Source organism: Hypanus sabinus, chromosome 21 (assembly GCF_030144855.1).
Source record: "Hypanus sabinus isolate sHypSab1 chromosome 21, sHypSab1.hap1, whole genome shotgun sequence".
Taxonomy (NCBI): domain Eukaryota; kingdom Metazoa; phylum Chordata; class Chondrichthyes; order Myliobatiformes; family Dasyatidae; genus Hypanus; species Hypanus sabinus.
This window is the reverse complement of record NC_082726.1, coordinates 15,259,778-15,544,494: the sequence shown is the minus strand read 5'-3', so window position 1 is coordinate 15,544,494 and position 284,717 is coordinate 15,259,778. Positions and strand designations below refer to the sequence as shown.

At 43.6% G+C, this 284,717-nt stretch overlaps 5 protein-coding genes across 10 annotated transcripts in view; 1 reads left to right on the top strand and 4 right to left on the bottom strand.

Moving 5' to 3' along the window:
- Nucleotides 1–788, bottom strand: part of psma4 (proteasome 20S subunit alpha 4) — a 17,302-nt gene extending 16,514 nt beyond the window's left edge. The window contains exon 1 of the mRNA XM_059946038.1: nucleotides 702–788. The gene's annotated coding sequence lies outside the window, so the exon portion shown is untranslated. The remainder of the gene's footprint in view (nucleotides 1–701) is intronic.
- A 38,797-nt stretch (nucleotides 789–39,585) lies between these two features.
- Nucleotides 39,586–66,581, bottom strand: LOC132378812 (hydroxylysine kinase-like). Of its 6 annotated transcripts, XM_059946036.1 has the most exons (6): nucleotides 66,208–66,581; nucleotides 57,469–57,526; nucleotides 56,690–57,026; nucleotides 52,684–52,826; nucleotides 51,242–51,425; nucleotides 39,586–41,167 (listed from the first exon to the last, which is right to left on the bottom strand). In XM_059946036.1, the coding sequence occupies exons 3-6, from the start codon at nucleotides 57,024–57,026 to the stop codon at nucleotides 40,686–40,688; spliced, it is 1,146 nt and encodes a 381-aa protein (XP_059802019.1). In that variant the 5' UTR covers nucleotides 57,469–57,526; nucleotides 66,208–66,581; the 3' UTR covers nucleotides 39,586–40,685. The 6 variants fall into 6 exon arrangements, with proteins under 6 accessions (XP_059802019.1, XP_059802015.1, XP_059802016.1 ...); XM_059946032.1 differs by lacking the exon at nucleotides 57,469–57,526 and having other exon boundaries at nucleotides 66,208–66,577; XM_059946033.1 differs by lacking the exons at nucleotides 57,469–57,526; nucleotides 66,208–66,581 and adding an exon at nucleotides 62,532–62,813.
- A 29,962-nt stretch (nucleotides 66,582–96,543) lies between these two features.
- On the bottom strand, nucleotides 96,544–180,113 carry ireb2 (iron-responsive element binding protein 2). The gene is made up of 22 exons (XM_059946030.1): nucleotides 180,028–180,113; nucleotides 136,330–136,422; nucleotides 134,441–134,606; nucleotides 123,576–123,713; nucleotides 122,720–122,941; nucleotides 121,013–121,082; nucleotides 118,380–118,563; nucleotides 117,068–117,207; nucleotides 116,788–116,959; nucleotides 116,600–116,700; nucleotides 115,298–115,414; nucleotides 113,580–113,739; nucleotides 111,529–111,664; nucleotides 109,301–109,385; nucleotides 108,698–108,854; nucleotides 108,472–108,596; nucleotides 107,423–107,527; nucleotides 104,410–104,552; nucleotides 103,688–103,835; nucleotides 103,467–103,589; nucleotides 103,197–103,382; nucleotides 96,544–97,429 (listed from the first exon to the last, which is right to left on the bottom strand). The coding sequence occupies exons 1-22, from the start codon at nucleotides 180,095–180,097 to the stop codon at nucleotides 97,319–97,321; spliced, it is 2,952 nt and encodes a 983-aa protein (XP_059802013.1). The 5' UTR covers nucleotides 180,098–180,113; the 3' UTR covers nucleotides 96,544–97,318.
- Nucleotides 180,114–180,153: 40 nt separating this feature from the next.
- On the top strand, nucleotides 180,154–218,041 carry LOC132378811 (solute carrier family 25 member 44-like). The gene is made up of 5 exons (XM_059946031.1): nucleotides 180,154–180,235; nucleotides 180,314–180,563; nucleotides 206,422–207,077; nucleotides 211,601–211,728; nucleotides 217,016–218,041. Exons 3-5 carry the CDS (start codon nucleotides 206,456–206,458, stop codon nucleotides 217,205–217,207), a joined length of 942 nt encoding a protein of 313 aa, XP_059802014.1. The 5' UTR covers nucleotides 180,154–180,235; nucleotides 180,314–180,563; nucleotides 206,422–206,455; the 3' UTR covers nucleotides 217,208–218,041.
- A 62,251-nt stretch (nucleotides 218,042–280,292) lies between these two features.
- Nucleotides 280,293–284,717, bottom strand: part of LOC132379197 (cellular retinoic acid-binding protein 1-like) — a 10,865-nt gene continuing 6,440 nt past the window's right edge. Inside the window, exons 3-4 of the mRNA XM_059946872.1 lie at nucleotides 283,334–283,447; nucleotides 280,293–280,726 (exon numbers count right to left, since the gene is read on the bottom strand). Coding sequence (XP_059802855.1) covers nucleotides 280,676–280,726; nucleotides 283,334–283,447 — 165 coding nt within the window. The 3' untranslated portion in view covers nucleotides 280,293–280,675. The remainder of the gene's footprint in view (nucleotides 280,727–283,333; nucleotides 283,448–284,717) is intronic.

Here is a 284,717-nt window from a genome sequence, read left to right as displayed (position 1 = left end):
GAGGGAGGGAGGGAGAGAGGGGAGGGAGGGAGAGAGGGGAGGGGAGAGGGAGGGGGAGAGGAAGGGGGAAGGGGAGAGAGGGGGGAGAGGAAGGGGGAAGGGGAGAGAGGGGGAGAGGAAGGGGGAAGGGGAGAGAGGGGGAAGAGGAAGGGGGAAGGGGAGAGAGGGGGGAGAGGAAGGGGGAAGGGGAGAGGGAGGGGGAAGGGGAGAGGGAGGGGGAAGGGGAGAGGGAGGGGAAGGGGAGAGGGAGGGGGAAGGGGAGAGGGAGGGGGAAGGGGAAGGGGAGAGAGGGATAGAGAGGAGCGGAGGACACTGCTTGATACAACCCAGACCCGCTCTCTCCCCTGGCGGGACCGGCCACCGGCTCCACAGCTGAAACCGAAACTGAAACCGACCCGGGATGACTGGAGGATTTTTCGACAGCGACTCCCGGCTCCGGTTGCCCGGGTTGACGGCTCCCTCAGGCCCGGGACTGGATGGATGTCCTCCCCACCTCTACCCCCTGATCCTCCTCTCTGCCCGGATGAAGCAGCAACTTTCCGGACGCCCCGCGGACTGGGCCGCGCGACTCTGACCCCGGGCCGGCGGGGTCTCCGGCCAGTTCCGAACATCGCGAGGCTGGACGCGGAAGGTCCCCGACCCAGGTCCCAAACCCCGGTGCCAGAACCCGAGCCCCTCGGACACAGCGGCCGCTCCCTCACCTGCACCCCACTGCCGTCCCGACCTCCTCTGCGGCGCGATCGACGAGACGCTGCGGCGCGACAAGAGCGGCGCTCCCGCCGGACTCCGCCACACCGCCGCCTGGCGCCCGGGAGGACCCCCGACCAGAGGCGAAGCGGCCTGCCGGGTTTCGGCGCGCCTTGCTGAGGCTGACGGTGGAAGGCGCTTTGGTCCCTCACCTGTGATTAGAAATGTACCTAAGTATTCAGACTGTATCAGTGATTTTGGCATTATTGGTAGAAATGGGAGAAGTTTGCCCAGGATCAGGCCCTTTGGCTCACAATGTTGTGCGGAATCAGCTAAAAGGTATATCAAAACCGCCAAAAACGAATCCCTCCATTTTCCTCACATTCACGTGCCTATTTTAACGTCTCTTTAAAGCTCTAATGTGTTTGCCTTTACCACCATGCCAGACTGCGCACTCCAGACATTCTCCACACTCTGAGTAAAAAATTTACCCCTCACCTCCCCTTTGAACCTACTCCATCTGTGCCCTCTCATAATCTTATAAACCTCTATCTGATCTCCCCTCAGCCTCGGGCACTCCGGGGAAAACTACCGCAAGTTTACCCAGACTCTTGTAGCAAATGCCCTCTAAACCAGGCAGCATCCTGGTTAACTCTTCTGGTCCAGCAATTTCCCTGCAACTTAAGTGAGGTTCACTGGTCTATAGTTCCCCGGATTTTCTTTGTTCCCTTCTTAAATAGGGATACAACATTATCTACTGTCAAAATGAATCCACACTCAGGTTGGAGGAACAACACCTTATATACCGGCCGGATACCCTCCAACCTGATGGCATGAACATTGACTTCTCTAACTTCCGTTATTGCCCCTCCTCCCCTTCTTACCCTATCCCTGACATATTTAGTTTTGTTTTTTTTCTCTCTCTCTGCCCATCACTCTGCCTGTTCTCCATCTCCCTCTGGTGCTTCCCCTCCCCCTTGCTTTCTCTCTAGGCCTCCCATCCCATGATCCTTTCCCTTCTCCAGCTCTGTATCACTTTCGCCAATCACCTTTCCAGCTCTTAGCTTCATCCCACCCCCTCTGGTCTTTCTCTTATCATTTCGCATTTCCCCCTCCCCCCACTACTTTCAAATCTCTTACTATCTCTCCTTTCAGTTAGTCCTGACGAAGGGTCTCGGCTTGAAACATCGACAGCTCTTCTCCTTATGGATGCTGCCTGGCCTGCTGTGTTCCACCAGCATTTTGTCTGTGTTGTGCAACATTATCCACTTGCCAGTCCTCCAGGACCTCACCTGTGCCTAGAGAGGACATGAAGGTACTGGTCAAGGCCCCAGCAATCTCGTCTCTTGCCTCCTCTAATTACCTGGGGTAAATCCCATCAGGTCCTTGGGACTTATCCACCTTAATACTCATTAGTAGGCCCAACTCTTCCTCCTTCTTGATCGCTAAACACTCAGTCCTCCATATCCTTTTCCTTGGTAAACACTGAAGCAAAGTACTCATTAAGTACCTCACTCACATTCTCTGCATCCAAGCCAATGTTCCTCTTTATCCTTGAGTGGTCCCACCCTCTCTCTAGTTATCCTCTTGCTCTTGAGGTCTGTACAGGATGCCTTGGGATTCACCTTAATTCTACTTGCCAGGGACTTTTCATGGCCCCTCCTGGCTTTCTCAATTCCCTTCTATTATTCTTTCCTGGCTTCTTTATCATCCTCATGTGCTGCATTTGATCATAACTTTCAAAGCTTCACAAACTTCTCCTTTTTCTTCTTGACTAAATTCATCACCTCTCTGGTCACCCAGGGTTCTCTTACCTTACAATCCCTGTTCGTCCTTCTAATAGGAACGCACCTTTCCTGTACTCTGTGCAATTGATCTTTAAACACCCGCCACATGTCTGATGTGGACTTGCAGAAAATAGGTGTTCCCAATTAACTCTTTTTCTTTTGTTCCTGCTTAATGCCCTACTCCAATTTAAAACTCTCCAGCGAGGACAGTATCTATCCTTATTAATAACTATCCTGAAAGTTATGGAGTTGTGCTCACTGTTCCCTAACTGTTCACCCATTGAACCTGGCCAGGTTCATTACCTAACACCACGTCCAGTACAGTCCCTCCTCTTGTTCAGCTGTCCACATGTTGATTTAATAAACCCTCCTGGATACGCTTAACACATTCTGTCCCATCTCAGACATCCCACCTCTCCCGGAAGTTCCGGGAGTCTCCCGCATATTGATAGCGGCTCCCTGACACCCACAAATTATATACAATATCCTGGAAATCGATTTTTTTGAGAGGGAGAGGAAGAGCGAGAGGGAGCATCCTGATTGGTCTCTCTTCGTGCTAAGTAGACCTATCAGTTTTCTCTGTGGGCGGGCCTTACAGTTGCGAGCACGCGTGCGCGCTCCCTCTTTCCATCAGTTCAGGTTAGTGTCCTGCAGTGCCATGGCAGAGTGTTCCAAAAAAGAAAATATAAAACGTACTTCACCCTAGACTACACTAAAGAGTACCCCTGCCTAACAGGGATCAAAATAATGACAGTGTTGTTCGCTGCACTGTTTGCAACAGTGACTTTTCTATTGCCCATGGTGGGTTAAATGACTGTAAACGACATGTTGAGGTGAGTTTAACAGGTGTCATTCATTCATTAGCATAACTAACATTATTTAAACTAGCTGTCTAGCTGCTAAGGAGCTACTGTATTGATGAGGCCAAACTCCCTGTCGACTTGCTTAAAGTTGTATTAGAATTTAAAAAAATACTCCATGATAACATAAGTACATATTTTAATGTCACATTTTCTGCATATACCCAACCTGGTTTTGCAGATTAGACAAAATCACTAAACAAAGTATTACGCACACCCTTGGAGGTCGACCGGGTGCGGGGGTGGGGAGATATTGGTTTGCGGTCGGCGGGGGTGCTACCTCCCTGAAATGAGTTTTTGCAGGGTGGGATGTCTGACATCTAAGCCCGTTTCACTAAGAAGGTCCCAGTTTATATTAGGGAAGTTGAAATCCCCCGTGATAACAACCTTATTATTTTCACACATATACTTTTATCAGTCTGCATCTCTGTTCCTCAGTGTCCCATTGGGTGGGTTCTGGGGACAGTGTCTGTAGTACGGTCCCACCTGTGTGATTGCACTCTTCCTCTTCTTGAATTCTACCCAAATGGATACCTTTGCATCTACGCAGGTAGCAGTTAGCAATGGTTTACTGGGTTAACATAATAGGATATAAGTTGGTTATCCAATATTGGTAACACTGGTAGAGTGTTGGGAGCTCTGCATTTGTAAGGTTTTCAGCTTTGGGTGGATGGGAAATAAATGGGCACAAAATCCTGGATTGTTTAATGTGGAATATGGTCTCAGGGTACCCCTTTCTGTTGCTCTGCCATTGCTTTTCCTTTTGCCTATAGATGATTTAAGCCTTCAAGAAAAGGTCAAGATGAAGACTGATTATATATTAGTGCCAGAGGGAGTTCAGTAATACATGCAAGGCAGAAATTATAGCTTCTTTCATAACTATACAGATGGCTCAAAAGATCCAGTGACATTTCATTCAGGTATTTCTGTTTATGTTCCTAAGTTTCAGGTGACTATTAAGAAAAGATAATTAGACAAATTGATCTTTAAGATGGTTGCTATCAATTTAGCCTTGTAATGGGTCAAAGAATTACACAGTGATTGTGTACTTCATGCTCTGATTCGTTCTCAGTTTGGACATTTATTAAAACAGGTATTTCAAATTGTAGGCCAGACATTCTTCTTGAGATTGGACAACACCTGCTGAGACTGCAGGGTCCATGTTTGCGTATCCAGTTTTTATGGGTCCCTGCCCATGTTGGTGTTAAAGGAAACAAAATGCCAGACATTCTAGCCAAGCAAACCTCAAAATGAATTATGCAAATATAGTCATGCCTTTGCATAAAGGGGAGGTGAGAACCACAATTAAAATGTCTTTTCAATCACTGTGGCAATGAAGTTGAGACGAGACGAAAAGACAGCATTTACAGTACTGTCCAAAAGTCTTAGACACATATGCATAGCTAGACTTTTACACAGTATTGTCAAGGTGGAGTGGAGAGTGAGTTTGTAAATCTGGTGGGAGCAAAAGCTATTTGGAATGGCAAGGGTGGAGTGTCATGGGAGGGGTATGGGGCATGTAGCAAAGAAGGAGAGCCAGGGACAGAGGAGGTGGTGCAGGTGCAGACACACCCAACCCTGAGACATCAGGCAAAGTCATTTGGTTCCAAACAGTTGGTTTATTGACCATTACAGAATGTCTCTCTGGTCCTTCCTGCTTCCTCCCCTCTCCCTTCCCCTTTCCCCAACCATGATTCCCCTCCCCCTGCCCCCTTCCCACTCTCAGCCTACAACAGAGACCCATATCAGAATCAGGTTTATCATTACTCATATATGTCATGATTTTTTTTTGCTGAGCTGTACAATGTAATACATAAAATTACTATAGTATTGTACAAAAGTCTTAGCTATATATATTTATTTACACAGTGCTGTATATAAACTTCAGAGGATGGTGGGAACTCAGTTGAGAGATGGGTTTTTAAGGAGGGAAGAAGTTATACTTACACATTTACATATTGGGCATACTAAGTTAAATAATTACTCATTCTGAATTAATATGCACGATACGGACAATAGTAGAGAGAAACACTTGTCTAGAAACAATGCAGCATACATTGTTTGACTGCAGTTCCTATACAGGGCAAAGGAAGCAGCTAATTACCAAATTGAGATCTTTGGGACTGACACAGTTTAACATGGAATGTTTGTTTGGATATCATTACCATCATAATATATATAAGTGTGTATTTGGCATTTTGATGATTATTTGGTGGGAGGGGTGGAATTTATTGGGTGTACTTCCTGTCTTTTTCTCCAAATGTCCATTCAGTAGTTGGTGGTAACGCATCTTATGTTGCCTTGCCAAACACTTAGAATTTTCAATAAGTAGAAGTATCCGTGTATTTCCTACAGAAGCTACATTGAAAGCTGAGATGCATCCAGCAGCTGACCCCAATACACCCAGCAGCTGACCCCAGTACACCCAGCAGCTGACCCAGTACACCCAGCAGCTGACCCCAATACACCCAGCAGCTGACCCCAGTACACCCAGCAGCTGACCCAGTACACCCAGCAGCTGACCCCCCCCCCCCCACACACACACAGGGCTATGTGACCAAGCATGGTGCCAATACCATCCACATGTTCTCAACGACACGGCTGCTGTTGGCTGAATCACCAGCCATGAACAATCAACATGCAGGACTGAGGTAGGGCAACTAGTTGAATGTTGCTGTAACAACAACCTCACATACAACACTGTCAAACCGAGCATTCAATCATTGACTTCAAGGGACCGCAATCCACTTTGCCTTGGTGGGTCAAAGATGGAGAGAAACGGCAGTTTCAGATTCCTGGGCACTAACATCGGGGGTGTCCTGACTGGACTCAGCACAAACATGCAATCGTGAAGAAGGTGTGACAGCACCTCTACATTCTTAGTAGCTTAAGAAGATTTGGCATATCACCGAATACTCTGATAAATTATCCTGACTGCATCATGGTCTGGTACAGAATGTGGATTTCTTTTTATGAGGTATGGGTGGAGTTTTTAATGCAGTCTGCCAATGTCACTGTCTCCTTCACTGTTACCAATTTTAAAACTTACTTTAAAAAAACTCTAATGCACAGGAACATAAGAGGCTGAGGGCACTGAACACAGCCCGATCCATCATATGCACAACACTCCCCACCAGTGACAGCACGAAGATGAGGCACTGCCTCAAGAAGACAATATCTACCATCAAGATTTTCACCCTCTAGTGTCATGCTCTTTTCTCACTGCTGCCATTATGCTGGAGGTATAGAAGCCTGAAGGCCCACACCACCAGGTTTTTGAACTGACCTGCACAACTCTGATCTTACCTCAGCAACAGAACAATACAGACCACCTCTTGCACTACCATGGACTCTTCTCTGAACGTGTCCCTTATTTTAACACTAAGGTCTGATTTTTTTGTGCATTTGGTTTTTCATCTCTTCATTGCGTTGTATAATTTATGTATCACTTACATTATATGTTGTTATCTGTACCCATGTGTCTGTGATGCTGCTACAGGCAATTTTATCTCTGTAGATGCCCCTCACTGTTCGTGAGCACATGGCAGTAATGCAGACTTGTGTTTCTACGTACAGTATGTGGATTTCTTTTGATGAGGTACGGTTGGAGTTTTTAATGCAGTCTGCCAATGTCACTGTCTTCTTCACTGTTATCAATTTTTATTTCCAGGCTTTTAAAACTTACTTTAAAAGAACTTTTGCCTCCAGATTACTAAAAAAAAGTGCTAGAAATACTCAGCAGGGGAAGTGGCATCCCTGGAAGGAATCAGAGTTCATATTTCAATAGTTTTTTTGATTTTCCTCCAGTAAGGTCCAGATCCAAGCATCTGCAGTTTGTTCATCTCCAGTCCAGAAACATAACCACTTCTAATTGTATCCCTGACTAGGACATTACACCTGCAGGGAATTTAGTGAAGAAGTGGGACGTGGTCTGATGATAAGACTGTTCTTCTGGGAGGTAAGTATGCTCAATGGAAGAACCTACCTCTTTGTCCAAAGCACCAGCTCTTAGGATTTATACCACAAATGGCTTTTGAACAAAGAACGCTTTCAGCAGCAGTTGGTGGAACAGCTGCCAGAACTGCTTCTTCACTGCCCAAGAGATTGGATTCAATCTGAACCTCTGGTGCTGTCTATGTGGAGCCTGCACATTCTCCCTGTGATTACATGGGTTTCCAGTCTTGATGAAGGGTCTTGGCCCAAAACATCAGTGTTTATTCCCCTCCCAAGATACTGCCTAGTTGCCGAGTTCCTCCAGTGTTTTGTGTGTGTTGCTCATGATTTCCAGCATCTGCAGAATCTCTTGTGTTTCTGAGTAACCCAGTCAGTGTTAGATTAAACACAAGATGCTGGTGGAGGTCGGGCAGCATCTGAGTTGGTGAAAGGGCCGGAGAAGTTACAAAAGCAGTAGACTCCACTGTCTGTAAGGCCAGAGCTCTGGGAGGAAAACCAACCTTTAGCTGGGAGGAAGCAGTTTATGTGCAGTGTACCTGAACATCATCTACATCTGTTTATAAAATGCAAACAAAGCAAATAGGACATTAGCATACCCTTTAAGAATCAGTCATTGTTTCTATTAAACATTAATAATTGGAATCACTGTGTCTTTTGATATAAAGAGGCACTTTTTGACAAATCCTCTCTGAAACATTATTACAGTTGAAGTTTGAAGATGGATCGAAGTAGATCTGAACTTTCACCACAGGAGGGCGCATGGATCTGAAGCATGCAAGCATATTGATTTGGATAACAACAATTTGCCAACCATGATTCTAAGAGGAAATTTCGTGGAGCAAGATACCATAGGACGGGGGTCGGCAACCCGCGGCTCCGGAGCCACATGTGGCTCTTTTACGTCTGTGCTGCGGCTCCCTGTTACTTTGGGAAATAATTGGTTGTGGCGACCCTTTTCCTGGCACATCCGAACCGACTCACAATTAGATAGCCTACGGGGGTTTGCGAGCACAGAGCTTTGGAGCCTCTGCGCCATGGGGGGCAGGTTGAGGGAGGCTTAAAAGTGAGGCTGAAGATTTCGAATAAGGTTTTTTCCTTCGACTGCAGTTACCGACTCCGTGTCGTAATTTTAGCGCTGCGTGTAGCACACCGCTACATGGTCAGTATTTAATTAAAATGTATTTTATGTTAGTTTGTTAGTTTTTGAAATGTAAATCTAAATTTGAAGATTATGGTGATCTTGTACAATCTAATTAAGACGTTGTGGCGACCCATTTCCTGACACATCCGAACCGGCTCACAATTAGCCAGCGTTCAGGAGATAGCCTACGGGGGTTTGTGAGTACGTGTCTTTTGCAGCATCCGCGCCCATGGGGGGCGGGTTGAGGGAGGCTTAAAAGCAAGGCTGTTTAGTTCGAATAAAGCTATCTTTGACTGCAGTTTACTGACTGCGTGTAGCAACCGCTACAAGGTGTTTTTATCGCTGGCTGTCCAGAGGGAAGGTGCTGAAACGCTTTGTCGCGTGTCTGGAAGAAGTGAAAACTTTCCTGGGCAGCAAAGGGCTCAACTTTCCTGAGCTGGAACAGCCAGAGTGGCTGGAAAAGCTACACTTCATGGTAGACATGACAGCGCACCTGAACACGCTGAACACAGCTCTTCAACGGGGTAAGGACGTACAGCCCTGCACATGTTGGAGGATGTTTTGGCATTCGAGCGCAAGTTGACGTTGCTTGCCAGAGATTTACAGAAAGGCACATTGTCTCACTTGCCCAATTTGAGAGAGTTCAAACAATGTCACGACATGATAAATTCGGAGTATTTACATTCTGCAATCATCGCAATGCAAACATCGTTTGGGAAACGCTTCTGTGAGTTCAGAGAGGAAAAAAACACATTATCCTTCCCGGTCACTCCCCTAAGCATCGATCCATCCCTACTGAATACGACTGCATTGTCAGGTGTGAGTCAACCTGAACAAGTATGATAAATATTTTAATTGCCTATTATTTTACGTATATTCATATGTTTTCATTGTTCAGTGAAATAGTCCTTTTATTTTTCAGGCTGACAGCTGGCTGATGTTATTTTTGATTTGCTGCTGGCGGCAAATTTAAGTTTGGCGTTTTTCATAAATACAAGAAGGACTCAAATAGACGTTGAGTATTTTACTTAAAAGTAACCTTTAACCTAACGTCTTTTTTTCGGAGTTCAAAATGTTTCTGTTGCATGCAGAAATGTAATTTCATTTTCTCTGCAGGAGTTCATCAATTTCATAAATGCAACACATTATAGTTTGTTTATACATAGCATAAAGGCAAAACAAAACGTTGTATGCAGTGTTATTTCATTTTAAATGTCAAACGGGTTTTGCGGCTCCCAGTGTTTTCTTTTCTGTGGGAAACAGGTCCAAGTGGCTCTTTCAGTGGTAAAGGTTGCTGACCCCTGCCATAGGACCATAAGATAGAGCAGAATTAGACCAATTGGCCCATCGAGTCTGCTTCACCATTTCATTATGGCTGATCTATTTTCCTCTCATCCCCAATCTCCTGCCTTCTTCCCATATCTTTTCATGCCCTGACTAATCCGGAATCTATCATTCTCTGCTTGTAACCTGGGCTTCAGAACCATCTGTGGCAACAAAATCCACAGATTCACCACTCTATGGCTACAGAAATCCCTTCTCATCTCCGTTGTAAATGGACGTCCCTCTAGTCACTGGCAGCCAACCAGAAAAGATTCCCTTTATTCCCATGCTTTGCCTCCTGCCAATCAGCCAGCGCTCTATCCATGCTAGTATCTTTCCTGAAACATTCTGGGCTCTTAACTTGTTAAGCGGCCTTATGTGTGACACCTAATCAAAGGTCGTCTTAAAAAAAAGAACACAACATCCGCTAAATCTCCTTTGTCTGCCGGTGCCAGGGTCCGGGAAGTTTTAGATCACATCCACAATATCTTAAAGTTGGAAGGAAAACAGCCAGAGGTCGTGGTACATATTGATACCAATGGCATAGGGAAGAAAAGGGAGGAGGTCCTGAAACACACTACAGGGAGTTAGGAAGGAAGTCGAGAAGCAGGACCTCAATGGTAGGAATCTCAGGATTACTGCCTGTGCCATGTGATAGTGAGTATAGAAATAGAATGAGGTGGTGGATAAATGCATGGCTGAGGGATTGGAGCAGGGAGCAGGGATTCAGATTTCTGGATCACTGGGACTTCTTCTGGGGCAAGTGTGACTTGTACAAAAAGGACAGGTTGCACTTGAATCTCAGGGGACCAATATCCTGGCAGGGAGGTTTGCTAAGGCTATTGGGGAGAGTTTAAACTAGAATTGCTGGGGGGTGGGAACCGAACTGAACTGAAGGAGGAAAGGAAGGTTGGCTCAGAAATAGAGACTGCTGGAGCGGTGAGAAAGGGAAGATAGGCAGGTGATAGAGAAAAAATCCACTCAGACCGATGGTTTGAGATGTGTCGATTTTAATGTGAGGAACATTATGAACAAAGCAGATGAGCTTAGAGCATGATTCAGCATTTGGAGCTATGATGTTGTGGCCATTACAGAGACTTGGATGGTGCAGGGGCGGGAGTGGTTACTTCAAGTGCCAGGCTTTAGATGTTTCAGAAAGGACAGGGAGGGAGGCAAAAGAGGTGGGGGCGTGGCACTGCTGATCAGAGATAGTGTCACAGCTGCAGAAAAGAGGGAGTCATGGAGGGGTTGTCTATGCAGTCTCTGGGTGGAAGTTACGAACAGGAAGGTGTCAATAACTCTACTGGGTGTTTTTTATAGACCACCCAATAGTAACGGACATCAAGGAGCAGATAGGGAGACAGATTCTGCAAAGATGTAATAATAACAGGGTTGTTGTAGTGGGAGATTTTAATTTCCTAAATGTTGATTGTCATCTCCCTGGAGTGAGGGGTTTAGATGGGGTGGAGTGTTAGGTGTGTTCAGAAAGGTTTCATGACACAATATGTAGATAAGCCTACAAGAGAAGAGGCTGTACTTGATCTGGTATTGGGAAACGAACCTGGTCAGGTGTCAGATCTCTCAGTGGGAGAGCATTCTGGAGATAGTGATCACAATTCTATATCCTTTACCATAGCATTGGAGAGGGATAGGAACAGACAAGTTATGGAAACATTTAATTGGAGTAAGGGGAAATATGAGGCTATCAGGCAGGAACTTGGAAGCATAAATTGGAAACATGTTCTCAGGGAAATGTATGGAAGAAATGTGCCAAATGTTCAGGGCATATTTGCGTGGAGTTCTGCATAGGTATGTTGCAATGAGACGGGAAAGTACGGTAGAGTACAGGAACTGTGGTGTACAAAGGCACTTGTAAAGCTAGTTAAGACGAAAAGAAGAGCTTATGAAAGGTTCAAAAAAAAAGGTAATGATAGAGATCTAGAAGATTATAAAGCCAACGGGAAGGAGCTTAAGAATGAAAGTAGGAGAGCCAGGAGGGGCCATCATAAGGCCTTGGCGGGCAGGATTAAGGAAAACCCAAAGGCATTCTACAAGTATGTGAAGAGCAAGAGGATATGACGTGAGAGAATAGGTCCAATCAAGTGTGACAGTGGAAAAGTGTGTATGGAACCTGAGGAAATACTGAAGGTACTAAATGAATACTTTGTTTCAGTATTCACTACGGAAAAGGATCTTAGCGATTGTAGAGAAGACTTGCAGTGGACTGAAAAGCCTGAGCATGTAGATATTAAGGAAGAGGATGTGCTGGAGCTTTTGGAAAGCATCAAGTTGGATAAGTCTCTGGGACCAAACGGGATGTACCCCAGGCTACTGTGGAAGGCGAGGGAGGAGATTGCTGAGCCTCTGGCAATGATCTTTGCATCATCAATAAGGACGGGAGAGGTTCCAGAGGATTGGAGGGTTGCAGATGTTGTTCCTTTATTCAAGAAAGGAAGTAGGATAGCTCAGGAAATTATAGACCAGTGAGTCTTACTTCAGTGTTGGTAAGTTATTGGAGAGGATCCTAAGAGGCAGGATATATGAGCATTTGCAGAGGCATTTAATGATTAGGAATAGTCAGCACTTAGTCACATTCTTGTCAAAGGCAGCTCGAGCCTTACAAGCCTGATTGAATTTTTTGGGGATGTGACTAAACACATTGATGAAGGTACATCCATAGGTGTAATGTATATGGATTTCAGCAAGGCATTTGATAAAGTACCCCATGCAAGGCTTATTGAGAAAGTAAGGAGGCATGGGATCCAAGGAGACATTGCTTTGTGGATCCAGAGCTGGCTTGCCCACAGAAGGTAAAGAGTGGTTGTAGATGGGTCAAATTCTACATGAAGGTCAGTGACCAGTGGTGTGCCTCAGGGATCTGTTCTGGGATCCCTAATCTTCGTGATTTTTATAAATGACCTGGATGAGGAAGTGGAGGGATGGGTTAGTAAGTTTTCTGATGACACAAAGGTTGGGGGTGTTGTGGGTAGTGTGGAGGGCTTTCAGAAGTTACAGCGGGACATTGATAGGATGCAAAACTGGGCTGAGAAGTGGCAGATGGAGTTCAACCCAGATAAGTGTGAGGTGGTTCATTTTGGTAGGTCAAATATGATAGCAAAATATAGTATTAATGGTATTAATGCAGTGTGCAGTATCAGAAAGATCTTGGGGTCCAAGTCCATAGGACACTCAAAGCTGCTGCACAGGTTGATTCTGTGGTTAAGAAGGCATATGGAGCACTGGCCTTCATCAATCATGGGATTGACTTTAAGAGCCGAGGGGTAATGTTGCAGCTATATAGGACCTGGTCGGACCCCACTTGGAGTACTGTGCTCAGTTCTGGTTGCATCACTACAGGAAGGACATGGAAACCATAGAAAGAATGCAGAGGAGATTTACAAGGATGTTGCCTGGATTAGGGACCATGCCTTAGAATAGGTTGAGTAAACTCGGCCTTTTATCCTTGGAGCGACGGAGGATGAGAGGTGACCTGATAGAGGTGTACAAGAGGTGGCATTGATAGAGGTGACCTGATAGATGAGAGGTGACCTGATAGAGGTGGCATTGATCGTGTGGATAGTCAGAGGATTTTTTCCCCAAGACTGAAATGGCTCACATGAGAAGGCATAGCTTTAAGGTGCTTGGAAGTAGGTACAGGGGTAAGTGTTTTATGCAGAGAGTGGTGAGAGTGTGGAATGGGCTGCCGGCGGTGGTGGTGGAGGTGGAAACGATAGGGTTTTTAAGAGACTCCTGGATAGGTACATGGAGCTTGGAAAGATAGAGGGTTATGGGTAAGCCTAGGTAGTTCTAAAGTAAGGCCATGTTCAGCACAGCTTTGTGGGTCAAAGTGCCTGTATTATGCTGTAGGTTTTCTATGTTGCTATGTCTATCCTGCTTGTTATCTCTGCAAAATATTCCAACAGATTTGCCAGGCAAGATTTTCCCTTAAGGAAATCATGCTGATTTTGGTCTATTTTATCACGTGCCTCCAAGTACCCCAAAACTACATCTTTATCAATCAACTCTTAGCATTTTTCTAACCACTGCGATCAGACTAACTGGCCTATAACTTCCTTTCTTTCCTGATACTTAGACTTACTTTCAGAGCCTTGTTTATTTGAGCAGGACTTTGGCCAACATTGTACAAGATCTGTGGGCCTGCAGGGATTTCATGCAATGAAACTCCCATCAGGTAGATCAAGAAAAGGTGGGGAAGCGGCCTAGTTGAGGGAAGTGCCTGGTGTGAAAAGTGCTAGTCTTTGGCTCGAGTCTTCGGTGAGGAGGCTGAGGGAGGAGACTACGCCACAATTGGAGAGGGTGAAGACATGACCACTAAGCTGATTCTGTGTGCTACGTGCATGATGTGGGAGGTCAGGGACACTGATGGTGCCCCCGGCTGCTACAGCTGTGGAAAGTGTGTCCAGATTCAGCTTCTGAAGGAGCATGTTGCAGCACTGAAGAAAGAACTAGATGACCTCAGGTTCATCTGCGAAAATGAGAGTTTTCTGGACAGGACCTACACTGAGGTCATTACACCGAGGATATCGGAAGAGAGGGGTAGGGCGACGATGAGGAAGGAAATGATGCTTGAAGTATAGGAGACCCTGGGGGATGTACCTCTTGTAAACAGGTTCACCCTCTTGGAAGCTGTCAGGACAGAAGATACTGCCAGTCTGAGAGGCGGACAGGTCTGCGAGTCAAAAATTGGTGCAGAAGCAGAGCCGAGGAGTCAGACATCAGGAAGAGCCGTGGTAGTAGGGGACTCCATAGTAAGAGGTATGGAAAGGGGTTTCTGTGGCAACAGGTGAGATTTAAGGATGGTGTGTTGCCTCCCTGGTTCTGGATCCAGGACATCACGGACTGATTGCAGGGATTCCTCAAGGGTGAAGGTGAACAGCCAGAAGTGGTAGTGCATGTCGGCACAAATGACATCGGGAAGAAGAGGAAGGACATTCTGCAGCGGGACTTCAGAGAACTCAGAAGAAGGCTGAAAAGCAGGATTTCCAGGGTGGTAATCTCCGGTTTGCCTGCAGTTCCTCGTGCTGAAAAGGGCAGGAACAGGGAGATAATGGATCTGAATGTGTGGCTGAGGAACTGGTGCAGGAAGCAAGGATTTACATTCTTGGACCACTGAGGTATGTTTTGGGATAAGGATAAATAGTACAAAAGGGACGGGTTGCACCTTAATAGGCGGGGGACCAGCATTCTGGCAGACAGTTTTGCCATTGCAACATGGATGCGTTTAAACTAAGTAGTGGGGGGGGGGGGGAGGGGATGAACTGGAAATATAAAGATGGAGTTAAAGGGAAAGTGAAAATAAGAAAAGTTAAAAAGAACAACAGAATCAATGGAGCAGAAAGCTCAAGAAGTGATCATACAGTATGGCCAAGTGAAATAGGAATTGATATGAAAGGTGAGGGGAGTAATGAATTTAAAGTATTATATATGAATGCACAAACTATAAGGAATAAAGTACAGTTTGTAGATGAGTTTGAGGCTCAGTTGGAAATTGGCAAGCACGATGTTGTGGGAATAACAGAGACATGGCTTCAAGCGGACAGGGCCTGGGAAATGAATATTCAAGGATATACGTCTTATCGAAAGGACAGAGTGACGGGCAGAGGGGGTGGGGTGGCTCTGTTGGTGAGGAATGATATTCAGTCCCTTGCAAGGGAGGACATATCAGGGGATGTAGAGTCAATATGGATAGAACTGAGAAATTCTAAGGGTAGAAAGACCCTAATGGGAGTTATCTACAGGCCCCCAAACAGTAGTCTGGATGTAGGATGTAAGTTGAATGAAGAATTAAAATTGGTATGTCACAAAGGTAATGGTACAGTTGTCATGGGGGATTTCAACATGCAAGTAGACTGGGAGAATCAAGATGGTACTGGACCCCAAGAAAGGGAGTTTGTGGAGTGCCTCCGAGATGGATTCTTAGAACAGCTTGTACTGGAGCTTACCAGAGAGAAGGCAATTCTGGATTTAGTGTTGTGCACTGGATTTGATCAGGGACCTCAAAGTAAAGGAGCCATTAGGAGGTAGTGACCATAGTATGATAAGTTTTAACCTACTATTTGAGAAAGAGAAGGGAAAATCGGATGTGTCAGTATTACAGTTGAACAAAGGGAACTATGGAGCTATGAGGGAGGAGCTGGCCAAAGTTCAATGGAACAATACCCTAGCAGGGAAGACAGTGGAACAACAATGGCAGGTATTTCTGGGAATAATGCAGAAGGTGCAGGATTGGTTTATTCCAAAGAGGAAGAAAGATCCTAAGGGGAGTAAGGGGCGGCCGTGGCTGACAAGGGAAGTCAAGGACAGTATAAAAATAAAAGAGAAGAAGTATAACATAGCAAAGATGAGCGAGAAGCCGGAGGACTGGGAAGCTTTTAAAGAGCAACAGAAGATAACAACAGAAGGTACGTGGAGAAAAAATGAGGTACGAAGGTAAACTAGTCAAGAATATAAAGGAGGATAGTAAAAGCTTCTTTAGGTATGTGAAAATAAAATAAAAATAGTTAAGACCAAAATTGGGCCATTGAAGACAGAAATGGGTGAATTTATTATGGGGAACAAGGAAATGGCAGATGAGTTGAACAGGTACTTTGGATCTGTCTTCACTAGGGAAGACACAAACAATCTCCCAGGTGTAATAGTGGCCAAAGGAACTAGGGTAATGGATGAACTGAAGGAAATTTATATTAGGCAAGAAACAGTGTTGGATAGTCTGTTGGGTCTGAAGGCTGATAAGTCCCTGGGACCTGATGGTCTGCATCCCAGGGTACTTAAGGAGGTGGCTCTAGAAATCGTGGATACATTGGTAATCATTTTCCAATGTTCTATAGATTCAGGATCAGTTCCTGCAGATTGGAAGGTGGCTAATGTTGTCCCACTTTTCAAGAAAGGAGGGAGAGAGAAAACAGGGAATTATAGACCAGTTAGCTTGACGTCAGTGGTGGGAAAGATGCTGGAGTCAATTATAAAAGAGGAAATTACAACACATTTGGATAGCAGTAGAAGGATCAGTCCAAGTCTGCATGGATTTACAAAGGGAAAATCATGCTTGACTAATCTTCTGGAGTTTTTGAGGATGTAACTATAAAAATGGACAAGAGAGAGCCAGTGGATGTAGTGTACCTGGCCCTTCAGAAAGCCTTTGATAAAGTCCCACATAGGAGATTAGTGGGCAAAATTAGGGCACATGGTATTAGGGGCAGAGTACTGGCATGGATTGAAGATTGGCTGGCTGACAGGAAACAGAGTAGCGATTAACGGGTCCCTTTCGGAATGGCAGGCTGTGACTAGTGGGGTACCGCAAGGTTCGGTGCTGGGACCGCAGCTGTTTACAATATACATTAATGATTTAGATGAAGGGATTAAAAGTAACTTTAGCAAATTTGCCGATGACACAAAGCTGGGTGGCAGTGTGAAATGTCAGGAGGATGTTATGAGAATGCAGGGTGACTTGGACAGGCTAGGTGAGTGGGTGAATGTATGACAGATGCAGTTTAATGTGGATAAATGTGAGGTTATCCACTTTGGTGGCAAGAACAGGAAGGCAGATTACTATCTAAATGGAGTCAAGTTAGGAAAAGGGGAAGTACAACGAGATCTAGGTGTTCTTGTACATCAGTCAATGAAAGCAAGCATGCAGGTACAGCAGGCAGTGAAGAAAGCTAATGGCATGCTGGCCTTTATAACGAGAGAAATTGAGTATAGAAGTAAAGAGGTCCTTCTGCAGTGGTACAGAGCCCTGGTGAGACCCCACCTGGAGTATTGTGTGCAGTTTTGGTCTCCAAACTTGAGGAAGGACATTCTTGCTATTGAGGGAGTGCAGTGTAAGTTCACAAGGTTAATTCCTGGAATGGCGGGACTGTCATATGTTGAAAGATTGGAGTGACTGGGCTTGTATACACTGGAATTTAGAAGGATGAGAGGGGATGTGATTGAAACATATAAGATTATTAAGGGATTGGACACGCTGGAGGCAGGAAGCATGTTCCCGCTGATGGGTGAGTCCAGAACTAGAGGCCACAGTTTAAGAATAAGGGGTAGGCCATTTAGAACAGAGATGCAGAAAAACTTTTTCACCCAGAAAGTAGTGGATATGTGGAATGCTCTGCCCCAGAAGGCAGTGGAGGCCAAGTCTCTGGATGCATTTAAGAGAGAGTTAGATAGAACTCTTATAGATAGCGGGGTCAAGGGATATGGGGAGAGGGCAGGAACGGGGTACTGATTGTGTATGATCAGCCATGATCACAGTGAATTGCGGTGCTGGCTAGTAGGGCCAAACAATAAATATTGTTTATTGAAATGAGTGAAGTGATTCTCATACTCTTGACCATAATCTGCAAACATAGAGTACACTTTACTTATGTTAATCTACCTAATAATCCCAGTGTTGAAAGATATTAATAGATGGTTACAAAACCAAACTGAAAATTTGATCTAACCATTCCTGACAAAAGGTAAAGACTGTATTAGTCCAAAGGAAAAGACATATTATTTGAAACTTTTAGATGCTGGCAAAGGTGAACCATGAAATTGATAGGGAATAAGAAAAAAGAATTAGAGATTTACCTCGTAAGAAATATGGAAACACAATGTTATCACCATTGTGTACTGTGGCTCCTCTGGTTCCACAGGTTACCTGATGGTCATAGTTGGTCAGAGACTTCTTCAAGCTGGACTGGTTGAAGTGCCCTGCAATGATCAGGAAGGCATCAGGGTGCACTGTCTCGTTACTGCTGATCATGATGCTCAGCTCCTCCAATGTTAGTCTGATGTTGGCCAGGGGGATATAAACTGTAAGTAGGATGATGATGGAAATCTCCCTCGGCAGATAGAATGGATGACATTTGACCACCAGTGTTGGGTCAGTGTAGCAGGATTGAGACAGAACTGCCATGTCTGTGCACCAGCATTGTCCAGTTCATGTGATGGAAGATGAAGTCCTCAGGCTGAAGCACTGCAACTGGAATGCTAGAGATGAGCCATGTGGTTGTGAAGCAAAGTACACGGCACTCCCTGATGTTTCTCTGATACTGCAATCTTGCTCTGACGTCTTCTCGTTCTGAGGTTAGATGTAGCAGGATCTTTGTAATCATCACAAATAAGGTCAATAATTTGGTTTTGAAAATGGTTTTGCTATGTTAAATTCAATGTGTACCAATTTAAAAATGAAGTTACTAGAACTGTGCAATAAAATCAGAAGATGCTGGCAGCATGACTGAAAAAGGATTTAACATTTTGGGTAAGACTGTAAGAATGGGGACATGATGGTGGTGCTGATGGCTGAAATTGGCTGGTAAAGGTTAATGTATAATGAGATGTAAATAAGAGGAAATGAATGAAATTACAATCAGAAGCCTTTATCAAGGTAACACACGAGTCTGCTTAACAAGTTAAGAGCCCCTGGTATTAGAGGAAAGATGCGTAAAACAGTGGCTGATTGATAGGAGGTGAAGAGTGGGAATAAAGGGAGCCTTTTCTGGTTGGTTGCCAGTGACGAATGGTGTTCCACAGGGGTCTGTTATATTATACGTTAATGATTTGGATGGTGGAATTGATGGCTTTGCAGACAACATGAGGATAGGTGGAGGGGCAGGTAGTATTGAGGAAATAGAGAGAAGGATTTAGACAAATTAGGAGAATGGGCAAAGAAATGGCAAGTGGAATATAATGTCAGGAAGCGTATGGTCATGCACTTTGGTAGAAAAAATCAAAGGGTTGACTATTTTCTAAAAGGAGAGAAAATACAAAAAAATTGTTCAAAGGGACTTGAGAGACCTTGTGCGGTACAGGTTTCCCCCATTATCCAAAAGTAGAGCGTTCCTATGAAACTGTTTGTAAGCCGAAATGTTGTAAAATGAAGAAGACAGTGAGCCAAAATCGATTTGGAGGAGAAAAGTCAGCATGTACACACATGCGCACATACATGCATACGCATGCACACACAACTGCCCACACAAGGCTTCACGGTCATGGTAGCCTTTCTTGGGGTAAACACGCATATAAGGCAGGTGCCTTTTTTTCGTAAAAGCGAAAGTCCTCTTTGGTTCACGAAAACAGGTACTAATGTAGGTCTTTCGTAACAGTGAGCTGTCGTAAAGCAAACGTTTGAAAAACGGGAGCCATCTGTATTCCCTAAAGGTAAGTTTGCAGGTAGAGTCTGATGTGTGGAAGGCAAATGTGATGTTAGCATTCATATCAAGAGGACTACAATATACAAGCATGGGTGTAATGTTGAGACTTTATAAAGCATTGGTGAGGCCTTGCTTAGAATATTGTGAGCAATTTTGGGCCCCTTATCTTAGAAATGATGTGCTGAAACTTCAAAAGAGCTCTGGAGCCCAAGCCTTTAAGTGTGTTTAAGACAGAGGTAGATAGATTCTTGATTTGTCAGAGCATGAATGGATACGGGAAGAAGGCAGTTGGGGCTGAGAGGAAAATTGGATCAGACATGATTGAATGGCAGAGCAGTCTCGATGGGCCAAATGGCCTAATTCTGCTCCTGTATCTTATGCCTCCACCTCACTCCGGCCTTGCATCACACCCACATGCCTCGATGCTCGAATCTGCCTTGCCTTCACTTGCCTCTTCATTGTTCCTGATTATCATTTACCATTTTTTTAAAGAAAAAGTGTTATTAATAAAGTATTTAGTTGTATTTCCTGCTTTGAAAACTGCTAGTAAGTTGTCACATGTCCTCAGCAGCACCATCTTAAACTGGAAGTAATTACAGTATCTTAGGAACATAATATTAGACCAAAGACCGCAAGTATTGGAGCAGAATTAGGCTATTTGGCCCATTGAGTCTGCTCTGTTGTTTCATCATGGCTCTCAACCCCAATCTGCTGCCTTCTCCCCATAACCCTTCATTAAGCTATCAAGATCGAATCAAGGATCTATCAACCTCTGCTTTAAATATATCCAATGCCAGCCACTTGTAGCAACAAATTCTACAGATTCGCCACTCTCTGGCGAGAGGGATTCTGCATCATCTGTTCTAAATAGACATCTCTCTATTAGGAGTCTGTACCCTCCAGACCTAGCAAACTCCACATCCATTCTATAAGGCTATTCAAAATTTTATAAGACTATGAGATATAGGAGCAGAAATAGGCCATTCAGCCCATCAAGTCTGCACCGCCATTCAATCATCGGCTGATCCAATTCTTTCAATCGTCCCCACTCCCCTGCCTTCTCCCCATATCCGTTAGTCCTGACGAAGGGTCCCGGCCCGAAACATCGACAGTGCTTCTCCTATAGATGCTGCCTGGCCTGCTGTGTTCCACCAGCATTTTGTGTGTGTTGTTCGAATTTCCAGCATCTGCAGATATCCTCGTGTTTACCCCATATCCTTTGATGCCCTGGCTAATCAAGAACCTATCTATCTCTGCCTTAAATGTATGCAATGACTTGGCCTCCACAGCTGCTCGTGGTAACAAATTCCACAGACTTACCACCCTCTGACTGAAGTAATTTCTCCACATCTCTGTTCTAAATGGACATCCTTCAATTCTGAAATTGTGCCATCTTGTCCTGGACTCCCCTACCATGGGAAATAGCTTTGCCATATCTAATCTGTTCAGGCCTTTTAACATTCAGAATGTTTCTATGAGATCCCCCCTCATTCTCCTGAACTCCAGGGAATACAGCCCAAGAGCTGCCAGACGTTCCTCATACAGTAACTCTTTTATTTCTGGAATCATTCTTGTGAATCTTCTCTGAACCCTCTCCGATGTCAGTATATCCTTTTTAAAATAAGGAGCCCAAAACTGCACACAACACAATTATGTGTGGTCTCACCAGTGCCTTATAGAGCCTCAACATCACATCCCTGCTCTTATATTCAATACCTCTAGAAACGAATGCCAATATTGCATTTGCCTTCTGCACCACCAACTCAACCTGGAGGTTAACCTTTAGGATATCCTGCATAAGGACTCCCAAGTCCCTTTACATCTCTGCATTTTGAATTCTCTCCCTATCTAAATAATAGTCTACTTGTTTATTTCTTCCACCAAAATGCATGACCATACGCTTTCCAACATTATATTTCATTTGTCACTTCTTTGGCCATTCCCCTAAACTATCTTAAGTCTCTTCACAGGTTCTCTGTTTCCTCAACACTACCTGCTCGAAATTTAGCCACAAATCCATTAATCCCATAGTCCAAATCATTGACATACATCGTAAAAAGCAGCGGTCCCAAAACCGACCCCTTTGGAACTCCACCGGTAACCGGCAGTCAGCCAGAATAAGATCCCTTTATTCCCACTCTGTTTTCTGCCGATCAGCCAATGCTCCACCCATGCTAGTAACTTCCCTGTAACTACATGGAATCTTATCTTGTTCAGCAACTTCATGTGTGGCACCTTGTCAAAGGCCTTCTGAAATTCCAAATACACCACATCCACTGCATCTCCTTTGTCTACCCTGTTTGTAATTTCCTCAAAAAAATTGCAGTAGGTTAGTTAGACAGGATTTTCCTTTCAGGAAACCATTGAGGAATTGAGGATATAAAAAAAATAATTTTGAACCTATGTAACCTTTGGCTAAAAGAATAATTGGGACTGAATAAGAAGTTTTGAACCGAAGTTAACTCTGTCTTCCGCACTTAGCTAAAATCCGGCTTATACTTGTTCTCCCTTGATTTGCAGTGAGACATTGAGAGTTTGATAACATTATATATTGTACCCTCATTTGAGTAGGGAGAGGAGGACTCACCGATAAAGACAGGAATGAACGCCTGTCTGTCATTAAGTCAGGGCCTAGCAAAGGGAATAACTAATAGGGACTGGGCAGTACATCCATCTGTAATTAAACATTGATTTAGCAGATTCTGTTATATAAATAATTAAGTTTTGCACCAACAGACTTGGTGGGTGAACCAGTTCAAATGTCATCTTGCAACGGTAATGTATGGGACTTACTATGTATAAATATACGGCTGTAACCAGAGAGAGTGGGCCCACTTGTCGGATGGTGGCAGTACTTATATGTCTTCCCTCTGACAGCTGGGTCTCAAACTCCTGCAGGAGGGTGCACAATAAATTGTTGTAACTATGAGAAGCTGGTCTCCCAAGTTTTATTCAGATTTGATTGTAACATTTGCCGTCACAAACAGGATCCCAATAGAGGGAGTGCCAAGCAGACGGGCTGAGTAAGTGGCTGGAATACTCTGGGAACTGCGGAGACTGACTGGGCACCCAGTAGGTATTTTACCTTTTGTCGCTCTCCGTTAGTTCCTTCGGAGGCATGGTCCCTCGCCCAAGGCTGATCGCATAACCTTGACGGGATCGGGAAAGAACCTGCTGGGAGTCTTGTATAAGGTAGGTCAGTTTATTAATTGAGCAGGAGGCGGTACCGGGTAAATTTTACTAATTGGGCTGGAGGCATTCGTGCCAGGTCAATTTATCATTTGTGCAGGAGGTGCCAAGCAGAGTAAATTTATCTGATTTATTAATTGAGCAGGAGGCTTAGTGCCGGCTAGATTACTTAGAGAACATGGGTCAATTGTAGTCGATTGATACGAGCGGGCCAGGAATAGCCCTACGCAATATGTGTGAGAGATTTCCAGAAAAGGAAGAAGATTTGCGAATGTTGAATGCAGCGTTGATTAAGAAATTGGGGAACAAAATGTGGCCAATGGCGGGGAACCTGGGATATTACGTCATGAGAACAAGCAGTAAATCTGGAATGGAAAAAGAACTGTGGAAATTGTTGAAAAGGGAATGGAAGGAAAAGGCAGATGTAAAGTGAAACAGTATATTATCAGCAAGTTGGAGGAATAATGCATGTGACAAAGGGGTAGAGGTATGTACTGCAGAAGGAATGCCAAAAGGTTGGGAGACGCTAAAGGCGGAGTGTGAATGGGGATGGGCGCCGAAAACGAGAGCAGGAAAAACAACGTCAGCATTCCAAGGCTGACCTAGATAGGAGTGAAGGGCAGGAATATCAGTCTAAAGTTCAAACTAATAGGGAAACAAGGGATCCTGAACCCATGTTTGGCATACCGACTCTGTTTGAGGACAGTGACTGCGATGAGGAGTGGACACCCACTCTACACCCCCCCCCCCCCCACCTTACCAGTGGCCAAGTGCACACAGTGCTCCCGAACCCCAATCCTCCCACGGTGGCCGCTCGGGTAAAGCAGCGGTGGCAGGGAAGGGGGGGGGGGTGGTCCTTATACCCTGAGATCCAGAAAGGGAATACCGAGGATTGTTCCGAGATGGGGAGGGAAGAATCCAATAAAACCCCAGAGTTATCGGCTCCACTAGGACAATTGCCCACATGAATGCTGTCCAATCCATGAGCAGGAGGAGGGACAGCCCTCAGTGATTCCTGTGTATGCACCCTGGAAGCCTTAAGAAATGATAATGATCATGAATCAGGCCCCAGATAGAAAAGAAAAACCAGCACAGTTTGCTCAGTATCTCCGCAGTACTTTACAAATGTTTAATGTGACCCTGCAAGACTTATTCAGTCTCTGCTGCATGATTCTCTCAGATGCTGAGAGGTGGAAATGGAAGGCAGAATTAAGATACCAAACCTATCGGGAGTTACAGGCGGGAAACCCTAATGAGAAGGAACAGACAGACCAGATTATTTAAGCCTTGGAAAGGGCTCTCCAGCAACCTGTAAACATCACTAAAGTATTTGAATGTAAACCTATAAGCCTGGGGAATCGGGACCAGACAACTGGGAGCGATTTGTGGCCTGCTACGGCACTTTCACAGGAGACAAAGCCTTTGATAATGGGAATCCATCCCCCAGCTTAATGTACTACTGCTCCAATGCTTACCAACTAAGTTAGCCAACATGATTAAAACAAATAATATGAATTGGACTGACAATGACCGAAATCAAATGCGACGAGCTTTGACATACTAATGGGATCTGGCTTTCGAATTCCAGTCAACCCTGATGGGAACTAATATTAAAGATGAATATGTTCAGCAGGGAGAAGGACACGTGTGGGCTATGTTTGGGGATCAGAACTGGGATCATTTTCCTGATTGGCCGTACCCTGGTAACCCAGACTCTTATTGGACAGGACCCAATAGAATGCTAGCCCAATGACTTCCATCCAACCGTCAGGATTCTAGGAATGATAGGTCTGGTCCACCGTGCGGACTGTCATCACTGACAGGCAATGGGTATGGGATGGGGGGGGGGCTACCCCGGACCAAGTGGGGTGTGCTTCAATTGTGGACGTCGTGGGCACTGGAGGGCGAGATGCCCATGGGAACAAAAGCCTACCAAGGGACAGGTGGGGACAACAACCTGTTTAGAAATTGACAAGCAAGGATGCTCCCTACTGTGAATACCACCTCTCAAGAAGAGCCCAATGTGATATTGCAAGTTGCTGGAATTCCAATTCCGTTTATGATTGGTACAGGAGCAACCACATCCATTCTCGATCAGGAAATAGTATCGGAACAGGGATTCCAGCTATCGATCGCTACATTCACTCTGTCTGGATTCGAAGGCACGGAACGTACATATTCACGTACTCAGCCACTGCAAGTGGAATTCCAGGGGAACCGGTGTGAGGTTTAATTTACAGTCACCACCAGTCTGAGGTGTAATCTAGCAGGGGGGGATTTGCTCTGTCCGTTGGAAGTTGAGACTCTATGCACAGACAAGGGGATCACCCTGGGACTAATGAACAACTGACAGCTTCCCCAGTTTCCAATCCCCCAGTGGTGGGCAATTAATCTGGACTCCACTTCGTCTGAACCCCCTCTGCCAGCGGTCGACACCCATGTGACCCTGTACTATGACCCTACGGGGTGCACCACTGAGGAATGCCAATATTATGCACCCCTCGAGGGACGGAAGCCCAGTCACGGTGATTGGAGAGGCTAAAGGAAGAGAGGGCAGCGCATTGCTGGCCGAAGTTCCGGATTTCCTTTGGTGACAGACAGTACTGGTGGTTCCTCATAATACCGTTAGGGTTTGCCCTGGGTTCAAGCCAAAGAGCCTAGATTTCTTTGCCTACACCCTGATGAAACAAGCCTCCAGCACCAAGGGAGGTTGGCAAGACTTGCCCGCCGGCCAACTCTGACACTGGAAGGAGTCTGGGGTGAAGATGGGATATCTGGTAAGACATTCTTTCAATATTGACCAAACCCGGGACGTTGTACCCCAACTCTGGGCAATTTCAGGCTGTGAAGTCGACCTCACCGACTTCTCCCCTGTCCGGATCACCGTGAAAGAAGGACAGACTCTCCCATCCATTCCGCAACGTTTCATGAGGATGGAAGCTCTTCTGTGGATCCAGCAGGGAAACGTTGTTCTAACTGTGCGGTAGTGACGGACAGTGAAGTAATTGAGCAGGTCTCTTTTGAAGCAGCTGTTTCAGCCCAGAAGGCTGAGCTGTTTGCTCTGACTCGTGCCTGTATCCTAGCAGCAGACAAAAGTGCGAACGTTTACACAGACCCCGTTATGCATTTGGAGTTGCACATGACTACGGGGCTCTCTGGGAATATCGGGGATTCCTGACCTCCTCTGGCCACCCCATTAGTAATGCTACCTTTGTAAACAGCTTACTCACCGCTCTACAGCTACCTTGACTTTTGGCTATTATTAAATACGCAGCCCACACCCACATGTCCGACCGGATAAGACAGCGAAAAGTGCGGCACAATCCTTGGTAGTTGTAGTCCCCTGGGGTTCCCGTCAAGCAACCATCCATGACTTAAGCAGAACAGGTTTGCCAGACATGTGGGAGGTACATACTTTCAGGGGGACGCCTCTGAGGAGGAGCGCAAACTGTGATCCCGGATGGGGTGCCAGAAAGACCCCGACCTAGTTTTTTGGATCACCCCAGTGGGAAAGGTTTGTGTTCCTACACGAGTTTTACCAATATTGGTCAATTATGTACACAATTGTACACACCTGGGAAAGGAGGGAATGGTTGGTAACCTGTACCCTGCACACTGGGTACAACTCCCTTGCCAGGTGGACGTTTTTCATGCCAACAAGTTGATTTTATTGAATTGCCTAGAGCACATTGCTATAGATACTGCTTAGTTATTATAGATGTGTTTAGTAGATGGATTGAAGCTATTCTAACTACCAATAATACTGCTATCACTGTTGTGAAAGTGCTATTATGGGAAATAATTCCCAGGTATGGCCTGACGAGATGCTGAGTTCTGACAGTGGCCCACACTTTGTGGCAAAAGTAAACAAAGGGGTATGTAACAAACTAACTTTCAAGCAACAGTTCCACTGTGTACACCACCCACAGGCCGCTGGCATAGTGGAAAGAGCCGATGGCACTCTGAAGAGTAAATTGGCCAGACTAACGGCGGAGACTGGACTCACTTGGTCGAAGGTCCTACCACTAGCCCTATTCCACAGGAGCGTTACCCCACAGGGGAAAACAGGGTTGTCACCAGCTGAAATCATTTATGATCTCATGTATGATTGCTCCCAGAAAGTCTACCAGCAAAATTGGATATGCATACCCTGGGGAAAGAGATGGGGAAATATACAGTTGAAGTCAGAAGACATCCACGTTAGACCGGATAATTTTGAAAACGCCAGTTTTGCGTAAAAACAACAGGCGTCCACACAAGGCGTTTTAAAAAATATCTCTATCCACATTGAAACGGAGATTTCAGCGAATCTCCTCCTATTGCGCATGCGCAGGACACATCTACTGAAAACAAGCGACATGTTTGGTGTCGAATCTCACTGTGAAAGTGCGCATTTGTGTAGTTACAGACTAGAAAAACTTAAAACAGCGGACAGCTGTTGGTTCTCGCGCAGGAGAACTTAAAAATAAAAAAAAAACAAATACTGGAGCATACGGCAGCAAACGACAGGGAGTTCACAGATAGATTGACCCGGCTGATGACGAACATTGAAAAACTGACTAACTCTGTTGCATTAATAAAGCCCCTTGTTAAATGTGTAAAACACATCTGTATCAGTATTATCTTGTATTTCCATTCAATGTTATATTAAGCTGTTACACATCTATTATCAGAGAAGTACTTGCAAAAATAGGTAAACTACCTTCATAAGGGCAAGGACAGAAAACAGGGCAAAGTGAGTATATTTATTTATTCAGTAAGTTATGGGTCAAAGTATTTGGTGAGTACATTTCTAACTCTTCTGGCGTCAGTCTTGTTGCTGTCTGTTCTGAAATTGTTAGGTTGCGTACAAGAAAACAATGAAATGGCACGCTGTCGTCTGATATCATTTTTAGATTTCTCTGGTTACCCTGTCCATACTGATCTGCCCGAGCAGCATTTTCAAAAATACACACTCTGGAAAGCGTTTCTGAAAAGCTCTGGCTTCAGGGGACGAAAATGCCATTTTAGTATGGACGGAGGGTAAAAACGAAGAGAAAAAGCTTCGGTTACCGATTTATCTGGCGTAGTATGGATGCAGCCTTACATACACCTTAGCCAAATACAGTTTTTTCTTTAAACTCAGTTTTTCACAATTCCTGACATTTAATCCTAGAATACATTCCCCGTCTTGGGTCAGTTAGGTTGGGTCAGTTACTTTATTTTAAGAATGTGAAATGTCAAAATAATAGTAGAGAGAATGATTTATTTCAGCTTTTATTTCTTTCATCACTTTCCCAGTGGGTCAGAAGTTTACATACACTTTGTTAGTATCTGGTAGCATTGCCTTTAAATTGTTTAACTTGGGTCTAACTTTCTCAAATAACACCCGGGAAGTGAGGCACAGAATTATAGTCCAGTCAGAGGTGATTGTGGCTGTCAGTGTTTTGAGGGATGGTATCTCAGGCTCCCAACAAACAGAACCTCATATACTGGGAAACATGCATCCTGGCCATACCTGTGGGTGCCTAGCAGCGGAGTAGTAAATGCCACCTATTACTGTAATTTCCAGGGGGGGGGAGATGCAGTTTTTCTGGGAAATAGCAGCTGTACCACCTTTGATACTGCAGACCCTCCCCAACCAGTAAATAGCACCCACTGGATGTGTGGAAATCGAGCCTATATATGATCCCCCCAAGGAAAACTGCCAGTAGATGGGATCTGCAAAGTCCCAGCAAAGGATGAAGTGGCTGTTGTTACCTGGCATATTTAGTACCCCATCTGGGAAGCATGGCCCAGCTGCAGAATCACCTCCATTGGAACAGGCAGTGGAGAGGTATAACTGAGACTGAGCAATTTTTGATGATCGCTTTTGCCTCCTATGGAGTAGCCAGGAATTCATGAGAGATAATCAATTTGGCTACAGCACTTGAGGAGCTGGCCAACAATACTGCAGGGGCCCTGACAGAAACACAGGCCCAAGTAACAGAAATATCCACTGAAACGATTGCAATCTGGCAAACAGTCCTACAGAACCAGATGGCCTTTGATTTCATTCTGGCAGAGAAAGGAGGAACATGCACCATTATAGGGAAAGAATGTTGTACCAACATACCCAATGAATCTAGTAACATGTTGTCCCTTTCTGAGCATATAACCCAGGAAATACAGAAGATTCCTAACATAGGATAGAGGTTGCAGCAGGACAACATGGTGGTTGTTTGGGAGCTTCTTTGAGAATATTGGTGGTATGCTATTGCATTATGGAAGTATTGTAATGGCTGTCATTCTTGTATTGCGATGCTTGTGGCCACTGGTGGCTAGCTGCTTCAGCCATGGGATCCGATTGTAATCTTTGGGCCTTGAGAGTTATCATGAAATAATAAAAAGGAGGGAATGAGGAAGTGAGGATATAAAAAATCATTTTGAACCTATGTAACCTCTGGCTAAAAGAATAATTGGGACTGAGTAAGAATTTTTGAACTGAAGTAAACTCTGTCTTCCACTGTTAGCTAAAAATCTGGCTCATACTAGTTCTCCCTTGGTTTGCAGAGAGACATTGAGAGTTTGATAACATTGTACATTGTACCCTCGTTTGAGTAGAGAGAGGAAGACTCAGCGGTAAGGACAGGAATGAACGTCCATCTGTAATTAAGTCAGGGCCTAGCAAAGGGAATAACTGATAAGGATTGGACAGTACATCCATCTGTAATTAAACCTTGATTTAGCGGACTCACTCATGTAAGTAATTAAGTTTTGCACCAACAGACTTGGTAGGTGTACCAGTTCAAATATCATCTTGCAACAGTAATGTATGGGGCTTACTATGTATAAATATATGGCTGTAACCAGAGAGAGTGGGCCCACTTGTCGGATGATGGCAGTACTTACATGTCTTTCCTCTGACAGCTGGGTCTCAAACTCCTGCAGGAGGGTTCACAATAAACTGTTGTAACTATAAGAAGCTGGTCTCCTGAGTTTTATTCAGAATCGACTTTATAACACCATGCTGGCTTTGGCCTATCTTGTCATGTGCCCCCAGGTACTCCACATTCTCATCCCTAACAATCGATTCCAACAACATCCCAACCACTGATGTCAAGCTAACAGGTCCATAGTTTCCTTTCTGCTGCCTCCCAATCTTCTTAAATAGCGGAGTAACATTTGCAATTTTTCAGTCATCTGGTACAATGCCATAATCTATTGATTCTCGAAAGATTTTTGTTAATGCCTCCGCAATCTCTCCAACTACTTCCTTCAGAACCTGAGGGTGCATTCCATCAGGTCCAGGAGATTTATCCAACCTCAGACCATTAAGCTCCCTGAGCACCTTCTCAGTCATAATTTTCACTTCACGTACTTCACTTCCCTGACACTCTTGAATGTCCAGTAGACTGCAGATGTCTTCCACTGTGAAGACTGATGCAAAATATGCATCCAGTTCTTCTGACATCTTTGTGTTTCTCATTACAATATCTGCAGCATCATTTTCTATTGGTCCTATATCTACCCTCAACTTCCTTTTACCCTTTATATACTTAAAAAAGCTTTTAGTATCTTCTTTGATATTAGTCGCCAGCTTGCTGTCATAGTACACCTTTTCCTTCCTAATTACCTTAGTTTCCTCCTACAAGTTTTTTAAAGCTTCCCAATCCTCTATCTTTCCACTAACTTTGGCTTCCTTGTATGCCCTCTCTTTTACTTTTTCTCTGACTTCACTTGTCAGCCACGGTAGTGTCCTACCTCCATTCAAAAACTTTCTTCTTATTTGGAATATATCTGACATAACTTGATAGGTTTCAATGAAATTTCCCTGCATTCTTCTGAATTCAAGTAAGTACTGACCTAGGGCCATTGATTGGTCCTCAAATGGTAACCCTTTCTTTCCCAGAATTATTTTTGTGCATCTCCTTTGAACACTTCCCAATGTCAGCACATCTTTTCTTAGATTAAGTGCCCAAAACTGCTCACAATACTCCAGGTGAGAACTTACCATGTTTTATAAGGCCTCAACATTTCATTCTTGCTTTTATATTATAGTCCTCTGAAAATTAATGCTAAAGTTGCATTTGCCTTCTTCACCACTGACTCAACCTAAAAATTAAACTTCAGGGAATCCTGCACAAGGACTCCCAAGGTGCTTTGCACCTCAGATTTTTGAATTTTCTCTTCATTTAGAAAATAGTCTACGCTTTTATTTCTTCTAACGAAGTGCATGACTATACACTTCCTTACACAGTATTCCATCGGCCATTTCTCCCATCCTAATCTGTCCAGGGGTTCTTCTGCAGCCTCCCTGCTTTCTCAACAGTATCTGCTCCTCCAGCCATGTTCGTATCATCTGCAGACTTGGTTACAAAGCCATCAATTCCGCCATCTAAGTCATTGATGTATATTGTAAAAAGCAGTCCCAACACAAACCCTAATGGAACAACACTAGTCACCGGCAGCCAATCAGAAAAGACTCCCTTTATTCCACTCTTTGCCTCCTGACAATCAGCCAATGCTCTATCCAAGCTAGTATCTTTCCTGTAGTACCATGGACTATTAGCAACCTCATGTGTGGCACATTGTCAAATGCCTTCGAAAATCCAAGTGCACAACACTCATCAATTCTCCTTTGTCTATCTTACTTGTTATTTCTTCAAAGAATTCCAATAGATCTGTCAGGCAAGATTTTCCTTTAAGGAAACCATGCTGGCTTCAACCTATTTTATCATGAACTTCCGAACACCTTGAAACAACATCCTTAACAATTGTCTCCAACATCTTCCCAACCACAGGTCAGACTAACTGGCCAAGAACTTCCTCACTACTGCTTCTCTCCCTTCTTGAGCAGTGGAGTGACATTTGCAATTTTCTGGTCCTCCGGAACCATTCTAGGATCTTGTGATTCTTGAAAGATCATTACTAATGCTTCAGCAATCTCTTCAGCTACCTCTTTGAGAACCCTGGGATGTAATCCATCTGGTCTAGGTGACATGTCTACCATCAGACCTTTCAGCTTCTCAAGCACCTTCTTACTAGTAATGGTAACTTCACTCAAGTCTGCTCCCTGACACTCTTGAACTTACGGCATATTGATAGTGTCTTCCACAGTGAAGACAGATGCAAAATATTTATTCACTTTGTTCGCCATTTTCTTGTCTCCTATTACTACCTCTGCAGCATTTACTCTTCCCTCTCTTTTACTCTTTATATATCGGACGAAACCTTTGGTATCCTTTTTGATATGTTTGGCTTGCTTACCTTCATATTCTATCTTTTCCATCTTTATGATTCTTCTAGTGACCTTCTGTTGGTATTTTAAAACTTCCCAATCCTCTAACTTCCCACTAATTTTTGTTCTAATTTATGCCCTCCTTTTGACTTTATGTTGGCTTTGACTTCCCTTGTCAGCCATGAATGCATGATCTTGCCTTTAGAATGTCTCTTCTTTGGGTTGTACTGATCATATACCTTCTGAATTACTCCCAGAAATTCCAGTCATTGCTGTTCTGCCATCATCCCTTCGAGTGTCCTTTTCCAACTAGCTTATCTCTGATGCCTCTGTAATTCTCTTTACACCACTGTGATACTGATACATCTGATTTTAGCTTTGCTTTCTCAAATTGCAGGGTGAATTTTATCATATTGCAGTACATCATATTATTTATAGTTTCAAATTATGACGTAGTCAGTGGTATCCAGAACGTGAGCTCCTGAGGTGCCCACTGGTCCCAGAAAACCCCTACTGCATATAGAGATACTGTCTGGTCCTTCTCCTAGGACATATATGGGCACAAACATAACCCAGTCCTGGAAGGGGGTAGGCATTTGGCTTGGGCAGAAACCTCCACTTCTGCCACATTCTGGATTGATTCAGACACAGAATGAACAATTGTCAATGTAGAGTTTCATGCCCCTGTCTGTCTCTGGTTGCCAAAGCAGTCATATAGTGGTGTATTCTGTCAGCACAGTTAGTGGGTTGAGTCCAGTGATACAGGACAAGTACTGTACAACGCTGAAAGCTGGAAGAGCCACTCATGTAAAGGGATCCTGTTCCACTGGGGTCAGGGGGCCTGGGGCATACACTACTGTTCCTAACCTCCCATAACATTCCTGTAATAGGACTACCCTGAGTGTGGTATCTGTAGCTACAACCTCCAGTCTGAATGGAAGTTTTGAATCTGGCGTTTGTGCTAGGGTCTGTTTCATTTCCAAGACCGTGTGTGTGTGCCCACTCCCAAGAGGTGTTCGCATAAGGGGGCAGAGTTTGTGGCTAAAAACTTCAGTGCAGTTCCAGCAGTATCCAGAAATAACCTCAATAAGTTCACCTTTCTGAACAAGGGCAAATGAGCCACAGACCCAGTGTGTTTCTGCTCTATTTCCTGTGTTTCTTTGGTGACTGCTATCCCTAAATATGAGAGCCAGGATTTTGTTACCTGTGCCTTGATTAGTTAGAATTAGTGAGTTAGTAGGGTTAAGTATTCTTTCCTTATGTTGGTCTTTTGTAGGAGATCATCCACATACTGGATCAGACAGTCCAGTTATGAGTGTAGATCTAATCTATCTGCTAGTCTCTGGTGAAATATCAATGGGGAATTGTGGAAAACGTTTGTTAAGTAGGAACCTGTGTATTGTTATATTGACACTACTAACTCAAAGGAGTTGATCAAAATCTGCTGCTGATTTCCATCCTGCTTAAACACTTGACCTGTTGGACATGGTCATCATAGTTCAGGGCTTGTTGCCACTGTAGCTGCTGTAATCAAAGTGGTGTTGTTTAGTTCCCTGTAATCAATTGTCATCCTCCATAAGCTTTAAATAATAAAGCAATAAATATCAAGAACATGGGATAAAGGGTCCCTGAAAGTAGGTCCACAGGTTGTGAGAAGAGTTTAGCAATGGGCAAGTAAAGTTGAGGGAAGTTGCGGTCCCTATAAAAAGTATTCACCCCCCTTGGAAGTTTCCATGTTTTATTGTTTTACAGCATTGAATCAGAGTGGATTTAATTTGGCTTTTTTGACACTGATCAACAGAAAAGTGTCAAAGTGAAAACAGATCTCTACAAAGTGATCTAAATTAATTACAGGTATAAAACACAAGATGCTTGATTACATAAGTATTCACCCCCTTCAAGTTAGTATTTAGTAGGTGCACATTTGGCAGCAATTACACCTTTGAGTCTGTATGGATAGGTCTCTATAGCTTTGCATATCTGAACACTGCAGTTTCCCCCCATTCTTCAGTACAAAATTGCTCAATCTCTGTCAGATTGCATGGGCATCATCAGTGAACAGCCCTTTTCAAGTCCAGCCACAAATTCTCAATTGGATTGAGGTCTAGACTCTGACTTGCCACTCCAGGAGATTAAATTGGTTGTTTATAAGCCATTCTTGTGCAGCTTTAACTTTATGCTTGGGGTCATTATCCTGCTAGAAAGCAAATCTTCTTCCTGCGGTATTTCCCTGTATTTTGCTGCATTCATTTTATCCTCTACCTTCACAAGCCTTTCAGAGCCTGCTGCAGCCACCACCATGCTTCATGGTAGGGTTGATGTGTTTTAATGATGTGCAGTGTAGTGTTTAGCTCAATGTTAGTTTCATTAGACAGAACCTTCTTCCAGCTGACTCAGAGTCTCCCACATGCCTAACTCTAGCCAAGATAGCATGATATTTTTCATCAATGGCTTTCTCTTTGCATTCTCCCATAAAACTGCCACTGGTGAAGAACCTGGGCAACAGATGTTGTATGTGCAATCTCTCCCATCTCAGTCACTGAAGCTTGTAACTCCTCCAGAATTGTCATAGGTCTGTCTCGTGATGGCCGTCCTCGCTCATCCCCGTCTTGCACGGTCAGTCAGTTTTTGAGGATTGTCTGCTCGAGGCAGATTTACAGCTGTGTCATATTCATTCCAATTCCTGATGATTGACTTAACTGTACCCCAAGGGATATTCAGTGACTTAAATTCTTCTGTATCCATCTTCTGACTTGTGCTTTTCAATAACCTTTCCACAGAGTCGCTTGGAGTGTTCTTTTGTCTTCATGGTGTTGTTTTTGCCAGGATGCTGACTCACCAGCAGTAGGATCTTCCAGATACAGCTGTATTTTTACTACAATCAATTGAAACACCTTGACTGCACACAGGTCCCCAAAAACAGATTTCTATTTAACTAATTATGTGACTTCCAAAACCAATTGGCTACATCCGTGATGATTTGCTGTGTCATATTAAAGGGGGGTGAATACTTATGCAATCAATTATTTTGATTTTATATTTGTAATTAATTTAGATCACTTTGTAAAGATCTGTTTCACTTTGACATGAAAAAGAGTCATTTTCTGTTGATCAGTGTCAAAAAAGCCAGATTAAATCCACTGTGGTTCAATGGATGTAAAACAATAAAACATGAAAACTTCTGGGGGGAGGATGAATATTTTTTATAGACACTGTGTCCTCTCTGATTCAAGAACCTAATGGCCAAGAGGTAATAGCTGTTCCTGAACCTGGTGGTATGAGTCCTGAGACTCCTGTATCTTCTTCCTGATGACAGCTGCGAGAAGAGAGCACGACGTGGATGGTGGGAGTCTGTGATAATGGATGCTGCTTCTCTGTGACAGCACTTCTACTAGATGTACTCAAAGGTAGGGAGGGATTTACCTTTGAAGCCTTGGCCTGTATCTTCTATGTTTTGTAGGCTTTTCCATTCCAAGTCATTGGTGTTTCAAAAGCAGGCTGTGCTGCAACCAGTCAGTATATTCTAAACTACACATCTATAGAAGTTTGTCAAAGTTTTAGATGACTTGCAGAATCTTCACAAACTTCTAAGAAATTAGAGACACTGCTATGCTTTCTTCATAATGGCACTTACGTGCTGGACCCAGGATAGATCTTCTGAAATGATGACACAAAGGAATTTAAAGCTGCTGACCCTCTCTATCTCTGATCCCCCAATGACAATTAGTTCCTGAACCTTTGTTTCCTCATCCTGAAGTCAATAATCAGTTCCTTGGACTCGTTCACATTGAGTGAGAGGTTGTTGTTATGGCACCACTCAGCCTTTCCTTCCTAGATGCTGATTCATCATTACTTTTGATTCGGCCAGTGACAGTGGTGTTGTCAGCAAACTTAAATATGGCATTGGAGCTGTGCTTTAGCTTCAGAGTCATAAGTATAAAGCAAGTAGAGTAGGGGGCTAAGCACACAGCCTTGTGGTGCACCTGTGCTGATGATGATTGTGGAAGAGATATTGCCAATCTGAACTGACTAGGATCTGCAAGTGAGGAAATCGAGGATCCAGTTGCACAAAGAGGTATTGAGGCCAAGGTCTTGAAACTTATTGATTAGTTTTGAGGGGATAATATTATTGATTAACAAGCTGTTGTCAGTGAAGAACATCCTGATGTATGCACCTTAACTACATAGATCAGGTGTTTCCAATCTTTTTTATGCTGTGTACGTGTACCATTAACCAAGGAATCCATGGACCCCAGGTTGGGAACCCCTGGTCTAGGTATTCCAGAGTTGAGTGAAAATCCAATGAAGACGCATCTGCTGATGACCTGTTGTAACATTAGGCAAATTGGAGTGGATGCAAATTGTTTCTCAGGCAGGAGTTGTTATATTTCATCACCAACCTCTCAATGTACTTCGTCACAGTCAATGTAAGTGCTGCTGGATGATAGTCATTAAGACAGGTTATCATGTTCTTCTTGGGCACTAGTAGAACTGAAGCCTGCTTGAAGCAGTTAGGTACAACACACTGCTGAAGCAAGAGCATAAAGATAATATTGAACATTCCAGCCAGTTGATCAGCACAGGTCTTTAGTGGGTTTGATGCTTTCCGTGAAGATGCTCTCATGTTGGCCTCACATGGAGATGAAATCATAGGGTCTTTGGGGGCAATGGGAGTTTGTGAAGGTACCTCCATGTTTTGTCAGCCAAAGCGAGCATGAAAGGCATTGAGCTGATCTGGGAATGAAACCTAGTCATATATTCCTCTTGGTTTTACTTTGCTGGTCTGGAATATTAGAATGGATGGGATCCAAGGTGAGTTAGCAAATAGAGTACAAAATTGGAGAGTTGTGTTTCAGTTTGGGAGTCTAACCAGTGATGTGCCAAGGGGATCAATACTGAACCCCCTGTTGCTTGTCATCTGGATTTGGTGAATGTAAGTGATGCCATTAGTAAATTTTCAGTTGACACCAAAGTAAGTGATGTAGTGTCAGTGAGGGTTGTCTGAAGTTACAAAATCAATAATCCAGATCACCTGAGGATCTATTATTGATTTAATTAAGTGTGAATCAGATATCTGAATCACTTTCAACTGAAATCATACCAATCAGGAAACTGGGCAGAGCTTGATTGCGATCCATGTTATCCAGTACATGTGTGAATTTTGATCTAGTATCTCAATTGAGACTTGTCAGCTTTGATTACGCCCTGGACCTCAGCCACTGCTGTGCAGAATAATGGACATAAGAAGCATCCAGTCTCTCGAGTCTGTCCATTCAATGGCCATTCAGTGATCAGACTAGGTTAAGGTGCTGTGTTAGCAATTCTGCCTCATAACTCTAACAACCTGGGTTCAGTTGTGACTTCCAGTGCTCCTGTCTGTTCACACTGTGTGGATTCCCTCTGGGTGATTTGGTGTCTTCCTACATCCCAAAGTTGTTCTAATTCTTAGATTAGTTGTTTTTGCAAATTTCCTCCAGTGTAGCTGGTTGCTGGGCTTATCAGCAGTTTGAAAATCAGCAATGTGAGAGAGAAAAGGTTACAGGGAAACAAGTGGAGAAACAGATTGTTGGGGTGGTTCTGAGAGCTAACATAGACTTTAAGGGTCATGTGGTTTTCACCTCTGGAAGAGTTCTAAACTTCTATTAACCTTTAAACACTGTAGCTCTGAACATCTCCCCTGAAGAGATCTCTTGGTTGTTTTGAGTTAACACTGTTCTCTTAATGTTTTCTGTGTCTCCTTCTTGTTTTTCTTAGAACGGAATAGATTCTTGACTTGTGGTAACTGAGTGTCACCTGCTTTCACCAACACTCCTCCACCTCTACTCTAATTAAACCAAATAGGGAACTGCCCCGTTGGTAGCAGCAATACTTGACAGCACATCATGATAGAAGAGTCTTCCCCAGAGCCAGTGACTCACCCGGCCCCACCCCAAACCTGGTACTAAGGGTATGCAATTTGTGATAGGAATGGACTTTCAAATGAGATAGTGTTAGTGCGCTTTTCGGGTTAGCACGTATAGCAAATAACATCAGCAACTGACTTCAGCCACTAGTCTTCAGATACGAACTTGAACTGTGGATTAAATCTAAAATGCAGCTCTGAACAATGGGTTCCTAAGAACTGTGAACCAAGTTAGTTGGAAGTCCAGGCAATGCTGATCTGTGTGTCTGTATGGGTGTGAAGAGGGAGGTGAGAAGGTGGTGTGTAGTTCAAAGGAAGCATTCTAAATATGGAATTGCCCTGCATTTTTCTTTGATCTCTAACATATAAGATTGTCGTGTAGTGTTAGATCAAGCAAGCTATTTTCCTCCTAAAGGGGTCTAAATTTGATGCCTGCTCTATCTCATTTTGCCAAATAAAGAGAGTGCTCCATAATTCCCAGTGCTTCTCTCCAGTGACTTTGTCCAAACAACAACATTTGGTGTCAGAAGTGGGCTACAGTTGGAAAACCAGCCACAGCTGAGGGGACCCTGGGAAACCATTCAGATGGACATCATGGAGCCCCTGCCAAAAAGCAGTGGGGAAGCTACCGTCTAGTAATTATGGACCAATTCACCCAGAGGGTAATGGCTTTCCCAACAAGGGACTGCACCACCAGCACAGTTGCACAGATTCCAGGACAGGAAATCCTCCCAAGGTGGAGAACCCCAGTCCAGGTGGAACCGAACGCACGTGGCCTCCTCCCAATGGCTTCCGCTATTACGGGATCGCTAGCGTTTCTTCTGGTGCGTCTGAGGGGCTGTTCCCACAGACCCTCTTTTATCCTGACTCACAGGGTCTCAGATGTCAATCAGGTTGGGGTGAGGCAATCCCTCCCTCAACCAGCCCACTTTGCCTGAGGGCTTCCACGTAGCACAGTATTGCAATACACTAGTTTGTTTCCAAGAGACAATGGCCGTGTCCCGTAGCTTTATATCGCCGGGGGAACGAGACATTCCGCACGTCTCTCTCTCATTTCCTGGGTCTCCTGACCCAAATCAATAGTGATCTTGCGATCCTCACAGAGGGGGCTGCAGGCGTAACAATAGGAATATCCAAAGATAGAAACACAGTGGTGGAGCATTTCCATGAGATGATTGAACATCCTGACAGTCTGATGTGATTAAAAATTAGCTCAATCTGTTCAGCATGTCTAAGGTGTCAATGGAGGAAACTGTTTACTGACTTAGCCATTATTAAAAGGTCTCAGGAATGGATTCGGGCTTGTGGAATAGACAGCTGTAGTCTAATGGCCTTCTCCTGTCCTAGGTTTTTTTTGCTAAATGTTAAATGGAACTAAGAAGAGAAATGTTGGAAGAAAATGTAACTTTAATAAAAATCCTTAAAGAGGTTGCAGATGACAGAGAAGGTGCAATAAACTTCTGGACCTTTAAGGTTTTTTTTACTGTTAGCAGCTCACCTTCTTTTCTTATCAGATTCCATCAGCTGCAACTCTTTGTTGTCTCTAGTAATCAACTCCCAGACTCTGTTACTATTTCCACCTTCCATCCCCCTCCTGACTCCATGTGGGGTGCTCCCCCGAGTGGACTGTCCAAATCATCTGGCACAATGACTCATCAGCAGAACTCACAAAGCACCAGCTTGGCTGGTGGTGAGAGGGGCTCTCTCATCAGAACTTTCCAGTACAGTCAGAAAATCACTCCCAACACATATTGCAATGGGGAGGAGATGGTGTCCTCCTCTTTGCAGGTAAAGAGGTGTAGAGAAGGGTATAAGTCTCCTTGTATCAGTTCACCCAGAGCGGCTATGCAAGCTAAGCTACAGAAGACTGTCTGATCTAGGACTATTCCTAAGGGCACACATAGAGGCAGACATCTATTGCTGCTGGAAGATAATTAATTAGCTGCATGTCATCTCAAAGTCTGCCCAACATTTGTTGGTCTCCCAGCACAGTGAGATGTCTGTAAGGAAATGCTGCCGACTGGCACATTCCAGGCTGAAGGAGTACGTGCTGAGGGATGCCCTGAAGTTTCATACGGAAAATACAAAGGCTCTTTCGGAGCGACCACTGTCTGGGCTCTTTCTGCTGCTGATCACGAAGGCACTGAGTTTGGTGAGGAAGTCCCTCAAACAATGGAAGGGTGTATCACCCCTGGGTGCAGCATGACTGGCAATAGTGCTCAGTACAAAATAAAGATGTGTTGACACTACTAGGTGTAAAACCAGAAACACTAAATATATAGACTGAACACCAATAAGAACATGAAAAATTTTGCATTGTGTTCTTCTTTTGACTATATTGAATAAAGTTTAATTTTGAAATTAAACTTTACTACAGATCCCGGCCACTCCCACAGATACTACTAACCCATTGAATTCTTTGTATTTGTGTTATTCACTGTGTGTGTGTGTGTGTGTGTGTGTGTGTGTGTACATGTGTGCAAACTGCACTTGTGTTATTGCTGATAGCTTTTGGCTATATCAAACCAGATCTTCTCCACTGCCTCTTTACCTGTTCTCCACAATAAGTGCAGGCATTTCCAGCCATTCTTGGAGTGGATAGTGAGGTAATCCTCATCCTCTGGATGCAGGAGCACATTGTGCCTGGCCAGCACCAGCATCTGAGAAAACCGACAGAGCACCAACAGGAACACCGCTCCTTTCTCCTCCTCCATCAGCTGGATTACACTCTCAAAGCCAGCGATGACATGACCACAAATAGCCAGAGGGCTTTCTCTCTCAATCATGAGATAGGTGATGATTATCGCCAACTCATACACAAAACAACCATAGCTCATGTCACCAAAATCCAGGATTCCTGAAATCCGTAACTCTGGCTCTGAGGAAGTCTTTTCCATTTTCTCCAGCATCTGATCAGCCAGCTGATTCACAGGCTCCAGCAGAATGTTGTAGTCATTGCAGTCACCATGAATATAGCCTTGAAAAAGGTAGAAATATTCTGTTATACAACTGTGAGGGAAAATGAAAGAAATAGAAAGATCGAATTTATTCAAGATACATTTCTGGACATATTTATTTCAAAAATAATTTAGTGAGGTACAGTGCATGGTTCTTGTGACAGAGACTGTGGAGGCTGGGGAGAGGAAGCTCACAGTGAGATGAGGTGCATGTGAGCAGATTGGGAAGAACATGCTACTTGTGTGAAACTGGGCATCTCTGGAAATGTGGCTTGTTAGCCCCTTGCTAACAGCCACTGGACTGCATGGTGAGAAACCCAATTTTCTGTATGTTTAAGGTGTATCTGACTTTGGTCCCACCAGACCCATGAGGTTGGGATCTCTTGCACACCCAAACCCCAGTTTGTGTGAATGCTGTGTGATTTACCGCCCCCGTGATCTCTCATTGACAAGAAATAACAGATCATACACTGCATATAGTTATAAACAAAGAACACTTATGAACGTTAACTTAACCAAAGAGTTATTAAAAAAAAGAAAGTGGGGGCCATTATAATTAAGCAGTCAAATATGCACACAATTTGGAGCTCATCTTGAAATGGTCTGTAACTCATTCGCTGGACCCTCAGTCTGCATGAAAGCACATGCCACTTTCCGAATATCTTGAAATCCATCTCAAACACACAGTATCTCCCATTGGTCCTTCCTCCCGGAAGCCATTCATCTGCACAAAGTACCTTGTGCAACAGGGACTGCATCCTCAGCCATCTTCCTTCCTGCCTTCTCCCAGTTCCCACCAAAAAAGACCTCGACTCACACCAGTGTCCTTCACAAAACCTCTCCGCCCAGAGTTCTGTAGAACCTTCTCCCAATTCCACCATCCTGATTGGCTGGCGCCTAAGTCCCAAGCTGCACGATAAAGCCCCTCATCTCAGCTCAAACCCAAACTGGCTGAAAGCAGAGCAGACAGCTCTTATAGAACTGCTAAAATGAAATGCCTATAGCATAGCAGTGAAAACCTTAACCAGGACATTATATGCGATTCCTAAACCTCTCCCGCACTGTTGATGTCACCAGCCTCTGGACCAGGCTGGCTGCTGTGAAAAGCCAAAAACACATTGTCCCTGTTCCATGAGAATGACGGATGATGTGTTTTTGCAGCTTAAAATACAATTTGAGTCAGAAACAACAGCGAGAAAGCATATGGACAACACTTCAAAACGAGTTGCGGAGATTACTGAAAAACGACAGGATATATTGAAGGAGACCCAAGAGTATATCTTCAGTCACAATTGTTCCCAGAATAGACCAGGAAAGGCACTCCCCAAATGTTCTGTAATGTGACAAGAGTAGTATATAATGCTCAACTTGTGGCCAAATTAATGTTTTGTGCAGTTTCAGCATGATCTTTCTTATAAGGACCAGGATCCCATGTTCCATCTTAAACACCTTATCCACCAATCTGATGTCTATGGTAGTTACGTCCCTGCACTCCAACATCCCCGTCCCTCTACATTTCTTACACCTTCCCTTTCATCATACATGTTCTTGCCTCACTTGCCTTCAACAGATTTTTTTCATAATTTTTCATCTGTGCCACCCAACCTAACCAATAATATTTCCTAATAGTTCAGACATGTCTTCTTCACCCTCAGCCACACTGCCAGTGTTGGCATCATTAACAAAGCTCTGAATTGTGGCCTCTACATTTAACTTCAGGTCATTTATACATTCCACAAGAAGCAAGGCCTCTTGAACCTGCTGCATACAGCAGTCCAATCATGAAAATCCCCTTTAACCATTGAAATTTCCCTTCTGTAACAGGCCAAATTATTAATCCAATTTGCAACTTTCTCTTGAATTCCAAGGGCTTGAACTTCCTTGATCAATCTGTAATTTAGGATTTATCCATTACCTTGCTAAAGACCTTCAATACCTTCAGAAATACTCCACCAACATTATTTGTCCTACTCAGAAAATTCAGTTTTTGGTCAGACATTAACCTTTTTTTCTGTGTTGTTTTCACGTAGTTCAGTGTTGTTTTTGTACTGTTTCATGTAACACCATGATCCTGAAAAACGTGGTCTCGTTTTTACTGTGTACTGTACCAGCAGTTATGGTCGAAATGACATTAAAAAGTGACTTGACATCTTTCCTTCATTAATCCATACTCCTCTAAATGTTGATGTCGATCACTCCTAAATATATGATTGGTAGTGATTTGTGGAGATTTTGTTGAAGGACATGGACTAGGAACAGGACTTTGTAGTTGGGGATTGACCTTCACTCTGTTCTTTTACTTTCATGTTTACAGCAAGAGTACAGGAAACTATCAGTGACACAGTGGGCTGAATGGTTTCCTGCTGCCCTGCCCAGGATCCAACCATATTTAACCCATATTCCATGTGTTCTTTGAGACTCAGCCATGGGGACAAGGGATGGTAATTAGGAAATGCAGAGACTCTCAGTATCCTTGCTCTCCACCATCAACACACTCACCGCTTACAGGATCATTCATACCTCCACTGCCTAAAGGTTTGCTGAGAGCATTTATGGTGGGATAGCTTTGGTTATGGGGCAGATGAGGAAGAAAGTGTTTTGGGACTTGGACTCTGAGCAAGTTGACCTTCACTGGAAACTTGAGCCAGCTGTGGAGGGAACTAATGGTGGTGATCAGAGAGGGAGTCAGTGAAGGGAGGAAGAAACAACAGAAAAAAAGGTTGGGAGTAAGGATGTCCATTGACTATCTGCACAATGTTCAGTTCTCTTTGCAACTCCTTGACAAATGAAGTAGCCTGTGGACCAAGATCGAGACAGCAATCAAGTTGGGCATAAAGGAGGAAAACAACATTCTTGCCACACAAAACCAGACAATAGCCACTTCCATTGAAAGAGACTCTACATGTATCGCTTGTTATTCAATGGCATCTCTGTCTTCAAGTCTTTTACTATAAACATCCTGAGAGTCATCATTGACCACAAGCTTAACAAGGCAGCAACACAGTGACTGCAAAAGTGGCTCACAGATTGGGTACCTTGCAGCAAATGATCTGATTCCCCATAGATATGATTAATGTTCTTCGCATGTCTCCATGAGTAAAACCCAATAACTCCCAAGATTTTTGATACTGTTCAAGATAAAGCAGCCTGCTTAATTGGCACTTCTTCCACCAATCCTTGTGTTCAATCCCATAGCACAGAGACAGAAGTTACTCATAAGGCCACTGCAACATCAATTTTTGGCACCAACAATGACAAGTCATCAGGTGCATAAGGTTTCCACCAGTTCACCCACCACCCTGACTTGGAAATAACTGTTAGTTCCTTCAGTGCTGCTGGACTTCAGTTCTGCATCTCCCTACTCAACACGTGGTTCAAAACACCAGCTCACACCACCATCTCACAGCTAGCTGTGGTGATAAATCTGGGGCATTGTAACCAATGCTCTCACCTTGTGAATTAAGCAGTCAGGGAGAGAAGAGGTCAGGAGATATTGTACAGCAAAAGGTCACCCTTCTGAGGTCACTTGAGGTGGCAACAAAGGTACAGTGTTCTGGAAGTGTGCTGGTGACCACACACCATCAGGGGCTGCAAGAGTGACCACTAGCTTTCTGCCTCTCACTCCTGGCCAGTGGCAGATTCAGAACCCCAACTATAAAAGTGTGTCTAAATGAATGGGGCAAGTCACTGGCAGATCTTGGGCTGTCAGTTGTGTTGTCTTCAACAGATGCCAGGTAGGGAGTGTAGGCACTAAGTACCATATCTTGCCAGAGCTCACCAACTATAATACAAGTGTTCTTCACCGGGTCAGTCGGCTAGTAACTACAGGGATTCCACTCAGTGCTTTTGTGTGGACCTGTGCCAAAGACTTGCAGAACCACCACCTGGTGGTAGTGCGACTTCCCTAACCTCTGCAGTCTGCAGCAGCTGGGAGAGGACTGAAATCCCTGTCAGACTTGGCTAAAGACATCCATGTAACACAGTTAGAAAAGTGTGATTACAGGCTGCAGGAGGCGTGTCCATTTTTACAAGGTGTGGTGGTTGACCACCACTTAATTTTCTTGGTCCATTGCTTTCCTTCTCCTTAACAACAGAATCATTTTACAGGCAGAGCACAAGAAAAGGATGGCCAGTAATTTTTCTCAACATCACCATTAACCTGTCCAACTACATACAAAGTAGACACCACAGCTGAAAAAGCTCACCTGTGCCTCTACTTCCTCAGGAAGCTAAAACAAATTCAGCGTGTCCCTGCTGACCCTTACCAATTTTCATTGATGCACCATAGAAAGCATCCTACATGGATGCATAACTGCTTGCTATGCATGTGACTGCAAGAATCTACAGAGAGTTGTGGACGCAGTCAGGGCATTATGGAAACCAGCCTCCCCTCCATCTATTCTGTCTGCACTTCTCATTGCATCCGTAAAGCAGCCGGTATTATCACCCTGGACAGTCCCTCTTCTCCCTATCACAATGAGCAGAGTATACAAAAACCTAAACCACATTCTACCAGGTGCAAGGACAGCTCCTACACTGCTGTTATCAGACTCTAGAACATAACTCATGTGTGATAAGATGAATGCTTCACCTCATAATCTACTTCTGTTGATCTTGCACTTGATTGTTTACCTTCACTGCACTTTCTCTGTAGCTGTTGCACTTTATTCTGCATTGTTGTTGTTTTATTTTGTTTTGCCGCAGGGAACTGTGTAATGATCTGATCCATATCAACATTGTGCAAGAGAAGCTTTTCACTGGATTTTGATACATGCGACAATAATAAACCAATATCATTACAAATCCATAGTCACTGCAATTCCATTCCTATTTTCTTTGGGAGTCTGAGAATATATTTCATCTGAAATTAATCAATTATTCACATTAAAGATACCACACTCTTTAAAATGACCTCTCTCACTCTACATTTATCATTTCAATAATTCACTTCCTTTCTCTTTAATGCCAATACCTATCTTATCCTTCTGTTTGTGATGACAGAAACACAGTATTCATCCAGTACATATTTTCAGTGCCTCTGCAGCAACAAACACAATATGCAGGAGGAGCTCTATAGATCAAGCAGCATCCATGGAATTGAACAAACCCTCAACATTTTGGGCTAAGAACCTTCTTCGAAGGAAAGGAAAGGAGGCAGATGACAGAATAAAAAGGTGGGAGGAGGGAAAGGAGGATAGCTATGATAGATGAAGCCAGGTGGGTAGGAAAGTTAAAGAGTTGGAGATGAAGGAAAAGATGTTTTTGGTGGTCGGATCCCCTTGGAGGTGGGGGAAGTTGCAGAGAATGAAGTGTTTGAATCAAAGGCTCATGGGGTGGTAGGTCAGGACAAGAGGAACTGTTAAGATGGCAGGGAGGTGGGGTAAGCATGGATGTCTGGGAAATGAAGGAGCTGCAGGTGATGGCAGCAACAAAGCTAGAGGAAGGGAAGCACCATTCTTTGAAGAAGGCAGTCATCTCTGATGTCCTGGAAAGGAAAGCCTCATCCTGAGAACAGATGCTGTGGAGACGACGGAACTGAGAAAGGGAAAAGCATTTTTACAGGAGACAGGGTGGAAAGACTTGAGAAGTGATAAGCTTATAAAAGATGTTGGTCAACAGTTTTTCCTCCAGAGATGGAGAAAGGGGAGAGAGATGTCACAAACGGACCAGGTGAATATAACGGCAGGGTAGAAGTTGGAAGCAAAGTTGATGACATTGATGAACTCAGCGTGGCTGCATGAATTTACCAATTCCCAGGTGGGGAAACTGGTTCCTGTGATGTGCTGAGGACATACGGGAGCTCAGGTACAAGCCACCTCCCTATCTCCAGTTCCAAAACCTTTGGCTTCATTTGCCCTCCCAAATGGTTGCATCAGATCCATCCCTCCCTAACCACAGCCAGATTCTGCGTCAACCCAACCTACAGACTCCACACCCTCTGCAACACTTTGAGGGGTAAGGGGTAACTTTTTACTCAGAAAGTGGTGCATGCCTGGAATAAGCTGCCTTGTATGGTGGTAAGGGCATACATGTTAGAGGCTTTTAAGAGACGTTTAGTTGGACACACAAATATGAGGAAGATGGCGGGTTATGGATATCTTGTAGGTAGGTGGGATTAGTTTTTGTGTTTTTTTTAAAATACTTTTTAGCTAGTTCATCACAACATTGTGGACTGGAGAACCTAACCCTGTTCTCCAATGTTCTATGTTCTATGTTGTCAGTGAACAATGCTGTTCCACAGGTATCTGTTCTCAGATTTCCTGCTGTTTGTGATGGTATGCATGACTTGGATGAGGAAGTGGAAGGGTGGGTTAATAAATTAGCAGATGACTTAAAGGTTGGTAGTACTGTGGATAGAGTAGAAGGTTTTTGTAGGTTACAACTTGGAATAGACAGGGTGCCGAGTGGGCTGAGAACTGGCAGATAGAATTCATTCTGGAAAATTGTGAAGTGATTCATTTTGAAAGGCCGAATTGAAAGGCAGAATACAGAGTTAATGGGAGGATTTTTATCAGTGTGGAGGAACAGAGGGATTTTGGGATCCACATCCATAGATACCACAAAGTTGCTGCACAAGTTGATAGGGTTGTTAAGAAGGCATCTGTTGGTTGGCTTTGTTAGTCGTGGGATTGCGTTCAAGAGCCCTGAGGTAATAGTGCAGCTCTATAAAACCCTGGTTAAACCACATATTCTGCCCAGTTATGGTCACTTCATTCTAGGAAGGAGGTGAAGACTCTATAGAGGGTGCAGAGGAGACTTACCAGGATGCTGTCTGCATTGGAGAGATGACTTATGAAGAAAGGTTGAGCGAATTTGGGCTCTTTGGAGCGAAGGAGGATGAGAGGCAACTTGACAGAGGTATACAAGATGCTAAGCAGCTTAGGTTGAGTGGACAGCCAGAGACATTTTCCCAGGGTGGAAATGGCTACTATTAGGTGGCATCATTTTAAGGTGATTGGACCAAAGTATAAGGGGGGATGTCAGAGTAAGGATTTTGCACGAAGAGTTGTTGGTGATTTGAATGCCCTGCAGACATGCTGGTAAAAGCAGATACCTTAGGGACATTTTGGAGACTGTTAGATGATAGAAAAACTGGAGATCAATGTAGCGGAAAGGGTTAGCACAACATCACACACAGCCCAGTACATTACAGGCACATCTACACCCACCAATGTCTACATGAGACATTGCCTCAAGAAGGCAACATCCACCACCAAAAATCCCTTGCCATCTGAGCCATGGCATCTTCTCACGGGTACCATTAGGCAGGAGGTTTAGAAGCCTGAAGTCCACCACAGTTGAAGTCTGCAGAGGAAACTGTAAAGCTTAAAGCTGAGAAATTTTTATATCAAAATTGAATAATAGTTTAGAATGAGAAGACACTTATTCAACAGTTGCTTTCTGACCAAAGTCCTCCTCTCCATCAATAAACTACAGTACTCACAAATAGTTTGGGCTTTGCCAGGATCATCTTTCAGCCATCTCCCACACGTGCACAAATGAGCTGAATTCTTGTTGCGAGGTAGGAGTAGCTACCCTTGACTCTAAGGCAGCACGACCAACTGTCTCCTCAGGATACCCTGGTAGAGCTGGTCAATGGTCTTAAAGATGATAAAGTCAGGAGATGGAATCAAACTTTGCACAGAGGAGGATGGTTGTGGTTGTTGGAGGTCAGTCATCCAAGCACCAAGGTGTCACTGGAGGAGATACTTAGAGCATCTTCAATCGCAACATCAATGACCCTTCCAACGAAAGGTCATTGTATGCTGACGATTGCACTGTTTGTGACTGCTCATCAGGTGAAGCGACCATGCCAGCATGCAGCATTTTCTGATCCAGATTCATTCATCACAGGTGCAACGAAACATACAGGGAAATGTATCGATTATGTTAACAACCAAGACAACCTGAGGATTTGATGGACAGCAGCCCACAAGTGTCACCACCTATTCGTTTGCCAACAATGCATTCCCACGATGTTCAGCAGAACAATACAAACAACAACAAAACAAAATAACAGCCTTTCCCACTCACACACACGGACAGGCCTCCTGGCCCAGACTTACATACATCAGGCCTCAAGGCTCCAATCCCTGGTTGGACTCATAAACTCGCTGACCTCCAAACCCCAAACATGCCAATCCAGGTACTTTGATCTTCGGTCTTTGACCTTCAATTTGGGTATGGGCTTATACACTCAGTGGCTACTTTACTAGATACACCTGTACACCAATTTATAATGCAAATATCTAAAGCAGCCAATCATGTGGCAGCAACTCAATGCATAAAAGCATGTACACATGGTCAAGAGGTTCATGACCTCTTAGGATAAGTTAGGATAGGTATGCAATGTTATTTTGACTGGAATGATTGCTGGTACCAGACAGGATGGTTTGAGGACCTCAGAAACTGCTGGTCTCCTGGGATTTTCATGCACAACAGTCTCTAAAGTTTGCAGAGAATGGTGCAGTAAAGAACTACAGTTGGCCCTCCTTATCCGCGAATTCCACATGCACGAATTCAACCAACCGCAAATCCTGAAAACCTGGAAGTGCTCTTCCAGCACTTGTTGCCGAGCATGTACGGACTTTTTTTTCTTGTCATTATTCCCTAAACAATGCAGTACAGCAACTATTTTACATAACATTTACATTGTATTAAGTATTACAAGTAACCTAGAGATGATTTAAAGTATGTGGGAGGATGTGTGTGGGTTATCATGCATCGGGATAAAAAAGATCAGAGGTTCTCTTACTAAGTAAGTCGGAACAGGTAAATCCAGTATTACTTAGCGTCAGTTAGTCAAATGTTTGTCTTAGTATGTAGTATATATTTTACCTTTCTATGCATATAAAACACTTAAGAACGTATGTTTCAGCGCCGAGTTTGATTGAGTGACAGACCACTCCCGAGTGCACTCTCCACTGTGGCGGGTTGATGTGGAGGATCAAAAACCCAAAACCCCAAAACCCAATAATTAAACCACTGCGTTGCTTAGTAATAATTGTAGCTTTGGGGCAGAGCCTTTCTCACTTTATCCTTTAAAATTGTTCTGCTCGTTGACCAAATGTAGCCTTACACTTTTCCAATGACCAATGGCGTTTCACCTCTTTCTGATCGCTTTATTATTTCCACTTTATTTTCAATCGTAAATGTGATTATTTTCGTGAACAGAAACACTGCAGATTTAGAGTTCTGCCCCTGGGTCCTAATGTCCACCACACTGAGACAGGTTAAATAAGGTCTGGGGTTCCGCTGGGTCCTAAGATCCACTGAATTGACACAGGTTGAATAAGGGACTTGAGCATCCGTGAATTTTGCTATCCGCGAGGGGTCCCGGAACGAATCCCTGGCGGATAAGGAGGGCCAACTGTACAACAAAAAATAAATCAGTGAGAGGCAGTTCTGTGGGCAAAAAATGCCTTGTTAATGAGAGAGGTCAGAGGAGAATAAGCAGACTGGTTCAAGCTGACAGGAAGTGACAGTAACTCAGATAACCACGTGTTAACAGCAGTGGTGTGCAGTCCATGAAATTACGACACTACCTCATTGTTCCTTTTATTGCATTATTTACCTTGTACTTCAAGGTGATTTTCTATCTTTGCAGTGTACTTCTGCCACAAAACAACAAATTTCATGTCATATAAATCAGAGATAATAAACCTCATTCTGATTCTAATTCTAGATCTGGCCGAAGCATTGCACATAAAAAATTAATGGTTCCAAAACCACGGGTACAAACAACTTCACTAACAAAGTACTCCAGCAAACAGATAATTACATGCCATTCCTGGATTCCCTCTGATCAGCCCTGTCACCAAGCAGCTATCACTTGTCAACAAGAGATATGGTGCAATTCTGTTCTACCAGCAATGGTAACTCAGCAAGACGCCCATTTTCTCCTGGGCTGTGGGATCTATTCTGGCAGAGGTCACAAGCTAAATCCACCAGAAATAACTAATAGACTGTTCATATAAGAAGTGAACGGAACTGTGGGATCAGACTAGGCAGCTTGTGCAGAAATAAACCATAGGGCAGGCCAGAACACGGACTCATCAGGAACTTGTCCAGCTTTCCAATAAAGTATAACCTACCTTTCTGAAACTTGTCCAGGTTGGGACGGATCTTTTCCTTGAACTGTTGAATAACCTGCTGTATAATCTGTTGTGTTTCACCCTCCTCCATTTCATGCAGGTACCTTTCCAGGAGATGAGTATTTGAAAGGCTCCATATAAGTTGTTCTCGATGCAGACTCTTCAAGGTTGGATGACTGAAATCCTAATGGTTGGAAAATATGTTATTGTCTCAATGAGTGTTCATAGGTGGGAGCGAGGAAATGATGGTTAATACTGTTCATTACATTGAACAAAAAACAGAACTGCACAGTATTGGCTCTTTGACCACAATATTGTACCAACCTTTTATCCTACTCCAAGATCTGTAATTACTGTATTTAATTTTTATATATATTTCTTATGAGAATTTATAGTTTTGTTGTAATATTTTGTATTGCAATGTACTGCTGCTGTAAATAACACATTTCACAGAAAATGCCAGTGATATTAAAACTGATTCCTAGGCAGTAAAACGTGAGTATAAAGGTGCGGTAGTTGGAGTCAACAGCATGAGTATAAAAGGTGGTCTGGTATCTCTTGCCAAGGAATGTACTCAGAGCTTACTTCTCTCACTGCTCCTCTACAGCTTGTATTGAGCAGAGCAACTTCTTTGCATGCTTCGGCTATGTAGATCCACTGTACCTGCGGCAGTTGAGCTGGGGGTTTCACTGCAGAGCAGTGAGAGTTACTAAAAGGCTTGCAGCTCCAAAGCCCAGAATCTAATTTGGTGAGTACAGGCATCCACACTTGTGGATGGGTACACAACCAAGAGCAGTGCCAGGTTATCATCACAAGGATCATCATAGAAACAAGCTGATTTGGTTAAACACACAAATTGTTGGAGGAACTCAGCAGGTCAGGCAGTATCTATGGAAAAGAATAAACAGTCGATGTTTCAGGTCAAGACCCTTCAACAGGGTGGAAAAGGAAGTGGGCAGAAGCCAGAATAAGAAGGTGGAGGAGGAGTGCAAGCCGGCAAGTGATTGGTGAGTCCAGAGAAGGGGGAAAGTGGTTGGGTAGAGGCAGTGGTGATGATTTGAGAAGCTGGGAGGTGAAAGGTGGAAGAGGCAAAGAGCTGAAGAAGAAGGAATCTGATAGGAGAGGACAGTGAAATAAACTGAAAGTGGTCAATGTACCAAAAGCGGTGATGAACAGATCATCAAGATAAGGGAGGGGAGGAAAAGGAGTGAGAGGGCCACCAAAATGGGGGAAAATAAAAAAAATTATGGGGGGGGGGGGAATGTCCATCACTACAACAGCACATAACGTTCTCCTGTCTTTTCCCTGGAGAAGAAACAATGGTATTGAGTTACGCAGTTGTCATAAGAGAATGTGGCATTGTTGCAAGAATTAAGGCAGCTCATACACTATTGCAGACCTGAGCACACTCAATCATTCAAAAGAGGAAAATATTAAGGTACCTCATGAAGCACCTTGTCCATTTGAGCAACAAATCTGCCAAGTTTGTAGTACATCCGATGATCCAAGGAGAACTTGGCGAGTGGGATTCCAGGCAGGTAATTGAACAGCCTGACCACATGTTGCTTGCAGACATTCCCCTGCACTGCAATAGACTTTGCTTTTACAAATCCTGTTAATCCTTCTCTTTCCAAATAATGTCACAGGTCATAACATCAGTAGTTTCAGTATCTTTATGGTGCAGGTGACCCTGTTAAAACCAGATGCTGAAAGGAAGTTGGGTCAAACCTGTACAGGTTTCGGGCAGCCCAGCCCAGGCAGAATGTCATGGCCACATAGAAGGTAAGAAGGAGCATGACATCAGCAGTTCATTTGGTAAATTTCATGCTTTGGGTGTAGAAGGTTGGCTTGTATTCCGTAATTGTTAGAAAGTCAGAGGAACTTTGACTTTGATGGTAGTTGTGTGATCGGAGAGAGAATAATGTTTAATCTGCCACTCAGGAGTGGGTGAGAGGAGGGGTTTGGAGACCTGGAACTCCCCCTGTGCTTTGTGAGAGCCCCCAGGGCAATGATCAATCAATCTATTGGGTAAGGCATCATCAGAAATAGAGACATGGTGGGGAAATGAAGACACAATAGTTTCTGTAGATGCTGGAAATCTTGAGCGACACACACAAAATGGTGGAGGAGCTCAGCGGATCAGGCAGCATCTATGCAGGGAAATGAGCAGTTGACGTTTAGTGCCAAGGACCAGGTCTAGGTCCAAAACTTCATCTGTTTATGTCCCTCCATAGATATTTCTTCCAACACTTTGTGTGCATGGGTAAATGAGGAAAGTATCAACTCTGCCCGGAAACTGATGTTTCCAATACAACCAGAGTAACATTAATGCTGCAATGGTAGTGAAAGATCACATTGATATCAGACCATTGACACATTATAAAGAACCCTCAAAGTCTTGCCAATAGGTGCCATTATTACCCTAACTCAGAATGCAAGGCTCAGCATGGCAGTGGGTGTTAAATGAGGCAACAAATTTCACTCACAGAAGAAACTTCAACCATCAAAACCAAATCAAGGCTTTTCTAGCTGTCAAAGTTATAAAATGCTTGGAATGATTCTAAATCATCATAGCCAGAGAGTGGTGAACTGTGGAATTCATTGCCCCAGGTTGCTGTGGAGGCCAAATTTTTACAAATATTTAAGGCAGAGGTTGTTAGATTCTTGATTGGTCAACACATTAATGGATATGGGGAGAAAGCAGGAGATTGGGGCTGAGGGGAATAAATAAATAAATAAATAAATGGATAAATAACTATCTATCTATATATTCCAAGATGGAAGAAGTATTCGAAAGGCAAGATGACTGACTGTGGTTAACAAGAGAATTCAAAGGCAACGTAAATGTGAAGACAGGGCATATAATAGAGAAAAAATAGTGGGAAGTTAGAGGATTGGGAGCCTTTAAATACCAACAGAAGGCAACTAAAAAGTCATTTAGGAAAAGATGGAATAAGAAAGTAAGCAAACCAATAAAATCAAAGAGGATACTAAAGGTTTCTCCAGGTAAATAAAGTGTTAAAGGGAGGTAAGAGTGGACATCAGACCACTGGAAAATTATGCTGGACAGGTAGTAATGGGAGACAAGGAAATGGCAGTCGAACTGAATAAGTATTTTGCATCTGTCTTCACTGTGGAACTCACTAGCAGGGACAGCGTTCAGAAGAATGTGACGGTGCCATTAGTAGGGAGGAAGTACTTGGGAAATTAAATCACCAGGACCTGATAGTGTACACCCCAGGGTTCTGAAAGAGGTGGCTGAAGAGATTGTGGAGGCATTAGTAACGATCTTTCAAGGATCACTATATTCTGGAAGACTGTGAAAAGTGTAACTGTCACCCCACTCTTCAAGAAGGGAGAGAGGCAGAAATAAGGGAACTATAGGCCAGTGAGTCTGACCTCAGTTATTGGGAAGATGGTGGAGTCCGTTGTTAAGGATGTGGTTCTGTGGTACTTGGAGACACCTGATAAAATGGGCCTTAGTCAACATGGTTGGCTCAAGGGAAAAGTTTTCCTGACAAATTCGTTGGAATTCTTTGAAGAAATAACAAGCAGGATAGGCGAAGGAGAAGCGGTTGGATTTTCAGAAGGCCTTTTTCAAGGTGAAACACATGAGGCTCTTAACAAGTTAAGAACCCATGGTATTAAAGAAAAGATACCAGGATGCATAAAACAGTGGTTGGTTGGCAGGAGGTAAACTGTGGGAATAAAGGGAGCCTTTTCCAGTTGGTTGGCGGTGACTAATGGTGTTCTACAAGGGTCTCATTTTATGTTATACATCAGTGACTTGGATGGTGGAATTGATGGCTTTGTTGCAAAGTTTGCAACAACATGAAGACAGGAAATAGACAGGAAATTTGAGGAAATAGAGAGACTGCAGAAGGACTTAGACGGATTAGGAGAATGGGCAAGGAAATGGCAGGTGGAATACAATGTCAGGAAGCGTATAATCATGCACTTTGGTCGAAGAAATGAAAGGGCTGACTGTTTTCTGAATGGAGAGGAAATACAAAAAAAAACTCTGTTGCAAAGGGACTTGAGAGATCTTCTGCAGTATTCCAATAGTAGATTTGTAGGTGGAGTCTGATGTGAGGAAGGCAAATGCGAAGTTAGCATTCAATTCAAGAGGACTAGAATATAAAAGCAAGGATGTAATGTTGAGACTTTATCAAGTATTGGTGAGGCCTCACTTGAGTATTGTGAGTTTTGGGCCTCCTGTGTTAGAAAGGCTGTGCTGCAACTGGAGAGGGGTACAAAGGAGGTTCACAAAAATGATTCCAGAATAGAACAGCTTGTCATATGAAGAGCGTTTGATGGCCTGTATTCACTAGATTTCAGAAGAATGAGGACTAGCCCAACTGAAGCCTATCAAGTGGTGAAAGCTCTTGATACTGTGGATGTAGAGAGGATATTCCCTATGATGGGAGAGTCTAAGACCCGAGGACACAGCCTCAGAACAGAGGAATGTCCTTTTAGAAGGGGGATGAGGAAAAAATTCTTCAGCCAGAGAGCGGTGAAACTGTGGAATTCATTGCCACAGGCAGCAGTGGAGGCCAAGTTTTTACAAATATTTAAAGCAGAGATTGATAGATTCTTGATTGGTCAGGGCATTAAAAGATACAGGGAGAAGGCAGGAGACTGGGGCTGAGGGGGATAACAGATTAGCCATGATGAAATGGCGGCGCAGACTCAAAGGGCCTAATGGCCTACTTATGCTCCGACATCTTATGATCTTACAACTTCCTTGAGACTGTGTGCTAGGATTCACCATCTTCCGCTGTTTCATCAATGTCTTCCCTTCTGTAGTAAGGTCAAATGTAGGGATGTTTGTACACAATTACTCAATTCGAATGTGAATGCACTTGGCACAATTAGCAAGTTTGCTGATGACACTAAAATGGCGGCTCTTGTTGATAATAAAGCAGGTTATAATCAATTGAAAAGAGATCTTGATCATTTAGGGAAATGAGCTGAAAATTGGAAAATGGATTTCAAATTAAATAACTATTAGGTGATGCACTTTGGGCAGTCTAACCAAGGTAGGACTTGTACAGTGAATTAAAAGGCACTGACGGGTGTTGTGGCACAGTTCACTGACACCAGTTGCACAGGTACACAGGATGGTGAAGAAGATATTTTGCATGGTGGCATTGAGTTCAGGAGAGGGAACATTATGAGGCATTTGTGAGGCTGCACGGGGTATTGTGTATAGTTTTGGGCATCCGGTTATGAGAAAGACATAGTCGGTTTGGAGATGGTGCAGAAGAGATTTATGAGGATGTTGCTGTACTAGTGGGCCTGATTTATAGGGAGAGGTTAGCTATGCTGGATCTTATTTCTTAGAGCAAACGAGAATGAGGAGTCACATCACAGAAGTTCACAAAATTATGGGGGATACAGATAAACTTGACAAGAAGGCAGCACAACAGACCAACAAAGTACACTTACTAATCGTCTCCAGTGACATAATCCTGCCATCTATGGTTGGGATGGATGTGGGGGAGGGAAATCCTTTCTGATTCAAAAGATTCATGGCTCGTACTTGTGCTTCCACTAAATCTACGTTTTGGCTGTCATCTGTGTTCATCACTTTGAAGATGTAGCTCCTCCTCGGATGCTCGCTTGCCTGGGCCTCAGCTGCCAGGATGTGAAAGTTCTGGTCAATGTAGCTGGGCATCGGTTGGACTTCAGAGACCTTCAGACAGAACAATCTACCAACGATCTCCACCACCTGGGCCTCAGTCAGTGAGGGTTTGATTAGAACGGCTTTCTCCGAGTTGGACATCTGGGAGACAAGAAAACATTGAGACAAGTAAAACAATGCCTTTAGCCTTACTGATGCAAATACTTCAGTTAGAACACTGCAATGTGGGGATGGTGGAATGAAATTATGCAAAGAGGCTCCAATATGATTTAAATAAATTGGGTGACTGGGCAAATGTGTGCCAATGCAGTTTAATGTCAGTTCATGGAAGGTTAGCTACGTTGGTTCTGAAAACAGAAAGACATTAGAAAAGAAAACAGCAAGCATAACAAAATCTGGGTTTCCTTGTACACCTGTTGCTGAAAAACTACGTTCAGGTCCAGCAAGCATTTACAAAAGCAAATGGTGTGTTGTCCTCCATTGCCACAGGACTGGAGTACAGAGGCAAACATGTCTTGCTGCAGGCATACACAGTTTAGTGAAACCCCCTCTGGAGATTTGTGCGAAGATTTAATCTCCTTACCCGAGTAGGAACGTTCTTGTCATGGACAGAGTGCAACCATGTTTCACTGGACTGCTTCCTGAAATAGCAGAACTGAGATTAGACCCATTAGAGGGAATGAGAGGATCTCAGTGAGATTCATCAAATTATAGCCGGACCAGAAAGAGAGGATAATGAGAAGATGCTCCCAATGGCTGGAGATCTGTAATTACTGGTTACACCCTAAAGATGTGGGGTATAACAGAGGAAGATCTCAAAAAGTTTCTTCACGAAGGTGATGAACCTATGGAATTCTCTACCATCGGAGACAGTGGCAGCAATAAATATATTCAAGAATATGGTTCTCAATGACAAAGGTAGCAGGGGATAAGGGGGTAAGGTGGAACAGGGTCCTGAGTGGGTGATCAGCATGTTGGATAGTGGTGCAGATTTAAAGGACCAGCTGGAATCCTCCCATGACTTTTCGCTCTTTCTCTACACCTCTAGCAAAAGGGAAATTGTCCTAGTTACTGAAAACAGCTTCGGTGTTCACTGAATGATCAATTTCCTCAAAGTTAAATTAAAATTTAAACTCAAAATTTAACTGTCAATTGCAAAGGACATATTCTGATATTAGGAGCAAAACTGCAACCTTTATCGAGCTTTCATAGATCGTGAATTTGAAGTCACTGATTCACCAGGTCTATGCTAGGAGGCATCCAGGGAAAAGAAAATAAGCTGGTGGACAATGTGATTGGGTCACAGAGTGATGTAGCTCTCTCCCTGTGCAGCCAACTGGCTTCAGTCCCAGCCTCTGATGAAGGAATATGGAACAGTGTTATTCACCCTGTTCATTTACATGTCTTACGAAAATTCTCTGCCGTGTTGGCACTACAGGTAACAAAAAACAACATTCAACAACTATACAGAAAAAAATAATTCTATGAAAATAAGCTTAGAAGTATAGATATGGAGTAAAATGTGCATGAATACATAAATACCAGCATATACTCATGATGCAACAGCATTATAAAAGAGTGATTCAGTGGGTTTACTGTGCAGTGCAGTGACTGAGATAATAGATAGAGGGAGATGGGGAGGGAATAACTACAATGTTTGATCAGATGAACTGCCTGGGGAGTGGGGAGAAACTTTTAAAATGGTGTGAAGATTTTGTTTTCATAGACCTATAGTGCTTTCCAGAAAACAGCTGTTCCTTTATAAAAGCATTCTTTCCAATGCTGTCTCTGTGGAGTTTGCATGTATTCCTTGTCACCATGTAGGATTCACCTGGGGGCTCCAGTTTCCTCTCACATGCTAAAGGTACACAGATTGGCTGTGAGTGTGGGTGAGTGGTAGAATCCAGGGGTGAGGGGAGCTGTTGGGAATGTGGGCAGAATACAGTGGGGTTATTAAGGGATTAGTGAAAAGGGGTGCTTGATGCTGTGGGCCGAGGTGCCTGTTTCTGTGTGGTACAATTCTATATTTCACGATGAGGAAAACAGAAAAAGAAAAAAAAAAGCCTAGAGGACAAGGATGAACTAGGTGAGATTAACAGATTGAAGTGAGAAATGAGGAAGGGATGGTTCAAACTGTTTGTGGTCCAGGGGATGGTTACAAGAGTATAAACTCACGCACAGGGCAGCACAGTTGGGCAACTAGTCGAGGTGCCACCTCACTGCTTCAGAGATTCAGGTTTGGTACTGGCCACAGGTGCTATCGGTGTGACTACAAGGGTTTCCCCAAATGCTCTGGTTTCCTCCCACATCCCAAACGTGTGCAAGTCAGAAAGTTATAGTGTGCAAGTCAGAAATTGTTATAGGTTGCCTCTGATGTTGGTGCATGGCAGTGAGGATGAGTGAGTTGAGGGAATGAAGTTGATGGCAGAAGAGAAATGGAATTGGTATTAACAAGTGTTTGATGGTTTGTCTGTACAGTATTTGGGGGTCAAATGACTGATGCCCATGTGATATGACCCAATAATACTGATTAGGTAAAGCGTGATCTAAAAGGAGAGAAGCTGTGAAAAGATTTTATAATCACTAAATTAAGTTGAAAATTACATTCTAAAAACCCCACACAAGACAAGATAAACCGTCTGATTTTGCTGATAAACAAGGAAAGAACACAACATGATTTCCTGGCTGTTGTACAAATTAAATTAAATTCCTATCGATTTCATTTCATGGGCAAAAAGAGATCCTCTCTTCAGTGAGGCTGACGTCCAAAGGGTTAACTCTATTTTACTGAGGAAGGTTAAGTAAAGTGGCCTATGTGTCCTCACTGACTGTTTGTCTCTGATAACAAGGTCAGCTGTTAATATTTAAGGGTGCATTTTTTCAGTATCATCACATTCCTTGTGTAAGCCAAATATGATCAGTGCCATCCTTTCACAGCTCTGAAATTAGTCAAACTTTTCCCTCTAGTTTGACTGATGTTCGAACACTTTCTCACCTGGCCTCTGTTTCCACTCTGCTTCCCTCATCACAAGTTGCTTTATCTGTTGTTCAACTGTTCGAACCGTCCTCAGGAACCAAGCCTCGGTCTTGAAGACCTTGCATTTGAAATGAAATCCTTCTGTTCCACTTTCACCTCTGTAATTTCTGAGAGATAGTAGTTCCCCCAATTCTAGTACCTTGTGCCGCTGGGATATGGGTAGCTGACAATATCTCAGTGTGGGCACTTCTCCTACTGGTCTTCCTACACCCCCTGACTAGGTCATACTGAACAGATGTGATCCAGTTAAAGTGGAACAATGTGGACCTTGCACTCAAAATCAGTAAGACCAAAGAGCTGAATGTCAACTTCAGGAGGGGTAAGATGAGGGAACACACACAAACCCTCATAGAGGGATCAGAAGTGGAAAGAGTGAGCAATTTCACATTCTTGGGGTTTAATATCTCCGAAGACCTAACCTGGTCCTAACATATTGATGTGGCTATAAAAAAGGCAAGACCGCAGCTATGTTTCATTAGGAATTTGGAGAGATTTGGTTTGTACCCAAAACACTCGAAAATGTCTACAGATGTACCGTGGAGAACATTGACTCTCAGCATCATTATCTGGTTTGGGTGGTGGTGCGGGGGGGGGGGGGGGGTGCATCGCACAGGATCGCAGAGAGTTATAAAATTAGTCAGCTCCACCACGGGTACTAGCCTCCGTAGTATCCAATATATCTTCCAGGAGCGGTGCCTCAGAATGTGGCCCCCACCACCCAGGATATACCCTATTCCATTACGTATCAGGTTACGTTAGTGAATAAATTACTTGGTCACATTGTTCTACTAAATAAAAAGGCCCATGTCCTTTGACGAGTAGTTGTTTCTCTTTCTACATATTTGTGTATATTGAAAGTTAAATTCAGAGTCGGGTAGCGTTTTCATGACTTATGCCAAAGTCCATGTATACACAGGGGCAACGAAGCTCAAGTTTCTTACATCACAGGCACAAAGCGCTATGCTGCATAAGCAGCATTCTCAAGAAAAAATGTTAACTAAACGTAAATTATACAGTTTTACAAGTAACACGCAAAATGCTGGAGGAAATCAGCAGGCCAGACAGCATCCACGAAAAGTATACAGTCGACGTGTCGGGCCGAATCCCTTCGGCAGCTTTTACAAACCAACTTAGATTGTTATTTTATTTCTCACGGCTGTTGTTGATTGCTCATTTTCCCGTTGTTAAGCAAATTGGCGCAGGAACCGAATGGTTGAAGGTCTCCATAGTTACAGTCCATTTCCACATTTTCTGATCACTGCTTTTTTTAATCCTGCCACTTTACTCACAATGAATTTCCAATAACATTCTCTAATCTCTGTTTTGAATCTTCCCACTTCATTAAGTTGTCAAGACGACCTTCAACTGCCAAATTGTGCTCCTTTCTCTATTACTCAGAGAGCGCTCCGTCCCTGCTCTCGCTTACCACAGGAGAGAGGATTTTTAAATTATGAAATGCTAAGACGTACCTTTGCAAACATCGCCTGACTTTCATGTAATCAATCCTGTCATATTTTGATGAGTTATAATCTTATTTTGATTTCTGGGTAAATTAACACTGCTACCAGTTTGATTTTGGCTGCCTTTAATGTTTAGATGTCAGTGTGTTTCTCTCCTGTGTTTGACCTTACTGCAGCCCCATCGAGAAAGGACAGGCTCAGCACTTCACTCCTATTGCACCAACTGAATTCCTCTTTTACAAATAAATCCTTCAGCTGAGAAAGGGCTCAGTGCTTTCCCGGCGTACTTCCGCCCGGGTACAGGTATCGATTATAATCGATGTTTCGATGACAAACTCTGCCATCTTCATCTCTGATCCCTGATGAAGACGGCAAAGTTTCGTCGATTAAACGTCGATTATAGAAACATAGAAAACCTACAGCACAATACGGGCCCTTCGGCCCACAAAGCTGTGCCGAACGTGTCCTTACCTTAGAAATTTCCCGGAGTTACCCAAAGCCCTCTATTTTTCTGAGCTCCATGTACCTGTCCAGGAGTCTGTTAAAAGACCCTATCGTCTCCGCCTCCACCACCGTCGCTGGCAGTCCATTCCACGGAACCCGGCTGGAAGCCTGAGACGAGTTTATTCATTAAACCATTCAGCAAACTGTTCAATTTCCCCATTTCTCTCAGTGGGACCAATTTCTTTATTCACTCCCATCCCCGCTGCAATCCACTTGTTGTTTGCAATTTCAGAACCTATCCTTTGCCTCTTGTCTTTATCACCAGGTCGATCTCACACCTTTTAGCAGGCATGAACACTGACCCAGAATCTGCTTCGAATTCCCTCCTTAATCACTCCGAATCATTACTGGCGTTCGAGAACTGAACGGCTTCTAAACAATCCCTAGATTGGAGCAGCAATCACGGAAGCTCCCAGTTTAAGCACCGCTCGATTTGCAGCTCTGACCACTGGTCACGCAGTCACTTTCTGGTATGACCATTTCCCTCTAACTAGGAATTAACCTTTTCCTTCTCCGCAAACCGAGCTGAACAGAACAACGATCGATGAAAACTCGTTTGCTGTGAACACAGAATCGTTATGTAAAAGTCATTTTGTTGTCGCTTTGCTGATCAAAACGAGATAAAGTCATAAAGATAAACCTTACTTCGTAGTCGCAACTCCCATGTGCTGTTTTACACTGAAGTATTTTCAAAAAACAGCATTAGTCACTCTGGAGGAGGTCCGGTAATTTGGCTTCAATCCAAAATGAAGTCATAAGGACTCTAAATTTCAACTGATTTCATTTGACTATCTGTTGCGGAGGAACAGCAGCCTCTGTCACGGTGAGCGCTGGCAATAATTGAACCCGGCAGACTCCCAGGTAGAGACGGAAACGAGGTCCCGTTTTGGAGCCGTTCTCAGCCCCAGCAGGCCCGTGGGAGATGATCATGCCAACAGTCGTCCGTTAGGGAGGGGCAGCCTTTAAGGAACGTGAAACGCCCATTGGATTATTGGTATATATAATTATCTGGATAGACAGGCTCTGATTAGGAACAGTCAACATGGATTTATGCGTGGAAGGTGATCTTTGACAAATCTTATTGAGTTTTTTGAAGAGGTTACCAGGAAAGTTGGGGGAAAAGCAGTGGATGTTGTCTATATGGACTTCAGTAATGCCTTTGACAAGGTTCCGCATGGAAGGTTGGTTAGGAAGAATCAATAGTTAGGTATTAATATTGAAATAGTAAAATGGATTCAACAGTGGCTGGGTGGGAGATGCCAGAGAGTAGTGGTGGATAACAGTTTGTCAGCTTGGAGGCTGGTGACTAGTGGTGTGCCTCAGGGATCAGTACTGTGTCCAATGGTGTTTGCCATATATATTAATGATCTGGATGATGGTGTGGTAAATTGGATTAGTAGGTATGCAGATGATACTAAGATAGGTGGTGCTGTGGATAATGAAGTAGGTTTTCAAAGCTTAATGCTAATAAGTGTGAGGTGCTACATTTTGGTAGGAATAATCAAAATAGGACATACATGGTAAAATGGTAGGGCATTGAAGAATGCAGTAGAACAGAGTGATCTAGGAATAATGAGGCATAGTTCCCTGATGGTGGAATCTCATGTGGGTAGGGTGGTGAAGAAAGCTTTTGGTATGCTGGCCTTTAGAAATCAGAGCATTGAGTATAGGGGTTGGGATGTAATGTTAAAATTGTACAAGGCATTGGTGAGGCCAAATTTGGAGTATTGTGTACAGTTCTGGTGACTGGATTACAGTATAGGAAAGATGTCAACAAAATAGGGAGAGTACAGAGAAGATTTACTAGAATGTTACCTGGGTTTCAGCACCTAAGTTACAGAGAAAGGTTGAACAAGTTAGGTCTTTATTCTTTGGAGAGTAGAAGGTTGAGGGGGGGGGGGGACTTGATAGAACTATTTAAAATTATGAGGGGGGTAGATAGAATTGACGTGGATAGGCATTTTCCATTGAAAATAGGGGAGATTCAAACAAGAAGACATGAGTTGAGAGTTAGGGGGCAAAAGTTTAGGGGTAACACGAGGGGGAATTTCTTTACTCAAAGAGTGGTAGCTGTGTGGAATGAGCTTCCAGTAGAAGTGGTAGAGGCCGGTTCGGTATTGTCATTTAAAGTAAAATTGGATAGGTATATGGACAGGAAAGGAGTGGAGGGTTATGGGCTGAGTGCAGGACGGTGGGACTAGGTGAGAGTAAGCGTTCAGCACGCACTAGAAGAGCCGAGATGACTTGCTTCCGTGCTGTTATGGTTATATGGGTGATACGCCATGATGCGATGCAGCCTAACACCAAGGATGTCGGCCATTACAGCCCAGAGGTCTGAAATGAATTGGGACCACGGTGAGAGGAAATATCAGATGGGGCGCCAAACCGAGCAATCCGGGTGCTGATGAACGATCAAGCCACGTGTTTGCGGCTGTCATCGATGCTGGAGGGACGACCTTGGGCCACCCGGTGATATGGTCCTCCATGATAAGAATGTGCGTGAAATCATGGGGGGGGGGGGCAACATCGTCCACAGCTGCATGGTCAATCCGCCGCTCAGGGACTTCAAAAAGTGCCAACGACGCCCGAACATGACGGTTAATTTTTGTCCACTGGCACTCCACGCAGGCGTCAGTCCAATTACGCCAGTCATTCCTGAGGCCGTGCCACAGAAACTTCAGTCCAACCAGTTTCTTCCAGCCCGGATGTAAGAGACCATGTATTGGAGTTAAAAACAGTCCGTCTCCAGTTTGTGAGCATTATGGGACAAGGGCGACCAGTCAAGACGTCGCACAGGACATAAACCCCTGCTTCCCTGAACTTACATTCGGCCCGAAACGTGAACTGTACTTTTTCCATAGATGCCGAGTCCCTCCAGCATTTTGTCTCTGTGTTGCTTGGATTTCCAGCGTCTGCAGATTTTCTCTTGTTTGAAATTATAAACCAGTTAGCCCAAACTCAGTGGTTGGGAAAGTGTTGGAGACCATGGTTAAGGACGAGTTTTCGGCGTACTTGGAGACTAATGATAACTTAAGTCAAAGTCAGCATAGTTCCTGTAAAGGGAAATCTTGCCTGACAAATCTTTTATAATTCTTCCAAAAAGTAACAAGCAGGGTGAGCAAAGGGAAGGCATTGTATGTCATTTACTTGGAATTTCAGAAGGTGTTTCATAAGGTGCCACACGAGGCTGCTTAACAAGATAAAATCCTATGGCGCTTAAGGACAGATCTGGCATGGGTGGAGGAATGGCTGACGGGCAGGGGGCAGCGAGTGGGAATAAAGGGGGCCTTTTCTGGTTGGCTGCCAGTGACTAGTGTTCCTTAGGGGTCAGTATTGGGACCGCTGCTTTTCACATTGTTTGTCAGTGATTTGGATGATGGAATTGATGGCTTTGTGGCAAAATCTGCGGTGACACGAAGATAGGGGGAGGGGTAGGTAGTGCTGAGGAAACAAAGCGATTGCAGCAGGTCATAAACAAACTAGAAGAATGAGCAAAAACGTGACAGATGGAATGCAGTGGCAGGAAATGTATGTAATGCATTTTGGTAAAAGGAACAACAGTGCAGACTATTATCTAAAGAGGGGAAAATTAAACATCCGACATGCAGCTGAGGGGTCAATATTGGGACCGCTACTTTTCACTTTGTCAATGATCTGGATAATTATTTGCACGCACGCCCGTGGCTGCGAAACAAACAACGCCAGGTCCGTGCTTTCCCCTCGGTCGCTTTGCCACAAACGCCGGGAAGCGTCAACCCCCTCGTAGGCTGGACAATGCCGGCACGCTGCAGGTTCCAGCTACAAGGGTATAGACACCCTGTCAGAGCGACGCCTCGTGTGTAACACGGGTGCCGAAGCGTGTGTGCCGTCAGCATCACCTATTGATCGGATCGGAAGGGATAGAGCCATGAAGCCTCGCTGGGGGCCGCCAATAAAGTTTCAGACTTAGGGGACACGACGCGCGATACTCCGCTACAGTGGGTGACCTTACACATGGTGTTTCGTCCTGGCTGAAGTGGCCAGGCCTCTACCCAGCGCAGGTTTACTTTGTGGCCAAGAACTGTTGGTTGGCTGCCAGCTTGTGAATGTCAAGGACTCTGGGCCGTCCCCCTGCTTCGCCAGTAAGTTCCCCGCAAAGACACTGCCAGGTGTATGCGCCACCACTGCTGGGCCATTTCCCAAACCTCACCAGGCCCACATTCTCCACCACAGTCACACACATTTCCACAACCGGCTTGCGGGACCATTCGCGCACGCGTAGACTGGACCCAGAAAAGCTGGCAACCGCGAAAACTGTGTTTGCCAGCATGGAAAGGCTTACTATTGTCCGGGGGTCGAATTGTCCTGGACTTGGCTCCTCCGTAATGTCCGAGTCTGATAGCGTTTGCTGCCCGTGAGGTGATTACCGGTTTCTTAATGAGGTCACCAACCTCGATCGTTACCCAGTCCCACACATCGAAGACTTCCAGGCATGTTGAGCTGGGAAGTTATTTTTCCGAAAGTTGACGTCGCTATGCGCTCCTATCACATGCCTGTGTGCCGGGAGGACTTTCCTAAAATGGTTGCCATATTTCCGTTTTGCCTTTTTCAGTTTCTGCACACGCCGTTTGTGCAGAAAAATGCAGCACAGGCTTTCCAACGACTGATAGACTATGTACTTAAAGATTTAGATTTTATTTTTGTTCACTTGGATGACATACGTTTTACAAGTGCATCGAAATCCGAACGCATTCCATATCTCCGCAAACTTTTCAAGCACTTACTGTAAACCAACACGGGTTGATTATTAACCCTGGTCATGCCAGTTTGCGTTGTCAACCATTGACTTTCTCAGACATCGCATCACCGCAGATGGTGCGAAACTCTTCCCATCAAAAGTAGCCGCTATTATAGATTTCCTATCATCCCCCACTACTAAAAATGTACAACATCTTTGAGGTATGGTGAACTTCTTTCATTCCGCAAGCTGCTGATTTTTTATCTTACTGTATAGTGCCCTTGAAGGTAATGCCTCTGTCAGAAACACACTGAGTCTCAGCAATTTGCAGAACGGTAAACTTTATTTTTCGAGTCTGCAGAGTCGGACCCAACCAGCTCCTGCTAGATTGAGTGCCGAATTACACTTTGCACAGTTTTTTATACCCTACTTGTTTACGACTTTGTGAGTTGCACCCATGTGAGGTGCAGACATTCTTCCTTAATCTCATTACAAAATTACAAATGTGATTACCCTTTGGCCCACTTATCAGCCTCAGCGCATTAACACCGTTATTGTTCAACCGTTAAGCATGTCTTCCCGTTACCCGTATCGCTTCTTTAATCAGCAAGCTATTGTTTCATCCTGATTTTGCAAATTGGTTTATACGTTGCCCTGCAAGTTGCTTTGCACGTTCTTTCTGTGTCAGCACATTCTAAATGGACTCCTTAAGAACCGTCTTTAATTTAATCATTTCTCTCAATCCACCCTTTTTCTTTTTAGAATGTGCTATCAGTTGGGCTTTTGCCACGGGTTTACATAGGCTTCTTCCTCTAGCTCTATTTCCCTTTGTAGGAGTACCTGAACAGGATCAGCTGGGGCCCCTGGTTGCATGACTTGTCTTGCCACCCGAGCTACTAGCTCCCGCAAGCAGGGGATTAGACATGGTAGCAGAAGGAGGACCATCAATCCCCCTCCTATAACCCCTAAAGCGGTTCGCCACCAGCCTCCTTTCAACCATCCGTCCAGCCAGTCCCAATACCCCAGCGGCTTCCAGGTCTGTACCGGCACGTGGGCCAGTTTCCTTATTTTATCTGATATTTTTTGAACCACCTTTCCGTTGTCATCTATCTTTAAGCAGCAGTTGGTTAGATTAAACTTTCCACATACTCCTCCTTTTTGTTGTAGTCATAACATTTCTCGTTTATATGCGAGTGTGATACAAAGGACCCTGGAAAAACAGTCATGCCCACCCTTACCGTCGTCCTGCACTTATCACATCCCCCTTCAGCGCTTCTCAACAATAGCAGTATATATATTACAGTCCCAAAGTTCATTCTGTCCGTCTTTTGAGCTTTAGCACCATCGGGTCTTCTCCCTGGACGCAAGTCCACTCTGCACCTTCTTCGGGCTTTACGGGTCCCTTGATTCTCGCGGCGTGGGTCCACCCTTTTTCTTTTGTCCTTACTGCGGCTTCGGTGGTCAGTAGCACCTGGAATGGGCCTTCCCACTGCGGCTGTAACTTCTCTGGCTTCCAGGTCTTAATCAGGACCCAGTCACCGGGCTGAGTTCGGTGGAGTGCGAAGTCCAGAGGTGGGGTTTGTGCGAGTAACCCCTTCCTGCGCAATTCTGCAAAAGAACGAGACAGTGCCTGTAAATAGTCCCTTACAAAGACATCTCCCCCTTGCAGGGAAGGATAGCCCTCCACCTTGTTCCAATATGGAAGGCCAAACAACATTTCATAAGGGGATACTCCTATATCTTTTCGAGGAGCCGTGCGGATTCTTAGTAGGGCCAGGGGTAGACACTTGGTCCAGGGTAGCTTGGTTTCCATCATTAGTTTTGTCAATTGCGTCTTCAAAGTACTGTTCATCCTCTCAACTCTTCCTGAGCTCTGAGGGTGCCAGGGGGTGTGCAGCTTCCACTGGATTCCTAAGGCGTCACAGATTAGCTGGTGCGTTTTTGAGGCAAAGTGTGTTCCCCTATCTGAATCAATAGACCCCATTATTCCATATCTCGGGACTATATTTTCTAATAGGATCCGTGCCACTGTAGGGGCGTCCGCTTTAGTGGTTGGGAATGCTTCCACCCACCGAGTGAAGTGATCCACAATTACTAACAGGTACTTCCATCTCTGAACTTGTGGTAGTTCCGTAAAGTCTATTTGGATCCGATGGAGCGGTCGGACGGCTAATGTTTGTCCCCCCTTATGGGTGGCACGCATCATTTTCTTGTTTACCTTTTGGCAGGTGTAACAGCCCCACACCTCCTGTTGAGCTAGTGTGAATATCCCTTTACAAACATAGTCCCTTAGGATAGTGTCGCACATAGCTTGCACTCCCCAATGGCTTTGTTGGTGTAGTTGTTGCAGTATATGACGAGTTACTTCCTTATTCAGTACTTGCCGTCCGTCGGGGGTCTTCCACTCGCCTTCTGATGTTTGTCGGGCTCCCAGCTGGCTCATAGCGTCTATTTCTACTTGGGTGAAGACTGGTAGTTTGTTAAGCCCTTCCCTTATTGGTATCAGGGTTAGAAGTCGGACCGTTTTTTCCATTGCTGCCCGTTTGGCTTCTTCATCTGCGAGCCGGTTTCCTATTGCTTCCGGGGCTGTTCCTCGTTGATGTCCTGGAACGTGAACCACTGCAATTTCTTGAGGTAGTGTTAGAGCTTCCAGAGTCATGCTTATCATTTGTTCGTGAGCTAATTCCCTTCCCCTGGCTGTTATCAACCCCCGTTCTTTCCAAATCTTTCCGAAGGTGTGTACCACTCCATAGGCATACTTAGAATCGGTGTATATAGTGCCTATTTTGTTTCTTAACAGTTGCAGTCCCCTCTGCAAGGCATATAGTTCACAAGACTGGGCTGACCAATTACCCGGGAGCCGGCCGGACTCCACCGTCTCCCTAGTCCTCCCGTTTATAATAGCATATCCACTGTGTCGTACCCCATTGATGCATCTGGAGGAGCCGTCGATATATAGTTCCTCGCCTTCAATTAGGGGAACTTCTTGTAGATCTTCCCTACTTTTTGTCTGAAGTTCTGTCAGCTCCACGCAGTTATGCTCGGTTTCCTCCCCTGTTGATTCCCCGTATAAGAACTGTGCCGGGTTACAACTATTGTTCTTTTCAAAGCTTAAATCATCCCCGACCATCAGAATGGTTTCGTATTTCAGTATGCGAGAGTCCGTCAACCACCGCTGAGCATTTTGGGCTAAGAGGGTGCTAACGGAGTGCGGGGTATACACCGTCATTCTTCCCCCAAAGGTTAATTTCCGTGCTTCTTCTACTAGTACGGCTGCTGCCGCTACGGCTTGTATGCACGTCGGCCATCCCCGGGATACCGGGTCTAACATTTTTGATAAAAAGGCCACAGGTTGCCGCTTTCCTCCTTTTTCTTGGGTTAGTACTCCTAACGCAGTTCCTTCATTGTTTGTTGCATACAGCTGAAAGGGCTTTTCCAGTGCTGGCAGTGTTAATACCGGGGCCCGAATTAGTTGCCCTTTTATTTTCCTGAACTTCTGTTCTTCTTCTTCGGTCCAGCTGATTATTCCCCGGTCTTCCTTTGCCAATTTGTCGTACATAAGCTTCACCAGGGAGGTATAATTCTCTATCCAAATCCGGCAATAGCCCACTAAGCCCAGAAATTGTCTTATTTCCTTCTTTGTCCTGGGAAGCGGTATTTTAGTTATTCCCGCTATTCTTTCTGGGGTTATTTGGCGGTGCCCTTTACTGACTCTGTGTCCGAGATATGTTATTTCCTTCTCGACAAATTGCAGTTTCTTCTTGGACACCCGCAATCCTTTTTCTCCTAGGTAATTCAGGAGTCTTATAGTATCGTCTCGCACTACCTCCTCTGCTGGTCCCGATAGTAGTAGGTCATCGACATACTGTAATAGTTGGTTCTTTTCGGTACAATGGAATCCAGCCATTACTTGCTCCAGTACCTGTTCGAATAGGTTTGGGGACTCCGTGAACCCTTGGGGCAAGACTGTCCACCGGAGTTGCTTCTTCCGCCCAGTGAAGGGATTTTCCCATTCAAATGCGAACATATCTCGGCTACCTTCCTCCAACGGGCAACTCCAAAAGGCATCTTTTAGATCTATCACACTGAACTCATTCGGCTGTTCCCTTCCCCAAATTGATATTGCAGCTTGTCGTATCATTTGCCTCTCTTGTACAGAAAATAGCGTTCCCATAATCGCATGCATTTCTTCCCAAGTGTAAACATTAGGTCCTAAGAATTGATCCAACTGTTCTGCCAGTCCCATTGGATCTTCTAATAAAGTTTTCATATCTTTCTTAAATCCTCGTACTTCGGTACTTGTCAGAGGGACGTTTACAAATCCTGTTCCTCCCCGTTCTCCTCCCATTGGAACCTCTCGAAGGGGACACAGCTGTACCTCTTCCTTTTTTAATTCGTCTTTCTTTTTCTTATCTGCTCCTGTCACACTCCTTGTTTCGATCCTTGCTTTTGCTTTTTCCCTAACATCCCTCTCTTCCCTCTCCAGGTCTATTTCTTCTGTTTTTTCACTTTCTTCACGTCCTCCCTCTGCTCCCGCAAGGGGCGCAGAAGGCTGGACATAGGGAGGGGGTAAATGATCGAGTGGGTCCCACTTCCGCTCCCCTTTAATGCCCAATTTAAAACTCTTTGTTGTTACTCCTGGCCAGGGAGCCCAACAAAAAGCATAAGCAATTTCTTCCGGTTTTACATTTGGTTTTGAATTAACGTAAATGTTTAAGGCTTGTCGTACCCAATCCTCCTCAGACCCAAGCCACGGCCACCAGACCGCAGGTTTTTCTATCGGCTGTTTCGACCAAATTAAACAGTACTGTATCATTTTTTTCTTTTGTTTCCCTTTTAGTCTTCCACATCCCCAATTCTCAAACATTCTACCGAGGGGGCTATCAGGAGGAACCCCCGGGTATGGTCCCGGTCTTTCCGTTTCCTCTTTCTTTTTAGAGCCACCCCCTCCCATCTTATTCCGCTCTTACTTAATCCCGCACCCTTCTACTGCAACAGTAGGCACTTTACCCGGTGCGTCCCAAGGACTTTTATCAGGAGGACCCCCGGGTAGCGATCCCGGTCTTCTCCGTCCTTACTTATTCCCGCACCCTTCTACTGCAACAGTAGGCACTTACCCGGTGCGTCCTGGGGACTTCCAGTACCAGGTACTGTCCCCTTCTCCCCGTTTACCGCTCTGCGCTGTCCGGATATCACTCGCTCAAGCCGCGTCGGAGCGACGAGCAAGGAGTCAGGGACCGCCAAACTCGGCGGGGTGCACCGTCTCCGATGTCCTTCCTCGTGTCCACCGCGGCCGGAGTGTGGATCCCGGACGAGCCCCCACGTTGTCAGAAACACACTGAGTCTCAGCAATTTGCAGAACGGTAAACTTTATTTTTCGAGTCTGCAGAGTCGGACCCAACCAGCTCCTGCTAGATTGAGTGCCGAATTACACTTTGCACAGTTTTTTATACCCTACTTGTTTACGACTTTGTGAGTTGCACCCATGTGAGGTGCAGACATTCTTCCTTAATCTCATTACAAAATTACAAATGTGATTACCCTTTGGCCCACTTATCAGCCTCAGCGCATTAACACCGTTATTGTTCAACCGTTAAGCATGTCTTCCCGTTACCCGTATCGCTTCTTTAATCAGCAAGCTATTGTTTCATTCTGATTTTGCAAATTGGTTTATACGTTGCCCTGCAAGTTGCTTTGCACGTTCTTTCTGTGTCAGCACATTCTAAATGGACTCCTTAAGAACCGTCTTTAATTTAATCATTTCTCTCAGCCTCTAATCGAGAGCTTGACTGGTCAGCGGAAATAGAAACACGGAAAACCCAGAGCACAATACAGGCTCTTCGGCCCACAAAGCTGTGCCGAACATGTCCCTACCTTAGAACTAGGCTTTATATATAACCCTCTATTTTTCTAAGCTCCGTGTACCTATCCAGGAGTCTCTTAAAAGACCCTATCGTTTCCGCCTCCACCACCTCCTCTGGCAGCCATCTATGCACTCACCATTCTCTGTGTAAAAAAAATTTGCCCCTGATATCTCCACTGTACCTATTTCCAAGCACCTTGGAACTGTGCCCTCTCATGTTAGCCATTTCAGCCCTGGGGAAAAGCCTCTGACTGTCCACATGATCAATGCCTGTATCAGGTCACCTCTCATCCTCTATCACTCCAAGGAGAAAAGGCTGAGTTCACTCAACCCATTCTCATAAGGCATGCTCCCCAATCCAGGCAACATCCTTGTAAATCTCCTCTGCACCCTTTCTATAGTTTCCATGTCCTTCCTAGGGTGAAGCGACCAGAACTGAGCACAGTGCTCCCATTGGAGTCTGACCAGGGTCCTATATAGCTGCCACATTACTTCTCGGCTCTTAAACTCAATCCCACGATTAATGAAGGCCAGTGCACCTTATGCCTTCTTAACCACAGAGTCAACCTGCATAGCAGCTTTGAGTGCCCTATGGATTCGGACCCCGAGATACCTCTGCTCCTCCACACTGCCAAGAGTCTTACCATTAATACTATATTCTGCCATCATATTTGACCTACTAAAATGAACCACCTCACACTTATCTGGGTTGAACTCCATCTGCCACTTCTCAGCCCAGTTTTGCATCCTATCAATGTCCTGTTGTAACCTCGGACAGCCCTCCACACTATCCACAACACTCCCAACCTTTGTGTCATCAGCAAATTTACTAACCCATCCCTCCACTTCCTCATTCAGGTAATTTATAAAAATCACAAAAAGTAGGGGTCCCAGAACAGATCCCTGAGGCACACCACTGGTGACCAACCTCCAGGCAGAATATGACCCATCTACAACCACTCTTTGCCTTCTGTGGGCAAGCCAGTTCTGGATCCACAAAGCAATGTCCCTAAGTATCCCATGCCTCCTTACTTTCTTAATAAGCCTTGCATGTGGTACCTTATCAAATGCCTTGCTAAAATCCATATACACTACATCTACAGCTCTACCTTCATCAATGTGTTTAGTCACATCCCCAAAAAATTCAATCAGGCCCGTAAGGCACGACCTGCCTTTGACAAAGCCATGCTGACTACTCTGAATCATATTATGCTTCTCCAAATGTTCATAAATCCTGCCTTTCAGGATCTTCTCCATCAACTTAGCAACACTGAAGTAAGACTCACTGGTCTATAATTTCCTGGGCTATCCTACTCCCTTTCTTGAATAAAGGAACAACATCCACATCCCCTCAATCCTCTGGAACCTCTCTCATCATTGATGATGCAAAGATCATTGCCAGACGCTCAGCAATCTGCTCCCTCGCCTCCCACAGTAGCCTGGGGTACATCCCATCTGACTTGATGCTTTCCAAAAGCTCCAGCACGTCCACTTTCTTAATATCTGCATGTTCAAGCTTTTCAGTCCACTGCAAATCATCCCTACAATCACCAAGATCCTTTTCCATATTGAATACTGAATTAAAGTATTTATTAAGTACCTGCGCTATTTCCTCCAGTTCCATACACACTTTTCCACTGTCACACTTGATTGGTCCTATTCTCTCACATCATATCCTTCACATACTTGTAGAATGCCTTGGGGTTTTCCTTAATCCTGTACCCAAAGGCCTTCACATGCCCCCTTCTGGCTCTCCTAATTTCATTCTTAAGCTCCTTCCTGCTAGCCTTATAGCCTTCTAGATTCCTATCATTACTGTCACGGTTCAGTCCGTTGACTCCTTATTTCAGTTAATTTCCTTTTCCCCGTGATTCACTGGGCTCCTTGGTTAGGGCACCTGATCCTCATTCAAACTGGCAGCATAAGAACTCCAGCTTACATCTACTTGCTGCTGGTTCACCACCTCAACAGTGCAGCTATGCTCATTCTGAGCTGCCAAGAATGAATCGAGTCGAGAGCCTGCTGTTCGCAGTACCTGGGGCAAGTCGAGAACCTGCCATCCGCTATTCCTGGGTCGAGTCAAGAGCCTGCCGTCTGCAGTACCTGGGGTGAGTCGAGAGCAGGTCATCCGCTGTTCCTGCTTTGGGTCAAGAGACTGATTAGTCACCGTCGCCAGGGCTATGCTGAATGTTCTGAGCCACCAAGAATAAGGGACTGTCTTCATGAGCTTCTCCATGTCAGGATGCGTGTTGTCTGTTGTTTGTTTTTGTTGTCTCATGTCCAACTGGATGTTGCCAGTCGTTTTGCCGCTGCTTCCAGCTGGGATGCAAGTGGTCTGTCGTGTGATTTTGTTGTCTTGTGTCCAGCTGAGTGTTGCCGACCATTTGCTGCTGTTCCAAGCCGGGATGCAAGTGGCCTGTCGTCTTGATTTGTCCAGTCTCAGTCCCAGCCAAAGCTCCGAGTCTCAGTCCAAGTCAAGGCTTCATGTCCAGTCCAAAGTCCAAGTCAAGGTTTCATGTCCAGTTCAGAGTCCAAGTCAAGGCTTCATGTCCAGTTCAGAGTCCAAGTCAAGGTTTCATGTCCAGTTCAAAGTCCAAGTCAAGGTTTCATGTCCAGTTCAGAGTCCAAGTCAAGGCTTCATGTCCAGTCCAAAGTCCAAGTCAAGGCTTCATGTCCAGTCCAAAGTCCAAGTCAAGGCTTCATGTCCAGTCCAAAGTCCAAGTCAAGGCTTCATGTCCAGTCCAAAGTCCAAGTCAAGGTTTCATGTCCAGTTCAGAGTCCAAGTCAAGGCTTCAAGTCCAGTCAAGGCTTCGTGTCCAAGTCCAAGTCAAGGCTTCGTGTTCATGTCCTGGCTCCGTGTCCAAGTCATGTCCAAGTCTGTTTCCGTGCCTGTGTCCTGCACTTGGGTCTGCTTCCTCTGCCGCCCACTTCAACAATTACCTAGTTTTTTGAACCTTTCATAAGCTCTTCTTTTCTTCATGATGAGATTTAAAACAGCCTTTGTACACCATGGATCTTGTATCCTACCATCCTTTCCACGTCTCATTGGAACGTACCTACTCAAAACCACATGCAAATATCCCCTGAACATTTGCCACATTTCTTCCATACATTTCCCTAAGAACACCTGTTACCAATTTATGGTTCCAGGTTCCTACCTGATAGCCTCATATTTCTCCTTACTCTAATGAAACATTTCCCAAACTTGTCTGTTCCTATCCCTCTTCAATGCTATGAAAGGAGATAGAATTGTGATCACTGTCTCCAAAAGACTCTCCCACTGACAGACCTGACACCTGACCAGGCTTATTTCCCAATACCAGGTCAAGTGCAGCCTCTCCTCTTGTAGGCTTATCTACATATTGTGTCAGGAAACCTTCCTGAACACACCTAACAAACTCTACCTCTTCTAAACCCCTCACTCTAGGGAGATGCCAATCAATATTTGGGATATTAAAATCTCCACCACAACAACCCTGTTATTATTACTCCTTTCCAGAATCTATCTCCCTATCTGCTCATCAATGTCCCTGTTACTACTGGGTGGTCTATAAAAAAACACCCAGTGGAGTTATTGACCCCTTCCTATTCCTAACTTCCACCCATAGAGAATCCCTCCATGGCTTCCTGCTTTTTTTGCAGCCATGACACTATCTCTGATCAACAGTGCCACACCCCCACCTCTTTTGCCTCCCTCACTATCCTTTCTGAAACATCTAAAACCCGGCACTTGAAGCAGCCATTTCTGCCCCTGCACCATCCAAGTCTCTGTAATGGCCACAACGTCATAGCTCCAAGTTCTGATCCACACTCTAAGCTCATCCACTTTATTCATGATACTCCTTGCATTAAAATAGACACATCTCAAACCATCGGTCTGAGTGCATCCCTTCTCTATCACCTGCCTATCCTCCCTTTTGCACAGTCTCCAAGCTTTCTCTATTTGTGAGCTAACTCCCTTTCCTCCGTCACTTCAGTTTGGTTAACAACCCCGGCATTTCTAGTTTAAACTCTCCCCAATAGCCTTAGCAAATCTCCCTTCCAGGATATTGGTCCCCCTGGGATTGAAGTGCAACGCATTCATTTTGTACAGGTCACACCTGCCCCAGAAGAGGTCCCAATGATCCAGAAATCTGAATCCCTGCCCCCTGCTTGAATCCCTCAGCCATGCATTTATCCTCCACCTCTTTCTATTTCTGTACTCACTGTGACATGGCACAGGCAGTAATCCCGAGATTACTACCTATGAGGTCCTGCTTCTCAACCTATTTCCCAACTCCCTGTAGTCTGTTTTCAGGACCTCCTCCCTTTTCCTACCTATGTCATTGGTACCAATATGTACCATGACCTCTGGCTGTTCTCCCTCCCACGTCAAGATATCATAAATGCAATCAGAACAACCCTGACACTGGCACCTGGGAGGCAAATTACCATCCGCGTTTCTTTCCTGCATCTACAGAATCACCTATTTGACCTCCTAGCTATAGAGTCCCCTATCACTGCTGCCATCCTCTTCCTTTCCCTACCCTTCTGAGCCACAGGGCCAGACTCTGTGCCAGAGGCGTGACCACTGTTGCTTCCCCCAGGTAGACTGCTCCCCCCCAGCAGTACTCAAGCAGGAATACTTATTGTTAAGGGGGAGAGCCACTGGGGTACTCTTTAGCACCTGCTTCTCGCTCTTCCCTCTCCTGTCTGTTACCCACTTCCCTTTCTCCTGTGGTCCTGTGATGACTTCCTGCCTATAGCTCCTCTCAATCACCTCCTCACTCGCCGCCCAGACGAAGGTCATCGAGATGCAGCTCCAGTTCCCTAACATGGTCCCTAAGGAGCTGCAGCTCGACACACCTGGTGCAGATGTGGTCGTCCGGGAGGCCAGGAGTCTATTTGATTTTCCAGTTTTGTTTTCATATATGTCGAGAGGATCGGAGTTGATGACACTGATGATTTTGTATTTTTGTGAGATATTATAAACAGCCCTTTTTTTCTCTTTTTTCTTTTTTTGTTTTTTTTCCTCTATTAGTTATTAGATTTTAGATTAGTTTTTTTGCATAATAATTTTTTTTGTTTCCTTTTTCTTTTTTCTTTTTTTATTCTATATTATGATACACCTAGGTTTGCCTTGTTTATTTGTATATTGTATCATTTATGATGTGGGAATACTCATGTAACACTTACCCAAAAGGCTGGTATATGTCTAGGGGAAACGGAGTTCCAGCAACTCACCAACCCACCTCCCGTACACGCAGGTGCTGTGAGAATCGAGTTTATGCCTCGCGCCCGCCAACAGTATCAAACCCACAACAAATACCGTTATGAAATACACTTTAAAGAGTTTACTAAAATTGAAAGAGTATTAGGCAATACAATATATATACAAGGAAAAAAACAAAAGGCGCCAACTTATCAAAGTTCAGTCTGTTTAGTGCACTCGTTGGAGCTCAATCAACGAACCAATCGACCCATCTGGCTGCCGCACCTGGGACCACCCCGGTGGTCTTCCGAGCAGTGCAGCACACGTCCACCTTCCTCGACGTCTTCCTCCCGCTCTGCCCCCAAAAGCCCGCGAAAAACCCCTCCCCCAAGTTCCCAGCCTCACAAGACAAAATAACATTCCCCATTGGTTAACAAATGAATACAATGACCATATCAACAAGTATACAGCAAAACAACTGCGAGAGAAACACTTATCAAACAAAGAAGCATTCCTACTCTTAACAAACCAAAAAACCCGTTTTGAGTCACATACACAGGATATTGTACACTCATTTATACTGTAATCATTGTTTTTGTATTCTTTTATAGTTAGTTGAAATATGTACGTTTGTAATCCCATTATCTATGTACCAAATTTATTTTGTTGTTATTAATAATGATAATAAAAAGATGGAAATATAAAAGTCATTTTGTTTTCGCTTTGCTGATCAAAACGAGATAAAGTCATAAAGATAAACCTTACTTTGTAGTCGCAACTCCCGTGTGCTGTTTTGCACTGGAGTATTTTCAAAAAACAGCATTAGTCACTCTGGAGGAGGTCCGGTAATTTGGTTTCAATCCAAAATGAAGTCACAAGGACTCTACATTTCAACTGATTTCATTTGACTATCTGTTGCGGAGGAACAGCAGCCTCTGTCACGGTGAGCGCTGGCAATAATTGAACCCGGCAGACTCCCAGGTAGTCGGAAACGAGGTTCTACAATAGGAATTCCAACAGAGCGGTGGTGACACAACCAAGTGCGAGAGAATCATTCTGAACGCACAATGACTCCGCGACCAGCGCTAATCGAGATTCCGAATTAAATGATCACAGTGAGGGAAACGGGTGCCCGTCAGGATTAAGTTGATGCGATTAAACAGAATGCACAGGTGAGCGTCCTGGCCGACGAAAGCAAACGAGGCGGAATGTAGGTCACCAGGAACGGAAGAGGGCTGTGCGTCATGATGGAAGGTAGGGATAGGTGAAAAGGAGGAGCCGGGGACGCTGATGAGAGGTTGTGGCGTCAGGAGTAAAATCATCTGGCACTCGTATTAGCTGCCCGTCTGCTAACTTTGCCACGGACAGCCACAGGTCCCGTTTTGGAGCCGTTCTCAGCCCCAGCAGGCCCGTGGGAGACGACCATGCCAACAGTCGTCCGTTAGGGAGGGGCAGCCTTTAAGGAACGTGAAACGCCCATTGGATTATTGGTATATATAATTATCTGGATAGACAGGCTCTGATTAGGAACAGTCAACATGGATTTGTGCGTGGAAGGTAATCTTTGACAAATCTTATTGAGTTTTTTGAAGAGGTTACTAGGAAAGTTGGGGGGAAAGCAGTGGATGTTGTCTATATGGACTTCAGTAATGCCTTTGACAAGGTTCCGCATGGAAGGTTGGTTAGGAAGGATCAATAGTTAGGTAGTTGATAGAACTATTTAAATGGGTGTTGCAACAATAACCTTGTACTCAACATCATCAAGCCCAAGGGCTTGATAGTGAACTTCAGGAAGGAGAAGTTGGGAAAACACACACCATTCCTCATTGAGTGATCAGCGGTGGAAACGGTGAGCAGTTTCAAGTTCCAGGGCATCAACATCAAAGTGGTGAAACTTGGCACCATTAAGTGCTACTGTTTGCATGGTGCTCCAATGGGAATATATCCTTGTTTAGCTCTACTACAGCTGAAATCCAATGCCACAGTCATGGGTACATCAGTAATCAACATTATTTTAAGATGCTTAAAGAACCTATCAATACACAAAATCAATGAACCTCGGACAGCAGACACAGGCTGTGAGTGAAGTTCCCCTTTAAGAGAGCAGAAATGTAGATACTGTGCTAGTCTACTGGTTCCATTGAAATGCGGCAACATCGGACATCCACTCCCAATTATCCTGTTGGTGAATGTACAGATTCTGGAAAATAAAGTTGAAGACCACAGAGCACAATTGCTGTACCAGAGCAACATCAAGGACTGCTGTGTTCTTTGCTTCACAGAAACATGGCTCACACCCACCATTTTGGATACAGCACTTCACCATTCTCTGCAAAAACAGGATAGCCAGGTTTTTTTTTGGGTAGTGGAGGTGAAGTATGCTTTATAATTAACTCATTGTGGTGCACAGATGTGGTGGTTCTGCCTCTGTCCTGCTTATCTGATCTGGAAGATCTTGGGCCAAAAGACCATTAGATATAGGTGTAGAATTAGACCATTTGGCCCATTGCATCTGTTCCAACATTTCACATTGGCTGTTGAGTTTTCCTCTCTGCCCCATTGTACTGCCTTCTCCCTGTATCCCCTCATGTCCTGACCAATCAAGAATCTATCAAGCTCTGCTTTAAATAGACATAAAGACCTAGCCTCGACAGCTGCCTGTGGCAAAGAATTCCACATATTCATCACTCTCTGCCTAAAAATATTCCTCCTCATCTCAGTTCTAAAAAGATGCCCCTCTATTCTGCTGTATCCTCTAGCCTTAGACTCTTCCACCATAGGAAAACACCCTCTCCACATCAACTCTCTCAAGGCCTTTCACTATTCGATTGGTTTCAATGAGGCCAACCCTCATTCTTCTGAATTCTAGTGAATACCAGGCCCAGAGCCATCATACACTTTTCATATAATAAGCCATTCAATCCTGGAACTACTTTTGTGAAGCTCCTTGGAACCCTCTCTAGTTTCAGCACATCCTTTCTACGATAAGAGCCCCACAACTGCTCCCAATACTCCAGTGCTTCATAAATCCTCAACATTACATCATTGCTTTTATATTCTAGATCACTCAAAATATAGGTTAATGTCAGATTTGCCTTCTTCTCCACAGACTCAACCTGCAAATTAATCCTTAGAGAATTATGCACAAGTCCCTTTGCACCTCAGTTTTTTATGTATTTTTTCTCCCATTTAGAAAATAGCCAGCACTTTCATTTCTTCTCCCAGCATGTCCATACACTGTATTCCATCTGTCAGTTCTTTGCCATTCCCATAATCTGTCTAAGTCCTTCTCTAGCCTCTGTCTTTCCTCAAAACTACCTGCCCTCCACCTATCTTCATATCGTCTGCAAACTTTGCAACAAAGCCATCAATTCCATCATCCAAATCATTGACATATAATTTTTAAAAAATTGGTCCCAACATAGACCTCTGTGAAACATCACTAGTCACCGGCAGCTAATCAGAAAAGGCTCCCTTCTTTGCCTTCTGCCATTTAGCAGCTCCTTTATCCATGCTAGAATCTTTCCTGTAATACCATGGGCTTGTAGCTTATCAAGCAGCCTCGTGTGTGGCACCTTATCAAGGCCTTCTGAAAATCCAAGTATGCAACATCCACTGATTCTCCTTTATCTATCCTAGTTGTTATTTCTTCAAAGAATTCCAACATATTTGTCAGGCAAGATTTTCCCTTGAGGAAACCATGCTGACTACTGCCTATTCTATCAAGTGACTCAAAGTACCCCGAGTCTTCATCCTTAATAATTGACTCCAACATCTTCCCATCCACTGAGGGCAGACTACCTGGCCTATAGTTTCCTTTCTTCTGCCTCTCTTCCTTCTTGACAAGTGGAGTAACATCTACAATTTTCCAATCTTCAAGAAACATTCCAGAATCTGGAGATTTCTTGAAAGATCATTACTACTGCCTCCACAATCTCTTCAGCCATCCTTTTCAGAACACTGGCCCAGGTGACTTAGCTAGCTTCAGACCTTTCAGTTTCCCAGGAACCTTCTCCCTAGTAATGGTAACTTCACACACTTCATGGCCCCTGGCATCTGAGGCTTCCACCATACTGCTACTGTCTTCCACAGTGAAGACCGATGGAAAATACTTATTCAATCTATCTGCCATTTCCTTGTCCTCCATTACATTCTCTCCAACATTGTTTTCAAGCAATCCAATATCCACACTCGCCTCTCTTTTACACTTTATGCATCTGAAGAAACTTTTGATATCCTCTTTAATATTATTGGCTAGCTTACTTTCATATTCCATCTTTTCCTTCTTAATTACTTTTTTAGTTGCCTTCTGTTGGTTTTTGAAAACTTCCCAATCCTCTAACTTCCCACTAATTTTTGCTCTATTAAATGCCCTCTCATTGGCTTTTATGTTGGCATTGATTTCTCTGGTTGTGCCATCTTGACTTTAGAATATTTCTTCCTTTTTGGGATGTTTTTACCCTGTGCCTTTTGAATTGCTTCCAGAAATTCTAATCTTTGCTGCTCACCTTCATACTTGCCTGTGCTCTTTTCCAATCAATTTTGGCTAGCTCCTCCCTCATGCCTCTGTAATTCCCTTTAGTAATACTGATACGTCTCCTTCTCAAAATTCATGGTGAACTTGATCCTATAACTATCACTTGCCCCTAAGGGTTCTTTTACCTTAAGCTCTCTAATCAATTCCGGATCATTGCACATCACCTAAACCAGAATAGCTGATTCCCTTGTGGGCTCACCCACAAGCTGCTCTAAAAAGCTGTCTCATGGGCATTTTAGAAATTCCCACTCCTGGAATCCAGGACCAACCTGATTTCTCCAATCTACCTGCATATTGAAATCTCCCATGACTGTTGTAACATTGCCCTTTTGGCATGCATTTTCTATCTCCCATTGGAATTTGTAGACCACATCCTTACTACTCCTTGCCTTTCCTTGCTAGGAGTCTTGGTACACATTGCCTCTGCTTGTAAATCAACTACCTCATCTTCATCACTATCACTCCGGTTCCCTTACCCCATCCAAACAACTCTAGCCAACTTGCCCACAAGGATTTTGGACTCCTTCGGGTTCAGGTGTAGCCTGGCTGTTTTGTATAGGTCACTCCTTTCCCAGAAGAGATCCCAATGATCCATAAATCTGAACCCCTGCCCCCTGCACCAGTTCCTCAGCCACACAATCACCTGACAAATCATTCCAGTCTTACCCTCACTGGCACATGGCATAGGCAACAATCCAGAGGTTACTACCCCAGAGGTCCTGTTTCTCAGCATCCTACCGAGCTCTCTAAAATCTCTCTTCAGGATTTCCTCACCTTGTCTTCCTAAGCCAATATATCCCAAGATTTCTGGTTACTCACCCTCACCTTTGAGAATGCCATGGACATGATCCACAACATTCCTGATCCTGGCACCAGCGAGGCAAAATACCATCGGGTGTCTATATCGCACCCACAGAAACTCATCTCTGTTTCTCTGACTAAGGAATCTTCTATCAACACTACAGTCCTCTTCACTTCTTTGCTCTTCTGAGCACAGCACTGGACTCAGTGCCAGAGACTGGGTCACTGTAGTTTCCCAGGTAGGCCACCCCCCTCAATAGTATCTAAAGTTATATAATTATTGTTGAGGGAAACGGCCTGAGGTGTACTCTGCACTGGCATTTCCCCTCCTTCTCCTAACAGTCACCCAGTTACCTATCTCCTGCATCCCAGGGGTAATTACCTCCCTGGAGCTCTTGTCAATCACCTTCTCATTTGTAGATCTGTTCTGATCAGATTTGTAGTCTGTTGAGGGATAGTTCTGTGGCATTCAAGACGAGTGATGCAGAACTATACAAGAAGTCCCGGTACAACCTACTGAAGGCTATATTAATAGTGAAAAACATTTACAGTTGATGGAATTGGATATCCATCAACTCTGGCAGGGTTTGTAGACCATTGCTTCCTACAAAGCAAAACCTAACATCATAAGTGGCTGTGATACTTCACTCTCAGGTGAGCTCAACGAACTTTTTGTAATCTTTGAAAGGGAAAATAAATCACCTGTGCGAATTCCTGCAGCATCCAGAGACCCTGAGATCTCAGTTTCAAAAGCTAACCTCAGAACGTCTTTCAAGAGAATATCTTGAGTGAACCCTTGCAAGGCATCAGGGCCTGATGGTGTACCTGGTTGGGTTCTGAAAAGCTGTGTGAACCAACTGGCAGGAGTACTCAAGGACATTCTCAATCCCTCACTGCTACAGTCGGAGGTTCCCACCTGCTTCAAAAGGGAAACAATCACACCAGTGCCCAAGAGGGGTGGAGGAGCTGCCTCAATGATTATCACCCAGTGGCACTCTCATTTACTGTGATGAAGTGCTTTGAGAGGGTGGTCATGGGCAAATTTAACTTCCGCCTAGGCAAGGACCAGGGCAATTTGCCTATTGTCGCAATCAGTCTACAGTGGATGCAATCTCACTGGCTCTCCACTTGGCCTTGGATCACCTGGACAATAGTAACACTTATGTGAGGCTGTTGTTGATTAAATACAGCACAGCATTCCACATAATCACACCATCAGTTCCATTCAACAAGCTCCAAAACTTGGCCCTCCGTACCTCCCTCTGCAACTGGATTTTTGACATCCTCACTGGGAGACCACAGACTGTGTGGATTGGAAGCGGCATCCCCTCTTCGTTGACAATCAACATTGGTGTGCCATGAGGATGCGTGCTTAGCCCATTGCTCTACTCTTTCTACACCCATGACTGTGTGGCTAGGCACAGTTCAAACACCATCTGTAAATTTGCCGATGATAGAACTATTGTTAACAGAATTTCAGATGGTGATGAGGAGGTGTACCAGAGCGAGATAGATCAACTGGTTGAGCGGCGTTGTGGCGACAGGCTTGCACTCAACATCAGTAAGACCAAAGAGTTGATAGTGGACCAGAAGAGGAAGACAAGGGAACACACACCAGCCCTTATCAATGGATCAAAAGTGGAAATGGTGAGCAATTTCTTGGGTGTCAACATCTCTGAGGCTCTATCCTGGGCTCAATATAATGATGCAATTACAAAGAAGGCAAAACAGCAGCTATAGTTCATTAGGAGCTTGATCACCAAAAGACGCTCATAAATTTCTACAGATGTACCATGGACAGCATTCTAACTGGTGGCATGACTGTCTGGCATGTAAGGTCCACAGCACAGGATCAGAAAAAGCTGTGGTAAGTTATAAACTTCGCCAGCTCCATCATGATGAGTGCCCCTTCCTCAGAATCAAGGACAGCTTCAAAAGGTGATGCCTCAAAAAGTGGGATCCATCATTATGGACACCTATTGCCTAGGACGTGGCCTCTTCTCATTGCTACCATCAAGGGGCCTGAAGAAACAACACACTCAACGTTTCAGGAACAGCATCTTCCCATCTATCATCAGACCTCTGAATGGGCAATGAATCAACGAACAATTCAAACTTCTCTTCAATTTTACAACTGAATTGACATTCACCACTTCTTGTGGCAGCTCATTCCACACTCTGAGAGAAGAAGTTCCTTCTTAGGTTACCCTTAAATATTTCACCTTTCACCCTGAAACTAAACAGGAGCCTGAAGACAAACACTCAGAGTTTTAGGAACAGCTTCTTCTCCTATGCTTGCTCCGTGAACCCGTGAACAGTACCTCTCCATTTCAAAGGTTTCAAAGCTACACTTAATGTCAGAGAAATGTACACAATATACATCCTGAAATGCTTTTTCTTCACAACCATCCACGAAAAACAGAGGAGTGCCCCCAAAGAATGAATGACAGTTAAATGTTAGAACCCCAAGGCCTTCTCAGCTCCCCTCCCACATGTAAGTAGCAGCCAAGTAATGATACCCCACTCCCCCACCAGCAAAAAAAGCGTGCAGCAAAACAACAGCAAAGACACAGGCTTGCAGTACCACAAAGACTACTTGTTCACCCAGTATTCGACATACCACAGGCTCTCACTTTCCCTAATAAGGGAGGAAGAGGTGTCTCTGTTTCACAGTGAGAGGGGAGGCATAACAAACAACTCACTGATTTACAATTTGTTCAATGTCTGTTGCGTGGCTTTTTCTGAGCTCTGTGCCCAGAGGACTCGAGTCTCTGGGCACAAAGCCAGAGATTTTCCGTCTGCCAGTCTCCAGAGCCACAGGATCCTGGAACTGATCTCTTAGGTCGTACCCTACATCGTACCCGATGTCCCGGAACATCGAATAATGGCCAGTCATGAAACCCCAAGAGTGGGTCCCATTCCTGCAGAGTGTAACTCCAGGTCAGGGTCTTGAAAGGGAAAAATAGAGAGATTAAAGATGGAAATAGAGCTGTTTCCGAAGATGCAAGCAAAGGAGTCACCATTTGGCACCATTCTTCCCCCCAAGCTCTCTTTTGGGCGTCCATCTGTCTATCAGTCTATCAGTCTGTCTATCTGTCTATCTATCTAGTGATTTTTATGTCTTGGTTCTATACTCCTACCACAAAAGATCGAAGTGTTGGACTTACCTATGTCAGAGATAGTAAAACTGAGTCTGATTTCAGAGTACAAGGTGATGCATTTGTGAAGACGAAAGGGATTTACAATAGGTCGTACAACACGAAGGAATGTCCATGAACAGAGAGACCTAGATGTCCTAGTCCACAGTTCCCTGAAAGTAGTAACACAGCTGGATGGGGTGGTGAAGAAGGTGTAAGGTAGGCATGTTTGTCTTTGTAGGAAATAAGAGTTTGGACATTACAAAGTTTAAAAAGCACTCTTTAGACCACATTTTTGAGTGCAGAGAGTAATCAGGATGTGACCTGGATTGAAGGACTTCAGGTCTGGGGTTGATTGGATGGACTGTGCTTGCTTTTGCTGGAGTGAAGGAGGCTGAGGGGTGACCTGATAGAGGCTTATAACGTTCTAAGAGTAGATATGGGAAAAGAACAGAGACAAGTAGCTAAGGGAAAATCTTTTCCCATAGTTGGTGTATCAAAAACAATGGGGCAGAGATTTAAGGTGAGGGGAAGGAATTTTAAAGGGGATCTGAGGGGAAAGATTTTCATACAGAGAGTTGGCGATATTTGGAACTCACTGCCAGAGGAGGTAGTGGAGTCAGAGGACTTAGATACACACATCAGTAGGCAAGACAGAGAAGGGTAAAGTCCAAACGTGGTTAAGTAAGACTAGTGTAGAGGAGCAAAAGGGTTGGCATTGACCTGGTGGGCTGAATGGCTTTTTACTGTGCTGTTCCACTCTGTGACTCTAAATAGGAAGGGGTCTACTTGCATTAGTGAGGAGGGGGGCACAGTTAATGATAGGGATGCTGTTCTTTTTTGTGTGGTAGGGGTGGGGTGGGATTTGAAGTTTCTCTCTGAACAACTTTCATGTTCTTTCTTTGCTTCATGGCTATCTGGAGAAGATGAATCTCACAGCTGTATACGGATACATGCTGCCATAATAAATGGACCTTTGAACCTTAGAACCCCACCTAAATTGCGGGTATTGGCTTTTATGTCTCTTCTGGCCAGGAGGGCAATCTTGCTCAAGTGGAAGGAGGCTGCCCCGCCCACTCATGTTCAGTGGCCATCTGAGGTTATGTTGTGCCTTGATCTAGAGAAGATTCATTGCTCGATTTCTAATTCTAAATGTGATTTTCTAATGTTATGGGGACCCTTTCTGAGTTATTTTCATAATCTTTGAACTGTTATTAAAGTATGGATCTGAGCTATTATTAATAGAATATTATATGGTAAGGTATTTTTTTTCTCTTTTCTTCACCAACCAGATCATTTTGGTAGTGGGGGTAGATTTTTTTTTAATAAAATACAATTATTTTATTTTATTTTATTTCATAATTCAATCTTATTTTCTACATGATTGATTTTGAATACAGGATACTGTGATCATATCACTGATTTAAATGTAATGTAATTTGTATTACTTGCATCCTGGTGAATTTTGTATTTGTATTCATGCAATTAATGTAATATTAATAAAAATATTGAAAGAGATCCTTAGAACCTTTTTGAACCTTTGTCAAAATCCAGGCCACATAGTTCAGGAGTAATTCATAGAGCAAGATGGTTTCAACCAGAGAGTTAATGGGGACAGGAGCTCATTGACTGCAAGCCTGAAAGATGCTGGAGCCCTCTGCACAATTAAACAGGACTTGGGCATGTCCTATCAGAGATGTAATCTACAGTTTCATGGACTGAGTCCAGTTCGGTGTAACTGATCATCACCATTGTGTGCCATGTCGTTTGATATGGGCCATCATTATATCCAAGATGGCGGCGCTTATATCCAAGATGGCAGCGCGACGCAGCTTGCAGCAGCCACTCCAGAGCTGATTATCTGTTAGTTGTGAAGTGGGGTGCCATGCACAATCATAGTCGATTGAAAATGGACGTGGGAGCACGGAGGAACATCGGGAAATCTCCAGGAAGACCTTCTTCATTGCTGCTGTTGCGAGTTCCAGGACTCTGCTGGGAAGAACAGGCCCCCTAGTCCTTCGGGTCGCGTTGCTGATGGCTGTTGGTGGGGCTGTCTTAATACGCTCGGGAGAGGATGGAGCTCGGAGAGGATGGACTCGGAGTCCGCTGCGGTCAGGTCACTTTCATTGTGTGCTGTGTCTGCGAGGCTGAGTTGGGCAGTGCCATGCAAGTCCATAGCGGGGGTACTCCCTTCTGCCGCCGGCGTGGGATGGCGAGTCTGTCGGGACCCTGGGGACTTGTGGAAACTGTGTGGTGATTTCTTTTGAACTTATAGTCCTTTAACATCTTTGGACTATTTTTACTGTGCCCATGGTCTGTTTTTTTTTATCAATTATGGTATTGTTTGCACTGTTGTAACTATGTGGTTTTTTGCAGGTCTTGTAGCTTTAGTTTTTGGTCTTGTTTTGTCTGGTGGATTTGGAGCTCCTTTCTGGGGAACGTGCTAAGATGGTAGTGCGATATTAATACGCAGCAGCCTCTCCGGACTCTGGATTGGGGATTGCCAAACGTTATGTGGATTTTCTGGTGTAGTCTGTTTTGTCATGTGCTTTTGTGATATCATTCTGGGGAAACGTTGTTTCATTTTTTAACTGCATTGCATTTGTGGTTTCTAAATGACAATAAACTGAATCTGAATCTGAATCATGGTCTTCACGCTGTTGTTCTTATTCTTTTCTCTATCCATGACCATGATTGTTCTTGGCAAATTCCTCTACGGAAGTGGTTTGCCATTGCCTTCTTCTGGGCAGTGTCTTGACAAGATGGGTGACCCCAGCCATTATCAATACTCTTCAGAGATTGTCTGCCTGGCGTCAGTGGTCACATAACCAGGACTTGTGATGTGCACCAACTGACCATCCTTCACCTGCTTCCACGGCTTCACATGACCGTGATTAGGGGCTAAGCAGCTGCTACACCTTGCCCAAGGGTGACCTGCAGGTTAGCAGAGGGTTGGAGTGGTGTGCACCTTCTTTGATAGAAATGTATCTCTGCCCCACCACTGGTGTGATTAGACTGTGTAAATCTATATTGATTAGCAGTGTAATGGGCCAAATGTCCATTACCATGTTGCCTCAGACCCTGACCAGTTCTTCTTTCGCTGGCTTATCTTTGGGATACGGGCATCACGCGATTGCCCATCCCAGATTGTTTGTGGAAACCTGCCCACCTTAGATGGACTACGTCTCACCTGGACAAGGTCCGATACCCTCACAGCAAAGTTAGACCTATTCCAGTTCAGATGCAGCTGGCACAGAGAGATTATGGTGAGAGGGCAGGACAGGGAGCTCCACTTTCTTGGGCTTAAATCTACCAGATATTGAAAGGCCTAGATAGAATGGAGATTGGAAAAATGTTTCCAATAGTGGGATAATCTAGGACTAGCGGGCACAGCCTCAGAATAGATGGACATACCTTTAGATCAGAGGTAGAGGGATTTCTTTAACCAGAGGGTGGTGAATCTGTAGAATTTATTGCCACAGATGGATGTGGAGAACAAGTCATTGGGTATACTTAAAGCAGAGTTTGCTAGGCTCTTGTTTTTCCTGAATGTCCTTGTACATTGTTTCAGAAGCCCAAATACAATATAAAGCTCATCCAAACCCGCCTGGTCAGGGTGCCCTGTGTAAGGGAGGAGACCTGAATTCCATGCTCCACCTTCCTCTTCTACAGATTCCACCATCTTCAGTCCTCTGTCAATCCACCCATTGCCTCATACATGCTCTTTAAGCCATTCCCACTCGCTCCCCTCCCCCATATGCCTATCACCCCCTTCACATAAATCCATCTATCGCTGGCCAGTTCTTGTTCAAAGTTCAAAGCAAATTCATTATCAAAGTACATATATGTTGCCAAATACTACCTTGAGTTTCATTTTCATGCGAGCATCTGCAAGAAAACTAAGTACAATGGACATACATAAACAAAGACCGATAAACAACAAAGGTGCAAACCTGTGCAGATAAAAAAAATAGAGAGAACATGGTTTGTAAGAGTCCTTGAAGGTGAGGTTGTAGTTCATAGAATCAGTTCAGAGTTGAGGTGAGTGAAGTTCTCCACAGCAGTTTAGGAATCTGGTGCTTGTAGGGTAATAACCGTTCCTGACCTGGTAGTGTGGGACCTAAGGCTCCTGTACACTGTGCCCCATGGTAGTAGCAGGAATAGAGCATGGTATGGATGATGCGAGTTTTTGATAATGGATGCCAGCCTTCTTGTAACAGTGCTCCATATGAATGTACTCAATGGTGTTGCTTCTGATTGACACAGCTGTGTCCACCACTTTCTGTAGCATTTCCGTTCTGGGGCATCGATGTTTCTATACTTGTCTTGATGCAACCTGTTATGATACTCTCCACCATATAAGTTTGTCGAAGTTTTTAGAGACAAGCCAAATCTATGAAAACTTCTAAGAAAGTAGAGGCACTCTTGTACCTTCTTGTGATGGTATTTATGTGCTTGTCAGGAAAGATCCTCTGATATGTAATAACAAGGAATTAAAAGCTATTGCCCCTATCCATCACTGATCCCCAAATGAGGACAGGGTTGTATTACTCCACTCTTCCAGAAGGGAGGGAGGCAAAAGACAGGAAATCATAGGCTAGTTAGCCTGACTCAAGTGGTTGGCTAAATATTAAAGCCTATTACTAAGGATGATGAATCAGGGTACTTACAGGCAAATTTTAAAATAGGCTGAAGTCAGCATGGTTTTCTTAAGGGCAAATCTTGCCTGACTGAACTGTTGAAAATATTTTGAGCAAATAACAGGCAGGATTATCAAAGGGGACTCAGTGGATATTGTTTACTTGAATTTTCAAAAGCCTTTCAACAAGGTACTGCACATATGGCTGCTAAACAAAAGTCCATGGTATTACAGGAAGCATGGTCAGAAGATTGGCTGAATAACAAGACAAAATGGGAATGAAAGCTGCCTTGGCTGGTTGGCTGCCAATGATGTTCTGCAGGTATTGGGTGTTGGGACTCCTTCCTTTCATGTTAAACTGTATGTCAATGGTCTGAATGATGGAATGATGGAACTGACAGCTTTGTGGCCAAGTCTGCAGATGATACAAAGTTAGGTGGAGGGTCAGGTAGTGTTGTACAAGCAGGAAATCTGCAGAAGAGATTAGAGAAATTAGGAAAATGGGCAAAGAAGTTGCAGATGGAATACAGTGTAGGAAAGTGTATGCTCATGTACTCTGGTGGAAGGAATAAAGGTATAGACTATTTTCTAAACAGGGTGCAAATTCAGAAGACGGAGATGCAAAGGGCGTTGACAGTCCTAGTGTAGGGTTCCCTAAAGTTTAACTTGCAGATTGGTAAGGAGAGCTAATACAAACTCAGCATTCATTTTGAGAGGATGAGAATATACATGAGCACAATGTACCAGTACCAGCAACCTGGGTTCAATTCCCGCTGCTGCCAGTAAGGAGTTTGTATATTCTCCCTGTGACTGCATGGGCTTCCTCTGAGCGCTCTGGTTTTCTTCCACATTCCAAAGATATGCTGGTTGGTAGGTTAGTTGGTCATGTAAATTGTCCCATGATTAGGCCAGGATGAAATCAGAAGATTGCTGGGCAGTGCTTCGAAGGGCCAGGATGGCCTATTCCAACGTTAATCCAACAAACAATCAATCAATAAACAAACAAATAAATAAATAAAAGCGCAAATATAATGCTGAGTGTTCTGCCTCTAGAGGTGCAGTTTGTTTTGTACAAACATCACTTCCTATTCATAAGTTGTTTATTTACCTCATTTCTTCTGTGGGTTAATTTGGAGCAAACACAGCAGTATGACGTCCATGTCTAGCTACTCTTTAGTTGCCCTTGAAACAACAATATATTTTCACAAAACGTAGCGGTGCCGCAAAATTCACGGCTTTTCTCCCAGATGAGCTCAATCACTTTTACGCTCGGATTGACGTCGCTAATTCTGACATGTTGAGGAAAGCCACCACTACAACTTGCAAGCTGGTCATCTCTGAGGCTGAGTTACCAGGTGTTTCCGAGTGGACAGTCACAAATCTGCAGGACTGGACGGCTTCCCAGGGCGAGTACTCAGGATGTGCATGGCACAACTGGCAGGTATGTTTACAAACATTCTTAATCTCTCCTTCTTCCAATGTGGAGTGCCCTTCTGCTTCTAACTACTGGTATCTACATTTGCCTTCCTCACCAGTGATTCAAACTGCAAACTAACCTTTAGGAATCCTGCACAAGGATTCCCAAATCCCTGTTCATCTCAGTTTTTTGTATCTTTTTCTCCATTTAGAAAAGTCTATGCCTTTATTTCCTCTACCAAAGTGCATGACCACACACTTCCTGACACAGTATTCTATCTGCTGTCTTTGCCCATTCTCCTAAATTTGTCCAAGTCCTCTGTAGTCTTTATGTTTCCTCAACACTGCCCCTCCACCTATCTTCGTATCATCCTCAAACTTGACTACAAAGCCACCAATACCATCACTCAAATCATTGACATATAACGTAAAAAGAAACGGTCACAACACATACCTTTATAGAACACCACTAGTCACCAGCAGCCAACATGAAAAGGCTCCCGTTATTCCCACACTTTGCTCCTGCCCATCAGCTAATGCTCTGTCCATGCTAGTACCTTTGCAGTAATACCATGGGCTCTTGTTAAGCAGCTTCATGTGTAGTATTTTGTCAAAGCCCTTCTGAAAATCTAAATGCACAGCATCCACTGATCCTCCTTTTGCCTATCCTGCTAGTTACTTCTTCAAAGAATTCCAATAGACTTGTCAGGCAATTCCAACAGACTTGTCCATGCTGACTTTGGCCTATTTTATCATGTGCCTCCAAGTACATAGTTAACAATGGATATCACTATCTTCCCAACCACTGAAGTCAGACTAATTGGCCTCTAATTACCTTTCTTCTGCCTCCCTCCCTTTTTTGAAGAGTGGACTTACATTTGAAAATATCCATTCCTCTGGAACTATGAAAGAATCTATAAATTCTTGAAAGATCATTGTAAATGCCTCCAGATCTCTTCAGGACCCTGGGGTGTAGACCATTCTAGTAATGGCAACTTCACTTACTTCTGCCCCTGCACTCTCAAACTTTCAGCATACTGCTAGTGTCTTCCACAGTGAAGACTGATGCAAAATATTTATTTAGTCCATCTACCATATCTTTGTCCCCTAATATTTTTTTACTCTATCTTATGCCCCCTCTCACTTTTATGTTGAATTCCGTCAGCCACTTTTGTGCCATCCTTCCTTTAGAATATTTCTTTGAGATGTATCTATCCTGTGCCTTCCAAATTCCAACCATTGCTGTTCTACCATCATTCCTGCTTGTGTCCCCTTCCAATCAGTTTTGGCCAGCTCCTCTCTCATGCCTCTGTAATTCCCTTTATTCCATTCTAACAATGGCGCATCTGACTTTAGCTTCTCCTTCTCAAATTGCAAGGTGAATTCTGATATATTATGATCCCTGCCCCAAGGATTGCTTTACCTTAAACTATCTAATCAATTCCAGAATAGCTGATCCCCTAGTGGGCTCAACCTGAGCTACATTCTACAAATTCCTCCTCTTGGAATCCAGGATCCACATTTTTCCAGTCTCCCTGCATATTGAAATCCCCCATGACCATCATAACATTGCTCTTTTAACAAGTATTTTCCAAGTCCCATTGTAATTTGTAGCTCACACCTTTACTACTGTTCAGAGGTCTGTATTTTTACCCATGCAATTTCTTAGCAAGGGTAAAATGACCCTTACAAACTTATCAGGCATACCATTGCCAGAAAACCTGTCCTAATTCACATTTAGTTCATTTCTGATACTATCATAAAAAGGCCATTCTCCAATTTAGGATTTCAGCCTGGGGACCAGACCTATCCTTCTCCATAATTATCTTGAAACTAAAGACAATTATGATAACTAGATCCAGTGCTCCCCTACACACACTTCTGCCCTGTCTCATTCCTCAATAGGAGATCCAGTATTACAGTCTCTCTACTTGGGACCTCTATATATTGCTTAAGGAAACATTCCTGAACACATTTAACAAACTCCATCCATCTAGCCCTTTTATGATATAGGAGTTGCAGTCATCAGTATGTGGAAATCAATTACTATAACAACTTTGTTTCTTGCAACTGTCTGCGATCTCTCTACAAATTTGCTCCTTTAAATCCCACTGACTATTGGGTGGTCTGTAATATAATCCCATTAATGTGATCACTCTTTTCTTACTCCTTAGTTCCACCCATATAGCCTCAATTGGCGAGCTCATCAGTCCGTCCTGTATGAGCATTGCCTTGACTTTTTCCACTAGTAGTGCCACCCTTCCACCTTTAATCCCTCCAGCTCTATCATGTTTAAATCAAAGATTCTTGGACCACTAAGATGCCAGACCTGCCCCTTCTGTAGCCAACTTTTGCTATTATCTACAGTATCATAATTCAACATCCTGGTCTATGCTCCATGCTCATCTGCCTTTCCTACAATGCTCTGTGCATTGAAATAAGACATAATTCAGAACATTACTCCCATCACGCTCAATCTTTACATTCTTGTCTTTGTATATAGGGTTAACAATATATTTTTCCATAACCATTCCACTATCTGCTCTGGTGCTCTTGTTTCTATCCCCTGCAACTCAAGTTTAAACCGCACCCCTTTCCCCTCCCCCCCCCCATGTGCAGCACACACAAACGTTCCCACACGGATATCTTGCAAACTGTCCCTTCTGTGCAGATCCCACCTTCCCTGAAAAAGAGTCCAATGATCCAAAAGTGTGAAGTCCTCCCTCCTGCACCATCTCCTTAGCCACATTTATCTTCCTGGTTCTGGCCTCACTAGCAGAGTCAACAATCATGAGATCACAATCCTGTCAGCACTCAACTCTCTGAACTCAGTTTGCAGGACCCCATTAACCATCCTATTCATGTCATTGGTACTGATGTGGACCATGACCTCCTATTTCTCATCTTCCCATTGCTATGCACCAAAACAGAGAGTTCCCTGACTTTGGTACCTAGGAGGCAACTTGCCATCTGGGAATCTTGTTCTTAGACAGGAATCCCCTTTCTGTTCCCCTAACCATTGAATACCCTACCCCAGAACTCACCTCTTCTCCCCCTTCTCTTCTGAGTACACAGCCAAACTCAGTGCCAGAGACCTGACTGCTGTGGTTTTCCTCTTCCAGGTCATCTCCCCAACAGTACCTGTTGTTGATGGGAACACCCACAAGAGTACCCTAACTGGCTATTATCCCCTTTGTCCTCCTGACAGTCACCCTGTTGCATGTGTCCTGCGCCTTGGGTCTAACTACTTCCCTGGATCACCTGTCAACTGGCCCCTCAGCATCCAAAATCACCCAGAGTTCATCCAGACCCAGTGCTAATTACTTAACACAGTCTGTAGAAGCTACAGCTAGAAGCGTTTCTGGCAGATGTTATTGGCAGCGACATTGGAGGGTCTCCCTGCTTCCCCACATCCCACAAGACGTGCATTTCACTATCCTGCCTGGCATTCCCACAACTCTAACTGTGCAATAAGAAGGAAGTTAACCAGCTACAAAATCCACCTAGAACCTCTGCCTCTCCTCTCTGGGGCCTCTATATATTAGCCAAAGCCTCAGCTCCTGAAACTTCTTTTTAATTGGCCCTTGTCAAGTACCTAATTACTGCACGATCTGTGGCATGCAAGATGTCTTGATAGCACCTGCTCCTTTCTTGTCAATTCTCGCTTCCACTACACACAATCCAATGTATCCTAGTGATCTGTGGCGCACGGCATGTCCCAACTGAACCAGCTCTTTTCTTTCCAATTCTCGCTCCTACTATGCACAATCCAAAGGCTCCCAATGATCTGTGGCCTGCAGAATACTCCACACTGTCATTCCACCTGGGCTCAAATGCTGGAGGCCTCAAAGACTTACAGTTTTTCAATTGTTGCCTTGGGAAATCTGGGCAGTAACCCTGCAGCAATTGCACAGATATTTCATTTCAAAAGTAAAGGCTTGGGGAGAGGCATGGTTTCACACCAACTATCACAGCGTCACTGAGGGCAGGCCCAACCCAAAGACAAAATAGCTTTATAAATTTTCTCCCAGCAAAGAAGTAAAAAGCCTGTGTGGGTGCTCATCAATGAAGCCAGTTCGTGGCTGCAAGACTGTGTGTTCTGTACCAATGGATTAATGAAGTTTCTTGCAAAGTAAACATTTAATTTCCATTAAATTTCTCCTGAAAGAATAAGCTAACTGTCTGAAGAAATGTAGGAAATGAAATTGAGGCAGATACCATTCCAATATTGGACTTCTTTTGCTAATGGGTTATCCCTGTTAACAAATATACTCATGTTACCACATGGAATCTTGATCATAATATTCAGAAAGCTTTGTGTTGGACTTTTCACAAATTACCAAACAGCAATTTATGGCTCTGATAAGTTTATTCTTACAATCTATTAAAAATGTACAATTCATCAGTAGCATTTTGTACGGTATTGTCACTAAAATACACTTGTGTTGGATGCTTATTATATAATACCAAATATTTGAACGCTTCACTGTGATGTAGTTCTTGCCTGTAAAATCTCAAATCATCAGCCACACTGCTTCTGGTCCAAGGTCCAAGCATTGTGGCTTCCTTCCCACAAAAAGCTTCACTTCACGGTATTCTCAATAGGCATGTCAGTTTTCTCTTTTCCATTTGGGAGACCCACTTAGAGTAGAAGGCTGAGCCAAGGCCAAATCAGGGAAAAGCACGGTTGGAAAAAAAAACTGGGAGTTTACAGACATAAAGGGCTTGCAAAAACAAAACCAGAATAACCCCATGATATAAAAAAAACTTTTACAGGAAGAAGGCATTAGTGAATTAAATGAACAATGATGTCAGTGGATTGGCGCCTGAACTGAAAGGGTCCATTTTGTGGCACACGCTTCATGTACAGGAGATTAAGTTACAAAACAGGTATGAAAAATTAATACAGTGATTATAAACTTAAGATGAAGAAACAAATATACTTGAAGGCAAGAAATCTATTCACAGCCAGTCGCAAGGTGCAAGTAGACAGTTTCTGAAATATACAATACACCTGGCATGAAGGATGTCAACAGTTAATCCAACGCTCCAGTAGAGATGGATGCAATAACGTTATCCATGGACGGGATCCAAAACATGGTGCAGATAAAGTCAAATGATGGAACAGTTGTTATAACATCTTTCTAGCGACATAGTTCAAAATACCACCTTGCTTGTAAAAAGTGACTTCCATTTGATTGTCGAACTTTGCCACAGCACTGAATGCCTTTCCTGTGCTTGTCTGCAAGAGAGAATATTTGATACATTTATATAATGCAGACACACAATGACTGCTTATTTTTCCTGTTTTCTTCTGATTAGTCAGGGCAGACAGTGAAAATTTTCTGGTACTTTATTAGCTGCACCAAAGGGAGTTTACGGCAGAACAACTTGATTCTGCTCTTACTGTATGTCTTAGGGTCTAATGGACAGCAGCAATAGAGGACAATAAACCATAAGACATAGGAGCACAATTAGGCCATTCTGCACATTCCATTGTGGCTGAATTATTATCCATCTCAACCCCATTCTCCTGTTTTCATCCTGTAACCTTTGATGGCCTTACTAATCAAGAACCTATGCTTTGTGATAAGGTGTGAGAAGAACAACCCAAGACTGAACGTGGAGAGTGTGGAGAAGACTAAGGAAATCATTGTGGACTTGGGGAAGGCGCAGATGAACATGGCTCCTCCATAGACAGAGTTAAGTGTACCAGCATCCTCTTTTGACTTTCTACCATCGGGCAGGAGACTCCAATGCATAAAAACAAGATTGGTCAATATGGAAAGCAGTTTCTTCCGTCAGGACATTAGGCTTCTGAACTCCCTGTCACATCACATTCACAGTACCAGTTCTGTACTTGACAATACATAATTTATGCACTTTATTTATGTGTAATTCATCTGTAGATTTCATCCTTACTTTCGTAAGTTATTATGTGCTATGTATACTACAGTGCTTTATACTCCAGTTCAGAGAAACATTGTCTCATTTGATGGTGTACACCTATATGGATGAACTTGACTTTAAATATACCCAATGATTTGGACCCACAGCCATCTGTGGCAATGAATTCACCATCCTCTGGCTAAAGAAATTCCTCATCACCTTTCTAAAAGGATATCCTTCTATTCTGAGGCTGTGCCCTCTGGTCCAAGATTCCCCCACTATAGGAAACATCCTCCCAATGTCCACTCTATTTAGGCCTCACAATATTCAATAGGCTTCAATGAGATCCTCCCTCATTCTTCTATACCCGAGAGTACAGGCCCTTAACAATTAAATGCGCCTCGTACATTAACCCTTTAATTCTCAAGATCATTCTTGTGAATCTCCTCTGGACCCTCTCCAATGCCAGCACATCCTTTCTTAGATAAGGAGCCCAAAGCTGCTCACAATACTCCAAGCATGGTTTGGCCAATGCCTTATTACTATCAGGTTCAGGAATAGTTATTACCTCTCAACCACAAGCTCTTGAAACAGTGGGGATAACTTCATACAGCTTCACTCACTCCAAAACTGAACTGTTCACACACCTATGGATTCACTTTCATGGACTTCATCTCATGTTTTTGCTATTTATCGCCTATATATTATTATGATTGTTTTATTCTTTTTGTACTTGCACACTTTATTGACTTTAGCTCACTGGTTGCCAGCCTTGTATGTAGTTTTTCATTGATTCTTCGGTGTTTCTTTGTATATAATGTGAATGCCCACAAGAAAAAGAATCTCAGGCAGTTTACAGTGACAAACATGTACTTTGATATCAAATTTACTTACTTTATAAAACCTCAGCATTACATCCTTGCTTTTATATTCAATGCTAACATTGTCTTCCTTACCACTGACTTAACCTTTAGGCAATCCTGCATGAGGAATCCCAAGTCCCTTTGCACCTCTGATTCCAGAATTTTCTCCCCATTTAGCAAATAGACCACACCTTTACTCCTTCCACTAAAGTGCATGACCATTCACTTCCCTATACTATATTCCATCTGCCACTTCTTTGTCCTTTCTCCTAATCTGTCTTATTCCTTCTGTAGACTCCCTGCTTTCTCAACACTACCTGCCTTACTACCAATCTTCATACTGTTCACCAAACAGTAAGACTCCTTTATTCCAACTCTTTACTCCTTGCCAATCAGCAAATCTTCTATCCATGCTAGTAACTTTCTTGTAATACCATGGGCTCTTGTTTTGTTTAGCAGCCTCATGCATGACACATTGTGAAAGACATTCTGAAAATCCAAGTAAACACCCCCTTTGTCTCACTTGTCTGTTATTTCCTCAAAGAATTCCAACAGATGTGTCAAATAAGGTTTCCCCTCAAGGAAATCATGCTGACTTTGACCTATTTTATCACGTGCCTCTTCCGAGAACCCCAAAACCCATCGTTAATAACAGACTCCAACATCTACCCAACCACTGAAGTCAGGCTAACTGCCTTTTGCCTCCCTCTCTTCTTAAAGAATAGAGTGGCATTTGCAATTTTCCAGTCCTCCAAAATCATTGCAGAACCAACTAATTCTTAGAGATTGTGGAAGTATGCCACCACAATCTCTTCAGCTCCTTCTTTCAGAACCCTCTGGTGTAGTCCATCTGGTCCAAGTGACTTGTCCACCCTCAGACCTTTCAGGTCCCTGACCCAACCATCCCTTTCTCTTAATTTCTCCATCTCCACCACATCTGTTCTCAGGATGAGGCTTTTCATTCCAAAATTAAGGAAATATCCTCTTTCTTCAAAGGGGCTTCCCTTCCTCCACCATCAATGCTGTCCTCAACTGCATCTCTTCCATTTCGCACACATCTGCTTTCAACCCATCCTCCCGCCACCCTACCAGGGATAAGGTTCCTCTTTTTCTCACCTACCACCCCATCAGGCTCTGCATCCAGCACATAATTCTCTGGAACTTCTGCCATTTCCAATGGGATCCCACCACTAAGCATATCTTCCTCACCCCACCCCCCACTTTTTGCTTTCCACAGGGATCGCTCCCTTGTCCATTCATCCCTCTCCACTGATCTCCCTCCTTGCACTTATCCTTGCAAGCAAAACAAGTGCTACATCTGCCCCTACACTTCCTCCCTCACTACCATTCAGGGCCCCAATCAGTCCTTCCAGGTGAGGTGACACTTCACCTGTGAGTAGGATGGGGTCACTTAGTGTGTTTGGTGCTCCCGGTGTGGCCTCCTGAAATCAATGAGACCAGATGTAGATTGGGAGACCACTTCTCTGCCACCTACACTCTGTTTGACAGAAAAAGCAGGATTTCCCAGTGGTCACCCATTTTAATTCCACTTCCCATTCCCATTCTGATATCCGCTGCTGAGATGAGGCCACACTGTGGTTGGAGCTTATATTCTGTCTGGGTAGCCTCCAACCTGATGGCGTGAATATAGATTTCTTGAACTTCCGGTAATAACGCTCCCCCCACTTCACCTTTCCCATCCCCCTTTCCCACTCTCATCTTATCTCCTTGCCTGCCCATCACCTCCCCTGGCACTCCTCCCCCTTTTTCTTTCTTCCATGGCTTCCAGTCCTCTCTCCTTTTAACATTCCCCCTTCTCCAGCCCTCTATCTCTTTCACCAATCAACTTCCCAGCACTTTACTTCACCCCTCCCCCTCTCAGTTTCAGCTATCACCTCCCACCTTTTAGCTACTCATCCTCCCCCCCCACCCCCGCTGAAGGGTCTCAGCCTGAAACATCGACTGTACTCTTTTCCATAGATGCCACCTAGCCTGCTGCGTTCCTCCAACATTTTGTATGTGTGGCTCCCCAACTACCTTCTCTTTAGTAATAGCAACTATACTCCTTTCTGCCCCTTGACACTCTTGGACTTCTGGCATACGACAGGTGAAGACTGTTATTTCTTTGTTCTTCCATTACTAGCTCTCCATGTGAGTAGAACAGGGAGCTAAGCACAGAGCCTGGTGATGCATCTATGCTGACGGTGACAGTGGAGGAGATGTTTTGGGGTCTGTAAGCGAGGAAATCAAGGATCCAGATGCACAAGGAATGTTGAAAATTAGGTTTTCCAGCTTATTGATTTAGTTTTGAGGGGTTGATAGTGTTGAAGGCAGAGCCGTAGTCAATGAGCAGCATCCTGATGTACAGACCTTCACTGTGAAGATGTTCCAGGGCTGAGTGAAGAGCCAATGAAATGGTATCTGCTGTTGACCTCTTGTTACAGCAAGCAAATTGGAGTGGATCCAAATCACTCCTCAGGCAGGAGTTGATATGTTTCATTGCCAACCTCTCAAAGCACTTCATCACAGTGGATTAAAGTTCTACTGGACAATGGTCATTGAGGCAGTGTTCTTGGGCACCAGTATAATTGAAGCCTGCTTGAAGCAGGTGGGTACCTCAGACTGTCAAATTGAGAGGTTAAACACTCCAGCCAGTTGATTAGCACAGGTCCTCGGTACATCGATTGGGCAGATGCTTTTCATGAGCTCACCCTCCTGGGGGATGCTCTCACATCCGCCTCAGCGAATGAAATCACAGGGTCTTTGTGAGACCATGAAGGTATCTCCATTCTGTTGGTAAAAGGAAGAATAAAAGGTACTGAGCTCAGCTGGGGGTAAACCCTTGTTGTCACATATGTTGCTTGGTTTTATTTTGTAGGAGGTGATAGCATTCAAGCCCTGCCCCAACAGTCCAGCATCCTTCTGTGCTTCAAGTTTAGTCCGGAATTGCTACTTTGCACGTGCGACGCCTTTCTGAAGAAAGTAACTGGACCTCTTGTACTTTCGTGGATTGCCAGACCTGAATGCCTCTGATCTGGTCTTCAGCAGATTAAGGATTGCTTGGTTGGGGAAATTTGAATAATTTTGTGGGACATACTTATCCACAAGTGCCTTTATAAAGTCTGTGACAATCGTGGCGTATTCATTCAGATCCACTGATGAGTCCTTGAAAATGGCCCAGTCCACCAATCCTCTGCCTCTTGAGACCACCTCTTTGTTGTCCTTACCTTGGGTGCCTTGCTCTTTAGCCGGAAGGAGGAGGGCGGCCAGATGATTAGATTTCCTGAACTGTGGTCTAGGGTTGGAATGGTAGAATTCCTGCTCATAGTGTAACAGTGGACATGGGTGTTGAGACCCCCTGGTGCTGCATGTGAAAATTGAGCATTGATTTCTTTAAGTAAGCCTAATTGAAGTCTCTGGCAATTACTTGAAAGGTGTCAGGGTAAGGTGCTTCTTCTTTGCTAAATGCGATACTCAGTAAAAGTGTTTGCTTAACGTCTGCCTTTGGGGTGTATGCAAACTGCAGTTAGCATCATGGAGGAGAACTCTCTCAGTAAGTAACATGACCTCACTTAACCATTAAGATGTCCCAGGTCAGGAGAACAAGAGTGTCATAAGACCACTATGTCCGACACCACTCAGAGCTTATCATGAAACACAAACCCCTACCCTTTGTCTTCATCAAGTATTCTGCAGTTCAATCCATCCAGTAGATCAAGAACACTCAGGGTGCATTGCTTGAGTAAGCCATGTATCAGTGGAACAGAGAACATAGTAAACCCTCATTTCCCTCCCATACATCAATCGTCCCTTTCAAGGAAAGACTGTTTTCTAGCAACTGTACATGAGTTCACAAGATAATGGGTAGAGAAGTTTCACACCCTGATGCTTAAAGATCTTCCCTCTTTCCTCCCTTCGGGTGATGAACGAACTTCATTTGCCTGAAGGTGTCCTGTCTGCATTCTGAAGAGTAAAGTTTGCCAAGTCTTTCAGGAGATTGTAAAATCACTAGTTTGTTTATACTGTTCAAAAGTATGTTTCTTAATGTGAAATTATAAGCTTCAGATTACAGTGATAATAGTTCAGAAATATATCTAGAAATTTTGTGAGCTACTTGCAAAACTTCATCGTATATCACTAGCCATTTGTGATGTTGCTGCCTTGGTTTAGTTGTCTTTAGTTCTGATTTATACTTGCAGAACCAAAGAGAGCAGGCAATGCTTAAAAAGTAATCTACACTAAAAGTTTTGCACATACCGTTATATCCACTGTTATTCCTGGAGACAAATCTTTAGGAATTATTATCGTATACCGCTCCTTTCCGGTGAGTCCTAGTTTATCTACATTTTCATCTGGAAGAAACTGAAGGGGAATGACACCCATTCCAATCAAGTGATTCTTGTGCATTTTCTCATAGCTCTCAGCTAGAATGGCTTTCACACCCTGCAGAGGATATAAGAGGATTAGACTAGCAAATTAAAGCAGAAGTTAATGGTGGTTCTTATAGTCAACAGAAAGGAACTGTACCAGCAAATATGGTCCTTTGGCAGCCCAATCCCTCGAACTACCCAAGCCATATTTCTTCCCAGCTAAGATGATTAATGAAAATCCTTCCCTCTGGTATCGCTCTGCTGCATCAAACACATCAAGCTGCAAAGGTAAAATAAAGGGACACAGCATGAGCATAAAGAGAAATATGCAAACAATTTTATTCTTCTGTTAAAGTATAAATGATCCCAAGTACTTACTGTTTGACCAGAAGGTATGTGTAATGTTTTAGGTGCAGTTTTGCCAATAAATTTGTTCAGGAGCCTAATATTGGCAAAGGTCCCTCGGGTCATCACAGCATCGTTACCCCTTCGGGCTCCGTAAGAATTAAACTCTCGGGGAGTGAGGCTAAAGGTAAAAACAAGAATTTACATACTATTTCTCTTTGTAAACTAGGTTATTGTTTTAAGTGAATTCACAAAGAGAAAGAATTATAATTATAATATTTAATCCAACTCAAAGTGAACAGCACAGGAATAAATTAATGAGCTGCATTGCAAATGGGACTTAGTATAGAAAGTCCCAATTTGACATATTGTATCCTTGCCGGTTGTAAAAAGAGTCACTAAGCATTGTCGGAGCCACTCGTCCAGATGAATGCAGCTTTCAGTAAATCAGTGAGAGTCACTGCTTCAAACAACCTCTCAGTTAGTAAGCTCCAAAATGATTCCAACTTATGGCTGACAATATCTTCAACTCCTGCTTAACCTTTCTAACAATGACACTGTATCAATAACATTATTTTCAAAGAGAATAGAGACTTAGTTCTATTTCAGATTTTCATAATCATATTATTTTCTTTTTAAATCAACTCAGTTGAATTGGTTTATTTAGTTTGCATACTTTTAATAAGAGATTTAACATTCTCACTTTAAACACCATAATGAACAGTAATAGAGTGAAAATGCTGCCCCAAACTTACCCTCTGGAGGTCAGATATCTAGCTGCAGCACTGTTACGGGCTATACTGCCAGCTGGGGAGATATGGTCAGTGGTAACAGAATCTCCCAGGTGTAGCAAGACATGAGCATTTTCAATGGACTGAGGGCAGCTGGGCTCTTTGGTCTAAAGAAAGAAAAAGGAAAGATGAATTGAAATGAAGACACACATAAATGATTGAGACCACATTCACAATTACAGTAAAGATTGCATTTAATTTGTATACTGTAACATTTCTAAGACTAGTATGTGCCCACTGTCTTCCAAATAGGGGGAAAAAGTGAGAGGCTGGGGAATAGGAAATGATTTCAGCCACCAACAGATTTAAATACCTCAACTCCATTCTATCCCGCTTGATTCTGTCCCTTCCCATCCATATCTGCGACGTTTCACATGCTCTCAATTTCCTCAACAACTTCCAATTCCCAAATCATTGTCACAATGATTGTCCGGCCCCTATACACGTCTATTCCCCCATCAAGAAGGTCTTAAAGCTCTCCACTTCTTTCTTTACAAAAGACCCAACCAGGTCCCCTCCTCCATCAGACAGAACTGGTCCTCACTCTCAGCATTTTCTCCTTTGGCTCCTCCCACTTCCTCCAAACTCAAGAGGTAGGCATGGGCTCCAGCTATTCCTGCCTTTTCATTGGCTACATCAAACAGTCCATGTTCCAAACCTTCCCTGGTAATGCTCCACGACTCTTTCTGCGCTACATTGATGCTGAACGGATCAATTTCATTAACTTTGCCTCCAACTTTCACCCTGCCCTTAAATTCACTAGGTCCATTCAGAAATGGACCTCTCTCCCCTCTTTTAATCTGTTAATCATATTTGGAGGCAAGTTGTCTACCAATACATTTCCTAAACCTATTGATTCCCAACCTACCTTCTGTAAAGATGATATTCCCTTTCCTCAGTTCCTTTGTCTCTACCACATATGTTCCCAGGATTGGGCCTTCCTTTCCACCATTGAAGCTGCCTTCACCCGCATTGCCTCCATTTCCCAGACACCCACGCTCACCCCATGTTCCCAATGCCTTAACAGGGATAGAGATCCTTACCTACCACCCCATGAGCCTCTGCATCCAACACATCATTCTTTACAACTTTCGCCATCTTCAGAGGGACCCTACCACCAAAATTATCTTTACTCCCTAACCTCACCCATTCTCCATCTCTCCGCTTTCCGCAGGGATTGCTCCCTTCGTGATTCCCTTGTCCATTCATTGCTCCTACTAACCTCCCTCATGGTACATATCCCTGCAAGCGATGCCACACCTCCATTCAGAAGCCTGAACATTCCTTCCAGATGAGGCAACACTTCACCTGTGAATCTGTCGGGGTAGTCCATTGTATTTGGTGCTCCAGGTGCGGCCTCCTTTACATTGGAGAGATCCAACGCAAATTGGGGGCTGCTTTGTCGGGCACTGTGCTTCACCCGCCAAAAGCGGAATTTCCAGTGGCCAACCATTTTTATTCCTATCCCCATTGCAGTTCTGCAAGTCAGTCCACGACTTTCTCTTCTGCCACTCTTAGGTTGGAGGAGCAACAGCTCATATTCCATCTGGGTAGCCTCTGATCTGATGACATGAACATTAATTTCTCCTTCTGGTAATTTTTTCTTTACGCCTCTCCTTCCCTTTTCTTCTATTCCCCACCTTGGCCTCTTACTCTTCTCCTCACCTGCCTATCATCTCACTTGGTTGGTTCCTCTCCTTTTTCCCGTTCTCCCATCACCCACTCTCCTCTATCAGATTCCTTCTTCTCCAACTCTTTAATTTTACCATCCACCTGACTTCATCTACAACCTTCTTGCTTGTCCTCCTTCCCTTACCCCCACCTTTTTATTCTGGCATTCCACCCCCCTTTCTTTCTAGTCTTGATAAAGGGTCCTGGCCCAAAATGTCAATGTTTATTCATTTTTAAAGATGCTACCTGACCAGCTGAATTCCTCAAGCATTTTGTGTGAGTTGATTTAAATATTTTGACTGCTGACATTTGAAATATGATTCTAGCAATCTAACTACACCATGCTACAGTCTAAAATCACCTAAATCAATGTTAAATGAAAAAATATTCAGCTGGTTCATTACACTCTATTAAAGGATGGTTTCATATTAGCTACTAAATCACAGTCTAATATTCTGGAACAGAAAGATAGATATTTGTTCAACTGTAAAAAAAAATGCAGAATTTATTGAGTGTAAAATTTCCAGCTATCCTTTTCTACCTATTCACTGGGGAGAAATTGAATGCATAAATTCATGTAGGAGGAGAATGGGAACCTCATAGCTTGAGCAAAACGGCAACGGCTGAAGTTAATGAAACCAAACTCAATTAGCTGGGCACAACACATTGCAGCTATTTTCCAGTCAGTGATGAAATTCTACTTCAGCAATGGCCTGACACAGACTTAAGTTTTAAATTGTTTGGGTTCACGATGAAAGCTCTCAATTATCAAGCTGCATTTCTCTAAACAGGAAACAAAAGCTGGCATAAAGCTCCTTGTGCAGAGAGCATGGTGACGCTCTTCCACAGATGAAGCCAGGATTTGCTAAGTCTTTGCTGCTCACCTTGTCACAACGATGACAATTCCATGCCTCTCACAGATGCTGGCTGAACCCACTGTTGTGGCAGATTCTATACCTGCAGTTCCTTGTGTCTGTTTCCCACTCATTGCTGTCCTTTACCATCTCCACCTATATACATCTTAAAAAGCTACCCAAATGGCCATCGTGCACTTAATTCTTCAAGTACTTCCCGTAATGGGGAGGAAGGCAATGGTAGTGACTCCATAATTGCCCCTCCCAAAGGGTTATTCGGATTGATTTGTACCACTTGTTGGTTTGAACCATTTTGCACTTTTGCAGTGCTCTGCTCATTTATTAAAACAATGCAACCATTGCTAAGTCTCAAGATCAAAGAGTAACAAAATGAGGATGGATAGAGTGGCAGATAGAGGGATAGCATTCCTGATTATTAAAATATCACTTACAAGTTTATCAAAAAATGAAGGACATCTGATATAGGTTGACTTTGAATCCCAAGGATAGAGAAGTGACTCTGGAGCTTCCAAGGCATTCCAGCGACTGTTTCCTTTCTAGGAAGGAAAAGAAGATACTGCTGAATACTACTGACATGTTCAGATTCCTTTAAGTAAAACAATAAAAAGGTTACTTGTGATTTCTTATTATCTGATTAGAGGGGAGTGGAATGATGCGATCTGAAGTGACTCTTTCGCAGGACACTTCCAGTTTGCAACCTTGAGCTCCTGTGCTTTCATTTTCCATCTCCACCTCCCATTTTGATCTGTCTTTGACTTCCTACATTGCTCCATTGATGTCCAACATTAGCTCAAATAATGGCACCTCATCTTTCATCCAGGTACATTTCTTACATCACGGCTTGTGACACAAAATCACATTTGTTGTTTTGACAGTGACAAAATTTTGCTTTTACCACACGTCTCTTGCACCAGCTTATCAGTAAATGACAGAGTTGTACAGCGTGACAGCAGGCCTCACTCATCCATGCCAGCCAAGGTGCCCACCTCAACTAGCCTGTGACATTTGTTTGTGTTTAGCCCATATCCTTCTATCCATGTACTTATGCATATGTCTTTTAACTGTTGTTATTGTACGTGCTACAAGTACTTTCTCTGGCAGCTCATTCCATTTATGCACCAACTTCTGCACCAAGTTGGCCCTCAGGTCCGTTTTAAATTTCCCCCTCTGCTCTAAACTATTGTTTAATATTTAATAAATAATTCATTGCTGGAAGTCATGGAGAGTGTAGTCTTCTGCATCAAAAATATGGCAGTATGCAAAATGTTCTGGTTGGCATGGGTCCTCTGTACGACTCCTCAACCCTTGTCATATTTACACCAGGGCAGGTATGGTAGGAATAGGAACAGAATTAGGTTACAGGATGCATTGACACCAATCCAGTCTGGCCTACACTAACTGTAGAAATATCACAGACAGCAATATAACTGCTGCACCTTAGTTTTACTCCCTTCAGCTTCAAAACCAAACAATTACCAACCTCTAATTTGTCTCTCAGTTCTCTGAACATGGACGGGATCACCTGCTGCTCCTCTACCTGCTGGATTTCTTCCCTGCTGGGCCAAATATCACGCAGGTAGATTTCTCTCCCTTCAGAATTCACACCTTACAAGCAATGGCAAAATATTACTTCTACGTTTTTTTTTCAAATTAATCAAAATGAAGCTTTCAATATGTAAACGTTCATTGACAAACTGAATGCTTACCTAAAGGCTCCTTTTCAAAGTCTATATTAACTGTGCCAGCAATGGCATACGCTACCACTAAAGGAGGAGAGGCGAGGTAGTTGGCACGAACACAGTCACAGAGGCGACCTTCAAAATTTTTATTTCCTGATAAAATTCCACATGCAACTAAGTCACCCTGTACCAAAGAGGGAAAAAGGGCAAATCAGTCTGCATTGATCAGATCTACAATCTAAGGCAGAGGATTACCATAAATAGGAATATAGTTATGACTTAGGAACATCTTAAAGAGAAAACAGGATGGGGAAAGGGAGACAGGCACAAAGAGGGGTGGGAGTGGAGGGAGAGACAGAGAGCATGCATAAGAAATAGATCCTAAAGGTTTTGGCCAAATAGTGTACACTTTCATTACAAAATGCTGAAATCCAAGATTTACTTGGTATATATTCACCCGTCCCCAGAGAATATGCCTCATAATATGTTCCACAATAATGTTGCAAATTTTATATCTAAATGGTAAAATCATTTGGAAACTGTTGGTAACACTCTTAGTGCACATTCATCTGCTGTCATGAAGGAAATAAAACTCCACCATAGAGTCATACCATAAACACCTGGTTTTACCTGTTTGATCCCTGTGATCACTGAGTCGGGTAAAGGGGCAGTGTTCCCAACACAGGTTGCACACCCATAACCAATGACTTCAAACCTGTTTCAAAAAGACAGACAAGTGTTGTTATTCCCTTTAACTACATTTATCAATGAAAATATAAAACTACAGATTCTGGAAATCTAGAACAAAATCAAAAAATGCTGGAAACCCTCAGTGACTAAGAAAGACAAACAGAGCTAATATTTCAAGTTGCAGAGTCTGCTAAAGGGTAACATTAACTCTGACCCTCTCCTATAGATGCTGCCTGACCTCCTGAATACTTCCTGCACTTTGTTGTTATTTTATCTTTTCTATTGCTGAGTCATGAGTGATTATTTCTTCAATTCACAACCCATTTTCCAGGTCAGAGGGTAGCTCACACACCTGTTGAACCTACCTGTAGGCTTCAGCACTACTTCTTAATACAAGGACATGATTTTTTTTCTTGTTTATACTTAGACCTTAAGATCATAAGACTTAGGAATAAAATTAGGCCATTCAGCTCATCGAGTCTGCCGCAGCATTCCATCAAGGCTGACCCTGGATCCCACCCAACCACCTTCTCACCATAACATCTGATGCCTGACCAATCAGGAAACTATCAATTTTTGCTCTAAATATACCCACAGACTTGGCTTAAACAGATTCCACAGATTCACTACTCTCTGGCTAAAAACATTTCTCCTTACCTCTGTTCTAAAAGGTTGCCCCTCAATTTTGAGGCTGTGCCCCTTTAGTTCTGAATACCCCACTACAGGAAACATCCTCTCCACATCCGCCTTCTCTAGTCCTTTCAACATTTGGCAGGTTTCAATGAGATGCCCCGCATTCTTCTAAGTTCCAGTGAGTACAGGCCCAAAGCTGCCAAACTGTCCTCAAACATTAACCCCTTCATTCTTGGAATTATCCTCATGAACCTTCTCTGGACTCTCTCCAATGACAACACATTCTTTCTGAGATATGGGCCCAAAACTGTTGACAATACTCCAAGTGAGGCCTGACTTGTGTCTTATAAAGCCTCAGCATTATCTCCTCGTTTTTACATTCTGTTCCCCTTGAAATGAATGCCAAACATTCACTTGCTTAGCATAAGCCAAACATTTGTACTGAAAATGAGAACGCAACTTCCTAGAGTAACAACCAGATTACCAGGACACCCTGCTTAAAGTCTGCATCCTTAAATAATAACTCACAACTCAGGAACAACTTAATTCTGTTGTTTTTCAGCTACTCAACCACCCAACCCTTCACACACAAATTAGAAATAACTTTTACTTGCAAGGTTGGTAAAGCTGCTGTAGGTCTCACTCGCTACATGTTTTAAATTAGAAAAGTGTGCAGAGTAACCTACTGGATACTGACAGAGGAAGTGCTTGCTACCTGACAATCTTCTGACCATGAATAACAAATACAATCTGTTACAGAATCTTCAAAATTTCAAACTACATTTTAAAGCACATATACTATATACACCCTTGAGATTTGTCTCCTTACAGGCAGCCACAAAACAAAGAAACCTACTTTAAAAAGACCGTCAAAAAACACACAATGTGCAACAAAAAAAAATCGTGCAAACAATAAAAAGTAAGCAATTTCAAAAGTAAAACATTCAGAGCTAAAGTTTATGACAGTCAGTCCACAGCTGTGAAGCCAGTCATCACTGCAACTGATCCAGGAGCCCATTAGTTTCAGCATAGACACGAGTAAACTTCGCCAAGCAGAGAGCCATGCACCGGCCCCAACACCATCACCCTTTCAATCTGCCCGGCACTCAAATTGGCCAAACATCAGCTGATTTCTTGCTCTCAGACCTGGGCTTTGCTGCTTCAATATGCTCTCTGGCCTGGGCTCCACAGCCTCAATTTGGCCCATACAAGTCAATCACAACCTTCCTGCACCTTCAAGACTTCAGTTCCCATAACAAAAATGACAGGTCGCACAGGCAGTTCAGAAGCTCAGCTCCAAAAGGAAAGTTACAGGCTACTGATTGGGGTGATTGTTGTGAAGAGAAAGTAGAGTAGTTAGTAGATTTGTTTGCCATCAGTGAGGCGTCACTGTGTTTCACCAGCACTATCTTAAACCAGAAGTGCCAAATTCACCGAGAAAATTCTCTCTCCTGGTATCTCACCCTCAGTGGAAATTATATTAGAGTTAGCTTAACTCCATTAGTGAGGAGAGCCACACACATGAAAACACCTACCCAAGGCTATGCAGATAAGGGAGCACACCGCTGGCATTCAAGTAATATGTCACCATCCCACTTCCAGGAGACAAGCTGGTTTTAATGTAAGGTTTTACAGACAAGCCCACTTCAACGGCTTTCTTGGCCAGCAAACCTGGAGAAAATATTTAAACACACATTAGGACCTTTTATGAAATCAGAAGAATTAACGGAAACCTCAAATCCATGTGAAAGGGGGATTATAACTTTTAAAAAGCTAAATGTTCTGCCCATTAAGCATGTCCTGAAGATGTGCAACCGTAGAATACAAGTCTTTCAGCCCACCGAGTCTGCACCTGCTTTCCTGAAGAGCAAGCCAGTGAGATCTGCAGTACTTCATAGGTTCCAACAGAATTTATATCCTCTCTGCCACCTGGTGGCACATTCCAAATATGAACCACTTAATTGCTTCAATTAAATTGTCACATCAGTTCAGATCTTTTCACCAATCACTACACCCCTTGTTTTATCTTTACTAAGGAGCAGACAACAGCGTCAATGGTCAGTTCATAATCCTTCATCCACAAAACTATTTCTCACTTCGGCTTCTTTCACATCACTCCCAATGTACAGTAACTGGAATAGGATACTAGTGATTTAACCAATTACTTGAACTTGCAGACTGCTGTACCTAGTTAAAGGCACAGGATCTCATGTACTCAGTCAACCAGGGCTGCTACCAAATACTCCCAGGTCTCTGTTCTTTCACAATTTAAAAAATTGTAAGATTTAGCTTGCATTGTTTTATTCATTCCTTAGCATATAGTACATCACCCCTCTCTTTTGTCTCTTTCTACTGTAGAAGCATCATCTAATCTTTGCTCATAGCAAATCCTCACAAATACCAGTTAATATACTGCTTGACACTGGGAGTTGGATGAAGGCTGAATATTGGTTCCCACCACCTTTAACTGGTCAGGAAATCCTTGAACTCCATCTGAGGGGTTGGATGGAGTTTCAATTTAGTGGTTCATTTGAAATATAACCTCAATGGCACAGTACTCTTTCAGTATAAAAATGAAATAACAGTAAAGGCTTTGTTATTCATTGTTCTAGATTGGTCAGAACAAGCTCGCAACGTTTTGATTAGTCATCTTTCAGAATCCAACATTTTGGCTACTAGTGTCCAGCATCCGAATGGAACCAACTTGGTTCCTGCCATTTGTATTAATTAAAACTGTGGAAAAGCTCCACAGTATTTCTGTCCCCCAGGGTGGCAAATCCACTAATTCCAATTGTCCTGGCTGGACAGAAAGTTGGAATGCTCAGAATCCCCCTGAAACTGTGACATCTGTGAGGGCAAGGGGTGTGGGCAAGAGTAGGTAAAAAGGCAGACTACTGGTCTCAATGACAAAGCTCATCTTCACCTCAAAAATGTCTTGCCACTGCCTCAGGTACAGCTCCCATTTCCGATTTATCCCTTCTCCATCTACACCAAAACCCCAAACCATCTTGGAAAGTCAACCCTGCTAGGTTTGCAAGCTCTAAGCTGTTGCTTTTCTGGGAATTAGGATCTATTAGCCACATTCATTTTATTAGCATTTTACAGTTAGAAGATCCAAGCTCACTGTATAAGATGATGAAAAGCATTGATTGTGTGGATAGTCAGAGACTTCTTCCCAGGGCTGAAATGGTTGCCACAAGAGGACACAGGTTTAAGCTGCTGGGGAGTAGGTACAGAAGTGATGTCAGGGGTAAGTTTTTTTACTCAGAGAGTGGTGAGTGCGTGGAATGGGCTGCCGGCAATGGTGGTGGAGGCATTTACGATAAGGCCTTTTAAGAGACTTTTGGATAGGTACATGGAGCTTAGAAAAATAGAGGCCTATAGGTAAACCTAGTAATTTCTAAGGTAGGGACATGTTCGGCACAACTTTGTGGGCCAAAGGTCCTGTATTGTGCTGTACGTTTTCTATGTTTCTATGTAAATGCAACATGTATTCATCTTTGGCTACACCAATTTTCTATGACAAAGAATTTTCAAATGCAAAATAGTAACTTTATAATAAAATAATCATAAAGAGATACTTTACCTGCCCCAAGCATGACGGCTGGATTACAATTATTTGTGCAGCTTATTACAGCAGCGATGACAACAGACCCATGAGCAAGATTATAATCTTTTCCTTCAAATTCAATGGCGACAATTTCTTTCTGTTTTTCTGGAAGAATCTGAAAACCCTTAAAACCAATCTGCACAAAATGAAATACAGAATGCAGTTACAAACCCAATTTGGGAAGCTATGGGTTGGAAAAAAAAACATCCAGTACAAAGTACACAATCAAATTTTAATGACTGTAAAATAAACATGCTCCAGTCACAACTCACTCAGTCACTCCCACCACCCCCCCCCGCCCCAAATTATTGATATTTGCCCAGGTTTAGGGCTCAACACACTGTCAGAAATTCCTCAATGTGCAAATTAACCATGTGCAGGCCTTAATATTATTCAACAATAAATAGGACAGGGAAATGGCACATTACTAAGCAAAATCTTGTGAGCGGATACCACATCTAACTCAAGGTGCTGAGATAAAGGACAATACTGCAAAGGAAGGCACAGCTGAGAACAGCTAACCAAGCATGGACTGGTGATGGAGTTGGAGTTCTACCTAGTCACAGAATTTCAGTTCCCCTTACTGCAGATATGGTAATCAGTAAGGGTGATATTATAGAACTAGACACCAGCAATACCACACTGGGAGTGACATGCAGGATGAAAGGTCAATCAGAACCCATACAAATGACTGTCAGACTGTGAGGACACAACCCACTCACTAGACAGTTACTGCTATCCTGGTCAGCAGGAGTGACAATGCCTTAATGCTTCACCAAAAACAACAAATAATTAATAAATAATTATTTTACACATCAGTCACAGGGAGTTTGAATGATCTGCAGAACTGATGTATCATTTAATTCATCATCTAACCACTGGAAATCCTGATTATTTGGTGTCTGGCTCACAAGATGGTATTCCGTGTGCTTACTTTCCACTCACCAGGACCTCCATTTCATCACTTTCTTTAAACTTACACAGGAAAACCTTACTATATATCTGCATGACTTTGGGGTGGAAAGTGAATTGAAACCATATTGGGATATTATTAACATAGCTTCGAACAATCTGGAAAATCTGCCATTCCAGCTCTACCCATGTTCTGATCATGCAGGATCATTAGAGTTTACCTGTACCCTTCAGTTCCTTGAAATAATGAATTACAAATTTAATTATTTTGTAATAACATGCATGAGAGTTTGCAAAATTCAATCACATTTTCCTTCTACTTACTCAGGTATGTTGCTTAGATTCTGGCTGCCAAGAATGGGAGCACTAATGGAATAAGCACTGAGAATGACTACAACACGTTCCTGAGAGTGGTGCTGTGACAGGAACTGAGCTCACACCCAGCAGTGAGATTGGCACGACTCAGTGTGTCAAGGCAGCTGTGAGAGCCGGCACTGGGCAGCCAGTCAGCAGTGGGATGGGAAGGCTGAAGGTGGAAACCTAGAGGGCACAGCGAGTATGGATTGTTAATGTAGTCCCGTGCCAACTGCTCCATACTCTGATAGAGCACCTGGATTGTACGGTCTTTCCCTCTGCTCCCATTAGATGTGATGGAGGCTGTTACTGCCTCAACACTTTTTGGCCGCTCATTCTTCACAGCCCCAAGCGGTCTCTATGGTAACAAACTTATTGGACTTTCAACAATTACATGTAGATTTTCAAGTAATTCCAACAGGACATACCTTTTCATTCAAGCTGTTTTGGAAATCTTTTTTCATATCAGTGACTGCTACTCTGTCTTGTGGCCGCTTTGGACCGCTCACATACGGGACAATAGCTGACAGGTTTAATTCTATAACCTGAGGACAGAGTCAGGAGATAATCAGCAAATACTGAACAGCCTTAAAATAGATCAGCTAATCAACAATAAAATACAAATGTGTCCAAAGTTTTTTTGCTCCAAAATCAGCAATTCTAGACAAATAACTTAATTCTCAAGTGCCACTTACTAGTGTTTCACACTTTAGAATGCTGATTGGAATACTCAAAAAAAAAATATTTTGTCCCACATAAGACATGGTGCTTACCTCCTTTATACTCAGAGGGAACATACCAAACATCTTAGAATCATATAACTTCACAAAAGATGTGGCATAGAAGTCAATCAAGTGTATGCTAATATCTAGAGTCAATAGCCCAAATCAGCATCATTAAAGCAATCTGACAAAACAGCAATATAATGAATGTTATACAACTAGAAGTTATATTGGACTTTACCACATGACAAAACATTGCAAGGAATGCTACAGTAATGCTATCAAACTTCACAAAAAATGTTATGATGCAACCAAAAGCTTGGTCAGACAGGTAGATATAAGAGTGCACGGACAGGGAAAGCCTACATACATGAACAGCAGGCAACTAGGTACGTAAAAAATACATTTATTGATCATAGATTTATTGAAAAGGGGTTTACTGAGATTGCATTGAGGTTGTCTCCTTGCCGAAGGAAAGATACTAGATTGAATGCCAAGAGGGGGATAGGAAACTGAATAAGCCTATTTTTCCCCTCTGGAGTTTGGAGGAGTGTCTACTGATGTTGGTAACTATGCTGCTGCAAACTTCAGGCTAACAAAAGTTTTGGATTATAGGTATCAAGAAATATGAGGGTAGCTCAAGGATGTGTTGCTGTAGAAATTAAGCCATGATTTTAGTGAATGAAAGAGCAGCATATTTCCTTGTACTTATCCTGTTTCCAAACAGTTGGGTAGATGTGGGAAGCCAAGTATAAACTATACCCTGATGTAGTTAAATAAGCAAAAAAAAGGAACATAAATGAAAGAATAATATGCAGGACAGACAGAAATAGAACAGTGAATGACACCGTTGGAAGCCAGTATAATCCCAATGAACTGAATGGCTTCTAATGTCAGATAAATAACCAAGTACAAAAGAAATCAACATAATTTGCCTCAGGCTTCTGTACTTTAGCTCATTAGCATTATACCACTTATGATCTCACTCATCCTATTAAAATTAATTACCTGTGAATACTCTGGGTCTTCTGAGGAATTCTGATAGTCTCTAAATAGTTTCACAGCTTCTAAGTAAGTTTTCACAGCTTCAAGTTTCTTTTCATCATAACCTATTAAATAAGAAATGTCTTAAGAAGTTGAAGGGAAATAAATTACATGCAACTTGAATAATTCCACAATTCTTCAGTTTTCCTCACCCGTCTGCTTTAGGTGGCTTAAAGTAATATCATCAACTGGGAAAAAGCTCACAGTAGCACCATACTCAGGACACATGTTTGCTATTGTTGTTCTATCTGCCACAGACAGCTGGGACACTCCTGGACCAAAAAACTCCACAAACTTTCCAGAAACTCCAACCTGTCGAAGTTGCTGCAAGAAATGAATTGGGAAAAATTAATACATACTTTTCTCTTTGTCTGAAATCCAGTAAACATTATGAAGAATATTTCAAGACATGTTATCAAAGTTTCTCCTTACCTTGGTAACACTTAAAACAACATCGATGGATGTAGCTAACGGGTTGGTGGTTCCTACCAGCTTACATCCAACTACCTCAGGTAAGGTCAGGATAACTGGCTGGCCCAACATAACTGCTTCACTTTCTATCCCACCAACCCCTAGAAAACAAACCAAAATATATTAGCAGCAAATGCAGGCAGTTGCTTGATGTGCAGGAAGAAACTTCATTATCCCACTAACAGTAAAAATGAACAGATTATAACATGAACAAAATCGGTCATAAATAATGCTCTGGTCATAAGGCAGAAGTCCAAAGCATCTTGCATTTCTTTTGTTCAAAAAGCCAGAAGAACTAATTGCAATTATTGACATAGATGAAAATATAATACCTGCTGGAAAGTTTTCATTATATATCCAAATGTCCTCAGGGTATTCAATAAAGATAAAAACCTTGCAAATTATATAGCATCTTTCATTACCTCAGGATGATCCGATGAGCCTTAAGCTAACAAAGCACTTTTGAAGTTGGAATGCAGGACAAAGAATGTTTTATAAATGCACTGTAAATTCAATCTTACCCACCTATACCTGAGGAAGTAAAGGAAGGTGGGACTGAATATCGAATGATGGATGACCATCCAGTGCTATATAGGCAACATAAATACCATCTTCCTCCAGCAGCAATTTTTTTTTGAGTTGGATAACAGAAAGATTTGACAATGAATACCTTGTCTGTCTGCCTCACATGCACAAAGACATAAGAATTTTTCTTTAAATCTCTTAGAACAGTATTATTGATTACTCCCATTTTAGCAACAAACACTTGAAAATTTAATTTGGAGGCAATGCACACAAATCTATATAAATAATGTGAATTAGCTACTGAAGATGTAGTTTTTTTATATAAAAGGTAGTAATAGCCTTTCATGTTATTTTGACTTTTCCTGGAGACTTATGTTAAATTAGTGACCATTTGAAACACATGACAGAAGTAAATTAATTTTAGCATTCAAGCACAGCATTCTACTGTTGAGTTGGTTCAGCTCCCTCATGATTCGTTTCCAAACCATACTTCATGCAAGACTGTGTCAGAACAAAAAATATTCCAAAACCCATTTTCATTAAAAAAAACTGTAGAACAAGCCAAAATCAAAACTACCAACTGCAGTAATCTTTTACTAAAACAGACTGCATACTGAAAGATTTAATCAAACAAACCCAAAACATTACATTACTAAACTATAATGTTCTCATAGCCACTTCAGGTAAACAAGTTTCCAGCTTCATGGTCTTATTGATTAAAGACATCAAGGTACAAGGAACTACTTACCCCATCCCAGAATGCCAAGACCATTCGCCATTGTTGTATGCGAATCTGTTCCCACCACACTGTCGGGATAGAAAACCCCTCCTAGGTCAAACACCACACGGGACAGGTATTCCAGGTTAACCTGGTGAACTATTCCACTCCCAGGCGGTACCACAGTAACATTCTGAAAGACTCTGGAAGCCCACTGAATCAAAAAAGTAGACCATGGGTAAGAAAAAAGGTAAAAAAAAAGGCATTTAAAATAATTAGAGTGAATCTGCAGATGCTGGAAATAAATAAAAACACAAAATGATGGCAGAACTCAGCAGGCCAGACAGCATCTATGGGAGGAGGTAGTGACGACGGTTCGGGCCGAAACCCTTCATCAAGAATTGATGATGAAGGGTTTCGGCCCGAAATGTCATCTCCTCGCATAGATGCTGTCTGGCCTGCTGAGTTCTGTCAGCATTTTGTGTTTTTATTTAAAATAATTAAACCAGCAATACATTGTATTTTTAAGGTAACAATTATTTTCCTTCTTTTAATATTCATTTTAGTGCACCGGGGAAAGGACAAATTAGCCCGTATTTTTTCATTTTACTATTAATCCTATTTGTGATAGATGTAATATTGAGGTGGCTACTTTAACACATATGTTCTGATCTTGTATCAAGTTAGATAATTTTTGGAAAGCAGTCTTTAAAACTTTATCAAAGGTTCTGAATTTGGATCTACAACCGAATTTACACAGCAATTTTTAGGATCATTCCATCAGAAGCTAGAGATATTCTTGTTTCTGCTCAATGGATGATAGCTTTTACAACTTTATTGGCCAGGAGAGCCATTTTGCTTAAATGTAAGGATTCTAATCCACCTACTGTTATTTACTGGCTTACCTCCATTATGTCCTGTTTAAGTTTAGAGAAAATAAGAAGTCGGACATTGGATACATCCTCTAAATATGAGTAAGCTTGGCAACTTTTATTCAATATTTTCATGCGCTCTGATTAACGTCCCTTTCAGTTACCTTTTGATCAGGAAGTTTTTCTTTGGGTTTTTTTTGCTTTCACTCTCAGTTTGAGTTGCCCAGTTCTTTTTTTCTTTTTTTTTGTGTTTTAGGGTTTTTTTTTGTACATTTCAATTATACAAGTTTCATCTTTTTTCCTTTTAATAGATAAGAGGATAATCGATTACCTTTCTCTTTATTATATACTATTAGATTAATACTATGTTTGATTTTGATAATGTTTATTTTTCCTTTTATTCAAACTGTTATTGATATAGATATTTGTGATAATTCTCATTTATTTATACATATATGTACTTTTTTAACAAATAAAATGACTGATAAAGAAAAAATATTCATTTTAATGTTCTGTGCTTTTGTGTAGTTTTTCTTTAGTCATATCTCAATTCTGAGTGTACGCTATGTTATGAATGTACCACAGCTCTGAGGGGCCGAAGGGTGCAGGTTAGCCCCCTCCTTTGTGAGCATCGCAAGATCACTATTGATTTGGGTCAGGAAACCCAGGAAATGAGAGAGACGTGCGGAATGTCTTGTTCCCCCGACGATATAAAGCTACGGGAAAAGGCCATTGTCTCTTGGAGACAAACTTGTGTATTACAATACTGTGCTATGTGGAAGCCCTCAGGCAAAGTGGGCTGGTTGAGGGAGGGATTGCCTCAGCCCCAACCTGATTGACATCTGAGACCCTGTGAGTCAGGATAAAAGAGGGTCTGTGGGTACAGCCCCTCAGATGCACCAGAAGAAACGCTAGCGATCCCGTAACAGCGGAAGCCGGTGGGGGAGGAGGCCACGTGCGTTTGGTTCCATTTGCCCCGGAACCGGTGGCTTTTACCACGGGAGACTGGCTTTTAGCTAACAACGGGGAAACCAACTCCCCATGACTCGAAGGATTGGCATCATAAAAGAACTGGGCAAGTTTAACCCGTCTCTCTCTCAAAACCAAAAACGCTGCAGCTTGAACGAACTAACAATGACTTTTATATTTCCATTGGACAATACATTATCCCCTAGACAACGATAGAGCTATTTCTTATTATTATTATACACGCGCTTTTAGATTTAGTATTGACGATGTATATTACCTGTACGTATTCATTGATCTTATTTTTGTGTCTCTTTATCAATAAATACTGTTAAAAATAGTACCATCAGACTTCAACGGACTTCTCTATCTTTGCTGGTAAGTGACCCAGTTACGGGGTTCGTAACAGCTAACGCTTCTCAATTTGCTGTCACGAGCTAGTGCCGGGTAGATGTAAATGCATACATGTTCCAGTTTTAATAAGGCAAGTCACTAACAGTGGAGCCAGTATTCCCTGGTTCGTGAACTGTGTACAGTTCCCATAAAGATTTATCTGTGGCTTCTGATCTTTTGTCACTAACCCCATTCTGCACAACTCCGTACTTGCTGTTCCTGATGTTGTGTACAGGTTTGTCCCATGACAGTGATTTTTTAAAAAAATGGTTTATTCTAGTGTACCAATGCACACTACTGAATACTCTATTTAATAGGGCACCACATGCCCCTGACCATTCTGGTGAGGTGGTGAGTAACTATGTAAGGACAAAGGAATTTACAATGAAAAAGATATTTAGGAACTTCAAGCTGTTTATCATAACGGTATACCTTAAGAAACTGTAGCCGTTCCTTATTTCTGTTGAATTCCATTTCCTGCCCCCTTAATAATGTTTCTGGTCTAGAAAAAAGAACACAATAAATGAAAACACAACTTCCACTCTATTTTCACACCAAACTTCAAGAATAGTGCAGAGCAAATACTATTAATCGAACACAAACTAAATATACCGATTTACATTTATTTACAGAATAGAATATACAACAGGAGTATTTAGCCCACCATGGCCACTGCAACATTCAATGTTAACCTCGTATCATCCACCCACCTTTGCTCATGTTTCTTAAAACCGCTGATTAAAAGAAATGTACCAATTATTAACAGACCCAGTTTCAACAGCTAAATGTGGAACAAGAGTTCTGTACTCCTACCATTCTCTGCATGTAGGCACCATCTAGTTCCACATCTCAAACAGCTGGCTCTAATTTTTAAAGCAAGCCATGTACATTCTAAAAACTACATATCACCCTTCAGTTTTCTAAATTGCAGGGAATACAATTCAAACTGAATAAAAGGCTGTCATGATTTAATCTTGAATTCATATCATTCTAGTAAATCTGTGCTGGTCCTCTACAAGGTAAACACATTCTGCGCAAGAATAGCACCTATAACAGAATAAAGTACAGTCGGTCCTTCTTATCATACCAGAAAACGCGAATGCTCAAATCCCTTATTTAACCTGTCCCAGTACGGTGGTCTTTAGGACCCAGCGGAACCCCGGACCTTATTTAACCTGATTCAGTACAGTGGTCTTTAGGACCCAGCGGAACCCCGGACCTTATTTAACCTGATTCAGTGCGATGGTCATTAGGACCTAGCGGAACCCCGGACCTTATTTAACCTGATTCAGTGCAGTGGCCATTAGGACCTGACGGTGCATCTCTGAATCTGCAGTGTTTATGTTCACGAAAATAATGATGATCACGATTGAAAATGAAGTGGAAGTAATAAAGCGATCAGAAAGGTGAAATGCCATCAGTCATTGGAAAAGCATTAGGCTATAGTCGGTCAACGATCCGAAAAATTTTAATGGAGCATGTGAAAGATGCTGCCCTGATGAAAGCTACAATTACTACTAAGCAACACAGCAGTTTAATTATTGAAATACATACATTTCTTAAGTGTTTTATATGCATAGAAAGGTAAAATATATACTAAGACAAACGTTTGACTAACTGACGCTAAATAATACCAGATGTACCTGTTCTGACTTCAAATCCGACTTAATGACGGACTCAGGAACATTTAAAGCTTGTACTTTAAAATCATCTCTAGATTACTTATAATACACAATACAATGTAAATGTTATGTAAATAGTTGTTATACTGTATTGTTTAGGGAATAATGACAAGAAAAAAATAGTCTGTACATGCTCAAACAACGAGTGCTGGAGAGAGAACTTCCCCCGATCTGCAGTTGGTTTGAATCCGCGGATAACGAGGGCCGACTGTATACCAAATAAGGCCTAAATGGAACTTTTTGGAGCACTTAGCATGATTTCTAAGCTAAGCATTTAGCTTGTTCTCTAGCCCTCTAGATACAAACTCAGGTATTTCATACTCAAAATTGTTTTTTCTTAAGTGTATCTTAACCAAGATAACAGGCTATAGTTTGGCACCATTTCAATAAAGTAGACCTCAAAGCCTGTCTTAACTTCCAAAAAAGTAAAAAAGTGAAGAAGGAGGAAATGTCATACTCAGCCACAGGCTGCAGGTGGAAAGGGCAGAGCAAGGGGGTGCTCTCTATTTCTGCATTGCACGTTCCTGAGGATATCGAGCCTGCATCTCTGTGGCATGAACTGAAACAGCCGCGGAAGCTTCGACTCGGAGATGCCTTCGACTGCAACTTGGCACCGCAAGTTTTAGTCGCTGATGCAGAACCGTCACCTCCACCAGGGTTTGGGGCATTTTGTATGGCACTGTTCAACAAAAGTCAGAAGTACAATTATAATCATATTCAAGATGGGTAATAATTCCAAGTTTTCTTTTTGCTTTTGCATTTTATTTTCTGAAAAAAAGCTATCATCGCAAGGCATCGTTTAACATGAACCAACAAAAGGAGTAACACATAGCAAATGAAGATCTATGATAGGATGATCTACAAAGATATCTTTTATAACTTATCATCCAACAGCATCAGAATGAAAATTTACACATCAGAACAGAATCAAACATCGTAAGAGACCACAATGACATCATGCCTGCACTGGCTGCCTTTCCTCTGCTTTACTACCAAATAACCACTTCTCTTTTAAGTAGCTAATCAATTCCCCTTTAAAAGTCATTGTTGCCACCCACTCTATAAGACGGGGCACGTCAAATAATTCACGGCAAAAGAAAAATATTCAACTCATGTCTGGCTCTATGTTAATAATCAAATTGATTGTGCACGCTACTTTAAAGTAGCTATTTGAATAATGAAATCTCTCACAAACATCTTCACTTTAGTTATATTTGCACTGTACAAAATATATACATTGGGAAAATTATATTACTATGCAAGTTAAATTCCTGGCGTTACAAACAAGAACTACTCATTTTTAGTTTGCTTGCCTTTTGCTGTAATCAATCTGCAGCGAATGGTCCACAATCAGATCAGTGGGACAGACTGGGCCAACCTTGGCAGGGTCTCCTCCAAGTTTCTTCACTGCTTCTCTCATAGCAGCAAAATCCACCACTGCAGGAATCCCTCTGAAATAAATCAAATAAACAAGCTGAAAGAACAGTCACTCTCCTGTTCTTTCAAGGAACCCATCATATATTGACTAGTATTCCACCTGGTGGCTTAATCAACATTTACCACTCAACGAACAAACCAAATTACCCATTCATTATTACATTATCATTTGCGGAAGCTTGCCACGTCCAAACTAGCGGAGAAATTTGTCATAATATCAATGGTTATACAGCAAAGTGACTGAAAGTACATTTTTCTTTTGTGTTTGTGTTGTGAAAGGAAATTGCATCACAAAGTGCACATTGAAAGCTTCTAAATAATTCAAACTTTATATAGTGGCGTTATATTTGAGTTATTTTTCTACTTTGGGATTATACTAAAGATAAATGTTGAACTGCCAATCCTTTACTACCATCAAACAGTAACAATTACTGCAGATACTCTGCAGATAAGTAGACAACATCAAGAAGAGAAATAGAATTAACATTTCATTTCATAAAGAGAGCAAAAATAGGAACAGTGGGCCACCAAATTCTTCAAACCTGCCGTATTCAGTATGATTGAGTAATTGTACAGTCTTTTACCAGGGTTGGGGAATCAAGAACTAGAAGGCATAGTTTGAAGGTAAACGGGGGAGATTTAATAGGAAGCTGAGGGGCAAATTTTTCCACTCAAGAGGGTGGTCAGTATACAGATTAGGCTATGAGAGCAAGTGTTTGAGGCAGGTACATTAATGGCATTTAAAAAGACCTTGGAAAGGAGGGATCTCCAGTCAAATGCGACTAGTTTGGATGGGAATGTTGATTAGTTGAGATGAAGGGAAGTTTCCATGCTGTATGACTATAGTGAATTTGATCTTAGGCCTCTACCCTATTTTCTTATATGATCCTAGAACTCTACACTACCTGCAGTGCAAAAGTCTACCACAGCCCTAAATGTAATTAAAGGTTCAGTATCTAAGAAAATTCCAGATTCAGTATGAAATTCCTCCTCACCTCAGTCTGAGGCGATGGATGCCTTATTCTGAGACCCTCTTCTAACCCCTTATCCAGACACTTCTACCACCAAGGGCTATATCCAACATTTAGGTCTCACACAAGTGCTATATGGTAGCAGAAAGACTTCTTGGATCTTATACTCCAGTCCCCTAGCAATAAAGACTATCTACTACCTGCTGAAATGTCCTCAGCCCGAGCACTTCACTCTGCACAGCTCCACCTAAGTGTTTCCAGCATTTTCAAAACACATGGCATTTTGTTTTTAATCTTATTCACAGCAAACTACCATTGCCCAGGAAGCAGTGGTGATAGATCTTCTCTTCACTCAATTTCTAGAGGAGTATTAAGTAGGACCCAGGATGTTGGCACAATAATGAGGAAATCACAGTCAGTCATGGTGGTAACACACGAGGAAAATCAGGTGAGAAACTTCCATAATGTTGGGATGCAGGCACAGAAACAGGCTCCTCAGCCCCTCTAGTCCATGCCAAACCATTTAAACTGCCTAGTCCCATCAAGCTGCACCCAGACCATAGCACTCCATGCCTCTCCCATCCATGTGCCTATCCAAACTTCTCTTAAACTTTGAAATCAAATTCACATCCACTACTTGCACAGGTAGCTCGTTCTACACTCTCACCATCTTCTGAGTGAAGAAGTTTCTCATTTCCCTAAACAGTTCACCTTTCAACTTTAACCCATGATCTCTCCTTATAGCCTCACCAAACCTCAGTGGAAAAAGCCTGCTAGCATTCCTAGTGTAAAGGGGGTTTCTTTTTTTTCTTTGTTACTGTTTGGAAAGGGTTTCTTTGTTTTGTGAAAAGCAGGAATGTTTCTTTGTTGCGAGACAGTGCTGGAAGCTTGGTTGTTAAAATTTACTGATAACGAGAATGGTATTCCTTTGTAAACCAAATGGGGATTAATGTTCTTTCTTCTGAGTCTGTAAGCTTTTGTTGACGGGCTTTTGGGCAGATCGGCACGAGGGGGTCGAGAGAGAGGACGCAATGTTGTAAGCTGGGCGAGGATCGGACCCCAAGCGGGGGTCCGAGGCCGGGAGGTACTCCGAGGAGGGGGGAGGAAGCTAGATGTGCTTGGTTGACCACTCGGAGGGTCCTGAGCTGCGAGTCGAGGAGTTCGGAGGGTCCTGAGTTGCGAGTCGAGGAGTTCGGAGGGGATCGAATGGTGGCCAGAAGACTTCAGAAATTGAGCTCCAACAGTTGTGTACGAAGTGGTTTGGACTTTGATAAGTTTGGTGCCTTTTCTTTATTTTTTATATATACCGTATCGTTATTAATCACTCAGTTATAGTAACCTTTATAAATTGTACTCATTTAATCACTTATGGTGTACTGTCTGTTTTTGGGCGAGGCGGGACATCACACAGCATCCACTCCAGCTGATTACCCAGTTTGGCGGGGCCGAAGGCTGCTCCCCCTAGACGAGACGAGCTGAGCGAGCCTGAGGCGACCCAGGGGGTTACATTGTGGGGTGCTCGTCCGGGGTTGATTTCTGTGGAAGCTGTGTGATCACCCTCTTTAAATTGTGTCTGCGGCAAAGAGCTGGTGTGCCTTTGTGGGTGTGCCATTGCTGGTTATCACTGCGTGTGTGTTGGGTGAGGTGGCTGCTGTTGGTAGCCTGGAGGTCGTTGTTCGAGTTCCGACTAGTGCTGACGAAATGGTGGTGGGACCATGGGCTGTCCGTACTGTTTGGAGAGTGAGGAGTGACAGGTTGGGATGTTTCAGCAGTGGTGAGCTCCGCCCGGTTGTTGGAATAATGTCCAGCCCTAAAGGGGCGGAGGCGTGGGCAGAGCGGACCCCTCAGTTGTTGAGTGAGTGGCAGTGCTTGGCTGAGGAAAAGCGACAGGGACGGGTTGAAAGTTTGACTAGGCGGGCTGGTGACTTTGTTAGAACTGTCGGGCGCAATTACCTCGAAGTGACAGCTGCCAGATCTGGGAAAATGTGTGTGGTTCGACTGGAAGTCAAATGCCGCAGCTGGGGGGGGGGGGGGGGCTTATCATATCCGTGGCAGGAGATTGGTGGAAAGTTTTTAGGGTATCCCGTTTGCCTAGGGGGGCAGATGAATTGCTTGTGGTGCCAAGGGGATCTGTCAAGGGGATCAGTTGTTCCGTTGATTCGAGAGGTGTCGGGAAACTTAGAGGAGGCCCAGTGGGGGAACGGCTTGGGGTCTCTGGGGGAGCACGTTCCCAGCAACCTACCAAGGAACTCCTGAAAGGAGCAGACCCTATTCCTGAAGGCTTAGAGGGACCGCACAGGTGTTGTTACGGATGGATGGAAGTCAAGTTAAAGCCATCCTCGGCACCAGGGCGCCGGTTAAGTTGCTGTACAGTTTGTTTTATAACCGTTATTGGAAGCATTTTCCCTTGACGACATTGAGGACACTGGAGATTCGGGGTATCAGTGCCAGTGATTATCCAGACGACGGTTGTTAGTCAGTGAAAATGGAGTTCTTAGAGGCAAATGTGGAGGAGACTGAGGTTCATGAATTATTAATGCTGATGTGTCCGGACACTGTTGAGACGGGCAGCGTTTCTGTTCTAGAGAGAACCAATATCCTGCTGGTGCGCTTGGGGGCCTGCCCGGAGGAGGCCGGTGAGCGCTGTTTGGAGGCATTGTCGATGCACCCAGAGTTTCGAGCTGCTTGTGCGGACGTGTGTAGCAGCATTGGGCCGATACTGAATTCAAACAAGAGCCAGTGGTGGTACGGCCTGGGGAAAGTATCTGAGGTGAGACCCTCTTAGTGGACGCTGCAAAATACCACAAGGGAGGGGAGTTGACTGCTGAAGACACCTCGGAGAGAGAGAGGTTGCGGCGACTGGCCCCTACAGCCGTGGAAGACGTAGGCAGCGTGTGTGTGGATTATATTGCGCTGAAGAGGCGCACTGTCAGTTACCAGAATATGGCCCTGAGGGCCGAAGAGGCGATGGCCTGTCTGAGTGGTGTGAAGTGGTTTAAGGTGCTGGATCTGAGGAGTGGATGTTGCCAGATCCCGATGAGTGAGGCCGACAAGGAGAAGACGGCCGTTATAAATTCCCTAGGAGTCTTCGGGTCAGAAAAGATGCCACAGGGCATATCTGGAGCCCTTGCAACCTTCCTGCGGGGTAGGTGGAAGACCATAGGGGATGTGGAGGTGTTTGGAGTTTTGGTGTATGTGGATGATCTCCTGGTATTTGGATTTGCCTCAGGAGAATATGAAGTGAGGTTGTTGCAGGAGTGGCTGAGAATTACAGAGTTAAAGTGTTTTCTGGACACGTGCCAGGGCTGGCGAAGGTCGCAGCTCGTGAGTGACTGTCTCTACAGAATCAAGTTTGAAATGAACACGGAAAGACTGGAGAAAGTGATCTGGAACCATTCAGAAGACTTACAGGTTGGAGAGAATGAAGAAAGTTGTCTAACTGAGGGCAATAGCAAACTGAGAACCTGGAGAGGGGAGTTTGCGGAGGTAAAGAAATTACAGACAAATCTCAGAAGAGAGAAGCGGAAGCTTGAAGGGAACCTGAAGATGACCATCGACAGTTCAAATGAAGTGCAAAACCTGAAAGTTGATCTGGAAGTCATGAGGAAGAAAAAGCTGGAGAGAAGTGCAGTGAATACTGAACAGGAGGCTGAAGAGACTGCAGGAGCAGTGCAGGCTACATGTTTCCGTTTGGAGAAGATCAATCAGCAGCTACCGATCACAGAAATGAGGAAGAATACAGATTCGACGGATGATGTGCTGGATGTGTGGTACATGCTGCCTTTTGCTGACTTTCCCTCAATTGAGGAAGAGACCTTTGGCCCTTCTCCCATTGAGTCAGGTGTAGTGGGGAGGGTTAGCTGTGTGCAGTGGGGGGCATGAGTGAGAGGTTGAGAGAGGAGTTGGTAGTGGGCCCAAGGTATCTCCAGTTGTGTCCGAGCCTGAGGGGTTTAGGTGAGGGGGTACGGAGGCCTCAGAAGGGTTAGGGAACTCCCAGATAGTTGGCCTAAGTAGCGCCTGAGGAACAGGGTGTGAGGTTTACTGTGAAGGGAGGAGATGTCACTGCTTGTGCTTGGGCTACGGTGTGTTGGCAGGAAAGGTGGCGAGTTATTTAGTAGTCATGAGGACATGACTTTTATTTGGTGGAGGGAGAGTGTAAAGGGGGTTTCTTTTTTTCCTTTGTTACTGTTGGGAAAGGGTTTCTTTGTTTTGTGAAAAGCAGGAATGTTTATTTGTTGCGAGAGAGTGCTGGAAGCTTGTTTGTTAAAATTTACTGATAACGAGAATGGGTTTCCTTTGTAAACCAAATGGGGATTAATGTTCTTTCTTCTGAGTCTGTAAGCTTTTGTTGACGGGCTTTTGGGCAGATCGGCGCGAGGGGGTCGAGAGAGAGGACGCAATGCTGTAAGCTGGGCGAGGATCGGACCCCAAGCGGGGGTCCGAGGCCAGGAGGTACTCCGAGGAGGGGGGCTGAAGCTAGATGTGCTTGGTTGACCACTCGGAGGGTCCTGAGCTGCAAGTCGAGGAGTTCGGAGGGGATCGAATGGTGGCCAGAAGACTTCAGTAATTGAGCTCCAACGGTTGTGCATGAAGTGGTTTGGACTTTGATAAGTTTGGCGCCTTTTCTTTATTTTTTATATATACTGTATCGTTATTAATCACTTAGTTATAGTAACCTTTATAAATTGTACTCATTTAATCGCTTATGGTGTACTGTCTGTTTTTGGGCGAGGCGGGGACATCACACAGCATCCACACCAGCTGATTACCCAGTTTGGCGGGGCCGAAGGCTGCTCCCCCTAGACGAGATGAGCTGAGCGAGCCTGAGGCGACCCAGGGGGTTACACTATCTATGACCCTCATTATTTTGTATGCCTCTATCAAATTTCCCCTCAGTCTTCTACGTTCTAGGGAATAAAGTTCTAACCTATTCAATCTTTTTTTAAAAACCGGTCCTCTAGTAGCAGCAACATCCTTGTAGATTTTCTCTGTACTCTTTCAATCTTATTTGCATTTTTCTTGTAGGTAGGTCACACAAACTGTACACAATTCTCCAAATTAGACCTCAGCAACATCTTATACAACTTCAACATACCATTCCAACTCCTGTACTCAACACTTTGATCTATAAAGGCCAATGTACCAAAAACCTTCTATTCGACCCTATCTGTAACACCACTTTCAAAGAATTATGGAACTGCATTCTCAGATCCCTTTGTTCTACCGCACTCCTCAGTGCTCTACCGTTCACTGTGTAAGACCTACCCTGGTTGGTCATCCCAAAGAGCAACACTTCACACTTGTCTACATTAAATTCCATCTGCCATTTTTCCAGCTAGTCCAGATCCTGCTGCAAACTTTGATAGCCACACCAAAACAATACAAATATGAAACCAAATCATCAAGGGACCAACATGATACAACTCCAAATGGACCTTTTAACTACAGTCTCCTTTCAGGACAAACACTTCAGCGACTAAGGAAGCAAAAGGGAAAGTAGGTCAGTTGAGTATAAATAGGCGAACCCATATTCTTTAACATGATAACAAATACCACATTCTACTTTTGTTTCTGTTAGTAATACAGGAAAAATTGACACCATCAAGTCACAGCTCTGGACTTCCAAGGGATTTGTAAATTCCAATCTAGTGTTTTTTTTAAAATGACACCACGACAATGTTTTTACTTCTGTTCAGTATTTGTTTGGTCTATTTTAATTCTATTTTCAAATGAGAAATTCTGCTACTCTTTTAAAATTCTCAACCAAGATTCCTGAAGAGATCCCTGCTTTATATTGTTCAATATGGATGTTGGGAACAAATAAGTTAATTGATTGAAAACTGGATTTTTAAAAAAAATTGTTATCATGCATTCCCGAAGCTCAGGAATTTTAACTAAATGCTAGTTGAACACTTTACCAAGGTGAGCAGAAATAAAAGGTAAAGTAAGGCTGGAGGGAACAGGAAGTAAATAACAGAATCAAAAATATAAAAGGATGGGTTTTATTTATCAGACTACACTACAAGGGTGTTACTTCTCATCATGCTATGATTAAAGCACATTGGGAAAATAAATTCAATACAGTATTATAAAACTCTAAAAATCAAAGTATTATATTTGATTGTGAGGTTTCAACAGGCACTCAATATGAGTGCTCTGTTGAAGCAAGGAGACAAAGAGTGCAGTCCAATCTGGTCTTCAACCTTTGAAGACATTCCAATGAGGGAAAATGTTTTCAAAAACAATTGCAAAGAGAGGATGGCATATCTAAATGGTAAAATAACTTTTCTCAACAAATCGTGTTAATCTGCTTCCTGTGACCTTGCACATAGAAAATCAAGACCAAGCATTGTCTTCACAAGGTAAAAATATGATCAGAACATGTCAGGCATACAATTCATGTGCCACTTTTATATTTCAGATTTGTTATCATTCATCATAAAAAGACTAAGTGAGGTAACTAGCCAAACTTGAGTTAAGAGCCCTGAACTTTTCTGTTGAACAGGGTTGAGCACTGGGAGATGAGGAAAGAGTGCCACCAGTGTCAAGAGAGTGCAATTACAGTATCACTAATTTTATACGGAAAGTCTGATACAAATAGGAACAATGGAACTTAGAAGTGACTTAGCAGTCTTTCAGGATCAAGGGTGAGTAGTTTTCAGTCTAGTCTGGCAGGGTCCAAGTTGTATAGGTGGGACAGGAGCTAACTCCAAGCTGAGCAGGTTAGTTTGAATTTATTTAAATCTTACATCTGTCCCACAATATAAGGAAGTAAAAATCTCCATCACAATGTAGACACCTGAATTTATAAGTCTAATGGCTTGTAGAAAGTAGTTGTCCCCGTAGTCTGTTGGTACTGGCTTTAATGCTGCAGTACTGTTTTCCAGGCGGAAGCAGCTGAAACAGTTTATGGTTGGGGTGACTGGTGTCCCCGAAGATCTTCCAGGCCTTCTTTAAGTACCTGCTGCTGTAAGTGTCTTCAATGGAGGGAAGTTCACATCTGTCCGTACCACTCTCTGCAGTGCCCAGCAATCAAGGTTGGTGATATAGCCTGTCAGGGTGCTCTCAATGGTGCCCCTGTGGAAGGTTTTGAGCATTTGGGGACTCATGCCAAACTTCTTCAGTCACCTGAGGTGGAAGAGCCTCCTTTTGTTTTCTGTACATTGAGGGAGAGGTTGTTATTTTGGCACCACACTGCGTCAGGGTGTTAACCTCTTCTCTGTAGGCCGTCTCATCACCGCTAAAAAAAGGCTGATCAATGTCGTGTATTCCACAAATTTGATGAGCAGATTGGAGCTGCTTGTGGCAGCAGTCATGGGTATAAAGTGAAGACCAAGGTCTCTGAGCTTCCCATCTAGTCTGGAGGGAATTATGGTGTTGGATGCTGAACAGCATTCTAACATATGTATCCCTCTTCTCCAGCTGAGGGAGGACAGTGTGTAGTGTTGTGGTTACGGCATCGTCAGCAGGCAAATTGTAGGGGGTGCAGTGTGTGTGTAGCATGCCACAGATGTAGTCTTTAACCAGCCTCTCCAAGCATTTGCTTATAATTGAGGTGAGTGCGACATGGTGCCAATTGTTCAGGCATTCTTCCTTGTTTTTTCTTAGGTACAGGGACAATGATGGACGATTTGAAACAGGAGGGCACTAAACACTGGGAGGGAGAGATTAAAAATGTCTGTAAACATACTAGCCAGCTGTTTCACACACACTTTGAGGACCCACCCTAGGATGCCATGCAGTTGTTGTCACGTTGGAATGTCTTACATACCTCAGCCTCGGAGATAACCAAGGAGCAGGTCTTGTCAGATGGCTCTCCTTGGGGTTCAGTCTCATCAACCTCAAATCGAGCATAAAAAACATTTTGCCTGTCTGGGATTAAGGTGGCAACGTTGGCTGGACTGCTGCGTTTCACCTTGAATTCTGCAATGGTGTGCAGTTCTTGTCATACACTGCGTGTCATTGTAGAGTTGTGACTGGATTTTGTCTCTAAGTAATGGCTCTAAGTAAATCATAGTGGCATCTCTTGAGTTCCTGTTGGTCTCCAGGGGGTGAAGGCTTTATCCCTTGCACTGAGAACAACACGCACTGGACCATTTATCCAAGGCTTCTGGTTTGGGTAGAAACGGACTGATTTTTGGGGAACAATGTCTTCAATACATCTCGAAATGAAGCTTGTGAGATGAAGATGTTCTTGGCTCGAAATACCTCTCAGATGACGTTATCAAAGCAGTCTTGTAACATTGCGTCTGACTGGTTGGAGCAGCAGTGGATGGTTTTCACTATGGCCACTTCCTGCTTCAGTTTCTGCCTGTAGGCGGGCAGCAGCAAGATGGAGGAGTGGTCAGACTTTCCGAACAGAGGGCAGAGAGTTGTTTTGTAGGTGTTACAGAAGGGAGGGTAGCAATGGTTGAGTATGCTTCTTCCCCGTGTGTTCACCTCGATGTGTTGGCAGAACTTAGGGTAAGCTCTAGTCAGTGACATTTGGTTAAAGTCCCCAGCGATGATGAAAGCAGCCTCTGGGTGCGTGGTTTCATGGATATTGATGGTTTTGCAAAGTTCTTTGAGAGCCAGGTTGGTATCGGTCTGTGATGGGATGTACATAGTTACAATAATAACAAACGTGAATTTTCTAGGCAGCCACAGCAGCATAAGATACTCCAGAGCAAAAGGATTTGAGGGTGTGCACACTACCTGGTTCACACCAAGTATCGTTCACCATGAAACACACTCCCCCACTTTTACTTTTCCCAGAGAGATCTTTAGACCTGTCCGCTCGGAACACAGAGAACACGATGGGTTCGAGGGTTTGGTCTGGTAACTCCTCCAACAACCAGGTTTCAGTAAAGCAAAGGATGTTACAGTGCTTTGTTTTCTGTTGGCAGGAGATTCTGGCTCTCAACTCACACAGCTTGCTGCCCAGGGACTGTACATGGGCCAGGAGTATGCTAGGGAGCAGCAGCCGATTTATGTGCTGTCTTAACCTAACCAAGATGCTGGTTCTTTTTCCTCGTCTCTGGCAACACTTTCTCAGTAATACCAGTGTGGTGAAAGGATTTCCCCGGTTTATGCAAGCAGAGGGTTCCAGTGCAAGTAAGGCAGCACGTTATGGCTTTCCAATGTTCAAAAGAGTCAATCAATCAATACCTGATGTGACTTTCAGCTTCTTGTAAGAGAATTACAGAAAGAAGTACAGAGACAAGCAGAAAATTACCATGCCAATTCGGAGTACACAACATGGCTGCCGTACACAGTACCATCTTGAGGAAAGTGGCATTATGAGGCCTTGCCTGCGCCTAATGGATGACCTTGAGTTTCTCAATACCATCCCAAATGCTCCTTCTCCACGTTGAGTAGCTGCAGACTAGGGACTCACAAGAGTCATAGTCAGGAAGACTTTGAGCACATTGAATTGTTTCCTCTATTATGGGAAGATCATTACTTGAATGACAGACCTCAGGATGAAGGCTAATTTGTGAGTCAGACCTCATCACATCCAAGAGTTAATTGAATGTAATTTTGTGTGTGTGTGTGTGTGTATGTGTGTGTGTATATATATATATACATATACATATATATATACACACACACACACACACACATATACACATACACACACACACACACACATCAGCTTAAGTCTCATGCTTACTGAGACTTTTAAAGAACAAGAGTATATTTACTGCTAGAACCAGCTTTTCAAATAAAGCCAAGTTTAGTAAATCAGTAACTAAATAGCAAGCTCAATTCTGATCCCAAGCTAGACTCACGTGAAATCCTGAAGGAGAACCCGGGCAGGCCAGAAGGGAACATCTGTTTGGTTTTGCTGATTTTTCCAATCAAGAATAGTTAAAGCATCTTCTCTTTTCACATGAAGTCCATCACAATTTCGAATAGCTGCCTCAAGTAATACACGGATGGAGTATGGCAGTCCACCTTTTGGAAACAACAGTCAAATCGATTAAAAAGTAATAAACCACTTCAAAGAAAATTTTAAAAAACAATTATCTAACATGAAAACTCAATTATGCTTTCATCACATTAGCCAGAAAATGCCATATTAGGCTTTTTTTTCTAAATACAATACATCCCAAAATTAAATACACAAGTTTAACAATGGCATATGAAATATGTTGAGCAAAATTAGAACATTCAAAGCATGTAGTTATTTTGCTGAAGGTTTATTATCATTCACTGCTTTTAAGAATCCTACCTTGTTTGCACCTTATTCTTACTGTGTTTTTAAGTAAGGCTGACAATAGGTCACTGCAGCAGAAAAGCACAAGGTCACAGCCACATTAACTTTGCAACTTACTGTGCTCTTGTTCTCATCCACTGCCTTTTCCTTTATTAAGACAATGACTCATGCAATTCCCCAGGAGTCAACACCTGTTTAGGAGCTCATAATAAATCAATGTTCCACAAGAACATTCAGATCATGAGTAATCCTGGCCAACGAACACCTTGCTTGCCTCTGGGACTCCACTACAATTGTAGCAAAGCTTACCTACGCAGCAGATGACAAATCAAACTTGGAATCTCCAGGAATGTTTGATAGCATTACACCAACTCAGTTTTTGTTAACTTCCTGCTCATCTTAATAACAGGCCATTTTTAGAAAATTAAACTGAGCAGGTAGATTCAAATACAAGGCTTTCCTGGGTTTCAGAAGTCCTGATTTAACATAAATCCACCTTTATGCAAATTTTCCCTTATATGCTTTATTAGCCTAACGGTAATATGTTCTGCAGCAGTCATTAACAACTGAACACAATATATGTTTCACTGAGTTAATTACAGGTAGTGTTAGGGTAAGCATCAAAATTATTTGAAGAAGTGAAATTATCAGAAGCATATGTGAAACGACACAATATGGGTAGTGATGTTGTGCTGAGAAAACAAGTAGTATATAGGGGAGAAGAGATTTAACTATTTCAAGCAATGAGTCTTTAAATCTTGGTATTGGATAAATTGTTTTATTTTGACTTAAGGAAAAATTTAGTTTATGGGATAGTTCTCAGTTGCAGAACCCACATCAATAAAGGTGACGAATTAGGCACGAAAGAGCCCAGATAATTAATGTCATCTAATTTGCAAACTTAAATTTGATTAGTATTTATGAAATCAAGCTGCATAGTGGCGCAGTTAGTAGAGCTGTTGCTTCACAATGCTGGAGACCCAGGTGCAATCTTGACTCCAGGCGTTGCCTGATGAAGTTTGCATGTTCTCCTCATGACCATATGCTTAAGTCAGAAACTCTGGTTTCCTCCCACATCCCAAAGACATATAAATTGACAGGTTAATTGGTCATGGTAAATTTCTCCTCACATATGAGTGAATGGTAGAATCAGAGAGGAGCTGATGAGAATGTGGGACAGAATTTATAAACGGGAATAATATAGGATTGGTACAATAGCAAACTACTGCCGAAGAAAAAATTGCCAAGAACAATCATGGTTATGGAAAGACCATGATTGCCCATGTCATACCATATGACACATAACGATGGAACAGTGTAAATGAATAGTAAATTGTCAGTGAGATTCACTTCCGTGCTGTTCGACCCTCAGAAATTGTTCACCGACAATTCACAAAGACATTGTCCACCCCTTCATTTCCAATGAAAATATTGGTCAATACATGAATGGAAAAATCTCACCATATCTTGGGTCACCGAGTTTAAGGATGTTAAAGTACTTTTTACCAGGATGATCTGCAGATAATGGCTCAATTAAGTGATGAAAGGGATGTCCTAAAATGGAGAGAAATAACATTATAATTACAGTGTAACATTAAATATATTTGATAATAAAAATCTACAACTCTTCTGAACTTTCACAAACCTGCTCTCTCTGAATGATTGTTTAATCAGATAAAGTACAAAGGCTGGCAGAGTTTTGGCATTCCTGGTTTCTACACAGCAGAATGACTGAACTACTGAGTAAATAAAAGCACGGAGGTGAATGGCCGAGATAAGTTTTGGAAACATCATGCAACTGGGCTGTTACAAAAACATCAGTAACCCTGCTACAAAAAGGTATGGAATGAAGGTACGGAAAGGTTAGTGATCTTCAAAAGTCTCGAAGGATTTAAAAGAGTTTAGTGGAACAATGGATTTCTTAAACCACATCCTTCTACAGTTAATACTTGTGTATACAATTGCTGCCATCTGGGAGCATCGTCAGCTCTCAACTCAGAGATTTCCCTGATATTCATTTGTCAGGGTCCCAAAGGCAAGGCCAGCATTGATTGCCCATCCCTAATCACACTTCACGAAAGGCGGTTGGCTGCTACCTTGACTCACTGCAATCATATCCATAACACTGACAAGGAAATTGCTCCAGGGTTTAGAGCCTTTAGCAGTGAAGAACAGCACTAGGGTTACTGGTCAGAACTGTAAAGGAGAGGCGAACTTGCATTGAGTGGTGGTGCTGATGTTGCCCTGGTGATGAAAGTTCTCTCCATATCTGCTAAGACACGTCATGAAGGTAAGTAACTGCAGTACAGTCGGCCTCCCTTATCCGCGGGGGATTGGTTCCAGGACCCCCCTCAGATACCAAAATTCATGGATCTTCAAGTCCCTTATTTAACCGGTCTCAATACAGTGGCCTTTAGGATCTGGCGCAGCTCTGAATCCGCAGTGTTTCTGTTCACGAAAATAATCACGATCACGATTGAAAATAAAGTGGAAGTAATAAAGTGATCAAAAAGAAGTGAAACCCCATTGGTCATTGGAAAAGCATTAGACTACAAGTTGGTCAACGATCGGAACAATTTTAATGGAGCATGTGAAAGGCCCTGCCCCGATGAAAGCTACAATTATTACTAAGCAACGCAATGGTTTAATTATTGAAATATCTATGTTTCTTAAGTGTTTTATATGCACAGAAAGGTAAAATATATACTATATACTAAGACAATTGAGGCTACATAATACCAGATGTACCTGTTCCGACTTCAAATCCAACTTAAAGACGGACTCAGGAATGGAACTCATTCATAACCCCGGGACTGCCTGTACTTTAAAGTCATCTGTAGATTACTTTTAGTACCTAATACAATGAAAATGCTATGTAAATAGTTGTTATACTGTATTGTTTAGGGAAAAACGACAAGAAAAAATAGTCTGTACATGCTCAAACAACGAGTGCTGGAGAGAGAACTTCCGGGTTTTCCCGATCCGCGGTTGATTAAATTCGCGCATGTGGAACCCACGGATAAGGAGGGCCAACTGTACATTTTGTAGATGGCGCCAATGGTGCAAGGGAATTATCTGGGATGTGGTCCCTTTCAAGCAGGAAACTGTGCTCCAGGTGGTGTTGAGCTTCCTGGGTAGTGTTAGAGCTGCAATCATCCAGGCAAGTGGAGAGAATTCTGTCACAGTCCTGACTTGTGCTTTGCAGATTGTAGAAAGTCAAGAGGGGAGTCACTTGCTGCAGTATGTCCATCCTCGAACCTGTTCTAGTATTTACATGGCTGGTGCAGTTGAGTTTCTTGACAATGCCCCTTCAGTTAATAGAGGTATATTCAACAACAGTAATGGCACTAAATGTCAAATGTAGATAATTAGACTAAGATTAGCAATTTAAGATGTAAGCTAGTATTACTGTCTCAAATTGTAAAGTACGTATTGTAAGGATGAAGGAAGTCACTTTCTACACCATGCCTAAGTGTGACTTTCCTCTGCTAGGTCATCCACCTCACCCACGGCCCAACAGTATCTACTTCTGTGCTGTGGATGTAACTTACTGCTCACCAGCCCTTACTGAATGTGTTGCAAACATAAATGAGCATTTGTAAGCTTCAACGGAATCAACAGGGCAAACGCAACTTACGGCATGCTTGCCTTTATTAATTGAGGCACTAAATTCAAGTGTTAAATTGCAGCTTTATAAACTTCTGCTCAGGCTGCAACTGGAGTATATTGTGCTGTTTCAGTGGCTCCATTGGGGGAAGGATGTGGTAGCAATGGAGGATGCAGAAGTGCTAAGCAAGGAACGAGTGTTGCTTTTTGATATGGGTTGATATAATAGTGATTAGAGATTACTTTTTTGGGGGTCATCCAGTGAAGCCTTATGAGTAGAAATTAGAAACAAAAAAGGGAGGATCTCTCTAGCGGAGCCAATACTAAGCAGAACTTAAGTAGTAAGAACATGTTTGGCACAGCATTGTAAGCCGAAGGGCCTGTATTGTGCTGCAGGTTTCCTATGTTTCTAAGTAGGTGTGTAGAGAAATTGCTCAGAGTTGTAATAAGAGTTATATTAGGGGGAAATCTTAATCTTCCTAGTATCAACTGGGCCATATAGAGCTTTAAGAGCAAGGATGGAGAGGAATTTTTGAAATGAGTCCAGAAAAGTTTTAGGAGTCAATATATAGAGGGACCTACTCAGGAGTGTGCAACACTGAACCTCGTCTTAGGGAACTAGGTGGCAAAGAGCACTTTAGCTCCAGTAACCATAATTCAAATAGTTTTAAAATAGTGATAGAAAAAGAGGCCATTGACTAGGTGTTAGCACACTTGTTTTTTATACAAATTAATTGTATGAGAACACAGAAGGCTTTACATGTAAGTTTTGGTAACACAGAATTAGGTGGTGTTGGTGATAGAGGTTATTGTAGATTACGAGGGGTATTGATCAATTAGAGAAATTGCCTAAGGAGTGGAAAATTGATTCTAATACAAATTATGCATTCTAGAAACTCAAACCAACATAGGACTGGTACTGTGAATGGCAGGGCACTGCAGAATGTAAAGGAACAGAGGGAGTGACAAGTAGAAGTGCTTAGTTAACTGCGAGACAAGGTTGTGAAAAAATGTTTCAACATGCTGGCCTTCATCAGTCAAGGCACTGAGCATGGGAGTTGGACATTATGTTGCAGTACAAGTTATTGGTAAGGCCACACTTGGAATACTGTATACAGTTTTGTTCACCTTCTTATAGGAAGGTATAGTATTAAACTGGAAAGAGTGCAGAAAGGATTTACAAAGATTGTGTCTTGGTCCAAAATGTTGACTGTGCATCCTCTTCCATAGATGCTGCCTGACTTGCTGAGTACCTCCAGCATTTAGTTTGTGTTGCTCATGATTTTCAGCATCTGCAGAACCTCATGTTGAAGATTTAGAAGGATGTTGCTAGGACTATAGAGGGCCTGAGTTGTAAGAGGAGATTGGCCAAGCTATGTCTTTATTCCTTGGAACATAGGCAAATTAAAGGCAAACTTATAGAAAAGTTTAGAATTATGAGAGGAATAGAAAAGATGGACGGCAATGCTTTTTCCCCATGGTAGGCAAGGGGGCATAGGTTTACAGTGAATGGGGAAAGTATTTAAAAAGGAACTGTGGGACAAACAATTTTTCCCATGCAGAGGGTGATGAATACAGTATAAGGAATGAGCTACCAGAGGAAGTGGATGAGATAGGTACAATATCATTCAAAAACCACTTGGATACATATATAGAGGGGTGGAGCTTAAGAGGGATATGAGCCAAAAATTGTTAAATGAGGAAATTAGAACATGTGCTTAGTAGGGATCAGTTGAGATGAAGGGCCTGTATCTGTGCTGAGTTGCTCTACAACTCTATCAAGATTCTGTCTGTGTTGGAAGAGATGTGTTATGTGTAGAAGATGGAGAAACTAGGTTTGCTTTCTCTGGAGCAGAAGAGGCTGAGGGGCGACCTGACAGACTTCCATAAAATTATAACCATATAACAATCACAGCACGGAAACAGGCCATCTCGGCCCTCCTAGTCCCTGCCGAACTCTTAATCTCACCTAGTCCCACCTACCCACACTCAGCCCATAACCCTCCACTCCTTTCCTGTCCATATACCTATCCAATTCTACCTTAAATGACACAACCGAACTGGCCTCTACTACTTCTACAGGAAGCTCATTCCACACAGCTATCACTGAGTAAAGAAATATCCCCTCGTATTTCCCTTAAACTTTTGCCCCCTAACTCTCAAATCATGTCCTCTCGTTTGAATCTCCCCTACTCTCAATGGAAACAGCCTATTCACATCAACTCTATCTATCCCTCTCAAAATTTTAAATACCTCGATCAAATCCCCCCTCAACCTTCTACGCTCCAATGAATAGAGACCTAACTTGTTCAACTTTTCTCTGTAGCTTAAGTGCTGAAACCCAGGTAACATCCTAGTAAATCGTCTCTGCACTCTCTCTAATTTATTGATATCTTTCCTATAATTCGGTGACCAGAACTGTACACAATATTCCAAATTTGGCCTTACCAATGCCTTGTACAATTTTAACATTACATCCCAACTTCTGTACTCAATGCTCTGATTTATAAAGGCCAGCGTTCCAAAAGCCTTCTTCACCACCCTATCTACGTGAGACTCCACCTTGAGGGAACTATGCAATGTTATTCCTAGATCTCTCTGTTCCACTGCATTCCTCAATGCCCTACCATTTACCCTGTATGTTCTATTTGGATTATTCCTGCCAAAATGTAGAACCTCACACTTCTCAGCATTAAACTCCATCTGCCAACGTTCAGCCCATTCTTCTAACCGGCATAAATCTCCCTGCAAGCTTTGAAAACCCACCTCATTATCCACAACACCTCCTACCTTCGTGTCATTGGCATACTTACTAATCCAATTTACCACCCCATCATCCAGATCATTTATGTATATTACAAACAACATTGGGCCCAAAACAGATCCCTGAGGCACCCCGCTAGTCACCGGCCTCCATCCCGATAAACAATTATCCACCACTACTCTCTGGCATCTCCCATCTAGCCACTGTTGAATCTATTTTATTACTCCAGCATTAATACCTAACGACTGAACCTTCTTAACTAACCTTCTATGTGGAACTTTGTCAAAGGCCTTACTGAAGTTCATATAGACTACATCCACTGCCTTACCCTCGTCAACATTCCTCGTAACTTCTTCAAAAAATTCAATAAGGTTTGTCAAACATGACCTTCCACGCACAAATCCATGCTGGCTACTCCTAATCAGATCCTGTCTATCCAGATAATTATAAATACTATCTCTAAGAATACTTTCCATTAATTTACCCACCACTGATGTCAAACTGACAGGTCTATAATTGCTAGGCTTACTTCTAGAACCCTTTTTAAACAATGGAACTACATGAGCAATACGCCAATCCTCCGGCACAATCCCCGTTTCTAATGACATCTGTAAGATCTCCGTCAGCGCTCCTGCTATCTCTACACAAACTTCCCTCAAGGTCCTGGGGAATATCCTGTCAGGACCCGGAGACTTATCCACTTTTAAATTTCTTAAAAGCGCCAGTACTTCCACCTCTTTAATTGTCATAGGTTCCATAACTTCCTTACTTGTTTCCCACACCTTACACAATTCAATATCCTTCTCCTTAGTGAATACCGAAGAGAAGAAATCGTTCAAAATCTCTCCCATCTCCCTCGGCTCCACACATAGCTGACCACCCTGATTCTCTAAGGGACCAATTTTATTCCTCACTATCCTCTTGCTTTTAATATAACTGTAGAAACCTTTCGGATTTACTTTCACCTTATTTGTCAAACCAACCTCGTATCTTCTTTTAGCTTTTCTAATATCTTTCTTAAGATTCCTTTTACATTCTTTATATTCCTCAAGCAATTCCTTTACTCCATGCTGCTTATATCTATTGTAGACATCCCTCTTTTTCCGAACCAAGTTTCTAATATCCCTTGAAAACCATGGTGCTTTCAACCTTTCCTTTCAACCTAACAGGAACATAAAGATTCTGTACCCTCATAATTTCACCCTTAAATGACCTCCATTTCTCTATTACATCCTTCCCATAAAACAACTTGACCCAATCCACTCTCTCTAAATCCCTTCGCATCTCCTCAAAGTTAGCCTTTCTCCAATCAAAAATCAAACTCTAGGTCCAGTCCTGTCCTTCTCCATAATTATATTGAAGCTAATGCTATTGTGATCACTGGACCCAAAGTGATCCCCAACACATACATCTGTCAGCTGACCTATCGCATTCCCTAACAGGAGATCCAACACTGCCCCATCTCTAGTCGGTACTTCTATGTATTGCTGCAAAAAACTATCCTGCACACATTTCACAAACTCTAAACCATCCAGCCCTTTTACAGAATAAGCTTCCCAATCTACGTGTGGAAAATTAAAATCTCCCACAATCACCACCTTGTGTTTACTACAAATATCTGCTATCTCCTTACACATTTGCTCTTCCAACTCACGCTCCCCATTAGGTGGCCTATAATACACTCCTATCGGTGTTACTACACCTTTCCCATTCCTCAATGAGAGGAGCTCTCTAATCTATCCTTCCAAAGCACCGCCATAAGATTTTCTCGGACAAGCAATGCAACACCTCCTCCTCTGGCCCCTCCTACTCTATCACACCTGAAGCAACTAAATCCAGGAATATTTAGTTGCCAATCACACCCTTCCTGCAACCATGTTTCACTAATAGCTACAACATCATAACTCCAGGTATCAATCCACGCTTTAAGCTCATCCACCTTTCTTACAATGCTCCTAGCATTAAAATAGATACATTTAAGATACTCTCCACCTCCTCCTCTCTTTTCATCCCTAACAATGCATTCAAATTTATTATCCTTTTCTTTCTTCTCCCCTACATCTTCGGGCTGAGCGCATCCCTTCTCCATCACCTGCCTTTCCTCCCTCACACACTGTCTACTTACTTGCTCTACTAGTGAACTAACCTCCTTTCCCATAGTTTCCTCAAATTGATTTCCCCCCCCCCCATCTTACTAGTTTAAAGTCTGCCCTGTAGCCCTAGCAAACCTCCCCGCTAGGATATTGGTCCCCCCAGGATTCAAGTGTAACCCGTCCTTCTTGAACAGGTCACGCTCGCCCCAGAAGAGGTCCCAATGATCCAGAAACTTGAATCCCTGCCCCCTGCTCCAATCCCACAGCCACGCATTCATCCTCCACCTAATTCCATTCCTACTCTCACTGTCGCGTGGCACAGGCAGTAATCCCGAGATTACTACCTTTGCGGTCCTTCTTCTTAACTGCCTTCCTAACTCCCTATACTCTCGTTTCAGGACCTCTTCCCCTTTCCTACCTATGGCATTGGTACCTATATGTACCACGACCTCTGGCTCCTCACCCTCCCACTTCAGGATATCTTGGACACGATCAGAAACGCCCCGAACCCTGGCACACTACCATCCGGGACCCGATCACCTCCACAGAACCGCCTGTCTGAACCCCTGATTATCGAGTCCCCTATTACTATCCTTTCTTCTATCCCTACCCTTCTGAGCTACAGGGCCATCCTCTGTGCTGGAGGCCCGGCCACTGTCACTTCCTCCAGGTATGCTGTCCCCCCCCAACAGTACTCAAACATGAGTACTTATTGTCAAGGGGTACAGCCACTGGGGTACTCTCTAGTACCTGCCTCTTTCCCTTCCCGACCGTGACCCACCTATCTGCCTCCCGTGGCCCCAGAGTGGCCATCTGCCTGTAACTCCTTTCTATCACCTCCTCACTCTCCCTGACCAGGCGAAGGTCATCGAGCTGCAGCTCCAGTTCCCTAACTTGGTCCCTCAGGAGCTGTAGTTCGGCGCACCTGGAACAGATGTGGACGTCCAGGAGGCTCGGAGACTCCAGGAGCTCCCACATCCGACACCGAGAACAACAAGCTGCCCTCACACTCATACTTCCCGAATAACTGAAAATAACAAGAACTAAAAGATAAGCCTACTGTGCCCTCTTCCGCCTAAGCCCCCTGAGCCCAAGCCCTACACTCTGCTCCCGGCTCACTCCGCTGCCCGCAAACGAAGCTGCCCGCTGCTTAAGGCTGCGTTCTTTTTATATCTTCCCTCCTTCCCAGGCTTCATTCACGCGCCTGCGCAGTCCCGCCTCTCAGAACTCCGATCTGAGAAGCAATTTGAAAATAAGAGGCAGAGATAAATAAAGTAGACATCCATTATCTTTTCTCCTGGAGTAGAAATGTCTAAACTTAAAGGGCATGCATTTAAGGTAGGAGGATGGAAGCTCAAAAGAGATGTGTGGGACAAGCAATTTTTATATTATGCAGAATAGTGGGTGGCTGGAGCATGGTTCCAGGCAAGTGACGTATACAACAGAGATATTTAAAAAGTTCTTAGATAGACACACCAAATGTGAAGAGAATGGAGGAATATGGACCACGTGCAGGCATAAGAGATAAGGTGTCATCAGCTTAATTAGTTTGACACAACACCATGAGCAGAAAGGTCCGATCATGGGCTGCACTGATGTTCTACACATGTCCACTGTTGACCTTATAATGGAAGATGGGTCAAGAATAAACAGCTGAAGGTGGCTGGTCATTCTCTACTGTCCTGAGGATTTCCTACAGCAAGATCCTAACAACAGACAGACTGACAAACATAACCATCCTCCTCTCTGAGACAGATCAAAACATATGGCCAGATACACCCAGCAAAACAACTACCCCATCAAGTGTGCCTATCACATTTTGGTTAATTGATTCACTGTAGACAACTACTACAGTCGCAACCACTCCTATGGTGCGGATTGGTGATAACATATTCTTCTCGCTGCACCCCACTGCTCTACTCACTTTATACACGACTGTGTGGCTAGGCATAGCTCAAATAACATCTATAAATTTGCTGGCATTGTTGGTAGTATCTCAGGTGATGTCAAGAGGGCGCATAGGAGTGACATATGCCAACTAGTGGAGTGGTGTCACAGCAACAACCTGGCACTCAACGTTAGTAAGACAAAAGAGCAGATTATGGACTTTGAAGGGTAAGATAAAGGAACACATACCAATCCTCATAGAGGGATCAGAAGCAGAGAGAGTGAGCAGTTTCAAGTTCCTGGGGGTGTCAAGATCTCAGAGGATCTAACCTGGTCCCAACATATATCAATGTAGTTATAAAGAAGGCAAGACAGCAACCATACTTCATTAAGAGTTTGAAGAGATTTGGTATGTCAACAAATACACTCTAAAACTTCTATAGTTGTACTGTGGAGAGCATTCTTACAGGCTGCATTACTGTCTGGTATGGGAGGGCTACTGCACAGAAGCTGCAGAGGGTTATAAATCTAGTCAGCTCCATCTTGGGCTCCATCTTGGGTACTAGCCTAATAAGTACCCAGAACATTTTCAGTGAGCAGTGTCTCAGAAAGGCAGCATCCATTATTAAGGACCTCCAGCAGAGGTACAGAAGCCTGAAGGCACACTCTCAGTGATTCAGGAACAACTTCTTACCCTCTGCCATCCGTTTCCCAAATGGATATTGAACCCTTGGACACCATCTCATTTAAAAAAATTTAACAGTATTTGTTTTTTGCATGTTTTTTAATCTATTCAATATACATATACCGTAATTGATTTACTTAGAAACATAGAAAACCTACAGCACAACACAGGCCCTTCGGCCCACAAAGCTGTGCCGATCATGTCCTTACCTTTAAAAATTACCTAGGGTTACCCATTACCCTCTATTTTTCTAAGCTCCACGTACCTATCGAGGAGTCTCTTAAAAGACTCTATCGTATCGGCCTCCACCACAGCTGCCGACAGCCCATTCCACGCACTCACCACTCTCTATAAAAAAAAACTTTTACCCCTAACATCTCCTCTGTAGCTACTTCCAAGCACTTTAAAACTGTGCCCTCTCATGTTAGCCATTTCAGCCCTGGGAAAAAGCCTCTGACTATCCACACGATCAATGCCTCTCACCATCTTATACACCTCTATCAAGTCACCTCTCATCCTCCATCTCGCCAAGGACAAAATGCCAAGCTCACTCAACCTGTTCTCATGTAGGGCTCTCAGATCCAGTAGCAGTGGTGTTAACTGTTCAGGCTAACAAAATGGCTTCTCTGTAATGCTGTAATGGGATCCTATGTCTCATATGTTTGGGTTATGGGTATTGACAAGGGGAAAACTAACCAATGGAGAATTGTTATGCTATCCCGTCTGTGTAAGCTGAGCGGGAGTTCGCTGTCTTTTTCGGGAGGACAGTGAGGAGGACGGACGTGTGTGGAGCAGCCAGCGGTTCCAGAGCAATGGATACTGGACATTGGCAGTTCAGACAATGGCCGAAGGCTCGGAATGTCATTATGGAAGGGAACTGGAGGCGTGAGCTCCAACGTATTAAAATATGTGCTCAAACTGACAAATTGATTATTACTTTGGCACCTTTAGGTTATCTGTTTCTACTAATCCATCACTAAGAAATCACTATAAAGTTGCAATTAGTTACTCGCTTTTGGGTATTGTCTGGTATTTGTCTTGTGAGCGTGTACTGGGGGGGGGGGGCATTACACCGTTTTTGCACAGAAATATTGCACTATTGGCCGGGCAACGGCGGTTTACCCTAAGCGAATGGGTGTCAACTGGAGGCATGGAGGCTACACTTATAAGACATGTTCCCCAATCCAGGCAACATCCTTGTAAATCTTCTCTATACCCTTTCTATGGTTTCCACATCCTTCCTGTAGTGAGGCGACCAGAACAGAGCGCAGTACTCCAAGTGGGGTCTGACCAGGGTCCTATAAGCAGCAACATTACCTCTTGGCTCTTAAACTCAATCACACAATTGATGAAAGCCAATGCACCGTATGCCTTCTTAATCACAGAGTCAACCTGCGCAGTTTTGTGTGTCCTATGGACTCAGACCCCAAGATCCCTCTGACCCTCCACACTACCAAGAGCTTTACCATTAATACTATATTCTGCCTTCATATCTGACCTATCAAAATGAACCAACTCACACTTATCTGGGATGAACTCCATCTGCCACTTCTCAGCCCAGTTTTGCATCCTATCAGTGTCCTGTTGTAACCTCTGGCAGCCCTCCACACTATCCACAACACCTCCAACCTTTGTGTCATCAGCAAACTTACTAACCCATCCCTCCACTTCCTCATCCATGTGAATTATAAAAATCACGAAGAGTAGGGGTCCCAGAACAGACCCCTAAGGCACACCACTGGACGATGGTGATGAAAGTGTTGCGAAAGTGCAATTTAAAGGCAGTCATGGGTGGTTTGATCAGTTTCTGAGGCGAGGGCAGCTTCATAGTTTAAAGTTTACTGGAGAGAGTGCTTCAGCTGATACTGAAGCTGCCGAAAAGTTCCCAGCAGAACTGAAAGTGGTTATTTATTGGAAAAAATTGCTGAGCACCCCAACCTCCGACGACTCAGCCTAACACACCATCATGAGTGTGCTCACTGTCTTCCCAATTCTGGTAAGTGAAACTATACTTACATACATTATTTCTACTTTATATGCTGTGTATTTTTATGGTTATTTAGTATGATTTAGCAGCTTCATAGCTTAAAGGTTACTGGAGATTGCTTCTGGTGAGACTGATTCCGCTACATAGTGAGATTTTTGCTATGCTACAGTGCTGCAATGATTGCAGAAAAGTATTTCTACTTTATATAGGCTGTATATTTATCATATCATTCCTGTTTTTACTATATGTTACTGTTATTTTAGGTTTTATGTGTTATTCGGTATGATTTTGTAGGTTTTTTGGGGGTCTGGGAACACTCACAAATTTTTCCCATATAAATGGCAATTGCTTATTCACTTTACGACATTCTGGCTTACGAACCATTTCATAGGAACACTCTACCTTCAGATTGCGGGGGAAACCTGTAATTAATGCAGAAATCAGTAATTGCAAAGGGTTCACTAACTTTTTCTTGCTACTGTATGAACAGGGTCAATAAATATCAACAGAACAAGGAGAGCAGGAAAAACCACTTAATGGATGTTATGTACAGGGACAGTTTGGCTATTGCACCTGAGTGAGTTCTGTTGAGAAGCTGAATACCTACAGGAAAGAAGCTTCACAGATAACTTGTAATCCTGCTGATGATGGATTTGTAACGTCTCCCTGATGACAATTTGGTGAAAAAGTGACTACAAGGGTGGATGGGGGTCAGCTGTAATTTTAACAGCTCTTTTCTTCACTCTGGCAATAAACGCTCTATTTTCATCTTTAATCTCTTTATTTTTCCCTTTCTGGGTTCTTTTGAAGACCCTGACCTGGAGTTACACACTGACTTCGGTTCTTTGCAGGAATGGGACCAGCTCTCGGGGTTTCATGACTGGCCATTATTCGATATGCCAAGGATGCGGCCTTAAAGTTTAGGTCGCCTTCGGCGTTCCAGAATCTCGTGGCTCTGGAGACAGACGGACCGAAGGTCAGTGTCCCAGCAGGAAATCGGCATGTCATGGGAGACAGAAGATCTCTGGCTGTGTGCCCAGAAAAGATCTTTGGGCACAGAGCTCAAGAAAAGTGACGCAACGGACTTTTAAATCAGTGAGTTGTTTGTTATGTCTCCCCTCTCGCTGTGAAACGGCGACACCTCTTCCTCCCTTATTAGGGAGAGTGAGAGCCTGTGGTATGTCCAATACTGGGTGAACGAGTAGTCTTTGGATTACTGCAAGTCTGTATCTTTGCTGCTGCTTACACGTGGGAGGGGGAGCTAGGGGGCTCTGGGGTTCAAACATTTAACTCATTTATTCTTTGGCAGCACTCCTCTGTTTTTGTGGATGGTTGCGAAGAAAAAGCATTTCAGGATGTATATTGTATACATTTCTCTGACATTTGTCGGAGGCAGGTAATACTCATTTCCACTGTCTTAACAGCATTAAGCTCCAAGTTGTTACAAGCACGCCAGGCAGTCTACCTCTCTTTAATAGCATGTCACATCATTATAAGGGATGAGACCAACTACAGTTGTGTCATCTGCAAACTTCAGGATTGTAATGGATTTTTCTGTGGAGGTACAGTCATTTGTTCATCAGGAAGTTCACAACCCACTGAAGTAGGGTACAGCTAGCAAGGTCAGTTTGCTGTGGAGCAACTCAGGAACAACTGTGTTGAAATTGGAGCTAAAACCCAGAAACAAGACTGCCACACAGGTGTTGGAGAAGACCAAATTCTGAAGAATGTAACAAAGACACAAGTTGATTGTGCCCTCAACTGCATGATTTACTCTATTAGCAAACTGTAGCGGGTCAAGAAGAGAATCAGTACTGGACCTAAGGAAGGCCAACCTCAGACGTTCAAAGGTTTTCATGACTACTAAAGTCACAGTGACTGACCTATAATCAGTACGTCCAGTGAACTTGTCTTTCTTGTGAACTGGAATGACTGTGGCAACCTTTAAGCGGTCCAGAACCTTGCATAATTACCGGAGGCATTAAATATCTCAGAGAAGACAGGTGCCAGCTGATCAGCACTGTGCCTTAGAGTACCAGGTGAGACACCATCAGGGTCTGCAGCTTTCTGAATGGTTTGCAAATTTCTACTTCACAGAAAGTATTGGGTGGGATGGAGGGAGGGAACAAGAGGAGGAGGAAACTATATAAGGTGAATGCGAAGTGGGTGAAATGATGGCATTGGAATGGCTGTGAAAGGGAGGGGTAGGGACTCAGGGTATCAGGATCATAAATGGATATTGATTGTCTATCAGGAGTCATTTAATTACTTCATCCGCCTTACCCGTCTTGATTTTTTAAAACCTCAATTTTACTAAGCTGTACACATGCTGAAACATCTTTGATCTTGAACTGCTGTTAGTTCTATGAAAGATGGTTAATGAAAAGTTTAACTCTCTACAAATGCTGTGATGTAACGACAAAATATCATCCTTGAATCCTTCAAGTACAAATCTTGTAATTGCTTTACAATGCTACCAAGCTCTTTAAGCAAGAAATTTAAGCAGCACATAATCTATTTTGTCTTTTTGTAAGCATCCTGAAAAGGGCTACTCATGCTATTTTCAATCACCTGGTATTGATATTGACGCCTGACTCCAAAACAAGCCCTTACAAGAGAAGTTACACATACCCAATGTAATTGATGGAGATCCATGGCATAAAAAAGGTTGGAAACCCCTGCTCTGGTGTAACATTTCAATGTTTACCATACTCGTGCCTCAACCTGCTTACTTTTATCCTGAATGTGCAGCCCTGCCTAAAAAAAACATATTAAATGCACAAAATAAAAATTACATTACCATTTTGGATATATCTTAATTCTCTCTTAATTCTGATTTATTCTAAGGGAAACAACCACAGTCAAAACATTCCCCCTCTTTATATACATTATTCTCCAGCCCTGACCTCACTCAAATCCTCACCCTCTCTAATATTTGCACATCCTCCCAGTAATGAGCTGAGCTGAACTGTACTGTTACTTTGGCATCTGTCTAACTGGCATTTTATATGGTTCAAACATCCTGTTCTTCTATTCCATGCCCAGTTAATCACCTTATCCATATTTTCTTTATTGTCAGGAACTTATACAAGAATATATTAACATATACGTGTTACCAATATTCCTCTGTTCACCTATAACTCTTAGCATTTTACCATAAATCAAGAACCCCTTGCTTTGCTCTCTGAAAAAGAACATTTATTCATATTTCTCTGGATGAATTTACTTTTTTGCCCACTAATTAACTTCCTATAGGGAAAAGCAGAAGTCATCAAAAGCTACTGCCCAGCTTACAAAGTCCCCACTTATGCTCAGACTGTACAAATGAATGTGAATTTGAGGCCATTGAGATGGATTTTTGGGTTGATGCAGGTCTGCAGGCAACTTCTGCTGGGTCGGAACATGGTTTGTGACCACATTTCCCAAGCGAGCAGTTCATAACAGGGGTGAATACATTAGAGTAAGGGGGAAATAACTTCATTCTTTGTGACTGTAGCTGAATCAGATACAAATATTTCACAGGGAGCAAACAAAAGATTTTGGAACACAATGAAAATGGGTACTAGATCAGAGGGGTAGAATTTAGAAATTAAGAAATACTGGTGGCTTTGCTGTTGAAGACTTAAAAAAGGCTACCCAAGACTGAGGACAAAAAGCAAAATTTTTTAAATCTGCAAATACTGGAAAGCAGAAACAAGAACAAAAAGTGCTGGAGATACTCAGGAAATCAGGCAACATTTGTGGAGAGAGCTACAGCATTAACATTTCATGTTGACCTTTCTCACAGAAACTGCAGTGTTGTACTCAAATCAAATAATGAATTGAAAAGGACCTTTTTATACTTTAAGTTTCTTGTTTGACCATTATGTATGTAGAATCTTGATGAAAATTTAAAATAAAAGGAACACTTTCTGGGTGAAGGTCAGACGAAGCAAGAAATTCAGCTGAACTTTCTACTTGCTAGTTTAAGCATACTTTCTAAGCCACTGACAAAGATAATATAAAAGTGCTGCAACCTACTCCAGAAGGTAGTTCTGAGCAAATAGAAAGAATCCAAAGAAAGTTTCCTTTTTGAGGCATGCTACATTATCTGCCCATCAATCTATCTATTCAAGTATTTTCTTTCCCTCTGATGACATTGTTTCCTGTAAACAAGTTTACAGCTTTTTACTGTTTCAGGGTTGAACAACTTTGCCCATTGTTCAGAGTTCAAGGCCCAACCCAAATCTCAATTTCAGTATCTCTGAAAGTAATATTAACATGGAAATCTCCAGTGGAAAAAAAATCAACTTTTAAATATAATTTTTCATAAACTCCACTTGCTAAACATTGTAGAGTTCCTAGTGGTTAACAGCTCACTCAAAAAAAAAACAGAATTCTTTCTCTTACATTGGGACATACATTTGTCTTTATAAAGTGTGTTTGCACCTTGAACACTGTCTCATTTGGCTGTATTCATGAATATTCATATATGATTAAGTGACAAAACTTGAATTGATTTCTTTGGAAATGCCTGTAATCAGATCAGGATCCATCAATGAAACACAAGTTCATCCTCAAATCACTGCCGATAACACTGGACACCAAAGATTTTGCTTTCGGAATACTTTTAGGTGTATCTTATGGATTTTGGGCTGCCGGTCATGAAAATCACCATGAAATTTTCCTATCACTCGTCATTTTTCAAAATCGCCTATATCTGTTATTTCAACTCATAATTCAAGTCAGAATAACAGATGCCAAGATTAAGGAAGTGGTTTTGTTAGTCCACAAATCAAACGGGTCATCAATGACAGGCAATTCAAAGAACTTCCAGTGGCACTAGAGAAAATTACATGCAAGGCATTCAACAATGCTGTTAAAAATTTTCATGGCAACTACAGAGCACTAAGCTGGTTGACAACATAGCATACAAAACCATGAAGTGCAGCAAGGCACTAAAGATTCATTTTCTACATTCCCATTTAGACTTCCTCACCGCAAATCCTGGTACTCTCAGTGACAAGCATGGTGAAAAGATTTCACCAGAACTTTGCAGTCATGGAGAACTGGAATCCGTTAACACAGGAAGCCTCAGACACTGAGCACAAATGAGAATTATCAACAAAACATTTTTAGCTTAGTCGAATTATTACAAAATGTTAGCACAGTTATGCAATTGTAACCCCCTGGGTCGCCTCAGGCTCGCTCAGCTTGTTCTTGTCTAGGGGGAGCAGCCTTCAGCCCCGCCAAACTGGGTAATCAGCTGGTGTGGATGCTGTGTGATGTCCCCGCCTGACCCAAAAACAGACAGTACACCATATGCGATTAAATGAGTACAATTTATAAAGGTTACTATAACTAAGTGATTAATAACGATACAGTATATATGAAGAGAAAATTAAAGAAAAGGCGCCAAACTTATCAAAGTCCAAACCACTTCGTGCACAGCCGTTGGAGCTCAATTTCTGAAGTCTTCTGGCCACCATTCGATCCCCTCCGAACTCCTCGACTCGCAGCTCAGGACCCTCCGAACTCCTCGGACTCTCCAAACAGCTCAGGACCCTCCGAGTGGTCAACCAAGCACATCTAGCTTCACCCCCCCCCTCGGAGAATCTCCCGGCCTCGGACCCCCGCTTGGGGTCCGATCCTCGCCCAGCTTACAGCATTGCGTCCTCTCTCTCGACCCCCTCGCGCCGATCTGCCCAAAAGCCCGTCAACAAAAGCTTACAGACTCAGAAGAAAGAACATTAATCCCTATTTGGTTTACAAAGGAATACCATTCTCGTTATCAGTAAATTAGCATTCCTGCTAGTTAACAAAAAAGAAGAAACCCTCTTTACACTCACCCTCCACCAAATAAAAGTCATGTCCTCATGACTACTAAATAACTCGTCACCTTTCCTGCCAACACACCGTAACCCAAGCACAAACAGTGACATCTCCTCCTCACGCCCTGTTCCTCAGGCGCTACTTAGGCCAACTATCTGGGAGTTCCCTAACCCTTCTGAGGCCTCCGTACCTCCTCACCTAAACCCTTCAGGCTCGGACACAACTGGGGATACCTTGGGCCCACTACCAACTCCTCTCTCAACCTCTCACTCATGCCCCACACTGCACACAGCTAACCCTCCCCGCTACACCTGACTCAATGGGAGAAGGGCCAAAGGTCTCTTCCTCAATCGAGGGAAAGTCAGCAAAAGGCAGCATGTACCACACATCCAGCACATCATCCATCGAATCTGTATTCTTCCTCATTCCTGTGATCGGTAGCTGCTGTTTGATCTTCTCCAAACGGAAACACGTGGCCTGCACTGCTCCCGCAGTCTCTTCAGCCTCCTGTTCAGTATTCACTGCACTTCTCTCCAGCTTTTTCTTCCTCATGACTTCTTCCAGATCAACTTTCAGGTTTTGCACTTCATTTGAACTGTCGATGGTCATCTTCAGGTTCCCTTCAAGCTTCCGCTTCTCTCTGCTGAGATTCGTCTGTAATTTCTTCACCTCCGCAAACTCCCCTCTCCGGGTTCTCAGTTTGCTATTGCCCTCAGTCAGACAACTTTCTTCATTCTCTCCAACTTGTAAGTCTTCCGACTGGTTCCTGATCGCTTTCTCCAGTCTCTCCGTCTTCATTTCAAACTTGATTCCGTAGAGACAGTCACTCACGAGCTGCGACCTTCGCCAGCCCTGGCACGTGTCCCAAAAACACTTTAACTCGGTAGTTCTCAGCTGCTCCTGCAACGACCTCACTTCATATTCTCCTGAGGCAAATCCAAACACCAAGAGATCATCCACATACACCAAAACTCCAAACGCCTCCACATCCCCTATGGTCTTCCACCTGCCCAGCAGGAAGGTGGCAAGGGTTCCAGATATGCCCTGTGGCATCTTTTCGGACCCGAAGACTCCTAGGGAATTTATAACGGCCGTCTTCTCCTTGTTGGCCCCACTCATCGGGATCTGGCAACATCCACTCCTCAGATCCAGCACCTTAAACCACTTCACACCACTCAGACAGGCCATCGCCTCTCTGGCCCTCAGGGCCATATTCTGGTCACTGACAGTGCGCCTCTTCAACGCAATATAATCCATACACACGCTGCCTACATCTTCCACGGCTGCAGGGGCCAGTCGCCGCAACCTCTCTCTCTCCGAGGTGTCTTCAGCAGTCAACTCCCCTCCCTTGTGGTGTTTCGCAGCGTCCACGAAGAGGGTCTCACCCTCAGATACTTCCCCCAGGCCGTACCACCACTGGCTCTTGTTTGAATTCGGTATCAGCCCAATGCTGCTACACACGTCCGCACAAGCAGTTCGAAACCCTGGGTGCATCGACAATGCCTCCAAACAGCGCTCACCCGCCTCCTCCGGGCAGGCTCCCAAGCGCACCAGCAGGATTTTGGTTCTCTCTAGAACAGAAACGCTGCCCGTCTCAACAGGGTCCGGACACATCAGCATTAACGATTCATGAACCTCAGTCTCCTCCACATTTGCCTCTAAGAACTCCATTTTCACTGACCAACAACCGTTGTCTGGATAATCACCGGCACTGGTACCCCGAATCTCCAGTGTCCTCAATGTCATCAAGGGTAAATGCTTCCAATAACAGTTATGAAACAAACTGTACAGCAACTTAACCGGCGCCCCGGTGCCGAGGATGGCTTTAACTTGACTTCCATCCATCCGTAACAACACCTGTGCGCATGGCCCCTCTAAGCCTTCAGGAATAGAGTCTGTTCCTTTCGGGAGTTCCTTGGTACATTGCTGGGAACGTGCTCCCCCAGAGACCCCAAGCCGTTCCCCCACTGGGCCTCCTCTAAGTTTCCCGACACCTCTCGAATCAACGGAACAACCGATCCCCTTGACAGATCTCTTGGCACCACAAGCAATTTATCTGCCCCCCTAGGCAAAAAGGGATACCCTAAAAACTTCCCACCAATCTCCTGCCACGGATATGATAAGCCCCCCAGCTGCGGCATTTGACTTCCAGTCAAACCACACGCATTTTCCCACACTTTCCCAGAACTGGCAGCGGTCACTTCGAGGTAATTGCGCCCGACAGTTCTAACAAAGTCACCAGCCCATCTACTCAAACTTTCAACCCGTCCCTGTCGCTTTCCCTCAGCCAAGCACTGCCACTCACCCAACAACTGAGAGGTCCGCTCCGCCCACGCCTCCGCCCCTTTAGGGCTGGACATTATTCCAATAACCGGGCGGAACTCACCACTGCTGAAACATCCCAACCTGTCACTCCTCAATCTCCAAACAGTACGGACAACCCATGGTCCCACCACCATTTCGTCAGCACTAGTTGGAACTCGAACAACGACCTCGAGGCTAACAACAGCAGCCACCCCACCCAACACACACGCAGCGATAACCAGCAATCACACACCCACAAAGGCACACCAGCTCTTCGCCGCAGACACAATTTAAAGAGGGTGATCACACAGCTTCCACAGAAATCAATCCTGGACGAGCACCCCACAATGTAACCCCCTGGGTCGCCTCAGGCTCGCTCAGCTCGTTCTTGTCTAGGGGGAGCAGCCTTCAGCCCCGCCAAACTGGGTAATCAGCTGGTGTGGATGCTGTGTGATGTCCCCGCCTGACCCAAAAACAGACAGTACACCATATGCGATTAAATGAGTACAATTTATAAAGGTTACTATAACTAAGTGATTAATAACGATACAGTATATATGAAGAGAAAATTAAAGAAAAGGCGCCAAACTTATCAAAGTCCAAACCACTTCGTGCACAGCCGTTGGAGCTCAATTTCTGAAGTCTTCTGGCCACCATTCGATCCCCTCCGAACTCCTCGACTCGCAGCTCAGGACCCTCCGAACTCCTTGGACTCTCCAAACAGCTCAGGACCCTCCGAGTGGTCAACCAAGCACATCTAGCTTCAGCCCCCCTCCTCGGAGTACCTCCTGGCCTCGGACCCCCGCTTGGGGTCCGATCCTCGCCCAGCTTAGAGCATTGCGTCCTCTCTCTCGACCCCCTCGCGCCGATCTGCCCAAAAGCCCGTCAACAAAAGCTTACAGACTCAGAAGAAAGAACATTAATCCCCATTTGGTTTACAAAGGAATACCATTCTCGTTATCAGTAAATTAGCATTCCTGCTAGTTAACAAAAAAGAAGAAACCCTCTTTACACAATTAAACACATTATATTCAATAAAAGTTAATTTCTTGTTTCTCTGAATTCCTACATGATACAAGTAGTCTGAAATTATATTTATGTTTAGTTTCAAGTGGTCTATCATAAACAAAAAAAAAATTCTGAAGAAGCAACACTTTTGAAAAAATTTGTTCTCCAGTGTAATAGAGGTAGAAGAGACTGCATATGCTGGAACCTGGAACAAAATATAAGCTACTGGAGGAACTCAGGAGGTCAGGCAGCATCTGTGGAAGGAAATGGATACCACGGCGATCAAGAACCTTCATCCGGTCTGATGAAGGGTCTCATCCTGAACCATCGGTTGCTCATTTCCCTTCACACAAGCTGCTCCACCCACTGAGTGATTCCTGCTGCTATCTGTAAGGAGCTTGTATCTTCTCCTCGTGACCATGTGGATTTCCTCCAAGTGCACTGGTTTCATCCTGCATTCTATAGGCAAATGTTAGGGTTAGTAGTTGGCGCTGGAAGCATGGTGACACTTGGGGGCTGCCCCCAGCACAATTTTTGCTGATTTGATATAACACAAATAACTCTTCATTGTATGTATCGTTGTAGATTGAGAAATAAAGCTAATCTTGAAAAATCTTTCCATCAGCAGCTTGTTTCTCATTCCTGATAATGATCTTTTCTTTCCTTACGTTGCTCTCTTTAATTAAAAGAAAAATTATACAAAGAAAATAGGATATGACCAATCCCAAACTGATGTCCTTTAAATTTACAGCCATTCAAATTTGACATAATTACAATGTGTCTGTATGGGATGTACGACTTAAATTCTAGATCATGTGATTCTTCTCATCTCCTCCAATTATTCCCACTATAATGAAAGCAGTAAGTAATCAACAACTCTATCAGCTTCTGCGGAGAAAGAGGTAAAGTTAACATTTCAGGATGAGACCATGGTAACTAGGGGAAAAGTTAGAAATTTAGCATCTTCTGAGTTGCAGAAAAGGATGAGAGGTGTAGATGAAAAAGGTAATGTCTGTTTGGAGACCAAAGTAACACCAAAGATAGTGGTACCAGCCAAGAAAGGGTGGAATGAAATCAGCTGAGCTCTATGGAAGAGATGCAAACAGGAAGTGATAAATTTGAGAAGAGAAAAGAAATTTTGCCGGAGTTATGCTATACAAAACTAGAGTAGCTGGAGATATGAAAAGATCAATGTTGGAAACACTTTGCAAGTCAAAAATATAAATGGAGAAACTAAAACTGATTTAAGATTACAAGCTGATAATCCTCATCAGAACTGGCCAGTTCTGACAAACTCGAAAGTTTACTTATCTGAAAAAGCCCAATTCTACTTCCAGGCTTGAAGGATGTGATGTGAAAGAGAGATAATGTTTCTCCTGCTTCTGTTGTGTTGGAACAACGTAAGCAGCCAAAGGCAGACATCAGAGCTGGAGCAGTTTGAGGAATTAACATGACAGGCAACTGAACCTGAATAAAAGTGTTCTGCTATTTGCTTTCTTTGTTTTAGATCAAAAGACATTGTTAAAGGTTACTTTCAGGCCTGTTTGGTGAGCTAAAGCTGATGCCGAATTATGGATAGCAAGGTCTCACACAGAGAAGATAAGTAATCTACTTTGAGCAGAAAGAAGCTCACATCAGCTCGGATCATATCCAAACCACAATCAAGCACTGGTCCAGACTCGGTGTGTGACATTTTCCAGGACATGGTGTACATGGCAAAGCCAGTATGTATTTCCCCTAATTACCCTTGAAAGGTGGTGGGAAAAATCTGCAATAATGTGGCAGTGGGATAACAGCTGTGGCTTGCTTGTTAGACTATTTTAGAGAGAAGTTGAGAGTTGCCAGATCTGTGGTCACATATAGCGGCCTGCCTTGATGGAGCAGCAGCATTCTGATCTCGAGGAAGATCTGTACCCCAGATATGTATTTACAGCAGTTCAGTAAGTCTTTTTTTATATTTCTTATCATATTAACATTTTAAATTCATCTATTAGATATGGGCTGAAGTTGCAAGTAACATTTATACTACATTACTGTCAAGTTTTGAAATCCAGAGAAATATTTCTTTAATCATTTATCAGGTCTTTCATCAACACCAACAAAAAAAGACACAAATGCAGAAATACCTCGGTGTCAAGAACATTTCAGAGCTCTGATTATATCTTACTGCAAGTCTTTATGTTCATTTAAGGCAGGCTTTGATGGATTCTTGATTGGTCAGGGCATGAGAGGAGGAGGGCAAGGCATGAGGTTGGAGCCGAGGGGAAATAGATCAGCCATGACGAAATGGTGGAGCAGACTTGATGGGCCAAATGGCCTAATTCTGCACCCACTTCTTACATACACACAACTCACCAAGAAGCAAATGTGTTCCCACTACACATGGCTGCCACCCAAATTCAATGTATATTAAAATACCCCTAACCCATCTTACTCCTGTTGCCTTCCATTATTAGCTGTACAGACTAAAACAACTTCGAGTGTACAGTCGGCCCTCCTTATCCGTGGGGGATTGGTTCCAGGACCCACCGCGGATACCAAAATTCGCGAATGCTCCTTATTTAACGTGTCTCGGTGCAGTGGTCTTTAGGAACCAGCGGAACCCCAGACTTTATTTAACATGTCTTCGTGCGGTGGACATTAGGATCTGGCAGTGCAACACTGAATCCGCAGTGTTTCTGTTCACAAAAATAATCACAATGGCGATTGAAAAATAAGGTGGAAGTAATAAAGCGATCAGAAAAAGGTGAAATGCCATCCGTCATTGGAAAAGTGTTAAGACTACAGATGGTCAACAATCGGAACAATTTTAATGAAGAATGTGAAAGGCCCTGCCCAAATGAAAGCTACAATTATTACTAAGCAACGCAGTGGTTTAATTATTGAAATACGTATGTTTCTTAAGTGTTTTATATGCATAGAAAGGTAAAATATGTACTATATACTAAGAACGTTTGACTAACTGATGCTAAATAATACCAACGTACCTGTACCGACCAAATCCAACTTAAAGACAGACTCAGGAATGGAACTCATTCATAACCCGGGGACTGTCATTTAAGTCATTTCTAGATTATTTATAATACCTAATACAATGTAAATGCTATGTAAATAGTTGTAATACCGTATTGTTTAGGGAATAATGACAAGAAAAAATAGTCTGTACATGCTCAAGCAACGAGTGCTGGAAAGAGAACTTCTGGGTTTTCCCGATCCGCGGTTGGCTGAATCCGCGCATACGGAATCCCCGGATAAGGAGGGCCAACTGTACTGGGGTAAAAAAATTGGTCATTACCCTCAATATGCTAATGGTATGCCTAAACACTGGAAGTTGAAAGCAGTGCAGGTAAAATCAGCATCAACCGCCTGATGCTCTAAGTCACAAACTGCAGTGCATGAACAGAAGTTTTGCTCCAATGACCAAATCAGAGTGGTTAACAGGAATGCAGAAACACAGCACAGGAACAAGGAACAAGGAACAAGGAACAATTAGAACACCACCCCCACTATCACCTGAGTTCTTTTTCTGAAATCAATTTTACCACAATTCCAGATTCTTTTCATTCTTCTCAAACTAATCCTGATCATGATTAGGTACTTCAACAAAGTCACTAATTATGCTTAGTGAATTATTAGCAATAAAAAGTGTGAATTTTTCCAAATAAATGCTGTATCAAATTCTGTGTTGTGTAATTTATTCATCACAAATGCACGGAAGAACTACGATCCACTGCACTATTTTTTTTATTCCTTTTGGCAAATTCTCAGATTTAAAAAAAGACTTGCTTTCGTACCTCACACAATCCCAGAGCATTCTAAAGCCCATCACGGTCACTGAAATGGTTCTTGTTGATGTTTAAAAACCTCGGAAATAAGTGGCTAGTGTGCTCATTAATTCAGAAGTAAATATTCACCGATATGCGTTGAATAGTTTGCCTAGTCCTTACAGTAGTTTTAGGGGATATTTATATTAATCTTCATGAACAGATTGGCCACCAATTCAATACTTTTTCTATAAAGGGCACCTCTAGTAGTGCATACAATCCCCAAATCCTGCAATGGAACATCAGCTTGGATTTCTGTGCTTCTGCCTCACAACCCTCTAACTCAGAAACAAGAATGCTATTGTGTATGCAACAATGAAGCATAACATTTAATATTTCATTTTGACTACCTGGACTGGGTCTGCATTTTGCTATACCTCTTTCTTCACTTTGTTATTGACCTATTTTCTTTACCATAATCTGCATGGTCCTTTTGCTGCTTTTATCTTTAATTCTCAGGTCAATGTTCAGAATAAAACTGTAAACAGCTATAAATGGCCCAAATTAAATACATCACCCATGATTATTCTATGTGACCCTAAACGAGTCTGTTGCAGCATTTCAACCCGAAATGTCAACCATCTCTCTACCTCTGCAGAGGCTGCCTGATCCACTGAGTACCCCCAGCAGACTTCTTTTCGCATTTGCAGACTCATGTCTCCAGAAGTCAAGTCGATTTTGGTGGTTGTGGTAAAGAGGGCAGGGCTGCAGAATGAGGAGAGTGGCTCTGCATGATTACATTTCCCACCCAGCTTAGAAAAACTACACAGCCTAGAAAATGGCTCTCAAAGTCAAAGGAATTGATCAGACTAACATATGAAGCAGAAAATAAACAAAACAGTGGCAGGTGCTGGAAGTCTGAAATAAAAGCACACAGAAAATACTGGAAAAAATATCAAAAAGTTAGGTGTCATCTGTAGAAAGAGAAATAGCCAACATTTCAGCTCTTCAATTCTTCACCAGTACAGATTAAGAACTAGGAGGTCTCTCAAGCCTCCTGTGCTATTTGATAAGATTACATATGATCCAACTGTATCTCTACATTTCATCTAGTTAACTGTTTCCCACAGCACCTCCCTATCCCACAACCTTTATCACTGAGGACAAAAGAGCAGCAGCTGCATGGGAACATCACCATTTGCAGGCTACATACCAGGTCACACACCATCCTGATTTGAAAATAAATAACTGATTCTAAATTCTGACCCAACAACATTGGGAGGGACCCTCAATAGAATCACAACTATTCAAGGAAGGAGATGAACGATGGTCTTGGCAGCAAAGCCTAGATTCTTTAAAAAAAAGTGCCATCTTTATCCCCTTTTGTCTTATACATCAAGAATGTGCTTTAAGGAGTCTGTTTCAATCATGCTTTGATGAAGCAGATGGAGAGCAAATGATTCTCCTTATTACGTGCACAGTGGCCTAGTAGTTAGTGCTGCCACTGAAGTTCCAGTAACCAAGGTTCAATTTACTGCTGCCTATGTGGAGTTTGAAAGCTCTCCTTGAGATGGCACAAGCTTCTCTCTGGTGTTTCAGTTTCCTCCCACATCCCAAAGACATGTTGAGTGGTCAGCTACTGTGTTACAGTAATTACCCTTAGTGTAGGTAAGATGTGAGAGAATCAGGGTGGGAAGAGAGAATAGGTAAATAGGATGGGGATGGGATTGATGGAAATACTCAGAGCAAGCACAGCCATGATGGCCCAGAAGCTTCTATGTCATGTGAAAACATGAGAAAGAAAATTCTAGGTTCACGAGTCTGAAAAACAAAATTATCACCTTTAATGGGCAATAACCTATTTTAAAATAGCTCTACATTCTCCCACAATAAGAAACACACTTCCCACATCTACCCTGTCAAGATTTCTCAATCTTATGTTTCAATCTGGACTCACCCTACTAAACTCTTAAATGGATCCAGACCAAGTCTGCCCAGCCTTCATACCCTCAGTCCAGAGATTAGTTTAACAATCTTTTGTTAACTGTATCCAACACATTAACATTGTTCCTTAAGGAAGGAAACCTATTCGTACAATACTCCAGATGTGGGCTCAGCCATCCATACTCAAAAGAAACACAACCTTCCTAATTTTGCATCCACTTGCCAAAGCAAAACTTGGCAAAAGAATAAAATTTGTCAACTCTACTAAATACACATTGCACCCGCATGCTATCCAGGGAGGATCATGTTTCACTTGAGTACGAATGCTTAATTTTGATTGCTCACACTGCTACATCCCTCAACTATTTGTATCCACAGACACCACAAAATCCTATTCTGCTTCTGCTGTACCTGTTCACTGCATTGAAATCTGAAGGTAGAATTCCTCTTCTGCTTTGTTAACCTATAGTCCATCACATTTCTCTTTGACACAAACCACAAGACTAACAGAACGCTTTAGGACTTATTTGGTTCATACTATCTGTGGACAGGTTGATCCATGATGAAAAGGAGACAACCATTGTTTTTATACTTGCACCATAAAAATATTTTCAGTATATTGCTTATAATAATTATCTTTAATTTTGGAAGTGAAGATAACAGATGAATGAACAATTTGGCTACAAAGCCAAGCCCAAGAGATTTTGAAATCAGAACAGTCAAATGAAGATTACCCACACATTTTAGTACCTTCCAAAGTTTATGGTCAAATGAATGCAGTAACACACATATTTCCTCAAACACTGTAAAAACACAGTTTGAGGCTTCATGAAACTCCAATCTATCTGAAAAACAGATTATTCATCCAATATATGTAACACACACAAAATGCTGGTGGAACACAGCAGGACAGGCAGCATCTATAGGGAGAAGAACTGTCGACGTTTCGGGCCGAGACCCTTCGTCAGGACTAACTGAAAGGAAAGATAGTAAGAGATTTGAAAGTAGGAGGGGGAGGGAAAAATGCGAAATGATAGGAGAAGACCAGAGGGGGTGGTGTGAAGCTGAGAGCTGGAAAGGTGATTGGCAAAAGGGATACAGAGCTAGAGAAGGGAAAGGATCATGGGACAGGAGGCCTAGGGAGAAAAAAAGGGGGAGGGAAGCACCAGAGGGAGATGGAGAGCAGGCAGAGTGATGGGCAGAGACAGAAACAAAAACTAAATATATCAGTGATGGGGTAAGAAGGGGAGGGGCAATAACGGAAGTTAGAGAAGTCAATGTTCATGCCATCAGGTTGGAGGCTACCCAGACGGTATATGAGGTGTTGTTCCTCCAACCTGAGTGTGGCTTCATCTTGACAGTAGAGGAGGCCATGGATAGACATATCAGAATGAGAATGGGATGTGGAATTAAAATGTGCGGCCACTGGGAGATTTTGCTTTCTCTGGTGGACAGAGTGTAGGTGTTCAGCGAAACAGTCTCCCAGTCTGCGTCGGGTCTCACCAATATATAAAAGGCCACACCAGGAGCACCGGACACAGTATACCACACCAGCCAACTCACGGGTGAAATGTCGCCTCACCTGGAAGGACTGAATGGTGGTGAGGGAGGAAGTGTAAGGGCAGGTGTAGCACTTGTTCCACTTGCAAGGATAAGTGCCAGGAGAGAGATTGGTGGGAAGGAACCGGGGGTGGGGGGGGGGGGGGGGGATACGAATGGACAAGGGAGTCGCGTAGGGAGCGATCCCTGCGGAAAGCAGAAAGGGGGGGGAGGGAAAGAGGGAAATCCAATATATGTAGCAGTTTGATCAACCTAGCAGTTAGATTTTCTATCTTGATAAACAGTTGCACTGGCCTTGACCTTAAACAACAGCTTCAATACTGAGTGGCTAAAAATTGCAACCTTGTTCTACAATATAACGTCATTCTAAATTGATTCATTCTGGAATGTCATTTACAAATAGAGGCTCAAGGTCCAAATTCAGGTTGTTGCTGTTACAATAGTGCAATTGGGCCATTCCATCCTCCTCCATCACTGGAGATTGAACCAGGTATTTGAACTCACAGCCAAGGACTTTCACCTCAGCTTGAAATCCCTTAAAAGCCAGTTACTCAAATACTGTACAAAAGGCATGTTATAAACAAGACTAACACTGCAAAGCAAAACAAATAAAGTTTGTCCTGTTTTCGAGTAATAAAACTAAGATTTGAGAGATCAGAAAAAATAAAAACATTAAAATCCTCAAAAATCTGTAGAGAAATGAACATCAACTATTTCTGGATTGTTAAACAAATATATTTCCAGAGTCTGCCCAACCTACTCGGTATAAATTTATTTTTCTAGCTTGGAATCATTTGCTTGAAAGTGTGTTCATGCTTTTATATCATTAATAGACTGCCACCACAGCCCCGCCGTACACTATTGAAGACTTGGAGCTTTTGCAAATGTATATTTAAATTAGATGTGATCCCTTTATTTAGAAAAGAATTTTCATTATATCCAGAACTGTAATGTTAAGGTTAATATGTATCACATTCCCTACCCATCCCTTAGAATCACAAAATCCTGTAATTTAAGAGTTTGTAGAAAGCAAGCAGTCTTCCATGAAATCACCCAACTTTTTGGATTGATGATGTCAAATGCGCCTTCAACCATCCAATTTTATCCACATAAAATCAGGGGTATAATGTCTTGCAATCTTCCTTGCTCCTTACTGGAAACAGAGCAATGTTCACTATTAGTAAAACAAATGGGCATTCTGTGACAAGTTAGTCACCTGTATTTCCAAAGCTTTTCCCCCACTTAGAAAAGTCAATGTAATGGCTTCTCTATAATGATAGATGCTAAAGGCTGATTTATACTTGTGCATTGCACAAATACACCGTACCTATGCCACATCCTGCACCATAGGGTGACGCGCACCTCCCCAAAAAAGTAACTCCCGCGGCGTGACGACGCAAACCGCAACAACTGTGATTGGTCCGCTTGGTAGCATTGCATTTCCTCCTGTGCATTTCTGGTTGCTTCTTCTCCACCATGTCTGTACACCGATGAGAAATAGATGAACCAAATCATCAAATCTACCTGCCGACATGCGAAAATGTTTGAAATGCAAAACTAGCATTTTGGCGCACACCAGTGCATGCTCGCTACGGCATAGAGTGACGCAGAAGTGACACACAACTATAAATCAGCCTTAAGGCTAATGTAATGGCTGTTCTGTAATGTTAACTGCTGAGGTAATGGTTTCTCTGTAGTTGCGATGTTTGGGTTATGACTAGAGATAACAAGACTTTTGGTATTCAGGGCTATCCAATGGGGAGAAATGCTATTCTTTCTTGTGTGTCTGGAAACCAGGGTTTCTTTGCTGGCTTCTGTTCGAGGAGAAGGAAGAGGAAGGGTGGGTGTGGGGAGCGCTGGTAGACCACTGGATGGCAGAGACTGGAATCCAAAGGTCTAGGGGTCAGCGACGTTTCAGCAAAGGTCACTTATGAGGCGTGAGATCTAACAATTTTGTGCATGAACTATTTAATAAAAGTGGCGCCTTTTTCTTTTATATTTTGCTTCTCTACTAACCACATAGCCAAAGTAAGAGTTATAAAGTGTAATCATTTAATCGTATATTGTGTACTGTCTGATATTTTGCGTTGTGGGTTTATACTGGGGTACATTACACAGTATCCACGCAAACTTGAATACCCTGTTTGGCAGGGCTAAAAGCTGATTCCCCTAGACGAACGTAAGTGGCAAACCTGGTGGGCTACATCTAACTTAACAGTCTCATACAACGCTCACCACTTATCTGGTGAGCAACAGCAACAGCATATAGATAATGGTTGGGAATCCACCCACTGCCTCAAACATCATCTATCAACTGCAGGTAGTATATGAAAATACTGTAAGACTTCTCTTTACAGCACCTCCCAAATCCACAGCCTCCAGTATCCAGAAGAAAATATCTTCAGCTCCATAGGCAAAGTTGCTCTACGAGCTGCACAATATCCTGTGAACACGTGCACCCATTTCTTCAGCAGTCCTGAGACTATGCTGTAGAATTTCATACCAGTGTTATGAAAGTAACCGTACCACGTTACTTGCATAGGCTACAGACAGCCCACAAGCAACTTTGAATAGGCAATGAATTTACGCTTATTGCTCAAGAAACAGATATCATAAACTGATCTTTAGGTATAAGCCTAAACACAAACTCTGGGTAGCACAGTGGTGTGGGGCAGGCTGCCTCACAGCTCAAGCTCCTAAATGGAGAAATGCACGTTTTCCCTGTAATTGCATGGCCCTCTGACAGTTACACTAGTTTCTTTCCACATCCTAGGTTCATTAGTAAATTGCAAATTACCCCAGCTGAAGGAGGGAGAATGGAGCATCAAGGGATTGGGCTTGCAGCTGGGGGAGTGGGATTGATGGAAATGCTGATAGCTAGCCCATACTCAGTATCCATGACATGTTTACTTTTCAACAGCTGCTAAGGATGGGAATCTTGTCTAAGGCACAGGAACACAGAGCCAATCTACAACTTCAAGAATCTCCAATGAAGAACAACAAATTCAACACAGTATCCTTTAAATTACCATTGTATCGCCTTTCATGCTAAACTCTATAATAGTGGTCACCAACCTTTTTAAGCCCAAGATCCACTACCTTGGCCTTAGTGAAAGGTGAGATCGACTCCAAGTTGATTAGTCACACGCATGCGCACCGGGGCAGGAAAGACCAGACGTAAAACCCCGCAACCAGGAAGTAGTAATAATGCATAAGCACTAGGGGTACCCACCCTTTTTTGCACTGTATTGACAATATTTTTGCAGACCGGCCGACTGGGGGGGGGGGGGGTGTTAAACACGACCTTCGCGGCTCTCGGCACTTAGCTGCTGTCCTGCCCTGCTCACGTTTTTTCTGCCAAAAAACTCAACGGGTTTGTCTTTAAGTGCAGGGTGCTTGGACTCAAGGTACCGAAGCAGTTTTGAGGGCTTCATTGCCACATTAGACAGCCTCCAGGCCCGAATTTCATCCTCTGCCCACCCGCCGCCAGATACCCTGGCCAGGTGCGGCTGGTCATGAGTGGGGTGAGGACAAGGTCAGGGCTGGAGGTCCCCATGCCGGGGCCGTGGCGGTTGCAGTCCGGACAGAGCGACCAACCGAGCCAGGAGAGCGAGAGGCCCATGCCCACCCCCCCTTGTAGGATCTATCAACCGACAAAAGTTTGTTTCAGTAGATCGCAGCGAGGTAGCTGCTCTGTTACTTACGAAACCCTGAGCCTGAATTAGGTCATCTGCGAATATTTTAGCACCAGATTCCCCACGAACATTCGGTGTGCTAAACAGGTTCAGAGATGGCACCCATCTGTCCGCACTCCGGGCCAGCAGCATCGGCTCTTCCCGCCGGCCGCACTCCGGGCCAGCAGCATCGGCTCTTCCCGCCGGCCGCACTCCGGACCAGCAGCATCGGCTCTTCCCGCCAGCCGCACTCCGGGCCAGTAGCATCGATGGTTCCCGCCAGCTGCGTTCCGGGCCACAGGTATCGGGTCTTCCTGTCAGCCGCGTGTTTAGGCAACTAATGACCTCACATGGGTTCAAGTTCAACAGTGGCTGTGACAGGGAATGAGGAAAGGTGCAACTGACTTTTTTTTCTAGCGGCCCAGTGGTTGGGGACCACTGAAGTACACTGTGTAGTGCGGGGGACCTACGCGCATGCACACTAGGCAGAAAGAATGGAACGAAAACCTCGCAACCCTGAAACAATCTCTCAACAGTATTTGTGTATTTATTTTTCATCTTTTTTCAGGATCTACTGGGAAAGTCTCAAAGATCGACCAGTTGATCGAGATCGACGTGTTGGCAACCACTACTCTATAACCACTCCTTTTATGAATGCAGTGGGACATACTGGGTCCAGTACATTTTGGCCCAATCAAGTGGCTGCCCCAATTAGCCCAAGTATATTAACACATACTGGTTAATAAATTATATATTTAAATGAAACAGAACAAATTAGACACTAACAATAGTACTACAGTACTATAAAACTGTATTAGTTCCTAATAGTTATGGACAGAGGAATTTATCCACTATACACAATGAACAAAATTAGTGTGGACATCCAGTGTAGGTAATTGCATGCCTTCATACAATGTTATCCTCCAAATCTTCATTTTCATTATAACATTTAAGATGATTGCTAATACCTTCAAATTCTTTGAAGTTCTTAACTTAAAGTAATGAAAACATTTCACTTTCAGTTCTAGCCATTTCTGGCAAATTCAAACCTGAATGCTTGAAACTACAGTGAGGAAAACAATTCTGAATTGTCTTACTACTTATTCCTCCCAAATGTCACTGACAAAAATCACTGCTTTGAATGCAAACACAACTGATACTGTTTAAAACTGATCGCCCTAAGCACAGTGTAGCATCTAACGCAGGGGTGGGCAAACTTTTTGACTTGAGGGCCACAAAGGGTTCTAAAATTTGACAGGGGGGCCGGACCAGGAGCAGATGGACGGAGTATTTTGGTAATACACCTCATAAGAGAAAATAAAATATCATGGGATATGTAGAAAACATGTGCTTTAATTTCAATTGAAAATGAACAAATGCATTACAACAAAATATCTGTCTTTGAAGTCCCATGGTATTTAGCTATTTATTGAAATGACTTTTAAAACACTGAAAGTTAAATGAATAAAATACAGCTTTTTTTAATAGTAACAGTTATTATTTTAAAGCACTGAAAATTCTGTTATCCTTCAAGATATTATCATCATCACTCTCCTCCTGACTGTCTTTATTTCAAAAACGGTAGGAAATGCAGGTCTACTTGTCCTGCTCCTTCTTATTCAATTGTCCCCTGTGCCAAAACTCAACAACGACCCGCACAATGACAGAACAGTGTCATTATGCGGAGCCCGTTATTTGATCTGGAGCGCATTTTTTTTATTTTGAGAACGTACTTGCACCTGCGCACTATTCATGTCCATCACTTAACAGAAATGACATGTAACATGTAAGGCTTATTGAAAAAAATATTTTCAAATGCATTTTTTACATAACACAACGAAGAAACTTATTTTTAATTTCAGTGGGAACAGTGTTGTTGGTCTCCCTTTTTAGCCAGCGCATCAAAGTCTGGATTTAGTTTTGTTGTGGCGATTCTCAGGATGGATCTGAGGTGTTGATCAGTTAACTTGGATCTGTGGCTGGCTTTATAGGTCAAGCCGAACAAAGAGTAAAGCACAAATGTGGAGTAATACGCTGCACCTCAACAAAGGTCAATGTGTAGCAGTGTGCTACATGCAGCGCTAAAATTACGACACGGAGTCGGTAACTGCAGTCGAAGAAAAAAACTTTATTCGAAATCCCCAGCATCACTTTTAAGCCTCCTTCAACCTGCCCTCCTGCGCAGAGGCTCCAAAGCTCTGTGCTCGCAAATCCCCACAGGCTATCTCCCTTAGCCGGAACGCTGGCTAATTGTGAGCCAGTTCGGATGTGCCAGGAAATGGGTCGCCACAAATGTATATAGAGTGCGTCATCTATTGGGAAAACGCCAGAATTGCGGGGAAAAAACGTTAACAAGGTTTATTAATATAATTTCATCAAGTTCTGCAGGACGGATTAAAAAGCTTAACGGGCCGCATATGGCCCGCGGGCCGTAGTTTGCCCATGCCTGATCTAACGGCTACACAAGTGCGCACAACTGATGCTAGTTAGAACCTGTTCTGAAACAGTCTCCTGCCTCAATTAAGCAGCAGTGTCCCAAATAAACCAAGGGAATTCTGAAGTTTTCTTGGTTAGTTTTTGTTCTTTAAGAGTTGTCCCTAATAAGCGTCCACCCCGATCAACCAATGGCCCAAATAACTAGAATCAACTGCATTTACATTAAACTGCTGGCTCTAGTGGACTGCTTATGCACTTCATAGTCAACAGAAAATAAAACAGAGAAATGTGCAAACTGTTAGGATGATTTTGATAGACGATTTAGTGGTGTAGAATGGTCCATATAATTCTACTAACAAGCACTCAGTAGTCAAAATATCCAATATAATTTTTAAATACTTCTACAATTGTTTCAAATTTTCTTTTCTCCTTTTTATTTCTCATTACAAATCTATTTGTTTTGCTTTTACATTACTAGGATGCTTGATGAAACAATTTCCATTATATTCAAATATATTTATTCAAATACAATGGATTTGCAATTTGCAAGACATTGGGATCAATATATTTTGGCTCAATTAAGCAACTGACCCAATTAGCCAAAGCTCCATGGAAGTAGTTAAAAAGGCAAACTGTGGCGACCCATTTCCTGGCACATCCGAACCGGCTCACAATTAGATAGCCTACGGGGATTTGCGAGCACAGAGCTTTGGAGCCTCTGCGCCACAGGGGGCAGGTTGAGGGAGGCTTAAAAGTGAGGCTGAGGATTTCGAATAAAGTTTTTTTCCTTCGACTGCAGTTACCGACTCCGTGTCGTAATTTTAGCGCTGCATGTAGCACACCGCTACAATTGGTGACCCCGACGGTCCAAACGATTTTTGGACCAGAAATGACCAACGCCGCCTCTGTTCATGCGGTTTTGTTGAAATTGCCGGGTTTCTGGACACAGCGACCTCACCTATGGTTTCAGCAAGCTGAAGCCCAATTCCACGTTCACCAGATCACCTCAGAAGACACCCGCTACTACTACGTGGTGAGCTCCCTCGACCAGGACACAGCGGCCCAGGTCGCGGAGTTCGTACAGTCGCCCCCGGCAGACGGCAAGTACACGGAATTCAAAGCCCTGCTCCTCAGGACTTTCGGACTCTCACGGCGCGAGCGGGCTGCCCGTTTACTGCACCTGGATGGCTTGGGCGACAGACCTCCTTCGGCTTTAATGAATGAGATGTTGTCTCTGGCTGACGGACACACACCCTGCCTAATGTTTGAGCAGGCATTCCTGGAGCAGCTGCCCGAGGACATACGCCTGCTGCTGTCCGACGCGGATTTCAGTGACCCCCGGAGGGTGGCAGCCCGGGCGGACTTGCTGTGGAACGCCAAAAAGGTGAGCGGGGCGTCCATCGCACAGATCTCCCAGCCATGCTTCCAGCAGCAAACCAGTCCAGGCCCGGCCGCAGAGCCCGCCAACCCCCGGCCCAATGAACACTGGTGCTTCTACCACCAACGGTGGGGCGCAGAAGCCCGCCGTTGTCGCCCGTCCTGCAAGTTCCCGGGAAACGCCAGGGCCAGCCGCCGCTGATGGGTACGGCGGCTGGCCATCGGGATAGCCTCCTGATTGTGTGGGACAGAAGGTCGGGACGCCGGTTTTTGGTCGACACTGGTGCCAAGATCAGCGTTTTACCTCCGACGAGTTACAACACCCGCAGCAGGGCACTGGGGCCCCCCCGAGGGCCGTGAACGGCAGCACAGTAAGGACCTATGGCACCCATCAGGTGCAGCTACAGTTCGGCTCCAGCCAGTTCACGTGGGACTTTACACTGGCCGCCTTAGCCCAACCGCTTCTGGGTGCGGATTTTTTGCCGGCTCACAGCCTACTGGTCGACCTGCCCAGGAAGAGACTGGTACACGCCGAGACCTTTCAGACGTTCTCCCTGGGTGCAGCCCAGTTGCCAGCCCCTCACCTCGGCTCCATCACGCTGTCCGACAACGACTTCACCAGGGTCCTGGCGGATTTCCCATCGGTTCTGGCACCGCAGTTCACAGCGGCCATGCCCCGACATGGCGTACAGCACCACATCCCGACCCAGGGACCACCCTTCCACGCCCGCACTCGGCGGCTTCCCCTGGACAAGCTCCGACTGGCGAAGGAGGAGTTTCAGAGGATGGAGGAGTTGGGGATCATCCGGCGGTCCGACAGCCCATGGGCCTCCCCCCTGCACATGGTGCCCAAAGCGACGGGAGGCTGGAGACCGTGCGACGACTACCGCAGGCTGAACGAGGCTACCACACTGGACCGCTACCCTGTGCCGCAAACCTGCACGGCGCACGGATCTTCTCCAAGGTAGACCTCGTCCGAGGGTTCCATCAAATCCCGATGCATCCTGACGACATCCCCAAAACGGCTCTCATCACCCTGTTTGGCCTTTTCGAGTTCCTCCGCATGCCGTTCGGCCTGAAGAATGCCGCATAGACGTTCCAGTGGTTAATGGACGCGGTGGGACGGGACCTGGACTTTGCGTTCATCTATTTGGACGATATCCTCATAGCCAGCAGCAGTTGTCAGGAGCATCTGTCCCACCTCCGTCAACTCTGCACCTGACTGAGTGAGTACGGTCTTACAATCAACCCCGCCAAATGCCAGTTCGGACTCGATACCATTGACTTCCTGGGCCACAGGATTACTAAAGACGGGGCAACCCCTCTGCCCGCTAAGGTAGATGCGGTCCGCCACTTCCCCTGACCCACCACGATCAAAGGCCTTCAGGAATTCGTAGGTATGGTCAATTTCTACCACCGCTTCCTCCCTTCAGCTGCCCGGATCATGCACCCCCTGTTCATCCTGGTGTCGGGTCCGAGCAAGGACATTACCTGGGACGAGGAGTCCGCTGCCGCTTTCGTTCAAACGAAGGAAGCTTTGGCAAAAGCCACAATGCTAGTACATCCCAGAATGGACACCCCTACCGCCCTCACAGTGGATGCATCTAACACGGCAGTCGGTGTGGGGTGCTGGAGTAACTCATTGCAGGTCGCTGGCAACCCCTGGCGTTTTTCAGCAAACACCTGCGGCCACCCGAGCTCAAGTACAGTGCTTTCGACCGGGAACTGTTGGCGCTCTACCTGGCAATCCGGCATTTCAGGTATTTCCTAGAAGGTCAGCCCTTCACCACGTTCACGGACCACAAACCGCTTACCTTTGCGTTTACGAAAGCGTCCGACCCCTGGTCGTTCCGCCAGCAATGCCACCTGTCCTGAATACACGACGGATGTCCGGCACGTCGCGGGTAAGGACAATGTCGTGGCGGATGCGCTCTCTCGCCCTACCGTTCATGCCCTTTCCCAAGGGGTAGACTTTGAGGCACTGGCAGAGGCACAGCAGGCAGATGAGGAGATTCCAAGTTACAGAACCGCAGTCTCCGGTTTGCAGCTCCAGGACCTCCCCGTAGGCCCGGGTGAGAGGACCCTACTCTGTGACGTCGCCACCGGCCAGCCCCGTCCCGCCGTCCCGACAGCCTGGCGGCACCGTGTTTTCGACTCCATTCATAACGGCGCATCCCTCCATCCGGACGACTGTCCGGATGGTTTGCAGCAGGTTCGTTTGGCACGGACTCCGCAAACAGGTCAGCGAATGGGCCAAAACGTGCATGCACTGCCAGATGGCCAAGGTGCAGCGGCACACCAAAGCCCCACCGCAGCAATTCCATCGGCGTTTCGACCACATTCATGTGGATATCGTGGGCCCCCTGCCAGTGTCACGCGGAACACGTCACCTCCTGACTATCGTGGACCGGTTCACAAGATGGCCAGAGGCGGTCCTGCTCACCGAAACCACCTCCGAATCTTGCGCCCAAGCCCTGATCACCACCTGGATATCTCGCTTTGGTGTACCGGCCCACATTACCTCCGACAGAGGCGCCCAGTTCACCTCCAGCCTGTGGTCAGCTATGGCCAGCCTTTTGGGGACTCAGCTGCACCACACAACTGCCTACCACCCACAGTCGAACGGGCTAGTGGAGCGTTTCCACTGTCACCTGAAGTCGGCCCTCATGGCCCGTCTGCGAGGAGCCAACTGGGCGGACGAGCTTCCCTGGGTCCTACTCGGCATCCGCACAGCGCCCAAGGACGACCTGCATGCCTCGTTGGCCGAGTTGGTATACAGCGCGCCCCTGGTCATCCCCGGGGAGTTCCTACCAGCCCCACGGGGGCAAGAGGAAGATCCAGCAGCAGTCCTGGGCAGTCTACGCGAGAAGCTCGGTAACCTGGCCCCCATACCCACTTCACAGCACGGGCGGAACCCGACCTGCGTACCCAAAGATCTGCAGAACTGTAAGTTTGTGTTTGTACGAAGGGGCGGGCATCGGCCACCGCTGCAGCAGCCATACGAGGGGCCGTTTATGGTGCTCTGGAACAACGGGTCCACGTTCGTGCTGGACGTTGGGGGGGAAAGAGGAGGTTTTCACGGTGGACCGCCTCAAACCGGCCCATGCGGACCTGGCGCAACCGGCCGAGTTTCCGGCACCTCGGCGCAGAGGCCGACCTCCCAAGCAGGTTCCGGGGGGTGTATCGCCGGTTCTGGGCGGGGGTTATGTGGCGACCCATTTCCTGGCACATCTGAACCGGCTCACAATTAGATAGCCTACGGGGATTTGCGAGCACAGAGCTTTGGAGCCTCTGCGCCACGGGGGGGGGGGGGGGGCAGGTTGAGGGAGGCTTAAAAGTGAGGCTGAGGATTTCGAATAAAGTTTTTTTCCTTCGACTGCAGTTACTGACTCCGTGTCATAATTTTAGCGCTGCATGTAGCACACCGCTACAAAACTACCATTTGACTGAGTAACAAATTATGCATTTAAATGAAATACAGAACAAATTATAAAACTGCAAATACTAGTATGGTACTATAAAATTGTGCATTAGTGATTGATGGAGGAATTCATTCAGTGTACACTGTCATGCTCTTTTAATTGACTGTAAATGTACAAAATCAGCGTAGCCACCAAGTGCAGATAATGGACTGCCTTCATACAATGTTTTCAACCACTGCGTCCTCCAAATCTTCATTTTCATTGTAACATTCAAGCTGATTGCTGATACTTTCAAATCCTTCGTAGTTCCTAACTTGTTGAAGTAATTAAATAATTCCATTTCCACTCCTGGCTATTTCTGGCATCTCCAGCCTGAAGGATTGAAACCGCAGTGAGGAAAACAATTCTGAATTGTCTTACTTCTTATTTCTTGCCAATTATTACTGACAAAACTCATTGCTTTTGAACACAAACTCATGCAACTGACGCTGTTTAAAATCTGTTCGCCTAGTGCTTAATGAACACAGAAATGCATGTGAATGATGCTAGTTAGAAACTGTTTAGTCATAGTCTCCTGTCCCAATAAAGCAACAGTGTCCCAAATAAACAAAGGGATTCTCAGCAGTTTACTTGATTAGCTGTTTTTTTATGAGTTGTCCCAAATAAGTGGCTGTCATAATTAACTGATGGCCCAATTAAATGGAATCTACTATACTTCCTCCTCTGACACACACAATACCCATAACAATCTGTTTGAAATCTAGTGCATTAGTCTTGTGCTTCTGTTCTCTAAAAACACTCAGATTTTCAATTTCTCCAGTTCCTTTTTGAAAGGCATAACTAAACCAGTACTGGACTTAAAGACAATGCATTGTGTCAAATAAATTTTCTTTTTATTGTGCCTCCACATCCCCTTGATCTTAACTCTTCAATCAAGGAAAAGGTTTATCTACTTTAACTAAACCTTTTTTAATCTTCAGAGTCAAACGCTGACCCCAGCGTTCAATGGTATTACCACTCGAGTATCGCTCACCATCATCTTGGGAGGAAGTGGGGGTGTCAGTACTGAAAGAAACTCAACTGTACCAGCAACACTAGTGGATATGAAAGCAGATAAGAGGCTAGGTATCCTATAGCCACTGATTCACCTTCTGATACCCCAGAATTGTTCCAGTAGGTATCTACAAGGCACAGGTCACCTCACTAAAGGAAGGATGTGGAAACCATAGATAAGGGTGCAGAAGAGATTTATAAGGATGTTGCCTGGATTGGGGGGCATGCCTTACGAGAATAGGTTGAGTGAACCCGGCTTTTTTTTCCTTGGAGCAACGGAGGATGAGAGGTGACCTCATGAAGGTGTATAAGATGATGAGAGGCATTGATCGTGTGGATAGTCAGAGACGATTTCCCAGGGCTGAAATGGCTATCACCAGAGGACACAGGTTTAAGGTGCTTGGAAGCAGGAGATGTCAGGGGTAAGTTTTTTTTTATGCAGAGAGTGGTGAGTGCATGGAATGGGCTGCCGGTGATGGTGGTGGAGGAGGATACAATAGGATCTTTTAAGAAACTCCTGGAGCTTAGAAAAATAGAGGGCTATGGGTAACCCTAGGTAATTTCCAAGGTAAGGACATGTTCAGGCCTGTATTGTGCTGTAGGTTTTCTATGTTTCTAAGTCAGGATTGCATTGGAATTCGCCCCAACTCCCTGTTTGAGCTCAGATCCAGCAGCTCTCTAGAACCTTGAAACCATCCAGGACAGAATACCTGCTTTTGTAGCCCAGATCCAAAACATTAATTTCTTCCACCAACACACAGTGGTTGCAAGGCAACATCATAGGAGTTTACGAAGATTCTGCATGTCATCTAAAATTTTGACAAACTTCTATAGACGTGTAGTGGAGATTATATTGACTGGTATGGAAATACCAATGCCCCTGAATGGAAAATCCTACAAAAAGTGGTGGATACGACCCAGTCCATCATGGTAAAGCCCTCCCCACCACTGAAACGTTGTTGCAGGAAGACAGCATCCATCATCAGGGACCCTCACCACCCAGGACATGCTCTCTTCTCGCTGTTCCCATCAAAAGGTATAAAAGCTTCAGGACTCACACCAGCACTCTCAGGAACAGTTATTTTCCCTTAAACATCAGGCTCTTGGGTCAGAGGGCATAACTTCACTTGCCCTGTTACTGAAATACTCCCACAACCTATGGACTCAATTACAAGGACTCTTTATCTCACATTCTCAATACTTGTTGTTTATTTATTTATTATTGTTTCTTTCTTTTTATATTTTCAGTTTGTGATCTTTTGCATGCTGGTTGAACGCCCAAATTGGTGCAGATATTCATTATGGATCTATTATGGATTTATTGAGTATACCTGCAAGAAAATGAATCTCAGGATTGTACATGGTGATATATATATGCATTTTGATAAGAAATTTACTTTTGATCTACAGCACCTCCCAACCTGTGACCTCCGACATCAAGGAGCACAGGCTTAGACACACAAAGAAAACACAAGGTTTCCCACCAAATAACATGTCATTTGGAAATATAGTGCCATTTTTTCACTGTCACTGTATATAAATTTTGGAATAAGCTGCCAACACTGTGGTTGAATCTTCACCGAACAGAAAATTCTAAAAAGCAACTCAGCACCACCTTTACAGCAGCAGTTAGTGAAACGCAATGAATGCTCATTTACCAGAAACAACCAGGTCCTTAAAAAAAATTATGAATTATAAAATACTGATATTTGACTATTAAAGTGAAAATTGTGTTAACATCCAAAGAATTTTCAATACTCCCCTTTGGGTCTTGAAATGTGCCCCCTCCCTTTTTTCACAGATGTCGTATCACTTTGAAAACATTTTAAGTTAAACATGCCAAAGTTTTAATCAGTAGTTTACATCATTCAGTGATGAAAAACATTTTGCTATGAAGATTGTCAAGTTTTGCCTTAATACACCTTGTCAATTGAAAAAGACACCCATACTCTTTATAAAGTATAGGAGCCAATAAAGTTATATGCAATAATAAGCATTGAAAAAAAGGATACATTGAAAAATTTAGACCATGAGATATTGGAGCAGCATTAGGCCATTTGGCCCATCATGTCTGCTCTGCCATTTCATCATGACTGATCCATTTTCCTTCTCAGCCCTAATGTATAAAACCGTAAGTATAAAATGTCTCCTGTATTTCTCAAGAACAAGCTTGCTGTGGTTTGGAGGCTTGTGCGTCTGAATGACCCAGAAAGCTATGCTGGCTGGAGTCAGGGCTTTACGCTTTGGCTCATGGTAGGGTCACCCATGCCAAACAGGTCAAAAGAGAGAGGCCAGACTAAGAGTGGTCCACTGGTCCTAAGAGTGTTTCAGATCAGGGCTAACAACACTGAATGGTAAAACAAAATTGTTACAATAACAGCAATGAAGAATCCATCTACACCTGAGTGTGTTGGTATTCCTGAAGCTTCATCCAGGATTTGCATGACTGCCAGTAGTGAAAAGAGAGAGAAAGCTACTGACATGATGAAGGAAATCCTTAACACTGCCAGAAATGGCGGACCTTCATTTCTCCCCTAAGTGCCAGCTGTGTAACTGGCCGTTAGTATGTTGTGAAGATCTAGCCAAAAGGTTTACAAATTCCAAGCTTTAGAGACATTCTACCTAAAACCAAGAGAAGCAATAGTTGCTGGACTGGGTCTCAATTTTACATTGATCTGTGTTCTTCTACACAATAAAAGTCAGAAAGTTTAAAGCAATCTACCTCAAAGTTCAAGCAACCAGAAAAGACAAAATGTCCATCATCTGTACAGAAGAGTTGTACCTTCCCAAGTTTTTAATAGGTTAGATATGAATTATATATATGATTTCCGTGCTTTCATTCAAGAACATAATGAATAAATGACCTGAGTTGGATTTCTTTCATACTTTTGTGATTTCATGTCACATTGCTCATAGTGCAGAATTAACTCTACCACAATGGTAGCTGCTATCCTCAGTGAGTAATTCTATTCAGAAAACCAAGCAACTTATTAAAAACAATTCAGGATCAGCACAAGAGAGAAATTAGCTATGATGGTTATAAATAAATAATGGTAAGAGCAGCATTTCTTACTCCAAGTAAAGCATTTTAAATGTATTATTTTTCAACATATCACAGAAGGTACATCATGCCAGTTCTTGGTGAAGCAACTTCCAGCCCCAGCTCCTATGCCCTTTCAAATGTTATCTTGATTTTTGTGCCCTATGTACTTGTGGGACATTATCATGGTCATTTCCAAGTCCATAATGTCTTATCTGATTCAGTTAGGGGACTGTCAAAAATCCACAAACAATCGCCAATGCAGGTGGAAAATGGTCTCATTTGGGATTACATAAAGTGGATTTAACTTCGATTAGAATAGAGAAGAAAAGGCCTCAGTCTTATTCAAGTAGGCAAGCCTGCACATTGCAGCTCAGCGGATGTTGTGAGAATGAACAGTGTGTGGCCGGATTAGACGACCTTCGGCCTCTATCAGATCGCACTGACCGTCGGTCCCCCTCCCACGGGCCCGGCACCGGCCCAGCTCCTGTTCCTGCCCCGCTGCCCCTGCCCCTGCCCCTGCCCTTGGCTCGCCCCATCCCGACATCACCGCCTGCATTCAATTCAGCCCAAAGCACCGTGCGGTCAAACGGCACCCGAAGGGAAGAGCGCGACACCCCCGCGCCCTCGGATCAATTCCCAAGCTCTGAGGCACTCGAGGTGAGGTGGAGTCCGTTGACGATACCACCACCTCCACCCCCGACCCAACCCGACCCGACCCCTACCACCGGCAGCAGCCCCTACCTGCCGTAGCAGCCGCCATCGTTCCATCCAAGCAAAGCACGGACATCCGCACCTCCCAACACCCAGCCATCCCATTGGAGCTCAGCACCAGCCAATCGCAGTGTGATATCCGAGCCCGCCTAGCAACCCGCCGAGCGTCAAATATTCAGCGTAAGGAATGGACGCCACGGGCTTTAAACATGGAAATGTCTGCTGGAGAAAATCTCTGGTATGACTTTTTTTTAAATGCTCTGAGTGGAGGAACTTTCGTCTGACAGGATTTTGACGTTTGATACGCGTCCTATAGGTAGGGAGGCCGGTGGTGACAAGCCTGGTGAATCTTCGCCCTTCTCAGCAGCCGTCTGCTTCAGTCCCTGTGCTGTTGGGAAGGGAATTCCGGGACTTGGATCCAGCGACGAGAAAGGAATTCGATCAAGATGGTGCCCGATTTGGAGAGGGAGCCTGTTGGCGAAATTCGCTAGTCCGACTGTCCTCCTCTCTGCAAGATACGCCTCCCAGGCTACTAGAGGGGTGCAACAATTTCGGCGTTGTATTTGGTAGGTAGTACAACCATAATACAGTACACGAGAAGTAGGAGTAGGCCAGTCGGCTCCATGAACCTGCTGCTTCAAGTGATGTGACTGACCTGTCTTGGCCTCGATTCCACTTTTCTGTTCACAGCCTATAATGTGGTGAAACGATTTGCACTCTGAAGTAACCCTGTTCATGTACTCGGTACCCTGTCTAATAAAAGCAAGTATCCCATGTGCCTTCATAACCAACTTATCTACCAGGGCACGTACTTTCAGGTCTCTGCACTGCTCTTTTGGTTCCCATACTCTGGGACAGACTTTCAAAGATTTTCTGAAATAGGAGATTTCTTATTTTAAACCTGTGACCACCAGATAACTCCATTGAGGGTGGGGGGGGGGGGGGGAAATCATCTCAATATCTACCCCTCGTCCCCTTAAGAATTTTAACTTTCTGTAAGATCACTGCTTATTTTCCCAAGTTCCAAGAGTATAGACCCAATCTGCTCATAGTTTCTTCAAACGTCAATCCAAACATTCTAAGAATTAACCAAGTGAACATTAAGCATGTAGATCGGATTGGCAATTCCCTTTATATACTGATGCATCTGATTTTAGCTTCTCTCTCTCAAGCTGCAGGGTGAATTCTATCATATTGTGATTACTGTCTCCTCAGGGTTCCTTCACCATAGACTTCTTAATCAAATCAGATTCATTACATTACACCCAATCTAGAAATGCCTTTTCCCTTGATGGGCCGAATGTCCAAATTCTGCTGTTGTGGTCTAAAATGGTATGCAGGACTCCAAGTGCAGTTTCACTACCAGTGCCCTGTAAAAGCGCATTTAAAATATTCCATTTTATATTCCACAAAGGCCAACAATTTATTACCTTCTTCATGCCATGCTGTACCTGAATACTAACTTCCTGTGTTTCATGTACTAGGATCTCCAGATCCTTTTGTATAGCAATGCTTTGCAGTCTCATTCCACTTAATTGTTTCCCATTCTTCCTCTTAAAGTGGCAAATTGTACTCTATCTGACAACTTCTGTCTCATTCAATTAGCCTATCCCTTTGCTGTCATTTTATGTCCTCACAACTTGCTCATTGTCTCACTGTGGTGGTGGGACAATTCATTTTATTCTGGTGGGTGGAATACCAACCAAGATAACTGTTTGTTCCTAAATTTAGTTGAACTACTCCAATTGTTGTTTCATCTGTGTTCATCCAAGTAAGTGGAGACTATTCCATTATAATCCTGACTTGTGCCCCTCCATTGCTGACCTTGTGAGAAATCAGGGAGTCCTCAAGACAGCAGGTAATGTTCAGTACTATATCATTCCTCCTCTAGATATGGCCCTGATATGCACCAGCATTATCAGGCATAAATAGGGTTGGTATTGTCAAAGATTGCCCTAGAAGCTCTTCAACAGAAATCGATAAGAATTAGGTCATTCAGCCCATTGAATCTGCTGTGCCATTCAATCATGTGGCAATTGGTTCCACAGATTCACTACCCTTTGGTGAAAGAAATTCCTCCTCATCCCTGTTCGAAAGGGGCATCCTTCTATTCTAAGGCTGTGCTTTCTAGTTTCACTCTCTGGAACACTCTTCCCATGTTCACTCTATCTAGGCCTTTCAATATTTGATAGGTTTCAAATATTTCCCCTCATTCTTCTAAACTCCAGTAAGCACCAGCACAGAACCTTCAAACGCACCTCACATGTTAATCCTTTCAATTCTGGGATCAGTCTTGCAAAATTTCTTTGGATCTTCTCCAATCCTGGCACACCCTTTCTTAGAAATGGAGCCTAAAACTGCTCACAGTACCTCAAATGTACTTGACCATTGCCTTATAAAGCCTCAGCATTACATCCTTGCTTTTATATTGTAGTTCTTGGGAAATGAATGCTAATGTTGCATTTGCCTTCCTTACTACTGTCTCAACTTGTAAGTTAACCTTTAGGGAAACCTGCATGAGGACTCCCAATTTCCTTTGCTCCTCCAATTTGTGAATCCATTCCCTGTTTGGAAAACAGTCTATGCTTTCATTTCTTCTTCCAAAATGTATGACCATACACTTCCTTACATTGTATTCCATCTGCCGCTGTATGTTATCTGAAGGAAGCACTTCAGTTTATTTGTCATAGTTTACATTTCTGTATTTGTTGGTGACTTACACCCATTCACTAATATTGGAAATGAAGGGTCTGTTTACACACAGCAAGATTTCACATTAAGCAACATAATATTAACAAAATAATTTGTTTAATTAGTATTAAAACATAGAATACAGAACAGTATGGGACAGGCTTCTCAGCCTACAATATTGTGCTGACCTTTTAGCCTGCTCCAAGATCAATCTAACCCTTCCCTTCTGCATAGCTTTTCATTTTTCTTTGATCCATTTCTGTTTAATGTCCCTAATGTACCTGCTGCTACCACCAACCCAGTAGGGTGTTCCATGACCACCACCCTGGTGTAAAAACACCTACCTCTGTCACACCCCCTATACATTCCGCCAAGCACCTTAAAATTATGCCGTCTTATATTAGCCATTTCTGGATAAAAGGCGCTGGCTCTCCATTCTATCGTTTCCTCTTATCATCTATACACCTCTATCAAGTCATCTCTCCTCCTCCTTCTCTCCAAAGAGAAAAGCTGTAGCACACTCAAACGTTCCTTATAAGACTCGTTCTCTAATCAAGGTAGCATCCTGATAAATCTTCTCTGCACCCACTCTGAAGTGTCCATGTCCTTCCTGTAATGAGGTGACCAGACTGAACTCAATACTTCAAGTGTGGTCAAACCAGAGTTTTGTAGAGCTGCAAATTACCTCATGGCTCTTAAACTCAGTTCCTCGACTGCTGAAGGCCAAACACCTTCTTAACCACCCTATCAACATCTGTGGCAATCTTGAAGTATCTGTGGACATGGACTCCAAGATCCCTCTGTTCCTCCACACAGCTAAGAATGCTGCCCTTAACCTTGTACGCTGCCTTTATGTTCAACCTTCTAAAGGGTAAAACTCTACGTATCTGCTACTTCTGAGGCCAATTCTGCATCCAATCAATGTCCTATTGTAACCTATGACAAACTTCTACACTATCCACAACACCACCAATCTTCATGTCATCTGCAAACTTACTGACGCACCCTTCCATTTATTTGTCATTTTGTGGTAACTTTTACTTTACAAAAAGACCACTCGACAACTTGGTGGCCAAAAGAGCATCTTTATCTGGGACGGCAAATGATATTTACAATACAGAGGCTTCCAGGTACCTCGTGTGGCGTGGGTGGAGGAACTATATACAAAGCATACTGGGAGTAAAAAGAGCGGAAGTAAAAACCCCGCCAACCCCGGATCCTGCCTCTTGCTACCACAGCTTCCCGATCAGTATTAACTTACTTTTAATAATACTTACATTACAACACATTTATATAAATCACTAAGAGCCGGGATCCTCAAAAAGATTCCTGCGGAACACCACTGGTCACAGAATCGCGGACAAAATACATTCCATCTTCTGTGGGCAAGGCAATTCTGAATCCATACAGCCAAGTTACCATGCACCCTGACTTTCTGAATGAGTCTATCATGGGGAATATTGTTAAATGCCTTACTAAAAACCATAATCACTGCATCCACCACAAATCAATTTGTATTTCATGTCCTCAAAGAATGCAATCGGGCTTGTGAGGCATGGTCTTTCCCTCATTAAGCTATACTGACTGTCCCTAGTCAGACTATGCTTGTAAATCCTTTCTTTAAGAGTCTTTTCCAATAGTTTGCCCACCATCATGAGTTAAGATTCACAGGTCTATAATTTCCAGAATTATCCCTATTACCTTTCTCGAACAAAATGTAACACTATGAATTGATTTTTGTCTCTCTATATTGTATTTTGTGTTTGTTATTTATTATGGGTAATCTGTTATGTGCATTGGGTGTGGTAGAAGAGAATGAGTATAGTTACATACTCACGCTTTGCCTATGTTCAGTTTAGTCTAGGTAGAGCAAGGAGGCAGCTGTGTGATTTTTTTTCATTGACCATTTAAATATACATAAATATGCTAAGATCACTAATGCTAATGTTTAGACCACCTGTATGGTTATATCACTAGTTTTAGTTTCAGAAGTTTTTTTATCATTTCAAGATTGTTCATCTTTGCTGACTTCTTAATAAAGGATCAAACATACTCTTTTGAACTTTGAACTTTGGAACTTTGTTATTTTGGAGCACATTATATAGTCTCAAACCCCATGCTTAGTCTCTGAGTGGTTTTGCTTTGATTTCAAGTAAACACTACACAAGGGAATAATATTTGCTACCATCCAATCTTACATAACTACCCCTTTGGCCAGTGAGGATGCAAAGGTGCAGCAGTCTCTTCCTTCACTTGCCATAGTAACCTGGGGTATATCCTATCCGGCCCTAGGCACTTAGACAGATTAGGAGAATCAGAATTAGAATCAGGTTTAATATCACTGGTATATGTCATGAAATTCAATATTTTGGAGCAGTAGTAAGCTGCAATACATAATAATAAAACACGTCTATGAATTGCAGTAAGAAATATATATAAAATAATGGAAAAACAGAGCAAAAAATGAAAAAAATTGTGAGGCAGTGTACATGGGTTCATTATCTATTCTGAAATCTGATGTTGGAGGGGAAGAAACTTTTCCCTAAAGCATTACCTCCTCCTTGATGGTAGCAATGAGAAGAGGGCATGACCTGGGTGACGTGGGTCGTTAATTTGGATGCCGCCTTTTTGATTATGGCTTGAAGCTGGGGAGGCAAGTGTTCATGATATAGCTGCCTGAGTTTATAACTTTCTGCAGATTTTTCAGATCCTGTGCCCCTCCATACTGGTGGTGATGCAACCAGTTTGAATGCTGTCAATGGAACACTTGTAGAAATTTGCTAGTGTATTTGGTGATATATCAAATCTCCTCAAACTCATAATGAAATACAGCCACTTTTGTGTCTTCTTTGTAATTACATCAATATGTTGGGCCCAGGATAGATCTTCAGAGATGTTGACACCTAGGAGCTTGAAAATATTCACCCTTTCCCCTGCTGATCCCTTGATGACAACTGGTGTGTGATCCCTCAACTTCACTTACTGTAGTCCTCAATCAATTCCTTAGTCTTACTGACATTGATTGCAAGGTTGTTGTTGCAACACCACTCAACCAGCTGATCATGTATGCCTCCTCATCACCATTTGAGAAACTGCCAACAAAAGCTGTGTCATCGGCAAATTTATAGATGGTGTTTGAGCTGTGCCTAGCCGCACAGTAATGAGTGTAGAGAGAGAAAAGCAGTGGGTGAAGCACACATCTTTGAGATGCACCAGTGTTGATTGTCGGTGAGGAGAAGATGTTACTTTCAATCCGCACTGACTGGTCACCTGATGAGTGAGGAAGTGAAGAATGCAGTTGCAGAGGGAGATACAGAGGCACAGGTTTTGAAGGTTGTTGATTAAGTACTGAGTGCATGATTGTGTTGAACACTGAGCTGTAATGTATAAACAGTAGCTGTACATAGGTAATGCTATTGTCCAGGTGATCCATGGCCAAATGGATAGCAAGTGATAGTGTATTTGCTGTAGGTCCAGATCCTTGTTTAGGCAGGGACCTACCAGCTACACCAACAGGGCCTGATGACTTGTGAGGGTTCACCCTCTTGAAAGATTTTCAACATCAGCCTCCAAAACAGAGATTACAGGGTCACCAGATGCTGCAGGGATTTACAGAGGAAGAACGGACAAAGAAGTGGCCAATGGAATATAGTATAGGGAGGTGTCAGACACTTTGGTAGAGACTACTTTGGCTCGAGAATGTGTCAACCTATAGCCAGGGAAGTGATGACCTGCTCCTGTTAGACTGTTTGAGGTAACTTTACTTTTTTTATTCTTTCTTACTTCTCTTCTAATATTTGTATATCTGTGCACTTGTAATGCTACTGTGGCACTGTAATTTCCTTTGGGATCAATAATATCTGTCTATCTAGAAAGAATAAAGCTGTAGACTTTTTTCAAAATGGAGAGAAAATTCAGGAATCAGTGGTGCAAAGGGCCTTGGGAGTCTGTGCAGGATTCCCTGAAAGGTAAATTGCACATTTAGTCAAATGCAATGTTAGCATTCATTTCCCAAGGACTAGAATATAAAAACAACTATGTAACACTGAGGCTTTATAAGGCGTTGGTCAGACTGCATTTGTATTGTGAGCATGTTTTGGGCCCCTTATCTAAGAAAAGATGTGGTGACATTGGAGAGAGTCCAGCAGAGGTCCACGAGAATGATTCCAGGAATGAAAGAGTTAACTTATGAGGAAATTTTGATGATGCTGGCCCTGTATGCACTGGAGTTTAGAAGAATGAAAGGATATCTCATTGAAACCTACCGAATATTGAAAAGCCTAGATAGAATGGATGTGGAAAGGATGTTTCTGATAGTGTAGGAGTCTAGGACCAGAGGGCACAGCCTTAGATAAGAGGGATGGATGTCCCTTTAGAACAGAAGTGAGAAAGAATTTCTTTAACCAGAGGGTGGTGAATATGTGGAACTCATTGTCACAGACAACTGTGGAGGCTTGGTAACTGAGTATACTATATTTAAAATGAATTCTTGATTAGTAAGGGTGTCAAAGGCTATGGGGAGAAGCCAGGTGAATGATGTTGCAAGGGATAGTGATTAGCCATGATGGAATGGGAGAGCAGACTCAATAGGCTGAATGGCTAAATTTTGCTCTTGTGTGTTATGGTCTTATAGCTTTATCTATCCTAATGTTCTTTGAAAGTTCCAGCAAATCCTTTCTTAATATGAAGATATTTAAGCATATTAGCCTGTTCTACACTGACCTCACAGTCATCAAGGTCCTTCTTACTGGTGAATATCAAAGCAAAGTATTCATTAAGGTCTTCCCCTACTCCTCTGACTATTGACATGTTTTCCTCTTTTATCCCTGATTGGTCCTACCCTCACTCTACTCAAGCTCCTGGTCTTCAAGGACATGTAAAACACCTTGGTTTTCCTTAATCTTACTCACTAAGGGCTTCTCATGTTTCCTTCTACCTCTTTTAAGTCCCTTCTTAAACTCCTTCCTGGATACCTTATAACCCTCAATAGCCTTCCGATCCTTGCTTCCTAAACGTTCACAATATTCTTTCTCAACTAGATGCTACACATCTCTTGTAAACCATGGTTCCCTTACCCTATCGTTCTTTCCCAGAATCAATAGGACAAACCTATCCAGAACCCATACTAGTGCACCCTAAGCAACCTCCACATTTCCATTGTGCATTTTCCTGAGTGCATCTTTTCCCAATTTATGCTCTCAAGTTCCTGCTTAGTGCATCATAATTTTCCCTCTGCCAATTAAATATTTTTCCATATGGTCTTCCCCTGTCCAAGGCTATGGTAGAAGTTAGGGAGTTGTGTTCACTGTCTCTGAAATGCTCACCTACTGAGAGATGTGTCATGTAGCCCGGTTCACTGCCTAGTATCAAATCCAGTATGGCCTCGCTCTAGTCAGCCTGTCCACATATTGTGTCAGGAACCCTCTTTCTTTTTCAATATTTTTATTGATTTCTACATAGAAAATACAGAGTACAAGAAGATATATATCATAAGTCAAAAAAATTTGTTAGACACACCTAACAAATTTTGCCCCATCTAAACCTTTTGCACAAAGAAGATACCGATTGATATTAGAGAAGTTGACAACAACCCTATAATTTTTGCACCTTTTCAAAACCTGCCTCCCACCCTGCTCCTTGGTGTCTCTGCTGCTATTGGAGTAGTCTCCAGAATATGTATTCCCAATAGTGTGATTGCTCTCTTCTCATTTATTGTCCAGCACATTAGGGATGTTTATTCCCCCACCCTTGCTATTTTTGAATTATTATTTGTTATTTTACTTCTATTGTGAGGATTTCTTAAGTTCACTTTAAATTGGAAAAACTGCAATGCTTCATCAGTCCTGCATTGGAGACTTCTGGGATTATCTGCTTAAGTCTGAGGAAGAGACACCTCAGGAATTGAAGATTAATTCTTTGATTACTGTTACACTGAGAATTATTGATGAAGGAATAACAGCAAAGTTTTGTTTACAAGCTTTTCTATGTTGATGATGTTATTTGGTTGGGCAATGAGGATAAATGCACTTGGATCTCCAAGATTATATTCAACTAAAGGTAGAAATCTCTATCAACACCATATATTATACATCACTGGTTACATGTGACTGTTCTAAAAGAAGTGAAATTTTGTCTGACTTCAATAAAACTAAAGGAGAATATAGAACTAAATCATAATAACTGCATCTTTGGATTGGATTCTCCAGATATAAAACAAAGGTATTATTGTTTAGCTGCATGGATTATGCGATTTAGTTCTGCTTTGGTAAGCTGAATATTGCAGGAATATAGCAAGTAGCTGATGTTATAGTTCCTGGTTTGTGATACCACCCAACATGAAATCAGTGGTCAACACATGTCCCCTCCTGAATTATCCAATATATACAAAACCTAGGATTCAAAATTTGTGGGTGGAGTGAAAAGTCAATGTGTTATTGCAGCAGTACAAAGCAGAGAGGTTAGAAAGGGACTTGTAGAGGAGATGGTGAGGGCAATTTGCTAGAAACTAAATTTGTATATAGGACCATGTTAGAAAAAAAATTGGAAGAAACTTTTTGGGTATGGAAGGCTGGACAAGCATTTGGATTTATAAAGACTAATTACTGAGGAAGTGCTTGACAAGGTTGAGGCATTTCTTAGAAATGACTTTAGTTATTTTTATTTAACAATACAGCAATACACCCTTCCTGCCCAATAAGCCTGGACTGCTCAACAACCCACCTTTATACACTAACCTAAACCCATGTGATAAATTAACCTCTTAACCCCTATGTCTTTTGAATGTTGTCGATACCTGGAGGAAGCCCACCCAGTCAAGGAGAGAATGTGAAAGCTCCTTACAGACAGCATCAGAAGAGAACCCAGGTCACCAGTGCTGTTAATTGGTAAATCTTGCCTGATGAGTTTGAAAAGGTTATCATATCCCAGAGGACTAGAATCAGGGTGATGCTGAAATAATTTATTAACAGATTCTGGCACTGCTATTTTGCAATGTTAGTCTTTATTATTAAAGTAGACTGTTTTACAACATGTGATATTCTCTACATTACAAACCCAGTGCCAGTAGTTAACTGAAAAAGCTTCTCCATCTGTATATTTTAATGTTTTGGTGATCCACAGTATAAATATCAAGCTCTGATTCTTTATCCCCCACTTTGCTACACCTCTGTACTGTAAATTTATTCTAGGATAATAGAATGGAGATAACACAAAAGGAGGCTGTTTAGCCCATTATATACATGCCAACTCTCCGCTATTTTCATCTCAGTAACTTCGCAAACTTTTCCTCACTGCATATTTATGAATTTACTCTCGAAGGCCACAATAGAAGCTGCTTCTGCCACATCTGTCATCAATGCAACTCAGATTCTAACCACACACTGTGTAAAACATGTTTTCTTACACCATTAATTCTCTTTCCTTTTATTTTAAATCCATGATCTCTAGTCTTTGATCAACAGCAACAGCCTCTCATTATACACCCTATCCAGAACCCTCATTATTCAATACACTTCTATCAATTCTCTCCTCAGCCTTCTCTCCAAAGAAAACAGTCTCATCTTCATCAAAGATTCTCCTGTTTCTATACTCTGCACATCTCTTGATATAGCCAAGAATTATGTATGCCTTATCAATCTTTTTTAAACAGTCCTGCCACTTTCAATGACATATACACTCATACTTCTAGATCCTTTTGATACTGCACCCCTGCTAAAACAGAATCATATACTCTATATTGCCCATCCTTATTCTTTCTACCTACCAAATGTTGCCATGTTAAATTTTACCTGCCCTTTCCACCAACCTATTTATACTGTATAATTGTGCAATACATCAAAATCCTCTTTGCTGTTCACAATACTCTCCCAAGTAGTGTGCTATCCACAAATGTAGAACTTGTGGCTTGCACCCCAAATCTAACTCACTAAAATATTTTAAAAATAAAATAAGCCCTGATCTCTCTTGCTGCCTAAGAAACACAATTTATCACAGCCCTCTGTTACCTGCTACTAGCGAACCATATCCATACTATCAATATCCCTTTTGTGCCATGTGTTTCAGCTTTATTGATAAGCCTGGTATGTAGCATTTATATAAATCTAAAGTCCACAATAAACTGCCTTCATCATCTCTGCCCATTATCTCATCAAAAATGCTATGGTCTTTTAACAAGATTTGCCATTAACAAATCTGTGCTAGCTTGCCTTTCTTAAACCACTTTCTTTCAACAGACTGTTTGCTTTGTACTTGGTTAATGTTTTTAAAAGCTTTTGAAGCTACATGTCTGGTTAGCTCAGATGGTTAGAGTGTGGTATTAATAACAAGGACATGGGTTCAAATCCCACATGGGCCAGTTCTTTGAGGCTGATATGATGATGGATATGGTGGTGCCAGAGACCCAGGTTCAGTCCTGTTCTCAGTGTTGTTTCTGTGGAGTTTGTATGCTTAACCTGTGACAAGATTCCTGTTTCTTCAAGGTACTCTGGTTTCCTCCTACATCCCAAAGCCATCTGGGTTGGTAGGTTAATTTGCCTCTGCTGTGTAGATGAGTAGAATCTGTCGACAACTGATGGAAATGGGGGTTTGATGTAGAATGATCAGCGGTTGATAGTTGGCTCAGAGCTAAAGGATCCTCTTCCATGGTGTAACTATAATCCTAACCTGACGAATCTGTAGTTTCTAGGCTTATACTTATATTCACCTCTCTCCAGGGTTTTCCACCACAACTGTACCCAAGAAAAGTTAAAGATTATGGTCAGTGCTCCCACAAGTTTTTCTTGTATTTGTCTATAATAGTAGATGAGCTTTGAAAGTTCAACAGATTCTGTTAGAATCATATAGAACAGAAGACTGAAATGTCTACTGAGTATTTCAGCTACCATTAGCTTCAATGCCAGTGTTTTACAGATGAGAAAATTATCATCTTTCTTTTGTTCTATCATACATCAGTCAAATGTTTTCTTTAAAGTGTGACTTTAAATTTGTTATCATTCCAGCAGTTTGTAGACAACTTAAACTAATCCATTCTTTTGGTAGCTAGTTTCTGGCAACTCCTGCAATTTGATTGTTTTCAAAATAACCTGACAAGAGCTATAAATAAAATATACTGGAGTATCATGTGAATACCAAAATAAAAATGAGAACTATTCAATGGAGAGTGAATTAGGTAAGTTATTTGGATGATAATGAAGAGGAGTCTTCCCTTGAACTGCCTTAAACTGTTTTTTTGGTTATGTTAGATTTAATAAGGTCAAAGAGCAACAGAATGTTGGTGGCCAAACATGAATAGAATACAATTCTTTCTCTGTTTAGGTAAAGTGGGAGGAAATTCTGAATTATTTCCTTTTATTCATTGTGAAAGCTGAACAGTAAAGATCTACTGTCTCAGCAGAAACCCATACATTCATTTTTCATTAAGTGAGTAACTATTTATAATCATTAAATTTAGTATTCTTTCTTGGCTCATCCATAATGTGGCCAAACTATTGCCTGAATCAGCAAAATTAGGAGCTGTAGAATTCTTTGATAGGGATAGGAGGGTAAAATATAACGCTAGTGTGATCGTGCTTTGATTATATTTAAAATTGTATTGGCTTTATCTGGAGTAGATGAAGAAGCAGTTTATATCAGAAGAGATATCCATCTGATCTGAAGGACCTGCTAGGCAAGTTCAAACTACTTCTTAGCTATAGAAAGGACAGAACATTTACCTTGCACTGGGCTGATGATTCCGACACATGTCTGACCCAACATCTGTCTTCCACAACATTCACCACTGGCAACCCTTGGAAGAGTCTGCTGAACTTCCCCTATACAAATTATTTTGATTTGTTAATGAAATTATCTTTAGCTGCATGGATTAAATAAAACTGGATGGCTATGTGGGAGGGAAGGTTTAGGTTAATACTAGGGTAGGTTAAAAGGCTGGCAGAACATCATGGGCAGAAAGGCCTGTAATGGGCTATACTGGATAGGTCAATTGTTAAATGTGCAGCGAGTAGCAGACTGACACCATGGACAACTCTATCCTATTTGCCAGTCACCAAGGAGGTCATGTGACTGGCCTTCCTCACACTTATGCATGTCAAGGCTAATGGCAACTTCCAACTGGCTCATTAATTAGCTCACTTTTGTAACTAAATAATTACTTAATTTGAATGAGAAATTGCTGTTTTAAACTTAAGTCAGCAAAGGGAGTAAATCGTACGGGAGGCTGATAATATCCAAGAATACTTTGAGAAGCACCAATATAGAATTCTTGGTTGGGTTATGTCAATAAGGTTTAATGCTGCAGGATTATATTTTCAAATTAACAAAATCATTATAATAATATAATTTTAAAAGGGCAACTAGAATGCAGTCAGTTTGAGTATACCTGCAATGTTAGAAGTAGAAAATCCATATGCTAGTTTAATTTATAGTTAATGCTCCTTTTCAACATTGTCAATTTTACTAATCTTTTTGATGTATAATAAGCTGAAAATATATTCTTCTCAGATAAATCGTCTCATCAGAATAATAATTTAAAATTAATATCCTCAAAGAAAATTGAAATATTCTATTTATAATATTAACCATTTAGAATATTAATATTGGATTTCTGATTTGAATCTTTTTCATCATACTTCTTTCATGTTGTTAGTGTTTTCTGAATCAGGCAGAGTACCATCTCATAATCTGCTAGGATAGTTTACAGCCCAATGGATTGAACATTGAATTTTCCAGCTTCAGGTGACCTACACTCCCTGTGGTTGTTTTCCATTCCTTCTGTCTACCTAGGTCCCCTCTCCTTTTTGCTCATCATTTCCATCCCTCTCCTTTATATCAGACCCTTAAAAAAAATGACTCCCAACTTCCCATTATTCCCCTCGACATCAGATTCGATCTATCTTCTAGTTATTACTGAAACCATAAGACACAGGAGCAGAATTAGGCTATTTCGCGCATCGAGTCTACTCTGCCATTCAATCATGGCTGATCCTTTTTATCTCCTCCTCAACCCTAGTTCCCGGCTTCTCCCTGTATCCTTTGATGCCATGTCCAATCAAGAGCCTATCAATTTCTGCCTTAGTGCACCCAACAACCTGGCCTCCACAGCTGCACGTGGCAACAATTCCACAAATTCACCACCCTTTGACTAAAGAAATTACTCCACATCTCTGTTTTAAATGGACACCCCTCTATTCTGAGGCTGTGGCCTCTTATCCTAGACTCCCCCACCATGGGAAACATCCTATTCTGTCTAGGCCTTTCAACATTCAAAAAGTTTCCATGGGATCCACCCTTCATCCTTCTAAATTCTATTGAGTACAGACAAAGAGCCATCAAACATTTCTCGTATGATAGCCCTTTCATTCCCGGAATCATCCCTGTGAACCCCCTGTGAACCCTCTCCAATGTCAGCACATCTTTTCTTAGATAAGGAGCCTAGAACTGTTCAAACTACTCAAGGTGAGGCCTCACCAGTGCCTTAAAGCCTCAGCACCATACCCCTGCTCTAGTATGCAAGATCTCTTGAAATGAATGCTAACATTGTATATGCATTCCTCACCACAATTCTACCTGCAAGTTAACTTTTAAGGTGTTCTGCATAAGGACTCCCAAGTCCCTTAGCATCTCAGATTTTTGGATTTTCTCCACATATATTTCTTCTACCAAAGTGCATGATCATGCATTTTTCAACATTGTATTTCATTTGCCACTTTCTTGCCCATTCTCCAAATCTAAGTCCTTCTGCATCTAGCTGTTTCCTCAAAACTACCTGCCCCTCCAACAATCTTTGTATCATCTGCAAACTTGGCAACAAAGCCACCTATTCCATCATCTAAATCATTGGTATACAGCATAAAAAGAAGTGGTCTCAACACTGACCCCTGTGGAACACCACTAGTCACTGGCAGCCAACCAGTAAAGGATCCTTGTATTCCCACTCGCTTCCTATGCTCTAACCATGCCAGTAACTTTCCTGTAATACCATTGGCTCTTAACTTGGTAAACAGCCTCATGTGGCACCTTGTCAAAGGCCTTCTGAAAGTCTAAATATACAACTTCCACTGCATCCCCTTTATCTAACCTATTTGTAATCTCCTAAAAGAATTCCAACAGGTTTGTCAGGCAAGATCTTCCCTTAAGGAAACCATCCTGACTTTGTCCTATCTTGTCCTGTGTCACCAGGTACTCCATAACCTCATCCTTAACAATTGACTCCAATATCTTCCCAACCACTGAGGTCAGGCCAACTGGTCTATAATTTCCTTTCTGCTGCCTTCTTCCTTTCTTAAAGAATGGAGTGACATTTTCCGTTTTCCTGTCCTCTGCCACCATGCCTGTGGTTCTATCAGAAGAAAGATGTGACATAGGATTGAAAGATGTTGAATCCTTGAGGGTTGAATTAGAAATTGCTAGGGTAAAAGGACCCTGATGACAGTTATATAAAGGCCTCCCAACAGTAGCTGGGTTGTGGACCACGGATTACAACAGGAAATAGAAAAGGTGTGCAACCTGTCACTTTTATACAGGTAATACCTCCCCCAGAAGAGATCCCAATGATCTAAGAGCCTGAAGCCCTGTCCCCTGCAATAGCTTCTCAGCCATGCATTTATCTGCCAAACCATCCTTTTCTACCCTCACTGGTGCATGACAAAGTCAGCAATCCAGAAATTACTACCCTGGAGGTCTTCCTTCTCAGCTTTCTTCTACTGCACTTATATCTTTCTTCTCCACACTCTTCCAATTCAGCCCCCACAACAACAACTCCTCTCCCTCCACATCCCCACATTCACACACACATCTGTGAGTCCTGAAACAGGGTCTCAACCTAAAACATCAATACATCCCTTTTGCTTTCACCTCCACAGATGCTGCTTAACCCATTGAGTTTTTCCAGCAGTTTATTTTATTTAAACACTTGCAATCTCTTGTGCTTCCAGTTTTCTTACATATCTGGTCTTGTATCCTGCTCTACAGTTCTGCCTTCAACATAGTTGTCCTTATAACGTAATAAATTCTGAAGCATATTTTCGATCTTGGTGTCATCTGCATTCACTAAATTATCCACATAAAACAAAAGCTAATAACCCCAACTAGTAACTCTTGTAGTTAAAATTATCCATTCTATTTGGTGCATTAGTAGATACCAAAAACTCAGTAGACTCGACTTTGGTTTTTTTGTTAAAGTTTTCTTTGTTTTTCTGCCTTCACACTACTTTCCACCCTGACTCCCATGATAACCTACTGTTGACAGCCACTTTCCTTACTTTCTTTACCATTAAAGACAACTGCCAAAAGCAATGTGGTGTACAGGATCACCTGTGGAGACTGCAACAAGAACTAAATCGGCCAGACTCTAAACTCATTTACAGGAGCACAAACTAGCAGCATGGAGACATGATTCAATTTCGCTGATCTTGGTACATGAAGACCAAGAAGGACACCACTTTAACTGGGACACCGCAGAGGCTCTGGCGCAGGTGACACGAAGCAGGCATAAGAATATTTAGAAGCATAGTTCTCATCTGATAACTCCGTAAACAAACATATTGAAGTAGACGCCATCTACGGACCCATAAGAGCTGAAGAAACATGAGCCGATAGAATTCAAAAGTCACCAGAAAGGGTAGTCAATCAGGACCGAGGCATGCAAATGGGGGAGGGGAGTGCTATATAAACACGAGTAGTCCCAGAAAGAAACACCAACAACTGTGCACTATGTCACCTCAAACGGTGATGAAATGTCTGCAAGCTAATTGCTAAGCTCGGCAAACACCGCAACATCAGATGTTCCTTACTGTCACTTTCAGAGTCACAAGGTTATCTCTGACCTTTTGTGTTTGGACCAGTTCTGAGGATTTCAAATCCAACTTAACAGTTTTTGGTCTGTCTTGCTGTATTTTGCTTGACTATTTTGGGCTGATAATATTAAATCAATAGGTGCTGTTCTACCTTTCAATGGACTTTTGGAGATTTGAAATTGCAACTCAAATTTAGCTTGCTTCATATCATTCAGCAGTCCTGTGTATGTCAAGAGTCTTGTAGACATTAAGCTTTTCACCAGAACTTGAAGAATTTCTACTTGTCTAGCTTTTTTTTAAATTTAGCCAAACCAACTGAGACTGTTGTTCAAGCTTTGTTTCATACTGCAGTGATGTAGCTTTTGTCCTGAAACTTCTAGGAACCAGCTATCCATATGGTCATACTCAATCGACTATTCCGCTGAACACTCTGCCACTGAGGTTTGTAAATTTGGCAAGTTACCATCCAAGTGATAAATTACTCACAATGAGCTGTCATCTCCTGGACCTGGAGCATTTTATTCTTCTGCAATATCTCACCCTGATGTAATTCTCTGACCAGCTTATCCTATTGAATAGTAGGTTTGTTTCTTAGTTTCATGGTTGCATCTGCGTGTTCAATAATTGGCATTTCCTGTCCTAGTATTTTATTGCCTTCGAGTTGCAGCACCTGCTTAACTTATTGGGCTACAACAAAATAAATTCATTCTTTAACCAATTGACCCATGTAAGGTCAGCAATGTAAATTGCCTCAGTATGCTCTTTATCTCTTTGATATTATTCACTCTGGAAATAACACATCGACATGCAGCTTAATTGCCATGTATACTTTTCTTTGTCATTCATTACGAAGCAGCACCTACGTACTTCAGCCAAACTGCTGTCTTACCTCCTCATACTTAACTGCTTACCTTACAGCCCAAGCTTTATTTTCCTCATCAGCAGGAGCATTACAGAATTTCACCTGTGTTGGTGCATCATTACTCTCTTGTCCTGGGTTATAGTTTTGCTGCATAAGTAGTTGCACATTAGAGAGTAATCTACCATTTATGTAGCTTTTATTCAATCTACAGATTGTATCCTTAACCAGGTTGTACCTATCAAAGACTACTTGGCACCTCACCATAAAACATTGGAGCAAATTAAGCTATTTAACCCATCAAGTCTGCTCTGCCATTCCAACATGTCAGATTTATTAATCCTCTCAACCCTATTCTTCTGCCTTCTCCCCATAACCTTTGACACCCTGACTAATCAAGAACCTATAAAACTCCTCTTTAAATATACCCAATGACTTGGCCTCCACAGCCGTCTGGCAATGAATTCCATAGATTCTATACCCTCTGACTAAAGAAATTCCTCCTCATCTCTGTTCTAAATGGGCATCCTCTATTCTAAAACTGTGCCTTCTGGTCCCCCCCCCCCCCCCACTATAGGAAACATCCTGTCCAAATCCACTCTTTCAAGACCTTTCCATATTTGATAGGTTTCAATGAGATTCACCCCTCCCCATTCTTCATAGCTCCAGTGAGTACAGGCCCAGAGCCATCAAACACTCCTCATTCATTAACCTTTTCGTTCCCAGAATCATTCACCTTTGGGTTCTACTTCGGTACAGCTGAGACATTCTAGTATGAGTGACTCCCTACTGCTCAATGCTATGATCCTTTTAAAAATAAATCCTTAATCTGATAGACTTGACCAAGTCTGTTCCCGTGATTGCTGGTGCATACTGCAAGCCCATTACAATGATGAGCAAATAGTCCATGTGTATCTTCTAATGTTTCAATAATTCACTTTCTGAGTTCCAGTAATGAGGAAGGACAAGGATGGCAAGGTTGAGGAAACCAAAGTTGAACAGGGTCCTTGAGGAATATAAACAATTCAGAAAAGAACTCAAGAAAGGAAGAGAATTGGGAAAACCAAAAGCAACAAAAAGTCCTTGGCAAGTAAGATTAAAAAGGATCCCAGACGTTCGATACATATTTTGAACAAGAGGATACCTAGGGGATAGGGTAGAACCACTCAAGGGTAAAGGAGGGAATATGTACTTGGAGACTAAAGTTGCAGGTGAGGTCCTAAATGAGTACTTTACATTGGTTTTTACTGTAGAGAAGGACAAGGAGAATTGTTTGATTGGTATGAAGCATGATAATACGTTAGGATATTGGAGATAAAGTTGATTGGGATGTCTTATTGAACTTTAAGGTAGATAAATCCCTAGAGCCTGTTGGGATATATACAGGATATTGAGAGGGGCAAAAGATGAGATTGTTAAGGCCTTGGCCAAGATCTTTGTGTCTTTAGCCAGTGGTGAAGTCCAAGAAGACTGGTGAGTAGCTAAGGTTGTTCCATTATTCAAAGAAGGAAATAGAGCAATCCTGGGAACTACAGACTGACAAGTCTCACACCAGTGGTGGGAATCTAATGGAGAACATTTATAGGGATAGTATTTATCGGCATTTGGAAAAGTGTGGCCTATTAGGCACAGTCAGCATGGATTTGTGCGGGGCAGGTTCTGTCATACATATTTGTTAGAGTGTTTTGAATAAGTTCCATTAACCACTATCCTCTGTCTTCTATGGGCAAGCCAATTCTGGATTTCATTCTCTTAATCTTCTGGGTGAACATTTTAAAATACCTTACTAAATATAAGTAGGCAGCATCCCCTGCTCTAGCAATCTTTTGATCTGAATGAATATAACATGCATCATGTGACTTCATCAAGACCTGAATGATGAGTGTGTGCTTTTGAGAACACTCTGAACAGATCCAGACCAGAATTCCAGGATGAACCACAAGATTCATAGTCTTCTGAGGGTTTGATCTATGGCATTCAAGACCAGTGATGCAGAACCCTTCAAGAAATCCAGATATGACCTATGAAATGTCATTGTGAGAGTGAAATGACAATTCTACTTAAGACAAAATCATGAACGCTGTGGCAGGTTTTGCATACCTTTACTTCCTATAAGGCAAAACCTAAAGTATAAATGCCAGTGATGCTTCACTCTCTAAAGAGCTCAATGCCTTTCATGCAAACTTTGAAAATGAGAATAACTCTACACCTATGTCAATCCCCACAGCATCTGGCAACCCTGTGCTCTTTGTCTTGGAGAATGATTTTAGAATAGTTTTCTAGAGGGTGAATCCTGCCAAGGTATAATGCTTCAACATTACACCTGGCAAGGTACTAAAAATCTCTGCAGAGTAACTAGCTGAAGTGTTCAAGGACATCTGCAATGTCCACTGCTGCAGATGGAGGTTCCCACAATCTTCAAAAGGATATCAATCTTCCCCAGTCTCCAAGAAGAGCATCCTGGATGGCATGCTTGCTTCTATTGGTCAAGGCACTGAGTTCAGGAGTCAGAAGTCTAGAAGTTATGTTGCCAGTTTATAAAACACTGATTAGGCCACAAATGGCATATTGCATTTAGTTGTGGTCACCCATTTTAGGAAAGTTGTGGAGCCTTTGGAGAGGGTGCAGAAGAGGTATGCCAGGATACTGCCTGGATTTGAGGGCATAAACTGGGGTTATTTTCTTAGGAGTAACCGAGGCTGGGGAGACTTAATAGAACTTTATAAACTTCTGAGAGGCATTGAAAGAGTAGAGAGCCAGTGTCTTTCTCCCAGGGTAGAAATATCTAATACTACAGGGCATGCCCTACAATTGGGGAATAGGGGTGGGAAGTTCAAAGGAGATGCACTGAGCCTTTTGTTTTTTTGCAGATAGTAATGGGTTCCTGGAACACATTGTCATGGTGGTGGTGGATGCAGATATGATAGAGGTGCTTAAGCTGCTTTTAGATAGGTGCATGAATATGAAGAGAATGAATAAGAATCAGGTTCATTACCACAGACATGTCAGCAAAATGTGTTATTTGGCAGCGGCAGTAGAGTGCAAGGCATAAAAATTACTACAAGTTACAAAAATGAATATAACGAAAAAGACGAATAATGAGGTAGTGTTCATGGTTCAGAGACGGTTCATAAATATGATGGCTGAGGGAAAGAGGCTGTTGAATGTGGGTCTTCAAACTCCTGTAATTCTTCTCCAACAGTAGTAACATGAAGAAGGCATATACTGGATGGTAAAGGTCTTTAATGAAGGATACCAACTTCTTGGGTCATGACTCCTGATGTCCTCTATGATGGCAAGGGTTGTGCCTGTGATGGACAACCCTCTGCAGCCTCTTACAGTTCTGTGTATTGAAGTTCTACATGCAGGCAGAAGGGATTAGTTTAATTAGATGGCATTGGCATAATTAGTTTGACACAACATCATGGGCCAAAGATCATGTTCTTTTTATATATTCTAAGTATTCTGCCTGCGTAAGTGCGCATCTATTTTTCTTCAACTCCAATGTGCACCAACTTATCAAAGTGGTGGTTGGTCTACATGTTCCTTTAAACATTAAGTCGACTGTACTAAAACCTCTCTCCTGAGTTCTCATATCTGTCAATCTGTTCACTGTGATCACACACTTGCTTGATTTAAAAAGGTTTCGAGTAGCAAAATCCTACCTCCATCAACAGTGTAATATCTTTAGATTCCTGTGATGCTGCTTGCAAGAGCAGTTAGGCAGAGCATTTTTTTTCTTAATTGTAACAGGGCAAAAACATGTGGTACAGCACTGTGCAAAAACTTTATCATGTGATACACCTAAATGTTATTAGTCTACTTGTATTAGTGTTTCATTTGAAAGCTGCCTCGGATGCTGTAAACAGCAGGATCTGGATCCTAAAATTACTCAATTTTTATGATGTAAAGAAATAGCAGAGTCGTTCCTGTCATAGCATTCTCATAATAAGTGCCCTGAATAACGGGAATCTGATCTGATGCATCTCCATGAGTGCATGATCTATGTATTAGCTCATTTAGGAATACATGTATAGGAAGTAGGAATAGGCCCACAGGCCTTAATTGTGCACTGCACTTCAAACAGATTATTGCTACTCTGACTTCTGACCGCTCCTTCACTTTCCTAACTGGCTGCACCTATACCCCTTATTTTGGATTCCCTTTTGGGAGAAACAAATTCCTACCATCTCCTGTCAAACTCCCTTTAAATCAGTTACATTTATGAGGCACTGTCTCAAGAAGGCAGCATCCATCATCAAAGATCCCCACCATCTGGCATACTCGATCTTCTCACAGCTGCCATCAGGCAGGAGATACAAGAGCCTAAAGTCCTACACGACCAGGTTCAAGAACAGCTACTTCCCTTTAACCAATCTGCATAACCCTAATCTCTACCTCAGCAACACTGTAAGCTCTTTGCACTAAAGTGGAGTTTTTTTGTTCTATTTGTGTTCTTTCTTGTAAATATTATGTCAATTATGTTTTTCTTTTGAATGTTGCTTATATGATGCAATGTACTTGTGATGCTACTGCAAGTTTTTCATTGTACCTGTGCATATGTGGGCCTGTGCAAATGACAGTAAATTCAACTTCAACTTTGAGATCTTCTGAATCTTAAACCAAAAAGAAAAGATACAGTCCCACCATTCTTTAAGATTCAACATTTCATCCCAAGAATCAATCTAGTAACTTCGGAGCTGGTTGACATCTTCAAATTTCAAGGCATCCATACCACCAGCAAAATCTCCTGGTCCATCTATACTGATACGGTATTCAAGAAGGCATATGTACTTTCTCAGACATAAGAAAGTCATCCAGACAGATGGAGAGTATTCCATCATGCCTTGTAGATGGCGGACTGGTTTTGGGGAATTTGGTGAGATACCAAGGGATTCCTGCCCTTGTTGCCACTCTATGTATATAGCTACTCCCTGTTTTGGTAATGGTAACCTTCAGGATATTGAACTGTGGGATGCAGTGATTGTAATGCTACTGAATATCCACTAATATTATCTGGATTCTCTTTGTTGGACATTGTCCTTGTCCAGCACTTATGTAGCAAAAATGTTACAAACTACTTTTGTACGTCTTTGGTGCCATTTCATTTCATCATAATTAATTCTGCATTTGTTTTAACTTTTGAAGGAAACAATTAATTTTTCTCATAATCTTTACAGTTGTGGAAGCTCTTCCAATATGCTTTTTCTGTTCTTTGATGGATTACTCTCATGTTCTAATTTTTACATCTCTTTCAACTCTTTACAACTTCTAATGATCCTCCAAGTATTCAGGCCTTTGATAAGTCTATACAATGATATTGGTCTCTTTGTTCAATATTCTTTATTCGGGGTGTGTTCTCTCTCCACTGCTGTTCTCCCTCTACACCAATGACTGCACCTCCTCCAACCCCTATGTGAAGCTTTTGAAGTTTGTAGACGACACCACCATCATCGGACTCATCCAGAACAGTGATGAGTCTGCATATCGACAGCAGGTGGACCAACTGGTGCTCTGGTGCAGTCGGAACAATCTGGAGCTGAACACGCTCAAGACAAAGGAGATGATAGTGGATTTCAGGAGACATCCCCCCGTTATGTCCCCCCTCACAGTCCTCAGCAGCCCTGTGTCCACCGTGGAGAGCTTCAGGTTCCTGGGAACCACCATCTCTCAGGATCTGAAGTGGGAGCAGAACATCAGCTCCATCCTGAAGAAGGCCCAGCAGCGGATGTACTTCCTGCGGCTCTTGAGGAAATATGGTCTGCCTCAGGAATTGCTGCTGCAGTTCTATACTGCAGTCATTGAGTCTGTCCTGTGCACCTCCATCACTGTGTGGTTTGGAGCCGCCACCAAGCAGGATAGAACCAGACTACAGCGCACAGTGAGGACTGCCGAGCGCATCATTGGAGCCTCCCTGCCCTCTATTGTGGACCTGTACTCTTCCAGGTTGAAGAAGAGGGCGGGGAACATCATAAAGGACTCCTTCCATCCTGCGCACGGACTGTTTGAAATGCTTCCGTCTGGTAGGCGCTTCAGATCCCTCCAGACTAAGACTAATAGGCACTGGAGAAGTTTTTTCCCTACTGCGGTCACTTTGCTGAACAGTTAACTGCCGGTCAACTATCGGCTAACTATTACTTGGATTGCACTACTTGTATGTATAATCTATATTTTCATTTATATTTATCATTATTATTGTTATGAGCAGAGAGACAACATCTGCCGGAAGTAAATTCCTTGTATGTGCACAGGTACTTGGCGATTAAAGTCTGATTCTGATTCTGATTCTGATTCTGATACAGTGATATTTGAATTTCTTTAGATAAGAAGGAATGGAGCTCCATTCTGTAGAATGGTTATATCTCATTGGTACTTTTGTTGGTAATTGTTAAATATGTCTCTTTTGTTAATCTGTTTTCCTTAGCCAATGGAGAGCTTCCTCCCAATTCCAATTAACTTCATTTTTATGAGCGCTTTTGGTGCCATGGTTAGTCAAATGCCACCTTCGTGTCTCATCTCATTCTGTCAGAATTCAAACTTAACATTAGTTAGCTGTATTGAATTTGGGTTTTTTTCTGTTGTTTGTGGTCAGGACATACCTGGGCTGTGTTTTTATATTATTAAGTAGTTATCAGTATTGCAGCTGTACAGTCCTAGGGTGATGAGTATTCTGGGACATGTGACTTCATCCCACACACTTTGTTGAATGCTCAGTCAGTTCTTGATTAAGTGTGGTGTGAGCAGTACTGGTTTCTATGATACTGAGGACCTGGAAAGTAAACTACATTATATTAAATTTTAAAAACATCATTGACAAATGTTGCAAACTTCATTTTGTCCTTTGCACTCGTGCTCCCTATTAGTAAGGATATTTATGGGCTTCTTCCCTTAATTTAGTTATTTATCTTCCAACATTCATTTCGATATGTTGGCTGTTCTAATCTAACTTTGTCTGGGAAGCTTACAATGATTTCAAATTAAAAGAAAAGTTACATAATGCCACAAAAATTAGTGCAATGCCAGAGGATGGGAATAATTGCATACCAAGAATAGATTATGAGAGTAAACTAGCACTATTCAGTAGGTCAATAGGTCATATTCTTTTTGCCTCTTTATCTAAGTTATTAGTACCTGGCTATAGTCACTTTGTAACCTCATGTCTGTAGTCATTATTAAATTTATTTTGATGTTGAGAGAAGGGCCAAATGTTTCAGGAATGTTTTTATAGTACTAGTGATTGTTACAAAATGCTATTATAGTATATGGTATTGAATCCATGAAAATCAAAAACAAGTAGATGCTGGAAGTCTGGAATAAAAAGAAATAACTAAGTGACTTTGACTCTGGAATGTCGTTGGTGCCATACAGGGTAGTTGGAGTATCTCAGAAACTGCTGATGATTTTAATACATAACATTCTCTAGACTAGTTCACAGAGAATGCTGCAGCAAACAAAATAAATCCAGTGAGCTGCAGTCCTGTGGGCAAAAATGCATTGTTAATAAGAGAGGTCTGAGGAGAGTGGCCAGAGTAGTTCAATTTGACAGGAATACGACAGTAGCTCAAATAAGTACACATTACAACAGTGGTGTACCGAAGAACATCTCAGAATGCACAATATGTTGAACCTTGAAGTGGATGGGCTATAGCAGTAGAAGACCAAGAACATACATTCAGTGACCACTTTATTAGGAACAGGAGGTACCCAATAAAGGTCCTGCTGTGGTCTAACTAAGATCCCACAAAATTGTAGCGAGTTATCCTGGTATGCAAATCCTTTTGCAATAAAGGCCAACATAGTATTTACATTTCTAACTCAAAGTTAGCTTTCTGTAACTTGTGAATAAGGATATGCAGGTACCACTAAACACCAGAATTTCCTGCTCTCGTCATTCCTATCTTTTTTAATCAAGGCAACTAACCTTACCATCCTTCCACGTTGTTCTTCATTTGCCTGTTGTTGCCTACTCAGTAAGCTTGGGTATAACCCCTGGCAACCTCTTTGTATCCTCATCACTAATCACAATCACATTTAATTTTTGTCAACAGCTAACTTGGAAATGTTACATTTGACCCTTTAGCCTAATCATTGATGCATAAGTCTATGCTAGTCACCACTGCCAACTTGAGAAAGACCAGTGTATTCCTACTCTTTATTTTCAATTTGTTAAGCAACTAATAATTCACCATATATTTTATCCACATTCCATTGGCATAACCTCTTTCACCAACTTACTCTGTGGGCCCTTATCAAAAACCTAGAAATCCCACTATACCACATTCGCTGGTTCCTTTACATTTATTTATATATTGAGATACAGTGCAGTGCAGACCCTTCAAGCCGCGCTGACCAGCAACTCCTGATTTAACCCTAGCCTAATCACGGGACAATTACGGTATGTCTTTGGACTGTGGGAGGAAACCAGAGCACCCGGAGGAAACAGGGAGAACATGCAAACTCCTTATAGACAACTGCTGGATTAAAAACTGCAAGTCAAGAACTTCAATGGGTTAGTCAAACATGATTTCCCTTTGATTAATGATAAGCTCAATTATAATATTTCAAGGTGATTTGATATCACACCCATTATAATAGATTTCAGCCTTTTCCAACTTCTGATGTCAAGCTAACATATCCCCTCACTTTTCTCACATAAAATTTCTGCCTGTGGTACCTGTAGTAGATGCATACAACCTAGATGTTGCATTTGCCTCTGGTCGACCTGAAATACTGAGAGATGTTCTCTCTTACCAAATGATACTCATACGTACGGTCCAAGAAATTTGCAATTTTTTTTCCAGCAGTCTCTAGAAATAGACTGGAAATTAGAAAATATATTATGACTGAGATTCATGAATGTGGTGTAACATTCTTTTTATTAATTTCTGAAGTCATTCAAATTACAAGCATGAATTGGAGAATTTCATGAACTGGAGGGAGAAGCTTCAGTCTGCCATAAGTTATACAGCTGCAATAATTTAATGTTTATCTTGTGAAAATAAGGATCTTACAACTTTTTAAGTAGTTGTTTTCCACTTTATAACAGTGGGTCTGAAACTCTGCGTCTTTCCTGATTTTTTACAGATCTTTCTGAACATCAGGAGCAAGCGTGATAAAAATGCAAGAGAAACCAAACATCCGGATAACAGAATGGGAGGACCTGGACAAGAGAAAGTTCTTCTCTGTTGGCATATTCATGGCTCTGTCGATCCGCCTTACAGTTTATCCTGTCATACTGATTAGAACAAGACTTCAGGTCCAAAGAGGCTGGAGTCACTACAACGGCACTTTTGATGCATTCAGTAAAATTTTAAAATCTGAGGGTGTACGAGGACTGTACAGGGGGTTTCTTGTGAATGCATTTGGCCTAATCACAGGCCAAAGTTATATTACAACTTATGAACTAGTACGCATGTATGTATCAGAGTATAGCAACAATAATACAGTTAAGTCATTCATAGCAGGAGGATCAGCATCACTTGTGGCACAGAGCTTTATAGTACCCTTTGATGTCATTTCTCAGCACCTGATGATCATGGGCCAGAAAGGCTACAGGGGTCGATTACAACTCTCCCAAACTACAGGAGGTATCAGCCAAGGCTTTGGCCAAGCAAAGAAGGTTATTATTCATATTTTTAGGATTGATGGCCCGAGAGGATTTTACAGAGGATATTTGCCTGCCTTGTTGACGTATGTTCCTAACAGTGCAGTATGGTGGCCTTCTTATCTCTTCTTTGCAGGCATGTAACATTACAGTTATTCTCTTTATCATCATGAGTTAACATTATAAACCTTTTATTAATGATTGTGGAATCAAATAATTTTGAAGTAAGTGGATGTTTAACTGCTGCATACAATCACCATTCTTGGAGCTGAGGAGCTTCAAATCCATGGCCATTTGAAAGCCTTGATTAATTCTGTTTTTGATACTGTTAAAGGTATAAGTTCCTGATTTTGCAGTTCCACATCATTACCATTCTGTGTAGCCAGAAAGGTTTCCCTCACATCTTCCAGGTATTTTAGACCTATAACTTTAAATATATATTCTCTGATCCTTAACCAAATTCTAATGGAGAGATTCTAAATGAACCTTGACCTATTCGCCTCTGTTAAATTTCCTTTAAACATTTTCTCCAAGGAGAGCAGCCCCATGTTTTTATCACCTATAATCTTGTAGCTTCAAATCCCTCATCCTTGGAATCATTCATGTGAATCTTTTCTGTACTCTCTCTAAGATCTTCACATCCTTTCTGAAGCAAAGAAACTAGAATCCTATTGTGGTCTAATCACTATTGTATCAACGTTCAGCAAAACCTTTCTTTTTTGTATTTTGTAACTCATTTGTAAAGCACTTAATCTCATATAATCAACTAACCTTATTGACATGGAGACACAAGCAATTGCAAATACTGAAAACCTAAAACAATAAACAAAAAACTGGAGGAATTTAGTGAGTCAGGTAGCTTCTATAGAGGGAAATGAACAATCAACGTATCAGGATGAGACCCAAAATGTCAACTGTCTATTTCCCTCCATGGCCCTCTGTCCTTACATGCACTTTAGAGCTGTGTCATTTTCTCACTATTGTTCTTGCTGACAAAATTTATCATTTTATTCTTTGTACTAAATTTCATCGGCTACTTGTCAGTTTATTCTATCTTTATCCTTTTGGATTTTTACTACATTTTTATTATTTACTGCATATTTTCTGACATATTTAAAAAATTTTATCCCACACACCACAAGAAAACATCAATAAATATCAAAAATAAAAATAGCCCAAACAGTGATTTTTTGGGGGAACTTCACTCTCTTAAAACCTCTCACAGGAGGTGTCAACTCTTTCCTTACAATTATTGAACAGTCTGTTATCCATGCTGCCTCTGACCCTATTATTTTTAGGGTTCCAATTTTGCTAGCCAGCCTATATGTAGGACTTTGCCAAACACCTGAAAATCTTTCTAGGCCACTGGACTAAAAATTCAGAGACCCAAGTTCAAATCCCATTATTGTAGCTGTGAAGTAAAATTGGTGGATAACCTGGAATTTGGAAAAGCAACAATTTAAGTTAGTAGTGATGACTACAGAAACTGTGGGGTTGTTGGATCACTCTTCTGGCCCATAAATGTCGATAGGTCCACGTCATGGTTGACTCAGTGGCCTAGCAATCCACCCAATTGTGCTGTTATCACTACAGCCAAATAGATTCACAGAATGGTTACAGTTTGGATTAAGACCATTTGGACCACCAATCTGTATTGGCTTTAGAAGAACAATCCATCTTGTCCCATTTTATGTTTGCTCTTCAAAGCCCTGAAAAATTATTTCCTTTCAGATACTTCACCGTCTTCCAGTGCAAATAGAGAAATCAGATGGACCACCAAAGTCACATCCAGCCTAAACAAACTTTAAAATCCTCCTCACAAACAAATGGTACCTGTGTTTAAACTGGGAGAGCTCTCCCACAGACCAGTTAAACAACAATCAAAAAGAGAATTATATGCTACTGACAATGTGCCAGACTTCTTCATCATAGTGGAAGAGAGGAAGGAGGGGGTGGCCCTTGGAAATATCAACTTTCATTCCAAGCTCTATGAAGTCTCATTATACCAAGCCAAACTTTGCCAAAGAAGCCTCCTCCTAATTGCCACCTACTATTTTCCTTCAGCTGATGCATTGGAATATCCCTGGAAGAAGCACTATAAGTATCAAGGGCACAGAATGTTCTCTGTGTGGGGATTTCAGTATCCACCAGCATGAATGGATTGGTACACCACCACTGATCGAGCTGAATGTTACTGTGCTGAAGGAAGGTATCCCCAGCCTACAAGTGCTAAAGACAATTCATTCTTCTAAACTCCAGCAGACAGAAATCTAGCTGTCCAGCCTACATTGATGAAATATCTGTCCATTCCAGGGACACAGCATGGTTGAGGATTCAAAAGATTATATCTCCTTGGGCTTGGATAAGGTTTGGATTAGGGTTAGGGTTGATTTTAAGACAGATAGACAGACATACTTTATTGATCCCGAGGGAAACGGTTTCGTTACAGTCGCACCAACCAAGAATAGTGAAGAAATATGGCAATATAAAACCATAAATAATTAAATAATAATAAGTTAATCATGCCCAGTGGAAATAAGTCCAGGACCAACCTATTGGCTCAGGGTGTCTGACACTCCGAAGGAGGAGTTGTAAAGTTTGATGGCCACAGGTAGGAATGACTTCCTATGACGCTCAGTGTTACATCTCGGTGGAATGAGTCTCTGGCTGAATGTACTCCTGTGCCTAACCAGTACATTATGGAGTGGATGGGAGTCATTGTCCAAGATGGCATGCAACTTGGACAGCATCCTCTTTTCAGACACCACTGTCAGAGAGTCCAGTTCCACCCCCACAACATCACTGGCCTTACGAATGAGTTTGTTGATTCTGTTGGTGTCTGCTACCCTCAGCCTGCTGCCCCAGCACACAACAGCAAACATGATAGCACTGGCCACCACAGCCTCATAGAGCATCCTCAGCATTATCCGGCAGATGTTAAAGAACCTCAGTCTCCTCAGGAAGTAGAGACAGCTCTGACCCTTCTTGTAGACAGCCTCAGTGTTCTTTGACCAGTCCAGTTTATTGTCCATTCATATCCCCAGGTATTTGTAATCCTCCACTATATCCACACTGACCCCTTGGAGGGAAACAGGGGTCACGGATGCCTTAGCCCTCCTCAGGTCCACTACCAGCTCCTTGGTCTTTTTCACATTAAGCTGCAGATGATTCTGCTCGCACCATGTGACAAAGTTTCCCACCGTAGCCCTGTACTCCACCTCATCTCCCTTGCTGATGCATCCAACTATGGCAGATTAATACAATACCAACCAGATCAATAGGTTAAGGGGTTGTTCATTTAACAAAGCGATGAGGAAGGTTTTCTGTTTTTGGAGCATATGAATCTTTGGAATTTTCTGTCTCAACTATTAAGGATGTTGAATAATAATAAGGATGCTGAGTTTTTTTGTACTGTAGGGAAATTGAGAATTAGAAAATGGTATTGAGACCGAAGTTTGAATTAGTGTGGTGCAGTTCAAAAGCCTATCATACTTACTTCTGTCGCTACAGAATTCCACATACTTATTTACCCATATCCAAATATGTACATTAAATGTGGATTATAAAAGTGTACAAAAATCTATAACCTTGTGAAGAAATAATCTTATCCCCATCTCTAGATATAATTGTTCCTACAAAAAGATAATGAAATACATAAGTCACATAATAATGATGTACAGTCATACTAGGTAACCATTTATTTTGTAAAACAGCTGATAATGAACATTTATCAGTTGACAAGTCTCACATGTTTTGCAAGATTGGTAAAAGTATATGGGTGAAGAAAAATCTTGTTGAATGAATTTGCCACCAAACACATCTCTACCTCCACCCCCACCCCCACTGTCTGCTTTCTAGAGGGATTGTTTCCTCCACGATTCCCCTTTCCATTCATGCTTTCCAACTAATCTCTCTCCTGAAAGCGACCGAAGTGCTACTCCTGCCCGTTCAACTCCTCCCTCACCCCGCATTCAGGGCCCTAAACAGTCCTCCTAAGTGAGGCAATATTTCACCTGTGAATCTGTTGGGGTTGTCTATTGTATCTGGTGCTCTACATTGGCGAGACCCGTCATAAATTGGGGGGCTGCTTTGTAAAGCACCTCCACTCCATTCACCAAAAATGGAATTTCCCGGTGGCTAACCGTTGTAATTCCTATTCCCATTCCTGTTCTGACATGTCAGTCCATGGCCCCCCATGATGAGGCTACTCTGGGTGGAGAAGCAACACCTCATGTACCATCTGGGTAGCCTCCAACTTGATAGCATGAACATTAATTTCTCATTCTGTTTTTTCCCTCGCCCTTCCCTCCTCTTCTATTTCCCTCTCTGGCCTTTTACCTTTTCTCACCTACCAATCACTTCCTCCTGGTGCTCCTCCTTTTTCCCTTCCTCGCATAGTTCACTCTCCTCTCCTATTAGATTCCCTCCTCTCCAGCCCTTCACCTTTCCCACCCACCCGGCTTCACCTACCACCTTTCCCTCCCCCCACCATTTTATTCTGACTTCTTCCCCCCTTCCTTTCCAGTCCTGAAGAAGGTTCTCCACCCAAAATGTCAACTGTTTATTCATTTCTATACATGCTGCCTGACTTGCTGAGTTCCTCCTGTATTTTGTGTGTGTTGAATGAATTTACACCCTATATTTCTGTCTATAATACAGAGCAACTTTCAAAATGGGCTCCTAGTGAATGCCCTCATCTGGTCCTTCAAGGAATAGCAGGACCAATGGCAGCAGTCACAGCATCTACACTCACCAACCCAATGGATGTGATCAGAGCTAGGGTTCAGGTGAGGATTCCCTTTTTAAAAAGTTAATTCTTAACTTGCAGATATCAGCACATTTAATGTCCATTCCAGATGTACTGAGTAATCTCTTTGACCCATTACCATCCATAAACTGCTGGTGCTGCCTGTTTAAGGTACCAGGACTTTTACTCTGCAATTTAAGTCCAAGTCAAGGAGGTGAGACTTCAAAGAGAACTTGGAGATGAGAGCATTCCTATGTGTCTGGTCTCTCTGTCATTCTAGGTGGCCAAGAGTTCGGTAGAGTTTGACGTTATTATTGGATATTCTGTATATTTTATAGTTTATCGATGATTTCATTTCATGTTCTGAATCATCTTTAATTGAAATGTCCTTCATAGTTATTAGCTTGCTGGGACTGATTGCTCAAGTTCATCCTTTGACCTATAATATGACTAAACCAAGCCTACAAAAAATGTTAGATAAAACAACACTAGCAAAGTGAAAGCAGATACACTGTTATCTTAAGGTTCAGAGGATAATACTATATATTTCTGAGTCACCAGTCTAGTGTGAGTGAGAGAACGCAAGGCAGTTCAGCTGTTCATCAGTTTTGAAAATTCCTTCAAATAGTCTCCCTACTGTAGCAGCAGCATGTTCAGATAACATTTTCAGTGCACCATGTTTATTGCTATGGTACTTTGCTATCAAACAGATATCTTGAGTATGTTCTTGTGAGACAAATTTGGGAAAAGGTTATTTGTATTCATTTTTCAGGATGTCGGTACTATTTACAAGATCACCAGCTATTATTCATTCCAGAATTTAGTCCTGTGATGATAAAAGGTGATCTACTTCCATGTTGGAATGAGTGTGCAATTGTACGGGAGCTTAGAAGGGACCCATTGATGGTGGTCCCATGTATTTACTGCCCTTTGGCATGGTGGCGGTGGTCACAGGTTTTAAAGGTGCTTTTGAAGCTGCCTAGGATAATAACTGCAGCATTTTTATGGCTGATACACTGTGATACACACTATGACTTAGTGAGGTAGGGATTACATATTTAGGTTGGCATACCATTCAAGTGGGTTGTTTTGACCAGATGATATTAAGCTTCTTGAGTATAGCTGGAGCTACACACATTCAAACATATAGAGTATTCCATCACACTATTGAACTGTGTCTTGTAGATGGGGGAAAGCCTTTGGCTCCCTTGGGACTTCCAGCCTCTTGCTCTTGCAACCATATATATCTGTAGTTGAACCACTTGCGGTTTCAGTCAGTGGTGACCCCAAGATGTTGATTATGTTGGACTTGCTGATGGTAATGCCATTGTACTGTACATCAAGGGTAAGTAACTCAATTCGCTTTCTGTTGGAGACATCTACTTTCTGGTACTTGTATGACATGAATGTTCCTTCCCACTTATCAGCCTATATCTGAAATTTGATGTAAAGAATCAGGCAGGGGCTGTTTAGTGTTTTTTTTTTGCAAATTGTGAGCAGTCAGATAATATGCTGGGTCAGACTGTTCGAAAGAGGGTTATTGATAGGCTGAAATGTTCTGTGATAAGAATTCACAGGACACTGCTCTCAGGAACTTCTGAAGTGACATTCTAAGTCTGAGATGAAGGGTCTCGACTCAAAGCATCAGTTGTCCACTTCCCTCCATAGACCTGACCTGCTGAGTCCCTCCAGCTTTTTGTGCATTGTACTAACTATTCCAAGGTGGTCCACATTTGGAAAGAACAGATGAATAGGAAAAGGCATTGGCGAGATACTCTTAGTAAGAAAGGAGATCTGGTATTGGTATCGTTTCTGTTTTTATCACTTGTACTGATACAGTGAAAACCTTCAGTCTGCATGCCATCCTGGAAGATAATGCCATACATACAGTAACTACATCAACGTAGTAGATTGAAAGCAGAATACAGAATGTAAAATATAGTGTTTCTGCTACAGAGAAACTACAGTACAGGTAAACAAAGTGCAAATGCCATGAGGAGGTATACTGAGGGATCTAAAATTCACCTACAGTCCATTCAAGAGTCTGATTAACAGTGGAATAGAAGCTATTCTTGTGTTTGGTGGTACGTGCTTTCAGGCTTGTGTACCTGATAAAGGCTTGACAAATCATGATGCAAAACTTGAATTAATTTAGATCAAGCTAAGAGACAGAAAATGGCAAGAAATGGTGAAAGGATCTATTTATAGGTCAAAAACATTGTTGCAATAAATAGGAAATTAGAGGAGTGTTTCTGTCAGAGAAAAGGTAGTAATCTTGGGAGAATTTAACTTAAGTATACTCTGGACAATACAAATTTTCCTAGATATTACAGAAGATGAATTTGTAAATTATAAAATAGATCCCTTGTAAGATCAACGTTTGAGAAATCAACGAGGGACAAAGCTATTTTTGATGTCATTTTGATAACCTTGTTGTCTAGGTGTCTGTGGGAAGGAATGAACATATGATAAGATTTGATATCAGGTTTGTAAATGAAGTAATGTAAAATTTGGATATTAAATCTAAACAAAGAAAACATGAAAACATGGAAGGAGAGTGCAAAAAAAGTCTTTAAGGCACAATATTCTAACAGCAATTACTCAGCATCTGTCATCGAGTCATAGAGCACTATAGCACAGGAAAAAGTTCTTCAGCCCATTTAGTCCATGTCAAACTATTATTCTGCCTAGTTCTAATGACCTGCAGCTGGAACATAGACCTCCATACCCCTCTCATCCATGTATTTATTCAAACTTCTCTTAAAAGTTGAAATCAATCCCTCACCCACCCCTTCCACTGGCAGCTGTTCCACATTCTGAGCGAAGGAATTCCCCTCATGTTCCATATGATCATGAGACCCAATGTCCTACCGACCCGTATCCCTTCATGTCCTGACCAACCAAAAATCTATCATCCTCCGCCTTAAATATATATGCAGACTTGTCCTCTACAGCTGCTTGTGGCAACGAATTCCACAGATTCACCACACTCTGGCTAATGAAATGCCTCCACATCTCCATTCTAAAAGAATGCCCCTCTATTCTGAGGCTGTGTCCTCTGGTCTTAGGCTTTCACACCATAGAAAACATTTTCTCCACATCCACTCTATCAAGGCCTTTCACCATCGATCGGTTTCTATAAGGTCACCCCGCATTCTTCTGAAATCCAGTGAATACAGGCCCTGTGTCATTAAATGCTCTTCATATGACAAGCTATTCAAACCTGGAATCATTTTCATGAAGTTTCTCCAGTTTCAACACATCCTTCCTAAGATAAGGGCCCAAAGCTCCTCCCCAACCGCGGCCTCACTAGTGTCTTTTAAGCCTCAATATTACATCCTTACTGCTAACATTGCATTTCCTAACCACAGGCTCAACCTGCAAATTAACCTTTATGGAATCCTGCACAAAGACTCCCAAGTCCCATTGCGTCTCAGTTTTTAAAAATATTTTTTCTCCATTCAAAAAATAGTAAATACTTTCATTTCTTCTACCAAAGTGTATGGCCATACACTTCCTGACATTGTATTCCATCTGCCAATTCTTTGCCCATTCTCCTAATCTGTCTAGGTTCTTCTGTAGCCTCTCTGCTTCCTCAAAACTACATGCCCCTCTACCTATGTTTGTATTGTCTGCAAACTTTGCAACAAAGCCATTAATCCCACCATACAAATCATTAACGTTTAACATAAAAAGAATTGGTCCTAAAACAGACCCCCTGTGAAACACCACTAGTCACTGGCAAGCAATCAGAAAAGGCTCCCTTTATTCCCACTCTTTGCCTCTGTTTTATCCATGCTAGAATCTTCTCTTTCATACCATGGGCTTGTAGTTTGTACCTTGTCAAAGGCCTTCTGAAAATCCAAATATACAACATCAACCATCCTCCTTTGTCTATTCTGCTTGTTATTTCTTCAAAGAATTCCAACAGATAGGTCAGGCAAGATTTTCCCTTGAGGTAACCATGCTGTATATAGCCTGCTTTATCATGTGCCTCCAAGTATCCTGAAACCACGTTTTACAAACTCACCTTTAAACATTTCACCTTTCACCCTTAACCTATGACATTTACCTTAGCTGCAAACCTCATAATTTTGTACATCTTTATCAAATCTTCCTTCATTCTCCTACACTCCAGGGAATAAAGTCCTAACCATTATGGATCTGTGTCCCCAGACCCCTCTATTCTACCATACTCCTCAGTGCTCTACTACTCATTGTGTAAGTCATACCTTGGTTTGTCCTCCTAAAGTGCAATACCTCACACTTATCTGCCTGAAATTAAATCTGCTTTTTTTTTCCAGCCTATTTTGCTAGCTGATCCAAATTCTGCTACAAGCTTTGATTGCTTTCCTTGCTGTCTACTATGCCCCCTAATCTTGGTGTTATACATAAATTTACTGATCCAGTTTATCACATTATCATCTAGATCACTGATATAGATGACTAATAACAATGACCCAGCGCCAATCCCTGTGGCCCACCAAAGGCCTCCAATCAGAGAAACATCCATCTACTACCACTTTCTGGCTTCTGCTATGAAGACAACGTTGAATCCAATTTACAACCTCATCCTGAATGATGAAGCAAATTAAACTTTTTGACCAGCCTCCCTTGCAGAACCTTGTCAAGGACCTTGCTAGCATCCATGAAGACAACAATACTTCACCAACTTTTCTGGTAACCTCCTCAAAAACTCTGAGATTGGTTAGACATGCCCTACCACACACAAAGCCATGTTGACTATCTCTAATCAGTGCCTGTCTATCGAAATACATATATATCCAGTCCCTTAGAATACATTTCAATAACTTGTACACTACTGACATCAGCTTCACCAGCCTATAATTTCCTGACTTATTCTTAGAGCCTCTCTTAAACAATGGAACTACATTAGCTTACCTCTAATCATCCAGCAGCTCGCCCATGGCTCAAGTTGAGTCCTACAACCAAGTCTCATAAATGGCTACAATTTCATAATTCCACATGCTGATTGATAATCTAAGCTCATCTGCTTTAGCCACAATACTCATTGCATTGAAATAAACACGTCAGAACATTATTCCCACAATTCTCAACCTTTTGATTCCTGTCTTTATATGTTGGCTTAACAACATCTTTCCTCTGTCTTTGAGGAAGAAGACAAAACTCAGTTTTCTCTATGTTATTGCAAAGATGTTCTTATCCAAATTTGAAGAATAGAATAGTATATATTTGATGTTGAGTGGGAAAGAAGGTATTGATGAGGCACCCAATCAATTGGAAATGTACTGGAATTTCTTGATCTTTATAATTTACTGAGACTTATTTGATGTTTTCTTTTTCAGTTGGAGGGCAAATCCTCGATAATTGAAACTTCCAGTCAGCTTTTGAGAGAAGAAGGTGCACGGGGTTTCACCAAGGGGCTGTCTGCTCGCATCCTATCTGCAGCTCCAACAGCTTTTGTCCTAGTCATTGGTTATGAAACATTGAAGAAGATCAGTCTACGGCAAGAATTAGTGGCAATTAGACACTGGTAGACGATGTGTACCAGTATTTCATTGGAATGAACTGCACAAAAATCCATTGTGTTTTTCCTGCAATGTGCAAAACTTTGAGTATTTTATATGCACTTTCATTGTATTGAAGAACTAAACTTCAGCAATGGAGTTCTACAGGATTGCTATACCTGTGTAGATTTATATACATTCAGATATTTTGTAAGCTTAATTTCAAATGTGGTGCTTAATGTGTGCAGAAGCAGGATATCAAAGCATTATGAATGTTTTGTTCAGCTAATGGTGAAATGCTTGATCACCTTCAGTTTTTCACCTTCAAAAGTAGGGTTGAGTTTGAAAAAAAAATTAAGCTCTTTAACTAAAGACTACAGCATTAATATTTATTAATCTATTATTTAGTGAATTTTAAAAGTTTAATGCTACCTCATGCAAGCATTCAGTTTGTTAAATTCCTTTACATGTTGCCCTGCCAATATATTAGTGTAAATCTGTAATTCTGCATTTACTATCTAGCATGTGAACTAAGTGAATAATATCAGAAAAACTTCAAACCTGGAGTTCTAGTTTTGTAATAGCCACTCAGATTTGGTCTCATCTTTTAGTTCATGTGACTGTTTAATGAGGTGAAAATGGGAAGTAAATGTGCTTCTAAATGACACTGGTGATCCTTCTTTCAATAAACTACCATATATTAAGTTCTCCGCATTAAGTGGATACCTATTTGCACTTCATCAATTGATATCGAAACAAAGGGTGCATAAATTTCATAAAGATTTACATTCTGGTACTGGAAATCTCAGATAGCAGTGGATAATTAGATCAGAACACAGAATATAATTCAATTCCCATTTTAAAATGAGAGTGCGGTGAACTATATCTGTATGGACACCCCCCCCCCCGGCTGACTGCTCCTGTGACTCCTCCCACAGACCGTGGCTCCTCCCACAGACCGCGGTGTAAAGGCGATTGGAGGCACAGCCCCTTCCTCAGTCTCCAGGATGTTGTGTGGTGGTCACTTGCTGCTTGTGCTTTCTTCCAGCCAATAAAAGCCTACCTTAACCCACGCCTCAGAATTATTGATGGTGCATCAGAGATATTTTGTCATTTTTTAAATTTTCATTGTAAATTCTGCTGTCGATGTGTTGTTGTGTTGTAATGCAAATACAGATTCAACAGCCACTTGGTGGTAGTATAATTAAAACCAGCACATTGAGAAATCCATACAATTATAGGCATGTTTTCATGAACTAATTACCCTTCGTCTCGGCCCAAAACATCGACAGTGCTTCTCCTTACAGATGCTGCCCGGCCTGCTGTGTTCCACCAGCATTTTGTGTGTGTTGCAATAAATTTGTTTGTCTGTTTGTTCCTTTATCCTCATCACTCTTTCAAACTCATCCACCCTTGGCTATTGAGGCAATTAATTTACCAACCACTGCCAACAACTCATATCTTTTAGCTAAGGAAAATTCTTTGAATCTACAAGTCATTCTTGTAATTCTCCTGTGAATCTTCGACATAGCAAATGTATTCCCCACCATGTGTGTGCACCTAAGCTGATATCTTTTAGTTATTAATATAACTAGTTTTCATGATTCTATTTAGTCTACCTGCAATTTGGTTCTAAAATTGTTAGATTAGGTCACTCCCAATAGACCAGCACCCTCACGTTGCCCAGACTGCTGATGAACCAACACCCTCATGTCCTATAGCCCCAGACCAGCACTACCACCTCTCCCTCATCTGAAACCAACATCCACAACTCCACTCCTCTGCCACAGTCAATTAATGCCCTCATATTCCCTTTCCATCACCCAATACCATCTTGAAAAGGGTAATTAGTGACTGATAGTGCTGGATCTGTCTGAAAGTGGAGATACTTCAGTGGTTTATCAGCCTTCAGTAAACTAATATATAAAGTGTATTCCAACTATCTTTAACACTCTACAGTATTTTCTAATTTTTACCTTCGCGACTTTAGCAGCTTTCTCAGCTACGTTACTCCCAACCCTGTGAATTCTACCTCCAGGTAGGAGGTCAGTAGGACACCACCAGCCTACAGATCACTTTGCAAACCACCTCACACAAATCCTGGCTTGGAAAAATGTTGCTGATTACTCATTGCTGTTACACTGATTCTGGAACACAGGAAGCTGGTGAAATGAAGCAACACAGTAGCATAGTGGTTAGCGCAAAGCCATTACAGCTTGGGGAGTCGAAGTTCAGAGTTCAATTCCAATGCTGTGTTTAAGGAGTTAGAAAACCCTCCCCGTGATCAGATGGGTTTCCTCCTACAGTCCAAAGACATACAGTTAGTACATTGAAAATTGTCCTGTGATTAGGCTTGGGTTAAATGGGTGGGTTGCTGGATGGTGTGACTTGTTAGGCTGGAAGGGCCTGCTCTGTGCTGTATCTCTAAATAAAAGAAATAAATAACAAAAATTTCACCAGATGAAATGCAACAGCTCAAGTCACTGGTTTTCCTATGGGTAAAATAGAGATGGGTGAAAATTCAGACCTTGACACTGACATTCACATCCTGAGAAAAAGAATTAATATAAGAAAGAAGTTATGCTAAAAGCAGTGAACTGTGTAAAACCCTCTCACCAGGGCTCGTAGACAGACTTGACTCATTAGCTAACTCTGCTAACAGCCACGTGACTCAGCAGTGAGAAGGCCACCCTTCATAAACAATAGATGTCTAGAGTTGATATGATTTGGGGCTCAACCAAACATGAAAGTTGGGATGTTCCAGTTAACCGAACCTCGATCCGAGCAAATGCTGTGTAAATACTGCCCATATAGAATTACTGGTTGCCAAGAAATAAAAAACCATACACCAGCATAAAATTATAAAGAAAGTATGTTTTCCAATTTCAGCTTTATTAAACAGTTATTAAGAGAATTTTTTTTAGAAAAGGCCCGTTACAGTTAGACCAGCCTAAATGTGCACATGACTGTTGCATTTCATTTCTTCCAAAAGTTGGGCATAACTGTTACACACGGCATTGAACCAATCACCGGCAGAGCTTCCCATCTTGGACTCCTCCATCTTGTGTATTACTCCCTGCAATCGCACCTTCCCATTGCATCAAATCCTACGGGGCTCTCTCCTGACCTTCTCTTTACCGCATCTCCTGCCAAAAGACCAAGAATCCCACCACTGTCCATCACAGATCTCGCTCTGCCCAGCTCTCTCTAGAACCTTCTGATCCCACCATCCTGATTGGCTGACACAACATTCCTAAGTTGAGCAACATTGTCCCTTGTCTTTAGCTGCATGCCAGCAGGACATGCTGCCTTTACATAAAACTACTGAAATGAAATACCTCACAGCATAACAGTAGCAATATTAACCAGGGCATTACATATGCATGATATAGATCATAGAACAGTACAGTACAGTGTTGTGTGACCTTTTAACCTACTCCAGGATCAATCTAACCCATCACATAGTCCTCCATTTTTCTATTATCTATCTAAGAATCTATGAAATATTTCTCTATCTTGATCCTAGCAGTGCATCCCATGCACTTACCACTCTCCGTGTAAAAAAAATCTTTCCTCCAAACACCTTAAAATTACGGTATTTCATTTTAGCTATTTCTCCTCTGGAAAAGGTGTTGCGTGTGTACTCTATTTATGCGTCATCATCTTATACACTTCTATCAAGCTTCCCCTTAAATAAATCTTCTCATTTTCCTGTTTCAAAAACACTCTCTACACCATTTATCTCATAAAAGTTGATTCCTGCCAACTTCAGCACAAATCCGGATTTATGTGATCTGCCTATTACAAACACCTCATTATGTAAGAGTCATTACTAATTATGGAAACTTGTGTCCAACCATGTCCACTGGTGCATCAGCCCACTACGTGGTCAAGGAGGTCTCCCTGGTGGCTGGTGCACCCTAATCTGCCCAAGCCAAGCCCCACTCACCCTCACCCCTGCCATTCCCCTGTCTTGTGATTTTGCAGATACCTGTCTCCCAAGCAGCAGTGTCTGGGAAACAACCAGCTTCAGTTCTACTGCTTCTGAAATTGAATAAACCGTATTGAACACAGGGCAGTACAGCACAGGACATGCCATTAAGCTCATGATGTTGTGCTGAGCTTGTTAAGCTGATGACATCTAATCTCTTCTGCCTCCATATGGCTCAAATCTCCCCATTTTCAGCATCTGCAACAGGTCAACAGCAAAAAACAGATGCCATTTCATTGGCTCTTCTCTCAACCCTGAACATCTGGATGGTGAAGATGCAAACATGAGGTTGCTCTTCATTGAATGCAGCTCAACATTCAATGCAATCATCCTCTCAAAGCTTCAAGACCTTGGCTTCAATACCTCCTAGTGCAATTGGATCCTGGATTCCTCACTTGCAGATCCAATTCACTTGGGTTCGGCAACAACATCTCCTCCACTGTCTCCATCAACGCAGGTACACCATGGGGCTGAGTGCTTAGCTCCCTACTCTACTCACTCTATACTTATAACTGTGAGGCTAAGTGCAGATCCAATGCCATATTTAGCTTGCTGACGACACCACTGCTATTAGCCAAATCAAAGGTGGTGAAAAATCAGCATAGGGAGGTAGATTGAAAATCTGTTTGAGTGGCGCTTCAACCACAACCTCTCACTCAATGTGAACAAGACTAAGGAGATGATTATTGACTTCAAGAGGAGGAAACGGAGGACCATGAGACAATCCTCATTGGGGGATCAAGAGTGGACAAGGTCAGCAACTTGAAAATCTTTGGTGATATAATTTCAGAGGACCTGTCCTTGGTCCAGAACGTAAGTGCCATTATGAAGAAAGGACACCAGTGCCTCTGTTTTCTTAGAAGCTTGTGAAGAATCAGCATGTCATTTAAAACTTTGACAAACTAAGAAATGTATAGACTATAAGATATAGGAGCAGAAATAGGCCATTCAGCCCATCTAGTCTGCTCCGGCATTCAGTCATGGGCTGATCCACTTCATCCAGTCATCCCCGCTCCCCACACTCCATACCCTTTGATGCCCTGGCTAATCAAGAACCTATCTATCTCTGCCTTAAATACACCCAATGACTTGGCCTCCACAACCACTCGTGGCAACAAATTCCGCAGATTTATCACCCTCTGACTAAAGTAATTCCTCCGCATCTCAGTTCTAAATGGACGTCCTGAAGTCATGCCCTCTTGTCCTAAGATCCCCCACAACATGGTGGAGAGTATATTGACTGGTTGCATCACAGCCTGGTATACAAACACCAATGCCCTTGCTCAGAAAAGCCTACAAGAAAGGTATTGGATATGGCCCAGTCCATCATGAGTAAAGCTCTTTCCACCTTCGGACACATCTACATGGAGTGGCAGGAAAGCAGTGTCCATCATCAAGGACCACCATCATACAGGCCCTGCTCTCTTCTCACTGCTGTCATCAGGAAGGTGGTACAGTAGCCTCAGGATCCTCAGCACCAGGTTCAGGAATATTTATTACCCTTCAACAATCAGGCTCTTGAACCAGAGGAGATAATCTTAATCAATTTCCCTTGCTCCATCTTTGAAATGTTCCCACAACCTAGGGACTCACTTTCAAGGGCTCTTCATCCCATATTTTCGATATGTATTTTTATTTGTTTATTACTATTAGTTCTTTTTTTATTTTGTATTTGCACAGTTTGTTGTCTTTTCCACATTGGTTGTTTGTGAGTCCTGTTTGATGTGGTCTTCCATTGATTCTATTGTAATTACTGGGAATGCCTGCAAGAAAACAAATCTCAGGATTGTATATCAAGTCAAGTCACTTTTATTGTCATTTCAACCATAACTACTGGTACAGTACACAATGAAAATGAAACAACGTTCCTCTAGGATCCTGGTGCTACATGAAACAACACTAAACTACACTAGACAACATGAAACAACACAAAACTACACTAAACTACCTGAAACAACACAAAACTACACTAAACTACCTGAAACAACACAAAACTACACTAGACTACAGACCTACATGGGACTACATAAAGTGAACAAAATAGTGCAAAACAGTACAATAATTAATAAACAAGACAATAGACACAATAAAGGACAAATTACAATATAATAGTAAATGATGTAAATGTAAACAATGTTTTAGCAGGAATTGAGAAAGAAATGAGCAAAAATTGCCAAGGGAGTGGAGGGATGTGTGTGTGTGTGTGTGTGTGTGTGTGTGTGTGTGTGTGTGTGTGTGTGTGTGTGTGTGTGTGTGTGTGTGTGTGTGTGTGTGTGTGTGTGTGTGTGTGTGTAGGTTGGTGTCAGACTAGACTCAGTCTGGTCGTGAGAGCCCGAATGCTTCAGTACCTTTTGTTAGATGGCAGGAGGAAGAAGAGTTTGTATGAGGGGTGTGTGGGGTCCTTCATAATGCTGTTTGCTTTGCGGATGCAGCGTGTGGTGTAAATGTCAGTAATGGCGGGAAGAGAGACCCGGATGATCCCTTCAACTGACCTCATTATCCACTGCAGGGTCTTACGATCCGAGATGGTGCAATTTCCGAACCAGGCAGTGATGCAGCTGCTCAGGATACTCTTGATACATCCTCTGCAGATATGGTGACACAAATGTACTTTGCTACTTAATTTACTTTGAACTTTGATCTTCAACAAAGTCAAAGTTGAGTTTATTATCACATGCACACGTACATGTATGTACAGGTGCAATAAATCCCATACTCTTCCAGTCAAGATGGCGCCTATGTACAATGCTGCTTTGGTCGACATCATCTGGGTAGGTCAAGAAACCATATACTGTATTTCACTTATTTTATGTCTTTTTTTGTCTTGAATGTGATTCTGGAACATAAATTAAGCATAAATTATACACAAACTTTACAAAACAGAACACAATTGAACAAAAAAAAGTCTATTTTTGTGCAAAATTGATCAAAGATCAAATATTTATATGCCTGTCTAAGAGCTTCGTAAGTGTCTCTAACACATCACAGTTATTTATTAGACCAAGATTCCCAATCTTGCACTTTTATTGCTTTCCAAATTGATATTCATGCTACACACTTTTAGCAGAGAAGATGATGGGACATCCAGTTCCTTGCCCTTTGATGGACCAACCATCAGGTAGATCTCATCACTGGAGAACCTCCTTCCCATTGACAAATTTTATCTTTGGCCGAAAGTTGTCTGCTTCGACCAAGGAGATTTTCAGTCTTTCCCAGATTTTATGTAAATGCACATTGTGATATTTGTAGAGTTGGACTTAAACACTATGGGAACAAAGTTATGAAGTACTATCTAGGAATTACAAGATGATGAGTTTAGGATACTCAGATATACACTCAACCTATTGGCATTGCCAATCTTAATATTCCCGACAATCACTTTAACTGTGGTCCAAGTCCATAAGACCATGAGATACAGGAGCAGAAGTAGGCCATTCAATCATCGGCTGATCTAATTCTTCTAATCATCCCCACTCTTCTGCCTTCACCCCATACCCTTTGATGCCCTGGCTAATCAAGAACCTGCCTATCTATTAAATGCACCCAATGACTTGGCCTCCACAGCCACTTGTGGCAACAAATACCACAGATTTACCACCCTCTGACTAAAGTAATTTCTCCGCATCTCAATTTTAAATGGACGTCCTTCAATCCTGAAGTCCTGCCGTCTTGTCCTAGTATCCCCTACCATGGGAAATAAATTTGCCATATCTAATCTGTTGAGGTCTTTTAACATTCAGAATGTTTCTATGAGATTCCCCCCCCCCCACCCATTCTGAACTCCAGGGAATACAGCCCAAGAGCTGCCAGATGTTCCTCATATGGTAAACCTTTCATTCCTGGAATCATTCTTGTGAATCTTCTCTGAACCCTCTCCCAAAGTCAGTATATCCTTTCTAAAATAAGAATCCCAAAACTGCACACAATACTCGAAGTGTGGTCTCACCAGTGCCTTATAGACCCTCAACATCACATCCCTGGTCTTATATTCTATACCTCTAGAAATGAACGTCAACATTGCATTAACTTCTTCACAACCGACTCAACCTGGAGGTTAACCTTTAGGATATTTTGCATGAGGACTCCCAAGTCCGTTTGCATCTCTGCATTTTGAATTCTCTCCCCATCTAAATAATAGTCTACCCATTCATTTCTTCCACCAAAGTGCATGACCATACACTTTCCAACATTGTATTTCATTTGCCACTTCTTTGCCCATTTCCCTAAACTATCTAAGTCTCTCTGCAGGCTCTCTGTTTCCTCAACACTACCCGCTCCTCCACCTATCTTTGTATCATTGGCAAATTTAGCCACAAATCCATTAATCCCAGCGTCCAAATCATTGACATACATTGAAAATCATTGACATACATTGAAAAAACTGACCCCCATGGAATTCCACTGATAACCGGCAGCCAGCCAGAATAGGATCCCTTTATTCCCACCAATGCTCCAACCATGCTAGTAATTTCCCTGAAATTTGTGGGCTCTTATCTTGCTAAGCAGCCTCATGAGCGGCATCTTGTCAAAGGCCTTCTGAAAATCCAAGTACACCACGTCTACTGCATCTCCTTTGTATACCCTGCTTGTAATAGTTTTGTCAGGCAGGAATTTCCTGTAGGAAAACCATGCCGGCTTTGGCCTATCTTGTCATGTGCCTCCAGATACTCCGTAATCTCATCCCTAACAATCGATTCCAACAACTTCCCAACCACTGATGTCAAGCTAACAGGTCTATAGTTTTCTTTCTGCTGCCTCCCACTCTTCTTAAATAGCAGAGTAACATTTGCAATTTTCCAGTCATCCGTTACAATGCCAGAATCTATTGATTCTTGAAAGAACATCGTTAATGCCTCCGCAATCTCTCCAGCGACTTCCTTCAGAACCTGAGGATGCATTCCATCAGGTCCGGGAGAATTATCCGCCCTCAGACCATTAAGCTTCCCAAGCTCCTTCTCAGTTGTAATTTTCATTGCACATACTTCACTTCCCTGACAGTCCAGAATGGCCGGTATACTGCAGATGTCTTCCACTGTGGAAAAATGAAGCAAAACACACATTCAGTTCCTCTGTCATCTCTGCATCTCTCATTATAATATCTCTCGTGTCATTTTGTATCAGTCCTATATCTACCCTCAACTCTCTTTTACCCTTTATATACTTAAACAAGCTTTTAGTATCTTCACAAATGTTGCCCATTTGCCCCATTGTATCACTACTGGTTTTTTGCTTTGCTTGATTAAAATGAATCATTCTATTTCACTCCCAATCTAGAGCACTGTTTCTTGCTGCTTCAGTTATTTTTTTTTAAAGGATGCTCTTCGCCCTGCCTCCGGTGCCTGTTACCCTTTTCTCTCTCATTCTGCTTCCATCTATCATAATTCTGCATCTTCCAGTTACCAGTCCACCCTACGCTGGCCTAATTTTAACTCTCTTGCTCTTCCCAAAGCAGCCATCACTTTCCACCTACTTAATCTTCAGAATGACTTTGACAAGGTCCCACGTGCTATTCTGAGATATGATGATGGGGCATCTCCTTGAAACACTTCAGTCCTTATGGAAAAAGCAAAGGGCACGGGATTTCAAAGTGCCACTTACTATCAAAGCCCATCTTGATTGCTTTGCATATAAGAAGACGGGAAGAGGGACTGGAGTCCATGGGTTGCACAGTATGGTGAGGATCTTCCACCTCAGCACCAATTTCTTGCTGCTCATTCCTCTTGAATTCCCCAATACCCAGGAGATCTATCAATCCCTGTTTTGAATCAACTCAATTTTGAACCTCCACGGTCTTCACCACCATTGCACAAAAAATTGTTCCTCAGTTCCAAAAGCACACTCCCTATTTCTGATACGGTGACTGCACAGACCGGGAAATGTCTTTCGTCCATCCCAGTCTAATCAGCCCTGTGAGAATGTTGGAGTATCAATGGCATCTCCTCTCATTCTTCTAAACTTCCAAGAATCTATTCAAACTTTCCTCAACTTGCAAACCTGCCGTCCCTGGAATGTAGACAGTGAGCCTTCACTGCGCTCCCACAACAGCAAATATAATATTTACTTCAGGGAAGGTGACCAGAAGTGTGCAGCACACCCCAGGGTCTTATATAAACCAACAGGGCATTATTATATATAATGCTGTAAAAGTGTACACAGTTGCAGCTGCCTAGTCACAGGAAGGATCTCATTAAGCAGGAAAAGATGCAGAAAAGATTGATGAGGATGTCGCTGCGATTGGATGGCTTGAGTTATAAGGAGAGACTCAACCCTCTCCTAATAGAGGTTAACATTCCATTTGTCTTCATGGTCACTTCTTACTTGCAATGGCTTTGCTTCCTTTCAGCACTAATGTAACCCGTGGGTCATGGGTCAGTAACAGGGAAGGAACTGGAGCAGCATGTCTAATCACAAAATAAATCACAGGATCGGGGATTTAGTCCTGAACTTTGGCTTCATCCGCAGCCACCCTGCAGGAGCCCCCCTTCCGGTGTATGGCTCCATGTTTTTGTAACAAGAGGAAACATAAATGTTCTTTGTTTTATTCCCAGTCAATAATGGCTAACAAATTTATTTGATTTAATGCAATCGCATTGAAACCTAACAGATACTGCAAGGCCTGGATAGAATGGATGTGGGGATGATCGAATTTCCCTCCATATTCCAAAGACAAACATTCAGGGATAGTAAGATGTTATCTTGGTGCCGGAAACATAGTGACATCTGCAGGCTGCCCCTGCACACTCAAGAGGTACGGTACACGTTTCACTGTGCGTTTCGATGTTTCGATGTACATATGGCAAACAACACTACCCTTTATAAAATTTATTTGTAGGAGAGTCTTGGATTTGAGGGCACAGGCTCAGAATAAAGGACGAAGAGGAATTCATTCAGCCAGAGGGTGGTGAATCTGTGCAATCTGCTGCCACAGAGGAGTGTTTGGGTCAAGTTATTGGATGTATTTAAAGCAAATTGATAAGTAAAGGAGTTGGGGGTTAAAAATGAAGGCTGGAGAATGAACAAAAACAGGCATGATTAAATGCTGGAGCAGACTCAATGGGCTGAATAGCCTAATTCTGTTCCTAGGCTTTATGAAAAAATAATCTGCACACTTAGCACTCAAGACACTCATCCTGTCCAAAATTAGAACCAGTGGAAATCTTGGATGAAGGAAGTAAGTGAGTTTTTCCCGCTGTCACCAGAGGGCACCGTAACGCTATTCCAGCTCTATCGCTGGGGGTTGAGAACCAGCAGAGTAAATTTGAAAGGTCCTGTGCCATTTTAATAAAACAGAAAATTGCTACAGGTATTTAAACTGGAGTCTCCAGTAGCTTATGGGCTTTTAGTAATTTGAAGATGGTCTCTGGGTCACTAAAGGTAAAAATAGCCCTGAGGATGACCATGCTGTCATGGTCCAGCCTGTTAACAAGAAATGTTTGTGTTTGAATATATGCTCCACGTGCAGGGTCCTGATTATCAACTAAAAAATGGGCCAATCATCATATCTGTCCAACAATTCAAACTTCTGTATAATATACAGAATGACCAGTAATGGAAAAACATTTTCAAAGTCTATGATAGTTTTATCATCCAAACCTGCTAGGTATTTGATTAGCAGCAGCCATGGTGAACCTCCAGCTATTCTGGGCACTGTTACTTTGTGTCTGTTGCATTGACTCACCAATCACATCACACAGATGTGGAGAAGCGGGCCCAATCAAGTTCGTTGAGCAGATGTGTTTGCGGATTTAATCACAGCCCTCACGCCATACAGCACCACTAGCATTTGATGGCCGTCTATTAGAGGATGAGCAAATAACAGACTAAGGATAATCATTTTTGGCGGTGTGTTACTGGCTCTGCCTGAAGTGTCAAGTAGATGATTCATTTCGGCTCCCTCCTGAGATCCCAGCATCACAGGAGATGAGGCAGACAGCACCGGATACAGCAAATATTACAGAACCAGACAGTGTCCAGTTGCTGTACTTCAGGCTTGCTGTGGGCCCTGCTGAAGCAGTTCCAGTCCAGGTGCCCCACTGGCACCTGCCCAGCTATAGGGAAATTTACCCAGGTGGAAAACGGGAAATTCAAAAGTAAGGTTTATTATCAGAGTACATACTGTATATGTGATGACATGCAACCCTAAGGTTCATTTTTCTGCGAGCATACTCAGCAAATCTATAGAATAGTAATTATAACCGGATCGATGAATCATCAACCAGAAGAAAGCAAACTGTGCAAATGCAAACATCAATGAATAACGAGAACATGAAATAACAAGGTAAAGAGTCCAGAGAGTCCAGTGACGAAATCCAGGATCCAATTGCACAAGGAGGTATTGAGGCCAAGGTCTTGGAGCTTATTGATTCGATTTGAGGAGATGGTGGCATTAAATCCAGTCCAGTCAATTGCCACCTCATCATTCCATCTTCACTTCCTCATCGTTGTAGGGTTTGAGCACTTGGGTGCCTCAGTGGCCCGGAGAGCTGTGGTGGCTCAAGTGAGGGGCTTGTGCTTTGGCTGTTGGTAGGGTCACCCACGCTGAACAGGTCAAAGGGTAGAGGCCAGACCAAGAGTGGTCCTCCGGGATTGGTGGGGGGGTGGTGTTCAGTTCAGGGCTAACAACCCTGACTGGTCAAAAAAACATTGTCACGAACACGGCAATGAAGAAACTTCTATCTGTGTGCAATGGTATGGACAGGCAGAGATGGAGGACCTCATTGTTGCCCAAAGTGAGACCAGTGTAAGGGGCAGTAAGGAGGTGAGCACTCTATTTTCAATCATCAGCAAAGCCACAGAAACCGTCATTAACCGGACTATTAAGTGGCACTCTTTCACCAATAACCTGGTCATCAGTACCTAGAACATTGACCAGCACAGCACAGAAACGCGACCTTTGGCCTGCAACATTGTGCTGAACTAATTAAATCATTAATCACATACCCAGCTAAATTGCCTACCCTCCTACCTACACATTATCTGCGTGCTTCCATTCTGCACATCGAAAAGCTTCTTCCTGTATCTGCTTCCAGCACCTCCCCAGGCAGTGCACTCTACTCATCCACCATTCACGGTATAAAAAACTCGCCTTTGAACCTACCCCAATGCATGCCCACAGGTATTAAATATTTCTACCCTGGGTAGTAGATAACTGGATTTCTCTTCCACCCATGCTTCCCATAATCTTATAAACCTCCATCAGATCTCTCCTCAGCCTCCACTACCCTAAAGAAAATAAACCAAGTTAGTTCAACCTCTCCTTATAGCACAGGCTCTCTAATCCAGGCAGCATCCTGGGAAACCTCTTCTGCATTGTCTCCACAACCTCCACATCCCTTTACTAATGGGGGACCATAACTGAATATTCCAGTTCGCCAGGACCACTAGGCTCTGGGCTTGTCCATGCCTGAGTCAAGTGCTGAGTTCCAGAAGGCAGGTGGGACTGCCCACCCTGACAGCATTCGTTTGAGTTTGGCACTGAGATGACCTGATAAAACTGGAATCAATATGCATCAGACAGAAATACCCCTGTATACTGCACAGAAGAAGATGGCCGTCGTGGCCAGAGGCCAGATATCCCAGCCCCAGAACATCATTGCGAGAGTTCCTCAGGGAAGGGACCCAGCTATCTCCTGCTGCCTCATCAACGACTTTCCTCGTCCGCTGATAACTGCACAATAATTGCAGCTCTTCAGAAAATAAGGCAGGCGATGTCTGTGTGTAGGCTTCTGGATAAGCAAGCCATGGTGCGAAGAAGCCTTCATGCCATTCAAGTACCATCTCCAACAAGCCAGCTGAACTGTGAAAGGCATTACCATCACCGAGTACCCCCAGCAGCAATTACCTGGGAGCTGCTAGTGAAGAGAGAACTCATAAACACCATCCATTCAAGAGCAGAGCAGAGGGTTGGTGTCCTGTGAAAAGGGCCTCAAATATTGTCAAGAGATTCTGCTGATGCTAAAAACCCTGTGTAACACACACAAAGCACTGGAGGAACTCAGCAGGTCAGGCAGCGTCTATGGAGAGGAATAAAGAGTCGACTCTTTGGGCTGAGAGTGTTTCCACCCTCTGTAAGGCACACATCAAGAACTCAATGGAGTTCTCTCTGCTTGCCTGAATGAGTACACTGCTGACAATTCTCAAGGCGTTCGGTGCTGTACAGGGCAGGACGGCCCACCTCAGAGTCTCTTTCAGCAAATACCCAATGCCTGTGTTGTGTGCCTTCTATAGAATGCACAGCAGTGGGGACACCACCACTTGCTGGTTCCCCTTCAAGTCACAAGTCCCCCAGAGCTGGAAATATACCACTCATCTTTTATCGTCACCGGCTCTAAACTGTAGAACTGAGCCCCCACACACCCCCCACCCCGACAGGGCACTGGGACGACCTTCACAGCAGCTTTGCAGTGGTTCAAAGCAGATCACCGCCTCTTTGAGGGACGTCAGAGGTGGGTTTTTTACACAGTTGTGGGTGCCTCAACCATACTGCTGGTGGTGGGCAGAGGAAGGTACATTAGGGACATTTAAGGAACTCTTAGATTGGCATATGGGTGAAAGAAATATAGTGGCCTACGGAGGAGAGAAGGGTCAGACTCCCATCATTGAGCACATCTACACACCGTGCTGTTGCAGGAAGGCAGCATTGGGGCCCCCCACCACTCAGGTCATGCTCTCTTCTCGCTACTGCCATCAGGAGGAAGGTACAGGAGCCTCAGGACCCGCACCATCAGATTTAGGGAATGGTTACTACCCCTCAACCATCATGCTCTTGAACCAGAGGAGCTAACCTCACTCACTCCATCACTGAACTGCTCCCACAGCCTATGGACCCACTTTCAAGGACTCTTTATCTCATGGTCTTGATACTTATTGCTTATTTATTCCCTTATTATCATCCCTTTTCTTTTCTTTTGTACTTGCACAGCTTGTTGTCTTTTGCACGGTGCTTGTCCACCCAGTTGGTGCGGCCCTCCATTGATTCGATTGCGGTTCTTGCATCTTCTAAGTATGCCCGCAAGAAAACGAACCCCAGGGTGGCAGATGGTGGCAAACACGTACCCTGATAATAAATTTACACTGAGCTTTGAGGAGGTTAAAGGGTCAGCGCACGTTGTGGGTCTGTGCTGTTCTAGGTTCGATGTTCTCGAAGGTGATACGGGATGCCCAGGTCCCAAAAATGAATTTAAAAACTACTGTCAGAAACATAATTGAACTAAGTACATTACATTCTGTAGCACTCAGTATAAGGTGAAATAAGTGGAACCGATCAGCAAAGAAAAGATGTCATAGAGTTTCCCAGAGAACAAAGGGTTAAATAACGCCAGAGATTAGGATGATACCAAACACAGAGCAGCTATACGTTGACTTGATGTCATAGTTCATATAAAAAAACAGCCCTCCATGGATATATTCTTTAGTAATTGAACTGTATGACTCTTTCTGTGAGAAGTTTGTGACAGCACAGTCTTGCAGCTCTGGCAGACTGTCTGATGGGCTGCAGCCTGTGGGGTTTAATGACCGAGACTCCGGTTTCGAAGGAGGTGGACGGGGACAGGGAAGCCTTCCCTGGGTCACCCCCAGCCCGGTCCAGGTGGCAGCTTGCCGGTCTGGTGCAGGAACAGGCACTCCAGTGCATGATGTGCTGCAGGCTCTAAAACAGGGGCGGATGTGGAGGTGCCCCGATCACACGTGCTGCTTTGCACAAGCTCCAATCCAGCTCACACTCCACTCCGGCTGAAAGCAAAAGGGCTCCCATGCTTCTTGATGCATTGTCATAGAGATACAGAGTAGAGAGAGGCCCTTCGGCCCACTCAGTCCATGCTGAACATCATGGCGTTCCCAGCATTTTTTATGCCACAAACTACTACCGTTAAGCAAGGGGCCCGTGAACCCAGGTTGGGAACCCCTGCTCTAAACGAACCCTACAATAATTGCACAAACCATTCCTCCCATTTGTCCGGACTGGGGGAGATTCTGAAGGAACACTTACTCCGGTCCATGGGGCACAGAGCTGGCCCATGTCACTGTGATCAACTCCCCATGCAAAGGACTTGGAATTTGCCAAGCACCTCCAGAAGGCTGGAGCCTGACAAATGCTTCAAAAACCGAGATATTGAGGTTTAGGTAGATGTAAATGATGGGAATTGTCTGTGGATGCAAGAGACTGGAACCCGGATCAAACAAGTTGCTGGAGCAACTCAGTGGGTTGGGCAGCATCTGTGGAGGAGAATAGACAGTCGCTGATTTAGGTCGAGACCCTTCAACCGGACAGGAAATTGATTATAAATACAAAAGATTCTGCGGATGCTGGAAACCTTGAGCAACACTCAAAATGCTGGAGGAGCTCAGTGGGTCAGGCAGCATCTACAGAGGAGAATAAACTGTCAATGGTTTGTGCCGAGACCCTTCGTCAGGACTGGAAGGGAAGAGGCCAGAAGCCAGAATAAGATGGGGGGAGGGGGAGATGTAGAAGTTAACAGGTCAAAGGTGAGACCAGGTGAGAAGGAAGGTGGGTGGGTGATGATAGGTGGAAGAAATCTGACAGGAGAGGAGAGTGGGGTAAAGGGAAAGGGGGGGAGCTGGAGGGAGGGCCACCAGAATGGGGAGAATAAAAATACAAAACAGGCGGGGGGGGTGAGAGAGTCACTGTGTATATTTCAGTGAGAGATCAGCTGTGATAAAAACAGGATGCCGATCAGACTGGAGGGGGTTAATGGCCTCCTTATGCTGCTGGTTATGTTATGAATGTTGGTGAATCCACTTCTGTTCGTTGTGAACACAAGACACTCATCTGGAGTGTTAACAATCTGTGGTCTCATTGTCCTCTCCTTAATCACTATTTCTGCAGCCAGCCCATGACTAGCTACAGACCTCCAATCAAACCAGGCACTCACTAATCAGCAGCGATATGGTAATCACTCCTTCTGCTTCTAAACCTCATTTTTTAAAAGAGTTCAGACAGGAGCAGATACCAGGGCAGACAACTGACCTGATGTTGATAGAGCTGCAGTGACATTCGCCCTGGGTCACATTAGTGCCAGGCAGTGGCTCCCAGGAGCAGCACCTGCTGCTCTGCCCTGGAATACTCTCTGGGCGGGGAAACTGTTTGACGGTCATTAAAAAGGGAACTCCAGGAAGCCACATCAGTAAATTGCACTTTGATAAACTCACCCATTGCCTCGTTGTAGAAAGACGCAGGATTAATGGGCAGGGGAGGCTGAGGCTTCAAGGGCTCACGGTTGTTTTGAGCTCTTGTCAAGCCCAGGGGCACAAGAGAGAGCAGATGCTGGAATCCAGAGAAACACACAAAGTGTGCGAGGAATTCGGCAGCCATGGAGGGAAATGTACGGTTGATATTCCTGATCTCTTTGCTGTCCCTTTCCCACTATAGGTGCTACCTGACCCGCTGAGTTCCTCCAGTGCCTGTGTGTTGACAGATTCTGTATACAGTGCTAGATGATCTTTTAAAGTGGTAGTTCTCCTCCCATCTGAGCTCAATACCTTCTACTGAAACAGGGGTTAGAAAACGCTCTCCTTGGAATTTTTACTGTTCTTTATTGTAGGATGAGCTCTCGCATAATTTCTTTAAAATGATGCTTTAGAAGTTAAAAAAAGAACCTCAGATAAAAAGCAAAAGACAGCACCTGTAGCAGTGGAGATCTCTGGTGATGCCAGACTGGATGGGAAGTTCACTGAAAACCCATGAGAGAACTTGAACCCAACAGGGAACCCAGATGAGTTGTACAAATGACCCAAGGTATAAACAAAAGCCAGCAAAATATTTCATGTTTTTTACATTAAAAAATGAAGTTAATGTTCTCAGCCTGACAGGTTTGAATGCCATGGTGGTAGAAATTTCTTCAGGCAAATAAGAAAAGGATTGTATTATAACACTCCTCAAATTATCACCGACATCCAAGCAGACAGCAGCTTCGTTCTGACCACAAATCACAAAACCACTCAGCAGGAACTCCCTAGAGTGGAAACTCTCCACACAAAACCACCCTGCTACCATGGTAACTCTGAGAGACACTCATTTGTACAGCTCTGAAACATTATCACTGGCTGAATCAGTTCAATTGTTTCAGAATTCATTGAGATTGGAGATTCAACTCATTTATCACGTGCACATCAAGTGTATGGTGAAATACGTTGTTTAACAGCCAACACACCCACAGGTACAGGGGACACTCGGCATGTGTGGCCCACATTTTAGCACCAACATTGTGTGGTGATAACGCTTGGGACAAGCAACATAACGACAACAACTCCCTCCCACCCGCACCCACACACATTCCTCCGACCCCAGGAAAACTCGTCTTCTTCCACCTCCAGCCTCCGGCTGACTCAGATAAGCTTCACAGACATTGAGGCTTCGATTCCCCCAGCGGTCTCGCAGACATTCACAGTTGTGGCTCCAGCAAATGTGCCACGGCCTCCAGACTTTAGATTTGGCCATTGGGCCTCAATCGCAGCATCAACCCCAGGACCCACCAATCACCCAGCACTAGGTCTGGTAAATAGATAACGTAACAGGCGACATCATACTAAAAATTCCAACCAGATCACAGGAACAGAATTTACTGATGACTGGTGGCATTACTTGCAGCTGAGCTAACCTGGATGCCCAGGTCCTGAGATTGGAAGCCCCACGATCGGCGAGTCCTGGGGTCGAAACCAAGAAGTCAGCAAGTCCAGAGATTGAGGGTCCAAGGTCGAAGCCCCATGATTGGCGAGTCCTGGGTTTGAGAGGTCAGCAGAGTCTGGGGGTTAAAGTTCATAGGTCAGCAAGTCCGAAGGTCAAAGCCCGAAGACCGAAGTGAGTTCAGAAGCTGAGGCCCAAAAGTTGAAGTCCTTGGGTCGGCATATCGGGAGGGCTGAGGGAGTGAGTGAGTGAGTGAGTAAAACGGTCTAGTTCTGCTGTTGTTATTTTATTGTGTTGTTATTTGCGCTGTTTTCCTGAACACTAAGAGCAATCACTGTTGACACTGGAATGTGTGGCCAGCACACCCTAGGTCCTGAAGAAGGGTCTTGGTCCAAAACGTCAGTTGTGCTTTTTTTCCACAGATGCTGCCTGGCCTGCTGAGTTCTTCCAGCATTTTGTGTGTGTTGCTTGAATTTCCAGCATCTGCAGATTCTCTCGTCCTTTGTTAGTGCATTTCACCATGTGTTTTGATATACGTGATAAATAAATAAATGTGAATCTGAATCTCAGCTGTAAGGTACTTTTCCCCAAAGAGTCTCCCCTTCCCAAAAAAAATTAGGGTTTGTACAAATTTATTTCTGGGCTCCAGACACACCCACAGGCCTGTGGACCATCATCTAAAAGTATGACCAGCAGTGAGGAGTTTGGCATAAGAGTGGGTGTGTTCTGCCCAGGACAGTTGGTCAATGCCGGGTGATCTGAACTGGATGCAACTAAGGTCGTTCCAGACATCTCCAACCTCCTGCCCCGGGATCGAGGGCAATCTGAGCTGGTTGTTCAGAACAATCTGAGCAGTGTGGAGTTTTCAGCAGGGGCAGCTGATGGTTTTGGTTAAGTGTACGGCCAATATTCCTGGTCCGTTCTGCCTGTTCCTCCGTGATCCAGTGGTTTGGAGTGGTCAACAGCATTGTTTACTTCATTCCTACAATGATGCACTCTCTAAGGAAGGGGCTGTCCACCAGTGGGGTTTCACCCCACTGCTTCTGACTCCGACTCTGGCCAAGCACTTACCAAATGGGAGCTGGACCATTTCCCAAATCTCACCCATTCCCTGAAATCCATTGCCAATGTAGGAGACCAACATGATCTAACTAACTGGTTACTGGCTCTCAAGGCAGTGATCAAAGGAGAACCCAATGACTGCTGTTGGAGGTCTCTCAGTATCCTTCCCTCCCTGCTTCTCCTGACCTCGTTGACTCATCATCTTTCCAGAGGCGATAGCTCTTGGTCTTGCATTTGCCATGACCTCACTCAGATTCTGCCCTTTCAGGAACCCCTCCCCTCCGTTTTTTTGGTTTCACTGTCTCTGATACTGAGGTCCAGGTCAAGGTGGCTGTCAGCACCCTGTGAAGCTGAGGCCCTTTTGGCATGGTAGACCTTCTTCACTGGTCCTCGTGGGTTTCCTTCTCATGTCCTCTGTTATTTCCTTCATCTGATTTGCTGAGATTTGTCTCTGTGTTCCTGATGTACAAAAGCCTTTCCTTCATCTACAAGATGCCTCAGGAGGACAATGGAACATTCCCTACCTGCCTCTGTGACTGCAGCTCCCACAGCTCTCCTGAACCTTGATAACAAAGATCACCAACAGAGTGGTACCCCATCCATCACCCTAAACATTCATTCTCTCTGCCAATGGCACGCAGAGGGTGCAGTGGGCACTGTCTACAAAATACACTGCATTTACTTCTCCAGGTTCTCCCACACCGTGCCCTCTACCTGTATGGAGAGCAAAGGGAACCTTACCACCAGCAGGCTCCCCTTAGTCACAAACACTGACTTCTGAAAACTCTGCTAGCAACCTGCTGGAGGAACCCACAGGTCGAGCAGCATCTGAAGGAAGAAAAGAATTGTCAACGTTACAGGTCAGGACTGTTGCATCAGAGCCTAAATTGTTATTTTGTGTGTAGTTTATGCTTGCCCGTTTGTCTGTAATTGTTGAGTGAATTTTCAGTAATAGTCGTCCAGCTGATTCTATATTTTCCATGTAGTTTCTCTGCAGCCCGTCACGACATTGAACCTCACTGTTTCGTAGGTTACCTTTTATCAATAGACCGTCTCTTATCTCTCCAGCTTGAGCTAGTTTTAGTCTAAGACAATCATGACTTGTTTGTTCTTTGTCTTTCTTTGTCTTCACTCTTCACCCTCTCCCTTCCTTACAGAGTTGGTTACTGTTATTTCTGTGTTATGACACAATGAAATGGCTGGAACCGCAAGATGCATGCCCCACTCTCAAATCCAATGGTCCAGAGAGGGGAGAGAGGAGAGAGCCAATATAAAGAGAAGAAGTAACAGCAGCCCAAGGTGATTGGTGGACTGAAGGATGACGGGCAGCTGGAGCCAGGTAGGGGAGGTGGAGCAGAGGAGTGGGAAACAGGAGCCAGGTGGAGGGAATGGAGGATGAGGGTGGGAAGTGACTTCTAAACATCTCACTGGTCCTTCCTCTTCACTGAAACTCCCTCCCCGAGGGAGGGAGTACCTTCACTAGAGGACCACAGCTGGGCAGTTAAGGATGAGCAATACTAACCTGGCTCAGTGACGCCCCAGTCCTGAAGATGAATAAAGCAAAGCATCTTGAGGGTGTGGAATGTGTGAGGGCCAGGGCAAGCTTTGCAAAGTTTTCCAGAGGTGAAGGGAGATATGTGCTAATGTGGTGGAGAGGTCTCTCGCCCATTGTCAGGAAGGGGCAGGGTATGGTAAAAGGAAGAAGTTGGAGAGGGGTATATGGAGGCAGGCTGTACTGACAGGTGTGGCAGATGAGGGACCACTTCACTAGGCCCATAAAGCCCTTAGAGAGGGTCTGAGGTGAATGTTTGGAGACCATTGAGATCAAACCTGAGGTTGAGTGAGTAGAACTTCACCATAAGTTCTGACAAATCTGTTGGAATTCATTCAGGCAATAACAGGCAGAGTAGACAAAGGAGAGTCAGTGGATTTTTTTACTTGGTATTTCAGAAGGCCTTTGACAAGGTGCTGCACACGAGGCTGCTAAACAAGATAAGAGCCCATGGAATTACAGGAAAGATGCTAGCACGGATAAAGGATTGGCTGAATGACAGGAGGCAAAGAGTGGGAATAAAGGGAGCCTTTTCTGGGTTGGCTGCCAGTGACTAGTGGTGTTCAGCAGCAGTCAGTGTAGGGAACGCTCCTTTTCACGATTCACGTCAATGATCTGGATGATGGAATTGATGAATTTGTGGCCAAGTTTGCGGATGATGCAAAGATAGGTGGGGGGCCCGGGAGGCGTTGAGGAAGTAGGAGGTCTTGGACAGATTGGGTGAGTGGGCAAAGAAGTGGCAGAGGGAATATAATATACAGAAGTGTATGGCCATGCACTTCAGTAGGAAGAATAAAGACATTGACTATTTTCTAAACGGGGAGAAAATTCAAAAAATTAGAGGTGCAAAGAGACTTATGAGTCCTTGTGCAGGATTCCCTGAAGGTTAATTTGCAGGTTGAGACAGTGGTAAGGAAGGCAAATGCAATGTTTGTATTCCTTTTGAGAGATCTAAAATATAAAAGCAAGGATGTAATGCTGAGGTTTTATAAGGTAATGGTCAGACTGCACTTGGAGTGTTGCGATTAGTTTTGGGCCCCTTATCTAAGAAATGATGCGTTGACAAAGGAGAGGATGCAGAGGAGGTTCATAAGAATGATTCCAGGAATGAAAATGTTAGCATATCAGGAGTGTGTGATAGCTCTGGCCCTTTACTTGCTGGATTTTAGAAGAATGAGGGGGAAATCTCATTGAAACCCATCAAATATAAGGCCTAGATAAAGTTGACATGGAAAAAATGTTTTCTATAGTGGGGGAATCTAGGGCCAGAGGGCGCAACCTCAGAATGGAAAGCTTAGATCAAAGATACAGATGAATTTCTTTAGCCAGAGGATGCTGAATCTGTGGAATTCACTGGGTATATTAAAGCAGAGGTTGACAGATTTTTGATTAGTAAGGGCATCAAAGTTATGGGGAGAGGGTGAGAGATTGTTAATCAGTCGTGGTGGAATAACAGAACAGACTTGATGGGCCGAGTCATGTTTCAAGTAAATTGGTGAATTGGTTTCCACACAGAGCTACAGTAAAAAAAAACTTTGTGCTGCATGTCATCCATGTAGGGAAACAATACAGAATGCTGAATAAAGTATTCTGGTTACAGAGAAAGTGCAGTGCAGGCAGATAATAAGGCCACAACGAGGGAGACTGTGATGTCAAGGTGCACCTTATTCGACAGGGAAGCATTCAATATCTTGTAACAGTGGGGTTGAAGCCTGAGGATATACACTTCGAGGCTTTTTTGTATTTTCTGCCTGATGGGCGGGGGGGGGGGGGGAAGAGAGATTGTTTGGGGAGGGTGAGATCCTTGATTATGCTGTCTGCTCTATCAACGCCAAGTGTAGACGCCGTCCATAGAGCGGAGGCTGGTTTCTGATCTGTGCTGAGCTGAGTTCACAGCTCTCTGCAGTTTCCTTAGGTCTTTCTTGGGAAGGGCAGTGTCGTATCTAGCCTGAGAGCCTTCATCAGAACTGAACTTCCCCAGATGCCGCCTGACCGGTTGGGTACTTTCCGGTTTTTGTTTCAGATTTCCAGCATCTGCAATGATTTTTCACCTCGTGTGGCAGTGGCTGCGTGTAAATGGACCATCATATGGCTCACACTAGAAACAATTATTACTCAAAGCTGTTTCTCCATGGTGGGAAGGAATTTTGAGATATTCTGGGGCTGGCTGTGCTATCAGTTAAAATGCAGAACTTTCCCTCTCAGTCAAGCAGTCTGTAAGGGAAAGGGAAGTCCCTTCCATGTCTCCACATGAACTATAACCCAATTCTGTCCCAGACTCAGGCAATGAGAATGGTTCTGAAACTGTCTCACCAGTAAAGTTAATGAGTGAGTTCAAAAGGCTTAAAAAGAAGACAACAACATTAAAGAGGACCCTGCTTGGCCAGATGATGAGACCACATTGGGCCCGCTTTTCACACAGTTTGGCTCCTTCATAATTTGTGTGTCTGTTACACGTTGTGACAATTCACTCAATAACTCCAGTAAGCGGTGACTCAAGCATAAAGTTCACACAGGGGTTACAGCAGGTGCTGACCATGGCTAAAATGCCAATTGCCAATTAAGTTCTTATGAATAGTTTGTTCATAGAATATTAGATCTTTTATTCGACAGCCCAGAATTGAAACTGTGCCTCATTCATGGCGCTGTCTGACAAACTGTTTGATTTAACAATAGTGCAACCACCAGCAGGACTATATCCCAAGCTCCAGCTCAGCAACAGGCTCCTCGTTCATGGCATTTTGCTCCAGTGAAGCACACTATTAATTCATAGGCTCCATACTTTGGGAAATTAGTCATCCCTGCCTCATTCAAAGTGCCCCCTCTCTGTTCTTCCGCCATTGCTTTTCCTGACATGTCACAATTAATTAAAAATGACAGAAGAACCTAAAGTTTTTCATCTTGATGCATGGTCCTCATTGAAACTCTTCCAAACCAAACCACTTGCTCCTGAAAATTGGGACCATTGGAAGCAGGAGGAGGCTGTTTGGCAGTTCAGGTCTGTTCCACTCTCCCGTTAAATTAAGGCTAGTTTTCACTTGCATCGCATTCACCCAGCTTTACCCGGTGTCCAGTTGTTCTCCCCAGTCTCTCCCAGTCTGAAATAGACAAAGAAAGGGCTGGAAATACTCGCTAGATCAGGCAGCATATGTGAAGAGAGAAACATCTCTTAAGGATTCCTTCCGAACATGGCTCGCTAGATTTCCTTTCCCAAGCCAAACTCTGCAGCATTGAGTGATCTACTGACACAGAGCAGCATTGGGCACTATAGATGTGCATTAAATCACAGTATCCCAGGACAATGTGCTGACCTTACACGTATAGTATGAAGATCACTATGGACAACTGAGGTGTACTGGGGTCAAAAGCAGATGGATCAGTGGGTGTACCCAGAGAAACATCAGAGCCCATCATCTGCAAGGTGCAACTGACACGCAGCATATAGTCACGAGGTGCGACAGAAGTCGCTGTCAGATCAGTGGCAATGTTGTAAAGCCCCTGTAGTTTAAATCCAGAATAGCTTTATATACAGTAAATGCACAACAAAGGGTATCTCATTATCACAAGTCCATTGTTCCCTGAAAGTGGTAAAACAAGTAGGTCGGTGGATAAGCAAGATGCGTAGTCCATAATGTCGACTGTTTATCCCCCTCCATAGATGCTGCCTGACTCGCTGAGTTCCTCCAGCATTTTGTGTACTTTGCTCCAGATTTTGTTCATCTGCAGAACCTGCTGCGTCTTTGCTTGCCTTCACCAGTCAGGATGCATACTCTGGAATTCAGAAGGCTTTTATATGAAACCTTAGTTAGGCCGTACCTGGAGCATCGTGTCTCAGCTTTACAGGGAGGGTGTGGAGCCCTTGCAGAGGATGCAGAAGTTTACCAGACTGTTACCTGAATTAGAGAGTATTCGCTTTAAGGGGAGGTCGGGCTTGGATTGGTGGAGTCCAAGGGGAGAACTGATAGAAGCATGTTGGTAAAGTTCTGAGAGGCATAGATAGGGTGGAGTCTTTCCCCCAGGGTGCAAATGTCAGGCACTAGAGGGCACTGTTTAAGGTGAGAGGTGGAAAGTTTAAAGCAATTTTATGCTGCAAGATATTTTTACGTGGACATTTATGGGTGCCTTGAACGTGCTGCCAAGGGAGGTGGTAGAAGCAGATACAACAGTAATTTTCTAGGGGCATTTAGACAGGCAGAGAATGGACTGGTACAGACGTGTAAAATTGGCATCATGGTCCGCACAGACACCATGGACTGAAGGGTCCGTTCCTGTTCTGTGCTCTGTGGCCAAGTACACAACCCCTGTCCCTCAGAACAAGGGCAGCAAGCGCGTGGGAATACCACCACACCCACAGGTTGTGCACCACCCTGGCTGGAAATCGACCGCCTTTCAAAGTCAAAGCCGAGTTTGCTGTCAAACACGTGAGTAGGTGCTGCACAGGTGCGAAGTAAAGCTTGCAGTGCATCACAAGCACACACCCTGTGAGCAGCAGGCACAAGAGAAAACGTAAATTATACTCAGTTTTTGTAAGAAGGAATACAATTAGAGCAAAAGAGCCACGTCCTTTGAAGCTTAAAGTGGTCATCGTGTCGCTAAACTGAGCTTGTGATTTGGGTTGTGGCAGCTGGTTCAAGAGCCAAACGTTCGAATGGAAGTGGCTGTTCTTGAACGTGGTAGTGTGGAGCTTCAGGCTTAGGTGCCTCCTGCCCGATGGTAGCTGTGAGAAGGCGGCAGGGGATCTCTGAGGCAAAGCCTCACGGGGATACGGTGCTTGCGGAGTCTAGATCCTGCAGCTCCCTCCGCTGCAGGACTATGGGAGCACCTACACCAGAAGGTCTCGGGAAGGAAGCTCAACACCTCATTTCCAAGGGTGATTAAATGCTGGTCCTCCCAGTGACACTTCCATTCTGAAAATGAGTGCCTAATACCAGAGAGTGAGGAGGTGGGGGGGGGGGGGGTAGGTTCAAGTGGGACATGAGGGGTAAGTATTTTACCCAGAGAGTGGTGGATGCCTGGTATGGTGGTAGAGGCAAATACATTAGAGGCTTTTAAGAGGCGTTTAGCTAGGTACATGAATGCGAGGAAGGTGGAGGGATACGGACACTGTGTGGGTTGGAGGGATTAGATTTTAGAGGGGGTGGTTGGCTTACTTCAGAGTTGGTCCAGTATAACATTGTGGGCTGAAGGGCCACTTCCTGTACTGTACTGTTCTATGGTCTACGTATTTTAGGTAACAAATTAAGAAGTGAATGCAACAGAGTCTCTGCGATCAAGCACTATTGAGCGGTATTTAGGTCACTTCTTGCAGTATTTGGTGGAAGGGTGAGGATCCTGCACTGTGCAGCCCTTTCTCTATGCTTGAATCCTCCTGTCGCTCGTGCTGAGTCCCTGCCCCTGTCAGCTCTCATTGACTCACTGTGACTCACTTTATTTTCTAGTGTTAAAATACCATTTGCCATAAATAACCCATTTAATACTGCATATTCTCTGACAAGCTTCTTAACTCTTTCACTCACCACCTTCTCAAAGCTCCCATCAACATGGAGGTACAGGAGCCTGAAGTCAAGAATGCATACCTAATCTACACCTGTTGATCAGTAAAAACCTTTGATGTTAATTTGCTTCACTGTCAAACCTTTTGGTTTAACAATTAAAATTAAATATTCGGATGGCTGAACGTAGTTACTGACCTCCAGTAACTCCAAACCATTTCTGTTTTAATTCTTCCGCCCTCCAACAGGGAGCAGCTGAGACAGCACAGCGTCCATTGACGCAGAAGGCCCGCTGCCTCACAGCTCCGGTGACCAGGGTTCGAACCTGACCTCAGGTGCTGCCTATGTGGAGTTGGCATGCTCTTCCTGTAGCCAGGTGAGTTTCTTTGGGGAGTTCTGGTTTCCTGCCACATTCCAAAGGTACAAGGATTGGCAGTGTGATTGGCTGGTAAAGGGAAGAATCTGGGGGCAGTTGATTGGAACGAGGGGAGAAAGGATGACAGGGGAAACTAGTGAAGTGGATAGTATTGATGAGTGAACCAAGGTAGTTAAATGGGACACCTTAAACGTAGCCGCCTTCTGTAGAAATATCTGTAGCTCTTGAATCTTCAAGGATTTTATTCCGATGGACTGGCTGCTACGTTGTCGGAAATGTCAGCTTTTGCATGCGAGGTGAGATCGGGGTTCTCTGGGTTGGGGGTACGAGACATGGCACTCTGTTAAGGAGAAGGGGCCAGAGACATAATGTATCTCCTGACACCATGGCCTGGCACAATGAGGCCAAACACAGTCAGGGTTTCAAGGGTTATGGAGGGAAGGGGGGAGGCAGGGGAATGGGGTTGAGAGGGGTAAAATGCAAGGGTTGGAAGGAGAAAAATCATCTATTCTGTCTGGGTAGCTTCCGACCTGATGGCATGAGTTTTGGTTTCTCCAGATAACCACTCCACTTCATTTACCCCCCACCCACCCTTCTGGGTTTTTACTCTTTTCTGGTGGTCCGCCCATCCCTCCTCTTCACCTCACCTTCTCTCGTGACCTGCCCGTCGCCTCCCTCTAGCTTCCCACATCCTTCCCTTTACTCCCCTGCCCTCTCCTTCCCCTGCCTTTCCCTTCCCCTGCCTTCTCCTTCCACATCCTTCCCTTTACTCCCCTGCCCTCTCCTATCAGATTCCTTCCTCTTCAGCCCTCTCCCTCTTCCACCTCAGTTTCTGGCATCATTTCCCTGTCAGCTTCCCCTGACCCCTGCTCCTCCTCCACCTTCTTACCCTCCCAGTCCTGATGAAGGGACTCTGCCTGAAAGATCAACTGTTTATTCCCCTCCATAGATGCTGCATGGCCTGCAGAGTTCCTCCAACATTTTATATGCATCTTTTCATTAACTACAGTGCTTGTAACCTTTTGCTTGACGGGGTAAATTGGGGGCACAGATGCTACATTTGCAATTTTTTTTTCATTTGGGATCTTCCCGTGTCAATTGCCAATGTCTGATCCCCTCACATCCTGGAGAGACCCACAAAGATCCCAGTGGCAACTGGACTTCAGACGATGGGCAGACTGGTGACATCATGCCCTGAATCACCTTCTGCGGGCCTCGACTGAGAGCGGAGAGGCTGTTTCCAATAGTCTTGAACCATTACACCCAGCCTCAGAGTAGAAGGACATCCTATTAAAGCAGAGATGAGGTGGAATTTCTTCAGCCAGAGGATAGTGAATCTGAGGAATTTGTTGCCACAGATGGCTGGGAAGGCCAAGTTATTGTCTGTATTTAAAATGGAGGCTGATGGGCTCTTGATTAGTAAGGGTTTCAAGGGTTATGGAGAGAAGAGGGGAGGCAGGAGAATAGGGTTGAGAGGGGTAATAAATCAGCCATGGTGGAATGGCAGAGCAGAAAAGATGGGCCAAATGGCCTAATTCTGCTCCTATGCCTTATAGTCTTATGGACAAAAGGGCAAGATCTGACTCTGATCTGAAGCATATTTAAATAGCTTTAACATTTGGAAACAATTAAAAATCATTCATTAACATGAGCTTAAAAATGATCATTAAAGTATCTTAAAAGGAATAAAATTAATTAAGGTGAATATAACACAGAGAAAGTGTTCCCATGTTCGAGTCGGAATGAATATGCCACGGTTTTCACCGACTTCATCAGATCTTGTGTGGATGAGTGAGTTCCTTCGAGAACATACCCGATGTAGCCAGATCAAAAGCCGTGGATGAACCGGAAGATTTGTGGTCTGCTGAGGGCCGGATCTGGGGCATTCAAGACCAGAGATTCAGAACTTCAGAAGAAGTCTAGTATGACCAATGGAGAGAAAATTCTGACTGAGCTTAGACAGAATTGGATGTACGTCAGCTTCAGCAGGGCTTGCAGGCCATTACTTCCTACAAAGCAAAACCTGAACTGTGAATGGCTTTGGTACTTTATTCCCAGATGAGCTCAAAGCCTTTTGTGTACACTTTGAAAAGGAGAATAAAACTGCATCTGTGCGAATCCCTGCAGCATCTGGTGACCCTGCGACCTGTCTCAGAGGCTGATGTCAGAACAGGCCCTAGGCCCTGATGGTGTACCTGGCCGGACTCTGAAAACCCATGCAACCGACCGGCTGGAGTGTCCAAGGACATTTTCAATCTCTCATTACCGCAGTCAGAGGTTTCTACCCAATTCAAAAAGGTGACAGTCACACCAACGCCCAAGAAGAGAAGAGCAGGGTGAGCAGCCTCGACGACTATCACTCAGTGGCGCTCACATCTACTGTGATGAACAGCAACATCAGAGGAACTCAGCAGGCCAGGCAGCATCTATGGGAAAAACATACAGTTGACATTTTGCGCCAAAACCCTTCGGCAGGACTGGAGAAAAAAAGCTGAGGAGTAGATTTGAAAGGTGGGGGGGTGAGGGGTAGAGAGAAACATTAGGCGATAGGTGAAATCGGAGGGGAAGGGATGAAGTAAAGAGTGAGGAAGTTGATTGACAAAAGAGACATGAGGCCATGGAAGAAAGAGAAAAGGGGGGTTGATAGGGGCACCAGAGGGAGGCGATGGGCGGGCAAGGAGATGACATGAGAGAAGGAAAAGGGGATGGGACATGATGAAGTGGGTGGGGGGGGGGAGACATTACTAGAAGTTTGAGAAATTGATGTTTGTGCCATCAGGTTGGAGGCTACCCAAATGGAACATGAGTTGTTGTTCCTCCAACCTGAGTGTGGCCTTATCCCGACAGTGGAGGAGGCCATGGATGGACATATCGGAATGGGAATAGGAAGTAGAATTAAAATGGGTGACCACTGAGAGATCCCAATTGTTCTGGTGTAGGTGCTTGCAAAGCAGTCTCATAATCTACTCTCTCACCAATCAACTTCCCTGCTCTTTACCTCATCCCTCCCCCTTTCACCTATCACCTGGTGGTTCTCTCTTTCCTCCTCCACCTTTTAAATCTACTCCTCAGCTTTTTTTCTCCAGTCCTACCAAAGGGATTTGGCCCGAAATGTCAGCTGTACTTTTTTCCATGGATGCTGCCTGGCCTGCTGAGTTCTTTTGTGTGTGTTACACTGCCTGGATTGGATAGCAAGTCTTATGAGGATAGGTTGAGTGAGCTAGGACTTTTCTCTTTGAAGCAAAGGAAGATGAGAGGTGACCTGATAGAGACGTACAAGATGATAAGAGGAATAGACAGAAACTTTTTATCCCAGAGTTGAAGTGGCTAACGTGTGGGTGAATAATTTTAAGATGATTAGAGGAAAGTATAGGTGGGTGTCGCAACTAAGTTTTTATCTGCAGAGAACTGATGGGGTGCAGAACACACTGCCAGAAATGGTGGTAGAGGCAGGCACATTAAGGACATTTAAGAAACTCTTAGGTAGGCATGTAGATGATAGAAAAACTGAAAGCTTTGCAGAGGGAAAAGTTACATTGAATTTAGAATAATTACGTAGGTCACCACAAAATCAAGGGCTGAAGTAGCTGAACTGTGTTGTAATGTTCTATGTTCTATATAATCTTGTTTAGGAGCTTTCTAGGACATCTTCCTTCATTACTGGAGTAATGCAAGCTTTGACTAACAGTGCAATGCCTTCTCCCCCTTGACTCCTCTTCCATGTCCTCCGTCCCCCTCCATCTCACCTGCAGAATTGAGTTGTGTCCAGCCTGGCTTTCACTATGTATCAACCAGGGCAACAATACCGTAAACCCCTGTGTTTGCTAAAACAGGGTTCATCTACTTAACTAGTAATGCTCCTTGCATTAAGATAGGCACCATTTACCTTTGGCGTGGGAGGAGCTGAAGATAGCGGCAGAGGTTTTTGTGGACTTCTTCAAGTTCATTCACAAAACAGTTAAAATCTTCTGTTCTCATGTCGCTTTTTTTCCTTTTCGAGGCGGCTGGGGTCCTGTCAGAGTTTATGATCTACAGCTGCACCCAAACTATGTTCTTCACAGATGGAGGAGTTCTTGCTCGTTGTTACTCTCAGAGCGGCCTACATTTCGGTATCTTCAGGAGTGGCTTAGGAGACAGGCGCCTTCGGGAGTGGCCCTGAGGACAACCAGGTTCCTTGCCAATGTCACCAACAGAAGTGTTGTGGGAGATCGAAACATCAAGGCAGCAGGCACGGCTGTCAGAGGCCTCAGCATTTGAGTGATCTCTCTCTCTCTTGACAGTGAGGGAGAGTCTGCTGGTTCCCGAGTCAGGAGAGCTCAAATAAGCAATGCAGGAGACTGTAACATTGAAACAGCAAGCTGTTGGTCTCCTCTCTCGCTGTGGCAGGAGCAGTCTCTCTCTCTCTGTCTCTGTCTCTCTCTCTCTCTCTCTCTCTCTCTCCCTCTCCCTCATTCATGAGAGAACCTGCTGAGATGTCAAAGTGTTGGAATGGACAGTAGTTTTTGATGGACTATAGGTCATGGTCCTTGGTAGCTTGCTGTTGCTTTGCTGGAACAAGTGGGGGTAAGGGGAGGGTTGATGCTTTGCTGGAACAAGTGGGGGTAAGGGGAGGGTTGATGCTTTGCTGGAACAAGTGGGGGTAAGGAGAGGGTTGATGCTTTGCTGCTGTTTGTTCATGGGAGGTGGGAGGGTGTCTCTGGGCTTCTAATGTTTATCTATCTTGTTTCTTTCTGTTTTGTGGATGGCTGTGGCGAGTAAGGATTCAGGTTGTATACTGTATACATTTTCTGACATTAAATTGAACCATTGAATTCCCTTTATATGCACTTATTCAACTGAGTGGAGATTGGAGAGATGTTATAAAACAAACAGTTCTACAGTAATTTTCCACTGTAGCATTAGTTTGTAATATTCATTTCAGCCATTGATCTGTAGTACGGGTCCAGTTTGTCTAATGTAGTGGTTAACATTGAAAGCATTACATGTCAGTGAGGGAGTAATTCAGCAACTCTAGGGCAAAGCAGGCTATCTATTTATAGAATAGTTAGATAATAACAAATTAGTTGTGCCTTATGTTGGATAAGCTGATAAATGGGAAATCTTGAGTGGGCTGATGGGGGTGGGAGAGGGCTATAATACTCCATTTTGAAATGTCTAGGAAGACCCTTCAGTGACCAACAAGCCCGCGGGCTCTCAGTGAGCGAGTTACAAAGCAGCAGTTGGTGGTGCCTCTCCCTTGGTCAGTCCAACTCCAACTCTCCAGTTGCTATGGAGATTTTGTGTTACAGCCTCCTATTTAATGAAGAACTCCTTCCTGCTTGGACTCACGAACGGCCAACCTTCCCACCTTTTGCCGCGTGCATTCCCCTGTCGCTGTGGAGATCATGGCTGTCGCTTTGTCTGTTCTCCCACAGGGCAGCAGATGTCAGCGAGGAGACGGCTAACACATGTTCACCACCACCAACCCCGCCCCCCCCCCCCCCGCTCCTTCCACCGTCCTCCAGCTCCCCCACACCCACCCACCAGAAGAAAGTCGATTTGGATGACCCAATTGTTCAAGTGACCATCCATCAGAGGTTGCCTGTTGTGCATCTGCCAGCAACACAAAGGGCAGGCCTCTGGAGTGACACATCGCGGAACAATGAAGCCCAGCCAGCCATCCAGGGCAGCTTCTGTCCCAGAGCCAACAGGTCCGGCAGCACCTCAAGCAATCCCCGAGGCCCGCAGTGCTCAATGCAACCCTACCGTCCGCCATTCAGGCTGCGGAACAAGGAAACACAGGCTCCTGACCCTAATCATTCAACCAGCCCTGAAAGAGCCGGGAAATAGATCTCTGTGTGATGGCGATTGGAAGCTCAGCAAACAAATGCAACTCTGGGGATTTAAATCAGGCTTGTTTATATCTGAGACTGAGCACTGTCACTCTGTGATGTGCGGTCACCATGCTGAGCAAATAAAGGCTAATCTATAACAATGTCACTCCAAATAATAGATTCACTGTACTGGGTCACATGTTACTTTTTATATACATATTATAATAACACATTAGTCATAATCAAATTATCCCAACAAAAATAAATTACGAAGTTATTCTAAATAACCCAACTCTTTCCAATTACTAATCTAATTCTAGAGTCATGAAGCACTACAGCTCAAGCAGATGCTTCGGTCCATCGAGTCCATCCTGTTACTCTGTCTCGTTCTTGTGAGACAGAGTAGCTTCCTTTCTCTTCACCATCTACACCTTGGACGTCAGCTACAACACAGAGTCTTGTCATCTTCAGAAGTTTTCTGATGACTCGGCCATAGTTGGATGCATCAGCAAGGGAGATGAGGCCGAGTACAGGGCTACGGTGGGAAACTTTGTCACATGGTGCGAGCAGAATCATCTGCAGCTTAATATGAAAAAAACTAGGGAGCTGGTGGTGGACCTGAGGAGGGCTAAGGCATCCGAGACCCCTGTTTCCATCCAAGGGGTCAGTGTGGACATAGTGGAGGATTACAAATACCTGGGGATACAAATGGACAATAAACTGGACTGGTCAAAGAACACTGAGGCTGTCTACAAGAAGGGTCAGAGCCGTCTCTATTTCCTGAGGAGACTGAGGTCCTTTAACATCTGCCGGACGATGCTGAGGATGTTCTACGAGTCTGTGGTGGCCAGTGCTATCACGTTTGCTGTTGTGTGCTGAGGCAGCAGACACCAACAGAATCAACAAGCTCATTCGTAAGGCCAGTGATGTTGTGGGGGTGGAACTGGACTCTCTGACGGTGGTGTCTGAAAAGAGGATGCTGTCCAAGTTGCATGCCATCTTGGACAATGTCTCCCACTCCATAATGTACTGGTTAGGCACAGGAGTACATTCAGCCAGAGACTCATTCCACCGAGACTCGTTCCACTGAACGTCATAGGAAGTCATTCCTACCTGTGGCCATCAAACTTTACAATAGGCTGGTCCTGGGCTTATTTCCACTTGGAATAATTTACTTAATATTATTTAATTATTTATGGTTTTATATTGCTATATTTCTACACTATTCTTGGTTGGTGCAACGGTAACAAAATTTACGATCCAAGATGGCGGCGCGACGCAGCTTACAGCGGCTACTCCGGAGCTGATTATCTGTTATTTATGAAGCTGGGTGCTGTGCGCAATCATAATCAGATGAAAAACAGATGTGGGAGCATCTGGAAATCTCCAGGAAGACCTTCTTCGTTGCTGCTGCTGCTGTGAGGTCCGGGTCTCTGCTGGGAAGAACAGGCCCCCAGTCCTCGGGGTCCCGTTGCCGATGGCCGTTGGCGGGGGCGTCTTAATATGCTCGGCAGAGGATGGTGCTCGGAGAAGCTGTGCCGGAGGGGATGGTTGGAGAATCGGAGTTTCGACAGACTCAGAGTCCGCTGCGGTCAGGTCGCTTTCAGTGTGTGCTGCGTCTGCGAGCTGAGTCGGGCGGCGCCATGGAAGTCCATGGTGGGGGTATTCCCTTCTGCCGCCAGCGTGGGATGACGAGTCAATCGGGACCCTGGGGACTTGTGGAATCTGTGTGGTGGTTTCTTTTGAATTTATGGTCTTTTAACATTTTTGGACTATTTTTACTGTGCCCATGGTCTGTTTTTTTTTATCAATTATGCTATTGTTTGCACTGTTGTAACTATGTGGTTTTGTGCAGGTCTTATAGCTTTAGTTTTTGGTCTTGTTTGGCTGGTGGATGTGGAGCTCCTTTCCGGGGAATGCTCTAGACGATAGCGTGATATTAATACGCAGCAGCCTCTCCGGACTCTGGATTGGGGATTGCCAAACGTTATCAGAATTTTCTGGTGTAGTCTGTTTTGTCGTCTGCTTTGTTGATATCATTCTGGAGGAACGTTGTCTCATTTTTTAACTGCATTGCATTTGTGGTTTCTAAATGACAATAAACTGAATCTGAATCTGAATCTGATGAGAAACAAGAGTGAGAAGTCCCTCATACATTGTTCAATACAGCACAGTACAGGCCAGTCGGCCCACAATGTTGTGTCTATCTAAACATTCCCTCCCACACAGCTTTTCATCCACGTGCCTATCTAAGAATCCGTTAAACCTCCCAATGTATCTGCCTCTACCACCACCCCTGGCAAAGTATTCCATCCAAAACTTATCTCTGACTTCCACCCCACCCCCCCACAATCCAGTGCTCCTCCAATCACCTAAAGATTACCTCCGCTTGTTTTAGCCATTGGCATCCTGGTTGTCCACTCTCACCATCTTATTACCATGGATACATCTGTAAGTGTGTAGACAACGTTGGTACCTCAAGAACAGTCATTCTCGGCTCAACCACAAGCTTGGCACAATGCTGAGGTACTCTCTCCACTAAAGGCCCAGGACACTGTCTTCAAGTCTGGTGACAGTACAGCTCTCAGAGTGGCCAGGAAAATCCTTGCCTGCGGCAACAAGAGGGCAAAGGCCGCCTACGCACAAAAACTACAGGAGCATCTGCCCAATGAAGATCCCTGGCGCATGTGGCTCGGCATCAAGGGCTTTACTGGCTACACAAGGAAAAACAGCATCGCCTGTACCAGTGACACCTCCCTCCTTGATGGTCTAAACCACTTTTATGCACTCGTCGAGGCATGCAACTCAAAGCTGCCCCCTCCCAGGTGAGCAGCCACTGTCTGTAACAGCAGTAGAGGTGGGAAGGACTCTGCAGAATGTCAACCCCCATAAGGCTACCGGATCAGACATCATTCCAGGCTGAGTATTCAGTGGGAGTGGGCACACCCCCCTGACAACTTCATGGATGTCTTCAACAGTTCATTCATTCTGGCTGCTTCAAATCAGCCCCATCATCCCTGTACCAAAGAACTCTGCACCTTCAGAACTAAATAACCACCGCCCAGTGGCATTGACACCAATCATCGTGAAGTGCTTTGAACAGCTGGTGATGGTACATATCCAACCTCCATTCCTGCCGCACTGGACACTCAGCAATATGCTGACCGACAGAACTGCTCACGCACCTGGCCCTGACACTTCTGGAAAACAAAGACCCTTACCTATGCTTCAGAATACTGTTTCTGAATTTCAATCCATGTTCAGTATGTTGGGACACTATTGTCCCAATATACCCTGATGAACAAACTCCTAGGTCTAAATACATCACTGTGCAACTGGGTATTGGACTTCAGATAGTCAAGATACACAACTGCTCCTCCCTCTCTACCATTCTTAACAGGGGTGTCCTCCCCAGGGCTGTGGGCTGAGCCCATTACTGTACACTCTGCTCAAACATAACTGCATGGCCAAACAGTGGAGTAATCATAAGGACAAGTTCACCAATGACACGACAGTGGTGGGGTTCATCACCAACAATGATGGCCTACAGAGAGGTGGAAGAGCTCAAAGCCTGGTGCCGGGCAAATAACCTCTTCTTCAAAGTCATCAAAACAAAGAAGATGGTTATCGATTTCAGGAGAACTCACACCGCTCACAACCATCTTTACATCAGCAGCACAGCAGTGAAAACTATAAGGAGTTTCAAACTCCTGGGAGTGCACATCTCACACAATCTCTCATTATCCCAGAACATATCTTACATAATCAGGAAAGCTCACCAATGCCTCTACTTTATGAGGAGGCTGAAGAGAGTTGGACTACGTACATCTATACTCACGTCCTTCTACAGACGTGCAGAAGAGAGCATCCTGATATGCTGTATCACTCGATGGTAGAAACGTCACCACAGTGGACAGGAAGGCATTGCTCCCGATCATGTACCCTGTCAACTTGTCCCTCCCCACTAATCTCCCTCCCGCATTTACTCCTGCAAGCAGCCAAAGTGCTACACCTGCCTGTTCACCTCCATTCAGGGCCCCAAGCAGTCCTTCCAGGTGAGACAACACTTCACCTGTGAATCCACTGGGGTTCTCTACTTTGCCTGGAGCTCCAATGCGGCCTCCTCTACTCTGCTGAGACCCGTTGTAAATTGGGGGACCTCTGCTCCATCAAGTGCAGAGCCAAGTCAAATCAGGTTTAATTGACATTCAGACCGTACGTAGATACAGCCGAATGAGTCAGTGTTCCTCTGGGGCCAAGGTGTAACACATTCCCGGTGGCCAGACACTTTAATTCCCATCCCTGTTCCCACTCTGACATGTCAGTCTCCTCTTGTGCCACGATGATGCCACCCTCAGGGTGGAGGAGCAACATATAATACCCCATCTGTGTCACCTCCAACCTGATGACATGAATAGCGATTTCTCCTTTTGGTAAAAGAAATTCCCTCCCCCTCCTCTCTTCTTCTACTCCCCACAATGGCGCCTTACCTCTTCTCACCTGCCTATCACTTCCCCCGGGTCCCCTCCTCCTTCCCTTTCTCCTATGGTCCTCTCTCCTATCAGATTCCTTCCCCTACTTCCAACCTTTGTACTCTGGCATCTTCCCCCTTCCTTTCCAGTTCTGAAGAAGAGTCTCAGCTCAGATCATCTACTGTTTATTCATTTGCATCAATGCTGAGTTCCTCCTGCATGTTGTGTGTGTTGCTCGGATTTCCAACGTCTGCAGATTTTCTCATGTTTAGACTTTGCAATTGGTAATCAAACCTGCCCATCTCATCAAATGCCTCCACTCACTAACCCACCCCTCCACAACCCTCCAGACTGAAAAAAATGGTTACTTTCAATAAGGTTGATCAACACTTCCGCCCCCGACCCCCTGACCAACCCCACCACTATGCCCTTACCATTTCCAGTCAGCGTCACCCCCTGTACTCGGCATCACTTTATGGACATACTGTAAATCTATTTTATGTATTTGTATTTATTGTGTTTTTTATTATTGTTCTTCATCCTAGAGTGTTTTTAATATTTATTTATTTGGACAATTTACAATGACTATTTAACCACCTGACCAGTAACTCTTTGGACCGTGGAAGGAAACCGGAGCACCGACACAGTTACTGGGAGAACGGACAAACTCCTCAAAGGCAGTATTGGGAATTGAACCCAGGTTGCCTGAGCTGTAAATTATTGTGCTAACCAGGACCCTACCGTGCCGCATTGGATCCTGAGTAACAATTATTTCATTCACTTGTGTACTGGAAGTGACATTAAACAATCTTGAATCTTATACACCCATATCGAGTCGCCTCTCATTCTCCTTCACTCCAAAGAGGAAAGCCTGAGCTCACTCAACCTTTCCTCATAAGGCACGCTCTGTAATCAAGACAGCGTTCTGGTAAATCTCCTCAGCATTCTCTCTAAAGCTTCCACATCCTTCCTATAATGAGGCAACCAGAACTGAACACAGTAGTTGAAGTGAGATCTAGCCAGAGTTTTATAAAACTGCAACATTACTTCACAGCTCATGAACACTCTCCCAACTAATGAAGGCCAAGACACCTATACACCTATATGTCAAGACACCTTATATGCCTATACGTCTATATGCCAAGACACCTATACACCTATATGCCAAGAGCCCTATATGCCAAGGCACCTATACACCTATACACCTATATGCCTAGACACCTATACGCCAAGACACCTATGTGCCTAGACAATATGCCAAGACACCTATACACCTATATGCTTAGACACCTATACGCCAAGACACCTATACACCTATATGCCAAGACACCTATACACCTATACACCAAGGCACCTATACACCTATACGCCAAGACACCTATACACCAAGACACCTATACACCTATACACCAAGGCACCTATACACCTATACGCCAAGACACCTATACACCAAGACACCTATACACCTATACACCAAGGCACCTATACGCCAAGACATCTATATGCCAAGACACCTATACACCTATATGCCAAGACACCTATACACCTATACACCAAGGCACCTATACGCCAAGACATCTATACGCCAAGACACCTATACACCTATATGCCAAGATACCTATACACAAGACACCTATACACCTATACACCAAGACACCTATACACCTATACACCAAGACACCTATACATAAGACACCTGTATACCTTCTTAACCACCCTATCAACTTGCACGGCAACTTTGAGGGATCTATCACCGTGGATCCTAAAATCCTGCTGTTCCTCCACACTGCTAAGAATCCTGCCAATCACCTCACATTCCTCACTCAGGTGTGACCTTCCAAAGAGTTGAGCAAAGACCGGCTACCCATGATATTCTGGCAAGAGGACCGAGGTGGAAAAGTCTGTCAAGTGCAGCTGGAATAACTCAAAAATGGACTCTTGAAGACTTGACTTTGATTACAGCATTCTGGTGTGCAGAAGGACTTGGGAGTGTTGGTGGATGAATTCAAAAAGTTTGTTTTGCAAGTTATCAAGAAGACGAATGGAATACTGGTCTTCATTGCTAGGGGAATTGAATTTAAGAGCAGGTAAGTTACGTTGCAACTATACAGGGTACTGATTAGGCTGCACCTGGACTATTAGGTCCAGTTTTGGACTCGTTACTTGAGCAAAGGTATACTGGCTTTGAAGGCAGTGCTGAAAGGTTCATCAGGTTGATTCCAAAGAAGAGGGGATTACTTCCAAGGAGAAATTGCATTGCCTGGGACTCTACTCACTGGTATTCTGAAGAACGACAAGGGATCCTATAAAAACATATCAGGTTATGAAAAGAAAACTTTTTTCTAATCGCAAACACAAGGAAATCTGCAGATGCTGGAAGTTCAAGCAACGCTGGAACACAGCAGGCCAGGCAGCATCTATAGGAAGAAGTACAGTCGACGTTTTGGGCCGAGACCCTTCGTCAGGACCTACTGAAAGAAAAGATAGTAAAAGATTTGAAAGTGGGGGGGGGGGAGGGGGAGATTTAAAATGATAGGAGGAGGGATGAAGCTAAGGGCTGGAAAGTTGATTGGCAAAAGGGATACACAGCTGGAGAAGGAAGAGATTCATGGGATCGGAAGTCTAGGGAGAAAGAAAGGGGGAAAGGAAGATGGAGAGCAGGCAAGGACTGATTGTGAGAGAGGCAGAGAGAGAAAAAAGGGAAAAATAATAAACAAACAAACAAACAAACAAACAAACAAATAAATAAATAAATGGGTAAATGAATAAATAAATAAATGGATGAATGAATAAATAGATAAATAGATGAGGGATGGGGTAAGAAGGGGAGGAGGGGTATTAACGGAAGTTGGAGAAGTCAATGTTCATGCCATCAGGTTGGAGGCTACCCAGCCGGTATATGAGGTGTTGTTCCTCCAACCTGAGTTTGGATTCATTTTGACAGTAGAGGAGGCCATGGATAGACATATCAGAATGGAAATGGGATGTGGAATTAAAATGTGTGGCCACTGGGAGATCCTGCTTTCTCTGGCAGACAGAACCTAGGTGTTCAGTGACTCCCAGTCTGCGTTGGGTCTCACCAATATATAAAAGGCCACACTGGGAGCACCAGACGCAGTATACCACACCAGCCGATTCACAGGTGAAGTGTCGCCTCACCTGGAAGGACTGTCTGGGGCCCTGAATGGTGGTGAGGGAGGAAGTGTAAGGGCAGGTGTAGCACTTGTTCCGTTTACAAGGATAAGTGCCAGGAGGGAGATCGGTGGGAGGGGATGGAGGGTCGAGTGGACAAGGAATTCGTGTAGGGAGCGATCCCTGCGGAAAGCAGAAGGAGGGGGAGGGAAAGATGTGCTTGGTAGTGGGATTGCTCTCACAGCTACCTGGACTATTCCTCTTCCTACCCTGTCTCTTGCAAAAATGCCATTCCCTTCTCACAATTCCTCCGTCTCTGCCACATCTGCTCTCAGGATGAGGCTTTTCATTCCAGGACAAAGGAGATGTCTTCCTTTTTTAAACAAAGGGGCTTCCCTTCATCCACCATCAACTCTGCACTCAAATGCATCTCTCTCATTTCACGCACATCTGCCCTCACCCCATCCTCCCGCCACCCCACTCGGGATAGGGTTCCCCCTGTCCTCACTTATCACCCCACCAGCCTCCGGGTCCAACGTATAATTTTCCGTAACTTCTGCCACCTCCAAGGGGATCCCACTACCAAGCACATCTTTCCCTCCCCCCCCCCCCCCCGTTTCTGCTTTCTGCAGGGATTGCTCCCTATGCAACTCCCTTGTCCACTCGTTCCCCCCCCTCATCCCTTCCCACCGATCTCCCTCCTGGCATTTATCCTTGTAAGTGGAACAAGTGCTACACCTGCCCTTACACTTCCTCCCTCACCACCATTCAGGGCCCCAGACAGTCCTTCCAGATGAGGCGACACTTCACCTGTGAGTCGGCTGGTGTGGTATACTGCGTCCGGTGCTCCCAGTGTGGCCTTTTATATATTGGTGAGACCCAACGCAGACTGGGAGACCGTTTTGCTGAACACCTATGCTCTGTCCGCCAGAGAAAGCAGGATCTCCCAGTGGCCACACATTTTAATTCCACGTCTCATTCCCATTCTGATATGTCTGTCCATGGCCTCCTCTACTGTCAAAATGAATCCACACTCAGGTTGGAGGAACAACACCTCATATACCGGCTGGGTAGCCTCCAACCTGATGGCATGAACATTGACTTCTCTAACTTCTGTTAATGTCCCTCCTCCCCTTCTTACCCTATCCCTCATTCTATTTATTTATTTATTTATCCCTTTTCCCCCTCTCTCTGCCCCTCTCACAATCTCTCCTTGCCTGTTCTCCATCTCCCTCTGGCTCTCCCCTCCCCCTTTCTTTCTCCTGAGGCCTCCCATCCCATGATCCTGTCCCTTCTCCAGCTCTGTATCACTTTCGCCAATCACCTTTCCGACGCTTAGCTTCATCCCACCCCCTCCGGTCTTCTCCTATCATTTCGCATTTCCTCCTCCCCCTCCCACTTTCAAATCTCTTACTATCTCTTCTTTCAGTCAATCCTGACGAAGGGTCTCGGCCCGAAACGTCGACAGCGCTTCTCCCTATAGATGCTGCCTGGCCTGCTGTGTTCCACCAGCATTTTGTGTGTGTTGATTTTTTTCTAATGGTAGGTGAAACTAAAACTAGGGGGAGGAGGAGGTCATAGCCTCAAGATCTGGGGGAGTAGATTTTGAATGGAGATAAAGAGGAATTGTTTTTCCCAGAGTGAATCTTCAGAATTCTCTGCTCAGGGAAAAAAGTAGAGGTTACCTCAATAAATATATTTAAGACACAGAAGGGTTTTAGGTGGGACTGAGTCCATGGCCAGATCGGCCATGATCTTATTGAATAGTGGAGTAGGCTCAACGGGCCAGATTGCCAACCCTGCTCCTATTTCTTAACAGTTGTAGATGTGGATGTCTCTTGAACCTGTGACCATTCATCTCAGTGACTCCCTCTGCTATCACTGTTTCGCCTCACATATCGTGTGTCTGGCAAGTGTTGTTCCCCACTGAGCATCCTGCTCTTACCACGTTCCTCATTCCCCCAGCAGACTCACAGGAGCAGAGTCAACATCGTTATGTTACGTGGAACTTCGAGCACTTGGTGCGACTGGCCCACACTGGTGTTTGTGCACTGGATTCTATAGCATCACTAATCGCTGGGGGAAGGAATGCCTCCCCAATTGGAAACATTTGTGACTGGTGTGTGCCTCTGACCTATGGCATGGTTCACTCCAGAAATAGAAACTGCTCTTCGTATAAATCCTAGTAAACATACATCATTTTAAGGACATATCAGTCTGGTTGGTTCCCCAGAGGGTAAAGGATCAGTCATTGCTGGCAGGGACATCTTATCTGATCTTGTAATGAGTCGACCCATGCTGATGTGGGACAGGGGTTAGCTGGTGGCAACAACAAAACTCTGCTATGTTGGGTCCCAGCCGGCCCAAAATAGGGGCGAGGAAGAACGAGGTGGGGGTGGGGAGAGGTGGAGAGAAGGAGGGAGAATAGGAGAGTGGGGACAGAGAGAGAGAGAGAGAGAGGGTGTGAGATGGGTGAGAATGTGTGGAAGTACGGGGGGAGAGAGTGGGGAAAACAGAGTGATGGGGCAAGGAGAGGAGAGTGGGGAGGGAGGGATGGAGAGGGAAGAAAAATGACTAAAGGAGGAGATGGAGAGAGAGGGAGTGAAGGGAAGAGGGGAGAGATAGAGAAAGTGTGTGTGAGGGACAAAGAGAAGGAGAGAGAGAGAGTGGAGCAGAGTAATAGATGAAAAGAAAGAGAATGGGAGATCTTTGTACTGATTCTCTAGGCTTGCTGCTGGTTTTTAAGTCTGCTTTCAGGACTTGAATTCCATGCAACATCAATCTAAGTACTTTGACCTTTTGTTCTCAATATCCACATCCCCTATGGAACTGTGCACAAACTGAGCTAGAAAATGATATCAGTTCACACACGGCAAGACCCCACCGAAAAAATTAAAGCTGTAATAGTGGCTAAATTTGATCTAGTAATAGTGATTTAAAATTAAATTAGTGATGTTGGTTTAAAAAGCTAAAAACAGAAATGCTGGAAAACTGAGCTGCTTGGACTGTGGAAAGAGAAACAGTAAATGTTTTGGGTCTCTGCCCCTTTGCCAGATTGGTCGGAGGGCTCCAGGAATACAGAACCATAATTCCTTGGAAGTGGCATCACATGTATGGGGTCGTGATGCACCATCAATCACCATCAAAAAGGCGAGATATCGACTTTTATTGACTGGAAGAAGGAACAAGCAGTGAGTGACCACCATACTACATGCTGGAGACTGAGAGGCCGGGCTCAGGCCTCAATCGCCTTTATACCGGGGTCTGTGGGAGGAGCCACAGGAGCAGTCAGCAGGGGGCGTGTCCAGACAGGCACAGGTAGTTCACCACAGGTCGAATGAGAGCTTTTGGCATGTTGGCACTCGTAAATCAGGGTACTGAGTACAGGGGTTGGAATGTCATGTTGAAGTTGTACAGGACGCTGGAGAGGTGACTTTGGAATATTGTGCCCCGTTCTGCTCGCCCCACCTACAGGAAAGGTATCAATAAGATTGAAAAAGCACAAAGGATGTTTACAAGGATATGGCCAGGAATTGAGCACCTGCACTCTAGGGAAAGGTTAAATTAGTTAGGATTTTATTTCCTGAAGTGAAGGAGAATGAGGGGAGATTTGATAGGGGTATATAAAATCATGAGGAGTTTACATCCAGGCTCTTCAAGTCACGTCAAATCACTCTTTATTGTCATTTCGACCATAATTGCTGGTACAGTGCATTGTAAAAACGAGATGTTTTTCAGGACCATGGTGCTACATGAAACAGTACAAAAACTACACTGAACTACATTAAAACAACACAGAAAAAAACTATACTAGACTACAGACCTACCCAGAACTGCATAAAGTGCACAAAACAGTGTAGGCAATACAATAATTAATACACAAGACAATAGGCACAGTAGAGGGCAGTAAGTTGGTGTCAGTCCAGGCTCTGGGTATTGAGGAGTCTGATGGCTTGGGGGAAGAAACTGTTACATAGTCTGGTCGTGAGAGCCTGAATGCTTTGGTGCCTTTTCCTAGATGGCAGGAGGGAGAAGAGATTGTATGAGGGGTGCGTGGGGTCCTTCATAATGCTGTTTCCTTTGTGGATGCAGCGAGTAGTGTAAATGTCTGTAATGGCGGGAAGAGAGACCCCAATGATCTTCTCAGCTGACCTCACTATCCGCTGCAGGGTCTTGTGATCCGAGATGGTGCAGTTCCCGAACCAGGCAGAGATGCAGCTGCTCAGGATGCTCTCAATACAACCCCTGTAGAATGTGATGAGGATGGGGGGCGGGAGATGGACTCTCCTCAGCCTTCGCAGAAAGTAGAGATGCTGCTGGGCTTTCTTTACTATGGAGCTGGTGTTGAGGGACCAGGCGAGATTCTCCACCAGGTGAACACCAAGAAATTTGGCCGGATGAAACTAGAATTAGAGGTCATAAGTCCAGGGTGAAAGATGAAGTATTTAAGAGGAGAAACTTCTTCAGTAAGAAGTTGGTGCTGGTATGGAATGAGCTTCCAGTGGAGGTAGTAGTTGAAGGTTCAATTGCAAAATTTAAGAGAAGCTTCAATAGGTACATGGTAAGATAAGCATGGAAAGATATGTCCCAGGTGTAGATAGATGGGACGGGTTGGCACAAACTAGATGGGCTGAAGGGCTGGCTTCTGTGCTGTGGTACTCTATGACTGTGACTTTATTGATTGTTTAAGACTCTGATCAGGTCACCTTAAAGGAAGCTAATCACCTTTACTAATCTATATCAGTAGTTATTTTTTCCCACATGAAGTGATGTGTTAATACAGAGTTCATCTTCAATCATGCTCCAGCTACAGTGAACATGGATCCCACTGTAGGTAGGAGTCCCAGGGGACTGCAGATGCTGGAATCGGGAGCAGCAGACTGCTGGAAGAACGCAGTGGATCAGGCAGCGTCTGTGGAGCCAGACGGGCAGTAGACATTTCAGATCGAGACCCTGCATTAGGATTCACTTGCCATTGGTTGAGCCTCTGAAGTTGAAGGAGATTGGGATAAAGCCAGCAGGAAGGTTTGTGCTGGGACCTCACCTTAAACGGTTTTAGTTAGTTTGGATGCGTTTCATTATTTAATACATGCTTGGCTGATTAGATTGAGTAAAATTATATTAGGTTCACTAGAATTGTGCTCTTTGGGTTCATTGGGTTAATTGCTGTATGGTTAGTTAAAAAGAATGACTGTGATTAATTAGAGAGAGTTTGATTAATTTGTATGAAGGAACCACTGAGAATTAATTGTGATTTTGGAATGAGTTGATGAAATACTGTGTTATCATAATTTCATTGTACCCAAAGAGCACAATTCTAGTGAACCTAACACAATTTTACTCAATCTAATTAACCAAGCATATATTAAGTAATCAAACACATCCAAAATAACTAAAACCATTTAAGGTGCAGTCCCAGCATAGCAGCTAATGTGACAGTTTACAGCAGGGGTTCTCAATCTTTTTTATGCCGTGGACCCCTACCGTTAACCAAGGTTAAACCCCTGCTTTACAGCGATCAGGGTTCATTTTCCACTGCCCCCTGTAAGGAGTTTCTACGATCTCCTGGTGCTCCAGTTTCCTCCGACATCGGCTGAGTGGCGGTCAGTAAGCTGTGAGTATGCTACGTTGCCGCCGGAAGCAATGCAACACTTGCGGGCTACCCCCAGCGCATCCTCAGACTGTGTTGGTTGTTAACACAAGCAACGCATTTTACTGTATTTTTCCATGCTTTGATGTAAATGTGGCAGTAAAGCTAATCTTTAACTTGAATACTAATCAATGAGTAAGGGACAATGAGGTTCAAATCTCAGTCATTACCCTGTGGAATGGTGAAACATGTTACAACTGGTCAGGTGACTGATCTCTTGGTGGGTGAGCATTTTAGAGACAGTGACCCCAACTCCATGACCTTTACCATAGACTCGGACAGGGATAGGAGTGGACGTTACAGGAAAGTATTTAATTGGGGTGGAAAAATTATTTTTTTTGTAATTTATTTTTTATTGAAGTTCATCAAACAAACATTTCCATAAGATGTATTTCAGACATTGTACATATATATCATATAATCACATATATCACAAAATCACCACAAAGTATTTATCTGGGGTGTACACATAGAAAAGAGTGAAAAGGAAAAACAAGCAAAAGGAAAGAACTATGTACAAATAGGGAGTGATTTTTTTTTACAATAGATTCATTGATTTGTGAGAATAAAATCAGGCCTATGAGGCATTATATAGTTAAACCATTTTTCCCAGTATAGCTTATGGTTAACAGATGCTGTTATCTTCTCCATTTTGTAAATGTCCATTGTAATTTCTATCCATGTATTTAAAGTTGGGCTCTCCTGTGATAACCATTTCCTAGTAAGAGTCTTTTTCATTAAATACTTATCTCTTTTCAACCATTCTTGAGGTATATATCCAAAATACTCTCCAAGGGTATTTCACATTTAAAGATGCCTTGTAGGGCATTGTGCATCCCCCTCCAATCGTTTTTGATAACAGGGCAGTCCCATAAAATATGATAATGATTTGCATTTTGATTTCCACAGTTTCTCCAGCAAATAGGGAGGTTACTATCATAATGGGATTTCTGAGAGGGTGTAATAAAATATCTTATCAAGTTTTTCAGGGTGGAAAAATTATGATGCCATTAGGCAGGAACTTGAACATAAATTGGGAATGGATATCCTCAAGGAAATTCACAATGGAAATGTGGAGGTTGCTTTGGGAGCATGCGTGGGGTTTTGGATAGGTCTGATCTATTGAGGCAGGCAAAGGATAGTAGGGTGAAGGAACCAAGGTTGACAAGGGCTGTGGAACATCTAGCCAAGTTGGAAGAAAGAGGCTTTAGGAAGCAAGGATCAGCCAGGGCTCCAAGAATTGCAAAGTAGTCAGCAAGGAGCTGAAGAGTGGAATTAGGAGAGCTAGAAGGGACCTCGGTGAGTTGGATTAAGAAAAACCCCATGGAATTCTACACATATGTGAAGGACAAGAGGATGACTAGTGTGAGGGTCAGACTGATCAGGAGTAGAAGAGGAATACTTTGTTTCAGTATTCACCAGTGAGAGCTGTTTCTGAGGGCAGCATCAAATGGGCTGATCTGCCTGAACCATCGTTGAGAAAGAGGATGTGGAGGGAACTCTTGAAAAACATTAGGAAACAAAAGCATTAGATAAGTAAGTCCTCCAGGCCAAATATACCTCAGGTTACCACAGGAAGGGGGGGAAGAGATTGCTGCATCCTCACTGTCCACAGAGGTACTACCACATGATTGGAAGAAGGCAAATGTTATTTCTTTGTTCAAAAAAAGTGAGTAGAGATAACCCTGGGAATTATAGACCAGTAAGTCTTACTTCAGTGGTTGACAAAGTATTGAAGAAGATTCTTAGAGACAGGAGTTATAGCCATTTAGAGAAGCCTAGTCTGATTAGGAATAGTCAGCATGGCAAGCACACCTAACAAAATCTGCCCTATCTAAATCTTTTGAACTAAGGAAGTGCCAATCAATATTAGGGAAGTTGAAGTTACCCATAACAATAACCCTGTTATTTTTGCACCTTTCCAAAATCTACCTCCTGATCTGTTCCCCGGTGTCTATTGGTGTATCTATGTGTCTAATAGTGTCTATTGGTGTCTATATGGAATGCAACTAAAAGTGCGATTGCTCCCTTCCTGTTTCTGACTTCCACCCAAGCTGACTCAGCAGACAATCCCTCCACAATGTCCTCTATCTCTGCAGCTGTGATACTCCCTTGGACTAGCAATGCCACTCCCCAACTCTTCAACTCCCTCCTTGTCCCTTATGAAATACTTAAATTCTGGAGCAGTCAATAGCTATTCTTGCCCCTGAAACAGCCTAGTCTCCATAATGGCCTCACCATCATAGTTCCATGTACTGACCTATGCTCTAAGTTCATCGCACCTATTCCTAATACTTCTAATATTAAAGTAGACACATTACAGCTCATCCTTCTCACTGCAATTTTGCCCTATCAACTGCTTATCCTTTCCTAAAAGTCTTTCAAATTTACCTGTATACCAATTACCCAATCCTCTGATTCATCACTCTGGTTCCTATACCCCTCCAAAACTAGCTTAAACTTTCCCCAACATGCCCACAAGGACATTAGTCCCCCAAGTTCTTTCTTTCCTCCTTTCTCTTGGAGTGGCTGCTCTCTACAGCTCAGCAAGCCAAGACCCACACCCCCTGACCCCACCCGATACATTGGCTCCTTGCCCAGGGTTAGTGTTAGATTATGCCTGTGCACCTGACAGGTGTAAAATATTAAGGGGAAGATTATGAAGATCGAAAACTTGAAATGCGAAATAAAAGCAAAATGAACTGCTGAAAACACTCAGCAGGTCAGACAGCGTCTGTGGAGAGGGAACCAAAGTTAACATTGCAGATTGTCTAACAGGGAGTCACTGACCTGAAATGTTAAAGCTGATTCTCCATCCACAGATGCTGGCTGACCTATTACCAGCTTATAGCATTTCCTATTAACCCCAGAGATAACTTCAGACATGCACGGAAACTTTGTGGAAGGGTGTGGTAGAAGAGAGGTTTCACAGCAGCTCAACGGATCCTCAGACAACATCCTTGTGGAGACACAAGACTACAGATGCCACAATCTGGGGCAACAAGCAATCTACTAGAGGAGCTCAGTGGGCCGAGCAGCATCTATGGGGCAACAAGGCAACAAGAATTGTCCAGCGCCATGTGTGTTGCACCAGGTTCCAGCATCTGCAAAATTTAAAGTTCTGGATTGAGGAGCATGCCTTATGAGAACAGGTCAAGTGAACTCGGCCTTTTCTCCTTGGAGCGACGGAGGATGAGAGGTGACCTGATAGAGGTGTACAAGACGCTGAAAAGGCATTGATCGTGTGGACAGCCAGAGGCTTTTTCCCAGGGCTGAAATGACTAAGACAAGGAGGCATAGTTTTAAGGTGCTTGGAAGCAGGTACAGAGGGGATGTCAGGGGAAAGTTTTTACACAGATTGGTGGGTGCGTGGAATGCACTGCCAGCGGCGGTGGTGGAAATGGATACAATAGGGTCTTTTAAGAGTCTCTTAGATAGGTACATGAGCATAGAAAAATAGCGGACTATGTGCTAGGGAAATTCTAGGCGGTTTCTAGAGTAGACACAAAATTGTGGGCCAAAGGGCCTGTAATGTGCTATAAATTTCTATGATCTATGTTCTATTTTCAATGAAGTAAATGTATTATCAAAGTATATAAACTCAGTATGTTACCAAATACTATGGTGAGATTCATTTTCTTAACAGAAAAAAATGAGACACAGTAGTAATTATGAAAACAATGTATAAAGGAAGAGTGACAAACAACTAGTGTGCAAATAAAAAATTAATGCTGAGAACATGACTTGTAAAGAGTTCTTGAAGGTGAGTCTGTGGGTCATAGTGTATCTCCTACCTGGTGGTAGTAGTGAGAAGATAGTGTGGGCTGGAGTGGGTGGCTTTGATGATGAATGCTCCTTTATAACATCAGTGTCTTGTGTCTCTATTGTACAGGTATCACCTTGACAAGAAGCAATGCCAATGCTTTGGAAATCTAAAGCCTTCTTTCCTACCTTATCTCTTCAGTAACAAATTTATCTGTCCTACACTTCTAAACTCACCAACGTGAGGCACCAGACGTAATACAGATACCATTACCTTGGACATCCTGTTCTTTAATTGCATCCTGGCTCCCTTAATTCCTATTGCAGGTTCACATCCCTCCTTACAGCCATGCTGTTAGTTCCAAAGTGGATCGTAAACACCGGCAATGGGTTCTCCTCCTGTAGAATATCCAGAAACTGTTCTGGTAACATTCTAGGGTAATAACTGTTCCGGGACCTGGTGGTGCAGGACCTCCTGCCTGATGGTACTAGTGAGAAGAGCACAAGGCCTCGATGGTGGATGCTGCCTTCATGCGGCAGCGCTCATTGTCGATGTACTCTATGGTGGGGAGGGGTTCGCCTATCATGGAGTGGGCTGCATCCACCACTTCCTGTAGTCTTTCCCGTTCTAGAGCCTGGTGTTTCCATGCCAGGCTATGGTGCAACATGTCAGGATACCCTCCACTGTGTTTCTATAGAAGTTTGACCAAGATTTCGGTGATATGCTGGATCTACGCCAACTCCCAAGTGGAAGTGTTGTTGTGCCTTCTATGTGCAGGACAGATCCACAATATGTTAATAGCAAGGAACGTAAAGCTACTAATAAAATCTGGCTAATGGACCTCTAGCTTCTTCCTCCTGTAATCAATAATCAGCTGCTTGGTCTTGCTGACATTGAGTGAGAGGTTGTTGTTGTGGCACCACTCAGCCAGATTTTCAATCTCCCTCCTATTTGCAGATTCGTCACCACCTTTGATTTAGCCAACAACAGTGGTGTCATCAGCAAAGTTAAATATTTAAATCCATTCTGATTAGCAGCAGCATCTCCTCCCTCACTCACTATCAACAGAGATGAGCAAAATATGGATCCATTTGCACAGGGAGGTACCGAGCTCCAGGTCTTGGAGCTTAGGGATGTGTTTCAAGGGGGTGGTAGTGTTGAATGCTAGTCAATTAAGAGCTTGCTGGCATATGGATCTTCATTGCCCAGATGTTACAGAGGAAAGCGTAGGGCCAATTAAATGATATCTGCTGTTAATCTGTTGTGACAGTAAGCAAACTGGAGCAGATCCAGGTCACTCCTCAGGCAGGAATTGATATGCTTCATGAGCAACCTCTCAAAACACTTCATCACAGTGGATGTAAGTGCAACTAGATGACAGTCGTTGAGACAGGTTACCATACCCTACTTGGGCACCAGTATGATTGAAACCAGCTTGTACGATATGTTAGGCGCCCCCTTCCCTCCATTAACCTACAGGTCACCCTTGGGCAAGGTGTAGTACCTGCTTAGACCCCCGATCAAGGTCATGTGAAGCCATGAGAGCAGATGGTGGATGGTCGTATGAACAGCTGGTTTATATCACACGTCCCGGTTATGCAACCACTGACACCAGGCAGACAATCTCTGAAGAGTTTTGATAATGGCTGGGGACACCCGTCTTGTAAAGACACTGCCCAAGAAGTAGGCAATGGCAAACCACTTCTGTAAAAAAATTTGCCAAGAACAACACTGACCAAGTCCATGATTGCCCACGTCATTCAACCTGGCACAGAATGATAATGATGATGCCCTGACTGATGATGGCTGTGATGAAGGTGTGCACTTTGTTCACCCTATCTAATTGTGTTGCCACTTTCAGAGATGGTGGACCTGCTCCACAAGATTCCTCTGAGATCATGGTCCCTATGAGTCTGTACTTTCCTGTCACATTTGACCTCCCAAAAAGTACCACCTCACATTTGTCTGGATTAAACTCTGCATGCCATTTTTTTGGCTAAAATTTCCAACAGATTTATATCCTACTATACCTTTGATAACCTTCCTCATTATCCACAACTGGACTATTCCTCTTCCCACTCTGTCTCTTGCAAAAATGCTATCCCCTTCTCACAATTCTTCCGTCTCTGCCGCATCTGCTCTCAGGCTAAGGCTATTCATTCCAGGACGAAGGAGATGTCTTCCCTTCTTCCACCATCAACTCTGCTCTCAAACACATCTCTCCCATTTCCCGCACATCTGCCCTCATCCCATCCGCCCGCCACCCCACTCAGGATAGGGTTCCCCTTGTCCTTACCTACCACCCCACCAGCCTCCAGGTCCAACGTATACTTCTCTGTAACTTCTGCCACCTCCAAGGGGATCCCACTACCAAGCACATCTTTCCCTCCCCCCCCCCCCCGTTTCTGCTTTCTGCAGGGATTGCTCCCTATGCAACTCCCTTGTCCACTCGTTCCCCCCCCTCATCCCTTCCCACCGATCTCCCTCCTGGCATTTATCCTTGTAAGCAAAACAAGGGCTACACCTGCCCTTACACTTCCTCCCTCACCACCATTCAGGGCCCCAGACAGTCCTTCCAGATGAGGCGACACTTCACCTGTGAGTCGGCTGTTGTGGTATACTGCGTCTGGAGCTCCCGGTGTGGTCTTTTATATATTGGTGAGACCCGACGCAGACTGGGAGACCGTTTCATTGAACACCTACGCTCGGTCTGCCAGAAAAAACAGGATCTCCCAGTGGCCACACATTTTAATTCCATGTCCCATTCCCATTCTGATATGTCTATCCATGGCCTCCTCTACTGTCAAGATGAAGCCACACTCAGGTTGGAGGAACAACACCTTATATACTGGCTGGGTAGCCTCCAACCTGATGGCATGAACATTGACTTCTCTAACTTCTGTTAATGCCCCTCCTCCCCTTCTTACCCCATCCCTGACATATTTAGTTGTTTGGTTTTTTTTCTCTCTCTCTGCCCATCACTCTGCCTGTTCTCCATCTCCCTCTGGTGCTCCACCCTCCCCCTTTCTTTCTCCCGAGGCCTCCCATCCCATGATCCTTTCTCTTCTCCAGCTCTGTATCCCTTTCGCCAATCACCTTTCCATCTCTTAGCTTCATCCCACCCCCTCCGGTCTTCTCCTATCATTTTGCATTTCCCCCTCCCCCCACTACTTTCAAATCTCTTCGTATCTTTCCTTTCAGTTAGTCCTGACGAAGGGTCTCGGCCCAAAACGTCAACAGCGCTTCTCCCTATAGATGCTGCCTGGCCTGCTGTGTCCCACCAGCATTTTGTGTGTAGTGTTATCCACAACTCCTCTGGATTTTGTGTCCTTTACAGATCTTTGCAGAACACCACTGTTCTATTTACTATAACTCTCTGTTCAGAGAGAAACATCTATCCAGCACTCTCCCTTATGACCAAGCCAATTTTATATCCAATTTACTATCTCTCCATGGATCCCATGTGGCTTAATCTTCTGGACCAGCCTACTATGAAGATCTTGTCAAATGCCGTACTAAGGTCCATATGGACAACATCCTCATCAATCATTTTTATCACTTCCCCAAAATACTCAGTCAAATTCGTGAGACAGGACCTACTCTGCATAAAGCCATGCTGATGGTCTTTAAAGCCAGGTTGTTTCAAATGTGAGTATGTCTTGCCCCTGAGAACCCCTTCCCTACTACTTTCAGGCCTACACATGCTTTGTTTGTCCCCATGCCTCCTTAAAGAAAGAAACAACATTGGCTGTTCTCGGTCTTCTGCAACCTCACCTATGGCTAAAGAGGATGCAGAGATCATGGTCAGGGCTCCCACATCTTCTTCCCTTGCCTTCTTCAGTATCATTAGTATAGATTCTATCAGGCCCTGAGGATCTATCCTTCTTAAAGATTTTCAATACATCCGGCACTTCGTCTTTCTTCATATCGACTTCCCCAAGAATATCAACATCCTTCCTGGTGAATACCAATGCAAAACTCATTTAAGGCCTTGCCCAGTTCCTCTAGCTCCATGCTTAACTTGCCTCATTTGCCTTTCTTGAATTGAATTGACTTTATTTCTTACATCCTTTACATACATGAGGAGTAAAAATCTTTACGTTATGTCTCCGTCTAAACGTGCAATGTGCAATCATAGTAATTTATAATAATTTATAGTAAATAGAACAGTCAATGTAACATAGAAATACACTCAGATCAACGTGAGTTCATCAGTCTGATGGCCTGGTTGAAGAAGCTGTCCTGGAGCCTGTTGGCCCTGGCTTTTATGCTGCAGTACTGTTTCCTGGATGATAGCATCTGGAATAGATTGTGGTTGGGGTCCTCAATGATCCTTCAGGCCTTCTTTTCACACCTGTCCTTGTAAATGTCCTGAATCGTGGGAAGTTCACAACTACAGCTGTGCTGGGCTGTCCACACCACTCTCTGTAGAGTCCTGTGATTAAGGGATGTATAGTTCTCATACCAGAAAATGATGCAGCCAATTAGGATGCTCTCAGTTGTGCCCCTGTAAAAAGTTCTTTGGATTTGGGGGCCCATACCAAACTGAGGTTGGTCTGAGGTGAAAGTGGCGGTGTTGTGCCTTTTTCATCACACAGCTGGTGTGCAGACCTCATGAGGACCTCGGTGATGTGGATGCCAAGGATCTTGAAGCTGTTTACCCTGTCAACCCCAGATCCATTGATGTCAATAGGGATTAGCCCATCTCCATCCCTCCTGTAATCCATAACCAGCTCCTTTGTTTTTGCAACTTTAAGGGAGAAGTTGTTTTCTTGACACCACTGTCAGAGAGATGATTTCTTCCCTGTAAACCACCTCGTTATTGTTTGAGATTAGGTCAATCAGTGTCCTGTCATCAGCAAATTTAATTAGCAGATTAGAGCTGTGGGTGGTGACACTGTCATGGGTATACAAGGAGTGAAGGAGGGGACTTAGTACACAGCCCTGTGTTGAGAGTCAGAGAGGCAGAGGTGAGGAAGCCCACTCTTACCACCTGCCGGTGATCTGACAGGAAGTCCAGGATCCAACTGCACAAGGCAGAGTGAAGGCCGAGGCCTCTGATCTGCCTGTCAAGCCTGGCTGGAATTATGGTGTTGAATGCTGAACTGTAGTCCAAGAACAGCATTCTCACATAAGCATCCCCCTTCTCCAGATGTGTAAGGACGGTGTGTAGAGAAGTGGCTATTGTGTTATCTGCCGATCAGTTGTGTCAGTAGGTGAATTTTAGGGCATCCAGTGTGGGTGGTAGCAAGCTGCAGATGTAATCCTTGACCAGCCTCACAAAGCATTTGCTTATTATTGAGGTAACTGTGACAGGATGCCAGTCATTCAGGCATGTTACCTTGGTCTTTTTTGATACAGAGACAATGGTGGATGTTTTGAAGCAGGAGGGGACTCTACACTGGGAGAGGGAGAGATTAAAAATGCCTGTAAACACATCTGCCAGTTGTGCTGTACACATCCTGAGTATTTGCCTTGGGATGACGTCCGGTCCCACAGCTTTGCGACTGTCCACCCATTGGAAACATCTGCGTACCTCAGCTTCAGAGATGACCAGGTTGCAGATTGTACCTTCTGGGTCTTTTGCTAAACCAGCTGGGGATCTTCCTCTTCTGAGCTGCCGTAGTGTCGTCTCCTCATAGGTCAGATTGCAATGTATGTTTCAGTTTAGCGAAAGCATAGCTCATTTTCTCTCCCCACAGATGCTGCCTTACCTGCTGAGTAGTTCCATTGTTTTGTTTCACATTTCCAACACCTGCATATTTTTAATTTTCTTTACCTGAGGGCATTGAGATAAAAGAAATAATCCAGAGTTAATGGGAAAGACAAGCTATTTAAGTACCAAAGAGTGATCTCCCACAAACCCCCTCAAATTAATAACCAGATCCAACAATTTAGGGAAGTGGGATGACGTCACCTGGGAAACGCAGGGAGGAAAATCAAAAACACTGGATAACGTTCCGATGAAAAGCCTCAGAAATGAAGCGTTGGGTGTCTTGTCCTTCCCTGTACGCTGCCTGGCCTCCCGAGTTCCGTGTTTGTTAGAGGGAAGGGAACTTAATCTGGCTGGAGGTCAAACTTGTGGTGTAGCACAGGGATCTGTACTATACGAGATATATACTGTATACAGTAAATGACCTGGATGGAAATGTAGATGGGTGAGATGGTAAATCTGCAGACCCTGTGAAGATTGGTGGTGCTCTGGATAATGTAGAAGTCTGGAATTAGGATCACTTTATTGGCCGTATATGAAAGATACTAGAGTTGATTGTGATTTGGTGCAAGGCATCAAGCACAGGACAACAGACAACCCAATAGCAACCAACAATTTTCACGAGAGTAGAGCAAACTTTCATGAGCAATCAACGGTTAACAGAACAGGCACATACACACTACCTGGGGTGTTGGTGCAGGCAAACACCAGAGGTGTTCAAAGGCCTGCCTTCATGCAAGTCTGGGAAATGGAGGGATACGGACATTGTTTGGGCAGGAGTGATTGAATTAGTTGAGCATTATAATTTGCTTAGCACAATATTGTGGGCCAAAGGTCCTGCTCCTGTGCTGCACCATTCTATGTTTAAATCGTTGGTGGGATCTCGGGATTTCCTCCTTTAGATCTCCCTGAGCAGGGATTTAACTGCGGTTCAACTTGTGATGGAGCAACACTCTGCTATGGATTATGTTTTCAGAAACCTGGTATGGAGCTGGTACCTGGGACATTCCCTGACTAATGTCTTTGAGACAGAGAATCACACAGGGCAGAAACTGGCCCTTCAGCCCATCAAATCCATGACTGTTAACCATTCCTACGCTGATCCCATTTTATTCTTTCCACATTCTTATCAATTCTTCCCAGATTCCATCACCTTTCTAGGAACAAGCAAAAGTTTTCAGATAACTAATCAATATACAGTGCTCGCAAAAGTCTTAGGCACATGGAAAATATCGGTAAAGCAGAGATGCTTTCAGAAATAATGAAAAGATTCTAAATATCAAAAATTACTATAAAGCGTAATAAACAGTAAAAAAAAACTAAATCAAATCCATATTTACATAATAACCGAAAAAGATGGTGCCAGCGAGCATTTCCTGGGGCAACGTCGTCCAGATAGTCAATCATTTCAGTTTTTCTACATCTTCTACTCATTCTTCTTAACTTGGTTTTGTTTTTGAAACTGTTGGAGCCGGTGACTTACAGTCATAGTTCAATCGAGTGAGCTAGCGCTCTGCTTTCCTCAAGAAAACTTCAGGAAAGAAATGTGGGCCGAGCTACCAGGAGGAGAAGCTGAGAGGTGAGACGAGGGGCTTGATCGACTACGTTTCTCTCCGATTAAAGCATCAAGGAAGATTGAAACATTTGAGGCAAATGCAGAGGAGAGCGAGCAGTTCGAATCTCTGCCCTCAGAGGGGCCGCTGGCTCGAAACACTACCCTCGGAGAGGCTACTGGTTCACGTTGCTGCCTCAGAGGGGCCACTAACTCGAGTTGTTGCCCTCAGAGGAGCCACTGGTTCATGCCACTTCCCTTAGAGGAACTTCTAGCTCATGTCACTTCCCTTGGACAGGCCACTGGTTGAAGTCACTACCCTAAGAGGGTCACTGGTACGAGTCACTGCCCTCAGAGGGGCCGCCAGTTCATGTCAGAGCCCTTGGAGAGGACGCTGGTTCTGGGTCCCTGCCTTGGAGGGTCTGCTGGGTCCTGATGCTCTCGGAGGTGTTATGGAAATTCTGAAACTATAGTTCATGTCGGCCTCTTTCAGTTCTGTGTGTTCTCACCCATTCTTTCTTGTTGGTGATTGGCGGCCTGGGATTTGGGGTTTCGATTTTCTTGTTGCTGATTGGCGGCCTGGGGTTTGGGGTTTTGATTTTCTTGTTGCTGATTGGCGGGCTGGGATTTGGGGTTTCGATTTTCTTGTTGTTGATTGGCGGCCTGGGGTTTGGGGTTTTGATTTTCTTGTTGCTGATTGGCGGCCGGGGGTTTGGGGTTTCGATTTTCTTGTTGCTGATTGGCGGGCTGGGGTTTGGGGTTTCGATTTTCTTGTTGCTGATTGGCGGCCTGGGGTTTGGGGTTTTGATTTTCTTGTTGCTGATTGGCGGCCGGGGGTTTGGGGTTTCGATTTTCTTGTTGCTGATTGGCGGCCTGGGGTTTGGGGTTTCGATTTTCTTGTTGCTGATTGGCGGCCTGGGGTGTGGGGTTTTGATTTTCTTGTTGCTGATTGGCGGGCTGGGGTTTGGGGTTTCGATTTTCTTGTTGCTGATTGGCAGGCTGGGGTTTGGGGTTTCGATTTTCTTGTTGCTGATTGGCGGCCTGGGGTTTGGGGTTTTGATTTTCTTGTTGCTGATTGGCGGCCTGGGGTTTGGGGTTTCAATTTTCTTGTTGCTGATTGGCGGGCTGGGGTTTGGGGTTGCGATTTTTTTGTTGCTGATTGGGGGCCTGGGGTTTGGGGTTTCGATTTTTTTGTTGCTGATTTGCGGCCTGGGGTTTGGGGTTTTGATTTTCTTGTTGCTGATTGGTGGCCTGGGGTTTGGGGTTTTGATTTTCTTGTTGCTGATTGGCGGGCTGGGGTTTGGGGTTTCGATTTTCTTGTTGCTGATTGGCGGGCTGGGGTTTGGGGTTTCGATTTTCTTGTTGCTGATTGGCAGGCTGGGGTTTGGGGTTTCGATTTTCTTGTTGCTGATTGGCGGGCTGGGATTTGGGGTTTCGATTTTCTTGTTGCTGATTGGCGGCCTGGGGTTTGGGGTTTCGATTTTCTTGTTGCTGATTGGCGGGCTGGGGTTTGGGGTTTCGATTTTCTTGTTGCTGATTGGCGGGCTGGGGTTTGGGGTTTTGATTTTCTTGTTGCTGATTGGTGGGCTGGGGTTTGGGGTTTCGATTTTCTTGTTGCTGATTGGCGGCCTGGGGTTTGGGGTTTTGATTTTCTTGTTGCTGATTGGCGGGCTGGGGTTTGGGGTTTTGATTTTCTTGTTGCTGATTGGTGGGCTGGGGTTTGGGGTTTCGATTTTTTTGTTGCTGATTGGCGGCCTGGGGTTTGGGTTTTGATTTTCTTGTTGCTGACTGGTGGGCTGGGGTTTGGGGTTTGATGTTTGTGTTGTTTCACCCTGTGGGTGATCTGTTAGTTCTCTGGGCAAGGGAGGGGTGGGTTGGTATTTGCAAGTTTTTGTTTCTTTTTCTTTTCATATGTGTGGGGGGGGGGTTAGAACTAGAGGATGAGGAGGGAATTATGTCTTTTCTTTCAACTACTTCTATGGTTTGCTGTATTTCATGACTATCTGGAGAAGACAAGTTTCAGACTTGTATTCTGCATACATACTTTGATGATAAACTAAACCTTCTGACCTTTGATTCGGTGTGACCACCCTTTGCCTTTACAACTGCATCAATCATTGTGCAGTTTTATCAGATAATCGTTGGTACGTTGCACCAAGCATCTTGGAGAACTTGCCACAGTTCTTCTGCAGACTTTGGCTGCCTTCTCCAGGAAATCACAGAGAGCCTCGCTGATGTTGCGATCAGGGCTCTGTGGAACCCGTACCATCTGAAACCAGATAAAAAATCTAAGATGCCTTCGGCTTTTGCACAGTACTGTACCCTCCCGTGCGGCTTTGTGATATGGGAGCGCCCAGGCGAGATCCTGGCGGTCGCAGGGAGCACGTGCAAACTCCACACGGAAAGCGCTTGAGGTCACTGAAGCTGTAAGGCAGCGTCCCTGCTAACTGCGTCGCAGCTCCAAACCTGTCCAGCTATTCTTTCAAAATGCAGTATGGGCTTTGTTTGATCTGAAGAGGCAAACCTGCTCTCATGCCTGTTGGTCTCCTAGGAGACGAAGGATACAAACCCACAGCTGGCTTCATGCTCAACTATTGGGCTGGAGAGGGACGTGGACACTCAGAACTTACCAAGGCACTTCGCTTAGCTTAAATACTAGCATTACAGATCTCTTCCCCCTACAACTAATCAGATGGACTCAGCCTGACGGTTAATCCCCTCAAAAGGCCTCAAGAACCCCCTTGCATCCTGTAGCTGTCCATAACCACAAATTATTCAAAGTGAGCTTCGTTACAAGTGGAACACTCCATCAAAAGAGATGTCCCTACTCAAAGCCTCTCAGGCTCTATTAATCAGTCAGTTGAATTGGCTTTTAGCTCAATTAGCTCTCAAACACGGCTAGAGAAACAGCGAGGAGACACCGCGGACAGTAATTCGATTATCCCCAAAGGACTGATGACCCTCTGTGCTCCTGCAACACAACGGCTCACAAAAACCTGGAATAGAAGGCACTCTGTTGGCTCCACTTTGCACTGACGTTTGTAGAGAAAGCAATGTGTTTATGAAATAATTACGCAGCCTCTCACCAGTGTGAGAAAACAGGGTCCTGAAACAAAGAACAGGGACAAAGAAACAAGCATCAGGGATTAATTGTCAGCGATTGGCCATCAGCCCCGGAGACCACAGTCAGCACTGCTGCTCCTGGGAAGAAGCTCCAGCACCTCCTCCTCATGGTCGGGTAGAACATTGGAGGGGCTGGGGTGAATGAAAGACCAGGTGGGTGGTTTTAGACAGAAGGTAGGGTCACCCCAATGAAATAACTCCCACCGGTAAATGAAGATCAAGAACAAATCATCAATGTTGAAAATCTAAAATAAAACCAGAACTAGTTGGAAACATTCAATAGTACGTGTGAGAAGAGAAACAGAGGTTAGCCAGGAAGCAGCAGGACAAATGCATTGTTCTCTTTGGTAGCATTTGTGTGGTTCTGGGTAATCAGCCGTGACTACACTGTGCATTTCCACACAGTAATATCCATTGAGTCCAAATTGCTCTGCACAGTTTCAGGTGTTCTCTGATGCTGGATCTCAGGTCGGTGTCAGATCCCGTCAGTGCTGTGGTCTGACGTTGCCCTATCCTCTCTATTCTCCATCGACTCCCTCGGCTCTTGCCCCCACCCCCCCCCCCCCCCCCCCGCCCACAGCTCCACCACAGGCCACTTGCAGAATTCGGTCACACACCGGGTGGGCCACTTCCCTGACTGCGCCCAAGTAATGTGACAGCAACAGCTGTGTACAGCTGCCTCGTTGGTCCTGTTAGCTCTGCTCTGGCTTGCGATTCGGGATGCTGAAGGTTCGAAGCCCTGTCCCACTGCAGAATGCACTGAAAGGGTTGGAGGAGCCTTTTTGGGACAGTTAAACTGTTGAGGATTGTATCCTAACCCAGTGTCAGGGAGGTGAGGGGTTTACAGTACAGCAAAACTCTTATATCTTGCCAGGGTGTCTAAGACACTTGCACAGTACGGTAGTAATTTTACACTTTGCACTGTAATGCTGCCACATAAAAGAAATCATGACATCTAGGAGCAATGATAAACATGATTCTGATATGGGTCTCTATTGTGGACTGAGAGTGAGAAGGGGGCAGAAAGAGGGGTATCATGGTTGGGGAAAGGGGAAGGGAGCGGGGAGGGAGCAGGAAGCACAAGTGAGACATTCTGTAATGATCAGTAAACTGATCGTTTGGAATCAAATGACCTTGCCTGCTGTCTCAGGGCTGGATGTGTCTGCACCCTCACCACCCCCTGCCCCTGGCACTCTCTCTCTGCCACCTGTCCCACACCTCTCCCTCACCATTCCCAACATCATCTGTTCCGCCAGATTCACAAACTCGCTGTCTGCTCCACATTGACAAACACAGTCCAGTGTGAAAGTCTTGGGCACGCTAGCTGTACACTGTTTGTGCCTGAGGCTATTGCACAGCACTTTAGTTTTAAAGCAGTGAATTGTAATCTGGAATGGATTGTCTGAAGAAGCCATGTTAGCAAAATCAACAAAAACTCCCTGTACTGTGCAGTGAGATTGGGCGGCACAATGGAGCAGAAGGTGGCACGAGATTAGATGGCACAATGGAGCTGAGGGTGGGACGATCAAGCAGTGGGTGGTGCTGCCTCTTCATAGCTTCAGCATACCCTGTTTGATCCCGACCTCCAGTGCTGATCGTTTGGGAGTTTGCTCATTCTCTCTGAGACTGTGTGAATGTCCCACGGGTACTCCAGTCTCCTCCCTCATCCCAAGGATGCACTGGTAGATTAAAAGACAGGTAGCAGGAGAATTACAGGGGAGGTGATAGACAAGTAAGAGGGAATAGGTTATAGAGATATGTTGGGGAAGGGGACTGTTCTGACAGCTGGCATTGCTGACTCTCTTCTGTTTCATGAGCGATTGCAGCTTATTCCAATCCCACTGCCCCTCCACCCACAATCCCATGAGGACAACAGATCTAAAGAAACATCCGATTGTTAGGACAGAAACTGCTGCCCCTTCACTGGGGATTTAAGTGACCCAATGGAAACAAAACCCAAAGCTTAGTCCTCCCTCACTTTCTGGAGGGAAGACCTAGAGAGATGTCCAGGCACTCACCAGAACAGTGAGGGCCAGAGGATTAGGTGTTGGCGGAAGATGAGTTGAGGGAAGAAAAGTATTTTTTCAGTGTTAAACTAAGCCTTGTGTCTACTGGTGTCCAGGTGTTCTATGTAACCGTGTGGGGGATAGATGTGACACGAAGACTGGTGTGAGTTACAGCTGAAGGGGACTGTGAGAATCTGCACTTTAGGTTTTCCTGCGGGACCAATGCTGAGAGATTTTACCGAATGTTCGCTTTCATTCAGCTTGAAATAAGCGTTCAGTTAACCGCAGGTCACTGCGGTCCTGAAGATGTCTCCCCCTCACCAGCCATCTTATAGCATCAGTGTGAACGTGCAGAACATCTACCGAGAGAAACCCCTTGTGCTTGTTTCCATCATATTTTCGACTCATTTTCACGTTAATGTATCAGTGAAAGTCACTTCAGTCTGCTAAAGAATCATATGAGGTGTAGGACAGTCACCGACAGCAGATCCAACCTGCTGGCCATTGGCCTTCAGGACACTTGTCTTCCTACTCACAGACACCGAATGAAATGAGGAACTCCCAACCCCAACATCGGCCCAATGGAATAATGGTCTCCCTATACCAACAATGGACCAAGTAGATGGTATCTCCAATGCAATGAAATGGGATGATTTTCTCTGACCAGGTGATTGGTATACAGGCACCATGAGATAACCATGAGTCTTTAAAAAAAAAAAAAATAATAATAATAATAATAATGTGCCAAACTACATTGGAAGCTTTTTTTTAATTTTATTACCCACTTCACTTCATTTCCACTTAATTGCATTCAGGTTTTGTGAATGAGCCGATCTAATTCCTCTTCAATGAACTACAGGAACAGCCAACAGCTTTACCCAGTGATACATTCCGAGCACAGGGAGGAGCTTTGGCAGATCTACATCTGAAATACAGAAGTCTAAAAGACCAAGTGCACTAAGTAATCCAGCTGAATCTTACATTCACTATTACAGACATCAAAATGATTTCACAACATTAAAATAAAACACCATGACACATAAATCAAAATCTTGGTATGTCACTGATTGGCATCAATAACTTAACAGACCGTGCACAGTGATAAGGAGATGATTCTGCAGATAGCAGGCTTCCCCCACATTAAGCGAAGACAGATGCCATTACTCTTTAATGTAGATCCTTGTACACACGACGTCATTGGCCACCAGTGTCTGTAATTAAAGCAGAGACAAGTACTTTATCTCGAGTCTGTGTCTGCCAAAAATAACATGCAAGATTTGGAATCCAGTCAGTGCATGAAATAGCCTAAATTTACAGTACCGTGGAAAAGTCTTAGGCACCCTAGAATTTTTATATGGCTTCAGAGGGTATGGTGTCCACAGAGACCTGATCTCAACATTGAATCTGCCTGGGATTACCTAAAGTGAGTTAAGCAAGCGAGACAGCCAAGGTCCGCAGAGGAACTGTGGCAAGTTCTCCAAGATGGCTGGAACAATTTACCAGCTGAACTTCTTATAAAACTGCATGTCAGTGTACCCGAGAATTACTGCAGTTTTAAAGGCAAAGGGTGGTCACACCAAATGTTGATTTGACTTAATTTTTTTTACTGTTTACTGCTCTTTATAGTAATTTTTTTGATATTTAGAAACTCTTCATTTCATTATACTTGAAAGCATCTTCGCTTTACGGAACTTTTTTGCATGTGCCTAAGACTGTTGCACAGTACTGTGCAGAGTGCCTTTGACAATGCCAGGATATTCCAAAGTGCTTGACAGTTCTGAAGTATTTTGGTCACTTTTATCATGCATCAGCAGCAACCAGTTAACACAGAACAAAATAATTTCCAGTGGGACTTCTTCAGGGTAAATTTTGCTGGAAGGTCCCCTGTGCACTGGAGGGTGCAGACAGGCATCTGTTTGCACCTTTGGGAGAGCAGGATTCCCCTAGCACCCAGTCATCAGCCTAGACATGACCCAGCTCCGGAGCTATGACGTTCTGTTTCAGAGGAGGAATTGCTGGGATTATCAATGGCCTCGGTATCCATATGGGAAAGTTGTCTGCTAGTCTACAAATGGCAGAGAGAGTTGACCAACGTTCCCAAGAGGCAGGGCCAAGAGGTTCATTGTGGCTGCAAGAGCAGGGTGGTGTGCACTAACAGATGTACTGAGCTTGGGCCTGGCCAGCTGGTAGAGCAGCTGTCTCACAGTGCCAGAGGCATGGGTTGAATCCTGATCTTGCATGCTGTCTGTGTGGAGTTTGCATGTCCCCCCAGTAACCACATGGGTCTTCCCCTGAGTGCTCTGGTTTCTACCCCCAGACCAGGTGTGAGTTATGATTGGCCAGTGTGTAGCTAAGAGGTAGAATCAGGGGGAGGGGTGCGGGAATGTGGAGAGACTAAAAAGAAAGGGATTCATGTAGGATAATGTAGGGTCAGCAGGAACTCAGAGGGCTGAAGGGCCTGTCTGCATGCTGTGTCTCTCGATAACTTTTAGATATTCAGTAAAATCCAGGGCGTGGTGCATGCAACTACATTGGTCAGCTCTAACTCACTTGCTGTGTCAATCCAGAGTCCACTGGGGAAGTCCAGGGTGTTGTGGTGAGACAGGAGAGGGCTCAGTATTGGGGGATCGGAAAGGGCTTCATGCAGAGGGTCAAACTGATAATGGTGATCTGTGGCGAGCAGATGGATTTATGGTAAGGGTTTGGCCACCAGTTTGGGAATCGTAAGCTGATGTCTGGGAAATGTCTGTACATTAAGGGGAGGCGGCTGCTGAGTTGGGGGTTGTGTCTGGAAGTCAGACGGTGAGAGCAAAACCTTGGTACAGAGGACCAAGGACACAGGTTTAAGGTGCTGGGGAGTAGGTACAGAGGAGATGTCAGGGGTAATCTTCTTTTCACTCAGAGAGTGCTGAGTGCGTGGAAAGGGCTGCTGTCAATGGCGGTGGAGGCAGATACGATAGGGGCTTTTAAGTGATTCCTGAGTAGATACTTGGAGCTTAGAAAAATAGGGGGCTATGAGTAAACCTAGGTAGTACAGCTTTGTGGGCCGAAGGGCCTGTATTCTGCTGTAGGTTCTCCATGTTTCTATGACCAAGGCTGATCAGGTGAAGGGTGGGAGACCAGTGCATGATGGGGATTGATGTATATTTAAAGGGATCTCATGTAAGTTGGGCTCCCAGTGCTGGGCTCATGAAGGTCCCTTTAAATCTCATTGCTGAGGTCACAGCTTTGCTGGAACCTGATTGGGCTGTGTGTGCTTTGGGACTACACTGGTAATTAACCCTGGAAATACACATCGCCCAGGGGGAAGTCATCATCTCAGCACATCCAATGCAGGCAAAACATTGTAAACGCAAGTCGTGGCACAATATTGTAATGGTTGGCATAACACTGTTGCAGTGCCAGTGACCCGAGTTCCAATTCTGCCACTGTCTGTATGTTCTTACCATGACCGTATGGGTTTCCTCCCATAGTCCAAAGATGTACAGTATAGTAGGTTAGGTGGTCATGTGGGTGTAATTGGGCAGCACAGGCTCATTGGGCCAGAATGGCCTGTTACTGTGCTGCATCTCTAAATAAATAAATACAATCTGTGCCTGGTCAGATTTCCAATGTGTGTGATTTCACTGGGAACTCTTATACTCACAGTGTACTCTGGAACTCTGGTTCCTGGACAGAGATCGTGGAGAACAGGACTGAATTAACAGGTGCCTGTCTTGCCTCTGGCCAGCAGGGTGAGGCTCTTGAAAGGTCCACTGCTCACTGTGGAGGGGCTGGACATCAACAAGGGGGCAAGCATCCCAGTGTTGGTTACCTACCAGGATCAGCTCGTTGTCCACCAGCTCCCGAGTCCAGTGCGTCTTTGGCCCACATCCATTTAGAAGAGTTTGCTTGCAATAGATTTTGTTCTCGCTTTCCCACTTTGGCAGGCTCTGCAAGAGATGACAAGGACAGTGAGAGACCCCAGCGACAGTACAGACAAAGCTCCCATCTCTCACTTCTCAGAAATCTCTCAGCTGCCACCATACCAGTAGATTTTTTAAACTTCTAAGTGCCTTGTGCTTGTAACTGATACAAATCATCATTCACTCCTTCACTTCTGCTCCAGAAAACTAGAGGATATGAGTTAAAATCCCATAGAAGACTGTGAAACTGCTGCATTATAAACAGAAAATGCCAGAAATATTCAGCAGCTCAGACAGTATCTGTAAACTGAGAAATAAGGCACATTGGATAATCAAACCTTTCTTTTTTAGCCCTGAAGTATCTTCAGCACACAACATTAATTCTGTTCCTTCCTCCACTGATGCTGCCTGACACGCTGGGTACCGTCAAAGCTTTCTGCTTTATCTCGGGTTTCCAGCAGCTGCAGGATTTGACTTTTATTTTTTGACGTCATTGGTAAATGTTAATTTTTTTAAAAACAGCCAGCCCACTCGTGTCCTTCAGTGAAGAGACCTATCCCAGCCTGGCTGACACCCGACACATAGCTTCATGGAATTGTTGTAATGCAGGAGGCCTTTCAGCCCATTGACTATATGCTGGCCCCTGCATGATTGGCTTTCATACCCTCAAGGCTATTGGTAGCAGAAGTACTGCATCATATTAAAAATACGCCTACAAAATTACCGGGGCTAATGAGGTGCTGCACATGTCGGTGGTAAACCATAATATCCCTATTGTGACTGTGAAACAGTCCTGATAAAGAGATGACTGATTGTCCAATTCATGCCCAAAAGATTTACAAACTGATACTAATCCTGTCAGCGAAGTCAAGTACCAATAACACTAAATCCTCATTCAGTGTCAGGCCTGGTCCGAGGCGGAGAGTGCAGGCACCTGATAGCCAATAATTTATCTGTTCGCTTTTGTTCCTTTCAGCGTGATCCAATTAGACGAACTGCTGGCTTGAAGGTACTTCAAAGGAACGCTGGTCTCTTATCAGGAATTCCAGCCGACTTCTCAGCATTGAGAGTCGCAAATCAGAAAAATGGGTGAACACTCCCTTACGCACAGAAGGTTCACAGGGGACAACTCCCGATCTGTGCTTTTGCAGTGAGCGAGGATGAACCAGCTCTCCGCACAAACTACAGCGCACCATAAAGAGCAAACACGAGGAAATCTGCAGATGCTGGAAATCCAAACAACAACACACACAAGATGCTGGTGGAACACAGCAGGCCAGGCAGCATCTGTAGGGAG

Bases quoted from the DNA above. Each gene is read 5' to 3' on its own strand.
- LOC132378811 (XM_059946031.1), top strand. From the start codon at position 206,456: ATGCAAGAGAAACCAAACATCCGGATAACAGAATGGGAGGACCTGGAC. The intron at 207,078-211,600 runs GCATGTAACATT...TCTATAATACAG, and splicing joins TTCTTATCTCTTCTTTGCAG to AGCAACTTTCAAAATGGGCT. The intron at 211,729-217,015 runs GTGAGGATTCCC...TTTCTTTTTCAG, and splicing joins TGATCAGAGCTAGGGTTCAG to TTGGAGGGCAAATCCTCGAT.
- ireb2 (XM_059946030.1), bottom strand. From the start codon at position 180,097: ATGGCTGGGTGTTGGGAGGTGCGGATGTCCGTGCTTTGCTTGGATGGA. The intron at 116,701-116,787 runs GTGAGGAAAACT...CTTATTTAATAG, and splicing joins AAGCCACCTAAAGCAGACGG to GTTATGATGAAAAGAAACTT. The intron at 103,383-103,466 runs GTACAGTTCCTT...TATCCTCTGCAG, and splicing joins CCAAAGGACCATATTTGCTG to GGTGTGAAAGCCATTCTAGC.
- LOC132378812 (XM_059946036.1), bottom strand. From the start codon at position 57,026: ATGTCCAACTCGGAGAAAGCCGTTCTAATCAAACCCTCACTGACTGAG. The intron at 52,827-56,689 runs GTAAGTGTACTT...AGTCTATTGCAG, and splicing joins TATGTCACTGGAGACGATTA to TGCAGGGGAATGTCTGCAAG. The intron at 41,168-51,241 runs GTAGGTTATACT...ACCTTTTTCAAG, and splicing joins CCTGGACAAGTTTCAGAAAG to GCTATATTCATGGTGACTGC.